The sequence below is a fragment of the Cupressus sempervirens genome, chromosome 11 (assembly GCF_028749045.1).
Source record: "Cupressus sempervirens isolate cs-2001-9-10 chromosome 11, ASM2874904v1, whole genome shotgun sequence".
Taxonomy (NCBI): domain Eukaryota; kingdom Viridiplantae; phylum Streptophyta; class Pinopsida; order Cupressales; family Cupressaceae; genus Cupressus; species Cupressus sempervirens.
Window position 1 is genome coordinate 84,229,625 of NC_143128.1, and position 288,358 is coordinate 84,517,982.

General features: G+C 35.7%; 1 protein-coding gene across 1 annotated transcript; it reads right to left on the minus strand.

The window, feature by feature from the left end:
* Positions 1-82,542: 82,542 nt before the first annotated feature.
* On the minus strand, positions 82,543-207,453 carry LOC149528338 (putative hydrolase C777.06c). The gene is made up of 9 exons (XM_089811700.1): positions 207,119-207,453; positions 173,607-173,742; positions 131,633-131,760; positions 108,082-108,229; positions 107,868-107,973; positions 96,812-96,870; positions 83,953-83,988; positions 83,004-83,113; positions 82,543-82,884 (listed from the first exon to the last, which is right to left on the minus strand). Exons 1-9 carry the CDS (start codon positions 207,319-207,321, stop codon positions 82,827-82,829), a joined length of 984 nt encoding a protein of 327 aa, XP_089667826.1. The 5' UTR covers positions 207,322-207,453; the 3' UTR covers positions 82,543-82,826.
* Positions 207,454-288,358: the final 80,905 nt, after the last annotated feature.

Here is a 288,358-nt window from a genome sequence, read left to right on the forward strand (position 1 = left end):
ATATCATGCTGATATTTGCCCTTTTTTTTAATTTCATTATTTCTCTATATTTATTCAATATCAAAATAAAATAAAAATAAATAATAATAAGTTTATATAGAAATAATAAAAAATAAAAAATTCTAATAAATTAGTGGAGTAATATCTAGTTTTAGTCAATCATATCTTTATGTTATTATTTAAGTGCACTTAAGAATTTAGAAGGTTCCGGTTGCAATTATGTTTAGTTAACTTCTTAATATTATCCGTGTATTCATTTAACCTCTTGATCCTTTTCACTTTTCACTTTCCTCTCATCTTTTAATCGTGTTCGTTCATCTTTTTACTTCTTAATCTAAGTCCTTGACTTTCTTTGAGATTTGTACAAAAGAGACTTTTATTGTCATTGTGCATGCTTAACTAAGGAACTAAGGAGTTCTCTCCACAATTAAACCCACGTACTTAATTAGAGAGTTATCTTCACAATTTAAGTCCGTGTACTTAATTACATATCTCTCCACATCAAGTCTAGTACACTTACAACACCGCCTTTCCCTATCTTTATTAACATCACCTTGATACAATACAATGAATATATAATATTTCGTTCATTCTTATAAAACATACTCATAAAACAAGAGTCAATCAATTTAACTTTTTAAAGGAAAAAAAATACAAAGTCGATTCTTTTTCCAATACTAATGTAGAATGTAAACCATCACCTTTCCAATTCGGAGCTTCACATAAAAACCACGGTTTTAGCACTAACATAAAATATCGTAAAATCAAATAACAAAATTACCCTGGTAACATAATAACCGTTGAATTGTCCAGAAAAGTTCCAAGATTTAAAAACGACATTTTTGCATTGGCCTTTAACATTTTAGTAAAATTGTGAGCGTCACCTGTAATTAGGATTTGTTTCGGGAGGAGCCGCCATGGATTTATGACAGACCTCGCAAGGAGGATCCGAGGGCTGCAAGAGGCACACTGGGCTCGGAGTTCCCGTAGAAGCTCCTGTCCCCAAAAATATCAGAGCAGAAGACCTCTTTCCAGATCTCACGCCATTTGAATTCCAATTACTTGACCTCATTCTGAGAGTTTTTTTGGAGTTTTCGCTGCTGGAGGGAATCGAACTGCTGACGTCGCACCTCAAGAAATATTGAATTCCAGAAAGAAAAATAACGTGAAGCTCATGTTCGGCTGGCCTGGGCGTTTGGCCAAAATATATATGTTTTTTTTTTTTTTTTGAAAAATTATAAAGGTGGAGTCTCAAGTTTAGTGGTTGTTTTCTACTTTTGTAAAGATTCATTTTAAACGTGCATAGCTAAATATAGATTGAATAAGTTGAGAAATAGAAGCTAAATTGAATTATTTTAAAGTTGGTGTTAACTAGTATATTTATTTATTAAGAAATTAGGTAAAATAAGGTGAGAGATATCCAGATTTCTCTAATTTAGTAGTTATTTCCTACATTTTAAAAATAGAGATCTAAATACAAATAGAGTAAGTTTAGAAGTATGTTGAAATATAAAATAAATGTTTTTAATTGATTTATTGAATTATAAAATTTATTTATATATTTAGCAAAATTTGCTTAATTTAAATGATATGAGAATAAAATTAAAGAACATTTAAATAAAGCAAGCATAAAAATAAATAATATACAAGTATAAAATTGATGAATGTGTATCATTTGGAATTAGTGAGGTTGAATTATTTTGAAGTTAGTATTAACTAATATATCCCTTTTTTTAAAATAGGTAAAATAAATTGAAATATTTCTTTTAAAATAAGTGTTTGTTAAATTAAGTCTAATTGATTTATTAAATTATAAAACATATTTACATGTTTTTAAAAAATTATTTAATATAAATAATACAATAATAAAAACATAAAATATTTAAAGACATCATCCTACAACACAAATGTAAAAGCTATTTTCAAAAAAAAGTAAACAACAAAAAGTAAATATAAATAAATATATAAATAAAAATAAAAATTATTGATTTATTAAATTATAAAACATATTTACATGTTTTAAAAAAATTATTTAATATAAATAATACAATAATAAAAACATAAAATATTTAAAGACATCATCCTACAACACAAATGTAAAAGCTATTTTCAAAAAAAAGTAAACAACAAAAAGTAAATATAAATAAATATATAAATATAAATATAAATTATTGAAAACTAATATAAGTCTATGTCTAATATTGATATTAATAAAAAGATATGCAATAGTATTAAAAGCTTTTGGTTTAAACTATGTATAATTTTTAATTCAAAAGCTTTCAATACTATCATAATGAATTGTGGAAACTATATGATTATTAGATATGTAATATTTATAATTTAATAAAAGAGAATATTAATTAAGACATAAATGTAAAAATTACATTTATATGATAAATTATAAATTATTTTTAATGATAATATTTTTATTATGAAAAAATATTTTATTTTTCGAAGTTTAAATATTTTATACTTTTTTTTTAATTTAAATTGATAAACTTTTTTCTAATTTGAAAATTAGATATTACAAATGCTTTAGATGGATCTTTAGGGGCAAAATGAGATCTTCAAGGGTGCAATGTGCCTCTTATGTCAGTGTGCGATGTTGATTTTGATTTTGTAGTTCTAAAGCAAGCCAAAATGGTATCTGGATCCACAACCTATTCATTGATTCAATATATGAAACCTACAAAACAAAGAGATTGTTTGTTTGTTTTGGGGGTGGGGGGGTGGGGGGTGGTTGTCAAGTAATCTCTACAACTTATCATCACAAACATCCATAAAAACATCCTCGTACATGAAAACTAGATCAGCAACAATATTCAAATCACAAACATAATCAGCAACAACATATGAACTTAGATCCATAATAACATCAGCATATAAATCCATAACACGAAAATCCTCCACCAAATCAATAGTAAATGAATCCATATCAAGAACATGCAACAATAACCCTATGTCATCCATACTGATAGCACTATGTATATTCATTCCTCCAACAACATATAGGTTAGCAACATCATCAAAATCCACATTAGTAGCAACATTCATATCCTTTAGTATCGTAGCAACAACATATATGTTCAGATCCATATCAGAATCAACACCATCATGTAAATCCACATCAATAACATCTCTGAAACCCTTAACCACTGAGCATGTTGATCTAGTTGGAGCCCCCACTATTGATCAATTGAAACAAAAGAAAGAACACAATCAAGCAATGTTAGGGATTGCATCTGCCCTACGCTACTCAAAGTTTGATAACATCAAAGGATGTGATACTACTAAGAAGATGTGGGATGCCCTACAGGTGATCTATGGAGGAGACAAAAACATGTTGAGAACCAAAGTTGAAAGCCTTAGAGGGAAATTTGATGAAATGAGAATGCAAGAGGGTGAGACTATAGTCTAGTATTGTGCAAGGATCAAAGATATTGTCAATGCTATTCAAGGATCTGATGGAAAGATTGAAGATAAGACTATGATCAACAAAGTATTGAGAACCCTGTTGCATATCTATGTTATTAGTCTTTGCTATACAAGAACTAAGGTGTACATGTTACCCATTTTACCTCTCGCCAAAATTTGAACTTTGAATGCAAACCCACCCAACGGTCACCTTCCATTTTTAATATTATTTTAAATGTCATGGAAATACAAAAAATAAGATGATTAAAACCTTATGTTATTTCCTTCCACTGGCCTGCAACTTTCCGCGCCGTCAGATCTCTAGCAATCTACGGTGGGCGCTTTCCCGCATCTTCAAAACAAACAACCTTTACATAATGCGGGGAAGCCCCTTTGCGACGCATGGTAGGTGGGTTCATCTCCATTGAAGCCGCCACAGGCAAGGTGGACAAGATGGCAGGGTGAGCTGGCAGTTTGATTGGTACCCGCTTTCCCGCATTCTGAGTTTCATCAGACTTTCTGACAATGCAGGCAAGCGCCCTGGTGATGCATGTCTGGATGATGTCATGGTGGATATTTACGCAGGTTCAGAGAGTATGGGTTATGTGCATCGTCCGATGCGATCAAATCAATGGCTGGCACATTCTCACATTTTGAAGATACAAGGATATTAAACAATGCGAGCATGCCCCCTTGTGATGCGTGGCTAGTGTGACATCATGGGCCTGCTCTTCTCAGGAGAAATAAATAAATTCTGTCATGGAATTTTTCAGAGCACGTGGGTTTGAAAAGGTGGTATTCTATTGAGCAGCAAGATCCACCGTTCGATGCAAACAGATCAAGGGTTGGCACTTTCTCGCATTATAAAGTTGCGAAGAAATTAAGAAATGCAGGCAAGCGCCTTGCTGCCACGTGTCCTTGTGGGGCCAGGTCGCTGAGGTGGTTGCTGAGGTGTTTGTGGGCCCAAAAATTTTAGTGGGCATGCGTAGTATAATGAGGACCTTTCCTGATCGTTGATCTCATAGAGATCAACGATCAATGCTTCCCCGCAATATGAAGATGCGAGGACTTTAAGTAATGTGGGAAAGCGCCTGAAGGACACGTGTCCTAGCGGGCCCGACTAAGGTATTAACAGTTAGCATTAACAGTTGGGGTTGGCAGTTACATCACAATCAAGGTTTGAGGAGGTGGCGCAGTTAGTAAAAAGATATGGTCAACCGCGTGGAGACTCTATGGAGTGGCAAAAATAAATGAGACTATTGGCCCACGTGGCTCATCCCGATGGCAAAGTTAGGTTGACCTGTTGATCTTGCTGATTCACGAGCTAGAAATAGGGGAAATCGAGTTTTCCCGCGCGATTTGATCCTTGTGATGAATTCCAACCACCCTCGAATGAATGTTAAACCCAAGAGAACACTCCACCACCCAATTGATCCATCTACCTAGTCATAATAGTTTAATGGTGTTGTTTCTGTCTTCTCAAGGCCCTGTTCCAACAAAGATTAGATATCATTGCATCTGGATCTATGCTCAAATCAGATTTTCTTCAAATCTCCATGATTATTCTTTGTAGGACTTAATGGTAGTGGTTATGGAGTAACTTCAGTTAGAGGATATCTCAGTTATGCCTGAGCTATAAAGGCAATTTTTGTAGATTTTTAAAATTTTGACTCTTCTCTGACTTCTCTGATATTGCTCTACAACTTCAGTGTAAATTCCCTTTGCCTCTGAACTGTATGGCATTCTTCCTTATCTCCTTCAGCCATTGATGTAAAGTGCAAGAACTATTTGCCTCTCATTGGTGTTTTGTGGATATCTACAATCTTGCATGACTGTATCTCTTTTGGCCTGTGAATGGTATATAAGTGAATCCTCTCTTTCCTTGTGTCATTCATTTGGGTTTTCTGATCTGCATGTGATTGTCAGATTAAAGCAAGTCTAGATGTGTATATCTTTTGGTGTCATAATGGTTCAATAGTGCATGTATGGGTAGAGATTGGTTTGAACACTCTATTTTGGTGCATCACCTCCTTAGGTTAGAGTAGGTAGATTTGCTTTCATGCATTCCTTCTCCCTTTCCTCTCCAAGAGTAGTTAGGTGCACCCTAATAGTAAAGGAAGTCGGCCTTCTCTAGAGACTCAACCTCACAGTTCAAGTCCCACAGATTGGAGGTTGTTTCCATGTTTCACAAGGTTGTCCTTAGGTAAAAACTTTGGACATGGGTGCAAACTTTTGTGACAACAGTACCCTTGGTAGCAATTTGAACCTTGAAGGACTGGCTGGTAGACTCACTACTAGTTTGATTTTTGAATTTTGAAATAGTATATTTTAATGTGTAAATTTTAGAAATACAATTTTTTATTTTTTATTTTTTATTTTTTTAAATTAGAAATATTATTTTTTTAAATAAAAATAAAGAATTTTGAAAATAGAGATGTTATGTAGGTAGAGTTTCATCAAATGCAAAAACAAAAACAAAAAAGATTAAAGGAGATCTATTGGCATATTTAACTCTCTCATCAGCACATGCATCACTTGATGTCTCATAGTATAAATGTCTAAAATAATTCAACTTTGACTACTTACCACTTTTAGTCTAGCAATGAAGCCACAGTATATGTTTAAGACATATTATATGTTAAGATTCTACAATGTATATATGCTTGCTTCATCCATATTTTAAAAATTATGTATGAAATTTTTAAAAATATCTCTAACCATTTTTTAAGAACAACTATATATATATAATTTTAACAATTAATTTAAGAGTAATAACTCTTCATCTAACCATTTGACAATCAAATTTCTCTAAAGTTGGTAGCAAACTTTGCCATATTGTTCAACAATTGCAAAGAGAAAATGAATCCTGCAAACCCTACATATTGTTCAATCTATGTGAACCAAGCCACTAGGTTGACAGACTATTTTATCTTTTGGTGCACAAAATATGCCTTCCCCTTTTACTACAAATCGATTCCAAACTTGGTTCCCTAAAATCTTTCTAAACCAATGAAGAATGAATTTGAGGATAAGAGTTGGATTACTATAAAAGCTAAATGATCCAAAAGACAAGATGTGGTATTTAATCCCCAAAAACTCAAATTCCTTCCCACCCTTATCCTTAGAACTCATATAGGTCAAAATTTCCCTCTATAAGAAGACTGGGACCAACTTTGTCTAGACATCATTTAGATTATAATCTTTTCATTCCTTTGAGAGAGTTGGTTCTAAGTGTAATGGTTAAGGAATAAGAGAATATGTAATGAATATGAAAGGTGTAGTCCAATCATTATCGACTCTACCTCTTCCTTGCCTTTTTTTCTTCCACTAAGAATGAAGAACATGAATATGTGTAAAAATAATCTGATAGTTGTTGATATTATTGTATTGTGAATTAATCAAAAAAGGATATATTGCCCCACTTAAAGAGTGGATGTAATCTAGACATTCTAAATGAACCACTATAGATCTTGGTGTTAATTTGTGCGCTTTATTTTTTTGTTTGATATAGCTTTGATTTTATTTTTCTATTTCAATATTTTCTTTAAGTTCAACAATTGGTATCATAGTTGGTTAAGCTTGGTTTGTTTTTCTTGAAATCAGTGAAGATTTGTAGGCACCATAAATGAGGTAGATAAGTGGAAATTTGAAAAAAAAATTATGGGCAAAACTTTGGGCTATGGAAAGTGTAGAATGAGTCATTGCTTGTCAAGCAAGATTTGCAACCTACATTGTTTGGTAAAGAAAAAGGCAAAGGGTCTATGTTAGATGAGGACTCAGAAAAAATGGATTTGAAAGCAAGGGGAATTTTTCTCGAACTCTCAAACAATGTCTTGTTTAATGTCTCGAGAAAGAAGACAACAAGAGATATGGTTGAGAAATTATCTTCGTTATATGAGATACCTTAAACATCGACTAAAGTTTTTATCATGAAGAAATTATACAATCTAAAATGAAAGAAGGGGGAGTGATGTCTAATCATCTAAATGAGTTCAATACATTAGTTATGTTGATTTCAATTGGTATACCTTTAGGTGATGAAATGAAAGCCATTTTACTATTGTGTTAACTTCTGAACACTTGGGAAGGCATAGTAATGGTTGTGAGTACTTCAATAAAGGCCAAGAAAAAGATGAAATTTGATGAAGTTACAACCACACTTCTCAACGAAGATATTCAAAGAAAGAACCAAGAATCTTCCTTTGATGATGCTCTCAAAATAGTGAGCATAAGAAATCGAGGTAGAAGTCACAAAATAGGCAAATATAACAATAATGGAAGAGGTAGATTGAATCATCATTCAAAGTCAAGAAGCATAAATGGTACTCACTAGTTTTGTGGTAAACCAAGACATACAAAGTAGCAATGTTGGAATTACAAAAAGGCTCAAAATAAAGTGATGAATGATGGTGTTGATACTACAACCGTTAAAGATGATGGATTTTTGGTACTTGCAATTAGTTACATGAATATAAGTTTGTGATTTCTCGATTTCAGTGAATCCTCTCATGTTACTCCATGTCAGAGTACATTAACAGATTATTATGAATGTATGTTTGTTTAAGTCTTTCTTGGGGATAACAAAGAATGTGACATTGTCAAAAAAGGGGATATTTTATTGTCATTGAAAATGGATGTAAATGGCTTCCAAAAGATGTTAGGTATGTTCCTACACTTGAGCATAATTTGGTTTCTATGAGTCAATTGTACACACAAGGTTGTAATGTTAATTTTGATCTTTATTCTTGGAAAGTATCAAAAGGGTAATTAGTTTTGACTAAAGGAAAGAAATCAAGAAGTCTATATATTTTAGAGTGCAATGGTGAAGTCGGATTAGCCATGGCGGTTGCGGATAGTAATGATGAACTTGACATAGGAGGCTTGGTCATATGAACAAAAAGAGGCTTGGAGTAATACTTCAAAGAGACTAGCTTCTGGGTCTTAAAACAATCTATTTGGAGTTATGTGCACATTGTCTTTGTGGAAAAAAAAATTGAACCGACTTCATAAGGATGTGTCATGAGAAGAAATCTTCTCCATTAGAACTTGTGCATTTTGATGTTTTAGTCCTTCGGAGGTAACTTCAATTAGTTATGCTAATAACTTTGTTATGTTTCTTAATTTTTTCACTCATAAAGATACGATTTACATGTTGAATAATAAATCATACATGTTTTCAAAATTTAAAATTCTTTTGGCTATGGTTGGCAATTAGATTGGCAAGAAAATTAATTTCTAATTAGTTGATAATGGTGGCGAGTTTTTCTCTTCAAAGTTTGATAGTTTTTGTGCAGATCATGACATTAGACATTATAAAATAGTCTCTTATACACCTCAAGAAAATGGGGCAATTGAGAGGTTGAATCAGACTACTTTGGAGAGAGCTCAATGTGTGCTCTCCAATGTTGGTTTGGGAAAAAAAATGGGGAAAGGTGTGCAATATTCTAGAGGAACGACGGCTTGGGAAAAATATTTCATTTAATTATCTATGAGTGTTTGGGTGTGATGTGTATGTTCACATTCCAAGAGAGAGAGAAAAAATTGGATTGTAAAATCTAAGAGATGCATATTTTTGGGGTATACTGAAGATCAATTTAGATTTCAGTTATGATATATGATTTCTCATAAGGTGATTCATAGTTAGAATGTCATCTTTAATGACAAATCATTCTTAAGTTTGAAAACTCAAAACACTTCTTCTATTGATTATTACCAATTTGATTTATTTGATAATGGAGCACACACTTGCAAGATCCATCGGGTCACATTCAATATTATCACCATTGTTATGCCTTCTACCTAATTCAGACTCACTTGCCTTCCACAATCTACAACTTGTGTTATCCCACGTGTTACTCATGTTGAAGACACCACAATGAACATTACTTTGTTTCCACCCACAGTCAAAACTACACATGCATCTGTTGTTATTTCACCATTTACTGATGTTGACTCATGCACTGTCATTACAAGTGAGGTGTTTACCATGGATCACAATATTTCATCTCCAATGGACACCCCATGCATTCTCCCTCCCACCATCCTACCTCTCAACCAAGCTTTGGTTCCCATACACAACTAGTCTAGTTTAATATGAATGATGCATCCACATTAGGCATTGACAAGATCATAATGCATATTTCCTTGTTTCCTACGCTATTTCACGTGGCTTCCCCATCCACCTACAATATTTTCTAGCATGGTCAAAGCTTGGGTAGTCACATTGAGCCCAATCAAGTTGGTCGACACTCACCTATGTTGGAAGGAGGCACACAATCATATACGCCAGTGTGCCCTATTCCTCAAATCACCATGCACACTACCATAGATACTCACCCTATGTGCACTCTCTTTGGTATGACTTCTCCACATCACTCATAACATGTATTTTCTTCATTTTCACGCATTAGAAGTGGACAATTTTCTAGTGATCATATATTTCAACAAGATTTTGTTGGCCCTTCACACCACTGAAAATCAATTTATAAAATAGGGCACTGATAATGCAACAATTGATTCTCAAATTCAAAATTGAGACACTCAATAGGGTACTCAAGATCATATTTCTGATATACACATAGAGGGTATGAATAACACTTATTGTCTAGCAAATAAGCAGTATACACATATGAAGATCTACCAGAGAACAAAAAATGTTCAAGAAAATTTGATGACCATGAATTATTGTTTTATTTAGGTTATGATCAGGTAGAGCCTCATACTTTTAAGCAAGCTTATAATGATGTAAATTTAGTGCATTAGATGGATGTTGTGAAGATGAAATAGAATCTTAAAATGAAAATCAAACATGGGATTTGGTACCACTTCCACCAAATTAAAAATCTCTGAAAAATAAGTGGGTTTATTGGATAAAAGAGGAAGATGGAGGACAGAAAAGATATAGGGCCAAATTAGTGGTGAAGTGTTTCACTTAACAAAAGGGTGTTGACTTTAATGAAATTATTTTCCCCAGTGGTAAAAATGCAAATGATTCTTTCGGTTTTGTGCTAGCAACTTAGGATCTTGAGCTTAAGCAAATTGATAGAAATACAATCTTACTCCATGGTGATATTGTAGAGGAGTTATAAATGGAGTAGTCATAAGGATTCATTAAACATCAATAAGAGCATTTGTATTGCAGGTTAACTTAGATGAGTTTATATATGTTAAAGTAACCTCTCTGACAATGGTACTTGAAATTTGATAGCTTCATGGCTCAAAAAAAAATTACTTGTTGTAAATTAGACCCATGTATTTTACAAGAGACTTCCAGCTCATGAGTGTGTGATTCTTCTACTTTATGTTGATGATATGTTGGTTGTTGTGAATAGTATGCAAGTTGTTCATGAGATGAAAACGCATTTGGATCTTCATTCTACCATTTAGATTTAGGGGTAGCAAAGAGGATTCCTTGGATGGATGTCATTCGAGATAGACATAAACAAGAAATTATATTATCTCAAGAAAATTACATTTTAATTTATTTTTTAGAGAAGTTCAATATGTCAAATGCAATATTTGTTACTACTCCATTAGCTAATCATTTTTGAGTTTTCTAAGATGTGTCCTTCCACTTTGGAAGAAAAAAATAAGATGGATAATGTTCCTTATTCTTTAGTGGTTGTGAGTTTGATGTATGCAATGGTTAGCTCATGTTCAAATATTGCTCATGTTGTGGGAGTTGTGAGTGATTTTATGAGTAATCTAGGAAAAACTCATTGGCAAGAAGTTCAATGGATTCTTCGGTATTTGAGAGGTGCTTCCTATCATATTTTTTATTTTACTACTAAGGCTCCTCACATTTCTGGTTATACTACTTTTGATATAGTTAGAGACTTAGACAAAAGGCGGTCTACTATAGGCTATATGTTTAGTTTTGTTAGGGCAATGATTAGCTAAGTTCTTGTGAGAAATAAGATGTTGCTCTTTCCTCTACCAAGGCTAAATAAATTGCTCTTATTGAGGGAGATAAAGAGTTGATAGAGTTACAACCATTGTCTGGAGAGTTGAGGTATAAGAAATCCCACTTATTTATATTTTGTGATAGTAGGAGAGCCACTCACTTGGCTATAAATTTATCTTTCCATAGTTTCACAAAGCATATAGAGACTAGATTTCGATTTATTCCTCATGCTCTTGAAGAGGGATGATTACAGTTAGAGAAGATTGATACAAATGTTAATCTAGGTAGCATGTTAACAAAGGTTGTATCTCGAGAAAAGTCTAAATTTTGTGGAACTTCTCTTGCCATTGTCACAATATAGCCATAAGCATTCCAAGTAGGGGATATCTTTGTGCAACACTGATTGGCCTTCAACTAGGAGATTGCAATGGTTGGGGAATAAGAGAATGTGTAACAACTTTGACAAGTACAATCCAATCATTGAGGGCTCTTCCTCTTCCATGCCTTTTCAACTTCCACTGAGAATGAATAACCTGAATATGTGTAAAAACTATTTCATAACTAAGAGTGGGGGGGGGGAGTGGTGGGAATCAATTATGCCCAATTATCTCACAGTCCCTTCAAACATTTCATCACCATCAAAGCAATATAAACATCAATAATGATAACTTTTATGTACATCCAATCACTTGGTAGACATATCCAACATAAAACTTTAACTCATACATCAACTTCTTTCCAAATTGTTCCTTGTATTACTGACTATCACCAAATTTCCAATAATTACCAAGTGATAACTTAGTTATTACCAAGTTGTAATAAACTATAAAAGTATGTAAAATAACTTTCAACACAAAAAACATTCACAGAATTTTGATACCAATATTTAATGTGGAAACCTTGTTAAGGAAAAAACCACTTGGGACTAACAACCCAAAAATTTGACTCTTTTGAAGTGATCTTTGTTAGGAGACTACCTTGTTAAAGGTTACAAACACTTTGTTAAAGTAACCTTGTTGAGGATTCCACCGAAAGATCATCTAGACCTTATCACTCCCTATCTAGGACTAAAAAAAAGTGGCTTGATTTAAAGGATTTACAGACACCACTAATTAATGTCATCATATAGGATTTCATAGACTAGTTAGGTCTCCTCAGTACGTGCTTCTAAGAATTTTTGCTACAATGGTTAAATAGTAACAATATAAAGTGATCTATTAAAAATAGTAACTACCTTTTCTTTTTCAAATCTATATTCTTTCTCTTTCTCTAGCTTTTACTCACTCCGTTGATTATGTCTTCCACAAACTCTTTTTCTACTCTTCTCTCTACCTTACTCAGTTCACTTTCCTCAATGCTTCTTTATTCTCCTTTAACAACTTCTCTCTTCACAACATCATTTAATCATATATCTTTCAACTTCATCAACTCTCAAACAAAATCACAATGAAATCATTAGTCACTTCAAACCAACAACCTAAAACTGTCTTGTACTCTTCCTTAAATAGATTTCTCAATACTTCTAGATCCTTCCATATTTTTGTCGATTAATCAAAATCATCAATCTTAGGTGTACAATTGAATTCCTTCATACAGTGAATTTAGACACAAAAAATATAACTTTACATAGAACTTTGTCTCTATCCTTATCCTTCTTCAATTTCCTTTGTTGGATCCTTCTTGATTTTTCTCCATCATAAATCTTGAAATAAACATTGACTCTCTCTTTATACCTTCTTGATCTTTTCAAATTTCCATCAAAAGTTAGCCTCAAATTCTAATTTCTCAAATTTGTTCATCTAGTTGTTACTCAGTAAACATTACATTTACTCAGGCAACATATAACAAGGGTAATATTGACTTGCTCAAGAAACATTGAGCTCTTCATCTTCTTTGCTATCACTCAGGCATAATGTAGTCACTTGGTTAGTACAATCTTCCTTCATTAACCCTATCACTCAGTTAAGCTTGTGATCTCCAATACTTCTCAACAATACAGGATTGTAAAACAATCAAACCAATATTACATAGTCATTATTCAACTCATTCCAGTACCCTTTGAATACCTTGCATATCAACTATGACTTCATCATACTTTCTTCAAATTCTCATCATCAATCAAATGATATGGTGCTTTCCTGAGTTATTACAATGCCTAGCCAATCAAGCTTTTGACATCAATGATAATATAACAACTGATATGACGTTTTTACATACATGTATAACATCATCACCTAGCAATGTCCCACTATCAATTATAATATCAGTTAGGGCTAGCAATCTTCCCCTTTGGCATTGATGGCAACACATACCATAAGATTCTACATTAAAAAACATTTACATAAGATAATCAAATGTATGCATTGTCAACAACACAACTTTGAAATTTTGGTTCTTCAAACTACAACTCTATAACTCGATATGTATCTTCAATAGCAAAAAACTCTACAACATTTCTCCCCCTTTGATTATGGTCTCTTCATTGTTTCTCTCCTTTGTCATGATTCTTCTTCATCCAGTTATTCTCCCCCTTTAATAGAAATGTCAAAGGTCATAATTAATTTCATCACGAAACTTAAAAAACCTTGTAGTTACCTTTGTACCATGCATGTATAGATTGCATATGTTTCATTACAATTAACTTCACAACTTCATAAATACTCCTATAATGTGAACACTTCTACATCAACTCCATAAGATATTTCAATTCATCCATGAGTTGATGCAACATACAACTTCATCTAGTGGATTTTAGATAGGGGCAAGATCTCTAATTTACCTCTTAGATACTCAAAAGCATCATTAGGCGATGGCTTGGTAAATATATCAGCAATTTATTTTTTAGACTTTACATATTCAATCCTGACTTGCTTTTATTGTACTTTTTCCCTCAAGTAATGATACTTTATTGATAAATTCTTTGTCTTTGCATACATTACTAGATTTTTTGAAATATTTTATAGCACTTGTGTTATCACAGTAGATAGTGACAAGCTTGGTTACTTCCTCTTGCATTCCTTCCAACATTTGTTTGATCCATACAATATATGAATAATTAATTGCATCACCAATAGATTGTGAAATATAACTTTGTTTCATGCTTATCCATTTAATCAACTTTTCTTATAAAAAGAATGCTCCTCCACTTGTGCTTTTTCTATCATCAATATTTCCAGCCCAATAGGCATTTGTGTAGACTTTAAGATTAAAGTCATCCTCTTGTTTATACCATAGGTCGTAATCTTCAGTTCCTTGGAGATATTGGAATATCCTTTTTACAACAGTCAAATGTGTTTCCCTTGGATTAGATAAAAATGTTACAACAATTCCAACAACTAGGGAAGGTAGACTATGTACAACATATTGTAGCTTCACAATCATAGATTTGTATTGTGTTTGATCAACTTCACCATTCCTGTCTTCCTTTGCTAATTTCACTCCAGTCATCATAAGTGTACTGATTGGTTTAGATTTATCCATCCCAAATGTTTTCAAGATTTTCTTCACATACTTGGATTGAGTAACATTGATACTTTTTGGTGTTTGACAAACTTGTAATTCAATGAAAAAATTTATCTCTCCAAACATTGACATTTCAAATTTAGTACCCATTTGATCAACAAATGACTTACTCAAATATCATTTCCTCCAAATATTATATGATCAACAAATATTTCTGAAATTAAAACCATATCTTGTGCTTCATTCTTCAAATACAGAGTGCTAATTTCACTTGTTTTAACAAATCCTATCTTAATCAAATAAGAGTGTAATCTTTCATATCATGCTCTTGAGGGTTATTTCAATTCATACAATGTTTTGTTCAATTTGTAGACCATGTTCTTCTTTTCGGGTTCAACAAATCCTTCAAGTTGGTCAATGTAGACTTCATCTTCAAGTATTCCATTCAAAAATGCATATTAACATCCATTTGGTATCTTGAATTTCTTTACGTAGCATAAGCCAATATAGTCCTTACTCCTTCCAATCTCACAACTATTGCAAAATTCTCACTCATCGATTCCTTCTTCTTGGGCATATCCTTTGCAAACCAATCTAACCTTTTTTCTTACCACTTCTCCATTCTCATTCATCTTGTTTCTAAAAATCCACTTTGTTCCAATCACATTCTTATCAACAGGTCTCGGTATAAGTGTCCATGTGTTCTTCTTCTTAATTTGATCAATCTCCTCACTCATAGCATTAATCCAAAATTCATCATTCAATGTAGCTTTAATTTATCTAGGCTCAAAATCAACTATTAGACATGTGCCTTCTCTTATTTTTCCTTTTGTTTGTACTCTTGCACTTCTATCTCCAATTATTTATTTAGGTGAATGGTTCTTTCTTACGTAATTGGCTAATATAGGTTCAGTTCTCTAATTCTCAATGTTTTCTTCACTTAGTAGGGGTTTAGTTTCCTATTTGAGTTGTACTATTTGGTGCTCGAATATAATTATCTAAGACTTAGTAACCACAGTTTGATACTCAAGTGCTACTATCTGATGCTCGATAGCTCTATGTTGTAACTTGGGTAGAGTGTTTAGTGCACCTTAATAGATATAAACAAAATTGTTGTAGTCTTTAGGTTCTTTCTTTCATTCAAGATCATTCTCTTCTACAAACTTATCAAATCTTACATTTGCACTTTCAATCGTCTTGTTAGTAGCCTTGTTCAAATATTTGTAAGCCTTGTTCTTAGATGAATATCCTAGGAATATACCTTCATCACCTTTAACATCAAGTTTACCATTCCTAGCATCCTTGTGAATGTAACATCTACTTCTGAATATTTTGAAATAACTTACATTTGATGTATGACCAGACCATAGCTCATAAGGTGCCTTGTTTGCTCCTTTCTTCAATTGAACTCAGTTGAGAGTGTACACAGTAGTACCAATTCCTTCTCTTTATAATATCTAAGAGACCTCTTTCTCAATCATTAGGATCCTTGCATAACCTATGATAGATCTATTTATTTTTTCAGCAATATCATTACATTGTAGAGTCCTTGCGGGTGCAGATAAGTGTCTTTTGATACCATTTTCAGTACAAAAGTTAGTGAATTCAACATACATAGATTCACCACCTCGATTAGATCTTAAATATTTCAGTGATTTTTCAATTTCCTTTTCAACTCTTGCTTTGTACCATTTAAACATATCAAAAGCATGTGATTTCACTTTCATGAACATTATAGTCATCATCCTTGAATAATCATCCACAAACAATATAAAGTATTTATCACCATAATAACTATAAACTCCAATTGGACCACATAAACTAGTATGCACTAATTCCATAATATCATTGGAAGTGTGTGCCTTTCTAGAGAAACTTGACTTTGTCATCTTATCGAGCTGACATTATTTGTACATAACATTTTTCAGGTTTTTGTAGATTTGGTAGGCCTCTTGCTCTCTTTTTTCTACTAATTTTAACCATATTTTCAAAGTTTACATGAGACAACCTTTTATACCTTTGAAAATATGGTTAAAAGTTAACATGAATGCAAACCAAAGATAACTTATATATATTTGGTTAAGAGGTAATATGGACATATCAAGAGTTTCTTGTGTTATTCATTCAGACAAGGGTGATATTATAGCATAATTGGTCAAACCAATGTAAGGAGATACAAATAACATTAAACAATTCAAGGCATGGTTGAAGGTTTTATATTAAGGAATTAGGATTCAAATGGGTGAAAATAGAAGGAGACTCTACTTTAATCATCAATGTTATTAGATCTAGATAGTCTACCAATTGGAGAGTGAAAACTTTTTTAATGTAAGCCTTGAAATTGTTAAATTCTTTTGCAACTACTACCTTCAACCACATTTATAGGGAAGCTAATGCTATAGCATCTATCTAATTTGGGAGTGGATGGAAAAAAATTAGAAAGATAAATGATATGTACACTTCATTATTAAATTTAGTTGAATAAAGTAGAAAAATGGAATGGATTATAGGATCTAAATTTAAAACTGGCAAATAATTTCAATTTTGATTTGCACTTGACAATTATCCCCATTCTTCATATCATTAAATTTAGTTGAAGCAAGAAAAAAGAAAGGAAGGATTTTCTAGGATCCATATTTTAAATTGGTAGGGAAGTTACAAGATTTTTAGATATAAAGGAATTTGTTAAAAAACATTTATTCCATAGTTGTTTGAAGGAAGAAGAATTTTTTTCTATGACTATTTACATATGACTCTCCCAACTCTAGTTTTCAATTTAAAACTTTTAATTTAGAGAAGTAGAGAAAATATATCAACTATATGATACTACTCCCTCTATTACTTCATATATAGAATAGTAACCACATAACATCTCCCTCTTATTGATAGGAATGGTAACTATAACACCTCTTATATTCTCTCCCTATTTATATGTAGATTTTATGGTAACTTGTATGTTGGGATTCTTTGGGGGGTGTGTTGGTGAATCAGTTATCCAAGGTTTATTTGAAATTCATTAGCCATGTCAAGAAAGACAATAACCAAGGTGGAATGGATAATGTTATATACATATATTTAAAAAACAAACATCAAGGGTGAAGGGATTTTTCAGTAAGCATTTAAGGGGAGTAGTTGTAATATCATTTCAAAAGGTATTGTTGGATAGTTGACATTGTTGTAGTGGTCTAGACAAGGTAATTATAGGTGGTAGATGAAATTACTCTAAGAGAAGATGCAAATCTTTGTTTCAGATTGATTGTTTATTTTCAATATATTTGTGGTTAGTCATTACTTGAATAATAAGTTGAAGATTGCAAAGGTTAAATTTATATTGTTGATTATTTTCAAGAAATTTTATATCATAGTTTGGATAGTCAAATTAGAGGTTGTAAAGGAGTAGAGAAGAATTAATTAGATATAATGATGACACAAAGCTCATGCACTTTTTTTTTGTCACTCTTATTATGGTAGAAAAGATAACATGCAAATAGACATGCATTTATAGTAAGACATGACATTTCTGCAATGACCCATGTGGCATGAAGTGAATTTTGATAATGGAAATGATGATAGCCAAAAAGAGTTTAATGATTAAGAATGTTACTAAAATTAGAAAATTAGTGGTTGAAGAGGCCTAACTAATGTATGTGCAGCCACAAAAGGAAACTTCTTGAAAAAACTAGTCGAATCACTAATCTTTCATATACTATTTTTTCTTGATAGATTTGTGAAAGTAATTACTTGTCATGATTACATATTATATAAAATATTTCCTATATTGTGCTCCCCAAAGTTGTTTCTTTAGTATTAACAAAATATTGTTTGCAAGTTTCAATATCATTAAGAATTTTTTTAGCAAAGAGTAATGACTCAAAATTATTCTTCAATTTTAACAAAGCCATTATAGTTAAGAAGTTTGGGGGGGAGGAATCTGAGAAGAAATATGGATGAAAGTCTTGAGGAATCGAGTGGAAGAATTATAAATTCTCCAATATTACTCAAAGTGAAAAGGCCAAAATGACAAGTAATGTTTTTAGGGAAAGTGATAGATCAAATAATGCAAGAAGTTCTTTTTGACCTAAAAATTATGATGGTTAAGATTCTTTTTTGGGTGTTAGATAGAAAGTTCATCAAGGAATATGACAAGAATAAGGTGGATACAAAGATTATTACAATTTTTTTACAACATTGCTTCATGTATGAGAAAATGGGTTGCAAAAAGGTTTTTCTTGAAGAAAATAATTCATAGACATGAGAAGAATTTTGAGGAAGATGAAAATCTCGCGACTCCAAGAAGTAGGGATTGTGATATTATAACAATCAATATATGCTCTCCCAAAAGATATTCGATTCTAGAGATTGAGGATCATAAGACTTTTCAACTATAGAATATGTGGGATTTGATGCAAGTTTAGTTTCCTAATGAATCTTTATAAGCTCTACCAAAACGAAAACCCATGTTGGGTTTGAGATTTTCTCATAAGAGAGAATCTAGTGGGAGAAAACAAAGGAGGCAAAAAGATGAGAAATATGGAGGCAAGTCTTTGCAATGTTTAAGCCCAATTCATTTTATTATATTTTCATTTTATAGGAAACTCCTTCATGCTTCCTCTATGGAAAATTATTTGGGTTGGGGTCTACATATGTAGCTACTCCAATGACTACTCAATGTACGTAGTCCCATGGATCAACATCACATGATGAAGACACACAAAAAGGATTCTCAACTCAATCTACAAAAGGACATAACAAAGCTCTTTGTTAACTTGGTTACCCCAAGGAAAAAATATAGAGACTTCCCTCACTCATCTACACAAGAACAACATGACCCAAAGGTTGTCCACTTGATCTAAATGAGGACATACAAAAAAAACATAAAGCATCAAAAGAAAAAAGAAAAGGGTTGGATTACAAATCCACTCCAAAGTAGTTAAGGCATGTACATTGAGAAAAACAATAAAATCCAAATAGAAGCCTACTTGATTGGCCACTTTTTGAAGAGAAATGATTGCCATTTTAATTAATTATACATCTTCTTGGAACACAAGTGAGACTTGCAATATTCCAAACCAACTAAAAAAATCATTTTCTAGAAAAATTTGGCAAAGAGCAAAAATTAGTAGTTTAATAAAAGGACATATTTGGACCATGATAAAGGATAATAAGGTCTTACAACCATTGTGTTTTCACAATCCTATAATATACATGAGATACTACTAATATCAACCGCCCAATGCCCAACAAGTTATTTTGCATATTCTAGATGACATGCAAAATGAGGAAAACCCCAAAATGCCCAAAATTCAAAAATCTCATAATTTGATGAAATCAAAACCCATTTTCCCTTAGGCAAATACAATTTCTAATGAATTAAATTTCACTTTAGGCTCTTCACAAAAATCTAATTGCATAACTATGCTAAAACTCAAGATGCAAGTGGGAAAACATATAAACATTTACATAAATTCAATTGGGTAATATAAACACATCAAATCATGGGAGAAAGATAATTCTCAATCCTCTAATATTAAACAATCAGTTTTTATCTAAACAACAAACTAAAATGACATATCCAAGAAACCCTACATCTCACAAAGTGGAGAAAGTCAAAATAAAGAGGGAAAATTAGAAACTTGACGAAATCAACCGAGATTCTTGATGAAATCAACTGAAATCAACTAAAGTTCATGTGATCATGACATACAAAGATTTTTTATATCACAGGGAGATTACCGACACAACAAAGTTGTCGCATAACAAGTTAAACTATGTGAGCTTATGACTATGTGCAAAAATGAGCATACATGTCATATCTATGTTTGCTGAAGTTTATGTTGAGTATTAGTTGAGTTATAGCTCATTTGGTGAAGATTGGTAGTAGGCTAGTGTGCAGGAAATATTGCCGAAGACTATTGGTTGTATCTTATCTATGAGGTTGAAGGTAAAAAAGATTGGATTTTGGTTGAAGATATATTCATGATAGAAAGGATTAGAGATCATTTTGGATGGTCGATGAAGTAAAACATGTGATATATTTTACTGACAGTCGACTAGGTTAAGGAAACATATTAATCTTCATTGTAAAATGTATTACTTGTATTGTAATTTGTGGGAACCTTAATTCAAACATTGTAATGATGCTTACGAATAAATTTATGTTTTAGTATGGTTCTATGTAATTAAATGTACATTGGGGAAGCTCTAACAAGCTAACCTAACGAGTTATTTAAAAAGGGTATAAAGGAAAGATGTTTTCCTTGCATGGAAGATGCCATGTATCATGTATGTGATGTATGTGGTTAGTTGATGTAAGATTGAGTTATGTATGGTTAGAGGAAAGTAACAATTGGTTTGATTAATGATATTGGACTTCAAAGGAAATATTTTTCAAAAGTAAGTTGCAGATCAATTAGTTCACTATTTTTGGATATGGCATCCTGAAGTTTTGATCTTCACAATTGCTAGAACAATTTAGATAGCGAGTCTATTATTTCCCTACTAAACCCTAATAGGGTTAGAACCTTTTAAAAAGGGTTCAACGTCTCCTAACATGGACTTGTCCTCTAACAAGGGTGATTGTATTGAATGCATTATAATTGTCTCTTAATAGGGTCACATCCTTTCACAAGTAACATACATATTAGTACACTATCTTGTGGGTGTATACTTTCAGAAGATGAATTTATTGAGGTAAAAGGTTTTGATCTTGCTTATGATATTTTGACAAGATTAGAAAGATTATATGAAGGTGATGAGAATACAAAGAAAACAAAGTTGTAGAATTGAAAATCTAAGCTAGAGAGTGCGAAGATGCAATAAGATGATTTGTTAGGTCATATGTGTATAGAATTACTAAGATTTCTGCAAGTTAAATAATTTGCGGAGGGGCTATAGTAGAAGATGAAGTCTTGTATAAGATTTTGGGATCATTGGCTTCTATTTATGATAATAAGGTAAATTCTCTTGAATAAGTTAGTCCTCTTATAAAGGATTTTAATGGAGAAACTTTGATTAGGAAATTATAAGCTTTTGAGACTAGTATATTAAGAGATCTACTTTGCCTAGAGTTGAGACCACTTTTAAAGCTACTGTGCAAAATGATAATTAGTACTAACAAAAAGTGTAAGCACTAGTGGAGACTATGAAAGATATTTCTTAGAGATTTAGGAAGAAGTAAAGTATATTGATGATCTTGTTTCACTGATTGCAAAAAGGGAGCCTAAAGGTTTAAAAAAATTGTTTGTTGGTATTGCAAGGTGATTGGTCATTTTTCTTGTAGATGTCCTAAAAAAGAATCAAAGGCTCAACCTAGAAAACCTTACAAATCAAAGATTCTTAAAGATTATCTATATGTGAGTGATGATGAAACTAAATTTAAAGAGACCAATTTTCTAGATAGTGACGATGGATATAAAATTGGATTTTTTGCTATAAATGAAGAAAGTCGTGTTAATGAAGGACAGACACTTGTTTCACATGTTCCAAAAAAGAAATTTGAAAGGATAATAAACAAAGATGTTTACATCACAGGGTAGGTGACAAAGATAAATTTATTGAGTTAAATAACTATGATGGTGGTGAAATCAAAATTGCTAACAATGCACCTTATCCTATTAAGGGAAAGTGATCCATTACTCTTAATATTAAGACTCACATTGAAGATGTATATTTTGTTGATAGTTTGAAACATAACTTGTTAAGTGTCAACAACTTGTTGATAAGGGATATCATCTACAATTTACTAAGAAGACATGTATAATCAAGGACATGCATGATAAACTAAATGGAATAGGTACACAAACAAGATGTAATGTTTTTCAATTAAATCCTACCAAGATCAATTGTTTGGTTGCAAAAGTGGATGAGAGTTGATTATGGCATAGAATATTTTACCACATATAATTTTATAACATAGTAAAGGTGAGTATCTCTAATGTTGTAAGAGATCTACCAAATATCGTGAAACCTTCTAATATGACGTGCAAAGAATATTTAAAGGATAAATAGAAGGGTAATTTTACAATCAAGGACATGCATGGTAAACTAATTGCAATAGGTACACGAACAAGAGGTAATGTTTTTCAAGTAAATCCTACTGAGATCAGTTGTTTGGTTGCAAAAGTGGATGAGAGTTGATTATGGCATAGAATATTTTACCACATATATTTTTATAACATAGTAAAGGTGAGTATCTCTAATGTTGTAAGAGATCTACCAAATATCTTGAAACCTTCTAATATGATGTGCAAAGAATATTTAATGGATAAATAGAATGGTAATTTTACTAACAAGATATTTACTACTTTAGAAAAGTTGAAAATTGTTCACATTGATCTATGTGGTCCTACAACGATTGACACTTCCTATGATGAGAGGTATTTCATACTTTTTATTAATGATTACACTAGAATGATGTGGGTTGCATTCTTAAGGGATAAATTTGAGGCTTTTGACAAGTTTAAGATATTCAAGGCTAAAGTTGAAAATGAATCTGGTATGAAAATGAAATGTTTGAGGTCTGACAAAGGTGGACAATTTGCTTCTAATAAATTTAATACTTTTGTGAGAATAATGAAATTTGCAGGCAAGTTTCAATGCCTAAGACTCCACAACAGAATGGGATAACAAAAAGAAGGAATACAACATTAAGTGAAGCAACTAGAGTGATGTTGGTTAAAGGTAAATTAATACATGTTCATTGGAAAGAAGCGGTTACTACAATAGTGTACACTATGAACATGGTTTAGATCATGCAAGGAACATGTAAGACCCCTTATGAATTATGGTTTGGTCATAAACCTATAGTGAAGTTATAAGAGAGTTTGATCCTATAAGTGACAAAGATATATTTCTTGGTTATTCTACTAAAAGTAAGGCATGTAGATGTTACAATCTAATATTGAAGAAGATTGTTGAGAGTGCAAATATTAGGTTTAGAAGATAACACTTGATTATGACTTTGATGACAATTCCAATCAGGCTAGTACAAGTCAAAGACCATTGATAAATTAGAAAAAAGAGCAATTCTTTGAATTGGATAATGATATATAGGTACAAGTTAAAGAATGTACAAAAGAATAAGTAACATCTTGATAATTAAATCTTTGGTAATGCTAATAGATTAGTGATGGCAGCAGATAAGGTAAGAGAATAAATTTATTTGATCTCACAAGTTGAACTTAAGACTACTAATTAAGCATGTAAAGGTGAATTTTAGATGAGTGCTAAGAGAGAAGAACTCGAGTAGATAGAGAATAACAATACATGAGAATTGGTCCATAGACCTAAAGATAAGAATGTAATTGAAACAAAATGGGTATTCAAGAAAAGAATGAATAAATACATGGTTAAGTTTTAATGAACAAAGAAAGTTTAGTATGTGAGGGTTATTTATAATAGGAAGGCACATATATTAAAGAAACTTTTTCTCCTATAGCAAGACTAGAAATTGTAAGAATGTTTTTGGCTTGTGAATCTAACAAGAATTTCAAAGTGTATTAGATGGATGTTAAGTAAGATTTCTTGAGTAGAGAACATGAGGAAGAGGTATACATTGAGCAACCAAATGGTTTTCCATTAACTGAAGACAAATACATGATATGTAAGTTGAAGAAAGCACTATATGGATTAAAGCAATGCCTAGAACCTAACATGCTAGATTAGACAAATATTTATTGATTTTGGGTTTTGAGAAAGGAAATGCACATAGTAACATGTATCTAAGAACAAATTCTAATGGCTTGTTAATCATTGAGGTATTTGTTGATGGTAACTTTTTTTGTGTGGAAATAACGAGGCAAGTAACGATTTTTTCAATGAAATGAAAAAATGAATTTAAGATGTCCATTATTAGTGAGATGAAATATTTTCTAGGATTGCAAATAACGCAGACTAAATATGACATTTTATATCTTAGACTTGAAGAGCACATGATTCTACTGAAGGGGGGGAGGGGGGTGGGGAGGGAGAGGGCATGGGGGTGACTCAATATAATAACAACTTTGTCAATTAAAAAATATTAATCCAAACAATAACATCAATTACTTAAATACACAATTATGCACATGAACTAAATAACACAAGATTTACGTGGAAAATCAATGCAGGAGAAAACCATTATATATATAAAATTGTCCTTTAACAAATTAATTTGTAGGCTCCAACTTACTAGAGGCCACAACCTCTAAGTTTATGAGCATGGAATCACTAGAAGCTCCAACTTCCACACTTTGTAGGATCCGACCTATTGGAAGCACCAACCCACTACACACAAACTTATTTTCCACCTTTCTTATATTGCCTATCTTCAATTGATTATGTATCTTTAATTTCCCCTACAAGTTTGAATGCTTTCCCTTCTCTATAATTTTTCCTTCTATATCATGCTTTCAATTAAATGTATATTTTTCTTTTTACTCCACTCACATATCATTGACTTATCCTAAATATATCATTTTTAATACTCCCCTTTTCATCTTACACTTCACTTATATTATTCTCATTACACACCTTCATTCTCTCTAATATACAAATCAGATTATACATTTCTTTATTTTTCTTTACACTTACTCTATATTCTCTTCACACTCCCTTTTCACAATGTTTTCTTTTATACTTCAGTGGCTGAGTTCCTCGTATCTCTTTCTTTTCTATTTTATTTCATCTCTTTCTTTGTCTTTTTATTTCATCTCTTTTCTTTTTCTTCTTTTCTATGGACACTTCTTTTAGTTTATTCACTCTTGATATATCCCTCACATTCACTGGTTACCACTCTTCACAACTCCAATCCATTGACTTCCTCTTATTCACTCCTCTCTTACATTTCTTTTCTTCACATTATTTTCTCTCCATTGCACACCTTTTTCTTTTTAAGTCATTTCTTATTTATATTTTTAAGCCAATAGGCTTTTTTATTGTGGCACACAATTGGCTGAAAATTGTCTAGCATTTGAAAACTATCTGATGTTGGCTAGAAACTAATTTGAAATACAAATTTACTAAAACTTATTATACTTATCACCAATATACAAGAACTTTTTTCACTCCTGAAAAGAAATAAAATAATAGATCATTAAATCCACTTCTCATGACACATTAACTGATTCTAAAAATAGTTGTAAAGTTATGGAAATCAATTGTGGTTTAGGCCATCATACTATAACTGTTATTCAAATTCATTCTCCAACTCTATAAGGTGTATTTGTAGTTTTGAATGTGCCAATTCTCTTCGTCTTCAAAAGCTTGGGGAGTTCATATCTCAGAGGAGTTCTTTTCTCTTCATCTGCGATCTCTTCAAGGCCTTTTTCTTTCTTTGTAGGTTTGAATCAAAAGTTTTCTAAGGTAAGATCATGTATGTGAATTGTTAGAATCGCCAAAAGGGAAATGCGGGGAGAAGCTGTATAATTTTAACTTGGACCTACATACTCATCTCTTTGGGATTTCTCTTGACAATTTGAAAAATCTAGATAATGAATGTTGCTAGGGGAGAATATGGAAAAAGTGGATGGTGAAAGATGAATGAGTATATGTAAGCTTTTGGAGACATACTATTAGGGTTTTGAAATTCAGAAGGGAATGAGAGAAGTAGAGTACAGAAGAGTGATTGTTGAGATCATATGTGATCTTGTTCCTCCCTATTTCACATCAGATCTATTGTATGTGTGGGGTGGTGAAAGAATCTGTTAGGTTAATTAGTACCCATTTTGATGTATAAAACACTCTACAATTATGCTAAGGTTACATAAATTTATTGTATTGATAGAATTCCATTTCCATCTTGCAAGAGATGGTTAGTAAGATGAATCAACTTTCCTGCAAAGGAACGAGGTTGGCTTTAGGTACACATATAGTGCCTATTTATGCTAACAGTGGAATGGGTAAGACTACTCTTTGCAGGATGATGTGTAATTACTATAAAAGAATATGTAGGGTGTGCCACATACAACTTGGAGCTCATGATCTTGACCACCTTACTCAACAAAAGATTGTGTTAAGACAGTTGTTATTCAAATTCGTTCTCTAACTCTATAAGGCATGCTTGTAGTTTTGAATGTGTCAATTCTCTTCATCTTCAAAAGCTTCGGGAGTTAATATCTCAGAGGAGTTCTTTTCTCTTTGTTTGCGAGCTTTGCAAGGCCATTTTTTTCTCTGTAGGTTTGAATCAAAAGTTTTCTAAGGGAAGATCATGTATGTGAAATGTTAGAATCACCAGAAGGGAAACGCGGGGAGAAGTTGTATAATTTTAACCTGGACGTAGATACTCATCTCTTTGGGATTTCTCTTGACGATTTGAAAAATCTAGAAAATGAACGTCATTGGGTGAGAATATGGCAAAAGTGGGCGGTGAAAGATGAACGAGTATATGTAAGCTTTTGAAGACATACTATTAGGGTTTTGAAATTCAAAAGGGAATGAGAGAAGTAGAGTATAGACGAGTAATTATTGAGATCATATGTGATCTTGTTTCTCCCCATTTCACAACATATCTATTGTATGTGCGGGGTGGTGAAAGAATATATTAGGTTAATTAGTACCCATTTTGATGTATAAAACACTCTACAATTATGCTAAGGTTACATAAATTTATTTTATTGATAGAATTCCATTTCCATCTTGCAAGAGATGGTCAGTAAGAGAAATCAACTTCCTTGCAAAGGAATGAGGTTGGCTTCAGGTATACAGATAGTGCCTATTTATGGTAGCAGTGGAACGGGTAAGACTACTCTTTGTAGGATCATGTGTAATTACTATAGAAGAATATGCAGGGTGTGCCACATACAACTTGGAGCTCATTGTCTTGACCACCTTACTCAATAAAAGATTTTGTTAAGACAGCTAATCGAAGCCTACGAAAGCTTATTGCAACATTTAATGGACACAGATTTGGTACCCTACTCTAGGTAGATACAATTTTATTTATAATAGGATAATTAGGAAGACCATAGAGTTTGCTCCCTCCAAAACAATTTCCAACTTCAATTACTTTTATGAGAGATTTTTTCCTAATATTTGTTTTAGTTTGTCTTTATTTTTTAAAATGTTTTCAAAAGTAAAAAATTATGGGGAGGATATTTTCTTTTCGTTGACTTCTAGAATGGTTTTATTCCTCTATATAGCACACAAGAATTTATTGATGTGTATGAAGTTATAACTGAATGTTGGGGCCCAAAACTGGAGAAGTCGTATAATTGTAATGGCTTAGGACACCTTGATGGGCTAATGGTCGAGAAAAGGGTTCAAAGTATGTCTCTAGAAGGGATATTATGGATTTTTGGGATAAAATATGCTCCATGTTGAGAGCAAGGTATGATTCTCCTTTCCTTTGTAGACATTTTCCACTCATTCTCCTTCATCAACTTTAGGATTTGTCTTCGCCAAAAGCCATGAGGGTTTGCTAATCTTATTGATTTTAGAGCACCAAATATGTATTCCTATAGATGTATGTAGATGAAATAGAAAAAGGTAAATAAAATAGGGGGAAGAGCCATGCGATTGTAAGCGTACTGACATAGAGCAATAACCATTGAATGGGAAGACTAGGAGACGGTCAAGGTTTGTGGGAATTAGTAGATGAAAATGAACATGGAAAAGTGGGGTTGGAGGTCATTTCAGCAAGCCTTGGATTGTGCAAGCGGGTGATTTGAGTTCTTTGTATAGAAGCATCTTGATTTTGTTGATAATCTCCTTGCTATGGCTGATTTAGATGAATGGAATTTGAGCACAATTCCTAAAGATCTCTAGGGTTTGTAGCAATCCAAAAGGACTCAAGATTCATAATAAGTAGCAATCTAGAAGGACTCAAGATTCATTACAAGTAGCAATCCAATACAATCCAGGATTTCCAGTACCAAATTTGCAGAGCTCAAGGTTTGGATATGGAAACTCTTGTGGTTTAGCTCTAATTCATACTCTCAACAAGCTCTCTCATGGTGTTGGCTCTTATGGTTTTGCAGGTTGGAGCAGCGAAAGAAAAATCAATAACAACCACTGCAAAATCAATAGTAGTTGATGTTGCAGTTAAACAAAAATAATAGTTTGGTTAGTTGTATTTTGATCATATGTTATTTATGATGCATGTGGTCAAATTAATCATTTTGGCATATTGTTTTCAAATGTAAGTTGTCTCCACACTTGTAAACCTAGTTTATTTCTTTTATTAATAAGTTTAATTTAGTGTGTTTATTCAATACATTATATTATATAGTTTTTGAAAAAATTATGCCTCATATTTAGGATGATTCTTGATAGATTTCCAAACAATCAACACAACATTGTGTTACAACAAAAAAAGTATCTTCCTTTTTGTCACATTTAAGAAAGTGTACATAATATGCTACTATTGGCATACACATTGCATCTTAGGGTGCAAGTGCTAGTATTTAATAAGAGAATGAATTTTCAACATGAATAATTCTCTCTTTTATAATAAATAACATCTTTTCAAAATTGAAGCAAACTAGGTAATTATCGGTTTATAATCTTTTTTGCTTCATGTACTTCATGTACTCAGCGGAGATTATTTTGTTTCATCGTGGTGAGAAGTCCAGATTTTTGATGATTTGGAAACACAATGTTAAGTCCAACATGAGAGCAAAAATCTTATCTCAATCTTAGTCTTTGTTACTTATCAGTTCATAGACTAGTGTTTGTAATATTTATTCTTCAATACCGATGGTTTCTCACATTTATGTGGTAGGGAAATAGAATATTGATTGGGTATTCTACTCTCCAAGTTATATTGGTGATTCAATGTTCTCCTTTCCATGGACTCTTGTGTATGTGTGTTGATGCAATCTTTACTACCTTCACAACTAATAATTTGCAACTATATCACTACCTTTATCTATTATTATTTGTTTTTGCACAATGATATTTGATCTTTTGTAAACTCTGTTGTTGATTCATTTCTTACTTTACACATTGAGATATGAATGTTTCATTCCTTTTTATTATACTTGATTTTTTATGTATGAATAAACCCCACAAATCAAGGACACTAAACTTCATTTTAACACTAAAAGTGTTAGATAGTCAAAGTTGACTTATTTTTTTCCAAGCTTAATTCTCTCCTTAATGTGTCATGTTTAAGGGTGGCCCACAAATCATGTTCCCTTCTACCATATTAATTGAATCTTATATTTGCTAGGTAACTTGGCCAAACACTATCATATATATTTTCAGATCATTGTCGTTATAAATATATTGCTAAGGACTTTATTATTGTATTTTGAATTTGCCTTATCTGGAGTGTCCATCGTCTTACCATATGCTCGGTCTTTCATTGCTCAAGCACACTATATAATTATATGTTGTTGACTGTACCAACTATATATATCCAACTATATCTTTCTTTAATTGCAGATGATGTTTTCTTTTTTAGAACCTCATATGGATTATAATTCTCTTATTGTAATCTCCAGTGGATCAATCTCTCCTTCAAGCTCAACTATAATAGGCGCATTCATACTTATTTGCAATGCTCTATGTTGTTGCTCCTGTTATTATCAATAACAACCTCAATATACCTTTGACATTGATGATGCCCTTTGACATGAATGCTCCCTTAGCTTCTCATATGTTAGATACCAATGACAATATTTTACATTCTTCCAAGTGTCTTTGACATCAATTACAATATTTGCATCAAGAAGGTAAGTATCTTAGAGAGCTATTAGTGAGATTTAGTATGGATAATTGTAAAAAATTCGAAACACCAATGCTTATAGGATGAAAATTGTCTAATAGAGATGAATCAACTAGTGTTATGAAAACAAGGTACAAATCTATCATTGGTGGCTTAAAATACATGAATCATACTAGATAAGATACAACAAATGCAATTGGGATTGTAGCGAGTTTTCAAGAAGATCCTAAAGAGACACACTTAAGACTAGTACAAAGAATTTTTAGATATTTGAAAGAAATTAGAGGTTTTGGCATATGGTATGAGAAATCTAATGATTTCACATTATATGCATAGATTGATGTTGATTGGACAAGAACTATTGATACATAAATAGTACAAGTGGGAGAGTATTCTTTTTTGGAGGAGGATTGGTATCTTGGTTGAGTAAGAAACAAGATTGTATTTCACAATCCACAACAAAGGTATAAAATGTCACAACAAATAAAATTGTAATCAAATTATGTGGGTGAAGCAAATGTTGAAAGATATTGGTATTGTATTTTTAGAATCTACCATTATGTATTGTGATAACACAAGTTTAATAAGCATGTCAAAGAATCCCAATTTATATTCAAAGACACTAATATATTGCAATTAAGTATCACTTTCTAAGAGAAAAGGTCAGAGACAAAGATATCATATTGGAGTATGTAAATAGAAAAGAACAAATATAGAATATATTAACAAAACCATTAGCTAAAGACACCTTTAATTATCTTAGAGGTATGACTGGGGTAATGTCCCCACCTGGTACAAAGTAAACAATGCACCATTGCACTAGTCTAGTATAATCAGAGCACTATTCATTCATATGGATGTCATGCTTGGTACTAATCCTTAGGGGAGAGTAGTTGCAGTAAGTAGAACTACTAACAAAGTTCTTATGACCTTTTTTGGCATATAACAATGTTTGTTGACACTTAACACATTTGTGGTTATAGTTGGACTAATCCAATGCAAGTACTTTAAGGAGGAAGTTCATCAAAAGGGGACCACTTTTCAAATGGTATTTGTCATATTTTCACCTTTTCCCTTGATGTGAAAGGGGTGGAGATTCAATAAAAAATTAAAGCAAAGATCTATCAATGTCAAATGGAGAAGATTGTTTAAAGGTTGTATAGTTTAGGATATTTAGAAAATTGAGAATGTTTTATATGTTGACGACATTCAAAAAACTATCTAACTATCAATCCATATGACGTTTATGGTGTCTCATCATATATTCCCAGTAATTTCAAAGGGGGACATTGTAATCATGAATACATGTTTGGTAGAATTTGGATATCTTATTTATGTATTGTATCGATTAAAGGTTGTTATTGATGACAACACATGTTTAGGTGATCATGACAACAAAAGATTTTGTTTATTACAGGGAGATAATAGGCATAATGAAGTTTACATATAATACGTTAAGCTATGAAAGATTAGGATTATGTTCACAAAAATGAGTATAGATATCATATTTATGTTTGCTAGAGTTTATGTTGAGTATTGGTAGAGTTACAGTTCCTTTTTGATGAAGACTACTAGCATACCAATATATGATAAATGCTGTTAGAGACAATTGATAGTAAATTGAATGTATCTTATCAGTAAGCGTTAAGTAATGTCATCGAGCTTAAATCGTGGTTGAAAACATGTTTTTGATGTTATGATGGTGATAGCAAGGCTTAGATATTATTCTAGAAAGGTCGTTGAAGTGAAACGTGTGATATGCTTTACTAGAAACCAACTGGGTTAAGGAAACATATGATTGTATTGTAACATGTGGTAACCTTAATGTAAACATTACAATGATGCTTAAAAAGGCGTGCATGTATTTGTATGGTCCTATGTAATTAAACATGTACATTGAGGTTTCTCTAACAAGTCAACCTAGTTAGTTATTTGGAAAAGGGTATAAAGGAAAAATGTTTTCCTCATATTGAAGACACTATGTATCATGTATGTGATATATGTGGTTTGTTGATGCTAGCTTGAATAATGAACAATAAAAATAGAGAAGGGATTGATTTGATTGATGAGATTGGACTTCAAAAGAACTATTTTGACAAGTAAGTTGCAAATCAGCTAGTTCATTATTTTTGGACATGTTATCCTGAAGTTCTAACATTCTTAGTTGTAGGAGCAATTTAGATAGTAGGTCTAATTGTTTCCTTATTAACCATTAAATGTTTTAAAACCTTGTAACAAGGATTCTAGGTCTCCTAACATGAATCTGTCCTCTAACGAGGACCATTGTTGAATGCATTATAATTGGCTCCTAACATGGCCACATCCTTTCACAAAGAACATATGTATTAATACGCTATCTTGTGGGTTCCAACCCCACTAGTGTTTTTCCTCTGATTTAGGGTTCCCCTAGTCAACAAATCATTGTGTTATGGTATATAGTTTATCTTCTTGTGCATCATTGTTTACTTGCTGGAGTTGAAATTAATAAGTTTGGATTAAAGTTTAATTGCTCACAACTAATTTGTTCCCTATCCCTCTTAGTTGTGTGTGGAATTTACTTCTTAACAAGTAGTCCCAGAAATGATTTTGAATTAAGGAAGTTGGACATAGGGGAGACAAGTAGTATTGAAGCTAAAGATTTTTCAGCACTCTTGAAGAACTTGCATGAGAAAGTGAGGAAGGACATTACAAAATTAAATACATAGTACAAAGCTAAGGTAGATGAGAAAATGAGGCATAAGAAGTTTCAAATTGAAGATGGAGGCATGGTTCATTTAGGGAAAGAGAGATTTTGATGGGGAGCTTTTTAACTTTTAGAGCCTTTTTGCTCCACCGAGACTATTTCCTAGCATTCCTACGGTCTCTTATCTAACCCTCACCTAGGATTCTCTCCTAATCCCCTTCCACCAAGAAACACTCATATCATTTCATTTTGCACTCCTCTAACTCCAAAACCCCAGCAATGCACCTTTTGGCCAATCAAGCCAAAACCTCACCAAATGCTTCTAGTAAGGGAAAAACCAAGCTTAGGCCTCCCTCATGAGGTTCCTGATACATTTCAAGTCATTCTCCACCATCTTATTAGGTTTCACACTCCTGAAACCCATTCTTGCTTTGTTTGTCTTTGTAGCCCTATGAGCCCCTATTAGCCCTCCTAGAAACAATGATTCTTCAATAACTTGCAAAACATCTTAACTAGACCCATGGATGTCTATTAGACATTATTCCATATTGACCTAGTCTCAAGAATTTTCTAGGTCTTAAGTCTTCAAAGTGTCCATATAGTGTTATTCTAGAAAGCCTTATTTTTGAGGGTTTCTAGAGTAATGACAACAACTTCACTTATAAGGTAATAAAAAATATACTCTAGACTTCCTCCTTTGGTTTAAGGACACTACATACTCTCCTCCATCATTTCCCAACCTTGATTGGCACACACAAACCCAGTTCTCCATTCATATCTCTCTTGCAAGCATATCTATATCTTGCCAAGCTTCTACTAGTTTGTTTAGGGCTTACTTGCAAAAATAGAAAACAATATCTCCCAACCTCCAAACTTCATACGTACATAATGTACATAGGATGTTACTTGATTCCCAAGGGTCATAGGATTTCAACCATGGGAACTCAAGTTTTAGCCATCTTTGTGCAACCTTGCCAAAACAACCCAACAAGAACAATGAAACTAAAGAATTTAGAAAACTTGCTAAAATGAATGCAAATGACCAAATCAAGATATTGTAGAGTAACTACATGTCCAAAAGAATCTAATCCGTTAAAAAATTTAAAAAAAACAAAAAAAAATCAAGAACTTCAATCACTACTCCAAAAAAATGTGTTCCTGTCAGCAACATCTCTTCATTCTGTCAACCGTTCGTATAATACCATAACTGATGCAAGAGGATCTAGAGGTATAAGGGCAATCCTGTGTCACCCAAAAAAATGTACTTAGACTTAGTTTCTGTTTCATTTGTTTTCATTTCTCAATACCCATTTGGGTCAAATAAAGGTTTCAACTCTCACAGTTCCACTATCAGTGTTCTAGGATAGAGTATTTGAATACCTTGGGATACGTGTAAATGTCAAACAAATAGGAGTATGTAATTGAGCCATCATTTTGGTGAACTAGAAGGTGTAAATTGGTTGAATGATTGTAATTGTAATTTAGAGCATTCCAAAAAAAGAATCAGGTCAAAAGGCCCCACGGTTTGAAAGTTATCGCAATTTTTCAATTTTTGGAGACCTCCTAAGAATGCTTCAAAGTTAGGTTAGGGGCATTAAATGACCTCAAAGAGGGCTAAAAAATGGACGAAGTTGGTCCATAGGGCTATAGAGCGCTTCGAGAGCTTTTTGAAAATGTAAACGGTTTGTTAATCGGAGCTACGATTCAAAAGTTATGCCTCCCGAAAGTTCGGTTACCATTTTTGGATTCTTCTAATTTTATGCTGACTTCTAATGCGACTTCTAGAGCCTTCTATTTGGTCGGTGGATGCCAACTAGCACTTTCTAGAATGTATGCATAATCCTTAACTCTCCGGGGTCTATTTAAGAACATTTATGGCATTGTAAAAGGCAGTTCAGAGTGGAGTTTGAGAGAAGGTACTAGGAGAAGAATTTATCTCCAAATTTATGCTATTGTAAGCCCATAGGGTATGTTTTGGAGTTTGTTGGTCTGCACTAAGTGTACTAGCATATTCTCACAGTTAATAAAATTTTCCCTTTCTTGTTGTGTCCATTCTATGCTTGGGCTGTGTCCCCATCAAGTGGTATTAGAGCTAGTTTTCTTGAGTGTATAGACAGAGCACCGACTGTGAGGCAGTTTGCACCAGCACTATGTGGTTATGGGTTTGAGTTAAGAAGATGCCTCCACGAACAGAGCATGGCGGAAGGGCCAGAGCTATTAATCCTAAGGAGGTTAGAGCCCTCCAAAGGCAGGTACAAGCATTATAGGAGGAGCTCCGTAGAGGAACAAATGTTACTGCAGGTGACAACGACAATGAAGAAAAAGAAATTGTACTAGAAGGGGAATTTGAAGGGGAAGTTCTAAAACAGGCAGAGGAAAGGCTTTTTAGGGCCATTACTAAGTTTGGGAAAAGACCTACAATTGATGTGGGTGTATTTTCAGGAAATTTGAAACCAGATGAGTTGATCAACTAGATTAATGAACTGGAAGAATACTTTGAGTATGAGGATATCAGGGACCCAGATAGGGTTAAGTTTGCAAAGGCCAAACTAAAAGGACATGCCAAAATCTGGTGGCAAGAGGTTCAATTGAAAAGAAATAGAGGAGGAAAGGATAAGATCACAAGGTGGGATCGCATGGTGGACAAACTAAAGAAGCAGTTCATTCCTATTCACTATGAGCTTGATTTGTTTAAGAAGATGCATGGGTTAAAGCAAGCAGGAAAATCAGTCCAAGAATATACAAAGGAGTTTTATAGACTTCTGATTAGAGCGGGGCATGCAAAAGCAAATAAGGAGAAGGTTGCTCGTTATATCATTGGGTTGCGACCTAGCATTCAAGAGGAATTAAGTCTGGTAAGAATGACCAGTGTTGAAGAGGCATACCAATTTGTCCTACGAGTTGAAGAGAAGCTAAATAAAAAGTTTGAAGGGAGACAAAGAGGGTGCGGTCAAGGAGGAAGGGGTAGTAGTAGGTCATTTGGAGGTCGAAATGAAACCCAAAAGAAAAATGAAGATGTGGGTACTAGCAGGAACCAGAGGAACGAGGGTTTCAACCGCTCTCGTGATCAAGACTTTGGAAATCAAAGAGGAAGAGGTAGAAGACGTGGACAGGGAAGAGGAGGCTTCCGTGGTACCTGTTTCCATTGCAATGAAGAAGGTCATCGTGCCTTTGAATGCCCTCAACGACAAGGAAAGATAGATAGAAGAGCTGAGGGTCAAGCTAGGGTTGCTCATGTAGATGAGGCTGCAGAAAGAGGAGAGACTTTAGTAAATGAAAGGGTCCTACTAAGTGGTGAGATTGAACTAGGACAAAGGAGGAGTTTATTCCATACCAGGTGCAAGTGTGATGATAAATGTTGTGATGTGATCATTGATGGTGGTAGCACTGATAACTTGGTATCAGAGGAGATGGTCTCTAAGCTGAAGCTCAAGAGGGAGAAACACCCCCAGCCCTATCAGATTGCTTGGGTGAAAGATGATCATAAGGTCCTGGTAAGTGAACAATGTTTAGTGAAGTTCAAAATTGGGAGTTACCATGATGAAGTTCTCTGTGATGTTATTCCAATGGATGCTTGCCATCTGCTGTTGGGTAGACTGTGGCAGTTTGATAGGCATGGAGTATATGATGGTCATGCAAACACATACTCTCTAACAAAGGATGGAATTCGCCACAAACTAAAGCCCATGAAAAAAGAAGGCGAAAAGGTATGTAGCAGTGCTAGGATTTGTCTTGTTGATGGAAGGGTTTGATTCGGGAGAGCCTGAGTCCATGTGTAGTACATACAGTACTGGCACCAAAGAAGGATGGAGAGTGGAGAATGTGTACAGACTCTCGAGCTATAAATAGGATAACCATCAAGTACCAGTTTCCTTTGCCAAGAATGGATGATCTTATGGACTGCTTGAGTGGAGCTCAGTATTTCACAAAGATAGATATCAAGAGTGGTTATCATCAGATATGGATACAAGAAGGAGATGAGTGGAAAATAGCCTTAAAAACCAAGGAGGGTCTTTATGAGTGGTTAGTCATGCCCTTTGGATTGACGAACGCCCCAAGCACCTTCATGCGACTTATGAATGAGGTACTTAAGAAGTTTTTGGGAAAGTTTTTTATTGTCTATTTGGGTGATATTTTAATTTTCAGAAAGACTTTGGAAGAACATTTATTGCATATTCATAGTGTCCTTGAAAGGTTAAGGGAAGAGAAAATGTTAATTAATCTGAAGAAGTGTATCTTTGCAAAAAGGGAGTTAGTCTACTTGGGGTTTGTTATATCACCTGAAGGTCTTGAAATGGATCCAGAGAAGGTAAAAACCATCTTGGAATGGCCTACTCCAAGGTCTGCTACTGAGGTAAGATCATTTCATGGTCTGGTTAGTTTTTATAGGAAGTTCATTAAGAATTTCAGTGGCATATGTGCACCACTGACTAACACAATAAGAGGGGATAGAAAAGAGTTCAAATGGATTGCGGCAGCTGTGAGAAGTTTTGAAATGTTGAAGAAGAAGGTGACAAAACAACCTGTGTTGGCACTTTCAAAATTTTAGAAAGGTGTTCCAAGTGGATTGTGATGCTAGTGGCAGTGCTATTGGAGCTGTATTGAGCCAAGAAGGTAAGCCTATTGCATATTTTAGTGAAAAATTAAATGATGCAAAAAAGAAGTATTATGTTTATGATCAAGAGTTCTATGCAATAGTTCAGGCCTTAAAGAAATGGAGGCATTATTTATTGCCAAAGGAATTTGTTTTGTATACTGATCATCAGGCATTACAATACCTAAATAGCCAAGGTAAATTGAATTAGAGGCATATGAAGTGGGTAGAGTTCTTGCAGAGCTATACATTTATGTTGAAGCATAGAAGTGGAAAATCTAACAGGGTTGCAGATGCACTAAGTAGGAGACAGTTGTTGCTTACAGTAATGCAAGTTGAAGTAGTTGGGTTTGATGAACTCAAGAATCTGTAAGCTAAGGTTCCTAATTTTGCTGAAGTGTGGAAAGCTTGTAAAGAGCCTATTGCTGTAGACAGAACTAAGCAGTTAGACTATCTGATTCAAGATGGAATGTTATTCAAGGGCAGTCAATTATGCATTCCAAGGAGTTCCATGAGGGAAAATCTGATTAAGGAGAAACACAGTGGAGGGATGGCAGGACATTTTGGTCGAGATAAAACCATTGCCATTCTCAAAGAACATTATTTTTGGCCTCAAATGTCACAGGATGTGAAGAAGTTTGTACAAAATGCTAGGTTTGTCAAGTGGCCAAGGGATTTAGTCACAATATTGGACTATATCAGCCATTGCCTGTTTCATCAAAGCCATGGGAGGACATAAGTATGGATTTTGTTCTTGGATTGCCGAGGACACAAAGGGCTAATGACTTAGTATTTGTGGTGGTTGATAGGTTCTCCAAAATGGCACATTTCATTCCATGCCACAAAATTCATGATGCTATCCATATTGCAGATTTGTTTTTCAGAGAGGTGGTAAGACTACATGGTCTCCCAAGGAGTATAGTTTCTGATAGAGATACTAAATTTGTAGGGTATTTTTGGAGAACATTGTGGAAGAAGTTGAGAACAGACTTGAAGTTCAGTTCTACACATCACCCGCAGACTGATGGACAGACTGAAGTGGTAAATAGAAGTCTGGGCAATTTGCTGAGATGTTTAGTTGGGGATAAGCCCAAGAGATGGGATTTGATTCCACCACAAGTAGAGTTTTCTTACAATAACTCTGTAAATAGGAGTACTGGAAAATTGCCATTCCAAATTGTATATGAAAGTAGCCCAAGGACTGCACTAGAATTGAGGAAGATAGAGTAAGGGGAGAGGACAAGTGTTGAAGTTGAAGAATTTGCTGAACATATCAAGCGTCTACATGAGGAGGTCTAGGCACACATTACCAAGATGAACCAACAGTATAAAGCTAGGGTTGATCAAAAGAGAAGACATAAGGAGTTCCAAGTAGGGGATCTAGTCATGGTACACTTAAGAAAAGAAAGATTTCCAGCCGGTACTTACAACAAGTTGAAGATGAAGAAATTTGGCCCCTGCAAAATTTTGGAGAAACATGACTCAAGAAATGCATATGAAGTAGAGTTGCCAAATGGAATTCACATTTCTCCTATTTTCAACATTACAGACTTAACATAGTATCATGATGATGGTATAGATGAGGAGCTGATGTTAGAGCCATGTCCAATTCCTACTTCTAAGAAGGAGGAGATAGAGGAGATTTTGGATAGTTGTATGGGTAGGAGTACTAGAAATAGGTAGTATGAAGAGTATCTGGTCAAGTGGAAAGGACGACCAATATAGGACTCAACTTGGATATCAGCAGCTAAGGTTTCCCATTTGGGATTTCCTCTACCATTCATAAAGTGGCAGGGTCACTTTTCAATCTGCCCTGGGTGTCTGATGCAGGAGCATCTAGAGGTATAAGGGCAATCCTGTGTCACCCAAAAAAATGTACTTAGACTTAGTTTCTGTTTCATGTGTTTTCATTTCTGGATACCCATTTGGTTCAAATAAAGGTTCCAACTCTCACAGTTCCACTATTAGTGTTCTAGGATAAAGTATTTGAACACCTTGGGATATGTGTAAATGCCAAAAAAATAGGAGTATGTAATTGAGCCATCATTTTGGTGAACTAGAAGGTGTAAATTGGTCGAATGATTGTAATTGTAATTTAGAGCATTCCAAAAAAAGAATCAGGTCAAAAGGCCCCTCGGTTTGAAAGTTATCGCAATTTTTTGATTTTTGGAGACCTCCTAAGAATGCTTCAAAGTTAGGTTAGGGGCATTAAATGACCTCGAAGAGGGCCGAAAAATGGGAGACAAGCAAAGCTGGTCCATAGGGCTATAGAGCGCTTTGAGAGCACGGTTTGTCAATCAGAGCTACGGTTCAAAAGTTATGCCTCCTGGAAGTTCAGTTACCATTTCTGGATTCTTCTAATTTTGTGCCGACTTCTAATGCAACTTCTAGAGCCTTCTATTTGGTCGGTGGATGCCAACTAGCACTTTCTAGAATGTATGCCTAATCCTGAACCCTCTTGGGTCTATTTAAGAACATTTCTGGCATTGTAAAAGGCAGTTTGGAGTGGAGTTTGAGAGAAGGTACTGGGAGAAGAATTTATCTCCTGATTTATGCTATTGTAAGCCCATAAGGCATGTTTTGGAGTCTGTTGCTCTGGACTAAGTGTACTAGCATATTTTCACAGTTAATAAAAATTTCCCTTTCCTGTTGTGTCCATTCTGTGCTTGGGTTGTGTCTCCATCAATAACCCCCCCTTCCAAGGAGTTGTCTTGTGTTTAAATGAACTTCCCTAACTACTTAGACCTCCAGGTTGAATGCTAGGTTCACCTTATTCCTCCTACACCAAAGTGCAAAAAGTTGTCATAATAACTTTGCAAAAGTTGTCAATGAGCAACGTTGACATTTTTTGGCAATTTGGCATATGAGCCCTCCAAACTTGTCCAATTCGGTTTCAACCCCTCCAATATGGTCCTATTTTTTTCCATATTTTTCTCTTTTTGAGCAACTTTTGCATTTCTAGGCTTTATTAGGAGCTAGCTACAAAAAGCATGACTCAAACCTAGTTTCTAACTATTCACACCTCTTAAATACACCATGAGACTCATAATTAGTCCTTATTCATCAAATGGTTGGCTACACCATTTACAAGCCAAAATTGATTTAAGGATTTGCCCTTCCCCAAGGTGCTCCTGCACCAAACTTCCCTTAGGAACATATAGTAAGTTGAAGATGAAAAAGTTTGGACCATGGATGATAGTGAACAAACATGATTTACAAAATGTCTATGAAGTAGGATTTCCCAGTGAACTAAATATTTCACCAGTATTTAACATTTTAGTTCTAATAGATTATCATAAAGGAGGTGTTGAAAATGAGGTCACAAAAGCATAGTGGAGTATTTTTCTGACTACTTTAACTACATAACAGATTGAAGACATTGTGGATAGTCATATTTGTAGAAGCACAAAAAATAGGATATATGAAGAATATTTGGTCAAATGGAAAGGAATGCCTTTTGACGATTCATCATGGCTATTAAGGGAGGAGGTTAACCATCTTAGTTTTTTCTCTGAACACTTGAGTTATGAAAACATCATTTCTCAAACTACTTGACGTAGGAGAATCTTGGGTGTTTGAGAAATTTTGCATCAACCAAAAAAAATTCTTGTTTTTTGTATGAGTTTGTTGTTCGTGAAGTAGTCGTTGCTTCTTTTGTTTGCATGTTATGTGCAGTTGTCATCAACAAAAATTCTAATGTTCTATATTTCTTGAGTTTCGTGTCCTTTGTGATCCCATTTTCTTGCTATTATCTTGCTGTGAAGTGTGTTATTCTGATTGGAGTGATTTCTATTGATTTTGTGGCATCTTGTGCAGTTAGGAGTCAACTTCTAACACATGTCTGGACCTACCTTTAAGTGTGCATTGCTTCATATTTTCATTTGCACAAATATTGGTTTAGTCTTCCAAGTATGAACCTACTACTACATTTGGATCTATTTTGTGATGGCATGTCGTCACAATTGTGATGTCCACCTATTGCCCTAGCGATAGAGCCACAAATTGGCTCCCATCATACTTTTTTTGTTGCAAATTGTGACGGTGAGGGAAATCATCGTAATGGTGACAATAGGCACTATTGTAACTTGGAGGAAGGGAGGACGACAGTTTAAACTTCCAGTGACAGTGTTGTATAAGTGATAGTTATCTATTAGATCTTGCCATTGTAGTTATGACTTCTTTGCGACAATTGTTTGTGCAAGGAAGGACCAACCATTGGAATGGACCATTGTAATTGCAATGGTTTGTCAAATTATTAAAAAAAAAATTGCTTTTAGATCATAGTTGCTACATGGGAAAGCCTATGTTTCCTTTAATGTTGTTTATGGTTTATTTCTATTGTTGGGCCACAATATGGAGCCTTTATATCCAACCATTTGTTATAAGTTGGGGAATGTGCTTCATGCCTGGCATGCAAGTGATGCATCTGCATATGCAATTTTATCACCTTGGAAAATTGCATTTGATCATGCTAGTTGGGAACAACTAATTGTTCATTTTATTGTGCCTATCCTAATGACAATTCTATAGCAATTTATAACCAATCTAGCTAATCAACAACTAGATCAATTTAACTAGGTTATGGCTTATTTCTTTTCTAAAAATATCTGCTATGATGTGTTTTTTAAAAATTTCTTGCGAACTCTACCCATTTTTCCTAGTCTACATCATTTTTGTGTAGGATCTTGAGGGAAGTCACTTAGCACAGGTTGAGTGAGTTTTATTATTTTATTATTTGGATTCTGGAATATGTATGTAGTTGTATCAATTTTTTTGTTGTGCTAAGATGTAATAAGCACCTTAAAAATATCTCTCTGTACACATACATACATAAATACATACATACATACATAGACACACACACACACACACAGATACACAGAGATGTGTGTATGTATGTATATATACATATATACATATGTATATATATACATATATACATATGTATATATATACATATATACATATGTATATATATACATATATACATATGTATATATATATACATAAATACATATATGTGTGTGTGTGTGTATGTATATTATAAATGTATGTATATATGTATGTATATTCAATTTAATTAAATTAAGTTTTTAATCATATTTCTAAAATCCTCTAACATTAATTAAAAATATAAAAGAAAAATGATATTCTACTTGCCTTCTAAAATTCAATCTTTATATGCATTTGTAAAAAAATCAACCCGACTTCGATTTACATAAGCTTATCCATTCCATTTTCTCCAAAACTTAAGTAGAAAGAGGGAAATCACGACATTATGGAGAAGGCCCTAATTCATGTTTAAATATGTTCAACCATCATTCTGAATTTTAAAAAAATGGCCTTCAAAAACTTGAGAAATAAAATAAATGGTAGGATGGCCATCTATGTAATATAATAGCATCCCAACTTCCAAGTCATCAATCTTTTGGAGGGAAAGGCTCTAAAAATGTGGTCTTGGCATTTATGAGGAATTCTAATTGTATATGAGCAATGTTAGTATGCTAATAGAAACCAAATTTAAATAAAGCTTCTACAAACTAAAAAAAATTCATAAACTTCAAGATAGACTAAGATGAGCTCTCAATTGAGAATATGAGCCATTAATGGACTCTCTCAATAAGAAGCTCTCTTGTTGAGTGGCTTTGTCTAAATAGATAGGATGTATGCTCAAGCTTATGCTTCAAAAAGGGCTTCAAATGGAGTTGGAATTTGGGTGTGAGTGTATGGTTTTGATGTAAAATGGTTTCTTAAAATGGCATTATGACTTTACTTCATGAATTGTGTTAAAATGGCTTGGGAAAGGATTCTTTAAATAGGCAAAGAGTTTGAGGGATCAAGGGCTAGGATGCAAGGATGGGAAAAAGCTTATGGAAGGCTCAGATTGCATGAGAGGAGAGCACATGGATTGTGCTTCCTTACAACCAATCAAGGAGTGACACATGTCACATGGTGAAAAGATGGAGGAAAGGAGAAGGATGAGTCAACAAAGGAGGCTCAAGGGATAAAATCTTCATAAAGACCCTCATAATGGCTTGTAAGAGCAATAAAAGGGCTTGGAAGAGTCATTTATGGCCTAGTGGGCTTCATAAAGTTTTATGGTTGAGATATTTTGAGGGAGATGAGAGCAATTTTGACTTGGGCTAGATTAGGAAGGTTTTAAGCTTGCTTAGGATTGTGCAAATGATTAAAGGATGGATTAGGATGGTTTAGGATTAGCTTAGGGATAGGCAAGTGGATGGCATTTAATGAGGGTGGGTGAAGGAGGAGATATTTGTTAACTTTGGCTTGGGTTAGTAAGTTTTAACCCATGTTTAGGGAATGTGACAAGGTTAGGAGGGGATTAGGATTAGGTTTAAAGACATCTTCTAGAAGAGTCTAGACTTTGGATGAGGATAAAGACTTTCTAGAAGTCTAGAATTTCCTAAGATGAGGATGAAGACTTTCTAGAAGAGTCTAGAACTTCTTAGGATGAGGATAAATTAGATTTTTAGGAAATAAATAAAGTTTTATTTATTTCAAGGGTTTGGGTTGAGGAGATATTTATTAAATTTTTTTTAATAAACATGAGGATTAATATTTAATCTTAATTAAATATTTTGAGTTGGGATTAGGGGTAGGAAATGATGGGATTAGCCTTTAATCAAAATTAAAGAAGGATTAGAAGATTTTGGAAGAGGTTAGTGGTCTTAAGGAAATTGGCCAAGTTTTGGGCAAAAATTTATTTATTTATTTATTTAGGGTTTTTTGGTCAATTTATTAATTAAATAATTAATAAATAAGGAAATAATGTTTAAATAAAATTTAAACATTTTTGGGAGGGATTCCTTAATTAAATATTTTTAATTAAGATAAAAGGATTTAATAGCATAAAAATTAATAAATTAATTAAATAATTAATTAATTAATAAATGATGATGTCATCAGGAATTTTTCAGAAAATAAAAATACTTTATTTTCTAAAGGTTTTTAGGTGTCTACATTTCCCCCCTCTTTGATGTGATGCCGCAAGTGGCATGGCATCAAAGATAAGAAAATAAGATGCCTAAGGCTAGAGAAGAAGAGGAGAGAATGGATTGCAAGATGACCCCTCAAGAAGGCGGCGGGGAGAGAAAGCGAGGCTCGACGACTTCTTGAAAAGTACAAAAATCTGAGATGAGCAAGAAGACTCAGATTGGCTTAAGAGAAAAGGTTTAGTTAGCTCAAACTCTCACTACGGGAGAATGATAAAGGGAGAATTAAAGGCACAAGAGGAAGCAAGCTTAAGATCTCAGGGATTGCAGAGGATGAAGGAGCGGAGCGCTATAAAAGGAATTCAGGATGGGGAGATGGATGAGGGGATTAAAAAGATGATGCAACAGGATTTCAAAGAGTCAGATTGGCAGAAGATGGGTTTCGGAGATCCCTAGAACTAGGATTGTGGATCTCGAAAGATGAGGCTTGGTGGATTGATTTGGATTGGTGGATCCCTAAGACTAAGATTGTGGATCCCTAAAGCTAAAGGTGAGGAGTGATTCAAAGAGATACTGATGCATAAGCTGGGGTAGGAGAGATGGATGTTGGATATGGATGGGGGATAATGGAGATGAAGGAAAACCATTGAAGCTTTTTGAGCGGGGGGATACTTCAAAGAGAAGTACCGCCATGTATATGAGCACTAGATTTGCTATAGGACTATTGGTTAATTGCCAAGGTTACCAAGAACATCAAGGCCTATTCACCAACTGTCCAGAGGACTGACAAACTGACTCAAAATAAACACACAAGGATTGCCCCAGTATCACACATGAATCCTAGAGGAAGCAGTGTGGAAACGACACTGGGTAACCCACAAGCAGAAAAGAAAACAAGCAAAAGACATGATCAAGACCTTATGCTCTGATTGCCCCATTCGCAGTATACAATGATATGGAAGATCGTGGCAACCTTAAGGAGGGAACAAGGAGATTGCTTGGAAAAGATATCTCAAGACCCAACAGGGAAGAGTCCAAATCAAAAGAAAGCGAAAATCTAAAAGAGAACCGTTTGCCAACGAGATGGGTAGGACGAGGTACTAACGGACCAAGATCAGACATGAGGAAAGCTATATCCTGCAAGGACCTATCGGAGAGCACCTAAGCTGGTGGATTTGGATGATTGATGCGTATGGCAAGCTAAACTAAGAAAGATAACACTTTGGTGACAAGAAATCTAGCTAAAGGATGCATTGGAATAGCTAACCAAGATGTGCGATGGGTGCAAGATGCTGATTAAGGAGGAATTGACACAAAAGCTAGATAGATACAATGGTACTAAGCTAAAGAGGATGTACAAGCTGACGGACCAAGATATTTACAAGCTGAAGTTGACCAAGATAGTTACAAGCAGGCAAAAGCTCAGGATGATAAGATAGCGGGATGGTTCGATGTTGTGCAAGATGCGAAAGCTAAGGGTGGGGTGATAGCGAAAGATATGGATTTGACAGGATGCATCCAATGATGATAAGAGATTTTGTGACCAAGGATAGCTAGAGGAGCAGGATGAGATGGTTGGATAGGATGGTAGATAGCTAGGATTATGATGGATATAAAGAGATGACATTGGGTTTGCATGAGGATAGCCTAGAGCTAGATACCAATGACAAGGAAGGATGGACAAGACAAGATCTCCAAGGAATATAGTGCCCCCAATCAGAAGATAACATGTGGAAGGAGGTCTTATGATGGATGTGATAGGATTGAAGCTAGGATGGAAAAATATGAAGGGGCTAGGGAGATGGATGATAGCTGGGATGGTTGGCTGAAGCTGCAAGAGATAAGTGGATGGTGTGAGATGGAAGATGGAGGGTGGAGGATAGGTGGATAGATTGGAAGATGGAGTTGGATGTCAAGAGATGACCAAAAGCATGAGGGTGATAGGCTAAGCTAGGGATGGTGGGATTATGCATGACACTTGTTTGCCAAGTTTTCATCATGGTACTTGTCCAAGGCGCTTGAATTGCCAAGTTTTCACCAGTGGACGCTTTATTTTTCTTTATTATTCTTTTTGAGTTTTTGACTTTGAACTTAGCTGGAATGATTTTAGCTTTCTTCATCTATTTTTGGCTCATAGATGTTGGTAGGATGGATGAAAAAGGATTGGATTGAACAAGTGGAATGGTGGGTGGGAGTTTGACAGATAATGGATGCGAAGACATAAGGCTTGTGGGTAAATGGATGAGGAAAATGGAAAGATCATCATTGGCACACACCTTGAGAGGTGATAAAGTAGTGGGAAAGATGGTTTTGAGCGAGGTTGAGGAGAAAATGGAGGAAGAGAAAGATAAGGACTAAAAGTAGAGTTGGAAGATGGAGGATGGGAAATTTAGGATAAGAAGCATATGGACTAAAAGTGGATTGGGGGGATGAAGGATGCTTATATGGGGATTTGGATGAAGGATGGATGGATGAGGCTTTTTGAGTAGCATGAATGGATGCCAATTGAGATTTTTCTTTGAGATGCATTTCTTTTATGAGCATCTTGGGTATTCACATGATTTTTGACTTTTTTAGCTTGGGCTTTTGTGGCCTCTTGAGTTTTTCTTTGATTGGGATTAAATGTTACTTGTTTTGAACATGTATTTTAGAAGGGACATGTTGAGACTTGGATTTTTGTGGATTTTTGGATTTATGCTTTTGTATTTTGGCACCCAATATGCTTCTATTAGCCATGGGATGGGAACAAGAGCATGGGGGAGATGGAGGGATAATTGATGGAGTGATAGGGTTTAAAGGTTGGAAGGGATTCAAGGGTGAGTGCCTTTGATGATCTAGCTGGTGGATTTGAGGGGATGGAAGGATAGATTGGAACATAGGATATGGATGGATATAATTTCCCAAAATGGATGGAGGGACGGAAGTATATGGGCCCAAAATAGATGGAAACGGGGAAGGTGTAGGTCCCAAAATAGATGGAGGGGATAAAGGATTCATATTAGGTATGTAAGGACCCAAAATGGATGGAAAGGGTGTGGGATTTAGATAAGGGATATATGGACCCAAAATGGAGGGTTGGAGATAAGGAGTAGGATGAGGGCCCAAAATAGATGTGGAATAAGATGGATGGGAACTTTGGGGTGGAGATGGAAGGACTTGGGACCATGTAGGAATAGTGGGGATACCAACATCTAGAAATACATTTTCATTTCTTTTTTCAATATGATGTTCATTATTTGGAACACAAGATGTGAGTCCATTACTAGCTGAAGGAGTTGGAGCTTCAGATATGATAATTAGTTCTTTTTCGATGGATCTATCATCATGGATTATGGGAGATGTATGATCATGAAGCAGAGGAGATGGGAGGATAGGATCTTGAGTTGGGTGGGCTGAGGGAAAGGGATCTTGAGATGGAGTAAGTAAGATGGTAGGATTTAGATATGGAGGGGATGGTAAAAGTGGATCATGTAGGGGAATAAGTGGAATGGCAAGATCTGTTGTTCTAGCAGAGGATATTTCAACATGCTTTTGGACAAGATCTTGACAAGAATGGATGGGAGTGGATGCATGAGGTTCATTATATGGGATTTGGATAATGCTTGGAGGAGGAGATGTGGATGGGATTTGGAGCGATTTGATAGGTGGTATGGGGATGATAGCTATGGGAGATGGAGGTGATATCATAGATGGGGAAGCTTCATTACTGACTACTTCACATGATTGGATTAGATGACATGGCTTATCGACTGTTGGAGGCGACTTTTCTTGTATTTCCTCTAGGAGATTCCTTGGAGACTCGTGTGTTGGAGGTGGAGGTGGATTGACAGGAATAGATAGTGTGATGGGGGTGGAAGATTGGAAGCTTGGTTGATTGGGTGATGGAGGAGAAGCTGGGATATCAGATGGCATGACTAGATAGTTTGGAAGAATGCATGGATTTTGTGGGATGCTTGGGGGAATGTTTCTAAGGCTTTCAATATACCCGTCATAGTCAGCAAGATTTTCATCATCATTGGAATAGGAGGTGGCGGGAGCAAGGACAATACGACCGAACACATCATGATAGGTTTGGGATTTCATATTTTGATGATGAGTCAGATGGGGATGCGGTCTTGCATATGGATGAACACGGAAGCTCATGGTTGGATTTGGATTAAGCGCAGATTTTGGATTGGCTGATGAAGGATTTCCTAGGGAGAGTCAAAGCTGTATGACAGACCTAAGGAGGATTGGCTGGAGATTTTTGGCTTTCTTGTGGACGAAAGACTTCAAGGGCATGCTGTCAAAAAGTAAGAGTTTTGCTTTCCTATGCGTTGGATTGGTGGAGATTGTGTCAACTTAAGATAAACTAATGATCCTATGGGCATGACATGAGATTGACCACTTGTGGATCCCAACCTTTAGCTCAAGGTGATGAGGGATAACAAGTGACAAACCTAGATTACCCTAGACAAAGCTCTGTCAAAGGGATAACCTTGGTGAGGCTGGTGGATTGGTCGGATTGATTGGATAGAAAATTCTAGCAGAATGACAACAACTCTCTAAAGGCTTGGGTGTGATTGTGGATTGGGTTGCTAGCTGGCTGGGGGGGATGATTTGGAGAGACTTTGGATTTGGGATTGTTCTAAAGCAAGGAACTAGATAGATTCGGTTGCAACGGGGGAGCTTGGATGATTTTCTGATGAGGCAGTGACTACGCTAAGTATGCCTTGAGCTGGGAGACTTCTGCTTTTTTGAGATTTTGACCAAAGTTGGCAAACATTCATTCAAAAGCTATGAACAAATAAGAAAACAAAATTTTGGAGCAAGCACGTCAAACACACCAACATCCTAGGAAGCTTTCTACAAGGATGAAATTTGTTATAGCTAGGGAGTCCTTGATATACACAAGGTACATGAGGCCCAAATCCGTAGATGAAACCAAAAAGATGTCACATAGCCAAGAGGAGCAGTAACCCACTTCTCCTCTTTCACTTATCAAGGGTATAAAGTTCCTTGGGGCTTAGCCCGAGTGACAAAATCTTGATCCCAAGAGAAGTGTCTTTCGATTCACCTCCCGGTTCTTATACTCCGCTGGAACGCTAGAGTTGAGGTCATCCAAGGGGTGATGAAATCACCAAGCAGGCTTGCTAAAAAGAAACAAGGTTTTGGATCCTAATCTTATGCACCCAAGATGGCCTCGAAAGATAACAAGGGGAGAGAAGACTTGGATGACCTTGGGCTAAAAAACACGCTTGTTCTTTTTACTAACTGACTCTTATGTGTGTTGATCTAGACTTTGCAAGCACTCATGTTTAAGAGACAATGTTCAATTCCAACTTTACGCCAACAAAGCAAAATCGAGCGAAGAATGAATACAAGAAGAAAAGTTAGGGTCAACAACAAAGTAAACCCGCGTGCTCGGAGGCCCTCCACGTCAAGTATCGATGAATTTCTTTTAAAGTATTCAAGAGTTGGTGTGATTTTTTTTTTGTTTTAAGCCCAAAGAAAAGATGTGTGAGACTCGATTTGTCAAGTGCGCGCCTAGAGGCCCTCCACATCAAGATTTGTCCAATTTTTTATGCCCAAATGAAGTGTTAGCGAGACTAATGCGCATTCAAAGAATTTTCTAACTTAGAAAAAACTACTAAAAACCCAAGTGAGTGGAGTTTGATTTGCGTGAAGCACTTAACACCTTCTTAGGTAGACCCATCCCCATAGATGGCACTGAGATTGCAATCAATGGTTAAATTGATGGGTGATTAAAGAGGGTGAGTCCAACTACAAACTTACTCAAAGTGTCTTTATTAGTTTTTATAACTTAGAAGATTTCAAAAATGTAGATTCTTTTTATGCCCCAAAAGATGATTATTTGATCTATGGAATTCAAGATTGGATTTGTTGTTTTAATCATACATTTATAAAAAAAAAAAAACTTGATTTTAATCCATGGCACTCAAGAGTGATTTTAGCAACATGCATTCAAAGACAAGTGATTAAACATTCAAGTTTTTTCCTTTGAGCATTCAAGATTGAGATTTTGTGTGTTGTTTTAAGAACTTTGAAGTGCTTTGTTTTAACCTTAGATCATTCAAGATTGTTTTGGACTCAAAAGTGAAAATGACTCTTTGGACTTTGGTTTTCATTCAAGATTTTGTGTTCTAGTTTGCATATTTTAAACCCAAAAATGATATTCCTAGATTGTTTTGATGCATGAAAAACCTAAGAAACATTCAAGATTTTGCAACAAGACATTTGTTTGGAACAAATAACAAAGCTTTTAGGACAATTTTTGGCAACCATTTAGGACTCTTAGTTTTCATGAGATTTTTAAAAGAACTTTAAAATATTTGCAAATGAGGTTCATTTTATCTTTGATTGATGCTTTGAGTTTTATTTAGATTTTAGTGTACACTTTAGTGTTGATTTTGAACCTTTTAAAATGGAAACTTGAAGTTCTTTTTAAATTCCCAAAAATGAAGTGTTCCTAACTTTGCATGAATGCATCTAAAACCTTGATGTTGCAAGGATGCAAATGATTGGATTGGTTTAGTTTCACTTGTTAAAAGATTTTTTTTTTTGTTGCAAATTTTAAATTTATTAATGGATTTAAGTATGATTTGGGGGTTCATTTTAAGCACTACAAAGAAGTGTGTATGCTTTTGCTTCCTTAAAAAAATAAAAAAAAATGGTCAAGATCTCTCACAAGAAGAAGAAGAAGAAGTAGATGGAATAAGAAGAATATAGACAAGAAGAGGAAGAAGAATTCCAAGTTCTTTGTCCACCTATAAGCTTGAAAAATCTGCAAACACTATGAGATAGATTATGAGTTCCTTTTTCTTTTCCATGCTCCTGTGGACCTACAAAACCAATTTATACAATCCTACCAATCACAAAGACAAGTAAAATTAGCCAAAATTAGCAAATGACATACAAAACTTGACTAAAAAAGCTAATAAAGATGACCCATGTGGGGTCCCACCGGGAGTGCCAAAATGTATATGAGCAATGTTAGTATGCTAATAGAAACCAAATTTAAATAAAGCTTCTACAAACTAAAAAAAATTCATAAACTTCAAGATAGACTAAGATGAGCTCTCAATTGAGAATATGAGCCATTAATGGACTCTCTCAATAAGAAGCTCTCTTGTTGAGTGACTTTGTCTAAATAGATAGGATGTATGCTCAAGATTATGCTTCAAAAAGGGCTTCAAATAGAGTTAAAATTTGGGTGTGAGTGTATGATTTTGATGTAAAATGGCTTCTTAAAATGGCATTATGACTTTACTTCATGAATTGTGTTAAAATGGCTTGGGAGAGGATTCCTTAAATAGGAAAAGGGTTTGAGGGATCAAGGGCTAGGATGCAAGGATGTGAAAAAGCTTATGGAAGGCTCAAATTGCATGAGAGGAGAGCACATGGATTGTGCTTCCTTACAGCCAATCAAGGAGTGACACATGTCACATGGTGAGAGGATGGAGGAAAGGAGAAGGATGAGTCAACAAAGGAGGCTCAAGGGATAAAATCTTCATAAAGACCCTCATAATGGTTTGTAAGAGCAATAAAAGGGCTTGGAAGAGTCATTTATGGCCTAGTGGGCTTCATAAAGTTTTATGGTTGAAATATTTTGAGGGAGATGAGAGCAATTTTGACTTGGGCTAGATTAGGAAGGTTTTAAGCTTGCTTAGGATTGTGCAAATGATTAGAGGATGGATTAGGATGGTTTAGGATTAGCTTAGGGATAGGCAAGTGGATGGCATTTAATGAGGGTGGGTGAAGGAGGAGATATTTGTTAACTTTGGCTAGGGTTAGTAAGTTTTAACCCATGTTTAGGGAATGTGACAAGGTTAGGAGGGGATTAGGATTAGGTTTAAAGACATCTTCTAGAAGAGTCTAGACTTTGGATGAGGATAAAGACTTTCTAGAATAGTCTAGAATTTCCTAGGATGAGGATGAAGACTTTCTAGAAGAGTCTAGAACTTCTTAAGATGAGGATAAATTAGATTTCTAGGAAATAAATAAAATTTTATTTATTTCAAGGGTTTGGGTTGAGGAGATATTTATTAAATTTTTTTTAATAAACATGAGGATTAATATTTAATCTTAATTAAATATTTTGAGTTGGGATTAGGGGTAGGAAATGATGGGATTAGCCTTTAATCAAAATTAAAGAAGGATTAGAAGATTTTGGAAGAGGTTAGTGGTCTTAAGGAAATTGGCCAAGTTTTGGGCAAAAATTTTTTTTTTAATTTATTTTGAGTTTTTTGGTCAATTTATTAATTAAATAATTAATAAATAAGGAAATAATGTTTAAATAAGATTTAAACATTTTTGGGAGGGATTCCTTAATTAAATATTTTTAATTAAGATAAAGGGATTTAATGGCATAAAAATAAATAAATTAATTAATTAATAAATGATTATGTCATCAGGATTTTTTCAGAAAATAAAAATACTTTATTTTCTAAAAGTTTTTAGGTGTCTACACTAATTTCTTGATGTAAATAATTGTGTTCTCTATGTTGATTAATAATTTCTTGAGAGGATGAGTCACAGGTCTAGATGTATAGAGTTGGTTGTAATGAATTTATCTTGTTATACACTTGTGAGATTCTAGGACTGAATCATAGTAAGATTTAAATAGGATTAGCTAGAGATATTTTAGTATCTGAAAAAAATATGTTTTGTTTCTAAATTAGTTATGTTTAGTCATTGTAAACCTAAGTAGGAGAGGCATAGAGAGGCTGAGTAACAATATGATTCAGAGAAAGTAATGAAAAATGGAAGGGAAAAAAAGAAAAAAGGGTCATTTCATTTACTAAGATCTTATATTGAAAGCTTCTCATATTGTAAGAAGTTAGAGTTCTCTCATATTTGAGAATTTGTAATAATTTTCAAGTATTAATGTATGTTTTGTAAACTATTTTCTCTTCTTTTTATCTCCATGTTGTTATGTTTTTGGTTATGAGTTGTTATGTTTCTATGTTTTAAGAGCTCCAAATTATTGTTATGAATATGCTTTAAGATGAATCATAGATGAAACCCTTTAAAGGAATAATATGCCAATATAAAATTAACTATGCAACTCATAAAATATTTGAGTGAGTTGTATATGGAGATATACTCTTTCGGGTGTGCCAGTGCAAAAGTAGAATATTCAAAGCATTGATATTTTGATGAGAATAAATACAAGTCACTAGACTATTGAAGATGAGGTATTTGGGTTTAGTCACAAGTTTTTGAATCATGTGGTTGTACCTTTATTGTGATGATATTGAGATGCTATTGGTTTTGGATTAATAAAGTTAGTTTTATTCATAAAATGATTTAGAATCCACCATAAGATGTGTTAGTATAAGTAACAAATAGAAGTGCCACTTGTGTTTTGGAGGTTATATTTACAATAAATTTGAAATTATTTAACATGAAGTATAGATTTGGGGGAAATGATTGAGTTCTAGTAGCAAGAACAACCCACCTACATTTTGACCCCATTTTTTGATATTAAAATGGGTATTTCTCTTTGGATCAAAATTGTTTGTTGGGTTATTTTTTTACAACTTTTAGCAATTTAGAATCTTAAATATGGAAGGTAAAATGTTATTGTTCTTGTTATGTCAAGATCTTTATGAAATCAAGTTGACTACCATTGTAGTGTAAATTTGTTAAAGAGAAGGATCGTATGCGAAATGAGTTTGGCAAAGCACTAGTACTTTGATGGGAAATGGAGGAAGCATTGCTTATGTTCATAGCATTATTTATTATTTATAAAAACATTAAAAGAAAAAGTGTTTTTGCTAGAACAAATTCCCTTCTTGGATATTCTTGTACTAGTGTTTCCAGTAAGCCAAAACCAAATTTCATCCCAGTTATTTCGAGAGACTAATAAATTCTCTTGCCTTTTATTGTAGTGATTATCTAGTTGGTAAAGATCTTTGATAGGGATTGCATCAAGCCTAGTAAGACCTTAATTTTATATGATTCAAAGAGGCGATGTTTGATGAAGCTTAGTAAATTGATAGACAAGAAAATGCACTTGGTCACACCTTTTTTCTATTACAATTGTTACAGATGATGTAAATACAAGCACTATGTTATTGTAGATATACACTTTCTTACTTGTTTTATTAAGGTGTAGATAACACTTACTCCTCTTCCACTCCAAGGCAATTCAGAGAAAGGACATGAAGATCACAGAGCATTACTTTCTTACATGTTTGGTAGTTCCTACTATGAAATATCTAGATCCTTTGAAGGTAATTGAAGTCCTAATCAACAAAAGAACAACCAAACAATCTTGGTGACTCAAGTTTGATGCTATTCGTAGAAATTGTACAAATTAATCCCATAATCTTGTTGTGGACAACTTCATTAACCTTAGTTGTTATTTCAATTAGTGAACAAATAATTAATGCTTAGAGGTTTGAGTAAACATAACTACAATCAAAGGCTGAAAAATATCTCCAAACACTAGAGGTTTACTTTAAGTCAGCCAAACACTTGAAACCCTACTGGCACCACAAACTGACAAAAACTTTGCTAGAAACCATAAAAAAGAGCTATAACTGAGGCCTTTGACATTAATCACATCTTTATAGTACACATAAAGCCAAAATGATTACATTAATTTTAGAATATAGATCTTTACATCCACAAAACTACAAAAAAAATATTTTCCAACAATCATGAGTTTTGTAATGAAAAGTTCACTTAGTTCTTTACTATTATGAATTTTGCAGCTAATTATATAAATTTGGGAATCTAGACTATTGAGAAGTTGATTGAAATTTATAATTTTTCTATTTACAAAATCTAGAAACCCCGGGCACACTCTTTAAAGAGCTGAGCCACTTAAATTTGTCAAAAAACTGTTTAAAGTGTATATCTACAATATTCTTGCAATCGCAAATGCCTATCATAAACTATTTTAGTGTGCTGCTCAACTATGTTAGCCACACTCATGGTTCTTAGATTGTTCATGGCTTTAATGTAACATGCTTGTTACAACTATTTGATTTGGTGGCTAAAATGATATTTATGATGTAGCTATTGATGTGGGTCTGGTTTATTGTGCTACATTTTTGTGCCATTTTCAGATATGAATATTCCTAAGTGATCTTTGTCAAGATGGTCCCAATACCCTCCATCCTAAAAAATTTCACTGACCTCAAAGTCTTTGAATATGATTGACACGTCCTTATTTTTCTAGCTAACATAGGGAGGTTTGAATATTATTTTAAGATTAGGATGAAATCAAGAAGAATGATGCTAAGGATGAAATCCTCAATCTCCCTATCAACAACATCCCCAAGGGAATGGTGGCTCTAGAAAAAAATCTTTGACTTAAGACCCCAAGTGAAACAAAAGCTTCTCTAATCACCTTTTGGGGGAAATATAAAGAGATACATGTTTAGAAGGAAAAGAAAAGAACATCAACATAGGTGCCTCTTCTCCCTTGAAGAAAACTGTAAAGAAATGACACAAAGATCACAAGGGCATGATATGAAAATAAAAATCGTAGAGCAAGGGCATGGAGATCACAAGGGCATGACAATGAAATATAGAGATCACAAGGGCACAATAAAAAAATGCAAAGATCACAAGGGCATGCCAACAAAATCTCCACCAACCTTCAGAGCTATCCACCCTCTTTTGGAGATCTCCACACTCTTTGATGTGCAACTCTCCACAATCGATCAAATCAAATGGGGAATGATTAATGTCATGTTTTATTTTTTCTTTTTGTTCATAATCACATGGAAGTCACAATTATGACACCAATGTCGGTATGACGATGATGTAAGGGACACTTGCAAAAAAAAAACCAAAGATCACAAACAAATCACATCATTGTCACAAATTGCTATCACAATTTGACCCCAAATGTTGTAGTGACCTATATTGTAATTAAATGCTTAACTAGCAGACTTGTGGCTCATCTGGCTATAAAAGAAGCTTGGTTAGATGTAGGAAAGTAACATTCATAGAGAGAGAAGATAGATGTGAGCTAAGGCTCTAAGATTGTATAATCCTTGTTTTGTATAAGGTCATAACCTAGAAGACCTCATAGTTGGACATGTTGTGGTTTCTTTATATGTGAAGTGAAATAATTACACCTACAAATATGTTGCATATGGGCTTGTGTTCTCTATGGTTTCATTAATTTGTGTGTAGCTTTTGTATGCATCTATGAGTGCATAGTATTGACTGGTTTAAGTTGAGTTCATTCCATGTGTTGTTCTTAAATCCTTGTATCTTCCCTTGTTAGGTGGTATCAAAGAAAGTTATTTGTTGAGGCTTGGATTATGGAGAACCTTGTTGAATTTGGTTGTAGGGTTGCAGATCCAAAATCTGACCTATAACATGCAAAAGGTTGCAATCTTGTAGGAACTATTGTCAAGATGGTCCATGGTAGAGGAAATGTTGATAATGTTATTATAGACACAATGAGGTAGATTGCAGCAAGACTTGAAGCTGTGGAGACAACACAGAGAAGAGGTGTACATCTTGAAAATGTTAGTGATGATGAAGAGGCAACACTGAATCCTAACCCTGAACCTGAGGTTGAACAAGATGAGGAAAGACTTCTGAGATTTATGTCTATGACAAATGCTAGAACTATTGTTGAAGTTCTTTCTATGATGGAAGACTTGAGACTAATGTTGTATTAGATTGGATCACTAAGATGGATAAATACTTCGAGTATGAGGGTACTCCTAGCAATAAAAAGGTTAAGATAAAAGTCACAAAATTGAAGGGTCATGCTTCACTTTGGTGGGATTATTGCAATCTGAGAGATGGAAAAGGGGAAAGAAAAGATCAAGACATGGGCAAAGATGATTGGAAAGATGAAGAAAAAGTTTCTCCTTATTGATTACCAAGTTAACTTGTTGAAGAAAATTGAAAATTTGAGACAAAAGGACATGAGTGTGAAGGAATATATTGAGGAATTCTCTAGATTGGATATCATATCTGGACATGTGGATGATGAAGTTGAGAAAGTGGCTAGATCCCTGAATGGTTTGAGGACATCAATTCAAGATGATATCAACTATGTTAAGATGGACATTGTAGAAGAATCATATCAGTACACTTTGAAGGCTGAAGAAAGATTGATGAAGAAACATGATTAGAGATAGAGAGGAAGAGGTGGCAGATTTTAGAGAGGTAGAGGCAAAACATATGGAGAATGTAGCAGATCTGACAATGCAATGCATTAAAATAAAGAATAACCAGGATAGATGGATGAACTTGCTGGTAGAAGAGGTAATTACACTAGAGGTAGCTATATTGGTTACACTAGGAATAATAATGGTGGAAAAGGAGAAGAAAGATCTTGGTTTAAAGGTACTTTTTATAAATGTGGAGAAGGACATAAAGCTTTTGAATGTACTAACTCTAGAAAGAAGATTAGAAGTAATAGTAGAAGCACTTTGACTTGTGAGGAATATATTGAAATGCCTAATCAACCTAAAAATGGTGAGAACCTTACGTTAAGAGGGATCTTGAGGAATAGAGAAGGTGATGGAGAACTTGTTTTGAGAAGAAGTTTGTTCAAAACCAAATGTAAGATAGGTGAAAAATGTTGCAAGGTAACCATTGATAGTCAAAGTTCTAATAATTTGGCATATGAGGAGCTAGTTAACAAATTGCACTTGTAGAGATTGAGACATCCTAAGCCTTATCATGTTGCTTGGATCTAGAAGGAGCATAAATTACTTGTAAGTGAGCAATGCCATGCTATATTTTAAATTGGGAATTATCATGATGAATTATTGTGTGATATTATGCATATGGATTGTTGTCATATTCTTTTGGGTAGACCTTGGCAATTTGATAGACAAGATTTACATGATAGTAGATTGAATCAATATGCTATTTGGGTAGATGGAAAGAAACCAAAGAAGAATCAATGTACCATAGTCAGAGTATGTTTGGTTGAAGGTAAGAACTTTGCTAGAGACATGATGGAATAATTATTATTTTTATTTGATTCCTAGAAAGACTGAGAAGAAAAATGAGTTAGAGCATGCACCTAAGATTGAATCCTTATTAGAAAAGTTTCAAGAAATTATTTCTAATAATGTACCTAATGGTTTACTACCTATGAGAAGTATAAGTCATTGTATGGATTTGATACTTGCAGCTAATTTTCCTAATAAAGCACCCCATAGATTAAAACTTGATAAAAAGAACAAACTGAATAAGCAGGTGGAAGATTTTTTTGAGAAATGCATGATTAGAGAAATTGAATCCTGATGTAGTACCTATTGTGTTGGCACCAAAAAATAATGGATAATAGAGAATGTACACTGATTCTACAGCTAAAACAAGATAACAGTAAAATATATATTTCCTTTGCCTAGAATGGATGACATAATGGATAGTTTGAGCAGAACGAAGTATTTTACCAAAATTGATTTGAAAAGTTTATATCATCACATTTGAATTAGAGAAGGAGATAAATGGAAAATTGCTTTTAAGACTAATGATGGTTTATATGAGTGATTCATATGCCTTTGGTCTAACTAATGCACCTAGTACTTTTATGAGGTTGATGAATAAGATATTGAAAAGATTCTTGGATAAATTTGTGATTGTATATTTGGATGACATTTTGATATTCACTAAGACTAAGGAAGAGCATCTTGAGAATTCTCTACAAGTATTGCAGAGATTGAAAGAGGAGAAATTGTTGATTAACCTAAAGCAATGTTCATTTATGAAGGAAGAAATTGTGTATCTTGGCTTTGTTATTTTAGATGATGGTTTGAAGATGGATCCTAAGAAGGTGAAAGTTATTCTTGATTGGACTACACTGGAGAATGTTGGAGAGGTAAGATCATTCATTGATTGACAAATTTTTGTAGGAATTTCATCATAAATTTTAGTTATATTTGTAATGCTATGACTAAAACTATGAGAGGAGATAAAAAGGATTTCAAGTGGACACATGAAGCACAAAAGAGTTTTGAAATGTTGAATCAAAAAATTGCAAAATTATCTACACTTACTTTACCCAATTTCAGTGATGTATTTAAAGTTGAATTTAATGCTAGTGGAAGTGCTATTGGAGCTATTTTGAGTCAAGAAGGAAGACCTATAACTTTCTTTAGTAATAAATTGAATGATGCTAAGAGAAAATATTTAGTTTATGATCAAGAATTCTATGCTATTGTCCAAGCTTTAAAGAAATATAGACATTAATGCCTATGGATTCTGTGTTGTATATTGACCATAAAGCTTTATGGTATTTGAGAAGTTAGAATAAGTTGAATTAGAGAAATATAAAGTGGGCTAAATTTTTCTAGAACTTTTCCTTTTCTTTGAAACATAAGAGTGGACAACCAAACATTGTTGTTGATGCTTTAAGTAGAAGAAATTTGTTGACATAAATGAGAGTTGAGGTGCTTGGTTTTAATGATTTGAAGTAGTTGTATGAAATTGATCTTGATTTTGCAGAACATTGGAAGGCTTGTAAGGAACATATGGTGCTGGATAATTGGACTAATTATTTCATTTAGGAGGATATGTTTTTAAAATGAATTCAATTATGTATACCTAGAGGATCCATGAGAGAGAACATCATAAAGGAGAAGCATAGTGGTGGACTTGCTAGACATTTTGGGATTGATAAGACAGTGAAGTTGATTTTAGATAGATACTTTTGGCTCCAGATTTATAAGGATGTTGAGAGGATAGTGAGAAGTTGCAAAATTTGTCAAACAACAAAAGGAGCTAGTCATAAAATTTCATATTATATTTACCATTGCCTGTACTTGATAAGCTTTGGAAATATATCAGTAGAGATTTTGTTCTTGGTTATCCTAGAACTCAAAGAGGTTATGATGTTATTTTGGTAGTAGCTAACAAATTTTCAAAGATGGCTCATTTCATACCTTGTAATAAGACATCTGATGTTGTACATGTGGCTAAATTATTCTTAAGGAATTGGTAAGATTGCATGGATTGCCTAAAACTGTTGTTTTAGATAGAGATACTAAGTTTACTAGTTAATTCTGGAAGACACTTTGGAAGAAGTTAAATATAGAATTGAGTTTTAGTTCTACATTTCATCCGCAAATAGATGGACAAACTGAAGTTGTGAACATAAGTTTCGTTAACTTGTTGAGATGTTTGGCTAGAGATAAGCCTACTAGATGGGATTTAATTTTGGCACAAGCAGAGTACACATGCAATAATTATATGAGCAAGAGCACTAAGAAGACATCTTTTGAGATTTTTACTAGAATGTATGCCAAGGGAACTACTAAATTAAGAGATATGAACCTTGAGACAAAAAGAAGTGTTGAGGCTAAGGAATTTTTAGTTTTCATGAAGGCTTTGCATGAGGAAGTTAAAATGAACTTAGAAGACAATAATCTAGAATACAAACTGGGAGATGATAAGAGGACGAGACATAAATCTTTTGAAGTTGGTGATGAGGTTATGATTCACTTGAAGAAAAATAGATTTCTAGTTGGTACCTACAGTAAGATGAAAATGAAGAAGTTTGGTCCTTGTAAGATTCTGAGAAATTTTGATAGTGAAAATACTTTTGAAGTTGAATTATTAGAAGATATGGATATTTCACCTATATTTAACATTGCACATATCTTTGAGTATTTTGAAGTAGATGATGAGCTAAAAAATAGGTTGGATTATCCTAAGAAGAAAAAAGATAGCATTGAGAAGATCTTAAAAAGAAAAATAAGTAAAAGCACTAGAGGAAAAGACTACATGGAATACCTAGTTCATTTGAAAGATAAATAAGTTAAAGATAGGTCATGGATTACACAAGCTAAGTTGGATCTTTATGATTACGTTAGAATATTAGTCATGTCCAATGTGGACATTAGTTCTTTATTAAACCGAGGTGTCCAATGTAGGAGCATATTGGGTCTTTGAGAAATCATGCATAAACCAAAAATATTTCTTTTTTTCTAGACTAGTCTGTTGTTCTCGAAGTAGTCATTGTTGCTTTTGTTTGCATGTTATGCACATTTGTCATCATGTTGAGGAGCTATCCTAGATCCTTTTCCTAAGTGTGCAAATTCTATATTTCTCAAGTTTTGTGTCATTCTTTGTGATCCTATTTTCTTGCTATTTTCTTCCTGCAAAGTGCGTTGTTCTGATTGGCACAATTTTTGTTGATTATTTGGCATCCTGTGTAGTTAGGAGCCAACTCTTACCACATGTGTGGACCTACCTTTAAGTGCGCATCACTTCATATTGTTGTTTGCACAGATCTTGGTATACTCTTCCAATTATGAACCTATATTGTAATTAAATGCTAGAATAGCCAACTTGTGGCTTAGCTAGCTATAAAAGAAGCTTGTTTAAATGTAGGAAAGTAGCATTCTTAGAGAGAGAAGATAGAAGATGCAAGCTAAGGCTATGAGATTGTATAATCCTTGTTTTGTATAAGGCTGCAACTCGGAAGGCCTCACAACCGGGCATGTTGTGGTTTCTTTCTATGTGAAGTGAAATAATTACACATACAAATATGTTGCATTTGGCTTTGTGCTCTATATGGTTTCATTAATTTTTGTGCAGTTTATGTGTGCATCTGTGAGTGGGGAGTATTGACTGCTTTAAGTTGAGTTTATTCCATCTATTCTTAAATCCATGTATCTCCCTATGTCACTACCCTAGTCCTTTGATACAAGAACATCTTGGGTGTATGAGTAATCTTGCATCACCCAAAAATATTTTTGATTTATCTTTCAATAAGGGCCATCTCAGTGCAAAGTCATTATTTCTGGAAGCTTATTATTTTTAGCAAGTTGTTCGTTTGAGCTCAAAATGTTCTAATTTATTCCTTAGAGGTTCAATTTAGATATATTATTCTAGAGTAAACTATAATTATAATATCAAGTCTATTTATGAAATTATTCAAAAAAATAGTATCGATAGCAAGGTATAAAAACTTTGAACTCAACTTTGAAAGCTTTAGAGGCTCTAAAAAGGGGGTCAAACCTTAGGTGACTGGAGCTTGTGCAAGCTAAGCATTGTAGAGAAGTTCATCAAATTTCCAAAATAGGGTCATAATAGTCAATTAGAGTAATCGATGATAAGTTATGATCTTCAAAACTTGTGCCACCTAAGATGGACAAAAATGAATTTCCTTCAAAATTTCTTTTGAGTTCTAAAAGTTCTTAGATCCTACTGTAATGTCATAAACGATAAATAATAATGATAATAATAATTTAGGGTTGACCAACCCCAAGGTCTAGGGTTAAAATTTCTAGAACCTTCTTGGGTGATGGAAAAATGGTCTATATAAAGAAGACATGTCATGTTGTCTAGAACAGTTATGGGGATGCTTATGGTGGCTTTGGCTTACAAAAACATTGCAAGAAAATTGTCCATGTGGCTATGCATGTTATATGTCTTAAATTTTTAATTCTATGCTTTTGGAGATAATAAGAAGCCAATTTTATGTTCTTACAACTTTTTTTTATTTCTCTATTTATGTTGTGTGTTTGTATTATTGAGGTGAGTACCCTTCATTAGCCACTTATCTAAACATTTGTTGTTATTGGTGAAATTGCATAACAAACATTCACACTATATGATAGACATATAGATTGTATGAGTAGACAACCAAACATCATAAAAAAGCACTAACATCAAATTGTAGTCATGTTGACAACAATAACAACACATCTAACTTGCCAACAATAATGCATACTAATAGAAAAAGATTACTTATTTATAGATAATTTACATAAATATCTTTTCATATGTTATTGAATTTTAGAGTTTCATATTAATGTTCATATAAATCATTTATCTATATTAGAAGATATTTTAGTGCAATATTTTTAGAGAAAGATAGGTTTGATTCATGTACATTTTCTTGCATCTTTAAAAGTTTGAAAAAATAATTTCATAATCATTTTTTCAGATCATTACAAGGTGTAATTTTATATTTAGCATACAAATAGTATGAAAATATAGATTGCAATTTAGAATATAGTTATAATTATGTTTTGGTTGGATAAAACTAAAGATTTTAGTTATAAATAAAGATTAAAGGTATTGGATGATTGAATAGGTGATACACGTATTGTTCTCATTTTCTTTGTGAGATTAGGGCAAAAAATATTTATTTGATTGATGCCAACTAATGCAAGGGAAATCAACCAACAAAAAAAATCTTAAATAATTTTTTATTTTTTCCATAATAATGCTTCAAAGCCACACCGAAACCAAGTGGGTAAGTTTTCAAGTTGTGAAATGAAAACTTCTTTAGTTGCTTGTTACTTGTTGGCATGACTAGACCTTTCCCAAAAAAAGTGGCATTTTTTAGCTACTTCGAGAAGTAGGGAAAAAGAGGTTGAATTTCAGGTTAATTGGGTGATGGAGGGTGAGGGAAAAGTCATACCTCATGTATTTTCTTCCTATTTTGGAAATCAAAGGTAGATGGAAAGTCATGTCAAAGGAGGAAACTCAAACACCTAACCCCAAGGAGTTAAAAAGCATTGGGTTGTTAGGGATTGGGGATCAACTCGTCTTGTGAATGGTACAACATTTGAAGTCAATGTAGTCCTCAAACTCTCATAGGAATAATATAGGAATTTTATGGAGAGTCGATGTTTCAAAGGAACTAGGGGAGGGGTACTCTACAATTGTAACAACTTGTTTTCTCGGGTCTTAATTAACAACTAACATACTTAAAGCAATACAGTTATTGCTTCATTTTCATAGGAAGACAATTAAATCAGTTTTGATCATATGAAAGAGATTGATGGTTAAAATTAGTTAGAAAAAATTTCTTAACTAAGAACTTAATACACCATCAAGGAATTTACTATAGAAATTTTAAATCCACATACTAGGGAATTAGAACCGATAAATCATTGTAAGAAGGCTTCTGCAATCACCCATATTAGTTCACAAATACCACTATAACAAAATCATATAACGACTACCATTCGATACTGCTATATCAAAATCAAGTGTTGATTATCATTAAATACCACTATATAAAATTAGGGCATCGCATACCACTAGATCATTTAGGGCTTCAGATACCATTGTATCAATTAGGGCTCCCGATACTACTGAATCAATTAAGGCTTCAGATACTATTGTATCATTTAGGGTTTCAGATACCACTGTATGATTTAGGGTTCCAGATACCATTGTATCATTCCTTTCCTTCCAATTGCTTAACTATGGCAATAACTCAAGATTAGAAGCCATGCTCATATTCGATATTCATATGAATGAAAAAAAATCCATAAATCTATCTCTCACATCTAAGTGTAATATAATTGTAACAATGAAATAACTCAATTAATCTTACCTTCTTGCATATACATCATAAAAGTAACAATACCTGTTTTCGACAACAATTGAATGTATAGCTTATCTTTATTTGTTGTACGTCCGACAACTTGGGAAGAGGTGAAACATTGTTAAGGGTTTTTCCACCCAACCTCGGATCTTAACTTATTCCCCACACAATCTCCAATGAGAAAGGGCCTCCCTACTCGAAATTGGACTTGGATCATCTCTCATCTACTGAGCATCCTGGTATCTAACTACACCACTAAACTCAACATCAAGAGTTACATTAACAGGATCATGCATGAGCTATTAAATGATATTATTCTAGATTTAATTATCATGTTTAACTTTTATTTTCTAAGTCATTGTAAACTCCATCTCACCTCTTCACCCTTTCCATGGCTATATAGCCGATGAATCCTAGGTGTTCAGATCTCAGAGCAATTGGCTCTACCTATTGATTTCCAACAAATTCATAAATAACATATATCTTCTAGCTTATCAAAATTTATGATTTGAAAGGGGTATTCTTAAGGATTGTAGAATTTATTGTTTAATTAATTAACTTAATCCTATCCGATTTCTCTTCTGCGTTCTTGCAAATTAATTCCAACTCTTCACCATTTCATGGTTTCTTTGCCGATGAATTCCTCGGTGTCTATAAGATTATGAGCATTTTGTTATTATTTACACCTCTTCACCATTTCATGGTATCTTTGTCGATGAATCCTAGGTGTTAGAGAATCTATAAGTATTCTACTCTTGTTCGAAAAATTATGATAGCATGGCTATCGTTGTTAGTTCATACAATCATTTAAATATCAACAGTTATCATTAGAATTCATAAATGTTGTTTAATCATATAGTTCTTCAAAAAACTCTACGTAAATGTAAGAGATCAACAACATGGTTGTGAATTAATCTCAGTCTCTAATGCATAGTCAGCTACAGTTAGACATTCAAATCAGGAAAGGAAGAAGTTATGAATATGAAACATATTTTGCATTATTCTTAGCTCTAACAATATTTAGCTAACAACAAACAAAGAAGGAAGAAACTAAGAAATACGAATGCATATATTATATTTCTTTCAGCCCTGACAAGTATAGCTGACTACAATTGGGCATATTCTTTGTCATGGCCAAAAATTGGGTCAAAACACACCAATAATTTTTTTTAAAGATTAATAACACCACTAAGTTGATACGCTTAATAACACACACTAAAGTATAAGGAAAATGAGACAAATACGGGATCTCCTAATGATGTCTTGTCATTACCATCTAAGTTTATCATCAAAGAGTATGAAAAGATCGTTAAATTTGAGCATTCATTATGAAATTGGTTTCGACTATTATTTCATTACTACTTTAATTTTAAGGTAATATATTTTAATTAAACTGAATAAATCAAATTACCCTAAACTTGCAATACTGAACAACTATCTAGATATATCTACAACACTTAAAATTTTATCTAATAATCTAACTTAGTTTTACAACCTTTACTAGTCCAAAACCATTTAAGATAAATTAATGCTAAACTTTGATTTAAGAATGATATCATCACTTACATAATAAATCTAAACTATTTTTAAAAATGGATAAAAATACTAACTTACGTTCTTAGATAACATATTAACCAATAAAGGTACTAACATTCCTTAAACATAAAACTTTACTAAATGATAAAATTATCTAACAATCATATACTAACTTTATTAAATTTATCATAAGCGGAACATCCCTTTGATCACACTATAATTAAATAATCAATATAGATAACTAAAACATAAACTACAATTCTGATATTAATTTAAACCAATTTTAGTATCTTTGTTCTTACCTCATAAATAAATCAAAAAGAATAATATAAAACAATAATGATATAAACTTAAGTTAAACTAGATAATAAGTAATACACTAATTTAAATAATATTTAACAATATTCAAATTCAATTATACTAACATCTAATTTAACATCATACTAACTTCCTTTATCTAATACTAAAATAAATTCATTTAATCAAAACAAATCTTAATTTTACTAGATTTAAAAAAAACATAACTCCACTAACATAACTTTTAACATACTAACTAATTTTCTATCATCAATCCACTAAGTTTAACTATATTAACCAAAATTATTTAAAAACTGACATACATCAATCTTTTAACCACTAACCTCTAACTTTACTATCTAACACTAAAACATCCTAATTAAAGTAATTTAATACAAATGAAATAAAACTAACATTTACTAACATGTCATACTAGCTAGTTAATTTACATTACAACTAACTTCAACCTCTACTAATCAAATCCTAACTTAAAATTTAACGAATAACTAAAAACTACTTAATCAAAAACATTAATATTTTGACATAATCCCTTCACCTTAAACTTTAAAACATAATAACATATCCTAATGTTAAAAGACATACTAATTTAATTTTTAAAACTTTATGTAAAACATAAACTAATCTACTCCCTTAACTAACCTACTAACTCCCTACATCCTATTATCCTCACTAACATCTAACTATAACTTCTAACATCATCCAACTGAAAAAAGTTATACTAACCTAAGAACTGAATTTAAAATCTACTTTAAAACAAAGAGAATAATTACTAACTTTATCACCTACCTCCTACCCAACAAACAAACCTAACACACATGCCAAATTTTAACTTACCTCAAACCCCTTACCACCAGAATTAACCCCCATATGTATTCCAAGATGAAGGTACACTGACTAAGCAGCCCCATGTTGTTTCCCACCTGCCTTGGGCGTTTACCAAGGAGGCAATGAGTACAGGAGGCAATGTCAAATCAATGGGGGGGGGGGGGGGGGGCAAAAAGCTTACAATATCAAATGTTTGTTTTAAAACTTCATTTCATCCCCACTTGCAATTGACACAGGAGAGTGCAGATCTAGATTTGTGGTGAGGAATGAGTCAAAGAGTAATTAATATCCCTGCCAAAGGGAGTGTATGCCTAGATAGATAGGCAAGGAAGGAGAGAGTATAAAGAACTTTAGACTTTAACCCAACCTGCTCCAATAAAATGATTTGCCCAAATCTCATTTGCTAGGAAGGTGAAATGTCAACTCACCTAGGGGCTCGTGGGTTAACCCTTCTTTTGTGTGCAGATTTAATAGAAGCCTTGTCAACGCCTAGGGAGTAATGAGAAAAGTTAAGATGAAAAGTTTTCTAGGTGAGGGCTAGGAGTAGATAAGGGTAGTGGTAAGATCTCTATCAATTCCTTTCATATTTTAAAATTGCTTATTATATATATATATATATATTTTTTTTTTTGCTTTTAGATATTTAAAATTATCACAAAATATTATAATCCCTATCAAGTTTGTTTCTTTTTTTTTGAAAAGCTTTATCCTTTCCTCATGTATTTTCCAACATCTTGTAGGTGCTTATTGAAATTTTGTTTTCTCTCTTTTTTTCTTTTTTTTTTTTGTTTCTTTTAAGTATGAGTATATATATATATTGCAACTATATTTTAACAAGAGGTGTATGTATCATTTCCAAATTGGATTTTTACTAACTACTTAGTTTAACAAGGGAGATTGAATAATTTAGTTCATCGACAATGCAATATTCATTTGTTTTATCTCCCAATATTCACGAATCAAATTGAAAATTTCAACCTAACATAATTTCTTCCTTAGCATAATTAGACTTGAAATTTGCATAATTGAAACATCACCAATTTACCTATTCTTCATTTTTCATATGCGTAAAGACTGAAATATAAAAATCTCATATGCAAGAAACATTACTCAATCTCTTTTTTTTTTTTTTCTATTAATCAACCTAGTTCAAGGCTCTGTCGAGAAAGAACTAGTAAGAAAACTTGACATCCTTGCCACTTCAACAAGAGTTTAAAAAATATTTTTACATAATGTTACAATACAATTCGAATTCTCTTCTTGGTCCTTAACAAAGATCCTTCTCAATCTCTTCAATACATCATGGTGATCATGGAGAAGATGAAACTAACCCGGAGACAAATCAAGCATAACATGAAGAACAAAACAATCATGCATTCCCATCCCGGTTTGCACAATAGGTTCAACATTGAACCAAACTAGGGGGGAGGTGTATTTTTCCAATAGGAGAAATTGATCACCATACCATAACATAGCCCTTTCGGAGCTAAAAATTCAAGAACTTTCATTCTTCTACAAATGCTCTTTTGAGGCCAATACAACTAGGATTTCCATTCCTTCTCTTCTTCAAGAATTCAAATTTTTAAAACATGGTATGTGATGACAAGTAGGGGCCCATAACACTCTACCCCCTTTCTCTTTTCTCACCATGAGAAGAGACTCTACACTATCAAGGTCTAACTAAAGCTCTTCCCCCGTACATGGCCACTTCTTCCCTATTCAAGGGTGAGTAATGTCAAAACAAGCCACAAAATCTCTTTGAAAATCAAGTAAAACATGAAGGAAAAGCATTCAAGAAAATATGTTTCAATCCCTCCCACACATACCCAACATACATACAAGAATACCAATGAAAAATACAATAGCATAAGCATGAACCATACATGAACAATATGAACAACACAAACAAGAGGGATGAACAACTCCTACCTCCACAATAAGGTTATGGTAACAAGAACAAGTTTGAGATGAGCTCTTCCTTCCTTCCTTCAATCTTCAAAACTTTTCTCTAAAACTAGAGATTGGGTGACAAACCAAAACTTCTCAAAGATGCCTCTAAATATGATCCTAACTCAACTAGACATTAGGTGGACCTCAAGGTGGAGTCAAGGTTACCAACTTAAGAAGGAAGCAATCAATTTTCGCACTCAAGAAAAAATGGACTTTTTGAGTGACCATAAAAGTCAACCAAAGGGGCTAAGGGGGTGGGAAATGTCCTCAACCCATACCCATACCCCTTAAGTACTTAGATTTAATGATTTTAAGCTTTTAGGATTAATAAGAGACCTATCAAAAGTTAGGAATATTTTAAGACTTACTAACAACTTTCAAAATACAGATTACTCACTAATCCTGATTAGGGGTAATTAATCTCAATTACTCACTGATTAGCAAAAAGGTCACTAACCTGGTCCGACTTAGACCTTTAGGTTACACGGTTACCACTAACTGTCATGTTGGAATGCATATACAAATCACAAGTGTCAAGCGACACTATATAAAAACATTGTTACGAAACATTAACATTTACTGATTATAGAATGATACATTCATTCAAACCACAACATACATAAAATATGGACAACGAGGTTTGCATCTTTCGTCAGATTTAACCCTAGTTTCCATAATTGGTACATAGGGTTCAGTTTTGTTTCTCCGTTAGATTTTTCGATTAATAAATATCTTGCACACTCATTGCACACATCAGTAGCTCAAGAAAATCACATACATATATTCAAAACTTATCTGAGTGATTACTTAAATCAAAACATGAATCTTTCATATAATTTACTGTTTAGTTCATTTCTACTCACATTTAATCACCATCAACACATAATCAATACAACATAACTTATTCATTAATTCAAATTAAGTACTAGTACAATCATCGTTAGGCACACATACGCCTAATCATTGTAACAACACCAATTAAAGAATACTGAACTATCTGAAGCATAACACTCAATCATCGGAATACCGAAATCAACACCCTTATCATTAGGTGAAAATATCTCATATCATCGTTAGAAAACTTTCAATGTTTAAACATTTTAGATAATGTAGTAGTTCTTGAAACAATGAGTATTACACATGGATGTATCAACTACTCTCAATTTCATTAAGATATTCACAACATAAAACATAACTTCATATCCGTTCAATTCTCCTATAACAGATTTAACAGGGAAATTCATGTTTAATAAGTACGTGGGAGGAGGAACCTTACATTCTTAAAGAATGAAGGAATTATGAAATGCGAAGGGTCATTGCAAGAATTTGGGTCTCACTTTTAGCCAAAAAGTGGAAGTGTTTTTCCTAATTTTGAAATATTTTGTCAATTGATGCCAAAATTTGAGCCATTTAGAGATTAAATATAAAAAAACTTCAGGAAAAAAAATTGTTGCCTGGGATCTTCTTGTTGAATATGTAATTTATTTGTATATCCATATGATAGATTATTTTTTTGGTATGGATCTTTAAAATCCACTTTTTCAAAATGCTTGATTCAGGACCATACTACGCTCGTGTATGGACACCATAATTTGACACAACAAAATGAATTTTTGCAAATTCTTTTAAACAGAGTTACCTGACACACCAAAGATTGATGATAATATTTTTCTTGAATTTTTTAATAATTTTTTAAAATTAATTTTTAATTGGTTATAAAGGTAAATTTTAAAACCTCTCGTGTACGAACACCATAATTTGATCAAAATTTGACATTTTTTTTTTTTTTTTTTTTAAAACTTCAAAAGAATTGAATGTAGATTGATGACATATAAATTAATTTAAGAAAAATCATAAAATTAAAAAGTTATTGAAGTTTTAGTGAATGTCACTATTTTACATTTAGGTACCACCTTTGATTAAAAAATAATACAAAAATAGTAAATAAAATCATAACACTACAAAATTTATATTTCTGAAATCAGGACAGGGCGAGCTCTAATGGGTTTTTGTTTTGTAAACAAATTTGAACGGAAAGACCCTCCAAAAATTATGGCAATGCATGAATTTGTCAGTTCAATACCTTGGCTAAATCTTGAGAGGCCAAGGCATAGGCTTTGTCTCACCAAGCCTGTCCGAAACCAAAATCCAAGGTAGGAAAAAAACTCCCACCTCATATTGTAAGAAACGGGCACCTGTTATTTGAAATTCAAAAAACAGGTACTCGTTTTGAAAACTAAAAGTGGCATGTGAAATCCTCACAAAACTAAAGAAATTGAATTTTTTAGAAACGGGTACACATTTTTTACTTTTAAATAACAGGTACTCAATTTTTAAAGAGCAGGTACCCATTTTTTACTTTTAAAAAATGAGTACCCGTTTCTTAAAAAATTAAATTTTTGATTTTTTGAGAAATGGGTACCTATTTTTGGAAAATAAAAAACGAGTACACGATTTTAAAAAAAACGGGTGCCCGTTTTTTAAATTTAGGGTCGGGTACTCGAGTTGAAAACAGGTGCCCGTTTTTAAAAATTGGGTACTCGTTTCTAAGAGGTCTCATTCCACAGATTTGCAACCCAACTTTGTGCATTCACCCCGAAAGTATATATTATTCGTGACATGCGATTGGGCTTGGACATGGCTCCTCCCGTCCCTAGACCGAAACTCCTAGTGGCTGATTGCTCACCCACTGGTTGAAACTTGATGCAGTTTTCAATCGCTAACAGAGTAAGGAAGAACAAAGTGATTTGGTGGAGTGATTTGGAAGAACGTTTTGGCTGAGAAAGATTCAAACTCGGCTTGCAAATAGAGATGCAACAGATAATGAAAAGGAGAGATGTTGAATGGGTTGGTTCACGACTTCCTTTAAAAGCTAGTTGTGACTCCTCAGCTACTATCGGTTTCAAAAAGATTATTTGCCCATTCGAATTCCAAGCATTAAATTGATTCGAAAAAGAGAAGGAAAAGAAAATAAAAAGGTTGGAAGAAAAGTTGGAAATATTAAAGTTTGATTGTTGTCAATTTATCATGCCAAGTGTTTTAATCGGTTAAAAGCAAAGAATATTAAAAAGAAAAGAATAAAGTTGGAAGATTATAATCCAAATATTATAATAATTATAATGTTATTATTATAATTTTATATTTATATATGTACATATAAATATTAATGGGGTGACATTACTTTATTAAATTATTATAATATAATGGTGCCATCTCATTTCTATATGTATGTATATAGATATATCTATTATAATAATAAGGTGAATGATCGTATTAAATCCTTAGAGGTACATTTTATATTTTAACTCAATTATTTATGTTTCTCAATTTATTTATTTAAATAGCTCATGCGGGTCCCACAGATGTATCCTGTTTCAATTCGTTAGGTCCTTAATCTATCTATCCAGTGATGGTGATGCTCCTGTGCCCAATTCTTTTCTGACAATGCTTCCACCTTTTTGACGTGTTTCCTGCAAGGAAATTCTCTGCAATTAAATCATATTATCATAACAAGTTATAAATAATCTTAATGGCTAACTGCCTTTTCAATTCCATGAATTTGTGATAAATAATCAACTAGCATGTTATCTTCACTTGAAATTATAACGACTAACCATCTTACCATTTCACAAGATTATAACAAATTAAACTACCAACTGACTTCATGTGAACCTCAACGGCTATATTTTAAATTAGGTAAAAAATTGGGATGTAACAACAATAGTGTGAAAGAATTAAGGTTTAAGAATGATAGTTAATGAATACTTGGGGAAGAATAAAACCACGACCTTGACTAAAAGAAGAGAAGGTGAAAACAAGTAAGGAATTGAGACCTAAAAATAACTAAATGAGATATTTAAGGAGGGGAAACTCTAATTTCAATATGAAACACTTCATAACTTTTTTTGAAAACAAGACCAGAGAGACTTGGTAGAGATGGAACTGGTACAAGAGGAAGAAGTCCCAATGATGAAAATTCTAAAGACAATAGATTGAAATATTGGGAAATGAATGAGAAGTGTGATATTAAAGAAAACCTTGAAAGTATGCAACTTGAAAAAAATATAGAAAACATTTAACAATTACCTTGCAAACCTAGTATTTTCATAAATAAATGAATGTTTCAGACTTAAGAGAAAACAAAAAAGTTCATATTTAGGAAAAACATAAAAATCAAGTCCAATCTAAGTGTTTCTAAGTTTGTTCATATATAGTGGGATGAGAAACTTAAGTAAACAAACTAAGAGGGACTCAATAAAAAGTTTAAGGACTAAATATTATGTGCCACCAACATCAAATAAAATATGACACATATTTCATTCATCCATCAAATATGCAAACTTATGAGAGTTGATATATGTCATCCCAATAATGAGTACGATAAGAAATATATAACAATGTTGATAGAGGTTGATAGCACAGACCTTGGTAGCTATCAAGTGGCAATCTATTGCTGAGAACTAACATCTTAATTAAAATTAAACTTATTTAATTTATTTATAAAGTATACTCGCTACTCCAAGTAGATACAACCTCTCATTATGTGTCAGTGGTATATATCTATAACATCATGCTTGAGGCATTGAGATGAGTTTCTCAATACCTAATACATGATTTTTTAGTTATATCCCATTATTTATTTATAAAGTACACTCACTACTACTCCAAGTAGATATAATCTCTCATTATGTGTCAATGGGATATATCTAAAACATCATGGATTATCTCTTCTACCAGGCATGATGTTTTAGATATAACCCATTGACACGTAATGAGAGATTGTATCTACTTGTAGTAGCAAGTGTACATTATAAATAAATAAAACAAGTTTAATTTTAATTAAGATGTTAGTTCTCAACAATAGATTGTCTCTTGATAGCTACCAAGGTTTGTGTTATCAACCTCTATCAACATTGTTATAAATTTCATAATTGTACTCATTTTTGGGGACAACATATATGAACTCCCATAAGTTTTCATATGTGATGGATGAGTGAATGACATAACATTCTAGAGACATTGATGTGAGACATTATCACATTCTTTACTATTTTTTGTACTTTTTCTTAATCGTTTAAGTGGAATTGTCATGTAAATAATTGGCATCATTGTAAAGAGTCAACAAAATCATTCAATATACATGTTGAAACAATGTGTAGTCCTCTCAATAGGGTGTCAATATTACTACAATATCTACACTTTTCTATATTTACTTATTATTTTGTGGCTAGATATCCCACTTTGAAGCTTTTCTACTGCGGTCTTTGTTAAACTAGCGCTCAATAACCACCAAATATTTTCGTATTATATTTTTGGTTTACTCTCTTTTTTATTCTAACCCTAAGATATCTTTCATCTTTATGGCATGGATCCATTGTATTCTCTCTATTTTCTTGATAAGTTGGAATGAAGAGAGTTCTAAGGATAGTGACAAATACATCTCACTTCTATACACCAAGGAAGGAGATAAAATGTTAGCATCCTTAAGTGCAATCGTGTTTACTCATAATGCCTTCTTGAGATCTTTGTCACCCCTTCTAATGATTTGAGCCAATTCTTTTTAAATCCCATGATATGTTCGTTGGTTGACAACTAAACCATTACTTTATAGGTAGTAATTTAATGAAGTTTTCAAGTAGATATCAAACTTAAAAATAAAACCTAGTATATTACTACTAAGAAGGTCTCTAATTGTTCGTGATAATAGTTTCCTTACCCCCCCTTGTGGTGGAGATCTTAGTTATAGGATTGCCTGGACTATTGATTCATTGTCATAGAAAAATAGTTCTTCATTTTATCATTCCCTTTCTCACATTATAGTGAGTTGTGTAGTCACTCTTGATGTAGGTTACTAGGTATTTTTCTAGTGCGTTGTTAATGGCTTTTTTCTTGGCCTTGTTGTAATGGCATTTTTTGTATCATCTTTGAAACTACTAACACTATTTTCTTCTTCTATTTAATATAAAAAATATATACTAGATAATAGTTTAACCTTGTCAATGAAGTCAAGAACCCACTAAAAAGTGGTACACTAGCTAAATTTGTACGTTAAAAGGTACTAAATAATTACGCTTCTTTTTAATGTACAATCAACACTAATAGTAGTTAAGTTACAACAATCTAAAAGAGTGCATTTGGTTAGTAGTAAATAGCTCATACCATTTTAATAACTGTACTCTAGAAAAAGTGACCATTTACTAATGCTTTGTGAAATTGCTTTAGCAATTTAGCTATGTGATCTTCTATTACACACCTAACAATATATCATCCATTAACCTTCTAAAGATATGCTCACCAATAAAGGTGAAAGGAACTCCCTAAATTCTATAATCTCTTCTATTAGGAAGAGATGGATCACTTTGGCCACTCAATTACCATAAATTCAATTATTGCATTGACCCATCCAATTTAGTCACCTCCTTTATTTGCAAGGATGAAATAATCTTGTTATTATTGGGCATTCAAAGCACTAAGATGTTTTAAAATGTTTTAGCATAGTGATTGACCTCTAACTAACTTAGTTTGTCAAGAATGTCATAATCTAAAAGCTCAGTAAACAAATTGGTATACTTTACATTCATCTTGGCATTCCTTATTATTTGAGAAAACTACTAGAGTAGCTATCTTGTTATTTGATAGAAATTATCAAATTTCTCAATCTCTTTGTTAAAAAGAAATATCCACAATATCACACTTAAATTCATAGTCTTCAAGGTTTTGGAAAAAAGGCGATAAGATACACATCTTGATCCTCATTGTCATTATTTGTTAAAACATTAAAAAAAATTGTTGTCACATTCATTTGCATATTAAATGACCTCACAAGCTTCCCTTAGCTTCATTTGCATATTTGCTCTCTTCGTGGAGGCATCTTCTTAACTGAAACTCACAACCACACAGTCCTGGTGCAAACTGCCTCACTGTCGGCGCTCTGTCTACACACTCAGGAAAACCAGCTCTGATACCACTTGATGGGGACACAACCAAAGCACAGAATGGACACAACAGGAAAAGGGAAATTGTATTAACTGTGAAAATAAGCTAGTACATTCAGTATAGATAAAATAGACTTCAAAACATGCCCTAAGGGCTTACAATAGCACAAAACTGGAGATAATTTCTCCTTTGGTACCTCCTCTCAAATTCCACTCCGAACTGCCTTTTACAATGCCAAAAAATGTCCTTAAATAGACCTCGGAGGGTTAAGGACTAGGAGTACATTCTAGAAAGTGCTAGTAGGCATCCACCGACCAAGTAGAAGGCTCCAGAAGTCGTGTTAGAAGTTGGTGCAAATCTAGAAGAATCCAAAAACGGTAACCGAACTTTCAGGAGGCATAACTTTTGAACCGTAGCTCCGATTGACGAACTGTTTACATTTTCGGAAAGCTCTCGAAGCGCTCTATAGCCCTATGGACCAGCTTCGCTCGTCCCCCATTTTTCGGCCCTTTTCGAGGTCATTTAATGCCCCTAACCTAACTTTGAAGCATTCTTAGGAGGTCTCCAAAAATCGAAAATCTGCGATAACTTTCAAACCGTGGGGCCTTTTGACCTAATTCTTTTTCTGGAATACTCTAAATTGCAACTACATTCATCTGGCCAATTTACACCTCCTAGTTTACCAAAATGATGGCTCAATTACATACTCCTATTTTTTTGACATTTACACGTATTCCAAGGTGTTCAAATACTCTATCCTAGAACACTCTAGATGCTCCTGCATCATTACACTAACATATTTTACATATTATTTGTAAATATGTTAAAAGATTGAGATTTCACTTAAATGTTTTAAGTCAAATCATTGAAGTAAAATATCAAGAACAAAATAGACCATAATGTGATTAAATCACTAAAGTGATAAACTTAAAAAAGCAACCCAACATCAAAATATAATATAAAGTGCACTATAATGACTTAAAAACAAAACATAATGTGATTTTAAGTCTTACTTTTCAAAAAGTGCAACTCAACATTAAAATACAAGGTTAATATTTTAAATATGCCATGGAAGTTGCAAATCCCACCTTTTAAGCACTTAAATTTTAATATCTTTCAACTAACAACTCCAATTAAGCCCCAAGATTTCTCGAATCGAAGGTATGATTGAAAGCAAGAGATTATAGGAAACAAAAAGATAAAAACAATCCAAACAAATATTTTAAAATGCAAAAGGGACTTTGAAGGTCTCAAAATCAAGTATAGGCTAACATACTGAAAAAATGAAAAGACTGATGAGAACCTTTAGCAAAAAGACTCAATATATGAATTAGGAATGATTGATTGATCAATCTTTGTAAATCAAATAGTGAGTTACCTTAGAGAAGTATGACACTTATTGGAAGTCTCATAATGTTGCCTCCATTTTGTGATGACAAAATGAAGGACAACAAAATCCTTCACAAAAAATTATTCGAGATACAAGAAAATCTTAATTGTTAACTACTAGGATCACTTCTATCAGCCATTGACAAAACCTTTGTTGATGGTTGGCATAAATTGTTGATCCGAGAAATATAATTGCTTCCCAAATGTTGAATAGTGAAAGACTAGATAAGGAGAATATTAACAATAAGTGGGACAGTTGCCCACTGTAAAAAAAATGCTTTTAACAAAGGGGGCATATACATTTATTTGGCTTTTAAAATTGATGTATATTAGGAACATGAGTAAAAGTAAAAAGCACACTCTCATACAACACTTGACCTTGTTTGTCATCTACCCTACCATCTATTTAGATGGTAATTCAAAAGAGAATCATGCATCCCAAAATTCATATCAATCAACAATATTCAGATAGAGCGAGGGAGAGGTGGCCATAATATGGAGGGTTTCAAATGCATTTACAAGAGGAAAAATAAGACTCAGGCGTCGATCCAAAGTGGATGGGGGACAATGTTATCAAATGAGGTTACAAATGTGGAGGAAAACAATGGTTGTGGGCCCAATGGGATAGTGGAAGGCTTCATATGGACCTTGATTACAACTCCTTCAAATTTGGTGATCGAGTCAAAACTCCACTAATCAACCATAGCAGGCCAACTCACACAATGGTCACAAGTGGGTTTAGCAGAGATTATGCCACCTATAAGAATCAAAGGAAAGAAAAAAGGCCCACCTATCTAAAAAGAGAGCACTACAAATCGATTGAAGGCTAGAACTAACTAGTTTAATGATACATCTTTTTAAAAGTGAGGATGTCAATACCCTATCCAATTACAAGACAATAACAATCAACCATTTGTTTGCCAAACGTTTTGGTAGCATGATTGAAAATAGAATCAATAAGTGGGTCAAAGAGAAGCAAAAACAAGCAAAAGGGCAAGCTAGTTTCATACCTAAGCATTCAACAATCGATCATTGCACTACTTCAACATGCATTATTGAAAAATGTTGGGAGAACAAGGATGATATTCTTTGTTGCTTTGTTGATTTTAAAAAGGTTTTTCATACAATACATAGCGCCAAGGTGTGGCATAGAATGAAAGAGCTTGGATTTCCTATACACCTTAGAGTTGTTTACAAATTGTATGATGAGGTTGAAATCAAAATGAGTACTTCAACAAACATTTCAAAATGTTTTAGGAGTGATATTAGGTCAAACAAGCCAATATCTATGACCAGACATCCTCAAACCAAGTTGTTACAGTGCAACATATGAGGGTTAAATGGGCTAAAAACTTGGAGAAGGAGATCAACAGGGGCGATATCTCTCACATCTTTAATAGCCTCAACATTTCAGACAAATTTTCCAAGGAAGGGGATGATGCTACTTCAATCTTCAAGGGTTGTGTCAACTATTTGGCCTTTGACAAAGAGAATTCATATTCTCAACAATAAGGTGAATTTTCTAATGAATCAGACAAATTTCCTCAATTGGTTCACTGTCATGGAAAGTGGGATGGGGAGGCTTGGGAGTGGGATAATGCATAGCATGTCCATTACATGTTGGCTTCTTCAAGATGACATTTATGAAAACAAGGAGGAAGATAACAAAGAGATACAAAACTTCCGAAGACAAGACCTGATCTAAAAGCTTTAAGCAACCCCTAACATAGACCATGGGCCTATGTAGCCTTCTTTGAGTCAATTGATGTAATTCCTCTAACAAACTGTGGTGTTTTTTTGTATGTAAAGTTTTGTCTAAGCATAGCTAGTCTATGCAGTTGTTCTATCTCTCCAATTGGTCAAACTAGTTGCACAACCATCATGTTGTTATGTAAGGGTAAACAATTTTGTTTTGTTGTCTATTAATTTAAAAAAAAAAAGTTTGGCAATGATCATTTACATATTATCAAAGAAAATTTACCAAGAAATGAATATTACTAATACTATTGAATTAAATTATATGATTAATGATGCAAGAGCATCCTAGGTTGTCGTGCTATCCTGCTCATCTTTGTTCATTTTTCTTATTAGAGTCGAGTGCTAGTGGTTTGAAGATGTTGTCGAGTTGTTTAGTGTTAGTCCAATTACTATAGCTTTCCAATGTTGGTCGAGCTATGTAGTATTGACCGAGCTATCCAATGTTAATCGAGTGTTCCTTCATGTGTCAAGTGAGCCTAATATTTGTTGATGCTCAATTCCTTCTTTGATCGAGTTTGTCTATGATTGGTTCTTAGTTTGAGCCGACTTATGTAATTAATTTGTATCACAAATTTAATGTTCGGATCTTGTTTTGGGATGTGTGCAAACCGTTTTAAGGTTGACCTTTCTATTATGCAATAATCTAGAATCTTTTGTAAGTCATTTTGGCAAGTATAAATAAGGGTGTTTAGGTTTAGGTTAGGCATTACTTAGAGAGTCCAGGACAAATGTTTTCGCAATTGCAAATTTGAAGTTGGATTTCGTATTTGGTTGTAACCCAGAAGGCCTTACAGCTGGACATGTATGCTGATATTTTAATGAATCAATAAAAGTGTTTCTCTCTCTCTCTCTCTCTCTCTCTCTCTCTCTCTCTCTCTCTCGCCTTGGTGAGTTGTTCTTTGTGTGTTTACTTCCGTTGTGTTTACTCAGCAAGGTGTTTGGATAGTTAGGTGTGTCTTTGGCCCTAGCTCTTCAAACCCCTCCTTGCATCAATTAAGTATAAAATTCAACAAATGAATCATTTCTCCAATTTGAATTTACTTTTAAGAGTTATTTGTCTAGGTTCTAAACACTTCCTTTGGCTACTATATTGTTTAATCATTTTGTGTAGGCATGTGGGCAATACTTACATGTGCCTTTCTTAACTAACCATAATTAAGTTGAGAATAAGAATGTAAAGCTACTTCAATATGAATATGAGATGTGTGAAGAAAGCTATATTTGCACATGCCTACATATAGCCTCATTGTTGTTTCCAATTGAGAATCCCACAATTAAAATGGTTTACAACAAAATGGTTTCACATGAGTCAAAGACTATCAACTCTCTTAGCTCCTCATTTTTCTTCTATGTCCCAATTCTAAATAAAATTATGAGTAAATTAAATAAAGAACTATACAATACTATTAAAATATAGCATAATCACAAGTAAATTAAATTTAATAAAAGGTCCACAAATATGTAAATAAAGGATCATGATTCTTAGAAAGAGTTGTAATCATGAAGGGTTTTGCCGCTTTGAAAGGGGTTGCAATTATGAAGGGTTGTGGTTGTTTCAAAGGGCATAATTTTTTTAAGGGTTGTCTCTTTTGAAGGTTGCTAATTATGAAAGGTGGTAACCCTTCCACCAATACAATATAAATAAGGACTCATTCCAAGCATTCAAAGAGATACATTGTGATATGAACGAAGGGATAAATACTCAATACTCAATCGACAAATGGTACACATTAAAGGGCAAATTAGAGTATAAGGAATGAGCAAAACATTTAATAGTTAATACATTCACCAATTCATTGTATTAGCAAATATAATCATCCTGTGAATGATTGAATAATATATCACACAAAATCATCATGGAAGAATAAGATGCAACAAGAAGCAAACTCACAAATTAGGAATATCATACCAATTGCAATCATCAAATCACAAGCAGATACAACAATTAAACAATAAGATAATATCTAGTTTGGGCACAAGAAAGAAACAAAGCCTTAGGTATTCAAAATTGTTATCCTGCATCTAGTAATCTATCAATTAGTCTTGTGATATTAAAATTGTCTTTACATTATTTGGCAATCTTTTTTTAAATGTGCACGCCACAAGTTTGTTTGTAAACACCCATCATGTATAGGAGGTGTAAGTACAAGAGGAAACATATGGATTGTCATCTTGATATGGACCTCAAGTGGATGTCGATGTTACTTGACGGCACAACCAAGAGATCCAAAGCTTTTCTCTTGGGCTTACATATGACAATCAATGAACCTCCATTATGATAACCTCTTGACTCTATAATGATGGCTATTAAATCTTTGGAGAACTGTGCATAGGGAAAAGAGGTACAAGCACCCCACTAGGTAGGGACCTTGGCTCAATGAGTGAAGGCAGAGCTATCATGCTTGTTCTCTAATTTGTTTGAAATGATGTTGTAGATATTATAAGAATATCATGTATATATTTCTTATGTTATGATTGCAAGATTCATACTAAGGATAACACTATTTGAAGAGATATTTCACTTGGTAATAACATGGACCCTAGTTCATTGCAATTGCAAATCTAGGGGAAATTTAAGGGCAAATTAGGAAGGGAAAATCACATTTTAATAGGTTAAGAGTTTGAAACTCCTAATTTTGTTAGTTATGCATCACTACCATAAGAATTAAAAAGAGCAATTAAGAATTATATTTACTTCCAATCTAGACATATAAATAAATATTTTTCTTCTTGATCACCAATTTTAGGAGGCAACTAGTTTGGATGATTGAGCTTTCGTTTTTGACATTTCTTAGAAGGATACGAAGAACAAAAGAAATAGAATTTTTACTCGGAGATAAATTGATCAACATAGCCATTATATATGACTGCAAAGTGAAAATTTTAAAACATTATAAAGAAAATCACCAAGATCACAGTTTAATATCAAGAAGCAAATTGTACACAATAAAAGTATGTAACATAAAATACATATATCCTTATCGAATGTGGCCACTTCTGATAAACTGTTTGATATGTGTTTCAGTGCATTTTAATCATTCAAATGTGCAGCATCTGTATGTGCAATCTGATCCTTTAGCTTCATGTATCAACTTAAGAGCAAATAAGTGGTGATTTATTTATACAATTGTAGAAAGTAAAAGAAAAGTGAAGCTTCGATGTCAAACATTGCATATTAGAGATTAATGGGGATCCTCAAACCATCATAAGCCAATTGAACATCTATTCCTTCTCTGCATTTGATGGCAAGTAAAACTCAAACTATTTGCAGAATAAAAAATGTTAAAACAACATAAGCAAAACTACCTATTAAATTTTGCCCTCTTCTGAAATTGTCTTCATCAATACTTACCTATTAGACCACTCTGCCAACTCCTCATTGTCTCTGTAGTGTTCAAACTCATGACTCATTCCCACAAACAGGGCACGTTTTGGTTGAATTCTCTTCACTGCTTCAAGGCTCTGAGTACGATAAGGAACCAACAAGAAGGTTAGTGAAATACATTCTTGACAATTCATATTCACAGTGGAACAAAATTTAATGTGTAAAGCATTGCCGTGTGGTATGTATCTCAACATGGACTCAAATGGCTTAAGTGGTAGCCTCAGAATCCCAGGCTTAGTGGTCAGCTAAGCAGATTATTTTTGAATTGAACACTTGAGTCTGGCTTGAAAATAAGCTAGAAATAAGAATCTTCAGGGCTTAGTTTCTTATACATAATCTATGTGCGAACATTGTCACCAACATTGATCTTGATAAGGGACTTGAGGTTTATTAATTATTAATTTATTTATAATAATAAAAATGGACCTCAACTACATTTTGCTAAGTGCCTAAGAAAATGTTCTCACATAGATTTTAAATTTAATGTGTATGATACATTTCAATTCAAGTTAATTTTCTGTTCCATAAATAACAATATGTGCTTTTGCATAGATCTTTTGATGATTAAATTACTTCAGAAGCCATTTTCGCAAGTATTGATATGGGAATAGGAACATCTCCAAATTTATAGCCAACTTTGGATGCCTGGATTTCCTATTAAAACCGTCAAAAATCAGACAGTGTACAGAAAATCGAAACACAATGATGAGAACAATGAAGGAGGGAGAAGTAAAAAGGTTAGATAAAGTTTTAACGGACGGTCCCAATTTATTGGTTTCAGTCCCTTACTGAATTTGGAGGAGTAATCAATAATGAATGTTCAAAAAAATAATTTTCATGGTCTTGTAATTATATGAAAGTGTATCATTTACTTCCATTGCTGATATGCACAATAAAATTAAGTTTGTGTACTTACTTGAGGAAGCCAAAAATGAAAATTATTCGGTTCTTTCTGCATCAAACAAGAATCATGTATCAAACATTTGTACTTCTCAGCAGAGTTATGAATTATCACTTAACAGTTAACACAACGTTCATTTTAGAAAAGTAATGTTTATAACATTTCCTTTTTCCCACTACTTAGAAAAAATCAACTGCAAAGATGGAGAACACATTAATTAAATGCAAATCCTACTTAACCTATCAAACACAATTCTGTGTCATAACAAATAAATGGTACTGATTTATATTATTTAAAATTAAGACAAATTACAGAATAATGTCATCAATGAAGATAAATTTTATAATGCAGTGTGCGAAAATGTATTGATAAACACTGCCTTCAAACCAAAATAGCTCAAGCAATATGTTTCTCTGAAGTCATTGAAATAACTACCCAAAAATATTCAAATATACTACAAATACATACAATTAAGAGTAGGCACTTAATTTTTAATGGGTTAATTGTTACACTGCCTGCCATGTTTGAATCTAACACAAGCTATGTGGCATCCAGCTTAGAGAACTCTTGGTTTTTCTATTGGCCAAAGTCACTTAGAACACTCACCCCTGTCCATATCAGATTGCATTAACATAGCCATTTTTTTAATGACAAGAATGCTAGTAGGGGTTGAAAGATGACCTCACTATTATTTTGATCTTGCCTTGGTGTTCCGAGATCAACGAAAGAAAAATAAGTGGCAAAGCGACAAATTTGTTTTGGGTTAAAAAATTGTTTGGTATTCATTACTATAAACTAACACGCACGTGCACATGTGTATCTAGGAAGGAGCACAAGGAGGGGGCATGTGAGATTGCCACTAGGCATGTCACATCATTATAATGGTTAACGACCATTAGGTAAGGACCACATGAGGCCACCTCATAATTATGGTTGAGGACCATCGGTTTAGAACCATATGAGGCCCGCTGGGACCTAGGGTTGAGGGTCAAGGGCACCCTATTGTAGCTCCCAACTATTATACCCACATGAATCAATTATTGAGTTGAATAAGAAAGGGATCTTCAATAATAAAAGGAGGGGTTGACATGATGGAGAGGAACAGTGTAAACCCCTCCACCACCTCATGTTGATGGTTCAAGACCATCAATTAAGGACCACATGAGGTCACAAAGGATAAGGTCCTTTTGTCAGGCCTAGGGTAGAGGATACTTGGAGCACCTCATGATGTCTCGCAATGCCACCCTTGCTGATGTAGAGCAGGGAGGAGTGTTACAAACCAATCAAAGTCAACCAGTTTTCCAATGTTACAAACACCAACAATGGTAATCTTCCTTTTTAACTCTTCTATTTACCTTGTAGACACTAATTATGGCTAAAACTTATATCCCTTTTAGTAATGGCCTCAAACCTATCTATCCACAAACCTAGGTTCTTTTCTGTCTTAGTACACCCTAGATGACCTTATGTAAATCATGTCCTTTCCACCGCATACCGTGTAATCCTTTTACATTATGACGTGTCCACTCGATTGTAAGCAGTGTATAATGCTCCGAAGGATCCCATGACACTGCTTCTCTTCTCTACATCCTTGCTTGCAATGGTGGCTATGCTCATACCTCTTAATAGCTTCCTTAAGATTCAACGGTTCTCCTATCCTTCTATATCCCCTCGATACTTGTGTTCACCTGAGTTGATGTGCCGATGTGGCAGGTTCACGTACATGGCTCCTTGTTAGTGTTCAATCCTTTGGAGACCCCATGCTTGAACTTCTATTTATCTTGATCTTGATGCCATCTTTGCATTTTTCTCCTCCCGTTATATCCCCCTATTTAATGTTGTGTCACATGTTATATATACTCCTTATTACCAAGGGACATGACGTGTACGGGTGTCCAGAGTATGGATTCCATATTGCCAAATAATTAAGGTTTTAAGGAAATAATATATGTTTATTATTTCTTCCATCCTATAATATCCCCACTATTAGGATTGATTTGAAATACTAATACCTTCAAAATAAATGTTAGGTTTAAATACTAACAATTATAGATATATTATTCTTGTCATAAATCTGGCCATTATCTCATTCTCATCTAACCATTTATACAAGGTTACTCATCTCTCGCATTGGCACGATAGCCATTTATACGAGGATCTCACTTCTTGCACTACCACTATAAGATTCCATCAATCCCCATCTTAGCCATTTATATAAAAATGACTCTTGACTCTATACTGACATGAAGCCATTTATATAGGCGAGCAATGTTCTTATATTGGCACTATGGGTTCTTAATCATTTTGTAAGAAATATATGTACTAAATAATTAATTAACTTATATTCATAAATATAAATAAATTCATAAACTTAATTAAATAAATATAATCTATAAACATTCCTTTCTTACCTTCTTCTTTTCTTGGTCTATGTGGCTCTATCTTTAGTCGGCCCTTCAATGAATTATTCTTTCTAGATTATCTAAACTCTATTTACTTTCCAAAACTCTTCATTTTCTAATTATAAGGATAGGAAAAAATATACTTTTTCATTTCTTTTTTTCCAAGAGTCACAACCTTTCATAATACAAATCCTTTGAAAAGTCACAACACTTCATAGTTATAACCCTTTCGAAAAGTCACAATACTTCATAACTAAAATCCTTTGAAAAAATCCCAATACTTTATAATCACAATATTTTTGAAGAGTCACAACTATTCATAATTATGACCCTTTCAAAGGTTCACATCCTTTCAATATCATTCATACCTTTTCAAAAAGTCATTTCATTATTTTCTTCATAATATTACTTTCCTCTTCCATTTTTCCTTTTTGAACTCTTCTTTTCTCCTCTTTCTTTTTTCCTCTCTCTAAAATAAACTCTCCTCCTTTTTATATCTTAATTTTAAGGAGTCATGTCTATTTGTTAAACATCTCGACTTTTCATTAGATTTAGCTAATTTATATTATTCTATGGTATATTATTTATTTATTTACTTATTTGTGTATATTTTATTTATTATTAAATTCTATTTAGAAAGTTAACATACTTTCTACAATATTGTCTCTTGTATTTAATTTTATTTCTTTCTTTACTCATTAAAATTTTATTATTTATTTTAATTATTTAAAATATTATACTAAATATTATTTTATTAATAATATAGATTAAATAATTATTGTTTCCTTGTTTTATATTTTAGTATTAGTTTTAATATAACTCTATTATATATTTAATAACATTGTATTATCTAATTATGATTTAAATTCTATCTTAAAATGGAGATATGACACATCGTTTGCTATTGTTCAATTTATCTCAATGCATAACATTGATTTATTGATTAATTGTTTAGGTGTATCTTTTTTAATTAATTTGATATATGTGAAATTGAATTTTATGCTCTAATATCATATATTCAATCTATTATAAGTCTAAATGAATTATGATTCATAATCCATTAGTTATTTAAATATGATTTAATAATATATTTTATAATTAGAGGGGTTGTTACATCAACAAATAACATAAAATACCTTTCATTTTTTTATCCTTTAGTTCTGGTTGGTATGCATAGATCAATATGAACTAATTCAAGAGGCTACAAACTTGAATATTCTTTAAGTTTAAAACTTATGCTTGTCTATTTTCCTCATTGACATTTCTTGCCAATTATGTTTTTCGGCTTAAAAATTTTAGGCATGTGTCTAATTGAGTTTAGAGAGGTGATTTTTACTAGCTTGTCAAAGTTGAACCAATCTTCGGTGCCAAAACAACTCTTATAACTTTGACTCAATAAACAATTTTTGCTCTTCACTTCTATTAAATCATACACATTGTTATCAGTAAGTTTATCCTCTGCTATTATTTCACCTTATTTTGACTTTCTAATTTCAAAGCCTTGATCACTAAAGTTAACCGAATATACACAATTAGCTAAAAATCAACAAATTTATGTTAATCCATCAACAAACCAAACATTATTTACCTCCAACATAACATTTAGGTTCAAAAAGCCTTTACCCCATATTGGCACTGCAAATTTATCACCAAACTTCACTAGATCACCATTCAAATCTGCGAATGTAGTAAACTTGTTTTGTCTCCAGTCCTTTGAGCATCCACTCTCAACAATCCATAAGTTCTCTTTTGTAGTATGCAATGTTGTAACAAGTGTTTTGTATCCTTTTTTCCACCAGACTTTTACTTCTTTCTGATTAGTCGGCCTATTTCTTAAATCAATATTTTTTAACCAACAATTCTGACATGTCCTAAATTATGACATTTGAAGCAAACCAAGTTTAAATTGTTTAAGACACCAAAAGAATTTGGACTTATAAAATTGATCTTCCACCTTGACATAACCCTGAAATTTACTGCTTTATGACCAAAACAATTACAAAAGTTACAATATCCATAAAATGAGTATGTTCTTTTAGAAAACTATCTATTGACTTCATAATCCATTTTATTACTGCATTATTTGAATTTTCAACTTTCTCAAAACCTACCCCAATTTTGTGTAATGGATACCCCCGTCATGTGCTACAACCCTTATGGCTATGAAATGGTTTGTCTGTATTGTGTTTTGTTTGGCATGTAACATGAATATAGGAATGAAAGCATAAACATACATCACAGAAATAACTAGCACACTATATTTATATTGATTTCCAAATGAATAAACAAGTGCAATACTGACTCACTGAATACTCCAGCAATAGACCAAAATAAACATTGTTTACATCAAATAGTTGATGGTTTGGCCATTGCATTGATCTACTGCAAATAGTATGTGGCTGCTACAGTGACGTGGCTGCTACAGTAACACAACTGCTATATTGATGGGGCTGCTACAATACACGATTGCTACAGTGACGGCTCTACTATAGTACACAACTAAAAGCATAGACTCCAAAAATCAATCCCAAGGATTGATGTCTAGGACTCTAGAGTGATACAAATGAGGACATCCCTAGATGCCCAACACAACCTGCAAACTGCAAGTACTTCAAATATTCTTCTCATCCAATCCCATGCCCGAACAATGCCCTCAAGCTCTCCTTTTATTCCCACTTTGTAGGGTTGGCCCACTTTTCACAAGCAATGTGGGATTAAAATAAAATAAATGGCATCTTATGTCTCCCTTGGGCGTCACCCACACAACCCAATATAAATAATATTAAAGCAACACTTACATATTTTAACATTTAATTTAAATGCTACTTCAATAATATATCAAACTAGGAATGACTAAGCCAAATCACTTTGAGATCCCTCTGAACTCTTCGCTAGCCCTCGGGAGCAAAGCAAAACTAGGCTAGCATCAACATAGTTGACACTTGCTAAAGAGGGGACATTACAGTTTGCCCCCCTTGAAATTCCTCATCCTCAAGCAATCTTAGTCCCATCTATTGTAACACCTGCTCACCTTCCTATGTAGCATCCTCATCTGGCAAGTCTTTCCATTTTACCAAGTATTCCTTAACTACCTTGTTCCTAAGAGTCCTCTACTATAACACCTACTCACTTTCCTATGTAGCATCCTCATCTGGCAGGTCTTTCCATTTTACCAAGTATTTCTTAACTACCTTGTTCCTAAGAGTCCTCTCCCTGGTATCCAGAATAGCTTCAAGGACCAGCACAAGCTTACCCTCCTCATCCATCGGTGGAAAATCTGCAAAAGGTACAATTCATTGACCAAAGGATTTCTTAAGCTTTGACACATGAAACACATTATGCACTCGACCGCCCTTCGAAAGCTCAATCTCATAGGCAACCTCGCCCACTTTGCAAATCAATCTGTAGGGACCATAAAACCTAGACTTCAACTTCTCGGCTCCGCTATTCTTGAGCGATGACTGCCTTTATGGTTGTAGTCTCAAGTAAACCACATCCCCTACCTCAAAACTACGCTCTACCCTGTGTTGATCAGCATACAACCTCTGTTAATTTTGAGCCTGTTGTATGTTCTCCCTGAGCACTCTCAGGATATCTTGACTATCCTGCAATGTCTTTGGCTTTGGGCACCCTATTATCCCCCAAAACTAAATTGATGAAGCTAGGTGCTTCATAACCATACAGTGCCATGAAAGGAGTTATCCTAATGGACATATGGCAAGTGGTATTATAACAGTACTCTCCCATATGCAACCATCTGACCCAAGCTCTCTGTTGTGCACTCGCATAGTTCCTCAAGTATCCCTCCACAAATTCATTCACAATCTCTGTCTGCCCATCTATCTGTGGATGATAACTAGTGCTTGGTGTAAGATCTGTACCACACAACCTAAACAATTCCTGCCAAAAAACACTCATAAATTTACTATCTCGGTCACTGACTATGAATCTAGGCAGCCCATGTAACCTGAATATCTCTCTGAAGAAAAGATCTGCCACCTGTGTTGTCGTGTAAGTGGAAGGAATGGCAAAGAAGTGAGCGAACTTTGTCAAGCAGTCTATCACCACATAGATGCAATCTCTCCCCTGCACTTGTGGTAACTCAGTGATGAAGTCCATTGAAATACTTTCTCATTTCCTATTAGGAATGGGCAAAGGCTGAAGCAACCCTACGGGAAAAGTGTTCTCTCCCTTATTCTACTAACACACCACACACTCTCTCACATGTCTCAGCACGTCATCCTTGAGTCCGTTCTAGGTGAATCTCTCACGGATCTGCCCATAAGTTTTAAAGATCCTAGGATGTCCAACTGTAGGCACATTATGAAATGCCCTCAAGATCTCCTCTCTAAATTGTGATGTAGGAATCAAATAGATCCTATCCTGAAATTTGATCAACCCATCCAACATCGCATACTTGTCATCCTGAATGATGCCCACAACTATCCCAGAAGCCCAGTCATCTCCTACATACTCTGTTGCAATCCGATCTCTCCAATCTCCTAAAATTTCTGCCAGAGCACATAAGTGAGGTCTCCGAGATAAAGCATCAGCCACCACATTTTTCTTACCTTTGACAAACTCTATGTCAAAGTCATAAGCTTGCAATTTGGTAACCCAATTCTGCTGCCGGTCATTAAGATCACGCTGGCCCATCAAGTATTTAATACTATTGTGATCAGTCTTGATCACAAAATGCCCACCTACCAAATAAGATCGGAATTTGGCCAACGCATGCATTATGGTCAACATTTCCCTATCGTAGATAGAGTAGCTCCTCTCTACTCCTCGGAGCTTCCTACTCTTGAATGCAAAGGGGTGTCTCTCCTGCACGAATACTGCCCCTATCCCATCTCTTGAAGCATCACACTGAAGCTCAAATGGTTTCGTGAAATAAGGTAGAGCTAGAACTAGACAAGATGGCATCACTTGTTTGAAATAGTCATAACATCTCTACGTTGCCTCTGTCTAAGTGAAGGCCCCCTTCTTGGTGAGATTCACCAAGGGTGTGGCAATCTGTGAAAATCCCCAACAAACCTCCTATAAAAACCACATAAACCAAAGAACCCCTTAAGTTGTGTGAGGTTTGTGGGAGTAGGCCAATCTACAATAGCTCTAATTTTTTCAAGGTCAACCCGAACACCATCTGCACTAATGATATGCCCAAGGTAAAGGAGCTCGGTCATGCCAAACTCGCATTTAGATTCCTTGGCATACAACTCTCTCTCCAGAATAGATAACAACTCCTCCAAATGTTGTAAGTGCTCCTCCCAGGTGTTACTAAAGACCAAGATGTCCTCAAAGAAGATCAAGACGAATTTCCTCAACTGCCTCTTGAATATCTAATTCATACAACTCTGAAATGTAGCGGGTACATTGCTTAGCCAAATGGCATAACCATAAACTCAAAGTGGCCATAGTGACATCAGAAGGTTGTCTTCTCAATGTCCTTTGCTCTCATCCGGATCTAATGATATCCAAATCATAAATCCATTTTGGTGAAGAAGCGTACCCTATGCAACTCATCAATCAGCTCATTAATCCGAGGAATGGGATACCTGTTTTTAATTGTTTTCTTATTAAGTGCCCTATAATCAATGCACATGCTCATCGTCCCATCCTTCTTTACCAAAACTATTGTTGAAGCAAAAGGGCTTTTGCTAAGACTAATGTGCCCCATCGCCAACAACTCCTTAATTGCCTTCTCTATCTCATTCTTGTGTTTCTTAGGATGACAATAGGGAGTAATCATAACTAGTTTGGCTCCCTCCTCTCGAGCTCAATAACATGCTCTAACCCCTTGTCAGGAGGAACCCCACGTGGAATCTCGCCAAATACTTTAGCGTGCATGTCAAGTATTTCTTGGATATTTGGTGGATGATTCTTCACCTGTGGCTCTTATGAAGCTGGCATAGTGAAACATTCTGCCGCCCACTCTCTGTCATCATGCCGAAAAAGTCTCTACATTCTCCTCAAGGAGATTACTCTGCAGCCCCCATCTAAAAGTCCTCTAAGTACAAGAGTTCTGCCCTCATGCTGTAATCTCATCTCCAATTTTGCTAGGCTTAGTATGAACTCAACTAGCGAGGCTATCTATGTCATGTTGACGATGACATCATAATCTCCCATGTCTACTACATAGAACTCATAGCCATCTCCAAATCTGATGTAAAGATTAGACATCTTTCGAGTGCATAATAATTTGTCACCGTTAGCCACCATGACTCTAAACCCAACATGTTCCTCAGTCTGTAAACCTCTCTTGGCTACCAATTGTGCATCTATGAAATTATGTGTAGCCCCAATGTCAATGAGTGAGATCACTTTTTGCCCCTGGATAGTACCCTTGACCTTAAATGTGATTGCCTTTTGAGCCCCCGTTAAACGTGCCAACAACCTCTCATCCTTAGGAATATTGCTCTCCTATATAGTGCTACCCTCATCTAAATTGGAGTGTTGAATCTCCCTCTCTGATTGTGACTCCTCTGCTGAGAAATACTCCATTTGATTTGCCTTATCCTTGAGAGGGCACTTATGAGATAAGTCCCAAGGCTCTCTCCAATGAAAACACAACTTCTTCCTCCTCAACTCATTCAGGGTGTCATTATCCAACTTATTATCCCTTTTGGCCAAGCATCCTTGTGAAAAGGTTTTTTGTCCTCCTTATCCTTCTTCGTATGTGAATTCCTAGGCTGAAATCTGCTCCTAAAAGAAGGTGCTAATTCATGAGCCTTCTTAGTTGCCTCCTGTAATGTAGCTGGATCATGCTCCTTGACCCAACCCCTCAAGGGATTTGAGAGTCCCTCCATAAACAACACTACTAATCTCCTCTCTAAAATATCTGTGACCAACACAACTAACCTCTGAAATTCATTGATATATGTCTCAACTAATCCCCATTGCTTGAGCTGTGCTAATTCCTTAAACTGTAACTCGGGATCTTTGGTATCGAATCTCTCTAGGAGCCTCTTAGTGAATTCCTTGTAAGATGTGATTTGATTATGCCCCAAGGTTACCATGCCATGGTGCCACCACTCATGCACTGGGCCATCCAAATGAATAGCCGCATACTTGATAGCCTCCTGCTTAGGCATAGAATTCAGTTGCAAGTATGTATTGACATTCTGCACCCAAGCTCATATAGTCATCTTCCCTGAAGCATCGTAATAAGGTAAAGAAAGTTTTCCAAGTTTTCCAACTTTCTTTCTCAGATCAATGTTTTGATTCCTCCCTCCTACTCTAGGCATGTGTCTTGTCCTCAAGTCCATATAATCTCTTAGGGAAATATCTGCCTGAAACTCTGGTCCACTAGCCTCCCAATCCCTCCTAAACTGATCCTATAACTCGATAATTTGTGGTTCATTTACTGGTTGAACTAGATCTTTGGGTGGGAAGGTGGGTAGAAGAGGTCTTGAGCTCACGCAACTACTATAGTACACGATTGCTACAGTGGTGTCGTTGCTACAGTACACAACTGAAACAATACTCTAAAGATCAATCCCAAGGATTGATGGCTAGAGTGATACAAACGAGGACGTCCGCAGATGCCCAACACAACCTGCAAATTGCAAGTACTTCAATTCTTCTTCTCATCCAATCCCATGCCTGAACAATGCCCTCAAGCTCTCCTTTTATTCCCACTTTGTAGGGTTGGCCAACTTTTCAAAACAATGTGGGATTAAAATAAAATAAAACAAATTACATCTTATGTCTCCCTTGGGCATCACCCACACAACCCAATATAAATAATATTAAAGCAACACTTTCATATTTTAACATTTAATTTAAATGCTACTTTAATAATATATTAAACTAGGAATGACTAAGCCAAATCACTCTGAGATCTTTCTAAACCCTTCGCTGGCCCCCGAGACCAAAGAAAAACTAGGCTAGCGTCAACATAGCTGACAATTGCTAAAGAGGGGACATTACATTTTGATACTACAATCATGTTGTTGAGCCAACATAACACTAAGCATTTCAAAAAAAATCAGAAAATTTACTTGCTTATCAGGTATAAAGTTGAGTTTCTTAATTTCATTTCTTAAACCAACAATTTCACCTTCTAACATGAAGCAACTTTTGGTTTTAAGAGTGAGTTTAGAATTTACAATGTCTAGTTTTCTCTTAGATTCTTCAAGTTCAATTTTCAAATTTGTAATAACTCTTACTTTGGCTTCAATATGTAGTAACCCTGTTTGGTTATAGCTAAGTCAAGCATCAATTTCTTTCACATTTCAATGGTTTGACAATTTTTTTAAACACTTGGCAAACAACCCAATTCCCACTGAATATATGATGTCTTAAATTTTCAAACGCAATATCAAGATGTACAACAAAGTGATCACAAATTCATTTAATTTTGGCCTTATAGTTTTTCATAAATAAATACCAAACGCTAATAAACAATTCTGAAATGAATCACACTAGTCTTTGAATTCATTCATTGACAAACCATACGACAATATAATAAAAAGGTAATTTAGTTGTTGGCTGATTGCTATAAATCAAAATTTGAAGCCAGCCTATTACACTTTCAAACTATGTAATACAAACTGAATTATACAAATTAAGAACTTGGTCTTTGCCGTAGAATGTAATTGCAAAGTCAAATTGAAAGCCGCATGATCCAATTTCAATCTGGCGTTCATAGTCTACCCTTACCAATGCTGCCCAAAACTGATATAGAAATCACGCCAAATACAAGAACCCTTGGCATTCGAGCTATAAATCCAATACACTAATTCTAATGCAAATCAAACAAATTGGGATATCCAGAATTACCAAACTCCAATTTGTAGACTAAACCCTCGCCCAGCAATAAAGATAATTGAAAATGAATTAAAACTAAATTCATCAGCAAGTCAGTCGCTTCTTAGCCACAGTAGAAACAGTATGAGAAGTCTCTTCAATTTAGATTGTAAGATAAATCAATACCACTTTACCTCAGCGGTGGATTAATGCACAAACTTAGTCTCAAACCCTTATACTTCAGCAAGGGCACATAAAATCAGAACTTCAAGAAACGTCACAAAGACGGCAAAGCAAAATAAGATAATCAAATGATCGGATGCTTTTCTCATCAAATGTCCTCAAATTTATAATCTCCAAATGGCACCAGTTTCCCAAAATAACTCCATTTACACAACATTAAAATATAATAAAGTGTTATTAATATAATTTATTAATTGCTTTTGGCTCCAAAAATGACCTTTTCCACCATAACTTAATATTTTGATGTGCAAGGCCACTGTTTCTTGTTCCCATGATTTAAAACTTTTTGTCCCGGTTCCAATCAGCTATGATACTAAGGTGACCAACCAACAACACCAACAAATAGAGCAACCTCAGCATATTTAGATGAATAATAATAATAATTCAACCATTTTGTGTAAAAACCACTGAAGCAGCATCAAAATCAAAATGAAACTGATGATGAAAGACAACACCAAAGTGATCCTGATAATGAAAGACAATGAATGAACCTCATGGGGTGACATACTATAAATAGACGCTCCCTCCAAGATTCTTGGAGTCCAAACTGAAAGCTTGAAATAAAAACTAAAAGCATCACACAACTCCTCTAACTCAACTAAGCCAATTGGAACCAATAGTTTGACTTACTATAAATAGTAAGTCCCTCAAATGGAGCCAAAACACACCATAGGCTACTAAAATGCCTATAACCCCACAACTGAGACCCTCAAATCCCACTATCAGCATCACGAGGGTCACGATGGTGAACTAACCAAGCCAAGTGCAAGAACCTGTTAAAAATGGGGAGATTACACAATATCTTTTGAAAGTTCATTACCTAAAATAACTTTCTTGCAGGTTTCTTTTAAAGCACATACTAATTCTGCCTCAAGGTCAACTTCATATTTTGCATTGTTGCTTGACTCACCATCGCTATAATCTGTTAAACAAGGTCCTAAAGTCATAAACAATGTTTCATAATCATCGAATCACAACTGTCATAACTCTCATTCTTAATAATAAAACTTTTCTGCTTAGCAAATTTCTTTGACTTATGATTAGATAATTTTCTTTTAAAAACATTTTCTTCACCACTATTAGAATTAGAACACCTAGAAGCAAAATGACCATTTTTATCACAACTAAAGCATTTCTTAGGTGACTTCTTATTATTAAACTTTTTGAGCCTTTCTACTAGACTTGCTAATTGTTCCTCTAAGTCTTCTGTCTCTGAACTTTCTACCTTTTCCTTTTTTGTTGTTTTGAAAGCGACTTCCTGTTTGATATCTGTGTCACCTTTTTTAGGGCAGATGGTTCACCAAGGAACCTTCAGTATTGTAATAGAAGATAGATCCAAACTAGCATTTACTTCAAAAATAACTACTAGTTGTTGAAGTTCTTCTCATCCAAAACACAGTAGAACATAAAACAGTTGCAGTTAAGAATTGCCTGGATATATAACAACAGAGTTTCAACTTATAAAGAGAACAATGTACCTTGTATAGTGTATCAAGGATAAGCAAATCTAATTGCCCACCTACGCTGCTGGATAACACTGTAAAGGAAACAGAAAAGAACTATTAAGCTTGTTTAACTATTGCAAGATGAATGTTATTTGCCAACTACATGGAAAACAAAAAAACAAAAGGAATTTCATTCATCAAATCTTTGGCTCTACAAAATATAATTGTAGACCATGATGGTTTGCGTGTTTATGACAAGTTCAGTCTATGATGGTTTCAATGCTTATGCTTTCAATCATTCAACAACTCTTTATTGAATAATATTTGTTGAATTTCTCAAACAGGACTAAGGATTCATTTATAGCCTTAAAGGCTTCTTAGATAGATAGACAACTATATGTAAACCTGCTCCCACCAAGGTCAATAACAGTTGTCTAAGTTAATTCAATTTTGTTTACAAGCAAAGTGCATAATTATGGTTATAAAATTGAGACCTCTTTTACCAAAATGTAGTGGTCTGCCCCTACTTATAATTTGTGCACTCGAAATGGATCCCAAACTTTAGGTGATGGTGACCAGTGGCATCCAAGGAATATTTGAATGCACATATTTGTGGGGATGTTAATTTGCATACTGATAAAGCAGAATGGAATACCACTTCTTCATTGTCCAAGGAGACCATACATGTAACACTCTACAAAGAGATAAGCCAGAAGATGGTTGTATATCACAACCACAAATTTGATCACGCAAAGCTAGCATTCAGGATGATAGAAAAAGCTAGCCTGCAGCATTCTTGAGATTTTAATCAACCATATTTTGAACAACAAATCCCTCATTTTGTTCCAAATTTTAATGACAACCCCAACAAGTTTTAAAATCACATTGTACACCAACTTACTGAACCCCTTTGTTCACAGAATTAATTCATTTCCAATCTTTTTAATGTCCCCAATTTATTGTGCTGTAGGTATTGGCCAATTTTCAAGGATTTTGGTAAGAGTACAGGTGAGCTAGAAATCATCTACTGTTCCCATTCTTGGAGAGCTCAGTTTCATTTTTTCTTGGCATCCAATGATGGTCTGGAGTTATCATAAGTAGGCAACACACATAGACGGATTGATATAAAAAATACAAACAGATGCAATGGAAGACTTGAATACCAAACTTTGTACTTTTTCTCAGTGGTTTAAAGTTAAATAAAGATTCAAAAAAATTGTGCTCAGATATTGTACATGGTGATTGATTAAATGCTCTGTTGTTGTCTACAATTCATCTTTTTCTAACTTGTATAAGTTAGGATATCAAGGATATTTCTTATTTATCAAAGCAACTTTCTGTGCTCTGCGTGATTTGATTACTTGGCTTCTGTAAACCAGAATTAAAATCAACTTTATTAATTCACAGCAATTATAACAAAGAGAATGGATTATTAAGAAGAACTAAGAAGTACTACTCTTGTGCATGTTTATACAAGGTATAGAAAATATTTATGCCAAGTAATTAGAGTTTTAATTAGAAAGTTGAATATTCATGACTTTGTAACCCTAGGAGAAGGCACTGATACTAAATCATTAAAGATGATTTATTAAAGTTAGATTTCAATTTAAGTTCTAGAAGTAGGCGTGTAGATAAAAGTCGGAGAAATAAAGCTTTAGATTTTTACTTCAGGTATTTGTGCCACACTAAGTGAATCTAAGATTAAGAACCAAAATATAATCATAAATCTGCTCAAATTAGAAGGTACACCTGCCTAGATCTTAAAAAGCCTAAAGAGTACGAAACTCTTTCATTGGAAATATTCTTGTTGTTCACCAAAAAAATCGCTTGACCTAATCATAGAATAGGGCACATTCTTAGGGTTTTGCAATCTCTGGTTTTGGGAACCAACATACTGGATGAGGATGTAGATTACTTGATGTTTTCAAATCTGTGTCAATAGCAAAAGAAAGAAAGAAATATCAAAAGATAGTAAAGAATGCATTTGGAAAACTAAAGAGTTAATTGTGCTAGAACAAGGAAAGGAAGAGGAATCAGTTGTTTGTAAGTTGCAGCCTACAGGTGACTCAATGAATGCAAAAATCAGCCATCGTGTGAGACTCCTAAAGAAGAAATAACTTTGAATTAAGAGGAGACGCATAACGCACCATTGTGCCATCAAATAGTTCACAATTTAAAGAGAGTACAATCATGGGTCAACCCATTATAGATGTTGAGAGTAGGACACCAAAGTACAACACCTATTATGGTTTTTGCAACAGCAGTTCTAATCATGGAGTAGCATCCATTTCACATGAAGGCAATGATGTTGTTGAGTCTTCCCCTATTGGTACTTAACTCCAGAGTGTTACACATGAGATATATATATTGTGATTCAAGCCACAAGTGTTCTGATTTTGTATATCAGACCTTGGAAGGTGTGAAAAGACTCAAGAAATTTGTGATGGATGGTCACATAGACCTAAGAAGGCCAAGATAGATTCTGCTCAAGTAAGACAACACTTGCTTGAGGTCACAGCAAGTTACAAATAAGCTTGATAACACAAGAAGACGAAGGGAATCATATATTAGACCATTATTTCTTCCTTGGAAGATGTGAAAAGACTCATGCAATGTGTGATGGATGGTCACATAGACCTATGAAGGCCAAGATGCTTTCTGTCCAAGCAAGACAACACTTGCTTGAGGTCACGGAAAGTTACAGTAAGCTTGATAACGCACGAAGACAAAGGGAATCCTATGATGGTGTTGTTGGCATTATGGTGGATGATTGGTTTAAACCATAATGAAGATGTATGATTGTCATCAATGGCAACTATGACAATTATCTAGATGACAACTAAGTCTGAACATGATTGGTGAAGAAAGGAACATGATCAGTGAGGGTATAACGAAGACAGGATATGATTGGTGACTGCAACAAAGCAGTCGAACAATATACAAAGCACCTTCACAGTGGTTGAGGTAGAAGATAAATCAAGAGATATGATCATGTGTACAGTATACACATGATTATCCCATTGCATGGTTGAGACCAAAACCTGATTGGTTGACTGGTGTAATGAGTTTGAATTATTCATATATCAAGCGAAGGAAGAAAACTCGACGATAGTTAGAAGATTCAAGATCATTGAAAGGTATAGCATGCACGATCCTATTGAATAATGTGATAATAAAGAGTGAAGGTTATGAGATATTGAGTTGATATCAGTTGGATTGTTAGATCAGTATAATGCAATATTAAAGTGGTGCATTGGGAAAGGTAATATATTTTGGCTATCTTAAACGATGAACACTAAAGATCTCAATGAAGGCCGACGCGGTCAAGGTAAAACATATTGAGACATCGAGATATGTGAAATGCTTAAGTTGTTTGAGTGAGAAGCTTAAGGTTTGAACGAATGGTCAGGATTAAGAGGCAAAAGTTGTGCCTAACCAAACAGTTCTGAAAGGAGGTTTGTAATAAGGAAAATATAGGAGTGAACAAAGTAGATCAGTGAAGTGTATGAAATGATCAAGATACAATGCAGTCGAGAGCAGAGAACAGTTGCAGGAGACTAGAAAGCTAATTGGTTCTGACAGGCAAGGAGTGCCACATCCAAATCAGTGATTTAAATGTCTTTTAGCAGTGACAACATGCAAATCTCTGAATTGGGTGAACCCTAAAAGGTTCTAGTTGTAAATCTCTTAAAAAGGGAAGCTCTTAAAAGAGTATTCGAAATCCTCTAACAAGGTAGATCTTAACAGATCTTTTGTACTTCTAAAAGGTACAAATCACTCCTAATAGGGTGAACCCTTAGAAAGGGTAATTGAATGCTCCGAACATGGCAACTCATTTACTGCAATAGTGAGCTTGCAGGTCTCATTCCCACCATGATTTTCACCCTCTAACAAAGGTTTTTGCGATACCAAAATCACTATGTTATGTGTGATGAGTGTGTCATGGTTTGAAATTGTTTTTATTTATTTACTTGCATCAGGTATATGCTTTATTGCTTGGAGGTTAATATTTCAATTTAGCAGCTCGGTAGCTTAAGTTTTAAATTACCTATTTGTGCTAATTCACCCCCCACCCCAAAGAATCCTAACAATTGGTATCAGAGCCCTAACCCTTTCAATAATAAGCCTAACAACTTGAGGGAAAGATCCACAATCACGGAGAGTTACAAGTATGGAAAGCAACTTGAAAGTGCTAATTAGATGATTCAAGAGTTGCAAGAAAAGTTGAGAAAGTCCATAGACGCAAGAAGAGAGCTCATTGACAGGCTAAATGAAAGCTAGGACTACATTAATCAACTATTGAAGGAGCCATATCCAAAGAATCTGAAGAAGAAATTTTCTTCTCAATTTTTGCAGCATTAGGTTGATTGATTGGAGAACAAAAGGTGCCCACAAAAATTGTTTGAAGCACTCCTCAACAAAAAACCACGCAACCCAACAAATTCTGCATTGTCTATTATTATCTGAACAACATTATAAAGATCAGCTTGCTTAATGTATTAGATAAGAATGTTTGCAATGAATGCACCATCCTTCACTTCCTCTTCACAATGCACTACTCTCAAAAGTATTCACCTCTCATGGACACTGCAATAACATTGACCAAAGGGAAATTTCTTACATCTTTCCATCCATCAAATACTATGGACACACTTGTTTTAATCCATAAACCCCTGATGGGCTTCAAGGAAGTCTCTACACGATTCACCACTTTGCCCCAAAAAAATGGTGCACACTTTCTCATAACCCAGACCCTTCAATTCTTGGATGGCCTGGACAAAACTTGATGCCTCTTTTAGGAATACAAATGCACTTTCACTCTAATATAAGAGCTACTATATTCCACTTTGCAATAGCTACAAATCCAAACCTAACCTCCTCTACCTGGCATTTGTTGATTCAATTCCACATATTTCCATAATAGAGAGCTCGGGTCTGTTTTGAACTGAGAGTTCCTAGTGCTAGAAGCATTTTCCATTATATGAATCTATAAACAACATATAAAGCCCCAAACTAAAATTAAAAAATAAATTAAAACTAGAAAGTCCATTTCAATTTGTAAACAAAATACAAAAAAATATTTCTTAAAAAAGCTTATTTCCATAAAGTCTTCCCTTTCAATGTCTTTGAGGAGTTCTCCACACTTGCACATACGTGAATAATTGTAGATTAAGGCTCTTAGCTCAATTCATGGTTTTGCCCATTTTTTAGTACAATTTCTATTCATTGGATAGGTTAAAATGAGATTAACTAAAGGCCCTTGATTCTAACTAAGCTATATTCCTGAAATGTTCAGGAACATCTCTTTGGGTGGGTGTTAGATGTTGTGAGGTTTTCACACCATCACCCCATTGCAAATGGGGACCCGCTTTTTTGTTTTCTACTTAGGCTATTGTGGTAGTAGTTGGGTTATAAAGTTTTGGCATGGGCTTAAGTTTGAAGAAAGCAGGTTTTTGTTTGGGTTGAAACAAAGATTGGCCAAGTATGGGAGATGGAAGAAAATTAGGAATGGTACTAGAAGAAGAGCTTAATTTGGCTAAGTATAAAAGTTGTCTCAACTTGGCCGAGACGTGTTTCGCTACCCAAGTAAAAGTTGTCTCAACTTGGCCGAGACGTGTTTTGCTACCCAAGTAAAAGTTGTCTTAGCTTGACTGAGATGTGTTTCGCTACCCAAGTAAAAGTTGTCTCATCTTGAGCTGGATCTTGATTTTCTACCTATGTTAATTTTGTCCCATCTTAGAGCAATGATCTTTGAACCTTTAAATAGGAGGTGGAGCCTAGAAGTTTGTTGCAAATGCATGTGGCCTTTTTTATAAATGGCATTGGGCCCAAATTCGAGGCAAAACAGCCTTAGAAATAATGTATGAACATGGGGGATTAAAATATCTTGGATTAAATATTTATAAGGAAATTAATTTTGAAATTGAGCTAAGATCGATTTTAAAAAATAAAAAAAATTGAGAGAAATGACAATACTTAGAAATAACATATAATAAAAAGGGTTTTAAATTAAGATGAGATTTAAATTTACCTCAGTTTTGCAAAATATGGATTGGTTTTAAATGAATTAATTAATTCATCCATTGTTGCATTGAAATTATCCAAATGGCATCGATTTTAACAATTGGGAAATTAAAATTATTGAAAAATAAATCATAAATGGTAATAATTAAATATTTTCCAGTCAATTTGCACTACCCCATAAAATTAATAATTTTTGTTGAAAATTAAAATGGGAAATTTTGTACGTATTTTCCAAGTCTTATTGCAATTCTTATTTAACATTTGATAATTATTTGCAATTGGTTGTTTGTCTTGTGGGATAACGAACACATTTCCCAAACTGATGAGGTGCATTGTCTACAATGGGCTTTCTTCTCATGGATCCACATGTCATTCATCCTTATCCAATTGTTATGAATTTTAATTTTTTCATTGGTCCAACAGCCCACAAGGTGGTGCTTAGTTGCAATTGGGTAAGCATTTAATGCTTGTAGTAGGTAGTTATGGCAACCCTAATTAGGGTTGTGGTATTTAATCTGGGCCCTTGATTTCAAATCAATCTTGGCCATTTGTTGTATTTGAACTCCCTATATAAGGAGTGCTACTCTCATTTGTAAAGGGAGAACTTTTTGGAGAATTGTTGCTACTATAATGTGAAATTTTCTCTACTTTTCATTGTTGTGTCTTGCATGGGGAATTGTTGTCATCAAGTTTGTATTATTGGACGGTGATCCATATTTCTTCACTTAGCTTAGGGTTTAATTTCATGTTGTTTAGAAGTAGTTTAGTTGAATGGAAGTCATTGTGCATGTTCACTTGAATGACTCGACAAATCCAAAGGCACTAGCCTCTTCCCGATGGTAAGGTTGCCTTGCGTGGTAAGCCAATGAAAACACTTAAACTTTAAAAGGATATTAATTTAAAAACCATTCGAGTGTTTCTTAGAAACTTGCACTAAGTGGGTGGAGCCATTGGTGAGATTACATCTAGTAGAGTCCAAGTCATCCATGATTCCTTGCATTCATAGTAAAAGTAGAAGCAGAAATACAGGTTAGAAGTTTAAGTTAAAGTTGAAAGATTGGAAGATCAAAATCATATTTTCATTGCGCGTTGTATAGCCAAATTTTTAGATATGCAAAATTTGATATCCATTGAATGAATAGGGTAGGTCCCTTTGTGATAACCAGCATATAACATCATAAAATTGAGTGAAGTCCATGATTAAGAAGGAACCTTGAAGTCATTTCATGGTCTTACTTTGCAAGCTTAGCATGAGAGATGACCTTATATTAAGTATTTGATTCTACATGTTGTAGTGGAACACAACTCACGTCAACAAGTCCTACTGCTGCATTTCATTTTTTTGTGAATTCTCCTAAATTTGGCCTAGGTCCGGCTGACATGCTTTGGGCCAAAATTATACCCCTACAACCAATTTTCCAGAAAATGACATCTACACTAAACCTTAGAATGAACCAAGACTCTACATGGACTCTTTGCATTGTGTTATGACATAAACGACAATAATTGGTCTACCTGGTGATCAACAATAATTGGTCTACATAAAGGCAAAGAAATAATGAGAGGGTAACAAAAAACAATTGAAAGATATTAAATGACTCAAGAAGGAAACGTGTGGAGTATCTCCTTAGCTTCACTAAGTCCATTACACGAATGCTTCGCTACACTTGCATGGATAGCCTTGCATCGGAAAGGTGTATGATGGTTTTGACTCAACACATGAGAAGATGAAGAAAATCGTAAATGAAAAAGAGCAGGACCTTAAGAAGATCGTGAAACAATTGCAAGCAATTGTTGTAGAAAGATGGAACAAGATGACCACTCATCTACATCTTCTTGCCAATGCATTAACAACAAAATAAAATAGCAAACAATATCTTCAAATGTCAGGAAGGCTTCCACCATATAGAGATTTAGAATTGTCTAATGGGTATAAGGCAACATTCTTTAGACTCTTTCCTGATGATGATATGCGATATTTGATTATAAATGAGGTTGTAGAGTTTGTGAATGCAAGAGGTCTAAAAACAGATGCTCTTCATCATCGGTTTGATATGTTAAGAAAGTTAGCAATCGAGTATTGTAATGTCTGCCTTAAACTGTAATTAATATATAAACTGATTTCTGAGCATCATATAATGATACCGATCATATTTTATATGTATCGGTTCTATTTGTAATTATCACCGATTGTATTTGTAATACAATATATGATCGGGCATTACTTAGAATATATGATCGAGCATTTCTTATAATATATGATCGAGCACTTCTAATGATCGGGCATATGGTTATGCCAGTCATTAACTTTGTTATGTTAATCACTGATAGTTTCCAATCGGTGTATTCTTGCAATATAATGAATATGTGTCAAGGCATGACTATGTAGGGTCATGCCCCTACGTGTTAATGTCTCAACACATATATAATGTACATCATTTACAACTGCAGATATATCAATAAAATTGGCAATACTGATCTCAGACAAGAAAATCATATTTTACAGCAAGTACATAAGTTTATCAACAAGAAGTCACCAATCTGTCATTTATCAGAATACATATTAAACACTTTGATAAGTCTACATCAAACACGGTCTATTAAACTTTACATGATAAAATATTCATAACTAGTGGCACCTCCATGGCTAACGATACCAACTGCTACAGCCCCTTAAAATCGAAATTATATCACAAGTTTTATTTATAATTTTATCAAGTTCTATTTATTATTTTAATTTACTTTGTCTTCATAAGTTGTTAGTAATTTTATAGCTTTAATAATTTAACTTTAATTGTTTAAGTTGACTTGTCTTCATAGGTTGCTAGTGCATCTTCATCATAACAAAATTGGAGCACTTTTTTTCATCCACTTAGTAAAGTGCAACTTGTTGCAATCAAAAAGAGCACATAAAATAGTATATGTTCATTCCAACTCATGTGTCTTTCCGCACAAGCAAAATGAATATAAAGAAGAGAAGTTGAAGATGTGGGATATAAATACAAAGCATACACACTTGGATGTATCCACTTCTCTGCCATGTAGTTGTTGCATTTGAGGACATGGACAGCAAGAATGTTATTAATGCAGCCGATCACATTGGCATTGGCACAATTTGAATCAACTAGTGCCATTGATGATGATGTAAAATAAGATTTAGATAATCCATTACATGATTGAAACTTAGTATAAAGTTCCAATTGTTGAAAGTTAATGATGATACGTAAACTTGATATTATCACTTTGATCTTGAACTTGAAGAATATGATGTTATGATGGTATGACTGCTGCCCATGATGCTATGATTACAAGTTTATGTTGTTTTTTGTTGTCTATATCAGTGTTACCAGCCTTGAACTCGGCTCGGACTTGGCCAGGCCCAAATCATGCTCGGACTTGGACTTGGCAGCCGAACTTGACATGGACTCGACAATTAATAACATATGAAATTCAAAGGTTTTTAAGGATTTTGAGTTTTTTTCTTGCATCATTTAACCAATTAACATCAAATACACAATAATTGAGATAAATAGAAGCTACTTTGCACACATCCACAACTTTTCATAGATCACATAAGTATAAATCCGAATTTTTCAAAGAAATTACTTAAAGTTGAACTAAATAAGATAATAGAAATATAGTGGCACTATCAAATATCTATAATATTCATGGAATATGCAATCCATTGAATGAAAAGTTCAAAACATATATCAAAAAGGCTCATAGTAGCTTATGTCCTCCTACGACTAGGCCAAAGATAGGTAATGGAAAAATCTAGAGCCATCATCTCTCCTGTGTGTGAAGTTGAACCTCAGTGACATACTCATCATGATCATCCTCATACACATCCTTGTAATCCTCATCATAAGGGTCAGATCCATCACGCTCGACCTGAGGGTCCTACACTGGGTCTCCTCGTGCTATAGCCTTCCTCCATTGCTATCACCACTGCCACTACCTCTATCTATCAATCCACCTGATCAACCGACTCCAAGTATTCATTACTGAAGACATGATCATTAACTTCTAGCTTCAATTTGACCGCAAATAACCAAGACAAGTTGTGCGAGATAATACTGTTGAAGGCATGTTGAATCCTAAAACTTGGCTAAGCCTGGAATTGTTTGAAAACCCCCAAAATCTAGAATCTGCATTTTAACTCCTATGAAGCTGAAACCTATCTCAAACATCCTAACAGTATTTATACAAATATAACTTAAAGTATAAGAAAGAAAATAAATGCAACTTATAGTCTTATAGTTGAATGATATATTTGTATAAATCCTCCTGCCCCTAAGCTGAAAAATTTGTTGGTTGATGGTAGAATCCGACCAGTAGGACTCAATGAGTCAGCTGAGTCTGCTGCCTTAGAGAGTCAACCAAGTCTCGGCTTAGTCCGAGTCCGAGTCTTGAGGTAGTTTGTCATTCATGCCACTACTCTCTCTCTCTCTCTCTCTCTCTCTCTCTCTCTCTCTCTCTACATATATATATTTTTCACATTTTTTACACTAACAAACTCAAACCCCATTTCAAAAAAAATTATGTACAGGCAAATCAATTCTTCGTACTTGTATTTGAACCCGAACTGGCAACTTAGGAGTAATGTAATAGATGTAGCTTTTGTATAATCTAGCATTTTCTATTATTTTCCTATATCTTTAACATTACACTATGATTAGTAAGCACAAACATATCTCAAGAAAAACATTCTTCAAATGACTTAAATATGTACGGAAAAGAAAATTTAATGCTAAACTACTAAAGAATATTTGTAGAGATAACTTCAAACATAACTTGCAATTTTCAACATTAATCAGAAATAAAAACCAGAGTTATATTTTTTAATAGAGAAATAATCACATACGACAATATCATAAAGATTTTAAAGTAAAAATTGAAATATAGCATATGTTTGATGTATCATTAACTTGTTAATACAACTTATACTTCCATAGAGTTTATGTTGCACCCTCTTAGCCATTTTAACATTAGAGGATATAATACAAGAAATTAAATCATTTTCAATTTATTGGATAAAGAAGCATAGTGAAGGAACATAACATACCATATTCAGTGGCATCTGGAAATCGGGAAACATCAGATACATATGCAACCTTATTATCTTTTCCAAACAAAAATCCAAGAGATTCATAATCCTCTCCATGCATTACCTATATCCAAGGATTAGAAGTGTGAACAAGAATGTCAACAAGAATCTCCATTGCAAACTAAATTTATCTATGAAATGACTACTAAATCAAATGACAAAGAGTTAAAACCGGCAATGGGGTGAATTGGAGGCCAGCCACATTGAATGGTCTCTCACAATTATTTTCAATTATTTTCCAATCAAGTTGAGCAACTCGACGTATTTCCTGTCCTTCCTTAAGTTTCTTTTGTACCAGATATGGGAATTTTACTGAAACACTACCCAAAACATATATAATTACAATTAGTAACAATGTTTTCCAAAACTAAAAATGTATTTAAATGAAAAAACAAATCATAACAAGCCATTTGTGGAATTCGTAAAGCATTTCCAATTAAGGGGAAAAGGTATTAAGGAAAACATTTAATAATTGTTACAGAACTGTACTTTTCAACAAAGACGATATCTCAATAAACAAATGAACATAATTAAAATGGTCATTTTGTACTTGTATATAGGTACTTGCAGGGTAGAAAGATGTTTAGCGCTTTTTATTAGGTAAGAAGGGGATTTTGAAAGGGCCCTTACCCTTTTACAACAAAGCTGGTAAACAGAAACCTGACAAGAAACACAACATTAGGAAAGCAGCCAATAAAGAACTACACAAGCCCATAATTAGCTCTAGAAGGGTGAACACTCTTAACTCAATTTTGACACATGTTTTGGAACACCTTTTGTCCTTATTGTTAATGTTTTAGCTTCTGTCGAATTGATTGGATCAGATATAAATTGTTATAGTTTCAAATTAATTTTTATCTCATGCTAATAATCATTAGATAATACATACATACATGCATACATAAACACAACATTAGGAAAGCAGCCAATAAAGAATTACAGAAGCGTATAATTAGCTCTAGAAGGGTGAACACTTTTAACTCAATTTTAGACACATGTTTTGGAACACCTTTCATCCTTATTCTTTATGTTGTAGCTTCTGTCGAATTGATTGGGTCAGATATAAATTGTTATAGTGTCAAATTAATTCTTATCCCATGCTAATAATCATTAGATAATACACACATACATGCATGCATGCATAAATGCAATAATTCCTATCTCGTGCTAATAATCATTAGATAATACATACATACATACATACATATATGCATGCATGCATATACATACATAATCTACATAAAACAGTGATTACTTAATCTTGAACCAGTATATTTTGAATTTGATTGGGCATGTCCAATGTAAGAACATGGCTCTACATTGCAGGTCATGTCCCTACATGGGACATGAGTACTCATTCATATATATATATATATAGCACAAGATCACTGCAGATGAAACATACATAACAACAGTATTAATACATCTGCAGTGATGTAAAATAATAGGACAGTTTCACTGAAGAAAAATTCAGATTTTATTGAGGAACAGTTTCAGAACATTGTTACATTATATCAGTGACTATATGTGTATATATATCTTCAAGAAACAAAGACACAAGTTAGTGAGAATAATACATAGAGAAAATACATATATAAAATTGAAAAGGTAGTATATCAGATCTAACTTCCTTAACATTTCTTAGAACCACTGTCCAAGAATGCCCCTCATCAATATCCTCTGATATAGGAGAGGTGTGAGAGGAAATCCTCACCAAACTACAACATTGAATCAAAAAGTGAGAGTAAAAACGTCCATCTAGGGAGACCAGTTTCATTTTTTTTTCACAATTTAAAAAAAAAAAAATGTTGTCAGTTTTTTGCCATTTTTTATCAACAAAATCAAAGCTGTGATATTGCTATCAGGATTTAACTGTGTGATTTTGAGTCAAACTCATTGACCCATATTTCATGAGTAGTGATTCAACATGAATCCATCTCTCATGAAAATAAATGGAACACTTAGCACTCATTGAATCTAGGTGATGCTCATAGGGGTGAAGCACCGGTACTTCCCGGGATCACCCATCCCAGCACTACTCCAGCCTAAGCGCGCTTAACTACAGAGCTTCCTCCATGGTTAAACCCAAAGCTTGCAGCCCCATTTGCAAAACCTTCACCAAGTGTTGTGCTTTGTCAACCATTCATTAGAAAGCTCCTTAAGCCCATCAATTGATAAGTAGGAGATAATTTTCACAGCAAGTCAAATTGTGATATTGCTATCAGGATTTAACTGTGTGATTTTGAGTCAAACTCATTGACCCATGTTTCATGAGTAGTGATTCATCATGAATCCATCTCTCATGAGAATAAATGGATTCAACAATAACTTAGTGATCAACAATAACCAATGGGAAGCTACATTTTGTAGTGTTCGCGTGTTCTATGTCCTCGTGATTTCGTTACTGGAGGGGTCGTACGAATAACTGGAAGGTGGTACGGGCTTGAGAAGAGGGTGTACACTTGCCAACACGAGGGAGCCGTATGGTATGCAATGTACGGCATAACAGGAGATATCCATTCGGTAATAGGAGATGTCTGGCGACCAAGTTGATGGAAGTATGGTGGTGTCTAGCGACCAAGTTGATGACCGTACGAGGGGAAAATCTGCAGGCCGTAGGGTGGGTTGGGGTCATAGTCGTACGGATGAAGTCAAAGTCGTACGAAGAATAGAGGTGATTCGTACGATGGCTACCAAGTGCAATGAAGAAGTCGTTTGGTGTAACTATGAAGGTCGTATGGAGGTGAGGAAGGTGTACGGAGTGAGGTGGGAGATGTGTGGGAGAGTGAAGGGCATTCCCTGAAATGGACGCCGTACAATATACGGTGGGAACTGGAGATAGATGGAATTCGTAGGTGATGCACAAAGAGACTTTGTAGATAGTGTAAACAAATAGCAAGATTTATTACAAATAAACAACAATTGAAAATACACAGAGCAAAGAGTAGATCGAACCAACACAATAGATATTCGCAATATGATGATGCTCCAATTTGCCAGATCCGAGTGAAGTGTTACAAGCGATGAAATAGGGTGAGGGTTGAATCCCACCAAAACCGGACAAGCCAAATAGGGAAGGTCTTTCATTTTTGAAATGGTGAACAACAGAGAACTCCAACAGGAATTCGCAATATAGAGAAACAATCCAACAAGAGATGAAAAGTTTTAAATCGTAGGAACAAGAAACAGTGGCCTTACCTATCAAAATATTAAGTTATAGTGGAAAAGGTCATTTTCGAAGCCAAAAGCAATTAATAAATTAAATTATAATGGCACTTTATTATATTTTAATGTTGTGTGTGGGAAGCTTCTTAAGTGAAGTTCATTTTGGAAACTTTGTGCCATTTGGAGATTATAAATATGAGTTCATTTGATGACTAAAGCATCTAATCATTTGATTATCTTATTTTTCTTTGTCGTCTTTGTGACTTTTCCCTAAGTTCTAACTTTATGTGCCCTTGCTAAAGTATAAGGGTTTGAGACTGAGTTTGTCCATCAATCCACTGCTGAGGTAAAGTGGTATTGATGTAATTTTCAATCTAAATTGAAGAGACTTCTCATATTGTGTCTACTATGGTTGAGAAGCGACTAGCTTGCTGAAGAATTTAGTTTTAATTCGCTTTCAATTATCTCTATTGTTGGGCGAGGGTTTAGTCTACAAATTGGAGTTTGGTAATTCTAGATATCCCAGTTTGTCTGATTTGTATCAGAATTAGTGTGTTGGATTTACAGCTTGAATGCCAAGGGTTCTTGTATTTGGCATGATTTCTATATCAGTTTTGGGCAGCATTTGTAAGGGTAGACTGTGAACACCAGATTGAAATTGGACTAGGCAACTTTCAATTTGACTTTGCAATTACATTCCATGGCAAAGACCAAGTTCTTAATTTGTAAAATTCAATTTATATTAAATAGTTTGAAAGTATAATAGGCTGGCTTCAAATTCTCATTTATAGCATCAGCCGACAATTAAATTCCCTTTTCATTACATTACTGTATGGTTTGTCAATGAATGAATTCAGAGGTTGGTGTGAATCATTTCAGAATTGTTTATTGGCGTTTGGTATCTATTTATGCAAAACTTATAAGGTCAAAATTAAATAAATTTGTAATCAGTTTGTTGTAGATACTGTGTTTAAAAATTTAAGACATCATATATCTAGCTGTAATTGGGTTGCTTGTCAAGTGTTTGACAGAATGTCAAACCATTGAAATATGAAAGAAATTGATGTTTGATTTAGCTATAACCAGACAGGGTTATTACAACATGACATTGAGTCGTGTATGCAGGGTCAGGTGACAACAGTGAATGTTTAGTCAAGAGTTGTGGATACGAATAGCATGAACACCCCTGATTATTCATTTGAGGATGTTATGAGCTATTGTGGGTCTGATATTCCTTGCCAATTGTTAGTTAATGACTCTAAGGGGCCTTTGGATGGGTCCCAGGATAGATGTTTACAAGGACTTACCATTCAGGGGAAAGCTAAGACATGTGAGGACTTCAATACTCCAAGAGCTTTCACTTCTTCGGAGGAGTTGGTAAAGGTACCGAGTAGTTCTGCCTCAATCATTGATGTGTGTGAGAACGGGAGTGCACATGATGTTAGTGATCATGAGTGAGTAGTTTAGATTCAATCTCCAATCGTAGTGTAGTTGGTGAGGCAAAGAGATTGCATAGGAGTGAGGGGTTACAGAGGCATCATTTGACTAGTCAACAAAAGGTGAGTGATAGTGACATCTCTTCATCTCTTGAGCATTATGATGTTATTCGTCATAAGTTAGCGCATCTGGTTGGGATGTTCCTATGTCAGATGAGCACAGTGGCAGTAGTCTTTCCCTAGCCGAGGTTAATGCGCTTCAAGAGGCCTTCAGGATCTTGAAGCATAATTATTCACACTTAGTTTCTAATAGGGATAACCTTCTAGAGTGGGGTAGCACTTGTTATGAGACATTGTTAGGGAAAGAGGAGTAGATTGACCTCACCCATGAGCTTGAGGTGACTGTAGACTCTCTCTTTAATATACTCATTTGGCTCTCCAAGTATTACAGTCACGGTTGGATGAGGTGAGAGTTGGAGCATGTTCAGTTCACACCAGCCACAAATACAGTTCAGCTTCAAATAGTGGCAGTTGGTGGTGAGTTTACTTCCACGGGTAGGGAGGATGGATGTGGTGATGAGGCAATTATATCCATCTGAGATATGATTGCATTAGTCACAAACGAGTTGAGGGCATCAATGGAGTGTTGCAGAGTGATTCCTATTGTTCCAGGCTCTCCAGTAGTTTGCATAGCAGTGGTGGATTATTCAGAGGGTTGTGTGTCCATTCCTGAAACTACTCTCGCTTCTTTACAAGACTCGGGTAGGATATCAGTTGATCTAGGGATGTGCTCTTCTTGTTTCCTTCTATCAGGAGCACATTTTTTGTTTCATCTCATACATCTGATAGCATCGCAAAGTTGGCAATATCATTGTTTCAGAGGGATCAGTCATGGATTGCAGGAGAGCAAGTTGACACTTCCACATATAATTTCTATTGCACAAGAGTCTTTCATGGAGTATCTATTACAAAGTGCAGATTTGTGAGAGGGAGCATAAAGAGCGTCTAAGGATACTCTCATCCAGGGCTCTCATGATATAAATCCTTCCCCAAAAGGATTTCGTAGTTGGGTTTGCTGAGAGGGTTTCTCAGAACCTTGCTGGACGAGTAGTTCGGAGTCAAGATTGGAGTCGTCCCCTAATTCCCAATTTGGTGTTGTTAAACCATTGACAAAGAGAGATTGGGTCTTTTTACTAGCATTAATCAATGATGAGTGCTCATCATTTTTCTTTTGACCCACAAGTAGAGGATTTGGTTTCACATCAGTGTGCGTTGGTTCTAGTTTTATACCATTCATTATGAGATGGGTTAGCACCATCTTTTGTAGATGGTATTGGTAGTTGCAAGTTAGACCACTTGCCATATCAACACACCTAGGACAACCTAGCAAAGGTGGTAGTTGGTGGTAGTGTTTCACGTACCTATGGTTGTAACTTGTTACCATCTATACAATGAAATTGGGTGTAAGTGTCAATCACATGCGGACTCAAATAATGGATAGATTGGTGTTTCAATCGAGTTGAGCGTCGATGAGGTGTTTCCTCCACAGTGCCTACAGTTAGTTTTCAAATGATTATGTCATTGATATCGGTTATTTGGGTGTTGGTGTTATAGGAGTCAGTTGTATGCGACAAAGACATTACACATGTTTACCTTGGGATCCGGTGGACTATGATGTTCAGTTTTGCTTTGGGATTGCTTGGGGACAAGCAATCTTAGGGAGGGAGTACTGTAATGTCCCCATTTTTAGCATGTTCTTCCAGATTGTTGGTTCAATTCATCATTGCAACCCACGTGAGATTACAGTGGGATTTTAGGGTTTCAGTTGTGGACTTTTTATTTTTAGGAAGTTTATTTTCAGTAGTTGTCATATTTGGTAATGCAGTTGGCGTATTTGGTCATCACCTACATTGGATGAAATTGTTTATTGATAGGGGTCATATTTATTAATTAATTAATGACGCTTTATTATCATAATGGCACTTTAAGTTATTTAATGTTATAAAGAGTTGTTGAAAAGATGAAGATTCTTAAGTGAAAAGTGTGAGGTAGAAGTTGAGTGCCATATTGTGTTATAAATATGAGCCCATTTGGAGAGAAAAGCATCCATTTATCTAATAGTTTTTATTGTCTCTTGTCAAGGTTTTGAGTTTGTATATTCAATTCCACTACTAATGTATAGTGGCTTTGATTTGGTGCTTCCTCTTTCTGTTTCTATTGTGGCCGAGGGGCAAGTGTCTCCAGAAATTGTAATGTTCCCGTTATAAAATAAATCATTTATCAAACTGTTGTTAATGGGTCGATTGATTTAACATATCTTGGACTCATTTTTATTTTGTTTCTGTAGTTTGTGTCGCCATCGACTATCTTTGTACATCCTCAGAAAGTTGCCCAATGGGTATTTAAGCATGACATGTAGGTAGTCTTTAGGTATGAAATTTGGATTATTTTCTCTATACTACGAACTCCTGTTGGAGTTCTCTGTTGTTCGCCATTTCGGAAGTGAAAGACCTTCCCTATTTGGTTTATCTAGTTTTAGTGCGATTTAAAACCTCACCCTATTCCGTTGCCTATAACACTTCGCTCGGATTTGGCAAATCGGAGCATCATCTTTCGGCATATATATTTCTTGAAGGAACTATCTGTATTCGAGTCTCTATTATTTTGTGTTTGGATTCCATCAAAATCTTTGTGTTTGTGAATGAACAAGAGTTTTTTCATCGTAGGGCTCAAATATCTATCTGTACCGCTTCTTGTCTCTTCCATAACTACTTCTTCCTTGGTTGTACGGCCTTCACCCTCCACCCACATCTCCGTACATCCTTCCTGTCTTCCATCAATCCAACGTATGGCCTGCCATACAGCCATCTCAGCCTCACCCGTACGTCAGCCCTGACCACCGTACGGTCATCCTTGACCACCGTACGGAACATATCAATCACTGTACAGCCTCCTAGACCGTTACCCCCTGCAATCCATCCACCATACAGCTATAATACAGCCTCCGTACGGCCACTACTGTGATTCCCACACTGTACAACCCTGATCCTAGGCGTTTGTGTATGGCTAAGAAGGTGGACGTCACCAGGCCTCTGCACTTGAGAATATTACAAAAATTCAATATCTTCTCAAACTGTATTGACTGTAGCTGAGAAGTGATATGCTTGCTTAGGTAAAGGGGGTTTTGGAATTTGAATTCTGGAAATTGTTTTGGCATCTTCCATTACGAATTAATGTGGTTAGGAAACCATCTTTGTTGCTGGAGTTAATGCTTTGGCATCTGTGATTGAAAATTACTGTTTTGTATTCCATTGCCAAATATTGGGCATCTAGATTGGTCAGCTGCAGCGTTAGAATTAGATGCACTTGTGGTGCCATTGTCTTATTAATTTATGGGCATCTTCTACCTGATTTCCAACACCCATGGTGCCTGCTATTTAGAAGCCTAAGTTGCTGCAAACCTGGGCATTTGTCTGAGAGGGACGAACTACATATTGAGGGAAGCAAATTGCCCTATCAGGCTGTGCATATTCTCCTGAACTGCACAATTTTGTAACTGATTGGGTGTGATCTTACAGCTCTGTTGGACGCTCCAAATGCCCTGTTAGATGGTGTGATTCTGGTCTTCTATTAATGTCTGCTAAATCGCACCAAATGAACGCCTAGATCCTCTGCTATTTAGCATTAGATCCTTCTGCGTCCTGGGCGTTTATCTCACTCCTGTTGAATGCAGCACATACACTGCTTTGGTGTCATTTTGGACTGCTGTAGCATTACATTCCAGGGCTGTGATTTTGTCGAGAAGTTTGATACTTATTGTGCAAATCATTAATATGTGCATTTTAAAATTTTACACATAATTGTATTGTGTTTAGTAAATGCAATTTGTGTTAAGGCAATAAATAAAGTGGAATTGCTCATTTAATTGTCTATCATCATTCTGATACTGATTTCAGTTGAAGTTTGTAATGTCCCCTCTTTAGTTCGACATGACATTGATCATGGATTTTGCCTATTCCAGACTCTCGTAGGCAAATGGTGTGGAGAGAGAGTCAATTCTGCGGATCAGATGGTCTTGAAGAAGTGTTAAAAGGTTATATTTTATTATTATGTGTTATTGGGGCCTACATGTTATAATTTTAAGTTGAGTTGCACTTTTTATTTTATAAAATTACTTTATTATAAAAAGTGCATTATAATGAGATTTTATAAAGGATGTTTCTAGAAGTTCTAGCAACTTCTTAGAAAAGTGAATAAATAGAGGGCTGGGCCTCTCATTTGGACATGCTTGGATTTGAGATTTCTTCTACTTCTTCCATTGTGGAGCAAATTTGTAGTCTCTTGGGTCTGCAAATTATTATTTGATCTTTGGGAACGAATCATTCCCTTGGATTGGCGACTTTGAGGGTGTGAAATATCACCTGAATTGTTGCATTTGAGGAGTTGGTAATGCAGCCATCTCATTTGGACTTCATTGAGATTCAGTTATAAGGGTTTACTTTGGTTGGAATAAGGGTTTCAGTTGTGCCCTAGCATTTGTGGATTGATTAACAGGGTTTGAAGACACAGTTGTGCATTATTTTCAGACTGCCAGTCCAGGGTTTGGACCCACGTTTTTGCTCATAACTCCTAATTGGCTTGACAGATGAATTTCATATTTTAGGGGGTTATTCAACAACCCTAGGCGCCCAGATTTATTGCTTTTGGAGTGACAAAAAACGCTGCAATATTTTTATCTAGCAGCCGTACCAGGCCGTACCTGTACGGCCCTGTCAGTTGGGCAGCAGCAGCAATTTTGTGAGTCGGTTTGGGGCAGATTGTGAGGTCTTCGTGTGGCATTAATCCAGCATTCATATCCGGCAAAATTGGAGCTATTCCAGGTGCACAAAATATTGATTGCCAAAATATTGCATGTTAAGGATTAGAACAGTCAGCATTGTCATTGCATAAATAGTTATTTCCAGTCATTAATAACTGTTGTAAAAGTTTCGTCATTTGCATTCCAAATCTGAACTGGGTTATTGTTCATGTCGTAACATTGCATTGTCAAGAGCTTGATGTATTAGAAGTGCATAGTTGTGACAGTCTCTCATTGTAATCAGTTCTATTTGCTGTCATAAAATCAGAATTGCATTGGACTTCACATTTGAGTTTCATATTGTCATCTATCTCTTAGATTGGTAGTGTTATAATCTGGAATTGTTGTTCATACATTATTGGCATCATATATTGAGGTTTCGTTGTACAACAATTAGTAATATTGCAGCCTTATTCGGTTACATGCCAACTGTTTGACAAAATTCCTAAGTCCAGTTTGAGGGTTTCAGTGGCCTTTATAGTAAGGGTCATTACAGTGGTATCAGAGCTATAAGTTCTACCATCCTGTGGAGGTCTTATAGGGAATTTGGAACAGCTGGATAGAAGGGAAAGTGTTTGACGAAATGTCAAAACACTAAAATCAGAACATTTATGTTTGAGCATGCGACAGAGGCTTTATAATTTCCGCAATACCAAAGCAAGACAAGATAGGATTTCAGACCTGTAGAGCGAACAGTCTAGCTCATCTGTACAGGTGGACATAGAATCCAGTCATACAGACACAGGGGAGGTATTCTTTGATCAAGACTACGACTACAATATGGATAGAAGCGGGAATGCCGGTCCAGATCAGCAAGAGGAAAGATTTTTACAGTTATTAGACACCTTGGCACAGGGACAGCGATTAGCCGAACAAAGAGCACAGGAACAGAATCAGAGAATGGAGCTTATGATGCAGATGATGGCTCGTCAAATGGGGTTGAACGCTAACATAGGTGGAGGAAATAATCAGAATGGTAACAATCAGAATGGGAATAATCAGGATGGGATACATAATGGAGGCGAACAAATTGGGAACAATTTCGGTCATGCACCCCAGCAAGCTAGGACAGTGAGTTCGAGACCTATGATTCCCACGTTCCTTCCTAGAGCTCCAGAGCAGCCAGTACCAGAACCCCAGATCGCTGACATACAGGATCAGCTGAGGAGAGATTGGGAAGCAGGAGGTCCAGATTTTACAGCTGCAATCACCTTTAGAGAGTATATGGATGTGCGGATGAAGCATATGCCCCGTGGACATGACAGGACTCAGAGCTATGAGCTACGAAAGAAAGTAGGGAAACTTCAGTTACCATATTATGATGGCTCGGGGAAGTCTACAGCAAGAGCTTGGGTTCAAAAACTTGACACATACTTTCAATTGAACCCTATGTCTGAGGAAGAAGCTATTAAGTATGCAGCAATTCACCTGGATGGGTTAGCACACGAGTGGTGGCATCATGGTATGATCACTATGGGTCATGCACACATTACCTCATATGTGGAGTTTACGGAGAGACTGATTGAACGTTTTGATAAGAAGGATCCAGAACTCCATTTCAAGGAGTTAGCTCAGCTTAAACAATGGGGATCATTGGAAACATACATTTCAGAGTTTCAAAAACTTGCAGTGTTAGTAACAGATGTATCTGAACGGAGGCTATTGGTTTTATTTATGGATGGGCTAGTTGATCCGTTGAGAGGGTGGATTAAAGCTCTCAACCCTCCCACTTTGCAGGAAGCCATTAAGAAAGCTCGTGACATGGATTCCTCTTCAGCTTCTAAAAATAAATTCCAGGCAAAGAGTTTCCCTTCAGGAAAAGATAGGGACAGGAAACCCTTTCATAGAGAGGCACAGCTACCTAAGGAGGAAAGTAAGAGGTTGGACAAGGAGACACTTAATGACTTGCGTAGGAAGAAGCTATGCTTCTATTGCAAAGGCCCGTATGAGTATGGCCATGACTGTCTTATGAGGCCAAAAGGGAAGGCCAACCGAGCAATGTGGGCTTATTACGAAGGCTCAGATTCAGATAGTTCAGAACATCATGATGAGGATCCTGATGAAGCAGAGGGAGAGCAAGAGATAGACAGTGCAGGGCAACAGCAGGGAACAGAGCTACATTTACAGGAAACACGACTGTCTAGTATCCAGAGAGAGGGATCTTTCAAACTTCGGGGAGTTTTGGCTGGGCAGAAGGTTATTACATTACTGGACACAAGTGCCACACATAATTTCATTGATGCACGATTCGTGGAGAAGCGTGGACTCATTACTGAGGAGTTCGTGGGACTAAGAGTCAAGGTAGCTGATGGATACACTCTTCGTTGTGACAGGATGGTACGAGACCTACCTTTGCGCCTGAACAACTATGAGTTTAAGGCGGACTATCATGTGGTCAACATGGGTGACATGGATATAGTACTTGGAATGCAGTGGCTACATTCATTGAAGGTGGTTACCCTGAGACTAAAGGATATGGAGATACAATTCGAAGTGAATGATAGGACTCATGTGCTTAAGGCTATCCGTAATGGAGACATCAGGACTATCTCATTTAGGCGGCTGGAGAGATTAACTAGGCATAATGATATAGAGTGGGCAGCAGTTTGTACTTTGACACCTACACAGGAGGAGCAACATAAGACGGAATATCATCCTGATATTTAGAAATTGAGGATTAAGTACGAAAAGGTATTCAGTGAGATTCCACCAGGCAGGCCACCGGACAGAGGCATTGAGCATGTTATTGAGCTGGAGGAAGGTGCTAAGCCTATCATGATCACACCATATCGACACCCAAAGCGACTCAAGGATGAGATCGAAAGGACCATCGAGGAGTTGCTAGCTATGGGGCACATCCAACCAAGTAAGTCACCTTTTGCATCTTCTGTTGTTTTGGTAAAAAAGAAGGATGGAACTCTTCGGATGTGTGTTGATTACAGGGAATTAAATAAGAGAACCATTAAGAACAGGTATCCCATTCCTCGCATTGATGAGTTGATAGATGAATTGCATGGGGCTTGTTATTTCACGAAAATTGATTTGAGAACAGGATATCACCAAATCAGAGTCCGTGAACAAGATATTGAGAAAACTGCTTTCAGATGTCATTGTGGGCACTTTGAGTTTGTAGTCATGCCTTTTGGTCTGACCAATGCACCTGCCACTTTCCAGTCCACTATGAACAGAGTCTTCCACCATCAGTTGAGGAAATTCGTGCTGGTGTTTTTTGATGACATTTTGATCTATAGCCGATCATGGCAGGAGCATCTAGAGCATTTGGAGACAGTGTTGAGCATTTTACAGAAGGAGTCCTTGTATGCAAAAGAGTCCAAATGTGACTTAGGGATGACCGAGCTGTTATATTTGGGACACATTATTAGTGCAGATGGAGTGCGGATGGATCCTGAAAAGATTCGCGCTATTGTTGCTTGGCCTCCACCAGAGAACCTTACACAGTTGAGGGGGTTCCTTGGTTTATGTGGTTTCTATCGCAGGTTTGTCAGTGGCTACTCACGACATGCAGCTCCCATGACAGATCTACTGAAAAAAGGGGAATTTGTGTGGACTCAGAAGGCACAGGACTGTTTTATGAGATTTAAGGAGATAATGACTATGTGCCTAGTTCTAGCATTACCTGATTTCACGAAGCCATTTGAGCTTCAATGTGATGCATCTGGAGAGGGAGTAGGTGTTGTACTTATGCAGAATAAGCACCCCATAGCTTATGAGAGCAGGAAGCTCAGAGGCCCCGAGTGTTCATTCAGTATATATGATAAGGAGATGTTGGCCATCATGCATGCTTTGGCCAAATTCAAACAATATCTTGTGGGTAGCAAGTTTTGTATTAAAATTGATCATAACAGTTTGAGGCATTTCTTGGGACAGCGGGACCTGAATGATCGCCAGCAAAAGTGGGTAATAAGTTGCAGGCATATGATTTTGACATCTCATATGTCAAAGGAACTCAGAATGTTGTTGCAGATGCTCTATCTCGAAGGCCACACCTCACTCTTATGGTTCAGATATCAGAGGATTGGCGACACTTGATTATAGCAGAGTATGCCAGGGATACATGGGCCTCCGATATAGTGGAGGGAACAGTGATTGATACCAGATACACACTTGTAGATGATTTAATCATTTACCAAGAACAGGATTTACCTAGTCTCAGGATCGAAGGTTAAGCAACTGATTTTGAGAGCATTTCACGACTCACCGACAGCAGGCCATCCCGGGTACTTCAAGACTTACAGGTCAGTTCGAGAGCGGTTCACTTGGAAGGGGCTGAAAGCTGATGTTTTGTAGTACGTTCGAGAGTGTCTTGTTTGCCAGCAAAACAAACAAGAACACACCTATCCGGCAGGGTTCCTATAGCCACTTCCGATCCCTGACAAGAAGTGGGAGTGCATCTCCATGGACTTTATCACAGGTTTGCCCAAGGTACAAGGACGGGATTGTATTTATGTGGTGGTAGATAGATTAAAAAAATATGCTCATTTCTTTCCTATCACCACTACCCACTCAGCAGCTCAGGTGGCAGAGGTTTTCTTTCGGGAGGTTTTCAGATTGCACGGATTGCCTCGGAACATTGTGAGTGACAAGGATAGCCGTTTCATGAGTCATTTTTGGCAGGAGGTATTCCGGTTATGTGGCACGGAGCTTACACCCAGCACTAGCTATCACCCACAAACCGATGGTCAAACGGAGATTGTGAACAAATGGGTGGAAGGGTATTTAAAGAATTATGTGGCAGCTCAGTAGCAAGCTTGGGTCAGATGGATATATCTCTGCGAGTATTGTTACAATACTACATATCACATCACTATACAGAAGACACCCTTCATGGCACTTTACGGTTATGAAGCACCTAGTTTCTTGGATTTGTTGTTGGGCGACAGCCGGGTACCCAGTCCAAGAGAATTATTACAGGAGAGTAAGGATATAGTTGCTACTCTCAAAGATAATATTGCGAGAGCTCAGAACCAGCAGAAGCAATATGCAGACCAGAAGAGGACTGAGCGTAGTTTTGAGGTGGATGATATGGTTTACCTCATGTTGCAGCCATATAGGCAATCTACTCTTAAGAAGAGTGGTGCAGAGAAACTCAAGCCACGCTATTACGGACCATTCAGGGTTATCAGGCGAATTGGTGAGGTGGCCTATGAGTTGGGGCTTCCGGCAGACAGCAAGGTGCACAATGTGTTTCATGTGTCCCGCCTCAAGAAGGCGTTGGGACAGAATGTGGTGCCTTCCGCAGTATTACCTCCTTTAGACGATGAGGGAAAATTGATTTTAGTGCCAGAATCCATCCTGGAGAGCAGAGAAAAGCAGCTTCGCAGAAGAGTGATCAGAGAATACTTGGTTAAGTGGAAAGATCTACCTGTTGAGGATGCTACTTGGGAGGTGGAAGCTATTTTGCAGCACCCAGCGTTGAGATTGCTTGAGGCCAAGCAATTTCAAGAGGGGCGGACTGTAATGTCCCCTCTTTAGTTCGACATGACATTGATCATGGATTTTGCCTATTCCAGACTCTCGTAGGCAAATGGTGTGGAGAGAGTCAATTCTGTGGATCAGATGGTCATATCTTGCTCTTGAAGAAGTGTTAAGAGGTTATATTTTATTATTATGTGTTATTGGGGCCTACATGTTATAATTTTAAGTTGAGTTGCACTTTTTATTTTATAAAATTACTTTATTATAAAAAGTGCATTATAATGAGATTTTATAAAGGATGTTTCTAGAAGTTCTAGCAACTTCTTAGAAAAGTGAATAAATAGAGGGCTGGGCCTCTCATTTTGACATGCTTGGATTTGAGATTTCTTCTACTTCTTCCATTGTGGAGCAAATTTGTAGTCTCTTGGGTCTGCAAATTATTATTTGATCTTTGGGAACGAATCATTCCCTTGAATTGGCGACTTTGAGGGTGTGAAATATCACCTGAATTGTTGCATTTGAGGAGTTGGTAATGCAGCCATCTCATTTGGACTTCATTGAGATTCAGTTATAAGGGTTTACTTTGGTTGGAATAAGGGTTTCAGTTGTGCCCTAACATTTGTGGATTGATTAACAGGGTTTGAAGACACAGTTGTGCATTATTTTCAGACTGCCAGTCCAGGGTTTGGACCCACGTTTTTGCTCATAACTCCTAATTGGCTTGACGGATGAATTTCATATTTTAGGGGGTTATTCAGCAACCCTAGGCGCCTAGATTTATTGCTTTTGGAGTGACAAAAAAAGCCGCAATATTTTTATCTAGCAGCCGTACCAGGCCGTACCTGTACGGCCCTGTCAGTTGGCAGCAGCAGCAATTTTGTGAGTCGGTTTGGGGCAGATTGTGAGGTCTTCATGTGGCATTAATCCAGCATTCATATCTGGCAAAATTGGAGCTATTCCAGGTGCACAAAATATTGATTGCCAAAATATTGCATGTTAAGGATTAGAACAGTCAGCACTGTCATTGCATAAATAGTTATTTCCAGTCATTAATAACTGTTGTAAAAGTTTCGTCATTTGCATTCCAAATCTGAACTGGGTTATTGTTCATGTCGTAACATTGCATTGTCAAGAGCTTGATGTATTAGAAGTGCATAGTTGTGACAGTCTCTCATTGTAATCAGTTCTATTTGCTGTCATAAAATCAGAATTGCATTGGACTTCATATTTGAGTTTCATATTGTCATCTATCTCTTAGATTGGTAGTGTTATAATCTGGAATTGTTGTTCATACATTATTGGCATCATATATTGAGGTTTCGTTGTACAACAATTAGTAATATTGCAGCCTTATTCGGTTACATGCCAACTGTTTGACAAAATTCCTAAGTCCAGTTTGAGGGTTTCAGTGGCCTTTATAGTAAGGGTCATTACAAAGTTGTGTATGTGAAGTTTATAATTGAATAAGTTGGAGAATTGGCATTACATCTGCTTATATGCATTAATCCATTAGAAGATCATATGCTGTGAAGATCCATATGTTTCCAAGCTAACATTCTACGCAAAATAGGTACCATCTAGAATTACAATGGGAATAAGTTTGCTTGCGAAGTGTTTGACAAAATGTCAACATATGAAAAATTGGTGTTTGTTAGAGCTATAATTGGCAGGGGTTTTTAAAAAAATTGAGTTGGTGTTATCAATCGTATTTGGATTGTCTGAGAAGTAAGATTATTTTCTTGATTGAGTAGGTGCTAATTTTGGTAAGAGTTGTTTCTCTAAGAATAGGTGTTCATGGTTGATGTGCCTTAGGGTTATGTCGATGTGAATTTTGTTCCACTACAACATGCAGAATCAAATACTTAATGTTTCAAGGAGAAATACTAAACACACAATCCTCTCTTGATATAAGGTCATCTCTCATGCTAAGCTTGCAAAGTAAGATCATGAAATGACTTCAGGGTTCCTTCTTATTGTGGACTTCACTCAGTTTTATGATGTGATATGCTGGTTATCACAAAGGGACTTATGCTATTCATTAAATGGATATCAACTCTTGCACTTCTAGAGATTTCACTCTAAAATGCAATGAAAATATAGTTTCAATTTTCCAATCGTTCCACTTCAAATTAAATTTAACTTCTACTACTACTACCTCTAATTGGGAATGAAAGGAATCATGGATGACTTGGACTCTACTAGATGTAAACTCACCAACAGCTCTACTCACCTAGTGCAAGCCTCTAAGGAATACAAAAATCATTTTCACATCAATATCCTCTCTCTAATCTCATCATCTAGATGCAAACCAAAGATTGAACATCAATCGAAGTTAATTGCTTTCATCGGCTTACCCCGCAAGCCACCCTTACCACCAATAAGAGGCTAGTGGCCCGGATTTGTCCGAATCAAACAAGTAAACATCCACAATAACTTTCATTCAACTAAATTACTTCAACATGAAAATAAATCTACTACAAGTGAAAGATTGAAAAAACCATGCAATCTACTACAATAACAAGTAGTCCACCATGAAGAACCACCAATGAATTATCAATTACTTTGACAAGTATTATAGCAATAACTTCATCAAGTCTCTCCCTTAGCTACCCTACTCTACTCTAGCTCTCTACTACCTCTAATCTCTAAGTTAATCTCCTAAGTTCCACCAATCTAACCCCCTGTAAATGAGAAGGCCTTGGCCTTTAATAGTTGCTCAATGACAATGAAGGGCCTGATGGAATTATTTTCATTAATGTCAAAGAGTTTCAAGGAGATTGTTGTAGTATTCTCATTGATGTCAAAGAGTGTCAAGACTATTAGTATAAATACCATTAATGTCAAAGGAATAAGATATGAGGAAACATGTCATATTGCCACAAATTGAAATATTGCTTTGTATCATGTGTAGAAGATTTTCAAGTGTTCCATTATACATACACATGGCATAGGAAATGAAGAAAGGCTGAGATATGTATGCACATAATCATATCTATCTACATATTATGTTATCCCAAGGAGTATGATAAACTGTAAGTATCTATAAGCAAATAAGGTCATCAAATAGAAGTCTAGCCGTAATTAATGAGTAATGTTTATTGACATCTAAGAGTTCACTAAGTATAAGGTTTGAATGGTGGGACTAAAGATGTTTTAGAAGATAAAAAGTCATATTGCCACATCAGCTAAGACCAGAAATATATGTTGGCGATGACCAAACACATAGAGATTAAGAAGCAAATGATAAACGACTCAAAGACATATATAATCTAAATATATGTGAATGATAACAAAGAACATAATACAAGACAAAACTATATTCAAGTGTTCCATTATACATACACATGGTATAGGAAATGAAGAAAGGCTGAGATATGTATGCACATAATCACATCTATCTACACATTATGTTATCCCAAGGAGTATGATGAACAGTAAGTATCTATAAGCAAATAAGGTCATCAAATAGAAGTCTAGCCGTAATTAATGAGTAATGTTTATTGACATCTAAGAGTTCACTAAATATAAGGTTTGAATGGTGGGACTAAAGATGTTTTAGAAGATAAAAAGTCATATTGCCACATCAACTAAGACCAGAAATATATGTTGGCAATGACCAAACACATAGAGATTAAGAAGCAAATGATAAACGACTCAAAGAGATATATAATCTAAATATATGTGAATGATAACAAAGAACATAATACAAGACAAAACTATATTACAACACTGGGAACATGGTGGCCATCTACATAAGACGGTGATAGAAGCCCAGCCTTGGAGAAATCAGCGGCAAGAAGGAAGAATGCAGCATATAAAGTGTTTCCAGATCATCATGACTACAGTTCTAGCATTTACACTATGTGCGATGTGTCTTACCAGAAAGACCAAAAGATTTTATCAAAATAAGAATGCATTAAGAGGAAGTGACTCGAATGGTGAAATGATACTGAACTAACAACTACCGATAACAGTAACTACAGAATAGTTGGTAATATTGTCTGTAAGATAGCATATCTGAGATACAAGGCAATGAATGTTATAAGGCAACAACTTGAAGGTTTTCGATGAAAGTAAGAGAGTGTGAAATTCAGAAATGACACAGATAAATCGAGAGATACTGTCAAGACTCTTCAATTAACATTCCTGTATAAACCAGTGATATATATAACGACAGTCAATAGTAAGGATTAGTAACCATAATTGACAATGGCGACTAAAGGAAAGATGCAACGTAAGTAGTGACGATGAGTTGGCAGAAACATGGTCAAGGCTTGGTAACCAGCAGTCACAAGAACTCACGATGATGCCGTTCTACATTCGGGTGATAAGGATAGAATATTCAATGATATAGTCAGTGATTGTGATTTACAGATTTTATACAGTAAAGACAATGGATTGGAAGCTGAATCTGTTTGGTCAATAATTCCACATAATGTTTTCTCAAAAGTCTAAAATATTCGATGGCAATGGAACTTGCAATGGAATTAATCCACGTATGAACAGAAGTTGCACATCAAAAAGAATATAAGACAGCGGTAAACTATAATAAGCAATGAAATATAGATAGATAGATAGATAAAATTTTAACGTCCACGAGGCTAAAAATAGCCTATGGGCTAGATATATACAGTGACGTTGATGGAGTTTAAGACAGCGGCTTCTATTATTGAAACTTGGCATACACTGAGATAAAAACATATTCAAAGTGCCCGGTCAGCAACGTAACAGCAGGACGTTGTATACAACTGATATTTACGATGAAAAAGGTAATCCCATTGAAAAGATAATAGTCGATGGTGAAAAAGGGGTATGAAAGAAACGATAAAGATTAACAAGAAATGTGCAATATTTATGGAGTATAGAGTAACTTCATCAACAATCTAGATCATGTACGAATTGAATGCATTGAAACTGAAGTCGCCACCATCATAGTGTAAAAGCACAAGAACATGCATAGGCATCGTGGGTTCCAAGTCAGCAGCTTGGTTTTCTTTGCTAAGTCAATCACGATTATGATGGATCTAGAGAGTGTTTAAATTACAAATGATAGCGGTGATTAACTTAAGCATAAGTTAGAAGAGGTATGAGGCGTAAAGATTATTTTGAAAAGGTGTGATGAATTAAGAAGTACTATTATTTTAATTTATAAAGGCACGTGACCACAATTTGATAAGTCATATCCTATAAAGGATAAGATATTAATTCTTATATCAATTTTTTGTTACTGTGATCAGACAAGAAGTAAGAAGTGGTGCGTAGAAGACAGAGGTGTGTAGATTAAAGCAGAATATGTAGAACATAAAAGTACGTTGTACGAAGAATTTATGTATGTAAGGAAGACAAATGAAGAATATATATGTGTTGTTTTTGATATAAAAGCAGCCAAAAGTAGGGGGCAAGCCCTTTACAACAGTGGAGGCACGACCAACAAAAAGCCAGCCGTCAACTAGTAGACAACCACACACACCACCCCTAAAGATTTATATCAAAAACATAAGTAACAAAATAACTGTAATTAAAAGTACTAGAGATTCTACCCATAGAAACAACAAAGTTTATTAGTTTATCAAAATGCATGTAGGTGGTCTTCGCATCCTACCACCTATAGCCTAGAACTAAGTTCAGCATAAAAAACAAAACCATCACCAAAGGATGGATAGTGAAAACCAGTAGAGCACCAAAACAGACCAGACACCAAGAGGCCACTAACTGGCATCCTTTTTCTTTCCTTTCCCAACCAGGAGCACCTTGGCCCAATCTGCAACAAGAAAGCTATAGAGAAGCTTCAGGTCCTTCCCAAGGTTCTCCTCCTCCGATGCATTTGCCAACAACTGGAGAGTGGTGGCAGCCGCATGAGTCACCTTAAGGGTGAACTTTGAGAAGAGGGTGAAGCCCTCCTCCACAACATTGCACCTATCTTTGAGCTCCTGGAGATCCTTGCGAATAACAGCCCCTTTTTCCTCCGTTCCCAACTTTAGAGCCTTGTTGTTCGCCAGAGATTTGTTGTTGTCCTGCACCACAAGATTGTTAGTGGGGGCCTTTAGGTTATCCAGACCATCTTTCTTAACCAGGGAGGAGATAGTGTCAGGGGAGTCACATGTGTTGTTGATAAAAGTAATATAAAGGAATATATAATCAGATTTTTTATCTGATTTATATATTTATTTGAGAGAAAGAAAGTGTGAATTATAAAAGGAGAGCATATATATTTAGCAGAGTAATTGAGTAGACAAAAGAAATTATATAATCAGGTTTTTATCTAATATACATTTTTGTAAAGGAAGAGTGAAGAGTAAAATTGAGTGTTATTGACCAACTTCAAGAAAAGAGAAAAGTGTATAAGCTTATATGAAGATAAGAAGAGAATGGCGTGCAATAAAAATATCCATCTTCAGTTGATTAAGCGACATTGACAAGGTGGAAAATGAGTTGGTGTGCAGTGGAGTGGTGCTCATGAAGACAACAGTGGGGTTGATGCTTCCAATAGGTTTGAGCTTGCGAACTGTGGGAATTGGATCTTCCACTGAGTCAATGCTTATAAACTTAGAGGTCGTAGCCTCTAGTAGGTTGGAGCCTACAAATCATTTTATAAAAGAACAAGTTTATATATAAAGCAATTATTTGTCATGGTTTTCTCCTGCATTGGGTTTCCACGTAAATCTTGTGTTATTGTGTTATGTGCATAATTGCTGATTCCAACATTTAAAGTTATTTGCATAATTGGCTTGTAGAGTATCTCCCGATATTTTTTATTTCGTCCATCCTTCAAAATTTCCTCATGGAATTGACTTGAATCACTTGCATCTTTGTGAGCTCATGAACTTGATCTTTCTTGATTCTCCTTGAATATGTCCTCATGTAGTTGGATCCTCTGTGCTTTCCTAAATTTGCTCTTGATTCTGACTTGAGTTTGCGGGTTGATAGCTTGACCATGAATCCTTCCCTCTGACTTGAGTCCTCAGGCTTGAGCCATTTCCTTGTGGTATCCACTCGAAATTTTGAGGCCTTGATCATCACCTTGCCCTCAAGCTTCTCCTTCCTGTAGTTGTGACAATGGAGGTATGTGAACCAACAACGCTATGATTTTCCAAGAATGGATTTGCATCCACCCCCTTTCCATGTTGAATTCACCTTGCAAAACAAAAAGAAAGTATTAAGTTCTTGAAAAATCCGAAAAGCAAAATCACATCAATAAACAAGATTCATCCCATTTTGCATTAAAATTCATTTCTCTCGCAACTCTACCCATTCAATTAGTCTTGAAGTAATTCAAATTTCCTTTTTAGATCATCCAAAGTTAGGCATCTTAGTGGTGATAACTCCCACATTTTTAAATTAAATTACAAAAATAAAATCACCTTAACACCATCAATCTTGAATTTTCAAATTTAGGAGGCAAAATATTTCCCATTGAACAATTTTAGCGCTTGGTAGTAGATGGGAAGGGACAAGGGAGATTTCGAAAGATGCAAAATTTCCACCAAGGGGGAGATTTCGGAAGATGTGAAATTTCCACCGAAGGGGAGATTTCGAAAGATGTAAAATTTTCACCGAAGGGGAGATCCCGGAAGATCCAAAATTTCCTAAAGGGGAGATTTCGAAAGATCCAAAATTTCCACATAAAGGGAAGATTTCGGATGATTCAAAATTTCCACAAAAAGTTTTTGGAAGATGCAAAATTTCCACCGATGGAAAATTTTGAACTTGTGAAATTTCCACCAAAGGGAAAAATCTCTTGAAAAATTATCAATTTCTTCCCCTCATCGTTCTAAAGTTGTAATGCTTAAGTTGGCATCAAATAAAAGGCCCGAGTCTTGAGATTTTTGGGATAAATGAGAGAGGAGATTTCGGAAGATCCGAAATTTCCACCAAACGGGAGATTTTGGAAGATATGAAATTTCCACCAAGGGGGAGATTTTGGAAGATCCAAAATTTCCAGCAAGGGGGAGATTTCGAAAGATCCGAAATTTCCACCAAAACTTGGTTCTCTCACAAACTTCATCCCTTTTCCCAACATAGAAATTCATCTCCCCTGAACCAAAAAGTTTCATGAAAATTCCGCTAAGTGGCATCAAAATGCTTGCACAAACCCGAGACCAAAACTTGCTTCCCAACGAGCCAAAATTGCTCAAACTACTCAAGACCATCTTAGACAACTGCTCCTAATCGCTAATGAAAACAAAGAGGGGGTCGCCATTAGCAATGGAGCGATGGTGTGAAAACCACACAAGAAGTTGGAGCCCTTAAAACATTGTAATTGGTTTCAGATTTGTGAGGCTGGATTAGGGCAGTAGATCCTAACAGCATTGCTCACCATGGTTTTTCCTATTGGGTTTCCACTTCATATTCCTATGCATTGTCTCTTGGTTTCATGGTGCCTCTCTTATATCTTTGATTTGAAGCTTTAGACAAAACAATTTGAAGTAAATACATAAAGTTTGGCATTGGATGAAAAGTACAAGCCATATTTACTACTAATTCACCCCCACCTACTCACTTCCCCACCTCCACCCTTCCCCTCCTCCACTCTTAGTAGTACACGTGTTCTACATATTCATGGGTCAGCTGTTAATAATGTTGTGAATTTCGGATGCATATTGTATTTACCTAATTTTCCAAATTATTTTTTACTTGAAGTAATTGATATTTTTTACATCACAAAAGCTGTATGTGGGACAGATTCAAAACTTAACCAATAATTAAAGGTATTTCTTTCTAAACATCACAAAGCATTCATGGAGTAAGCAAGGATGTATGTATACACACACACACACACACACACACACACACACACATTAGAGACAAATGGGCAAACGTGAAGGTACCTGTCCATGGTGAATTGATTGAGGTAAATGGGTGTTGGTTCAATATCATTATAGGAACTATATGGTTGTACTCCCCTAATCTCATCTAAACCCAACACTGCATCTGCATGCTCATGTGTCAAAATGATCTGCAGTTCAAAAAGTTAAAGAAACAAGATTAAAAAAGTTATGTCTATGCAGGATTGCAACAGAACTTTTGTCTAAAGTGTACACAGAAAATAAAGACAAACATAACACTTAATTTGAATATGCCTTTCATCTGGTTGCCTTTATTGTTATTTTTATATAAGATTGATAGGTTTCAGTAATAGCTGAATAGGGGAAGAATTCAATTCCCCGATCTTCCCCTACTAAGTAAGAGCACCTGAAGCAAGGCAGGAATATACATGGTTGAAGGAAGAAACACAAAATTTATAATAGATTTCAGCAAAATGTGCAAGAAACTCCTGTAAGATTTTCCAATGACAAACTATTTTCGTTAGATTTTTTATCCAGAATGCCTTAAGCAAATATTAAAATAAAACAAATCTCGCATAATAGGCAAAATCTAAACCGCATAACTCTCAAGAGGCTACTTTGCAAGTTTCATTGCTACAAAGGCAGAGATGGGCATGGTGATTCAGTGGTGTGCATCAATTATGAATAAATCACACTTATTCGACAATATTATAAAGGGATGCATCCCTAACCTTGACGAGAGTTTTTCTCATGTAATTATGAAACGTACTCAAGAGAAAATAGTCTCCATCCTCCAACAACTCTAAGGGTAATCCATGGAAACTACGATGTCTCCTTTTTAGTAGAAATTTGGCTCCATGAATGAGTGCTACATCTAACTTGTATACAGTTATTCCTATCAAGTCAAATGATATTTCAATAATCTGAATAAATGATTGAAATGCCTTGTTAACTAAGTTACCAGAGTCTCTCTAGTAACCCTCAAAGTCTGGTCCTTGTCAAGTTCACTCCAAATTCATCTACAGAGCCACAAATTCCCTGCAAAAATTCTCTCAGAGGAACCTGAGCAGAATTTGGAGCGAATTTGGAAGAATTTTCTGCCTAGGGGCCAAATACGATCTCAAAACAAAACAAAAATGACTTTTTTAAAGTTTTTTTTGTTGTCTAATTTGGTCTATTTGACTCTCCAACCCTAAAAGTAACCACTAAAAAGGCCAAAAAGGATGGTTTATGTTAAATATGATTAAAATTTATTTCAATAAGAACTATGAATGTCTATTAATTTTCTGAATATGATAATTACTAATCTCTGATTCTATTCTGCAAGATGTAATCAGAATTCAATCTTTGTAAACTGTGTATGCAAATGAAAAATTTGAATATTACTTAGCAATTCTGAATCTGATATTTGCAGTCACCGAACTCCAAAGGGCAGAGCATATATTAATTTCAATGTCTTTCCTTGGGATTGGATCTGCATTATATAGGATGTGAGTAGACATATCCATGAGCGGGCATTCATGGGTATGTCTCATGAAGAGGTACCTCTTCATGCTGATCTCTAATCGGGTTTCAACATTTAACAACTGCAAATGATTTCCCTAATCAAGATTGAAAGTCATCTTGCTCGAACATATTAAATGTTTGATCTGTTTCTAATTGCTGAACATGATGTTCGATCGGGATTGGATATGAAACATCAGTTAACTATAATCTGCAATTCAGCAGTCATAAAATGTAGATTGATCATATACTTAGAATCTATGGTTCTTCAATCAGATCCAAACATGTTGATTGGATTTCCAAAAATATATAATGTAATGATATGACCGAGTGCAATACAAATATATGTGTGTGCATGTATATCAAAATATACAGAGGCTGATATACAAACACACATATATACATCATGAAATCAATCATCATTTCAATATCTGACCAAAGATATCATTTCTTCAATACTTCCTCTTAGCTGGGGAAGATAAATCATGACCAAGTATACATCACAACAAAAGGCTCTTCTATTGAAGGATAAAACATCACCTTACTTGTGATATTAATGGATATAATATGCTCAGGAATATCAAGTCACATGACATTCTACATAAATATCCAAGTTATGGTATGTGCACTGACATCAATTCTCATGATGTCTACCATAACAATCATGGCATATCCACGTAAACACTTATCCACCACGACTATCTCGTAAGGAACATAATGATCTTCAACAAATATCAAATCTCGTGACATCTATCAAAATGTCCAAGAGATACTAACTATCATGACATGTCAACGGATATCAAGTCACATGATATCCATCATGATAGTGAAACTAATCATTGTAAAGTCGTCATCTTACAATGTCAAATACAAGTGTTCATTATCTAAAAGATCATCACCTTTCAATAATGTATACAAGGGGGGCCATAAAGTCATGGAGTCACACACATGAAATCCACCATGAACCATATACGAGGGTGGACCGTTGTAACTACTCCTACATGGGTTTTACTTTTAAGCTTCGCTCTCACAAAGAAGATCCAATAAAGTACACTTCAAGAAATCATTGAGGGCTTCATTCTTCACAACTCCAAGCTAGTCTCAAAATGTACTAACTTTACTTTGGTATGAGACTTTTTGAGAATATCATTCATTCATTCTTCAGTGAAAATGTACCTTGTCTAGAAACCATCTGCATGGTCCAATCCCTTTGAATCACTGTGATCAAAGTCATCAAAGATTCACTTGGAAAATTTTCTAGCAACTCTCTCTATTCTGATCACAACATTATTCGTAGTAGTTTCTCGTAAACAAATGTACTTGTCTAATTTCACAGTAACATGAGTGAATGTGATAAACTACAGATTTATCCCAAGTCTTGGTGACACCAACATTTATGATGATATGGCTTCTATCTAAAGCTCCAAGTACATGCAACAACCTTTTGACCTTCTCGTCTTAGACCTTTTCTGAATGTGATGTCAACCTTCTAACCTACTCGTCCAAGGTTTCCTCTAGTAGATTATCTGACTCCCTCTGAATTTGATGTCCATTTTCAATTCAACTTAAGGTATCAAGTTTTCTTTCCCTTGAGTGCAATTTCTTATGCTTCTTGATCCGTCAAACATTCCAAATAGTTGATAAAACTAAATTGTCTCGAAGAGAAATGTTAATCATAGAAGCATGCAAGATTTGCTATCCCAATGTTATAGTATTAGCTAATGAACATTATTCGAGGATATGAAATACTTATCTCTTATGCCGGTACATCATAGACCTAGTTCTGAGCTGGGTCACAAGACTTTAGTAATGTTCTTTTCTTTGCTACCTTGTTGGTTCCAAACAAAGCACCAGGAATGTCACAACCATGTATTGTATATCTACTATCTTCTCTTTCTCGATTGCTATAGTTTCTTGGTCACTAGAGAAGTCATCTCAACATGATCGTCTCCCTTTGAACCAATATAATCCTCGATGGTCAATTTAAACAAAACCTTTAGATGTTTCATCTTATCACAGAAGGATACCCTTCCTAATCATAGTTGTCATCTTTCTTCTAAGGACACAATATCTAGCATGATTTGTATATGACATAAAAGTAATAGATCCGAGATCATTTTGGAGCTGCTTTCATAAGATCATGGCTTGCACAATATTTGGTAGCATGCCTAATATACCATTCTTCTTTTCCTACAAGAACATCCACAGAGACAAAGGAAAAAGATCAAGGCAAATAGCTCTTTACAGCTCAATGTAAAATTCTCAATCTTATATCGTTCAACAATTTTTGCATCAAATATGGTAAAAATTTTCTATTTAATAGATCTTAGAAGCTTGAATGTCATATGCCTCAACATGTCTTCCTTTTTGTCAGAGATCAACATCCAAGTTAGCAACAAGATAAGTTGGACTGCAAAGCGAACATTTGGAAATATTTCAATGTCTACATGATGATTAGTTGCCTCGGTTATCAATTTACCCTTTACATCACTAGCATTTTCTCTTAAGAACACCCTCAAGTGTAGCAGGGAAAAGTACATCACATTCTTCAAGTAACAATATTTGGGATCAACAATATCATTTTCCCTTACAAATCCTTTGAAGCTTGCAAAGGAAGGTATGCCTATAGAAGGTACTTGAAATAAATCTATGCTTGCAACAATCTCGAAATCGTTTTAGATCCATTGTTTCAAACAATGTTTTGCAATCAACGTATGTGTTCAAGAGAGCATATACTCTCAAAATGTCATTAACTTGGAAGGCTTTTGTTGAAAATTCACTTTCATCTCCATACTCTTCCATTGTTTTCATTTACGTCTACCAGAATAGTTCTATCTACAACACTTGACAATTTAGGTCTTTTATGCTTTTATGGATGTCTATATACTTTTACGAAAGCTTCCATTATGGCATGAGCAGGGAGAGTGCATCCAAGGTTGTGGCATATGGCTTTTGCCAGCAAATCTATTCCATGGGCATCAATCACTACATTTCTTTGTGGCATCCATGTTCTTTGATGACATGTATATGTGCAGCAACATGTTGTCTTGTAGCTCGCAGGCAATTTTGATGCAGTACAAGGTAGGAGAATCCCCAAAGGAGATGTCCTAGCCCCCAGCAAATTACCACACAGCGGAAACACAATACAAGATACACAATCTAATACCAAATCACAATACTTTATTCATAAATATAACTATTTACATGCAATATGCCCAGTTGTAAGGCCTTCTAGGTTAGGATCAAATACAACAGCAATTACAACAACAATTCTGCAACATCCCTCAAGGTCCAACTCAAACACTAGCTAGTCCAAATCCACAACTAGATAAGAACACCAAGAAGAATCTACACTTGTACCCTCAGGTCCACCAAGAAATCCTTTAGTTCTCAAGCCTTAGCTACTAGCCCTACTCACAAACTCACAACTCCACTACAATCTTGCTATAAACTGCCTCACATTCGGCGCTCTGTCCACAGAATCAGGAAAAATCGCCCTTCAACTACTCCACGCTGAACTCAAGATCCACTCCATTTGAATAAATGAATGCCTAAAGACTCTACAAGACCCCCTACTTATACCCAAGTAAGCCACAAGTTGGCCCAGTTCATTACAAATTAAATTAAATCCCTTGCATTAAATATATGTTGAGCCACAAGTCAGCCTCCAACAGATATTAAATACCAAAACACCTTAGAAGGCTTACAACATAAATTAAATGCACATAGGAGACACAAATATGTCCACACAAGCTCCCAGATCGATCCACGTCACGATCACACGCTACACGCATTAAATGCACCAAAGAATCAAGAAAACTCACAAGAACTCTAGTCGGCACCAACATACAGCCGAGTGTCAACAAACTCCCAAGCATTGTCAAGCAACTAACACATGTCGAGCAACCAATACATGCTGAGCAGAACAGTGAATACCAAGCAACAGAAGATGTCGAGCTCCTGCATCGATCGAGTCCCATCAACAACCAAGTACCTTCAGCGACCAAGCACCTAGGCCAACACTACGCCCAATAATCACCGAGCACCCACCCTTCTTCTTCGACCAAACACCAAGCTTATCCACCAAGCTCATTCGGTCAAGCCTCCAACCGAGAAACACCACAAAGATGACCAAGCACCTCCAACTTTCCATAAAATTGCCTGAATCTTTAGGAGTCTATAATGACCCTTGCTAATAAGATCACCAAAAACACTGATATTGCACTATAGAATTTTGTCAAATACTTGGCAAGAAATCTGATCTGTACTATTATAGATAAAATACTGAGCAATCAACTTAGTTCAAATACAGATGTGAAATATATATGCATTCATGGCAGATTTGTTACACTTACAATAAGCAACTTGTAACAAAATAGCTTCTACAGATATAAATGACTGAAACTATTAACTCTTTAGGCAACTTGACACTATTTAAAATCTTCAAGCAAATATATTCAAAATCGAAGGAACCTGGATTGCTATAAATCGCCTAAGTGTTTGTTGGTGTTGGTGACAAATTTCAAATCATTGTAGTGCCCAATAATGGCGATTGTACCCTGCTATTGAACCTACTGCTAAATAGAATTTCAAGCAACCATTTACAGTCGAATTTTATAATGATCTGCACTTGCCGATTCTTATAATGGATAGGCTAATACTGGGGTTGATGATCGAACCCCTGGACTGCCTCTTGGCTGAACACCAAAGATGGTTGAAAACTCTTGTGAAAATTGTACTACTGCCAACCCAGATGGTTTGGAGTTTTAGACTGTAGTTTTATTTAATTTTTTGGGACAGTTGAAACTGCCAGACAGTCCACACTTGCGATTTTAAAAAAATGTTTTTGCCCTTGAAAAATGCTAACGAAAATGCCCTAAATTATGGCGCAGCTACAATAGTTGCAACAAAACAAAATAACTCCCAGACTGGCTGCGAATTCTTACTGGAAACCCTGCGATTCTTTAATATTTTTACTGCCCTTAATAAGTGACGAAAATGCTCACAAATGGAGCGCCTGGGTTGAAGGAATGCAGCGCTCAAAGTCCCAACAAAAAACACTACTCCAATAGGGATTTTCGAATCGAAATGTAGCTCTCAGTTGCAGAATTCGAACTTCATAAATCTGCTATAAACCCTGCTCGAAAATGCTTCCCTGGATGTTGTAAAATGCTGAATAAAATCTCCTTGCTCTTCTTGCCAATTTCGAACCCTCAAAATCAATTCTCAGATTTATCCACCATGAAATGGCTAAATACCATCTCCAATGAGCAACCCTTCAGAAGATATTTCACTTCCTCAGTTATGCAAATCCAAGGGAGTTTTTGTTCCCAAAGATATAATGAAAATTTGCAGACCAAACGACTACAAATTGCTCCAATATGAATAGAAGTAGAATCCTCAAATCCGCTTGTGCAAATGGATGCCCTAGCCCTCAATTTATTAACTTCTCTAAGAAGTTGCTAAGAATCTTCTAGAAACATCCTTTATAGAATCTTATAATGCACTTTATTATAAAATGACTTTATAAAATAAAAGTGCAATCTCAATTAAAAATTATAACATGTAGGCCCAACTCGACCAGATGTAGGCTCATCTACAACTCTCCAAGAGCAATATACGATCAACTGATCAACAAGATGACTCTCTCTCCAATATCATTTGCTTACGAGAGTCGATGATAGGCAAATCTACTATAGAAATCATGTCGCTAGAAAGGGAACATGACAGAGTCTTAGATGCCCTAGCATCAAATTTGGGGGAGGTTACAGAGTTAGGTTTTGTTATTTGCAATCAACTATTCAGACATTCGATCATATAATTCAAATGGATTATCGACAATCACATATTGTGTATCTGAAACTTAATGATCTTCATCTTTGCACACATTTCATGTTCATTTCAAAATAAGATACTTGTCATAAATCAAGATACATATATACTTGATGAATGTTCTTCCCATATTCCAAGACCATGGAGGATATTTACAGGGAGTTCGATTCCGGTGCGTTGCCCATATTTCTACATATGTGTTTATTTTGTTTTATTTTAAAAGCAACTTCAACTACATTATCATGAACGATTCTTTTAGTATCCTAATTGATGGCTTATTTGAAAAAATAGTGCTAGTACCAGTGAAGTAAACCCCTCCTTGTTCATCAAAGTCTAGGTCATTCATGAATCCCAATGGTTCTCCTTCTGCCTCGTTAACAATGGGCTTGGTAAGCCATCCTTTAGAATCCAAAGCAAGCAAATCCGAAATATGCATCTACAACATCAAGCTCACCAATATGCCTTTGAAATCTCATCCCCAGAGGTCGGCCACATATATGCTCAAAAGCTAGGTTGGGCACAGGCCAATTCTTTGGACTACAAACTTCTAATCTAAGGTAGTTGTATATCTTTGAAACATGTATCTTGGAGGAACTTGAAGGACTTATTTTGAAATTTGCCAAATATCCACATATTCCTCAAAGAAAGCTATCATGTCACTTTCCAATGATAATGAATTGATAGAGCGAGTTTGCAAAGGGTATCCATTGGCACCCATCACATTATTCTAAAGGAGGGTATTTTTGTCTCCACTGTGAACACAAAAGGTACATCGAGTACGGTTTTGATCTTATTAAAGAGAGTCTTAGAGTCCTCTAACAGTACCCAAACTGCTCCAACTCAACCAAGGAGCATAGAGGGTGGCAATCTACCATGAAGCTACGAGCAGAAGGCCTGCCCAAGATGTGCCACCAGATGCCTCTCCCTTGTGTGCACTCAAAATAACAATTGCTCTATGATTTGGTTCTGTCAAAGGAAACAAAGTCCCTGTAATTTACCATTGAAGTCAAAATATGGAAACGAAAGGTGTTTTGTGTCTCTGATCAATCATACCCATCTACGACATTGGCGATCTGCAAGAATCATGGCTATGAACTTTCAAATTTAATCGAATCTTCCTTAGCAAAGCTGTGATACCATGTTAAATATGATTAAATTTTTTTCAGATAAAACTATGAATGTCTATTAATTTTCAGAATATGATAATTACTAATCTCTAATTCTATTTTGCAGGATTTAATCAGAATTTGATCTTTGAAAACTGTGAATGCAAATGACGATTCAATATTGATAAATACAGAATATTACTTAGCAATTCTGAATCTGATATTTACAGTCATAGAACTCCAAAGGGAAGAGCATATATTAATTTCAATGTCTTTCCTTGGGATCGGATCTGCATTATATAGGATGTGAGTAGACATACACATGAGCAAACATGTCTTCACAAGGTGGAGACATGCCCATTCATGGCTATGTCTCATGAAGAGGTGCCTCTTCATGCCCAATCTCCAATTGGGTTTCAACCTTTAACAACTGCAAATAATTTCCTTGATAAAGATCGAAAGTGATCTTGCTCAAACATATTAAATGTCTAATCTGGTTAATATCCTCCATGGTCTTGGAATATATATACATCATGAAATCAATCGTTGTTTCAATATTTGACCGAAGCTACCACTTCTTCAATAGTTTATATGTCATTTGTGCACTTGAGAATTAAAAAGAAAACTTGCTTATATTGGAAATCTAAATTGACAATAGGTGAAATACAAATTGATGATTAGAGAGGAATTTCTTTTAAAAAGCTATCATATATTTGAATCCAGGGCTAAACATTTGAATCTTAACTTTTGATTTGGCTTGGTATTGGGGTTAAACCAAAAACATGGCTGAATATGAAGCCTTTGATATTGGGGTTGAACATGGCGCAGGCTAGAGGAATTCAGAACTTGCATGTAAAAGGAGATGTTGAGTTGGTAGTGTGTCAAGTCAAGGGTCAATATCAAACAAGAAATGACTGACTTAGATACTTGTTGTGAGGTTCTCACAACATCACCCCAAAACTTTGGGGACCCCCCTTCTTTTTAATCGCCTTGGCAAATTTTTTTTGAATTGTCGAAAAAAAATTACTTTTTTGAAAATTTTGAGTCTTGGACGACTTCAAGGCCAGGGGGGAGAAAAGGGTTAGACTTATTTTCACCCGCTTCCAACTTGATTTTCCAGAAAAACCAATTTCATCCTTAGGCCGGGCAAAATTTCAAAGAGCAACACTTGGCAGGATAAAATTGTAAATTTTGTACTTAGACGATTTGTTTGAAAATTTGGATATAATTGTATAAACTTGGATAATTTTCAAAAAAGTAAAATTTTGTTAGATTTGAGTTTTTTGGAAAATCTTGAATTTTTTCTTTGGTGAGAAAATTAATTTTGTGAAGATGAAGTCAAATTGCAAAATCAATTTTAAACTCTGGAAACGATTTTATTTTTGTCAAAAAAATTTTAATTACTTGGCAAAACCAATTTGCATTAAATTGTAAAAAATTGGCTTTAATGGATTAAAATTGCCTTGAAAATTTTTAAGCCTTTAATGAAATTGGTAATTTAATATTGAAAAATGGCTTTTGGCTAGCCAAAATCCAATTTTAATGACATATTATTTGCTAAATCATCATTAAATAGAAATATTTAGCATCTCCAAGGCATTATTTACTTTCTTTTTGCAATTTCGGTCTAATTGGCAATTTAAAAAAGTAAATTTCATCTTGGCAAAGTTAATATTTGGCTAAGCATTTACTTGGGGGCCAGTTTTGGTGATCTAATTAATATTTTCTTGCTCTCAGGGTCCTAGTCGGCCAGCTAGGATGGAGAGGCAAGTTGGGTATAAGAGGAAGCTATTTCCCCTTTTCTCCTCACTTCTGACTCTTCCATTTTGACTTGGAGTAGCTGTATATCTTTGGTGATTTCTCTTGGGAGAGCAGATTTTCATTGTTAGGCAATTTTGCTTGCAATTGTAAACATTTTCAGGCGTTGGAGATTTTTTTGTGAAGGCAGATTTTGCATTGTTGGGTGATTTTCTCCTTCTATTAGGGCTGTGATTTATGCCCTAGGTGACTTTTGGAGGGCAGATCTGAAACTTTCCATTGCCAGGCGATTTTTGCAGGGTCTGATTTTTGCTTGGAAGCTGCGATTTTTGCCCTAATTTGGGAGATTTTGTTTGGAGGAGATTATTGTGATCAAAAGTCTAATTTTTTGGGCAAATGGTGGACAATTCCGAGAGCACTAAATTCTGATTTTTCCAATTAGGGCCTCAAGATTTGCAAGGGATTTGAAATTCTTTAAGTTTGATTCTAAATTTCAAAAAGAAGATCTGGCTATTAGTAAAGGTAACTTTAAATCATTTAGAGTTGAAAAGGGTCCTTAAGCTGATTTCCTTCTTTCGTTCTTGTCTAGATATTGTCTCCTTTGATTCTTCTCGCATTCATCATCCACCAATTCACCATCCTATCATAAGTTGACAAGATGGTAGATGTTAGTGCAACCAAGAATCCTAAGGGAACAAACACTAAGAAAGACAGAGGATATGATGCCCAAAACAACTTTCTTCTCGAAAATGAGGCGAATAACCGATACCAATGTCAGTACAATAAACATGATACAAGTAAAGGACAGACTAAAGGAAGGACAATCCCCCTTGGCAAAGAAGATATACAGAAGCGGAATTGTACATGCAGCAGTTTTTGCTCCTACATTGCTGTGTCCAGAATTGGTTGTGGAATGTGCATCCAGGATTGATCTAATTAGTAAACCCATTATTTTTTATGAAGGGAAGAGGGTGTTAGCCAATATTGGTGGACAAGCGATTGAAGAAACATTTAACATTCCCTAGTACAAGAGCATGACAGTGGTGATGATGGATCAGACAGCCAAATCATTTCAAGATAACCAGGAGACCTATTTCATACATCTAAAGCAGGATTGGCTACACAAGGAAAAGAAGGGCATAACTAAGTCATCAAAGCTTACAGTGGCAGACTTCAAATTAGAATATGGTGATCTCATCGTGCTTCTCAACCGGATCATGGGCCCAGCTCAAGGTATGCAATTTGAAAACTGGATGTACTTCTTTATTGATGAAATTGAAAAAGGAAAAAGAAGATTTGATTGGGCTAGGATCATAAGTGAGAACCTAGAGCTGCAACTTAGAACCGCACAAAACCAAAAGCAATTCTACATGGGATCCTATCTGTTTTTACCTAATTGCTAGATTGTATAAGAGTCCGAGACTTAAAGCCTTAGGAGAAGTTGGCAATGGGCCGGGGCAATATTTGGTGCATGAATGCTATCCATAGCTCCATTTGCACAACAACAAGGATTACAAAATGTTTTGTGATGGCTTCGCCATGAAAACTATAAGGGTATTACAAGGGACACCTATTAAGAGACTTTCGCCAGAAGCAAAAGCAAAGATAAAGAAGTTTGGGAGTTGGTTCATCCAATTTCTACAATTCACCTACATTAGAGTAGCAGGGAGCACAGTTTGTCCCAAGAGGCTTCCAAGATACCCACTTGACAAGGTAGTTTTGATGGAATTCGCTAGGCAACTTGAGCACTATGATAGAATAATGAGCAACGAAGGTAAGACAAGGATTACCTTCTCATTCGGAATTGGCAATGATAGTTGCCCCAATTGGGCCGCCTTTGCAGCTGCGGAGAAGCAATTGCAATGGTATCACCTAACGTGGTACAGAGCAAGGCAAGGATTTGATCCTAATGGTTTTATCAAGGTATCTCATGGAAATGTATTTAAACATGTTTCCACTATAGAAGACTTTTGGGCCAATGCCAAAGATGACTTTCATGTGAGAAAGCTAGCTTTTTCAAGACTGTCGGTGAACATGATGAGAGATATCAGATGGAGAGGCCTTGATATTCCCGATCAACTGGAAGATGATGGAAATGTGTTGAGAGAAAATTATGATACGGTAGAAGGAACAGAGTTGAATCTAGTAGATTGGGATGATCATCAGGATCCTTCCTTGGAGGTAGTTACAAGAGCAATTGATTTGCATACCAAGTCGTGGTATAATGAAAGATTAAGGAAGCTACAAAGACAAAGGATTCCCCTTACTTATAAGAGGATGAAGCCGAAAGAAGGTCCAGCTGAATCAGTCAGACAGAAGTGTGAAGGAAGTAGTCGACAACAAGAAACAGTTAGAAACAAGAAAAGGGCTTTGGAGGTTGAGAAGAGCAAAGAACATCTGGAACCTCCAACAAAGGGACAGCACGCAACACAGTCAAGTGAAAGTATAATTGAGGCTAGAAGCCAAGAGGTCAATTCAAGTGATAAAGGGGCCGCAGTAGAGGTGAGCTCTGATTCAAAATCAAGTGGTTACAATGAGAGCATTGAGTACTCCCCTCTCTCAGAAAACCAACAAGGAGATGATATGGCAGTTACTAGTGAAGAAGGAGATGGGCTGATTGACATTGAGGCAATAAGTTAGGCACCCGAGGCCGTTGGTGATGCTTTATTAGTCAAACCAAATCCAAATTTGTGGAGATGCACTGCACCACTATGGTTAAAGCAAATGCTCATGCCAAGAGGCGATAGTAACTGCCAAAACAGCAGAAGACATCCAAGGATTAATAGAAAAGGGTGATAGCGAGAACCAGAAACAAATGGAAAAGACGGTGGCAAAAGTAATCAGGAGTGACAATGATGGTCATCGGAAGGTTCGAATTGTTATACCAACAGTCAACGAGGCAGTGGATGAGATTGCGGCCCAAGAATATGAGATAGTGGAACACAACTTGGGAAAGAACGTGAAGAGATCCAGGAGGGTATGGCTTCAATAAGAGAAAGGTTGAGGAAGGCAAATGAAAGGATCGTAAAGTTGGAGGCCGAGAACAAATATTGGAGAGATTGTCAGCCTATCCAACAGTTGCACTAGGCAGCCCTTCCTCAAGACAGCGGGAGCAACCTAGAAGAAATATCAACTCAGCTACATGAAGTCGAGAATTGGATCCATGATACAATCCAAGATGGGCAAAATTTCTTGCCTTCATCTTGACATTCTGGTCATTAGTAATTGTTAGAAACAAATTCAGAGTATTTGAGAAAGAGTGGAAAGATTTCCTCCTAGTCAAGGATTTGGCTATTCCCAGGTTGCAAGCGATCATTGGACTACCAGAGGCATACTTGGAAAAGGCCAAGTTGGTTGATGAAAGAGGATTGAGTACAGTTGAGTCTTGATTTGTCACCTTGACTACCAGATTGAGAACACTTGAAGAGATACAGAAGGTAGTTGCACAGCACAGCCCAAGCGTCAACACTTTCATTTCAACCATGATGAGCGACGTTGAGATGGCGTTTGATTTTGAAGACATCAAAGAAGAGGATATCAATGAGACAAGACTTGGATCAAGATTGGATGAGTTAGGAAGGGTTGCTATCAAGAAGAAACATTTGGGCACCCTTTCCTCCCTAAATGCTTTTATTGGATTTGCAAAAGAGTATGAGAAGGACCACAAGAAGACACTACAAGCAGCATGATGAAATCAGTAGAGCTCAAGATAAAGCATACACCTTGTCCTCCCATGGAAGAAGTCAACAAAAGGCTAGCTAAGTTCATTGCCTTAGCTAAAAAAATGAAAGAAAAAGGGAGAGTTATATTAGAAGATCATTTGATGTAAGCCCAAGTGGTAATTTCTCTTTCTTCTAGGACAGGACAAGTGTCTCATTCTGATTGGCCACCGTTTTGGTGTCTTCTCATTAGTTGCCACTTTTCCACTTTTTTCATTGGTCCATTGATGAGTGTTTACCGCATAGGTTAATTAAGAATTGCACACAAATAATGAACACGAACACGAACAGCAGAACTCTTCTTATTATTATTCGCATATGCCAAACAGTACATTATTTTATGCTTCCCTGATCATTTACAATAATCCCGAAGGGTGTATAAATACTTTCGAAAGAACCTTCCTGAAGGAGTCCGTCGGCCACATATAACATATTGCTACATAACAAGAACCTTCCCGAAGGGACCTGTCGGCTACATAATAATAACCTTTCCGAAGGGACCCGTCGGCTGATACACAATTTCTACCGACGACATCATCCCCCCCAAAAGAAAAATTCGTCTCCGGACGACAATTACAAACAAAATACACTAACAGAGTGACTACAACAAAAAATCTGCTTTTGTCACATCACTTCCACATTCATCCCGTTACATCTGTAACCTCTGCTAACACAATACTGTCTCCTCAAGCTGACCTTGATAGCCACGCGTGCTGCTTTCTCTGCTTCCAACACTAGGTCCACTGAGCTAAGTGTTGTTGTACTGCCTTTTGGATGACCCACTCCTCCCAAGCTCTCTATGCATCCACCAAGACAGCTTCTCGGCCAACACCTACTCCCAGTGCCTCCGGTACACAGACACTCCATGCCTGCAGCAACTTCAAGTCTTCTCAACTGGTCACATTTCACAACTGATATCCGCAACGACTGGGGGTCCAGGGCGCAAAGCCCCCAGCGGGGTCAGCGCCCCTCGCCGCCAAGACTAAATTAGCATTTCGAAACACACACAAAACTGCATGAAACACACTATTTCTGTCATTTTCTGCTGATTCTACACTCTTTCTGACAATCGTTGGTTCTTCCTCTACCCTGTGGCATCATCCGTTACTCATTCTGAGCATTCCTGATTTGTCGACGCTTTTTTTTTTTTTTTTTTTAAATTCTTTTTAGAAAACCTCCTGTCACCCTTCAGTGCTAACAATGTACAGCTACACCATAAATCCTGCCACCGTATCGACTCCTTCCTCATGCAATATCCTGTAATGTCCTCCAAAGTCTGAATGCAATAACAGGTAGAAGTAGTATGCCAAAACCTATAGAATCAATTTGCTACATTATGCAAATACCGTACGCAATTGGAAACTTTAAATTTGCAAATTCATATTGAAGCACACAGGGAGCTTATCCATTGAAATGCGCACTGTAACAATATCCTTCCTCATCCTCAACTCTGTGAAAATCCGTACTATAACTACATGAAAAAAAGCCGTACTCTGCTTGCTAAAACTCATGTGCTGGCCACTTGTTTAAAAATCCGTACATTACATTCCAAACTGCAATTTCCGTACGCTACCTTTACTTCCAACTTCCTCCAAATTCCATACAGTGCCAGCGGCTCTACTCAAAAATCCGTATAGCACATGTAGAAATCCATACTTATTAAACCCCCCAGAAAATCCGTGCAGTCACTATACTAAAAATCCGTACCATAACTTTTGTTGAAAATCCGTACTGGATACCATATAGTGATTTCAATAAAGCCCGTACGGTGCATGGTTAAAATAGCTAAAAACCGTACATTCATGTGTGAAGGAAACCGTACAATTTTATGCCAATTCCGTACGCTCTTGCCAGACTGAAAAATCCGTACGATAACCTTTACTTAGAAATCGTACACTGCATCATCATTTTAAAATCCGTACGGTACATATCAGACTTAATGCTTTTCCGTACGCTGCTCAAAACCTCCAAAAAATCCGTAACAAGATGCAAAACCTGGTGAAATCCGTACACTTGCCTGAAAAATCCGTACAGAAAAAGTGGTACGCTCTTGGCAGGGTCAAAATCCGTACGGTCCACTTTCTTTTCTTCCTTTTTTTTTTTTTTTTCTTTTTTCTTTTTTCTTTTTGTGGAACAATTATGTACAATATTTACATATATACAGTACTTACAGTCTTCTCTCAGTTGTTCGTCCACGGAGGTGCATTATTATGGTAGACATTCAACTTCAACCTCTTTATCGCGTCGGCGACTTCCTTTCCATCTAACATCCATAGTTTTATTGCTCCGTTATCACCTACTTCCCGAAGCTGATACAGCCCGACCCATTTCATTTGAAACTTCCCTGGGTTGATCTCGTTTCATTCGTCATGCCTCAACGCCCACTGTCCTGGTTGGAACTTGCTCAATTTCAGGTGTCTACCGTGCTATGGTTTGCACCTGTTCTGTGTCACCTCCGTAGCCCACTCTTGCAACTGTTGTTCATCAAGTTTATTTAAGGTACACGATCTCTCCATCCGGTTTTCCATATCGCCCAGTTTGTTTCCGAAGCTCGGTACCATGGACTCCATCAGCTGCCCCTTCTGGCTGTCAATAACACGTCCACTCCGTACTGCTGCAACTTTTATTAAACCCTTCTGCTTTGTTTCCTGTGCGAACCGTGTAATGTGTCTTGCTGCTGGCACCTTTCAGCTATATCTGTGGTTTGACGTAATACTTTCTTCTTGCGTGGTCGTACAGTGGAATCTTTCCTCCTTTTGAGTTCGTACTGTATGTTCTTTCCTTCAACTTCAATCATACCTGCGTTTCCTTCTTCGGCTTTTTTGCGTTGCTTCGAACATTCATTTCCTCCTTCGGCTTCTCCAAGTTCCTTCGGACATTCATTTCCTTCTTCAGCTTCTCTGTGTTCCTTCGGACATTCATTTCCTTCTTTCTTACCTTCGTCGACTCTTAACATCTTACAGCTCGGAAAGAGTTCGTAGTCCTCTATCTGCCAGTGGTAAAGACTGTTCACTGAATCCAAATCGTCGTCTGTCGATCCTCCTTCCAACCGCAGGACTCCCTCCTGATTTGGTTCCATATTCTGCCTCCTTTCATCCTCTTCTTCTTCGGAATCTGACGATAGAGCTTCTTCCCCAACCATTTGAGTGTGTAGATCAATGACGTACTTCCGCCCTTTACTTTCAAGTGATAAAGTATTTTTCTTCCAATCGTGCTTCACCTTGGCTTGTATCAGCCACCCCCGGCCTAGAATGGCATCATATCCTCTCCGCTTCAGTGGGATCACGACGAAATCCAACAAGAATAGTTGTGTTCCAATCGTCACTGGTTAAGCTGTCAGGACTCCCAATGGCTTGATTCCATGTTGATCGGCCGTTAGCAGCTGGAATGTAGGCGGCCATAATGTCGGTTGTCCCAACTTTTTCCAAGTGTCTTCAGGAAACACATTGACACCGGACCCTCCGTCCACAATCGTTTTCGTCAATACAGTCCCGAGAATTCCCATTTCGACGACTACCAGATGGCATCCGGATGAGAGGGCTAACAGCATCGGATCTTCTGCACTTGCGCCACTTTCCTTCCTCTTTTTGTCCGCTATACTTGCTCCACTTTACTGCTCCCTTCCATGTTCTCCTGGTAGTTTAGCAACGAGAACAATGTTTGTGAGTGCCGATCGGAGCTGAGGCATAGTGAGCAATAGATCATTTATCCTGATGGGTATCTCAGCTTGCCATATTTGCCATACAATGTTCTGTTCTGCGCAATTTTGTACAGAAGTACTAGGCGTGTCCTTCAGGTGTGTCGTTTCTACCTGCGTTGCTCTCTGGATCTCTACCCGTGCTTCCTCCAATCTCTTCTTTTCCTCCGTCGGATCGGGGTACACTTTCGCTTGTTGTCGTGTGATGGCTAGAACCTCTTCTTCATCCGTCTCGACGGTGATCAATTTTACTCTCGACTTCGGACACCTAGCATCTTCATGATCACCTGGTCCACACCATCTGCATAACAACTTTGGTGTGTTCGCCGTTTTACACTCTCGAGCGAAGTGACCCCATAGATTGCATGCACGACATTGAACTATCGGCCGGCCATTGGCATCGTATTGGATTCGACTCCTCCCGCCATTATTGTTGTTTTGACCGCGCTAATTGTTTCTATATCCTCTCGATGTGGCACTTTTCGTACTGGTGTCCCCGTTCCCTCCTGACGGGGATGCTTCCTGTGTCAGGAACACTTGCTGCGGTGTTCTTGTTTTCAAATTGAAAGGGCATTCCTTTACCGAGTGTCCCATAATCTAGCAAATCTCACAAAATTGATCTTTTGGGCAAGATCCCTTCGTATGGCCTTCTTTCTTGCACTCCGTACACCATAGGTCATTGCCCTTAGTCTCCTTGTTCATGTTTTTGAACTCTTTCATCATCCGAAGCATGTCCTTCTGAAGAGAACGGACTTTCTTGCTACTGCCTTCATCGTCGCTACTATCTTCTCCTGAAGGCTCATCCTCATCTGAATCGAATGAGCTGGTCTTCTTCTTCTTCTTTGTCTTCTGTTCACTTTCGAGGTTCAATGTCCGATTGTATGCTTCAATATATGTCGATGGTGGCACGATCTTCATCTTTTTTCGCAACTTCGGGTGAAGGCCTTCAATGAACCATCTTTTCTGGAGCCCATCTACCGGCTTATTCTCCAATTTACTGATTAAGTCCTTCAACCTCCTGGTGAAGACCCGTACTGTTTCATTCTTCTTCTGCTTGGTATTGAATATCTCATTGACGATCTCATTATCATCTCGCAATATTTGAAATTCTGCACAAAACTCCTTAATGTTATCCCAACTGTTTAATTTTTGCGGATTTGTGTCAGTAAAGCAATCAATCGAAACACCCCGTAGGGTGGCTGGAAACTATCGGACCAGTTCATTCGGATCTGTTATGCCATTCGCTCTCCAGATTGTTTCACATGTTTTACAATGTCGAATGGGATCAGCTGCTTCATCACCATCAAATTTAGGCAACTTTTCTTTCGAACCTGCCATTATAACTGTATGTTGGGGGTTTTGTTGTGTACCTACGCTGTTCAGAACACTCGCACTGTTCTGAGCTCCCGCGCTATTTTGAACACCCGCGCTGTTCTGCACACTCGTGCTGTTCTGCACACCCGCGCTATTTTGAACACTCGCGCTGTTTTCGACTTCCGCATTGTTTTCTACACCTGCGCTATTTGCAACACCCGCACTATTTTCGACTTCTGCGCTGTTTTCTACACCTATGTTGTTTGCAACACCCGCGCTGTTTTCGACTTCCACGTTGTTTTCTACACCCGTGCTATTTGCAACACCCACGCTGTTTTCGACTTCCGCGTTGTTTGGTAAAGAAGAGGTTTCGTCCACCGAAACTGTCCGTTCCGAAAGTATATCTCGAACAAAGAGGTCACTCCACGCTCGTGCTCCCTCGACACTCCGAGCCGTGCAAGTCGATCTCCTTCTGTCAGGATTCTCTTCCCGTGGCGTATGCAGGTTCAGAAACTCCTCCCTCGCTTCTTCCACCAAATCAAGCCGTTGCCGAGTTTCCTTCAACAATCCTTCTGCGCTCCTGTTTCCGTCGGCAATCTTCTGGAATCTCCTTCGGCACTGTCTGCTGAGCCAGAATTAAATTTCCCTGCGCAACGCATATGTCATCTTTTTCCTTCAGCTTATTCTTATCTTTGTTCAACTGATTCGGCATTTAATTCATATCCACCTGCCTGTGTAACAGGTCCATTGGGCAACGGTAAACCGCATAGGTTAATTAAGAATTGCACACAGATAATGAACATGAACACGAACAGCAGAACTCTTCTTATTATTATTCGCATATGCCAAACAGTACATTATTTTATGCTTCCCTGATCATTTACAATAATCTCGAAGGGTGTATAAATACTTTCCAAAGAACCCTCCCGAAGGAGTCCGTCGGCCACATATAACATGTCGCTACATAACAAGAACCTTCCCGAAGGGACCTGTCCGCTACATAATAATAACCTTTTCGAAGGGACCCGTCGGCTGATACACAATTTCTACCGACGACAATGAGGTGGCATCTTCTCATTGGCCGATGGGATGGCAACCTTAATTAGGGTTTCTAGGATTCAATCTGGATCGTCAGTTTTGCCTCTTTATCTCTATCGTTGGTTGTACATTTTGGCCTCTATATAACGCCATTTGCTCTCATTTGTAATGGTCGGAGAAAATTGTTGCAAAGATAATGCCAAAATTCGCTATTTCTTTCTCATTGTTGTGACTTGCATGGTGATTAAGAGCCTTTGGTATTATTGCATGGTTTCTACTTCCAAATAGTTAGAGTAAAATTTCCTTTCAAGTTGTTAGAGTTGATTGCATTTCAAATTGCTAAGTAGATGAATAGTTGCATGGTAGCATTGGTAGATGTTTGATAGGGATCAATACTAGACCACTAGCATCCTAGCGGCTTGTTGGGAAGCCTTGTGTGGCAAACAAGTTTATTTTCCTTTGAATCATTGCATCTACGGAGGTGGAGCCGTTGGTTAACTTTCATTAGGTTCAATCCCAGTCCATTTGCTAATCTTCCATCCATAAGAGTAGGAGTAGAATAGCAAGTAGTTTAGGAGTTAAAATTTCGAAGAAGAAAGTTAGAGGAGCGTAAGTCATAAGAAACATTCACCCTCCATCATCATCACCTTCTCCATCAACACCATCTGGCATTCGCACCGAACCACCATCTCCATCATCCCACCAAAGTCCAAGTCATCCTCAACAATTTGCATTAAGGCAGCCTACGTGATTACCAGCAAATCATATCGATAAAACTGAGCGAGTATCCACAAGTATAAGGAACATTGGAGTTATTCTCATATCCCATGAGCACTAACTTTTCGAGGAATTGTGTGTTTGATACTCTATATCAGATATTCAATTGCTAATATGTTATGTAGTGGTACAAAAACTCACATCAACAATACTATTGTGATTTAGCTTGGGATTACATCAAGCTTTTTAATGCCTTCAATATTTCAGTGATTCCTAGAGAATTGAATGATAGAGCTGATGCACTTGCTGTTTCAGCTACTCTGCTACTTCCACATCAAGATTTTGAAGACATATATGAAATACAATTGGTCTATCGACCAAGTATTCTAGATAATTGTGAACATTGGCAAGTGTTCAACGATGATACTCAAATCATCAACTTTCTTGAAACAAAGGAAGGCTTTAATGAGATGTACTTTGAAGAAGGTGAATATGATTCAAATGAAGTTCTCTCTGAGATAGATCCTGAAACTGGTCATGAAGTCATTCGGTTGAAGGGAAATAAGATTCCGAAAGGTTTGGTTTCCTTGGAAAAGTTGCTTGACAAACATGATAGGTATATTAAAGAACAACAAAAAATAAGGACCAGATCTATGGAACAGTATGAAAAATACAATATTGGAATGGATGAAGACCCAACGCTAGTTAACAATGGTAATTGGTGCACGAAGGAAGAGAAGGAAAAGTTATTACTCTGCTTCGTTAATACAAAGATGTCCTAGCTTATTCTTATGAAGATCTCAAATCTTTCCATCCAAAAGAAGTGCAACACGCTATTCCTCTGAAGTTTGGTGCCGCTCCTTACCGCTAGAAGCAGAGGCAATATAATCCCAAGATCGCAGGTGCTATTTAATTTAGAAGATGCTTGAAGCAAGTATCATTTTCCCTATTCACCATTCATCTTGAGTAGCCAATATAGTTCTTGTTAAAAAGAAGAATGGAGAGATCCGCATGTGTGGATTTCTGCAATCTCAATTAGGCATCTCTCAAGGATAATTATCCATTGTCAGTCATGGACCAAGTTTTGCAAGTTGTTACTGGTTCTAAAATGTTGTCTATGTTAAATGGCTTTTCTGGATATAATCAAATTGAGGTCCATGAAGATGATCACTATAAGATGGCATTTACTACCCCATGGGGAATTTTTGCATATAGGCAAATGCCTTTTGGTCTTATCAATGCTGGGGCAACTTTTCAACAGGCAATGGATCTCGCTTTTGATGGTTTGATCAACAACAATATTGTTTTGTACTTGGATGACTTGACTATTTATTCCAAAAAATGTCAAAGATCATTTCTTTCATCTATGGCAAGTTTTAGAAAGGTGTAGACAGAATGGTGTGTTTTTGAATACCAAAAAGTTAGTTTTTGGTCTAATGGAGGGAAAACTTCTATGACACATTGTGTTGAAAGAAGGTATTATAATTGATCCTAAAAGGGTACTAGTAATTCAAAGCGTATCTCTACCATCAAGTAAAACAATAGTTCATTCTTTCTTTGGAAAGGTGAATTTTCTGAGAAGGTTTGTACCAAATTTTGCTGAACAAACTCATCATATTGTTGAAATGATGAAAGGAAAGACTGCTTTCCATTGGAACCAAGAAGGAAGGAAAGCATTTGTTGAAATCAAGGATGCTATAGCACATGCTCCTGTGTTGGTATGTCCTAATTATACAAAAAGCTTCATTATGTAATGCTTCAAAGCATACTCTTTCTGCTATTCTGATGCAGAGAAATAATGAAGGTATTGAATCAGCTATTTCATTTATGAGTTGTCCTCTGAAGGCTCATGAATTGAAATACAGTCAAATGGAGAAACACGATTATGTTTTTGTCAAGGCAGTGAAGCATTTCAGGTTCTATATTTTGAATTCTCATATCATTGCTCTAGTTCCAGATACTACTTTCAAGACTATCCCAACTCAACAAGATTTTGGTACTAAACGAGGGAACTAGATAGCTAAGATTCAGGAGTATAATATGGAGATACGACCTACCAAGTTGGTTCGTGGTAAGGGACTTTGTCAGCTTATGGCTAAAAATGAACCATTGTAGGTAGAAGAAGAGAATTCTTCCTCACTTCCTACCGTGTTGTTAGTTAGCACAATGGATGATTGGTTTTCCGACATGGCTTATTATATGAGCTATGGTGAATGTCCTCCACATTTGACATACAAAGAACAAAGGACTCTCAAGTTAAAAGCTTCAACTTTTGTTCTGTGGGAGAATGGTCTTTACAAGTGAGCACTAGATGGAACATTTTTAAGATGTGTTGATAAAAGTCAGCAAGTTCGACTTTTGGATTCCTTTTGTTTACCGTACAGGTAAAGTAAATGAACGCATACAGAAAGTAACAGCAGAATAGTAGAATTATATTCGCAATAGTAGATGAATGATGAATTACAATGATCTCGGACGGGATATAAATACTACTGCCGAACCTTCCCGAAGGAGTCCGTCGGCCACAATTATCTTATCCGTTACAAACTATTTACCGCCAGACCGTCGGCTACAAAAACACCGCCGGACCGTCGGCTACAGAAACACCGCCGGACCGTCGGCTACAGAAACATCGCCGGAACCATCCAGTCGGCTAACACCATCCCCCCCAAAAAGAAAAGTTCTCCTGACGACTGACAAAAAATTAGCAAAAAAAAAAAAAATACATTTACAGAGTGACTACAACAAGAGAAATTTGCTTTCGACACATCACTGTCACCTTCGTCCCATTACATCTGTAGCCTCTGCTAACACAATACTGTCTCCTCAAGCTGACCTTGATAGCCACCTGTGCTGCTTTCTTTGTTTTCAATTCCTCTGTACCCTAAGCCAAGTGTCGTTGCACTGCCTCCAACCGGATGATCAGCTCCTCCCGAGCTCTCTACGCATCCACCAAGACAGCCTCACAGCCAACACCTGCTCCCACTGCCTCTGGTACACAGAAAGTCCATGCCTGCAGCAACTTCAACTCTTCTCAACTGGTCAGACTCCCACGACTGATATCCGCCACAACTGGGGGTCCAGGGGGCAACGCCCTCACGGGGTCCTGGGGCAAGACCAAATTAACACTTCGCAACCCACACAGGAATGCACGGATCACACCATTTCTGTCATTATCTGCCAATTCTGCACTCTTTCTGGCAACCACGAATGCGTCCCCTTCCCTTTGGCATCATCTGTCGCTCATTCTGAACAACTTGATTCTGTCGACGTTTTTACTGAACCTCTGTGTCACCCGCGGCCTTCCTGTTCTCCCTGCGGCTTTTCTGTTCTCTCTGCGGCCTTTCTTTTCTCCCCGCGGCCTTTCTTTTTCTTCCCGTGACCCATTCTTCTCCTACCCGCGGCCTTCCTATCGTCGCCCGCGGTCTTTTCTCTTACCGTCGAAGGCTGCTCAAAATTATGGCGGAAATGATTGTAAGCCCGCGGCTATCATTGGCGGAGGATGCGAAAAAAATTTTGTGCCCGCGGACCATTCTTCCACCGGTGGCTTTCTGGTGAGGATTTTCTAAAATGTTATGCCCGCGGCTTCGCACTCTGCGGGGGTCTCTTGCCCGTGGACCCGTGGAACTTTCAACTTCACTGGCCGCGGACAGCTGTTGCCCGCGGTCTTCCAACTTCGACGCCCGCGGGACCTTTCTTTCAGCCGCAGACAATTGCTGCCCGCGGGGTCCTCCAACTGCTGTTGCCCGCGAGACCTCCGGCAGGTGTTGCCTGCGGGGTCTAACTTGCCCGCGGGGCCTCCAGCAGGTGCTGCCCGTGAGGCCTCCGGCGGATGTTGCCCGCGGGGCCTCCGGTAGGTGCTGCCCGCGGGGCCTCCGGTAGGTGATGCCCGCGGGGCTTTTCCACAGCTCTTTTTTTTTTTTTTTTCAAAATTTTATTTTATTTTATTTTACACATCAAATGACAGAGGTACCTCCATTTTGCCTCCAGGCGTCATCATTCTGCAACAACAACGGAGTCAGCTGGCCATCTTGTGACAGCGATGGAGTCTTCCTAGCACCATATATTTTGAATTTGGATCTGTTGACTGTCAAGGGTACCTTCTGCCTATCCAGGGTTGATAATCTGATCGCTCCATTGTCGCCGACCTTCCGAATCTGATATGGTCCAACCCAACTGCCCTTAAACTTTTCCACTTTGATTTCATTTTGACTGTCGTACGCCTTACATTTGTTCTGTGCCACCCCCGTCGCCCACTGTGCCTGCGGTCGTCGCACAACTGGATTATTTCCTTGCTGTCGGTGCCCTTCCACTAATTTTATGCTGTAGTGTGACCTTTTCTTTCCGCGCGGTCTATTCACCATGTACCGGACAGTGGAATCTTTCATTTTTTTGTGTTCAAACTATGTGTTCTTCCCCTCAGCTTCAGCCATAGCAGCTTTTCCTTCTTCCGCTTCCTTGCATTCCTGCGGACATTCATTTTCCTCCTTTTTCTCATCTTCGTCAACCCTTAGCATATTGCAACTCGGAAAGAGTTCGTAGTCTTCTATCTGCCAGTGGTAAAGGCCATTCACTGAGTCCAGGTCGTCGTCATTTGATCCTCCGTCAAGTCTCAATACTCCTTCATCCGGTTCCATTCTCCTCTTTCCTTCATCATCACTCTCGCCTTCACTGTCAGAATCTGACAATGCTGCCTCCTCGCCAACCATTTGCGTGTGCAGGTCAATTATGAATCTTTTGCCTCCGCGCTCCATTGATAGGGTATTGCGTTTCCAATCATGTTTTACTTTTGCTTGCACCAACCAATCCCGTCCCAGAATAGCATCATAGCCTTTTCTTTTTAATGGAATGACTACAAAATTCAATAAAAATGGTTGCGTACCAATTGTTACCGGTTGCGCTTTCAGAATTCCCAACGGTTTGATTCCATGTTGGTCTGCCGTGAGCAACTGAGATGCAGGTGGCCACAACGTCGATTTTCCCAACTTCTTCCAAGTATCCTCCGGTAAGACATTCACGCCGGACCCTCCGTCAACAATTGTCTCTGTCAAAACATTTCCCAAAATCCCCATCTCAACGACCGCCGGATGCCGTCCGGAGGTGAGTGCCAGCAGCATTGGGTCTGTTGTCATTACTTCCCTACTATTCCTTCCTGTGTCCTCCGGTGCTTTTGAAAACGGTGTATGATTCAGAATAGCCGTCCGTAACTGGGGCATTGTGAGAAGGAGGTCACTTATCTTGACCGGTATCTCCGTTTGTAAGATCTGTCGTACAATGCTTTGTTCTGCGAAGTTCTTTGCCAAGGTGATGTCCTTCAACTGAGATGTTTCCGCCGACAATGCCTTTGCAATGTCCGCCTGCACTTCCCCCACTTTTCCCTTTTCCTCCGCTTGCCTCCGTGTAATTGCCAGAACCTCCTCTACATCCGTGTCGACAGTGATCAAATTTACTCCAGCCTTTGGACACTTGGAATCTTCGTGATCGCCGGGTCCGCACCATCTGCATAATAATTTCGGTGTGTTTGCCACTGTACAATCTCGCGCAAAATGACCCCACAAATTACACGCTCGGCATTGAACGATCGGCCGTCCGTTTGCATCATACTGAGTTCGACTTCGGCTCCCATTATTATTGTTATTATTGTTATTATTTTGCCCTCTGTTATTATTCCTGTATCCTCCGGATGTAGCACCGGTAGTATTCGTGTTTCCGCTACTACCCGACGGGGAAGCCTCCTGTGTGAGAAACACCTGCGAAGATCCTCTTGTCTTCATGTTAAAGGGATAGTCCTTTGTCAAATGGCCCATGATCTGACAGATGTCACAGAATTGGTTCTTCGGACACGATCCTTTAGTATGACCGTTGGTCTTACATTCCGTGCACCACAATTCATTACCTTTGGGCTCTTTTTGCATATTTTTAAATTCCTTCATCATTCGAACCATATCCTTCTGTAAGGCACGAACCTTTTTGTTACTACCTTCGTCATCGCTGCTATCATCCTGAGCGGATTCATCATCATCAGAGTCAGAGGAGCTGGTTTTCTTCTTCTTTGTCTTCTGTGCACTTTCAAGGTCGAGGGCTCTGTTGTAAGCATCGGCATATGATGACGGTGGCACAATTTTCATTTTCCTCCGTAGTTTCGAGCGTAGGCCGTCCACAAACCACCTTTTCTGCAATCCGTCCGCTGGCTTGCTTTCCATTTTGTTTACTAAGTCTTTTAATCTCCTGGCATAGACGCGGACAGTTTCATGCTTCCCTTGCTTGGTATTGAAAATTTCCGCTACGATTTCATTATCATCCCGTAAGAGTTTAAATTCCGCCAAGAACTCCTTTTTAATGTTATCCCATGTATCCAGCTTCTGCGGATCCATATCCGAAAACCAATCAATCGCGACACCCTGTAGGATTGTCGGAAATTGCCTTGCCCATTCGTCGGCATCTGTGATTCCATTTGCCCGCCAGATCGTCTCACATGTCTTACAATGTCGGAGGGGGTCGGCTGTACCATCGCCTTCAAATTTCGGTAATTTTTCTTTGGGTCCCGCCATAACTCTGGAGGTCTGCACTCCTACAGTGGTCGGCACTCCCACACCGGTAGTCTGTACTCCCACACCGGCAGTCTGCACTCCCACACCGGAGGTGTCGACAGCTGCAACCCTTGGTGAAGACGGAGGATCCTCCAAAATTGTTTCCCGCGAAAGTCTATCCTGGACGAAGAGGTCACTCCACGCTCGTGCTCCGTCGGCACCGCGAGCCGTGCGAGTTGATGCTCTCCCGTCTGAATTTTCTTCCCTCGGCGAACACAAATTCAAGAACTCCTCCCGTGCTTCTTCCACCAATTCCACCCGCTGTCGAGTCTCCTCCAACAATTCCTCCGCACTTCAGTTTCCGTCGGCAATCTTTTGGAATCTCCGTCGACGTTTGGCTTGCTGTGCCAAAATTAAATTCTCTTGCGCAGTACGGATTCCATCTTTTCCCTTCACCTTATTCCGATCCTTGTTAAGCTGATTTGGCATTAATCTTCATGCCTCCCACCTTCCAGATTCATAAGGCAACGGCGCCAAATGTTTACCGTACAGGTAAAGTAAATGAACGCATACAGAAAGTAACAGCAGAATAGCAAAATTATATTCACAATAGTAGATGAATGATGAATTACAATGATCCCGGACGGGATATAAATACTACTGCCGAACCTTCCCGAAGGAGTCTGTCGACCACAATTATCTTATCCGTTACAAACTATTTACCGCCAGACCGTCGGCTACAAAAACACCGCCGGACCGTCGGCTACAGAAACACCGCCGGACCGTCGGCTACAGAAACATCGCCGGAACCATCCAGTCGGCTAACACCTTTCATAATCAAGTATGTGGTGGACATTTCTCGGCACTTGCCACTACATCTAAGATTTCGAGAGCACAATATTATTGGCCCACGCTTTTTCAAGATGCCTATTAGTGGGTAAAAAAGTGTGAATTATGCCAACAGTTTGTTCGTAAATAGAAACTTTTTGCCCCTCCATTGAAGCTAGTTATGATCGATGAGCCATTTCAACAATGGGAAATTGATTTTATTGGTACTATTGATCCACCTTCGAGTAAAGGTCGTACCCATATCTTAACAGCGATAGATTATTTCACCAAGTGGGTTGAAGCGATTCCGGTGAAAGGATCTACATCTGAGATAATTTGTGACTTTCTGAAGCAGAACATCATTTCACGTTTTGGTGTTCCAAATAAGATTGTTGCAGATAATGCAACTACTTTCTCTTCCGAGGAAGTTATTGAATTTTGTTTCAATCATGGTGTTATTTTGGCACATGCATCTGATTATTATCCACAAGGTAATGGTCAAACGGAATCAACCAACAAAAATTTGGTAAATATCATGAAGAAGTTGATTGATTCAAATCAGCGAACCTGGCACAAGGCTTTGTTTGATGTTTTGTGGGCAGATCGGATTACTCAAAAGCGAGCAATTGGGATGTCACCTTTTCAATTGATATACGGGATCAATGTTGAGATTCCAATAACTTTAGAGCTTCTCGCTCTCAAGTTGGTACGAGCCATCAAAGATGAAACTTATTCAGATGCACTGGATAAGAGGATTATGTTTCTTCAACAATTGGAGGAACAAAGAAAAGAAGTAGTTCACACGCTTGTTGCTCATCAGCAACAAGTAAAAGTTTTTTTTGACAAAATGGCCAAGTATCGTGAATTTCAAATTGGTGATCTTGTCCTACTCTAGGACAAGAGGTGAGAACGAAAAGGAATGCATGGAAAATTTGATTCTCTTTGGCGAGGTCCTTTTACAATTCATCAGATTGTGGGTGCAAACAGTTTCTGGCTTGCATATAGCGATGGAACACTAATGCTAAAACATTACTTTCCGTAATTATCAAATACATACCCCTTGTACATAGTTTTGGTTTTTGAGTCGTAGTTTAGTTTTTGTTTTCTTTTGTCGCCTGACTCTATTACCCAATGGAGTGGATAAAGGCACTTAGAGAACTAGATTCTTTTTCACTCTTTGTTTCAAAGAACGAATGAGTAACATTCCCTAGACAAAACCAGCTGTTGTCCTGCATTTTGTCACCACAAAAATGTTGGTAACGGCACGAAACTTATTCCAGCTAGTTCCGCGTATCTCTAAGTTTGAATTTGATATCCAATTTTTTAATGTTGATCGATCAATTGACTTCAATTCGTATATCAAATTGTTTTACTGAAGACTTTCGTCAAGTCTTTTTCATTTTGTTTTCTGTCGAGCCTTTGCTTGATTTTTGAGGCGTTCGTCCTTTTCTTTGCTTTTGAGTTTGCGTTTGTTGGTTTTTAATCCTTTGGTTTTGCTCATGTCATGGCTTTCAATTTTCCCTTCGATTTGGTCTAACCTAGAGCATAATCAAAGTTGTCAATCAAGAGTTATCATGTTATATTTTCAATTTGACATTCACTTTTTGAAAAATATAACTTAAATTCACTTTATGTTATGCTTTTAAATTACTTTATCATTTAAATTTTCATGTAAAGTAACTATAGATCACTTTATGTTATAATTTTAAGTTAAGTTACTTTTTGATTTTTCACTTGAAGTCACTATATACACTATATAGTTTCAATGTAATTTTTAATTTTTAAATCAAATGCTCATTTAAATGTTACTTTTTAAATGATATTTATGTATTATATTTTTAATATGATATATAAATATTGTTTATGTCCCATTAAAGTAACATTTTAATGAAATTAAATTGATATATGTTTGTTAAATGACTTTAAGTCATCAAAAGTGGACATTTTATATGCAATTATATGAATTTTGTAGTTACTATTGCTAGCCGTAAACCATGAAAGCTTTCAGATTGTGATCAAACTATAAAAAATAAAGCAAAACCTTTAGCTGGGTTCTCATATTTTAAAATATCTGAGCTGTATTTTCCTTTTATGTCTACTTCATAGCTAGGAACGTACTTCTCTATAGATAATACCAACTTTTTGATGATTTTATGAATAAAGGTATGTTGTTGCTATAAAGATCTTTCATGAGCAAGATGTGAATTTGATTTGCTAGTTTTCTCTTATTGCTTCTGGGTTTTGGGAAACCTGAGATATTGTCATGTCCCCAATTTTTGCCCTTCCTTAGTGACAACATTTCTAGCAGGTTTGGTCTATTATCTGGTTCCCATAGGCCAGTAGAGCATAGAGGGAACCAACCCAGGGGCTTTGAGAGTCATGCATGAACTTTCCAAGTAGTTTGGAGCAGTAGACAACAGTTTCCTACAATTTAGGAGGGATTCCTAATTTGTAGGGATTGACTAGGAGTGGTCTAGGAGGCATTTGGAGACCTCGGCGAACGTTTTGGAGAGTGCATCTCCTATTTTTTAGGAGGCATTCCTTTTTTTTAGGAGGAACTCCCAGTTCAGTGATAGTTCTCTCAGAGGTGCACACATTAGGGGAGAGTCATTGGGACTCAATTTTGGTTGATTGGGGTTGTCTCCTACTTTTTAGGAGCATCCCTAGATTTTAGGGATGGACTGCCAGTTGACCCATCTTGTCCGGCATCAGTCACAGACAGGTGACAAGGTCAGATTCATATGTGATTGGTCATTTTGGGCCTTTTGGGAACATTTGGGAAATATTTTAATATATTTAAATATTTCCTAAGTTGGTGATTAAATAAATTAAAATAAAGTTAATAATATAACCATTTTGGAGTAATAAGGGAATTTTGGCTTTAGTTGATCAAGTACACCTATGTGTTATAGCTCGTTGGAAAGGTCTCGAATTATTATACATGATTTTTACTATCTGTAGACTTTTTGGTGCCTTCAGCTATGAAATTTTAATAAAGTAATGTTTTTCCTATAGCATAGACGACTTTAATTGGGAAAATGTTATTTTATTATATTTTATTTTAAGGGAAAAGTGTAATTTTCCTTTAGGGTTTGATTTACAGTTGGAAGGGGATATAAGGAGATGGAGACCTAATTTCTTATTATCTTTTGCATATTGAAAAACTTGTTTTTGTGAATTGGCTTTGAGAGAGCAATTCTTCATCTGGGACGCAAACCCCAGGTTCTGGATTGGCTGGGACATAGCCCTCAACAGTTATTGGCATTGGATTCTTCAAACAGTGTGCATTGCTATCAGGGATAGAGTACGCCATTCTTTATTGTGGATTCAAGTTGCAGATTTATGGTTTCAGCGTTGCAGATTGATTCTTTCAGCTGGGACGTGATCCTTGCAGTCTTAGGGCTGCCATTTGTAGCAGGTATACCCCATGTGGAATATAGGAAATGTTTGTATTCAGCCTCAAATGTATCATTGATTCATGTTCATTATTCACCATCCAATTTGGCATCATTGTTGGATGTAAGCTCCTTGGAACTGCATTGGATTTATTATTTGGCTTTATAAATCAGAAATCTGCCTGGTACGATTTATAAATTCTGATTTGGCTCTATGCTCTTATTTATTTTCAGTCTCCTTTCATGTTTATTGTTCATTATTCATTACTATTGTGAAAACTATCAAAAAACACAAAACAAAAACAAAACCTTCTGCAACGTCTGTCTATTCTCAAAGACCATCAAAGAAATCACAGGAAAATATAGTTTATTAATTTAAAAACTACAGCAGATCAGCAAGGGCATCCATCAGGGATCTTTCAGATATTCATGTGAAACCTAACTGTTTTTTTGAAATTTGTCTTCATCTTACTGTTCCTTTCTCTAGCATCAAATCTTGCTGGTACATGTAGCATCTTGTACTGTTGATTCTGAAAATAAATTTTTTTTCTGAAATTCTACTGCAACTTTTCCTTGTACTCTCTTTCAGCTTTAAAACTTTGTTCTAGCAGCATGTTTTAACTGCAAAACAAAAGGTTTCAAATCATAATGATATGTCCCTTTAATGTTTATTTATCGGATATTGAACTAGCTGAAATATCTCTGCTGTAGAAACATAAGGTTTCATAAGTGAATGTGTCCCTTTAATACTTTTGTTCTTACTATTTAGATTAGCTTCACAGGTCCTATCTTTTATAAGCACGTCGGGCTCAATAACACTCATGGGAGCCTACGGTTATATCCGCGTACATATAAGAGATCGGATGCTGCACAGGAAACAAACATATTAATAATAAAATATTTGAATCTGATTGTTTGCCTCTTCCATTGTTGTTGTATGTTCTTATTTTATGATGATGCGTAAGATGATAGGAGTATGGATAGTTATATGAGGTGAGACACTTTGTCATTGCTTAGATCCATTGGATCTAACATCTTTTTCTTTTGAAAATGCAGGATTTGGAGGCTTGAAGGGGACATGGTACGAGGCAGCGAACAAGCGGGAGTGGACAAATGTGACACAACCAGTCATTACAGGCAATGACTGGTGCCCTATGACCCTTCCTTTTCTATTCTCTCCTTTCATGTTATGCATTTTTATAGAATAGAGACATGTATCAGTAGACTAGGGGCTACTCTCACGGTCAATGTGTGAGGGGATTTACTTTCAGCATTTCCCATTCATTTTAAATTTGTGAATATTCAATTGTATAATACAAAGGACATTCACGCTATTCTTTTGTTGTTCAGAATGAAATATGATTTAGTAGTTTGATTTTTGAGCTCAAAGTAATAAATATGTACCTTATTTTTACTTGTACAATATATAGAACTGAATTTTAACTTGAGTGTAAAATCAGTAACAGGAAGCATGTGTAAAATTCTAGCCTTCTTTTCTTCCAAGAACATTCTCAAACATAAAGGAAAAGATCAAGGCAAATAACTCTTCTAGTATGTATAGAATTATAAATATGAGAGAGACTATAATGAGTAGATATTGTAATACTCAAAGATAAGAGTACTTATCTACACATGAGGGTTCATAGACATTTGAGAATGGAACATCTCCTTTCTAAAGATGGTTCAAGTGGGAATGGAACATTTCTTATTATTCCTCAGCCCCCATAATGTAAAATTCCCACTCATTCCAATTGGAATATATACTCTATCTTGTGAGTAATTCATGGCGAGGCTTCTGGTAGTGAGTATCGTGTCTATCCAAAGTTATGTGTTGCTTCAATACTGTGCACCACCTCTTATGTACTCTAATAGCCATCTTAGGTCATTTAAAATGTATTCTCAAAACCCAAAAAAAGGAGATGTATGGCTTAGTTTCTCCACTTTCAGATTTACACAAAGAATAATTCAACTCCAAATTAATCTTTTCCTCAGTCGCTCTTATGCACATTGTTCTTATCAAAATGTTCTATCAATCCTCCCTTTCATTTATGACTTTCTTCATGTTCTAAAAACATAGAGTGGATGCTATCATATACTATATGGGAGTGATATGAGAGTGACTTGTCCCATCACCCATTCTGGTGGTACCTATGTGATTAGTATCATTCTTCTTGGAATCATCTGAAGTTCTTGGAAACAAGAGATGTAGGGAAGCTTTACCAAGATAAGCATGGTAGTAGTGGTTGTGGTAGGGTATGTAAGAGTCTAGAGAGAATATGCTTCTGGGTCCTTGAGTAATTTGGAAAACTCATCCAAGCTTTCAGGTAGTACTAGGGAGATTGGGCAAGAGTCTAGCACAGTGATACTGGCTGAAATTCACATCAGCCTGGTGAGCAGATGCAACCCAAATGAGGATGGTAAGTACTTCTATCTTGGTTCCCCTTTCATTATAAATTTAATTCGAAAAGAAACGATTCTAGTTTTATGTATACAAATTTGGCTTTATGATTTTCACTTGATGAAGCCAATAGTTGTCACTGATTGAGCCTAAAGTGAATCACCATCAAAGAACTATGAATAATTGCTCCAACCTGTTAAATATCTTTGCTTGGATTTAACCACCAATGAATAAGATGATATATACATCCAACATATTACTTTCTCTTGAAAAGGATTTCCTTGACATCTTGACTCAAAGTCAAAGGGCTCAGCTATCGGTACACCACACATATTCATAACACCTGTGAATCCATCTTTAGATCACAATCATCAAATAACTTCATTATTTTCTCAAGAATAACAATAACTTGTATATGTAAATTAATTCAAATACTTCAAATTAATATTAGCACCCAAGTGTGTGTCCCCAATGAAATGTATTCAGTATCTACAGAAATGGCTTTCGCCCTTGAATTGTTTTAATCCTTAACAAGGGGTGAGGACATTCACTTTGAAATGGGTTTTGTACTTTGGACCTTCTCACTTTGTCTTATCCAAATTCTGGATTTACAATGATTTGATACCTTTGCCTTGTTTAAACTAATGGTAAGGAATGTAAATAGGAATTAACGTCTTTGTGATTGATTTCTCCTCCATCATTTTCACGTTAACTTATTCTTGCAGATCCATCAATCTCATGACCACGCCAATTTTATCACTAGGCAGCAAGCACGGTCTTTACCCAACACAAAGATGATGGAAACTCTTGCCCGAATGAATTGTTTCAAGTCATTGACATTAATAACATCTCTTGGATGGAGCTTAAATGTACATCAAAAACTGAAAGCATAATACACTAATATTATACACATAAGGAATATTCAACAAGTTTTATAGCGTCAAGAAGGAAGAGCCACTATGAATAGTGGTGACTGATGAGAGTTTTTAAGGAGTTTCTTAGCGCAGTTGTTTATATGCCATTCCATTGCATTGGCAAGTTTCCATACCCACAGGCAGCTCCCATAGTTAAAAACATATTGTAGCCTTCATAGAAAGTGGTGATCACGTGTACAAGGTGAGAAGAGCATATACCAAGATGCTAACGCTGCCAAAGCCATTATATGTAGCAATGTATATATCATTCTTATTTCTCTTATAGTATGAAGTCCATCTCTCTTCTTCTCTTGATTCTTCACTCCTCTAAATCTTCCTCATGGTTCACGATATACTCCAATACCGATGTGAATACATTGCTATGTCCCCACAGAAAGATACATCAACGAGGTCTTCAATCCATGCAACCTTGTCTTCACTTCTCTAAATCTTCCTTAATAGGCCAGCAATACTGATCTAGTGCAGGATTATGTAATGATGATTCAATAAGATTTGAATAGGACACTAACTTCCCACTTCTGACAGCTATTCAATCTCTTTATATTATTTTGGTTTATTAAATTTGTTCCTAAACTTTTAACATTCCCAACTTTGAAGTGATACGATGGTTATCATTTTTATGGGACATGTCGATAACACGGATGATTGAATCAATTCAAAGATGACAGAGTTTGCATATCATGCCCTCATCAAAATACTCTAGAGCTTAACTAGGACATGTCTCTTGACTCTACTAAAAATACAATATAGAATACATTCCTTCTAAAGTATCTTTGATGGATTGGTGAAAACATTACATCCCAAGCATTTGATTTCAGATGATAGTTCACATGTCAAAACAGCACAAACTAACTCCAGGCAGATTGGCAGCACAGAGTATAGTCTAACATGTTGACATGGGAACTCAACACGTTGAAACCATATTCCTTAGAAATAATCAGTATTATCGGTTCCATGATCATTTGTTCATCATTATTCTTAAGCTGACCCCATTCTAACATTGTCATTCTTACATGATGATTGGCAGCATTAAGATGATGAATCGTTGTTTTCTACACAACACGTCTTTACTTGCTAGTCTCCAATATTGGCATCATTTCCTTGATGGGAATTGTTAATAACATTCCAAGAGTTCAGCATCAATCTCTTAAGATAATTCAGAAGCAACTAATCTCTTGTTCTTCTAGCTGAAGCACTTACACTGCAGTGCACACTGGAGTTCTTCATTACTCCTTTCCTTATTTAACAAAATTCAAATTTGTATTATCTTTGAACTAATCGATATCCCATATCACTATAATGACCTTGATAGAAATCTAGCAATGTAAATAACTCCATGTAAGGCTCGCATCTTAACATAAAACAATTATTGATGGATAACATTTGTTAAGGATCGATTAATATCTGATTTTGTAACTACATTTGCAACCCGGCTCTAATACCATGTTGAGTTTTGTGGATCCTTTTACTGCAAATGTAATAACACTGCCATTATATCAGTGTGTTCCAATTGTAGAGTAGAATGTTATACAAATATCTATAGAAGAGACATGTCTCTTTGATAATTTATAAACAAATAATTAATTAAACAATAGAGATATAACATATTGTTGGTAAACAGATTTGTCACTGTAAAAATGGCCCAATGGAGTGTACGTGGCAAACTGTTCACAACAGTTGGATAGGCCCTTGATATGTGGCCTTCCTCTTTTTTTAGAGGGGCAGCTCCCTCGTATGATATAATTTTGAAGTTTTTCAAATAAAAATGAAATTAAATGTTTAAAGAACAATAGAAAGCCATTGATGACAAATGCACCAAACGACTTCAAAGCTTTCCTGGACTAACTTAAACTGCTAATTCCAACAATCAAGATCTACGCTTGAGAATTATCACTAGCACAATGTTGATCCAAAGATTCATAAACATCTGCACAATACCATGAAAATGCTCACTGCAAAGAGAATCAATATTTCTAACAATTTAGATTTGAAAGAAGAGAACTCAAATTGCACGTTCCTTTATTTTCTTGCACCAAGAATTTGAGAGGAATTTTTTATTACAAAGACAAAATTTGTACACACTTTCCAAATATTATCTTCTAGTCAAAATCTTAGCATAGTGTTTCCCTTTTTCTAAAGTCTAAAAAGTCTCCCCTTTTACAAAGCCAAAAATGACTCCTTATATAGGTATGGAGGTAAAGAACTACTCCTTCGTGGTTAATAACTACCTCCAAAATACGTAATTTAGGAGAGGTTAATTAACCTCACTAAATATTAACCCTAAATGACTAAGATCACTAATTGAAATGTATGGTTTGGAACATGTCTTCAGAAGGTTGAATCATTGATTTGTTGAATTATTTGATGCAGACTCTTCTTGTAATCTTCGCCATAGTCAAACATATTGAGTAGTGATATACAAACAATCATTCATAACCTCAACTGGTCATGCACTGACTGTAGTCTAGACAGTGATACTATAATCTTGGCTTCCCATTGATATTAGATTATAGAGTTTTCAATCCTTTGAGACTGATTTCGATGATCCATTAGCATGTCCACTTGTTGATGCTCTATTGACTCTGAAGGTGGTCAAATATAGTAGATCAATTCCCCTTCCTATTACTGGTGCAGAGTGGTATGGCCTTTGAAAGCCGCGTGTTGACCATTACTATTTGCAAGAGCTAGATCATGGTTCGTACACTACCAACTGTATCCACATCTGAGAGATGATAGCTTTGAGGATACCACTCAATGAAACACTTAACTTGAGTGCCTATGGGCATTTATTAGATAGTATCCATGACCCACTTATTTTTCTCACATATTTCCCACAGGCATTTTATTCAACATGTGGACGTGATTTGCAGTTTGAGTTCAGTCCATGACCTGCATCATCGAGAGCACACAAAAACTCCTCGAATCATTGTACTCATGCACTCCATAAGGATCATTGTCTATCATGGTATTTGATTAGGAAATCCACATGTAACCTGTACATTTCTATACTCAACATGCATATTAGCTTTTAATCAAGCATAACAGTGCTGAACATATTCGTGGCATACCATTCCATCATGTGCCAAGGGAGAAGATCTAGCGTCTGATGCATTGCCTTTCACTAGATTGCAGATGGCAATTTGACAAACATACAACATGTTACCTTGATATTTTGGAAAAAAACCCTCATTGTGTTCACTACGGCAACACTTTGAATGATACACATTCCATACATATTGCGTTGCTATGTTCCCAAGTTCAATATCTGTTAAAAATCTAATTAAGGCGTTTCGATGAGTGTTCATCTCCCATAGCATGTGTACATGGAGAATATAGGAAGAGCATGTTACATGTGACATTATGTCTACCATCCATGATTGCTTGATAGTTTCTGTATCTATCATAGAGACAACACATTCTATCGAAGGCTTCATAGGCATCCACTGCACTTGAATGTTACCAAAAAAGATTTAAACTTAAGCAAATACATTTGTGTTTCTAAATCATTGACCAAGCTATCTTTGTATCGATCTCAGAGTTGCTTCTCAATGAGACATTCTGACAAACAGTTCATGTGTGGTCAATACAAAGAGACTTTAGATAACCGGCTACAAACAAAGCCCATCCTCCTTTCTCGTGGTGTCGCGGCTAAGAGTGTGAAATGTTGCTCATCTTCTCAAGCATTTGGAGTTTGTCTTTAATCCGCATTGGGCTATATGTATTGAATGCTTAATCCTTGAGATGGCTCATTTCTTAATACAATTCTCGTGTGCTCTGAAGGAATTCTATCAAACAGTTCACATACTTGGCCATGGTCCAGTTGAGGATGAAGAACTTGGATCAAATAGCTCCCGTGCCGATCACGAGCTTCATACTTGGGCTCAGCTGCTTGATCTACTTCAATTGATCTGTAACGAGTAGTGCAGCTTTTATCGTAAGCCTGCACTGATACAAGTCTAGATGAGTTGAGTCCCTTGTATTGTCTTGACAAGCATTTCCCGCAATTGTGGGGAGAGAGATCTCTTGAGCGCATCACTTAAACATCCAACTTTTGCTGTGCAGGAACGGAGTAATAAACCGATCCAGCAACAAAGCCATTATAATTGCCTTGGGAAAAAGCCAGTGTAGACAAATTGACCAAAAGCATCCCCAAAGAAGCATTAAATGCATCAGGGCTCTTGAATGATACGGACGCGGAGCTAAGACCAATAATAGACTCCATGGGTTCCAAGACAGAGAAGAGGTTGTAGTTGGAGTAGCGAAAGAAGCAGATTTCGCGCCACAATTGGCACTGCAGAGAATAACCACATACCTCGTGATTTGCACCTGCATAACTTAGTTTCCTTAGACCAGCATACTACTCCACTAAGTTTTTCGCATGTTCATATCTACAAGTTGAAAAGAACCATAACGATCACAAATGTCGAAATTGTTTACAGATGCCACTCATCGATGCCAATGCTTGGGAGTTGATCAAAACTGGAAAGATGTATAACTTTCCTTGATGCGAGTGGACGTTAATACTCATGCGGTGTTTGATGAGGGACCAAGGACTTTGGCATTTTAAACTTAAACTAATTTCTCAAACATATCTGACCTTTAGCACACATTTTTTAATCTATTCCAATGTAGATACTTGATATTACTATGAAGGCGTTGGGAGCTTGTCGGCCAGGCATGTGAGCTACAACATTCCATGAGATTGGCATGCCTTATCTGTGATTCCATATCTTGTTCATGGTTCCATTATTCTTGAGTGTATACATGTCTTCGAGGAACATCCATCCCGTTGGTGTAATGAAATATTGTCTTGATAAACAAGTCAGTGGCTCCACTGGAAAAATAATAGGTTGGATAAGTTAAAATGATTCATGTCCTCTCATGCCGAAAGATTTGATTTCTTTCCTAATACTTGTAAAGATTTTCATGATTGACATCTGCAGTTATATCTATTGTCTCTACCTTTCATTTTCTTTACTTTTATCAACTGAAAGGTTAATAACTGTCTCAAAAATACGTGTTTTGAGCCTCTAACCTTAACCTTTTTGGACGAGAAGTTAAGGTTAATGGTTTGGAATACATGTTTTGGAAATTTATCTTAACCTCTTTTTGATGGAGAGGTTAAGATTTCAAACTCAAACACGTGTTTTGGACCCCCAACCTTAACCTTTTTTAGGGTTAATGGTTAATGATTTGGTTGAAAATACGTATTTCAGTGTCTTTCATTAACCATTGATAAGTTGAGACTCAAGAATCAGAATTCAAAAATTCAAAAGGCTGAACGGAGTTGGGAACAACCAAAGACATTTGAAGGGAGAAATTTCTTTAAAACTCTGAGGGAAAGTGATCATTTTAATGCTTAAAATGAGGCATATTCTGAAAATAACCATAGTTTAAAAAGGCAAGGATTGGGGCAATTTTGATATCAAGGAAACACACACACACACACACACACACACACACATATATATAATTAGATATATATTATTGTTTGTCTAATTTATGATTAACCAATGACCATAAAGGGATTATCTCTAGGTTAATTCGATCCGACAGAAGCTACAACCTTAACAATAACTGCTAAAGCTCATTGTTTGGTCATATTGGAATCCATTATCTTATTGTGGGGATTGAAGAATGGTGGAAATGCAATCTTCTTAGGGAGAAATATGAGGTGAAAGCCCTCATCCCACCCCCTAAGTAGGCATGATGGGAGTCGTGTGTGACTCCATGACTTTAATTCTATGCTACTATGATGAATTGTGTTATGTTGAGATAATGTGTGTTAATGAAAATCTATGTGATGAGAATTTTTCATTCACATCTTTGGTTGCATCTATGTGTGTCTGTCATACTAAAGATCTCTCTCTTGCTAAGTGGTAGTGTTGAAGATTGTAGCTACGAAAGAGATCTTTACCTCTGATTTTGCTATATATATTGAACTTGAGATAATAAATGTGGCTTGTGTATATAGATGAAGAAGATATTTATGATAATATTTGAGATAAAATTATATGAAGAGATGTGTCATGCGAAGAGTTGTGCATTTGAAAACATGAAGAGTGTTGTGATTGAAAATTGAAGAGACCTTCGTGTGTAATATGTACTCTCTCATTTAAATTTATATATGCGATTGCTTAGTGTAATGATACACAGCATCAAGTGAAAGAATTGTACTTGAACATTTCTTATCAATAAAAGAGATATTTTTCTGTTGTGGTTGGATTTTTCCCTTCATGCTAAAGGGTGTTCCCAGGATAAATGTCTTGTGTACTGGTTGTCTATCATTGTTTCTAGGCAAAACATTAACATCATGATGCCACTCCCTCAAGGTGTAATATAGAAAATTAAATAGCCTCTTCCTCTTGCAAAGGCTTGAATGTAAGATAACTATAGAGCTTTTGTATCCCAGCTCGAGAACTGATCTTTTAGTTGCCCCCAAAAGTAAATAGAGTGAGCTTATTGGTAGCCTCAAATGTTATATCTACACACATTATAGTGGGGGATTTACCAAATCGTGCAACCACAACGACAAAGGTAAACTCATGGTGGCTTTTGGGAATGGGCTAATTAACCATCATGACTGCCAAAGAATGACAGTTGATTCCAATAAAAACTGAATATAATTCCTTTGTCGGTATTCTAAGAACTGCATCAATTCTAATTTCTTTTAATCGTCTTCAATTCTCTACCTTTCAATCCATGTTATTGGTCTTTCTATAATAGAATGCATAGTCCTGATCTTATATAATGTTGATCACCTTATCAGATGTGTTATAATTATTTATTTTCTTATCTTTTATTTATTATTCATTCATTTAATTATCATTTAGTTATTATTAATTTTATTTTTATTTTCTTATTTTAATATTATGATTTATTTATTAAATTCACTTACAGAAAGGAAACATCACAAAAGAATTGAGGACTCAAATTTGTGAATCTTGTTAAACAACACACTACAAGACCTTGATACCACTTTTAATAAATGATGCAAACTAGTTGATCCCTTATGCCTCCAAAAGACTTCAAAGACAACATAAGTGTGATCCATATATGCCAATATTTAAATATAAAATGCTACCATTGGATCATTGAGGTTCAAGGAGCTACATGAGCAAATAAATGCTACAATTCCACTCCCAAAGTTGTCAATGGAATAACAGTAATTTTGCATATACTTATATACATAAAAAATCAGATTAAAAGAGAGAAAATTGTTCATAAAAAACAGACAAACACTCACAGCATCTATTTGAGGGATTTTGTAGTGAAGAAACCATCGCAACACTTGCTCCTTGAAATTCTTTCCAACATCTATCAAAATATAGCAGTGATCTCCATTTTCTTGATTATAGTCAATCAGAAGTGAGGAATTGCACCTACAAAATGTGTACTAAATTTATAGCAAGAAATAAAAAACATGGCAACACCAGTACGTCTAAAGAACAAAGAGAACTGTGAAACTTTGCCAATAAAATAATAAATAGACGAAAAACATTTTAGCAACAAAAGAACAATCATAAGGAAAATCAAAATGTAATAGTTCTAATGAATGAAAGTTATTATCAATGAACAAACACAGTTGCAATATATTTTATTTATCCTTTTATATTTATGGTAACTATGATTAGGAAAAGAATATCCATGTGGTCAATAACTCCCTCACCTTCCCCATGTTGATTTTTGTTTTTTGTGTAGCTTGGAAGGAGGAGTTGCTTTAAAGCAACTTGAGTTAGATGTTTAGCAACAGCTTTAGTTTTTTTATTCTTTAATAGAATAATTATGAGTTTGTGAGGTTGCATAAAGCAAGAGTGATTTTATATGATTTTAAAATCAAAGAAACCAAGGAAAGTTTATTTCCTTGCTTCCTAAGTAAAGCAGCTAGGCTCTATATATGTAAAGTTGTTGTAGCAAACTCAATTGTATTCTGGAAGAGAAAGTTTGTTGTTAGGCTGAATAGAAGATCCAACAGTTGCAGGTTTTTCCCCAAATTGGGGTTTCCTAGGTATATCTGTGTTATTGTATGTGTGTTTGTCTTCTGTTATTTTGCTTCCGCTATTAGTTTCAGTTAATTAACTCAGAGTATTAATTGTTATAAATCAGATAGAGCTTCATTCTGTAAATTTATTGTGCAATTAATCTGTAACCTGGTTATAAGAAATTAACACCCCAACCCTAACAGAGGCAGATTCGTGAGTTTGGATTTGAGATTATCTGAGTTGTCACAAGTGAGCAAAGGACTTACAATTAATATATTTGCAGAATTGCAGATGATGCAGAATAACTGATGTTGGCAAGTGTCAGATTTAAAACCATACAAGAAAATCTTGTGCTTTTGTGGGCATGGACACCATAACTACAGTAATTTTGAATAAAATAGAAACAGCACTGATTTTCCTTCAAATATTGTGCATTAGCATGTGTACTGCTTTCACATAACCATTCCACAATAAATTTCTTAAAATAGAGATAGTATTGATTTTCCTTCAAATATTGTGCATTAGCATGTGTACTGCTTTCACATAACCATTCCACAATAAATGATTAAGAAATTCATTACCCATCTAGGCTGACAATACCTGGAGTGTTTGGCCATTATTGGGCAATAAATTTTAAGTATGTGAGATGCGCTCATCATGCACATATAGGAACTTAGTTCACAATAATTGATAGAAATGGTAGCAGACAGGTACTCCACTCCTCAGCACTGAAACCTACATACGATATAGAGCCTCAAAATGCAAGAATTGAGAACAAGATCAGGCTAACAGTTAACTTCTACGAGGTGGAGCCTAGGTGTGTGTGTGTGAGTGAGAAAGAGAGATCAGAACACCAGTAAAATTATTGAATGTCAGTATTGAACACCTTGAGTCCATGAGTCACAGAAGCAACACAACATGGAATCAGTTACATGATAAAGAAATCCGCTGGTGCAAGATTGAGGCATTGATGCAAGATTGGCATGAACTTTAGAGGAATCCAGAAAAAATTATAATGTCCCCTTTTTGGAACATTTCTGATTTTTGCCCTAAAACAGTAATTCCAAATTAGAGCGACAACTGCATTATAACAAATATAAATTTATCTAAAATGATGAAAATTTAATTTTAAAATTCAACTTAGTAATTCTATGAATAATTCTGAAAAAAGAACTCATCTTGATTTTCTGGTCTGTCATTTCTGCTAATAATCTTTTGAAAGGGTTGCACCCCTTCATTCTGATCACTGCTTAGTAATTACTATCCCTGCAACTTGTTTACAAGTTAGTCTCCCAGAATTATAATCCCTGCCCCTTGTTTACTTAGTCGGACAGAATTATAATTGCTGGCTTGTGCAACAATTAATTGCTGACTTGTGTATTACCGCTGCTGCATTAGTTAATCCTTGCTTGAAATTTCCTCGTTTTAGCTCACCTTGGGTTGCAGTGAGGATTAGCCTATCAGTGACCCTCATAGACTCAGTCAGAGGGATAGAGAGTCTGAGTTGGTAGAAACAGAGGTATATTCCCACTCTAGAGGGTCAGAGATGTTCAGGATTGCTATTTGTTTGAATCAGTTTGACACACTTACTATTTAGAGTGTCCATTTCGGGAAAGTCGGGATTTCTATTATAGTGGGGCTCCTGAACAAGTTGGCGGCAGAGTTGAGATTTGGTATCATTAATAGAGCTTTTGTTCAGGGACTTTCTATTTATAGTAAGTCAATTATGCCCTGTTGCTATTTTTGGTAGTGTACCTAAACTTGGTATTACTAGAGTTCATCAGTTGATTAAGTGGAATAAATTTATTGGCACAAGTTCAGCGTATTAATTATTAGTGAAGAATTCTTTGTTATTAAATATCGATTAATTATTAAAAGTTATAACAAAAAGTTTTTAATTAAATGGGGCCATTGATTTTATAAGAGCATTAAATGAACATGATAACGTGGGGACCTATTTATTCATTATCTTAAGTCACTGCGGGACATTGGAAAGAAAATATGCTAATGTTTTTAAAGTCAACTCCAAGCAAGTGGATTTGGTGTCAAGTACTTAAAGGGGTGTTATTAAAATTTATAACTTTAATGGAGCCAAAATCATTAAAAGCTATTAAGTGTTCATCTAAATATGGCAACCAAGACTTAGAGTTTGCTAAGTCAAATGAAACAAACACAAATATTATAATCATTTAAATGCTTTCTTGAATAAGCTTGATGGTTCGAACCATTTTATGGGAATATAAAAGCAAATGAAAGATTATCAAACATTATCGCAGATTGATGAATTTGCTTGTTTCTTTGAAAAGTCTCCGGTTTTTGCCAAGGGTTTTAGGATTGCTTGGAGAATTGGAAATTATTCACAGCTTTAGCACTTTGAGTTGGTCATAGACCCAATGACATTGTACAATTGCAAGATGACTTCATCCTGGAGCCAATAGTGAGCTTCAAAATTCAAATTATTGAAGTTGGTGGAAGATTGTTCAGATTTTGTTAAGTTTATGAGCAGAAATTAATTATTGGTGCCCAGCTATAGGAGACATGCCCTAAGAGCAGAATTAAGCACCATTACTAGCAGCCACACCATAATCATACCAGCAGTTCTTTATTTCTGCCCCACGTGAGTCTTCTAGAAGTGGCACTTGGTTATGGGGAGAACTCGATCATCACTTGGGCTTCTTTGCACATCCAGGTTTATGTGTTTGGTGATGCTTATGTAATGTTTGGTGATATAATGAGGATTGTTGGTGAAACTGGACTGCTGCATAGAGATTTCCAGGTTTTCCTATCTTTGTTAATCGGTTCTTAGTATTGACATTTTAGAATATCTTTCATTGTAAATTAAGTTGAAAGAAATAAGGAAATCTCAGCTTATGTTTGCTTTGGTATTCAGATTTTTAATTCATTTATTTTCATTATTGTCACAAAACATAAAAAGAAAATATTCAGAAAATACAAAAAGATTTATTATTGCAAAAAACCTCCAAGAAATCTATTAGTCACCAGGGTGTTTGGAGTTAGAGCCAGCAGGGTCATTACACTGCTCTCCTTATTTTAAATAATCACTGCTCATATATTGTAACTGCTTTTCTGAATTAAATCAGGAATGATATTCCCTATCCTCTTCCAAATGTCTTTTATCCCTAACTAGTCTAATCGCTGCTGCAATCACAGCCTTAATTAACTTCAGCATCTATTATCCTTCCTTGGGAGGCGATTACAGGAATGTATTTATAAATAAATGAATTGTTTGATCTGTTTGATACATAGAGATCATTGTTATCTCATAATGATATTTCATCTCTTGGACCCTGGCCCAATTGACTTGACTCAGCCAAGTCGAGTTTCTTGATCACAAGAGTTGCAGTTTAGTCAGCATGAGTAGCATATGACTAATATGTGCCATTGGATTTATACCTCAAACATGGTCAATGTCTCATATCATATACTCAAACTGATAGGCAACCTTCTTATCAACAACAGTAGCTATGTAATGTTTTTATTGCCTCTGTATGACGATACTCTACAGAAAATTGTCCAATTTTCTAAGCTATGATATCTCTTCAACTTCCATGGTGATTTCCTTGACATCTTTCTTATTCATACTCGTTACTAATCACTTGCATGCCCCATAATATAGACTGTCATTGTCTATTGCTGTTACATCCCAAATTTTGACCTAATTTAAAATATTGCGGTTGTAGTTCACATGAAGTCAGTTGACAGTTAAAATTGTTATAATCTTGCGAAATGGTAAGATGGTTAGTCATTATAATTTCACATGAAGATAGCATGCTAGTTGATTATTTATCATGAATTCATGGAATAGAATAGGTGGTTAGCCATTATGATTATTTATGGTAATATGATCTACCTGTAGAGAATTTCCTTGTAGGAAGCACATCAAAGGGGTGGAAGCATTGTTAAAAAAGAATTGGGCCACAATCACTGGGCAAATGGGTATGAATTGTGAATCACCATGGTTGAGGACCGAGCGATTTGAACATCAGGATACAATCGATGAAACCGCATGAGCTATTAAATAAATAATTTAAAACATTAAATAATTTAATTAAAATATAATACGTACCTCAAAGGATTTTGAATGATCTTTCATAATATTATTTTAATATATACCTATGTATGTACACAGAGCTAAATATAAAGTGACATCATAATATAATGATGCCACCTCACAAATATATCTACATGTATGTAGATAAATATAAACCATAATATTTATTTTCAATTTATAACCTTCAAATCTTCGTCCATTCTTTTCATTCTTTTTCTTGTTTGAATCCAATTTAACACTTGGCACATTTATTTGGCATCCAAGAGCCAAGATATTCTTATGTTATGAAAGCCAAACAGCCACATTTTTTCTTTTATAAGAAATCATGAGTGAAAGACAGAGGTATCTCTTTCCAAGCACCCAACTGTCTTCCTCTCGTTTCCAACTCTCTCCCTTTCTTTCCGACTTTCCTTCATAAGTCAAGAACCTGCAAGTACCATTTGGAAAATCACTGCTGCCCATAGCATTCCAAGTTTTATTTTATAGTCTTGATTGCAGGAAACGTGATACATTTATGCATTGGATATCGGCGCCTAAAGAACGTTTGTGGGAGGCTGAATCATAGCGGCCAGCTAGGCTCCTACTCCTTTCTTTCCATAAAAATCTCAGGTTATGTAATCAAACATTTTCCAAGTTTTGCTAAATATCTTTCATGTCAATTGCAACTGTTTTACCCGACTTCCATATGTTTCAAGCACCCAACTTCTCCATATTATCAACCACGTCTATCTTGGCACCGATAGCTCTATCAATTAGTAATCTTTGCATTGTTTTCCAACCATGATTTATGACTGATCAGAAGATCTGCAGAAAATCGTGAGCAACATTTATACTGGTAATAGGTGTTCAAGGCGGGTTGTTGAACCTTCAGCAAGACTCCATTCTTCTTTCAGAATATATCAGGGTATTTGATTAACCTAAAACCAAACATTGCAATATAATTTCTACCAAATTTCCTACAGCATTCCGATTTATATAGCAGTAAGCTACAGCTTATGTTGTAAATTTTCTTAATAGGAGTTGTCTATGGCAAATAAAAAGCCAAGTAACAATGTTGTGAAATCATGATTTAATATGCCATTGAAATTCAAAAACATTTTCTACAATCTCAAGAACATATTCTTCAAATCACATATTGTGATAAGCTGAAATATGTATATTATTCATGATTCAGTTTAGAATCAAAAGACAAAGCCGATTGCTCTAAGATCCGAGCACCTAGGATTCACCGGTTGTATAGCCATGGAAAAGGTGAAGAGGTGAGATGAAGTCTGCAATGACATAGAAAAAAAAGTTAGATGTGATACATTAAATCTGGAATAATATAATTTAATAGCTCATGCATGATCATGTTTATTGTATTCTCCTACTATCAAGTCGAGTGGTGTGATTAGATATTAGGATGCTCAGTGGATGACAAGATGTTCCATGTCTATTCCGGATAGGGAGAGTCTTTCTCGTTAGAGATTATGTGGAGATAAGTTATGGTCTGAGGTTGGGTGGTTAAGCCCTTGACAATATTTCTTCTCTCCACAAGATGTCGAACATGCACCAGATAAAGATAAGTTATGCATTCAAACATTTGTCGAAAACAGGTATTTTTATTTTATGATATATATATATATATATATATATATATATATATATATATATATATATATATATGCAAGTAGACGATATGATGGATTAGTTTATATCATTGAATTCAGTTATCTCCTTTGATGTAAGCAATCTTTCTCATCAATGTAATTGGTAATCAGTTAGATTGGATAATCTTCCAACTGAATATGAAATACATCTATAAGATTGTTGTTTCAGTTTTTCATTTATATGAATAATGATCATGAGTGTATCTTCTAATCTTATGTTATTGCCACAATTAGCAATGGGAAGAAAAGAAGTGATACAGTGGTATCTGATGCCCTAAATGATCCAATGGTATTTGATGTCCTAATTGATACAGTGGTATTTGATGCCCTAAATGATCCAATGGTGTTTGATGCCCTAATTGATATAATGGTATCTGATGCCCTAAATGATCCAATGGTAATTGATGCCTTAATTGATACAGTGGTATCTGATGCCTTAAATGATCCAATGGTAATTGATGCCCTGATTGATATAGTGGTATTTAATGGTAATTGTAATTTGATTTCGATATAATGGTATTGGATGATAGTCGTCAATCTAATATTGATATAGTGGTATTTGTGCACTAACTCAGGTGTTTGCAGAAGCATCCCTAGATTGATTTCGGTCTTGAATTCCATGGTATGTAGATTTTAATTTCCATAGTAAATTTATTGATGGTGTTTTTAATTCTTAGTTATGAAATTTTGTTTAACTGATTTTAACTATTAATCTCATTCATCTGAACGTAGCTGCTTTAACCATCTTCCTATGAAAATGAAGTAATAATTGTATTTCTTTGATATGTTAGTTGTTAATTAAGACTCGGTGAAAACTAGTTGTTACAATTGCAAGCTATCATCCTTCATAAAGATAATACAAGGGCTAACTATTTGCACTTCTGAATGAAAAATGATAAGTATTATTCTTCTTGCTACAATTGCTATGTACAATTATTGCCTCTATTACTATCTAACTTGAAGCTGTCCTAAGTCTGCCATGCCTCAACAAAAATATGTTTCTTATGTTTAGAGATTGAGTGGAAATATCACAATAGTATATCCATTGCACACCTTTCCAAGGCCTTATAAGGTATTGTTGGTTTATCCCTTATGGATTTCATCATCATAGATAGTAGAGGTGAGATATTTAGTCAATCAAACCCAGGAAATTTTACAATCCTAAATGAGAAACTACAAGGAGTACAGAAAAGTAAAAGTTATATGATGGTCAGCATCAAATTGAAACAAGATTCAAAGTAGGAGATATGGCCTTCTCAAGCCTACAACCTTACAAACAATCTCTTTTGAAAGAAAGTGAAGCAAAGGAGATAAACCAAAGGTTCTATGGCACTTATAAAATCAAGCAAAGTATTAGGGACGTAGCATATGAATTGAAATTAATAGACTTCAGTTCAATTCTTAATTCAAAGTCCATGTTATCTGTGATGACCTTTGTCTGGTCATTCTAATAAAGAGCAAAATATCTCCCTAAAGAACAAAATATCTCCTAAGATTTCCTGGATGCTACCCTGATGAGAGTAACTTCCCATTTATATTGACTAATAAGTTACTCCCTAAAAGACATTCCTATTCCTAGCCACCTATTCATTTCATATAAAAGATGGTAAGATTATTTTGAATAAGTAAAATACTATTATTATAATTATTATTGTTAATTACAATAAATACAGCATTTTTTGGCAAGTGGTCTGCAAGTAGGTGTAAAATTGATTGCACTGTATTGCAAACTGCTTGCGTAGTGGTTTGCTAAGTCTTTCCCCTAGCCTGTGCTTCTCTGTGTGGTGTTGGTTTGATTGCTTGTACTCATTGTGGAGTGCTTGTGCTTACAGCTTCTTGTTTTCTGATTTCCTTTGCATACTTGTGGTTTAGGGGTTGAACGCATCCTTAGTTGCGCATGTGAGTGCCTAGATAGATTTAGATTTTGCAATATTTAGTGCATGCTTTGATCTTCCCTAGACTTGATTGTTCAATGGCCTCTTCATTGGCAAATGATGGTAGAGAGAGGCCGAAGGATTTCAATAATGACCATGATGATACTAACAGTTTTAAAGCCCAAAAATTGTCTTATCGAGAGGTGGTTGCGGAGTCTTCATTGCCTTCGATACCAGAATTGGCTGCCTTCAATGGAACGATCACAAGAAGAGAATTGGACCAAGGAGGAAGAAGAGTCGATTCCAATGTAGATAGACCCAAAGGTGGGGACTCGGGATGAGGGGAGCTGGTGGATGTCAAGGAAGGTAAGGTCGCATTCCCTGATGTGGAAACTCACTCTGGAGACGAGCAATGACATGGTAAAGGCAATTAAATGTGAACAAGATAGATTGAATAATGTTGCTATTTGTTTCATGTGCATGGATGTTAAATTCCTACCTGCTCATTAATTTCTAGATGATTGGTTCAATAATGTGTGGGGCAAAAAGCTTGGAATCACTGTTAATTTCAATAGAATGGTGCAAAAAGGTTTGTTGTGTTTTTAAAGAATCATTCTATGCAAGAAAAAGTCTTCAAGAAGGGTCTGTGGAATGTTGGGCAAACTTTATTTAGGGTTTTTCCTTGGGCAGCCAAAAGCAATCCAGAATGCGCTCAACCATCCTTGTCCGCATTTTGGATGGAGATTCATGGGGTTCAACCTGAATTTTGGTCTTTTATTTCCCATATGTTGAAACCCTAAGGGACTGTTCTACGGGTTGAGGAATCTAAAATTACTTTACCCCATCTAAATGCCAAGGTTTTAATTTCCATTAATCCTGATATTGTGTTTCCCGAGGAAATCTCACTAAAAATTGAAGATGAAATTTTTTGTTGGAAAATTTTTTAACTAGGGGATGTGGGTACATGTTTCCATTGTAAGATAAATGGTCATAACTGAAGAAATTGCCCTCTATAGCAAAATATTCAAAAGCAATTTTCCCATAATAATATGGGGGTAGGGTTGACTCTAGTAATAAGTATGGCAAGAAATATCAGAATGATGGAAAACAGAAAGACGATCTTGATGCTAGGAGAGATTCCAAACAACCTTTCAGGGAAATTTGTTACTCTAACCAACCCTTTATATGAAGAGGACTTTGTTGTTGTTCAAGCTTCCCTATTAACCCATTCGGTTCCTTGCCTCAATATATGCCTGTTAACAAGGAGAAACTTAATGATGATAATGCCCCTATCTTAAATGCCCAACAACTAGCCATTAGAAAACTACACCACATGAAGGATTCTAGACCTAATTGCTCCTCCCTAGGTCCTGATAAGGTTTTCCCTGACTCCAAGCTTCCTAATACAGAGATTGTGAATGGAATTGATTCCACCCCAAGCAATGATTTAACTTTGGCTCTAGATAATGGAGGTTTTAAAGAAGTCATCAATAAGAAGAAGAAAAGAAAAACCTATGAAAGAACTAATAGTGCAAAACACTGTGAAAGGAGTAATAAGCTTCAAAACAATGCTATCCCGGACTGTTTTAATAGACTTTGTAAGTCTAGCAACACCCCTTACACTTAATCATGAATGTCCATATGCATAGTTGGAAAATTAGGGGTCTTGAAATGCCCGACGGGAAATATATTGTAAGAAGCTAGTGTAATAAGCTGCATAAGAAAGACATTATTTGCCTTCAAGAGATTAACGTCTCGGGTTACCATGCCTTTAACACTCATTTTTTTGTGGAATAAAGCAAAATGCTTTTACTCTAGACATCGGAGAGGTAAAGGGGGTGTTGCCTTACTCATTGGTCCTCATATTGTTGACAAATTGGTCTCTCACAACTTCTCACCTTGTCATAGGGTGATTTGGGCTACTTTTCAGAACAAAGAAAGTACGGTCAGTATTTGTAATATTTATGCCCCAAATGATTATTGGGACAGGGCTAGATTGTGGGATTGGCTAGCAGTTAACCTCCCTGACAGTAATTGGATTTTCACAAGTGATATCAATATGATTGAAGCTAAGAAAGATAAGAAAGGAGGGCTTATGTATGAGTGGAAAGGTAATGAATTTTTCTTTTGGGCCAAATTTTACAGATTTATAATTAAAGATCCCCTTGAGAATAGCAGACAAGAGTTTGATGGCATCTGGTTTACATGGTGTAATAATCAAGCTAACAATAGGAGAATCTATTATAGATTGGATAGAGTGTATCTGAATCTCTGCATCTTTGCTTGTCACCACTTACCAAGAACTTCTCCTATTTAGGTAATGCCCGCTAGCTTATCTGATCATTCTCCAATCTTTGTGAACATTTATTTCAGTGAAGACACTGAAAACAAACCCTCTAGTAGAAAAGGTTCCTTCAAGTTGAACACATCATTATTACTTGATGAGGATACCAATTATGCTATTAGGCAAGTTTCTACCCTCTCGAAATTTTGCAATGGCAAATGTTCTGTTAGGAAGAATTGGGAGATTATGATTGACACTTGGAGGAATCTTTTTCAAATCATTGGGACTAAAGAAGACAAAGATAAAAGAATGAAAGAGAATTTATTTCAGAAAAAACTCAATAAGATTGAAAGAGAACTTCAAACTAAGGGGAATGATGTTAGTCCTGAAACTGATCTGATTAACACTAAAGCTCCATTAAGAAAGATTCAGAACTATAAGATCCAGGGTCAAAAAGTTAGAGCCAAAGCCAACTAGCTTAAGGATAAAGATAGAGGATCTAAATATTTCTTTAACCTGATTAGAAATAAGCATGCCAGAGAATCTAAAGAGGCTTTTCAAACTGATAATGGCTTAACCACTGATAATAAGATGTTAAAGGCTTTTCATAAGTACTACAAAGACCTTTTTACCTTAGAGATGGATAAAAGCAATATGGAAAGCCTTCAAAATTGTCTGAGCTTTATCACTCGTAAGGTCACCAATAAGCAAGCTAAGATTCTTAGTCAAACCATAGACATTCAAGAGATTGAAGACACTATTAGCTCTCTTGCTATTGGGAAGTCTCCTGGCCCGGATGGCATCCCAATTGAATTCTATAAGAAGAATTTAGAGTGGATTTCTACTGAACTCCTGCAGCTCTATGATGAGGTCTATGAATTTGGTTCCCTTGGAGGCAGTATTAATGAAGGGGTGATCAAGCTCTTGCCCAAAGGAGGGGATAAAACTCAAATTAAAAACTGGAGGCCTATCACTCTTTTGAACCTTTCTTACAAAATCATTGCCAAATTACTTGCGAGAAGGGTTGCCAATATACTCAATGACATTGTTTCAGTTTCTCAGATTGGTTTCATTAAAGGGAGATATATTCTTGAAAAATTGATAACTAGTTGGGAGGTTATGAAGTGGGCCAAAGACAGTGGACAAAATGCGGGGATGATTCTCCTGGACTTTGAAAAAGCATACGATAGGATAGAGTGGCAGTTTGTGAGTAGTGCTCTCCAGGCATTGGGCTTTCCTCCTTTTTTCTGCAAGTGGGTGAACATCTTATTTAAAGATGCCTCTACAGTCCTTGAAGTAAATGGGGAATACTCTAACACTATTAATCTTGGTAGATCCATTAGGCAGGGCTGCCCCCTTGCCCCCTCTCTTTTTGTCTTGGCAGTTGATGCTATGTTTAAATTCTAAAAGTTAATGACTTAGGCCCTCCTCTCAAAGGTATTAAACTCCCTAGTGATGATGATTTGATTCTTGAACAGTTTGCTAATGACAATGCATTGTTTATCATGCTTGAGGAAGATAATTTTGACAACATGCTTAATAGGCTTCTTCTCTTTTGTAAAGCTTCGAGGGCTAAAATCTCTCAAATGAAGTCTTCCATTATTAGATAGGATGATTGTCCTCCTAATTGGATTCTTAATAAATCTCGGCAATGGGTAGGCCCTCACAAGATTGTGAGATACCTTGGCATTCCCTTTTCAGTGGCCTCTTCTCTCCAAGATATGTGGAACTGGATCTAGAGTAAGATTGAGAACAAACATGGCAGCTGGCAAACTCATATGCTTTCTCTTGCTGGTAGAGCACAAGTGGTTGAAAAGGTACTCTTCTCATGCACTGTACTTTGCCTCTTCTTGGTTGTTTGCTAATTATCAGTTTTATAAGCTGCAAAATATTCTGAGGGATTTTTTCTGGTCTGATGGTGTTGGGAATAGAAGAAGGCATTGTGTTAAATGGGAGTGGTGTTGTATTGCCAAACATTTGGGACGTCTTGGTATGAAAGACATTAGGCTCCAAGGCAAAGCCCTAGCCTCCAAGTGGATCATTAAAGCAAGGATGGTAATCAACCCTGGAAGGTGCTGATCAGAAACAACATTTCTAGAGCCAGAATTAAAAAAGGCAAGCAGTGGTCTGATGTCCCTGTCATAGATATTGTCTTGGGTGACTTTGAAGTTAAGGTGGTTGACTCTGTTATCTTTCAATCATTATGGAAGGCTTGGAGCCAGGTCAGACACTTATTAGACTCTAGGGAGGTTGTTGGCAAATACCCTTGGTATACTGTGATTGATAGGTCCTTGTGGTGGGGGGTTAATCTCAATAATAAACCCTTGGCTTTAAACCAATGTTGTTTGGCTAAGGCTGGAAGGCCAAAGGCATCTCTCTGTTACAGGATGTATTGATGGAGAACCACTTGGGTTCTTGGAAAGATCTGAAAAATAAGTATCAGCTATCTTATTCTCATAAGAAAACTTACACCTTAATCTGCAAAGCTATTGGTAATGTCTTTCCTGGTAAAGTTTGTTTTCCTGCACAGTACATTAATCAGATTAAGTGGAATGATGGTAAGTTATTGAAGCATAGTACTTGCAAACAGATATATAACTTGTTGAATTATGATGTGTCTATTATCAATAGAATCAATCAAGTCTGGTGTTGTGATTGGTCATGCACTAAATGGCAATTTGTCTTAGATCTGTTTTGGCACTCTCATATGGAACCAAAAAAAAAGTCTGCTTTAGGTGGTTGTTGCTAGTTAAAAAGCTTGATGTTGGCCATTTTCTTTCCCCTATGGGCAGTCAGCCTATCATGTGTTCCTTGTGCAATTGCCTTGAGTCTTTTGAGCATCTTTTTTCTGAGTGCATTTATGCTTGCAGAATTTGGTCTATGTTCTTTAGTCAACCTATCAAATGGAATCACAAATCTGGTTTGTCTTGGCATGAGATTCTTGCGGGATTTGTTGATATGTTTGATACTAAGCTCAATTATTTTTGGTTTTCCCTTACTAATGAAATTGTGTGGGTCATTTGGAAGCAAAGGATTGAGGATATCTTTCAGCATAGACAGCGGAACCTTACTGGGTTTCATATGAAACTCATCCTCTCTCACATAATGTCTCAGGTTATTGCTATTCTGAAGGTTCCAAGGGAGAGATTTCTATCACTGCTAAGGGAAGGAAACATGCTCATTTTCAAAGAGGACATTCAGCTGTCCAATTTTGTTCCTATGACTTTGGACACCACTTCTCCTAGTGATACTGCCCAACAGACTCCATCCAACTTCGATGAGAGACAAGATGGAGTTCAGCAGAATCCAAGTACTCAAGTTATTCAGGAGCTTCCTATAGATGTGGCTGGTAACACCCATGGAACTTATAGAAACAGTGCACGGGAGGAGCAATTTTTCTATGGAGATGGTTGGGACAATCCCATTTACAGGAGCAGCCAAAATGATGCCTGGAACTAGTTTGTGTTATTTTGAAAAAATCTCTAAACTTTTTGCTGATGGTTCTGTATATATCTAAAATTTTGTAACTAGTTTTAGTCTCAAGATGTAGTAGGCTATGTTTTTTGAAACAGCGAACAGCCTCTGTGATATTTTTGAGGCCTTACTCCCATAGTTAAGTTGATACTCTATCTCTAATAGAAAAAAAAATACAATAAATACTATTATATTTAGTTACTCATATCATTATATTAATATTGTTAGTTATATACTTTATTCATTATAGTATTTAATACTATACTATTATGTTGATAATTGTAGCTCATAAAGGTAAGTTAGAAGTAGAGTTCATACTTTATCCACCTAAATAATTAGAGTAGTCACCTAAGAAGAAGAGTTCAAGTAGGATTGTACTTTATGGAAGTAGACTTCCAAGTAGGACTCTACTTTATAGAAGTATACTTCAAGTAGGGCTCTACTTTTCCCAACTGCTGTTATAAAAGGAAGCTAAGGGTTAAAATAGATTCAATAATCTTTCTCAAGGACATTGAGTGAGTGAGAGAAAGGAGAGAGAATCAGAGAAGAGATTTGTGATTTTCAGCAGGGCATAAAGAAGAAAGTTTACAACAGTTATAACAAAGAAGAAGGTTTTCTCACATACCATCAAACAAAAGCCATTCGGAAGAGTTTTTATCACCCTAGATCGTCCCCAATGATTGTCACACCAATCCCTGGTTTTCTTAAAAGTTGGCCAAGGTCCACTCCTTTTCATGAAGAAACCCTCATCCCTTAACTCATTCATTGAGACATTACAATCATTATTTTTTATCAAAACCTTAACTACTGTAGAATATATAACCATTGAGCTTGCCTCACATGGTTGTCCAATAGGACATGGAATTTTTGGTGACCAAGACCTTTCCTCCAAAATTTTGAAATTGATGGGTTTTTGCAAACACACATTTGCTTAACCCCTTCCATTTCTCTGTTGATCTGCAATAGGGGCATTAGCACGCCATTTTTCTTCCACATCTATATTTGGTTTACTTTTTTGTTCCTGGAAAACCAGCCACTATTGTTCACGTGCTTGTTGAGGTTGTTAGATACCCCCCAAAGCCTTTCAGATTGAAATCTTTTGTTAAAGGGCCATTGCCTAGTTATCGTCCCCTTGTAATTTCTACCATCATGCCTGTCGAATCCTCTTTGTGGGCCTCAATTGTCCTCCGCCATTATTAACTTAACTTCTATCTTATTTATATATAACTTTCTGATTGTTTTATTTGAAATATAGAAATATATTTTGATTTTACATCTTTATATTTAAAAAAATAGCATAATAATTTATCCATGAAATCAAAAACTAAACCACTCACTTTTTACATTTCTTGTCAAATTTTACACTAATATAACTATAATTAAAATATAAGACAAAAGCCTACAACACAATGGTAAATTGTGAGCCTCTTATCTAGGAGGTCTAGGGTTCGAATCTACTTGAGCTTAACACTTAAAAATAATTAATCTCAACGTAATAATAAATAGAATAATAAACAATGTAGGATTCAGCCCATTACCTATCAAAAAAAAAAAAACTATAATTAAAATATAAATAAAATACACAATCTTTAAAGATTTAGTTTTACGTTACAACTATAACCCTGCAAACAAAAATACTAATAAATTTATCCATAAAATATATATCTAAACTACTATTGTATTTAACATTTATTTATCCCCTATGGGTTCACCACTTTGTGTGTTAGTTGGTGGTGGTGGTGGTGTGCCCACCAAGGTTCAAACCCCTGCTAGGCCATTTTGATCACGAGGTAATGCCTCCATTGATCCAATGTGCTCATTGGTTTGAAACATAGTTTTCTTTATGAGGATGGGGTCCCCCATTTGTGGCCTCACCAATTGATAGCTCCAAGTCAAAAACAATTCACGTGGGGTCGAAGAGCGTGTCATGCCATCATCACTACTCGTGTGAAAAAGATCACAAGAAAATTTTTTTTTAAAAATTATCCTATGTTAATGGGACAATAGGAATGGAGTCCTAGAACAAAAAGAAAAGAGGCCGAATGGAAACTACCATGACAAGGGTGATTGCTAAGCTTCAATAGTACCTTAAAAGGAAATCCAAGCACTATTAGCGCAAAATGCATAATTAGAGACAAAGAAGGGAGGCAATTAGTAGAGCTTATAAGGCTTGCCCAAATTAACGAATAATGAAGCCAAGTTACAAGCACTCATTCTAGGCTTGTTGTAATGCCTAAAGTTACAGGTATCCAAATTTAAAACTAAGTCAATGGGCCCTTGGTTTACTAGCAAGTGAAATGGTTCTTATTAGCCCACCTGGGACCAAGTCTTGTTGAGTAGAAGGCTCCAACATCATAAGGAATGAGACCCAAACTATGACCTAGGTAAATTTGGAAGAGTGGATACTCCTTAACCCTTGGTTCTTAGCCAAAGAGGTGTCAGCCTAAGGCTCATGCTTCCATGTCAACTAGCTAAATATGATTTTGTCGATGAATAATCCTCCATCAAAAGAAAAATGAAAAAACAATTGAGGGAGGTTCCTCACAATAGAAAACACATTAAGGAAGAATTATTTCCAAGGGTGGAAACTTGGAGCTTTATTAGATATAGCCCTCAACATTTTATTGAAGTTCAATAATTATTTTATCAATCACCTTTACCGTGAGGCCAATTCAGAGGTCAATAACCTTACCAACATGTCAAATCAAGATCAGTCGCACAACTAACCCCCTATGCATTGAACATCCAAAACATGTGGAGAAATCATATTCAAGATGAGTTAGAGTAAATGCATAAAATGGCTAAGGACAAACTACTAGATCTCTCACTCAAAGTACATTTCCTTAAGATGCAAAAGGGTACAATTTCAAGAGTAGCAAGAATGAAGACTCCCATTCAATTAACAAGCTCGGTTAAACAAATAACATTATTGGGAAAGATAACAAAAAGAGACTTAAAAGTGTCTTCAAAAACCACCACGGATCAATCCTCTTCGCTATTAAGTGTGTGTTAGGGAAGGAATTATTAGCACCAAACTACAAGCATAGAATCAACAAAGGTGTCTCTTCAATGTTGTTGGCCATGCTTCTGGACATTGTGGAATCAGTGGAGATGGCCAAAGCTTTGTACAAAAAACTCATCAGAAAGTGGTTTCTTGAAGATATAAAAGAGGTTATGTTGGTGCTCATTTTTGGCAAAGGAATCCCTCTACCTTCTAACTTCCTCTAGCTTAAAGACAGGGGGGCTGAGGTTGAAAGATTCTCTCTTATGTTCATCTCCAAGCACACTAGTCTTGCTTGTCACTACCAAAATGCCACAAAAGGTGTTGCTTTACTTGAGAAGAAACCAGGATATGTGAGTACAAATGGAACTGAATTGTTGTAGCAATTTATCAATGAGAAATAGTTGGTCTAACTTGTAGACACCTTAAAATGTCCTCAATTCAAAAAATATTTATCCTTTATTTAATTATTTTTATTATATTTCTTCTATTAATTAAATAAATTATTTAAATTATTTAGTATATTCCTTAGCCTCTTCTTCTTTTAATTCAATAAATATTTTTAGTTAATTAATTCATTTTTCATTTCTTTCTATATTAAATAATATTTAATTATCCTAATCCCACCTTCTTCGACTATTAATTAAATGGTGGCATTGGCATGTTGTGATGGTTAAGTTGTTGTGTTGCTATTCTTGCCATCAAGGTTCAAATCCCATTCAAGATGAGGTCCCCCATTTGTGGCCTCACCAATTGATAACTCTGGGTCAAAGCGTTGACCCCTTTCAAGATTGTTGTCCGACATTTTGTCACCACAAAATGCAGGTAGTAGTACGAAACTTTTTCAACTTAGTTTCGCATTTCTCTAAGATTAGTTCACTATTTAATTGGCTAACATTGATCAATCAATCAACCCCAATTGGTATAATGAATCCTTTTATTGAAGGCTTTCGTCAAGTATTTTTTCTTTTTCTTTTTAATAAGCACATGGTTGATTTTTTAAGCCTTCAATATCCTTTTTTGCATTTTTTAGTGTGTTTGTTTGCTTTTGGTCTTTTGGTTTTGTTCAATCCCTTGCTTTCGGTTTTCCCTTTGATTCGATATATCTTAGGGCTTAATCGGACTTGGCACTCAAAAGATATGATCATTTAGTGCCCAAAAAGTGGACCCTCCAGATGCAATTGCATATTTGAAATATCATGTTATATTTTAATGTTGACATTCACTTTTTGAAAAATATAACATAAGTTCACTTTATATTATGTTTTTAAGTTACTTTATCACTTAAGTAACTATCGAGCACTTTATGTTACATTTTCATGTTGAGTTTTTTTTAATTTTTCACTTAAGTGACTTTATTAACTATATCCTCTAATTTATTTTTGAGTTACTTTATGTTTTATTTCAAACCATCTAAGTTAAAGATAGTTTTTTGAATAATATTTGCACATGATATATTAACTATATAGTGTAAATGTTATTTTTGACCCAATTAAGTGATATTTCCTCAAAAATCAATTAAACATGTGCTTAATTAATCACTTAAGTTGTGCAAAATCAACTTTCAACCCATTTACATGTTTGCATGTAATTGCCTTGAGAGAATGTGATTTGTTCTAGAAAGGCAATTTTAAAACACTTAAAACAAGTCAAAGCCATGTTTTTAAAACATGTAATAGACCTCCAAGACTGCAATTTGCATGAAAATGGTCTTATACACGTTTAGTGTCACATGTAATGCCCTTCAGAGAATGTGATTTACATGCAAATGAGATACATGTGTTTGGGCTTGGAGGGTGTGATTTGCCCTCTCAACCTCCAAAGACACAATTTTAAAACATGTAATAGAGCCTAGAGAGTGTGATTTGCATGGTCTGTTACTTGTATGCATTTTAAAACATGCAAAATCTCCTAGAGAGTGTGATTTGCCTCTTGACTCCATTTAGATGCATTTTAGAAAATGCAAACTCTCCAATAGAGTACGATTTGGCATTGTAACTCATGCATTTGTCATTTGAGGCCATGATTTTGTCTCTAAGACCAAAAACGTTTCATGTTCTTGCAAACCAAGCGCACGTTTTTTATAAGAATGCCCAGATTTCTTCATTCCAAGGTGTGAAATCGATCTATATAGGGGCGATTTGGAGTTTCCTTGCATATTCATGCCTTTGACGTTGATTTTTCTTGCCTAATTGATTCATTTCAAAGCAAAACAAGGGAACGTTTTTGCCCAAAAACGCTTAGAAATGACGTTGAAGATCACTTTTTTGGATAGATGGGAGGCGTTTTTGAGTTTTGATAAATATTAATAAATTTAGAGATCACATTTTTACCATTCTTTGCCAAAAATGTTTCATGTTCTTGCATTTGGAGACCACGTTTTTTCCCAAAAACATGGTGATTTTTATAAATGTTTTGCATTTGAAGGTTTGAGATCATGTTTTTGGGCATGTACATACAAAAACGCTTCATGCATTAATCGTTTAAAGCCATCATTTGCAAGTCTTGGAAAGGTCAAGGGAGTTGTTGAAAATTCAAAATTGGAGGAGAAATATTCTTTCAAACCTATCAATCTTCCACATTTGGCTCTTCGATCTCTAAGTTAAAGTTTTCAAGTCTTTACTATTGTGTTGCATATTTTGGCTTATCATTGTACACTTGTTCAAAGATATGCCATGTATTTTGCAAATGTCCTTTAAATAAGATGAAAGCTTCTATTTTCAAATGCTTGGAATTTTTCCAAATTCCAAATTAGAAATTGAGAGCAATTTGATATTTTGTCATATTTGAGTCAAAAACCAAAGGTATGTTTTTGTTTTGTGTTTAGTTCTGTCTATTATTTGCTTGCTGTTTTGATTTCCTTCTTTCGAAAGGGTTAAGGATTTTTTCCCAAGAATGTGAGAACATTTCACTCCATTTCACTTACCACTTCTTCATGCAAGTACATCACATCTTTTCACCAACAAATGTCAAAGCATATTGCATCCATTTCCCAATATATGCAATTACATTCCAAGAGCATTTACATGTAATTCCATCCTTCATCCGCATTTACATGTAATTCCATCCTTCATACCCACTTACATGTAATTTCATTCTCCATACCTAATTACATGTTTTCAACAAATAACAATTGCATGTAATTACATCTAGAGAGCCCAATTTTGGTAAAAGGTCACACTTTTAAACACCAAAGTCATCATTTGCACACATCCATATGCATCCTAACTTGCATTCTTGGTCATATCCACAAAAGCCCATCTTTGCCCACATGCAATCCACCCTTGAGAGTCTGATTTTGGCCATTTTAGCCCAAATACATTTTTTTTCAGTTCATTTCCAGCTACATATGTGTTCCATAAGTATCTAATCCGTACTTCAAACACTCATCAATCGTGGATTTGTCATTATAACTCAAATCCCAAAGTTTTCATGGATCCAATCTCATTGGAAGATGTTTTCATCTTCATGTTACAATGTACTTTTCAAGATATGTCAAAACTTCTTCAAAGAATAGAGACATCCTATCAAGAAGGCGTGCTTCAAATCCAAGGAAGCAGTGATTCATTTGGTATCCACTTTTCCAGTGGTTGGCCTAGAAACTGAGTTCATGTGGGAATGCGCCAAGCACTTTGCTTCGGAAAATAAAAGAGAGTTAAAGATGCTAATGGAAGTTGTTCCGAGTTTACATTTAGACACCATCGGGAAGGTTTTCAAAGTGTCAGAGACTCCAAAATGTGTTAATCTTACAAAGGAGAATTCACGACAACTTGAATGAGAAAAAGCTTGATCGCATCAAGTTTTCAAATGACAACTAGAAACTCATCAAAGAGAATGCAGTGGTGCAAAATACAAGAATCCCTGATCCCACAATCATCACGAAGTATAAGGCTTTTGCTGATAGTCTACAAGATTGATTCATTCAGAATCAACAGTTTCAACATTTTCTTCAAGTGTTTTCCAGCTTTGTAGATGCAGAAGATGGATTGCATGTAATCCAATCACATTTAACTCAAATGCATTTAATGCAATCGCATGTAATCCGATTACATATCCTCATGACATGTAATCCAATAATTCTTCTAACCTAGTTTTATCGGGTCAAAGTTGGTTAAGTTGCTCCCATTTTTTCCTCCTTCCTTTTCTCACTTCTTTTCCTATATAAGAAGTGCCCCTCAATGTAAATGTCATCTTTATTTGTATGCAAGAAAGCTCTGTCAAACTTGTGCAAGCATAACTTTGATTGTGTAGTACGAATTTGAGGATTCAAAGCTTTGACTGGAAGCAATTGTGATAGAGGAAATTAAAAGCTTTGATTGTAATTTATGCCTATTGTCTTTGATTCATATTATTATTGTGTGTTCAATAATAGAGCATAGTGAGCCAAGAAGCAATTTGAGCTAAAGCTTTGAGTGGGAGCAGTTGTGGCAATACATAGACTAGAAGCTTTAAGTGTAGCTTGTATTACCATCTCAAATTCACAAAAAATAGTGTTATAATTCCCTACTTCTGGAAGGCTTTGCGCCCTAATAGTAGAGGTTATTCTTATAGAATAGATTAAAACAGGACCTAGGGGCAAACCGATATGCTCTCAATCAGCCTTTGAGTTGCAATTAGTTTATCAGTATCACCATTTCCAGCTATTAGATAGAAGTGTAGCTAGAGATTTCCTCTTGCTGATTACTCACTCCGCAGGTAAGTGGATTTTTTCCTGAAAGCGAAGAGGAAACAACATTGGTAACACCCTTTACAAATCTCTCAACTTCTTGCTTACCTTGAGTTGATCCAAGGAATGGTGAGAAGGGGGAGCCGTCCCTTTAAGGTAGGAGAGACTTTGTCTCATTTGCTATGGCTAGTCTACCTATTTTGCGATTGGATTTTAACAAACTGTCGGTTTCAAAATATCCACCCAACAAAAATAAACTATTAATTTAATAAATGCTCCTATTTATTTAATTATGTCATTATCCTCTTCTAGCTAACATGAACCCTCCAACTAGCTCCCATGTCTAGAATCATTGGACTCAAATGCCTGCAATACCCTATTTTAGGAACAATGCAATATAACCATAAAATGCAATGCTATGTTACTAAGTAATGTTCCCTTATTAAATCTCTTATGGTTTTGGGAACTTTTACTTATAAATTCAGTTGCACAAGGCTGCCCCTTAACACTAAGCAAGAATTAGATTATTTACCCAACTTGTTATATATATATATAGAATGTATTTGTAAAGACTCACAGAGACACAAATATATCTGAATATGCTGGTAGGAAATGAATGCAATATGATGTGATGCACAATGAATGCTTTATCATCTATGCAAGATAAAAGGGTTATGTTGATATCCATTTATTGATAAACAGCTAACCTCAAAATATTCTTGTGTAATGTCCCCTCTTTAGTTCGACATGGCATTGATCATGGATTTGCCTATTCCAGACTCTCGTAGGCAAATGGTGTGGAAAGAGAGTCAATTCTGCGGATCAGATAGTCATATCTTGCTCTTGAAGAAGTGTTAAGAGGTTATATTTTATCATTATGTGATATTAGGGCCCACATGTTATAATTTTAATTTGAGTTGCACTTTTTATTTTATAAAATTACTTTATTATAAAAAAGTGCATTATAATGAGAAATTATAAAGGATGTTTCTAGAAGTTCTAGCAACTTCTTAGAAAAGTGAATAAATAGAGGGTTGGGCCTCTCATTTGGACATGCTTGGATTGGAGAACTCTTCTACTTCTTCATTGTGAAGACATTTGTGGACTTTGGATCTGCAAATTATTCGATCTTTGGGAACGAATCACTCCCTTGGATTGGCGACTTTGAGGGTGTGAAATATCACTTGAATTGTTGCATAATTGGAGTTGGTATTCAGCCATCTCATTGGAGCTTATTGAGAATTCGTTGTTAGGGTTTGTTTTTGGTTGGAATAAGGATTTCAGATTTGCCCTATCATTGGAGAAGCATTTGACAAGAGTTTGAAGACAGAATAAGTGCATTTTCAGAATTGGCAAAGCAGGGTTCGGAACCACATAATTGCTCATATCTCCTCAACCCCTTGGAGTTATTTTTTATGGTTTTACAGGGTTACTACCTAACCCTAGGCGCCCATTTTTCCTTGCATTTGGGGGTCCCAAAACCCTAATATTATTTTATTTCAGCAGCCGTACAGGTACGGCCTGGTACGGCCCTGCTAGTTTGGGCAGCAACAGCAAATTAAGGACAGTTTGGGGGTGCGGTTGGAGGTCTTCATCAACGATCTGCAGCAAAACGTGGTGTTCTTCCATAGTTCTTCAAACCAGGTTCTTGCATTCTAAAATATATGTCAATTTTTGGGTAAATTTGCTGTCATACAGTCATTGTAATAATCAGTCCAGAATTGGTAATAAAATAATTTCAGAATTTATTGCATTGTAATTGAGATATAGTTCAATGGCTTTATATATATTGTAATTCTGTGATTATATCCTGAAAGTATCAAATCTGAAATTACCATATTCTGAATATTGTTACTGTTACACGCCAAGTGTTTGACAAAATTCCTAAGTTCAATTTGAGGGTTTCTGTGGCCTTTATAGAGAGGGTCATTACAGTGGTATCAGAGCTATAAGTCCTGCCATCCTGTGGAGGTCTTATAGGGAATTTGGAACAGCTGGATAGGAGGGAAAGTGTTTGACGAAATGTCAAAACACTAAAATCAGAGCATGCGACAAAGGCCTTATAATTTTCGCAATACCAAAGCAAGACAAGATAGGATTTCTGACCTGCAGAGCGAACAGTCTAGCTCATCTATCCAGGTGGACATAGAATCCAGTCATACAGACACAGGGGAGGTATTTTTTGATCAAGACTACAACTACAATATGGATAGAGGCGGGAATGTCGGTCCAGATCCGCAAGAGGAAAGATTTTTACAGTTATTAGACATCTTGGCACAAGGACAGCGATTAGCCGAAGCACAAGAACAGAATCAAAGAATGGAGCTTATGATGCAGATGATGGCTCGACAAATGGGGTTGAACGCTAACATAGGTGGAGGAAATAATCAGAATGGTCACAATCAGAATGGGAATAATCAGGATGAGAGACATAATGGAGGCGAACAAATTGGGAACAATTTCGGTCATGCCCACCAGCAAGCTCGGACAGTAAGTTCGAGGCCTATGATTCCTACGTTCCTTCCTAGAGCTCCAGAGCAGCCGGTACCAGAACCCCAGATCACTGACATACAGGATCAGCTGAGGAGAGATTGGGAAGCAGGAGGACCAGATTTTACAGCTGCAATCACCTTTAGAGAGTATATGGATGTGCGGATGAAGCATATGCCCCGTGGACAAGACAGGACTCAGAACTATGAGCTACGAAAGAAAGTAGGAAAACTACAGTTACCATATTATGATGGCTCGGGGAAGTCTACAGCAAGAGCTTGGGTTCAAAAGCTTGACACATACTTTCAATTGAATCCTATGTCTGAGGAAGAAGCTATTAAGTATGCAGCAATTCACCTGGATGGGTTAGCACACGAATGGTGGCATCATGGTATGATCACTATGGGTCATGCACACATTACCTCATATGTGGAGTTTACGGAGAGACTGATTGAACGTTTTGATAAGAAAGATCCAGAACTCCATTTCAAGGAATTAGCCCAGCTTAAACAGTGGGGCTCATTGGAAACATACATTTCAGAGTTTCAGAAACTTGCAGTGTCAGTAACAGATGTATCTGAACGAAGGCTATTGGTTTTATTTATGGATGGGTTAGTTGATCCGTTGAGAGGGTGGATTAAAGCTCTCAACCCTCCCACTTTGCAGGAAGCCATTAAGAAAGCTCGTGACATGGATTCCTCTTCAGCTTCTAAAAATAAATTTCAGGCAAAGAGTTTCCCTTCAGGAAAAGATAAGGACAGGAAACCCTTTCATAGAGAGGCACAGCTAACTAAGGAAGAAAGTAAGAGGCTGGACAAGGAGACACTTAATGACTTGCGTAGGAAGAAGCTATGCTTCTATTGCAAAGGCCCGTATGAGTACGGCCATGACTGTCCTATGAGGCCAAAAGGGAAGGCCAACCGGGCAATGTGGGCTTATTACGAAGGCTCAGATTCAGATGGTTCAGAACATCATGATGAGGATCCTGATGAAGCAGAGGGAGAGCAGGAGATAGACAATGCAGGGCAAAGGCAGGAAACAGAGCTACATTTACAGGAAGCACGACTGTCTAGTATCCAGAGAGAGGGATCTTTCAGACTTCGGGGAGTCTTGGCTGGACAGAAGGTTATTACATTGTTGGACACAGGTGCCACGCATAATTTCATTGATGCACGATTTGTAGAGAAGCGTGGACTCATTACTGAGGAGTTCGAAGGACTAAGAGTCAAGGTAGCTGATGGGTACACTCTTCGTTGTGACAGGATGGTACGAGACTTACCTTTGCGCTTGAACAACTATGAGTTTAAGGCGGATTATCATGTGGTCAACATGGGTGACATGGACATAGTACTTGGGATGCAGTGGCTACATTCATTGAAGGTGGTTACCCTGAGATTAGAGGATATGGAGATACAATTCGAAATAAATGGTAGGATTCATGTGCTAAAGGCTATCCGTAATGGAGACATCAGGACTATCTCATTTAGGCGGCTGGAGAGATTAACTAGGCATAATGATATAGAGTGGGCAGCAGTTTGTACTTTGATACCTACACAGGAGGAGCAACATAAGGTGGAATATCATCCTGATATTCAGAAGTTGAGTATTAAGTACGAAAAGGTATTCAGTGAGATTCCACCAGGCAGGCCACCGGACAGAGGTATTGAGCATATTATTGAACTGGAGGAAGGTGCTAAACCTATCATGATCACACCATATCGACATCCAAAGCGACTCAAGGATGAGATCGAAAGGACCATTGAGGAGTTGCTAGCTATGGGGCACATCCGACCTAGTAAGTCACCTTTTGCATCTTCTGTTGTTTTGGTAAAAAAGAAGGATGGAACGCTTCGGATGTGTATTGATTACAGGGCATTAAATAAGAGAACCATTAAGAACAGGTATCCTATTCCTCGCATTGATGAGTTGATAGATGAATTGCATGGGGCCTGTTATTTCACGAAAATTGATTTGAGATCAGGATATCACCAGATCAGAGTCCGTGAACAGGATATTGAGAAAACTACTTTCAGATGTCATTGTGGGCACTTTGAGTTTGTAGTCATGCCTTTCGGCCTGACCAATGCACCTGCCACTTTCCAGTCCACTATGAATAGAGTTTTCCACCATCAGTTGAGGAAATTCGTGCTGGTGTTTTTTGATGACATTTTGATCTATAGCCGATCATGGCAGGAGCATCTAGAGCATTTGGAGACGGTGTTGAGCATTCTACAGAAGGAGTCCTTGTATGCAAAGGAGTCCAAATGTGACTTAGGGATGACCGAGCTGTTATATTTAGGACACATCATTAGTGCAGAGTTAGTGCGGATGGATCCTGAAAAGATTCGCGCTATTGTTGATTGGCCTCCACCAGAGAACCTTACACAGTTAAGGGGGTTCCTTGGTTTATGTGGTTTTTATCGCAGGTTTGTTAGTGGCTACTCACGACATGCAGCTCCCATGACAGATTTACTGAAAAAAGGGGAATTTGTGTGGACTCAGAAGGCACAGGACTGTTTTATGAGATTTAAGGAGATAATGACTACGTGCCCAGTTCCAGCATTACCTGATTTCACGCAGCCATTTGAGCTTCAATGTGATGCATCTGGAGAGGGAGTAGGTGCTGTACTTATGCAGAATAAGCACCCCATAGCTTATGAGAGCAGGAAGCTCAGAGGCCCTGAGCGTTCATTCAGTATATATGATAAGGAGATGTTGGCCATCATGCATGCTTTGGCCAAATTCAGACAATATCTTGTGGGTAGCAAGTTTTGTATTAAAACTGATCATAACAGTCTGAGGCATTTCTTGGGACAGCAGGACCTGAATGATCGCCAACAAAAGTGGGTAAGTAAGTTGCAGGCATATGATTTTGACATCTCATATGTCAAGGGAACTCAGAATGTTGTTGCAGATGCTCTATCTCGAAAGCCACACCTCACTCTTATGGTTCAGATATCAGAGGATTGGCGACACTTGATTATAGCAGAGTATTCCAGGGATACATGGGCCTCCGATATAGTAGAGGGAACAGTGATTTATACCAGATACACACTTGTGGATGATTTGATCATTTACAAGAACAGGATTTACCTAGTCCCAGGATCGAAGGTTAAGCAACTGATTATGAGAGCACTTCACGACTCACCGACAGCAGGCCATCCCGGGTACTTCAAGACTTACAAGTCAATTCGAGAGCGGTTCACTTGGAAAGGGCTGAAAGCTGATGTTTTGCAGTATGTTCGAGAGTGTCTTGTTTGCCAGCAAAACAAACAAGAACACAGCTATCCGGCAGGGCTCCCACAGCCACTTCCGATTCCCGACAGGAAGTGGGAATGCATCTCCATGGACTTTATCACAGGTTTGCCCAAGGTACAAGGACGAGATTGTACTTATGTGGTGGTAGATAGATTAACGAAATATGCTCATTTCTTTCCTATCACCACTACACATTCAGCAGCTCAGGTGGCAGAGGTTTTCTTTCGGGAGGTTTTCAGATTGCACGGCTTGCCTCAGAACATTGTGAGTGATAGGGATAGCCGTTTCATGAGTCACTTTTGGCAGGAGGTATTCCGGTTATGTGGCACGGAGCTTACACCCAGCACTAGCTATCACCCACAAACCGATGGTCAGACAGAAATTGTGAAAAAATGGGTGGAAGGGTATTTAAGGAATTATGTGGCAGCTCAGCAGCGAGCTTGGGTCAGATGGATATATCTCTGCGAGTATTGTTACAATACTACATATCATATGACTATACAAATGACACCCTTCATGGCACTTTACGGTTATGAAGCACCTAGTTTCTTGGATTTGTTGTTGAGCGACAGCCGGGTACCTAGTGCAGGTGAATTATTACAGGAGAGTAAGGATATAGTTGCTACCCTCAAAGATAATATTGCAAGAGCTCAGAACCAGCAGAAGCAGTATGCAGACCAGAAGAGAACTGAGCGTAGTTTTGAGGTAGATGATATGGTTTACCTCATGTTGCAGCCATACAGGCAATCTACTCTTAAGAAGAGTGGGGCAGAGAAACTTAAGCCACGCTATTATGGACCATTCAGGATTATCAGGCGAGTTGGTGAAGTGGCTTATGAGTTGGAGCTTCCCGCAGACAGCAGAGTGCACAATGTGTTTCATGTGTCACGCCTCAAGAAGGCGTTGGGTCAGAATGTGGTGCCTTCTGCAGTATTACCTCCTTTAGACGATGAGGGAAAATTGATTTTAGTACCAGAATCCATCCTGGAGAGCAGAGAAAAGCAGCTTCGTAGAAGGGTGATCAGAGAATACTTGGTTAAGTGGAAAGATTTACCTGTTGAGGATGCTACTTGGGAGGGGGAGGCTATTTTGCAGCACCCGGCGTTGAGATTGCTTGAGGCCAAGCAATTTCAGGAGGGGCGGACTGTAATGTCCCCTCTTTAGTTCGACATGGCATTGATCATGGATTTGCCTATTCCAGACTCTCGTAGGCAAATGGTGTGGAAAGAGAGTCAATTCTGCGGATCAGATAGTCATATCTTGCTCTTGAAGAAGTGTTAAGAGGTTATATTTTATCATTATGTGATATTGGGGCCCACATGTTATAATTTTAATTTGAGTTGCACTTTTTATTTTATAAAATTACTTTATTATAAAAAAGTGCATTATAATGAGAAATTATAAAGGATGTTTCTAGAAGTTCTAGCAACTTCTTAGAAAAGTGAATAAATAGAGGGCTGGGCCTCTCATTTGGACATGCTTGGATTGGAGAACTCTTCTACTTCTTCATTGTGAAGACATTTGTGGACTTTGGATCTGCAAATTATTCGATCTTTGGGAACGAATCACTCCCTTGGATTGGCGACTTTGAGGGTGTGAAATATCACCTGAATTGTTGCATAATTGGAGTTGGTATTCAGCCATCTCATTGGAGCTTATTGAGAATTCGTTGTTAGGGTTTGTTTTTGGTTGGAATAAGGATTTCAGATTTGCCCTATCATTGGAGAAGCATTTGACAAGAGTTTGAAGACAGAATAAGTGCATTTTCAGAATTGGCAAAGCAGGGTTCGGAACCACATAATTGCTCATATCTCCTCAACCCCTTGGAGTTATTTTTTATGGTTTTACAGGGTTACTACCTAACCCTAGGCGCCCATTTTTCCTTGCATTTGGGGGTCCCAAAACCCTAATATTATTTTATTTCAGCAGCCGTACTGGTACGGCCTAGTACGGCCCTGCTAGTTTGGGCAGCAACAGCAAATTAAGAACAGTTTGGGGGTGCGGTTGGAGGTCTTCATCAACGATCTGCAGCAAAACATGGTGTTCTTCCATAGTTCTTCAAACCAGGTTCTTGCATTCTGAAATATATGTCAATTTTTGGGTAAATTTGCTGTCATATAGTCATTGTAATAATCAGTCCAGAATTGGTAATAAAATAATTTCAGAATTTATTGCATTGTAATTGAGATATAGTTCAATGGCTTTATATATATTGTAATTCTGTGATTATATTCTGAAAGTATCAAATCTGAAATTACCATATTCTGAATATTGTTACTGTTACACGCCAAGTGTTTGACAAAATTCCTAAGTTCAGTTTGAGGGTTTCTGTGGCCTTTATAGAGAGGGTCATTACATCTTGAAGTAGATGCAAAGTACAGTGTCAAACAATATTCTAATATGATCCTTGATGATACTAGAAATACAATATAATTGGAGTTGCCTTCGATCATCCAAGATTGGCGTTCCACGGCAATGCATCCCCTATGATTTTGGGGTTGTTCCAATCCCGAGGACAAAACAAGGACGCAAGGACGGATTTTTGCCGTCGCCAGAGCCGTCCCTTTTTTGCCAAATTCGGAAATGTCCTCGAAATGGCCAAAAAAAAATTGCAAGAAACTTGAGGACAGCTAGCAATACCACTATCCCCGAAACTGCTGGTCGTCCCCTTTTTTCCAGCCAATTGAGTAAAGGCAAAACACCCCCAAAAAATCATTTTGTTTAATTTTTGCTGTCCGCAAGGGCCCCTAGTTGTCTTAAAGACATAACAAAAATATGCAAACCATATTTGGTCCATTGAAAACTAAAACACTAACTCTTTCAACTTTTTTTAGATTTGACATACTTGGTAAGAGGAAGAAAAAAACATAAAGCAGCAACAGCTGAGGAAAGATTGCATTTAGTATTTACTAGTTGCTTTTTTAGTTGGACTTCTCTTATTTCATTCTGATTTCATGCATGATACTTGAAGCCTTTAGGCATTTTAAATTTTTGCTATATATGTATTTGATATTGTTATAATGGAAGTACTTGTCACTTGATAATTTCCATATTTTGATCTTCTAAAATGTATATGGTGAAGGTGGATGGTTTATTAATGTTATGATATGCATATTTGAATTTTGTCTCTATATATATTAAAATCCCCTATGTTTTTAATCGCCATCCCCTAAGATCCTGTCCCCTAAATTTTGGCTCCGACTCATACCCGTACCGGAAATACGTCTCCATCCCCTAAAATGTCCCCATTCCGCAAACTCTGTGGAGCATAGCTATATCCCAGATACTTGTGCAAAATAAAGTCTGATGAAGCAGATATAAATCTGAATATTTCAGAGACTGTTCATCACATGCTGATCTGGATAATGACTGATGTAAATTAGAAACAATCTGGTAAAAGATTGTATCGATCCAAATATCAGTCACTTGTATGGACAATTATTATTTCACAGAATTATATTGATTGAATATGAAGTTATATTGATATGAAGGTATGGCTCACTCCTACTGATACTTTACATAATGTATATGAGAATTTCCTTCTGCTGTTATACCTTTAACTAATCACTTGTCTGATAGACTATCATGTGAATTTTGCAATGATCCTATTGTAATTTCTTTGATGACAATCCTCTATTGCTGTCTCTCACTTATGTCTTCAAAATCAAAAACTTCCATAAATTTGCCTGTTGTAGACTTTACTACCTATCAGCTTTGTCTGATTAGAAAGCTTTAAGTACGCAGTCTGATGTGAAGATCTTCCTGATTCTTTTATTAGAATTGCATGCTTCTCTATTTTGATATTCATCTGCTTAATTTAGCCTTCTAATAAAGGTAAGAACAATATATATCTTCACATCACTTAGAACTAGGAATGGAGAATAGGAATGCATATTAGGAATAAGAATGGCTATTCCAATAACAACTATTTTTTGGAATGGGCATAAGCTGATTTTAAAGGCAAAATGGGAATATGTATTCCTATTCCCTATTCCAATTGATGAACCAAACAGAAAATAGAAAACATATTCCAAATTTTCTATTCCTATTCCAGCAACCAAACGGGTGCTTATTAGAGTCCCCACCTTTCATGAATCCACCCCTTTAGGGTCCGTTTGGTTCGTGGAATTTAAAAAACCCGGATTTCTACAAACCTTGGTTTAGCCAAATCAAGGTTTTGTCTATCTTCATTCCGATTTTTGGGATTTTATTGAAAACGTTTGTTTCACTCGGAAGATGCGTGTGAAGACACATTTTTATGCGTAAGCTTGGAATTGAAGGTAAATTTCAAAAAGTAGTCCAATTTATTGTTTTTACACTCGTTAAAAAACAAAACCAGGTTTTGATTTTCAATTCCTACTTTTTTTAGGAAGTTGGAAAACCTGGTTTTGAGGCAAAATTGGAAGTCCCATATGCTAATTCCATTTTGCAAATTTTGAAACAAATGCACAAATTTTCAAATCCGGGTTTTGAAAAAGCCAATTCCTGTCATCTTCCAAGAACCAAACGGACCCTTTTCTAGGTCAGCTAATCAAGGGTTTCTATTGATTTTGTTAAGCCTTCAATGTGAGTCAGCCTTGCTATGTTAACCAAATATTGCTCTATATATAATAACAATGATAGCTATTGTTCCCCATCCTTGTGCTTGCTGCTTAAATGAAAACATTACTCAATACTCTTTTTTAATTTACACTAATTGCTGAAATTAGGGTTTGAAATGAGGGACATGACAATGCCTATCAAAAAGTCAATGCACCTCTTAATCTTGTCCCTCTATTCATTTAACGTCTTAATCTTATTCACTTTCCTCTCACCTGTTAATCATAATTGTTCATCTTTAGCCTCGTAGTCTAGGCCTTTGACTCTCTTGAAGACTTTTTCTCTCATGTTTGTCCATCTAGAATCTAGGAGAATTTAGGAGACATCTGTTATCTTAGCGCTTGACCCATTTTGCTTCATTGCTATCATATTTCTATCATGCTTGCCTCATCAGTCAATCAACCACACTTCGCTCTTTTAAGCCATGTTGTGCTAGTGTTTAATGTTGAGAGCAAATAACATTATCCACAAGGTCTTAAAGGATTAAAGAAAACTAGAGTAAAGCTTATCATATGTGGGAAGGTATACTTGTTCATTTGCATGTATTAGATTTGGAGCTCTATTGATGTTATTGATTGGCTTTTGAATTTTCAAATTCTCATTCGACTTTTGATGGGTTTACAAATACATTTCAATAACACACTTGCCAACATTCATGGGTAAGAGTATGTATTTAAATAAGCCTATAGCTACTGTAAGTTTTTAAAGGCTCCTATTTTGTTGTTCCTGGCCAGTGGAACTTTAATTATACCGGGTCAAGTTTTACGTTCTAGAGACAAGCATGAGGCTTCCAGGTTTTGTTGGTCGATGTCCAGCCTTGGGTAGATGTAAGGGCAGTAGCCCAAACCATATGAAATGTATATTTATGACCAATTCGTAGAAAGGGACCAGTCCCCAAGACTGTAATTTACCAAAACTTCAGTGAAGGATAGACAAGTTAATCAAAACTCTGCAGCTAGATTAGTTTTGCTCCTACCTTGGAGGGTGATCGTGTGGGTCCCATAGGCTACTTTAGCCTTGTGAACGTCTTTAAAATCTATCATATCATATCATATCATACTATTTAAACATTTATTTGTACATCAATGTTTTACCAAAAATGGACAAACTGAATAATAGTCAATTCACATTTTTTTTAGATTAGAATTTTAATCACACGAAATAGATATCATTAAATTATTTACAAATTGCAAAATCTAGAACTTCGTTCTTTTCAATTTAACCCGGGCATCAATCTCTATGGCTTTACATTCAATCCACAGTTTTAACCCTAACATAAAATATCTTACAATTAAATTTAAAAGAATACCATGTAAACGTAAATAAAGTTGAATTGTCCACAAAAATCCCAAGAATGAAACGACATGTTTGCATTCGCGTTTATTCTTACGTGAAATTGTGCCACTCACCTGTAATTTGGATTTGTTTCGGGAGGAGGCGAGATAGCTTTATGACAGACCTCGCAAGGAGGATCCGACGGTCGCAGGAGGCATCTTGGGCTGGGAACTCCCGTAGAAGATCCACTCCCTAAGAATATCAAAGCAGAAGACCCCTTACTAGTTCCAATGTCATTTGAATTCCCATTACTGCAGAAACAATCATCGCATCTCATTTTGTAATTTTTTCGTTCGCTGCTGGACGCAATTGAACTGGTTGCATCGAATGACAAGTTCTGCTAGTCTTGGCGTTTGGCAACGCGCCCATTATTTCATTAATGCTGTAAAGGTGGAATCTCGCGTTACTGAGATTTTTGGCATTATAAATTGGTAATTTAATTTCAATTTAAAACAATTAAGTTCATGATTTTTTATTTTTTTTATGAATAGTTCCTTCTCCATTAATAAAATATTAAAGTTACATATTAAACAAGGACGCAAAGTGTCAAAGTTCCTGCCTTAGTATAGTTTTTGCATATGACATGTAGCAGTTTAGATAGTATTTTATACATTGGATATGCAATAAGATAAAGCAAACTATGTAATTTTTATTGTATTTCAATAATAATTTACATTAGCAAAGCATGTACTCAATTATGCTATGCAACTTGATAGAGAAAAACTATGTCTTATAGCATATCAATGCATACACATTATTTCATTATACATATATGACACAGAGAGTGTACTTGGGTATGAGACTCATGCGTATGCATTGTTTGATTGCACACCTTTCTTTGTATTGACTAGTGTCTTTTGTAACTACCATTAATTATAGCTTGATATGTCATTATAGCTATCCATGATACCTGCAAATTCCATTTTGTGCATGTTAGTATATTGTGATTATGTCTCATAATAAGTTGCTTTTAATATTTTAAATAAATGCTAATTAGTGACTAGTCATGTTTACCTTTTGTTCTGAGAAATTGTTCAATCTCCATTTGTCACAACATGATTGATGGCATTGTTCTGGTTTAATGTGAATTGACCTTTGACGATGAAATCTCGAAAGATAAAGATGAACTTTGATTTGTCTTGTCTGTAGTCCTCAACTTTTGTGTCTTTTAGGCTTGGTAGTAGTCGTTCAACAATGCACTTGTCTATTGAAGACTGGATAATTTGTTTGTTTTGAGTTGTGATGATAGTCTTTAGGTATAATGAATATACATATGGAACCTCTTGATTGCATCTATTGCAATGAGTTGTTTTGTCTTCTAACATTCCATAATCCTCAAATTTTAAGTTGCATTGAGAACAAAATGCATGAAATGGATTTGTGAATGCGTTGGCTACTTTGAGAACTCCATCAACCTGCAAGATATGTTTTGATATTAATGTAGCTTGTGTAAGAATTAATTAATAGTTGAAGTGTTGAATTATCTGAGTTTGCTTACCTGTAGTGTTGTTTGTAGCAATGCATTTAAGGCATCCAATGTTCTCTTGTCTTTTAGTGTACAGATGTATGTAGCAATCCCTGTGCGAAATGTTCTATCCATGTCATTTCGTCGTACAATATTTCTAAACAACATTGCAGGAGTCTCACCTCTTTGTAATTGGATTGCTATTTGCATGGATTCTTCTTGGAATGCAGAGTTGATTTGTAGCTAGTAATTGACAAAACAATTTTATTTTCTACTTTTAGAACTCTGTACTTAATAGAAACATGACTACTATACATGTTACATAAAAAGAAGTATTTAGTGTGTTTTTTACCTGTACTTTGTCATCATCATTATTTTTGTCTTTTATGTAAACAACATATTGGGAGCCAGTCTGTCGTCCTGCAACTACTAATGCACCTATTGTACCAATGGCATAGGTACTTGTGCTTGTGAGTAGCTATTTGATTGTGGAGCTTGGTATGAATTTGTATTCTTGGCAAAGTCGCGGTATAGTTTCAATTGTGCTTGAATCTTGGAGCTTTAAGATGCAATCTAAATCTCCACGGTCAAAGGTTGTTTTGTGTCCTAGTTGAAATCCTGACACTATAATGGATGTTCCTAGAACTATCTTGTGTTTGTACTCTTGTACTAAGTTCCCTGTCACATTCAAAGTTATTGTCATTTCTCCTTTAGAGTCTGTCAAGTCTGCACGTAGCACCTCTCGTGTTTTGTTTTCTCTATCCAGTGTTGCTGTATATATGACAAGTATGTCTCCTTCAAAAATGTTTCCTGCTTTTCTTGCATTCAAGTCTTCAATTGATATTGCATTGGGGTTTCCTAGTTTTGACTTGCACAAAGTATTATGGTGTTAGTCTAGTATTGTAGTGGTTTGATATTTAACATTTCTTCAAATACTAGAAATTCATGTATTGATTTGTTATTTTTCATGTGGGAATTCATGTTATTAGAAATGAGAAAAGCTCAGTACCTTTTTGTTGTTTGCTCTTGCTTGACATGTGTTCCCTTTCTTGTTCTTTTGCTTCCTTCCATTATTGTGCTGCACAAAAATGTAGAACATTGAAATACATACCATTATATTAGAGTTATTGTCTTTGATACATAAAACTCTTAGGTGTAAGATGTATTTGCATTCTTGTATGTGTTTTACTATTTAATTTTGTGTTTGGTTGTTTATGTATTAGCAATCTAGAGTGGAGTATGGAACCTTATGAATGTAGCAAGGTGATCAGTCTAGTATGCTTCTGCTTTGTAACAACAACATTTATTACTTGAGTTTGTCCAGATGTGATCAATTGATGGATTGTATACATTTTGTGTTTTTTCTGTGATGTAATTCATGTTGTGGTATTGCATATATTTTTGAAGATTTTCTTTCTTAGCATTTCTTGTTGACATATCAATATTGAAATCACCTACAATGTATAGATTAGTCATTGGTTTGACATATGCGGTGACTTGTTGAATAATAGTGGCATATTCTTCAATGGGTGTGTAAGGTCTTGCATAAACATTACATATATTTAGTTCATTGCTTTTGATCAAAGTTGTTATTGTAATAGATTCTATATTTGTTGTGTTATATTGCTTTATCTTTGAAATGACTAGGGTTTTGTTGGCTAGTGTCATTATACCATGTATGTGGTAGGCATTGAAGTTGTTGAAATGTTGGAATTCATCATTTATTTTAGGGATTTGCATGTGTACTTCTTGAATGCACATGATGTCAGATGACATTAAATCATAGTCATTAGTTATATCATTTATGTGAGGCTTTAAACTACGTGTGTTTAGTGTGCATAATAGCATGGATGGTGTGTTATGACAACATGTATCATCATTTTCGAATTGCCATTTTGCACTTGATTCTAGGCGAGACATTTCGAGATGTATTCTCTCTTTGATTTTAAAATTTTTTGGTGTTAGAGGTTTTAAAAGGAATAATGAGTCAATTGTTTTAATTTGTGATAGTGCTATGTATGTTAATCCATGTTGTCTAACGCCTGTGGGGTCGAAAGCCATTGCCTCCATTGTAAGTCCTTGTGACCTATGTATTGTTCTTGCACATGCTATCTGTATAGGGAATTGTTTTCGTACAATAAATTTTTTTTTTTATCGATGCCTTTTGGATAGGTCGAATAATGCGTAGTATGGGTACCCAGTCATTTTCAATTTTTTCTATAAAGCATTGTATGAGTTTCTTGCGTTGTTGCTATCCAATTGTATTGTCGTTAAATCTTATCCAAACTATGTCAAAATCATTATATTTTGTGTATGCTTTGAATATTCCATCTGATCCATTTACTAGACCATCTTTTGTGTTGTAGTTTCTTGCATATAGTTCTACCAAAATATTTGGTTTGAGATGAATTTGATGTGGGAGTGAAATTGTTCGTGTGTGTAGGCGTAATGCATTGTTATTTTCATCATGTTCATCAATGACATTGAGGACAGTCATTTCACTAGGAACTATTGCAAGAATTTTTGTATTATGAGCATCGACATCGATTCTTCTATAGAAAAGGAATGGCAGTGTTGGGTCCAATGGTGGTTTTCTCATGCATTGTTCATTGATATAGTGCAAATCTTCATTTGTTTGCATGTCTATTCGTATTTTGTTGAGAACATTAATGAATTTTTCATCATTTTGCCTTACTGTATGTGTTAACGAATAACATTTAACGTTGTCTATCCAAAAATTGTAAGGCATCAATTCTGACATAGTTGCTTTATTTTCAAATACGACTGCATCAAGTACTGGTTGTGCTTGGTACAAGTCTCCACAAAAAATTATATCGACATTTCCAAAGTGTATGGTAGGCATTTGCATTATCTCACGCAATCGTTTGTCAATGTAACGTAGGAATTTTGCACCAACTAATGATATCTCATCAATGAGAAGTACACGTAACTGATCATAGTGCTTTGACATTGCATCTAGTATGTCGCTATTGAGTGGCAAGAAGTCAGATGTGATAAAAGGTATGTGGAATGCTGAATGTAATGTGACTCCACCTACATTGTGTGACGCCTTTCCTGTCTAAGCTGTTATTAGGCCTTTTGGTTTGTTGGGATCACTATCGATGTACTTATTGTAGATCCGAAGGAGAGCTTGGTATATAACTTTTGCAATGAAAGTCTTTCCAGTTCCGGCTCCGCCTGTCAAGAATAGATGCAATGGGTTCTTGTTGTTTTTATTTTATTTTTAACAATATCTTTGACAATTGCTTGTTGTTCTCTATTTAGCATTTGCCTCAATTTGTAGTACTCATCATTGTCCATAATTTGTGGATGGTGGCTTATTTCAAAAGTGTTATAACGTATGTTGCTTTATATCTTCTGTACCTTGTGTTGGATGTCTTTTTGTATGTCATATTGCTCAATTTTCTTGTGTTTGTTGACTGTGAGGGTTTGGCTATCCATTTTGTCATTTTCAGTATCTAGATCCTTGATTGCTTTTTCCATGTCACCCCATGCAGGAGCTGTGTTATGGTTAAACTTTGCTTGATTCATTATGATTATTTGTTGATAGTATAAATGTGCTTGTTCCCATGATGTAAAACTTTGTTTCAATGTGCTCTCATTGATTGTAAATGGAACATAGAGTATTAATTGTTCTCTACAATAATTTTCTAGGTCCAGGTGTTTGCTGAAGTCGATAAATCATATTATACTCGGTTTTTCTTTTTGTGTGTATTTTGTGCCCTTTTTGCTATACTTGGAGACAAATTCTGCAAGGCATATGCTATGAAGGATTGGAGATCGACTTAAATAGTAGTCCACTAAGGATTTTGAGAGGACATTTTCTAACTCATCAGGTTCTTTAAGTAATTCTTTATTGCTTTTTAGTATAAATGTGCGATTGTGATCATCTCTTGTGTCTATGAATATGCACTTTCTTGAGTTATGATTTAGTGGCAGTGATAGAACTATGTGTACTGCTTGTTGTGATGACATTTGTTGTAAATTTAGCAGCGCATTTCCTAGCTTTGTTATCATTCGTATTGCATCAATACTATCTTGTTTGTGGTCATTACGTATTCTCTTAAATGTATGTGTCATTGTTTTGTCCACTTTTGTCATGTATGAGCTACAATACATTGCTACAGCATATGCGTTCAGTACAAATTGTGCATCAGTATTGGCTCTCCATAGTTGTGGAATTCTCTTCGCAAAGCTGTTGTTCCAAATTTTTGATGGCTTTCATTGCAAAAAGAGCGTTGATCGTTGTAGAGTTGATCTTAGAGCCAAGATATATTCTTCTTCATTCGTTCCAATTTCAACTAAGAACATTTGAAATGTGTATGACAGGTCATAGTTTGCCTTTTCTAATATTGCAAAGATGCTTGTTGCTTTTGAACTTATTGCTTCATTCTTCTCTGACAATGGTTCAAGTATTACTATCCTTTGGAGGGGTGGAAAAGGAAAATTATATCTGCATGAAATCTTTCTTAGTCTTCTACATCACTTTGTGTGGTGGTGCTTGTGAATTGTACGAAGACTAGGCTCTATATGTTCAGTTGCACAAGTAATGTACTTGTCAATAAAGTCTATGATGGATGTATTGCTATCTGTTCCATATATTGGTGCATTTTTTACCCAGAGTAGGAAATGATCATGTTCATTTCCTCGATTTTGGAATTCAGTTACAGAGAAGTAATCCACAACATTTCCAAAGAACAATTCATCAGTTAAAATTAATTTCTTCATTGCATCTATTCTATGCCTATAGTATCGTGCACAAGTCACTGGGTCTTTCTTTATCAGATTGAATTTGTCACCTTTTGTTTCATACTCTTTTTGTTGTTCAATTTTTGACTGATGCACATTGTGCAATTGTTCGAGTGCAGTTAATAGTGGATCCCAATTTTGTTCTGCACTAGTAAAAGTAACAAAAAAAGTTGGAGGCCCTAGTTGGCGTATCATTGCAAAAACATTCTTCTTAAGTTGGTGTACGTAGTCTGGTGATATTCTTATTCTTTTGAAGTCAGCGTATCCAATGTCTAATTTGAGAATTCTTTCCAAGTTGGGTTTTTGCTTAACATCTTTTGATTGTAATTTGCGTCCTTTCAATTGTCCCTTTCGTATTCTTGTCCACATTGTAGAGAGTGCATGTTGCACCAATATCTTGATAGTCTCGAAGAATATATTTTTTGTGTGGTATGCAAAGTACCTTTTTGATTGTAGGAGTTCCCGTCGTGCAATCTTTTGGTAAGAAAATCTTTGAATGATGTCTTCGTCATGTGGTTTACCAAAGAATAATGTGGGAAAATTCATTTCCTCAACATATTTGTCTTTGAATATTCCAATTGGGTGGTGCTCTTGTGCAGGTGCGACGTCAATTATCTTGTCTTGCATTTTATGTATCGATCTAGATTTAGTGAATCCATGTACCAAGGTTTCTGAAGGCTCATTATGTTCTTCGTCATCGTCTGACTGTGTTGCATTTTCACTGAATGAGAGGATGTTTCATCTTTGCAACTTGCATATGTCCTTTCATTCTCAACATTAATCTCAAGAGCTTCTTTCCAATCTTCTTTTATTTTAACATTTTCCATTATGTATAGTGGTGTACTTGTGAGTTTTGAGAGCGCTTGCATCACTACATTTGGCCGCACCATTCCTATTTGAAATGCATTTTTGTATTCTAGTCACCTTTTGAGAGCAACGACAATAGTTGTTGTGCTATTGGTTGTTTGTGGTAGTGCATTTTGTATGATATTCATGTTCACAGGAACATTGATAATAGAACCTGTCAATCCCACTTGTGATCTTTTGTATCCTAATTCCCATATTTGAGCAAATGCAATTCTCACTGACACTAGTCGTTCTTCTAGTTGTGACAATATTTGCACATCTTCTATTGGTTCATTAATTCTAATTTTTTTGGTGTACTATATGTTGGGAGCTTGAAGTGTTTCAATGCAAACAAGCATGTTCGACAGATGAAATTATTTGGCACTTCATATTTTATTTGCGTCAGAGTATAATAGTTGTTCTTTTCCTTTTGTTTCATTACTCTGATGTCTTTCATGAAACACAATAGTTGACAAATTGAGCATGTGTGTTTTGGTGTATCCTGGACTGTTGTTTCAAATATCTCTATTGGTGATAATCCAATTTTTATTTTTTTACCAGATGACACTGTCCTGCCTCTTTTTTTTGTTCTTTGGATTCTAGATGTGCATGTTGACTTATTTTGAGTGTTCTTGCTCCGATTTGCATTATTCATTGTATTATTTTGCGTATCTCTAATAAATTTCTTAAGATGACATAGTCAAAGTGCATTTGTTGTATTTTTTCTAGTATTACTTGGAGAATCTTTGATAAATCTCTTGAGGTGACATAGTCGAAGTACATGCTTTCTATTAGGGCTCTCTAGTTTGATATTTTTAATGTGCACCTTGTCATGTCCTATATTATTTTTGTTTGCAACTTCTACAATGTGTTGTGCATTATGCTCTTTTATAAATCTCTTCAGTTTGTTGTATCGCATTTGTGCTCGATGAATGACTCTTTCTGACTATAGTGGTTCAAAGTGACCAACAGTAGGATTTGTATCATGAAAGAGGATTGAGTATGCTTCTTCTTCTATTGATTCATTGAAATGCAAGTACTTTCTTGTTGTTGTTGTTGACCAAATGCATATTTGTATTTTTAACCACTTCGATAACTAGTGAATGTAGAATATATCTCCCCATAGTTTGACTTCTCCATTGTGTATGTTTTGCTTTGCAGAAAGGTGCATTCTACGCAAATATGTTTCTGGATCATGTACTCAGTGCAATTCATATAGAGTTTGTGGATGAAGTTCTGTACTATACGAATGCAATGCTTCTGATTCACCTCTTGTTTGCATTGTAAGAAGTAATCAATGGTTCCATTTCTTAGCTCAAGTGATGTATATCTATAATTTAGTAGGAATTCCAAGGCGTCAAATAAGCAGTCTCCTATGTTGTACTTGAATGTTGGTACTCTGCATAGTCCTTCATTCTCTAGTGCAATGTCAATATTGCAAGTTCTATCTTGTTGTGTTGGCTTGTAATGCTCTAGGTCTATAATTTCTATTTGATTTTGTATCATTTTATGTTTCAGGAAGGACTAGTACCACCTTGGTTTTCTTGTCACTTGTATACTTACACTATGATTCTTTTCTACATGTGGATATTGCTTTCCTGCATGACAAGATGCATCTTTTCAATATACTATTTTTAGTTATCTTGGATTATTTACTTTGATTTTTCTATTCTTTAAAATTACACTTGCCATAAGAAACTATACTATACATTGCAATTTGTAGTCCCATTTTTTCAAAAGTATCTAGTATGGAACAATTCAACTTTCATAGAATGATTTAGATTTGCACTATGGTTGTCATGACAAGAAAGTGTACTTCCACATTGATATTTTTATAGATGAATAATTTCATACACTATCTCACAATGATAAATGTAACTTGAAGACATGTAGGCCATACAAAAACTTGTACTTCTTTCTACTATTGCATAGTAAAAAAAGATATATTATGATACTAGAACAGAAAACACATAACACGTTGCATCATTAGAATTCCTTGATGAAATATTCAAAAAACAACATGCTAATATTTTTATAGAGGAATAATTGCATGCACTATTTCACAATGATAAATGTAACTTGAAGACTAGGTAGTACAAAAACTTATACTTCTTATCTCTTCTACTATAGCATATTAGAAAAAGATATATTATGATACTAGACTAAAACACACATAACATATTGCATCATTAGAATTCCTTGATGAAATATTCAAAAAACATAATGCTAATAGAAAACACAAGTAGCAAATACAAACATTGATACTCTTGTTTTTTGGTCATGTCTCCATGTTATCTTTATGTTTTTTTTCATGTTTCCTCTTCACATTGCGACCTCAATATTAAACAGTCATTGATGAAGTAAAGAAAAATGCTAATACAAAACACAAGTAGCGAATACACAAATTGCTACTATGCTTTTCTTCAATCACGCCTCCATATTATCTTTTTGCTTTTTCCACCTTCTCTTCACATCTCCACATCAAATATGATATGTTGACTATATCATCAAGCAATAGAAATGATGTTGAGATTGCTCTATGTCTGTACCATTTGAATCATAAATTCAACGGTGAAGCTCAATGACATTATTCTCTGATGTCACATGGAAACTGGAGAAGTCAAATGTGTCATGGTTAACACCACACATGTCTATATTGTTAGGATTGGCAGCAAGATTGTCTAGAAATGAAGGAACGTTTTCACTGGGAACATTAATATCATATTTTTCTATAATTGGATCCATGTTGAGAATTGTAGAATTCCATTTTTCATGAGATAGGTGCATGGGGGAAACAACTTGTTCCAATTGTTGCAATGGGCATGAGTTTATCAAATTTGAGGGATTTATATTCTGATAACTTGTTTCAAAATTGGGTAGTCAAATTGCAGTAGGATAGGTTGATTGAAATATGGATAGTGAATTTTTGTGTCACTTTCTGAAGAATACATGCTATCTATGCTAGTAGCATATATGGAATTGATATGTTCTTTCGATGGAAGATCTTGTACTACATTTCTATGAAAACTTTCAAGAATGTTAGGTTTCATGTGCATCATGGTTAGATAGTGTTGGTTCTCAGTGATGGGTATTGCTTGACCAAAATGATCATTTGTATAGACCATTGACATTGGACCATTTTTACCTATTTCTATTGGACATCGTTCAACTTGAACGGTCAATCGAAGTTGATCTTTCTCTAAGTGAGAGATACTTTTTGTTTCATGTATCTTTGTATCTGGATGCACAATATTTGTAATGGCTTTGTATCCTTTGAAGGATATTGTAGCCAGATCATATGCAATAGCAGCTTCCTCTTTGGTATCAAATGTTCCTAGCCATTTTTGCTTTTGTTGTATAGGATTCCACACTTGTGCAACATAACGACCACTTGAACGTTTCCATACACCTCGATATGACTTTTCTTTTGGACAGATTTTAGATCCATTGCAAAATGACATATGTCCTTTTTTTTCTTCAACTTTTTCAGAATGTTCTTGCAATTCAGACAATTTCATGTATTTATTTTTCTTCCTGTTTGATCTCATTACATTTGAGCTCTGAGTGCTCTGCACATTGGAAGATTGGTTATGAGGTGTATAGTTGACATGGTAAAAGTTGGTGTATGCATTACTGCCTCTCATTGACATGCTGGCCATATCATAGGCAAAGGCTGCTTGTTTTGTTGTGTCAAATGTTCCTAGCCATTTTTGTCTTCGTAGCTTGGGCAATGTTATCTCTGCTGAAAATCGACCAGATGCTTTCTTGCGAACACCCCTGTATGTCTTCTCCATTTCTTCTTTTGTGTTTCTGTGGCACAATTAAACTTTTGTTAAGACATGTCTCAATACACACATGTTTACATTACACTACAAATGACCAATCCTCTCAAACAATAATTTCAATTATAAAGAAATGAAAACAATATGCAATTCCAGAAAATAGTAGGTCAAAAATGACTATTGTAATATTGTTCATAATCATCTTTTGTCAGTAGTTACTTGTAGCTTATCTCCATTATAAACATTATTTCCATACTATGATCAATTATAACACTACCAGCTGATAAATACTAATTGTCATTACTACTGTCATGACTAGTGACATTACTATTATTGTATGTTGCTTGGTTACATAGCAAATGCATACAATATGGCTACTGTACACAGTACAATTAATGTTACAAACCATGGAGTATTGTCCACTATGAAGAATAGTGTAAAACCTACTAATGCTATCAAGATTAGTGTCATCCATGCTTTTATTACAAGTTCTTCATAGGTAGGAACATGCTCAATTTTGTTCTCAGCCAACTTAGTCATCATGTTCTGTGGATATGCTCCATTCACTACAAGGGGGTCAGCAATCCAGAGACATTGTTCAAAAAGTGGAAAACAAATTGTTTGACTGTGGGTGGTCTCGACTTACAAATGTATATATGTTTTTTAATCTATTCTATGAGGTTTTGATTATAGATTTTCTAGTCAAGAAGACAATACAATTAGTAATTTTGCATCTTTGAGATCTATTCAAGCACACTGTGTCTTTGACTTCTTTTGTTGGCAATCATTACTTTGAAGACAGAAACTTATGCCAATAGAGATCTTATGAAATGCTAACATGGATCTTAAGGGAATAATACACAAAGAAACAAGCAAATTTTGGAAACTTGTAACTTTGAAATTTCTAGATTCTAATCAAATGTATAACTTTACTTACTATTTTTTTCTTCACTCAACTGCCAAGCTTGTGTATTTGGTCCTTGTTGATTTTCCTGATTTGCAATCAAAATTTCGTATTAAGAAAAGCATAATCAAACCTTCACAACATTAGATGTAATTAATTAGGTCACTAGTTCTTATTCTACATATGTGAAAAATAATGTATTGTGTGGCATAATCATTGTGCACAAATTAAACATAGTAGATCAAAATTTTACTAGTTTGTAGTCAACTTTGCAAAAAAAATGATTAGCTAAATAAAGCTATCTGCATGTTTGCAACAATCAAAGTTCAAAACAACTTCTAATATATTATAAAGTGAGATGGAAGTTACTAGATACATATTGTAATATATTTTTTGAAGCCTCAAGGGATACTTCACTAAGAAGCAAATGACATTGAAATTACCAGATACATATTATACTATATCATAGTAAAAAATATTATAGCTTTTACATGCCAGTTGTGAACTTTCATTCATAATAAGCATAAACTTATACATCGTCACTATATTCTTGTGGTAGTTGTCATCTTGTAATCATTAGTTCATCAATAAAGAAAGTGCCATCTCCCAATATCTGCTACAAGATGAATGCCAAGTGGCTCAAAACTATTCTCAAATACAAACAAAAAATGACATGAGTAATGATGCTTTATGGTCTTAGCTGCCAACGCTCCTGTATCATTATCATACCATTGCCCAATAATTTTTGTGTTGTCATGTCTTATAATCCATTCAAGTGAAAACATTGGATATGTTACCACAAGGTTTATTATGGACAAAAGTGTTTCATCTTCAGCAACCGTGCTAAATGGTGATAGTTCGCAGAATAGTGTCTTGCATGTTGGATTGAAAATGGTCGTTAATTCTTGTGTAGTGTGATTTCCAGGAGGGAAATGTCTTATGATATCTTCACAATGAACTATGATATGAGCTTCCCTATATTGTCTCACCAGATGTTTTAAGTAAATCAATTCACCATTAGTCATGAATGGGGATAGAACACGAATTTGATTAGTGTGTGGTATTGGCTGAATATCTCCCCATCCATCATATCTGAACATGACAACATGCTTATCATAAAAATATCTTTCCAATATTTTCCTTTGGCATTCCTCTGAAAGTTCTAGAATTTTTTCAAGAATACTAGATACTGGACTTTCAGAGAGGTGATCTGTATCACGTTCCAATGAAACAAATGCATCAAGAAAATCCATTCTTGTGTAATATGGAGATGAAAAACCTATTTTCAATGAGGAAAATTTCTTAGAATTTATCGAGCATCAGTTAGTTCTAAGATATATGTTGCACTTAGTGTCATTCTTTCATGGATATGCTTTTTATGGTAATAATCATACAAATATCATTAATATAAACAATTCCATACATACTATTGAAAAAATGTGCAACGGATGACTATCAATTACAATGTTTCATTTTCCATCAATGGTTTCCACTATTCATTGCATGTTAATAGTATACTTTTGAATAAATGTGCAACTGATGACTATCAATTACAATGTTTAATTTTTCATCAATAAATTCCACTATTCATTGCATCTTAATAGTATAATTAGCATTCAAGTTCTAAACTTCACTATATAGTAATAATAGTATCATAAGTTTACAACCAATTATATTCATAACAAAGCTCGAAGAGATATTACTTTAATGATCTTTTTATTCATATATCGATACAATATTCATATTAGTTGTACATAATTGTTCATTCATAGCATAAAGTACCTAGATAGAGCACTTAGTCTCTGCAGTATTCTCCATACTTTGTAGATACATGTAACAATATGCAAAGCACAATAGTCTATGTGTTATTTTTCACACTTCATACATACATGTAACCATAGGACAAGGACGATGTGGTAATTGAACTTTGACATTAGTACTTCCAATTTATGAGCAAAAGTCAGTTTATAGTACTACAAGACAATCAAACAGTTCATGAAGAGCTTGCAGTTGAAGGAGTTGGAGTAGTCAAATCTATAGTTGGAGTAGCGAGATTTGCTTCAGTTGGGAGTTGTTTGTCACTTGGATGCTTTTGTTCACATGTAACACTAGTTTCCTTGGGTAGATTTGTGTACAAAGACATGAATGCATTGTACAAATTTGTCACTCTTGTCACAAGACGTTCACCCAAATGAGTAGCGTGTGCATTTAACACATGAACTAGAACAAGGTCACATTCATTAGTAATAGCTAAACGCATAGCACTATAAATGCATGATGCAACCTCACACTCTTCAACTGCTTTATGAGAAAAGAGGCTGCCAGCGATAGATGCATGTGGAGTTCCTCGATATGCACAAATTGCTTCATGGTATCTTGTCGGTGGTACAAAGTACTCTCGTACATAAGCATTTGCTACTTTCTCAATGATTGTTGCTTCTTGTACGAAGTCCATACAATTCGACAAGAATCGTGAAACAATATCAGCATAGAAAATTTTTCCTGAAGCATTTTTCAGAAAGTCCTCACCTATCAGTGTCCTTAGAGATTGCTCGACACATGAACAGTCAAATATGAAGACATGTCGCATTGTGGTTGATTCAATTGGTCCTATAATAGGACAGTCTCACTGCGGCCTTGGAATACATACTGGCTTATCCATTTTCAAGTTGTAAAGTCTGTTATCAACTTTTCAATTGTCAGATTCTATAGTGCTTTGAATTTCTAAAGCTATTTATATTAGTCACTAGTATAATTCTCCTAGTAGAGAAAGTAATTGCTCAAGATTTTGAAAAACATGTTGCAAGTATTGTCTATAGCACAAGTTTTTTTGATTTAAAAGAAAAATCAACAAGATGCACAATAATACTATTTATTTTTCTGTTATTTTGTTATGTTTTATTTATTATAGCAATCAATTGACATAGAAACATAGAAACGAATTATAACATTTCAAAAAAATTGATATAAAAATCCAAAAATAATACTTGAAAACTTATTTAATTTTCTTTGTTTTTAGTGAATCATTATTATTAATACATCTTAAATAGGTATCATAATGAAATGTAGTTATATATATAACAATAATAATATATTATACATAGTGCAGTTAAAATAAAATAACACTAATACCTAATAATAATAATAATATATAAGTTTCACTACTACAAATTGCCACTCTTCTATGAGTGCTATTTCAAGCTCTCTTGTGGGGCTTTTTACATCATTATTAGCTAAAATGAATAGTATATCTTTATTACTACATGATTATATTTAACTGATAAATGAGTAATTGAAGAGAATACCAAGTTAACGTATGAATTATTGTACAATATTAAATCAATTTATATCATATATGTTATTGATTAATAATTTAAACATGATATAAATATATAATATGAAAATAGTCAATAAAACTAAAAGTAATTTTGTCATAAATCTTATTATAAATTATTAAATGTAGAATATAAAAGTTACATTTTGGAATTTAATTTTTAATTTTTTTTTTAAAACAATATTAAATGTAGAATATCAAAGTTACATTTGGAATTTAATTTTTAAATTGTTTGTATATGATTCTATGAATGAGTGCATAGCTGGTTTATATTTAAAAATATCCACCAGGATATATGGTTATGGATGTTGAGCCCAAGCACAATTGAAGCTTTAATTTTTGGAATCGATCTAATTCATACATAAATGGTAAAGGAAAAATGTTAGTTTCATCATGTTTTAGTCCCAACTTCTCATGAGCACATTATTATAGTATCTAAATCCACATTCATTATAAATCACCGCCTAGAGGAGAATATAAATACCAAGCCATACGTTGATAGATTAGAGATAGTGCAATCTGCACTCACAGACTTGGTGATTATCAGGTTATAACATTAATAGTAATAAGCTAAAAGTTCAATTCGCTTGGCATTCTTATCTGTATAATTGACATACACACCAAAAATGGTATTCACAAATTACTTTGGTAAAAAAATATTTTATTCAACAACAGGTGTTGCCAATATTTATGTTGATCATTTAAACATGAAAGCAATCTATTAAAGATTCATAAAGAATTTTCGGTAGGATTTTTAACTCCTTATTTGTTTTTCCAATAGTTCTTTCCTTACAACAAGAACAATGGCTTGGCTTTTCTTATATTCTGTAGTTCTCTAGTGAACTAGATTCTATTAAATACACTGTTTTATCCTTTCCATTACAGGCCTCAATCTAGTTGTATGCCTTTCTTTTCCATCTAAGTCATATTGTTTTCAAACTATTCTGTCATGAATGCAGTGTAGCTATATACTAAATTTGAAATGGTTAAATGCTGCTATATATAGAGGTGTCTGGAATGCACTTGATGCCAATTATAGCTCAAGGCTGGATATACTTGGAAGAGTTGGTTATTGTGGGGAAGTTATAAGCTCACCGTGAAGGATGCAAATGTGTATGATTCCTTCTATTTGATAATTGATCAGTGATAGCATGTGGTTGTAGGCTTAAAATGGCAAGCTGCAAGAATAATAAGGTTTTCAAGAAACTCCATAGCTTTAGAGAATTTTAAGAAAATGTTAAAACCTATGATTGCTGTGGAAGAATATTAGCATTGACTACATAGTCTTAAGGAAACAATATAAATCACATAGCAGAGATGGAAAATATATAAAGCTGCCATTGCCATTCTAAAGGCTTGAAATAGAAGCGGACTAATTAACAGCAGTATTGATCTTACTAGAGTTGTGTTTTGTATATGGCAAATATCGAAGATCTTATGGATAGAAGAAGGCTATTAATTTTAGTGGAGATGACTAGCTAATTGACAGTTAAAAGAGATATGCGATAAATCGATTAATAATACCATGAGTGACAGCTACAGCTGAACCTATCAATGAGAGTTTATTATTTACCTATTGAATTATGAAAAGTTATGAAGCATGGTAATTGATAGAGATAATAAATGAAAAGGTATGAAGCATGGTAATTGATAGAGATAATAAATAAAAAGGTATGAAGCATGGTAATCGAGATAATAAACCCACCTGGATTACATATGCAACGATTAGTAATATTGTCATGAAACAATGCATTTAACTTTTAAGCATAAGAAAGATAAGTGATTAAGGAGAGTCATGAATTATATGACAGGATTCATCACTCCAGATAAAAGATATAAGAAGGCATTCTGAATCATTTATGGGAGGCATTGGATAGGAGTTTATATAAACAAATTGGGTACCGATCCCAGAAAAATAGATCAGTTTATATTCATCTCAGGGAATAAATTATAAAGAAGCATCCAAGTGTAGAATATTAGCCAAACACTACTCAACCGGAAACCTTCATGAATATATAGTATAATTTTACAAAAAAATTCAAAGTGGTGAAATTAAAACAAAAATCAAGTTATGATGAAAAGGAATCCATTTTAATGAAAAACTAAAAGCAAGTTTACTTTCTGAACATGAATATATCTTGAGGTAAAAATTAAAGAGAGGTTTTCGACAGCAGATACAACTAGTCAAATAAGATTCCTAACAGATTCAATTCTAGATTTATCCAAAGATTAAAAAAACATCCAAGTAAACATCCAAGTGTAAAGCATATGCCAAACACTCACAAAACGGAAGCATAATACACCTAACATTATGTAAAAATTACTAATACCCATAAAATTACTCACCACAAGTATATTTGAACCCTATAAACCCTTTGCTAAACAAACTCCCCAAAGTCTTATACACCTAAAAATTTCTAACTTCAAAACAAAGAACCTCCACTCAATCTATACTTCAAACTTTTCCCAACTATCAAAGAAACAAAAGCAATAACTAAATTTATTTTGAAAGCAAAAAAAGTTATGGACTTACAAGAAATATTAGAGAGGCAAATAAAGAAGGGACAACTTGTTGGGAAGGACTCAATAAGCAATGTATAAGGTTTTCAATTGCATAAAGCCCTCTTTTAAAGGTGATCTTCATTATAGGTCACACTTAAGGTGCATTACTCTTCTAGTCATGATGTATTTAGAACCATTGTAAAGCCCTCTTTTAAAAGTGATCTTCATTATAGGTCACACTTATGGAGCACTACTCTTCTAGTCATGATGTATCCACAACCATTGGTTCTCATTTGTTTGCTATACTAGTAGTGGAATGTAGAATCTATCTATTCTCAAGTCAACATATTTTAATGGAACTAACATTAAGTAGTGGAATGTAGAATCTTATTATTGGATATTGGAGAGGAAAATGGAGAAGGGAGAACTTGTTGGGAATGAGTCAATAAGAAATGTATTCAATTTTCAATTGCATAAAGTCCTCTTTTAAAAGCGACCTTCACTATAGGTCACACTTAAGCCGCACTACTCTTCTAGTCATGATGTATCCACAACCATTGGTTCTCATTTGTTTGTTATACTAGTAGTGGAATGTAGAATCTGTCTATTCTCAAGTCAACATATTTTAATGGAACAAACATTAAGTAGTGGAATGTAGAATGTTACTATTGGCAAGTCATAGCTTGGTTCTTTTGCTATAATTGTGATGTCATCAACAATAATAGATTAAATATATGAATCTAATAAAACATTGGAAAATTTTAATGAGTAATCACACTACTCTTCTAGTCATGATGTATTCACAACCATTGGTTCTCATTTATTTGTTATACTAGTAGTGGAATGTAGAATGTTACTATTGGCAAGTCATAGCTTGGTTCTTTTGCTATAATTGTGATGTCATCAACAATAATAGATTAAATATATGAATCTAATAAAACATTGGAAAATCTTAATGAGTAATCGAAAGTAATACTACATTAAATAATATAATATATTATTATCACCTTTTATTTGAAAATCTCTTATTTGAATCAAAATAAAAGTACTAATATATTACATAATATAATATATTATTATCACCTTTTACTTGAAAATCTCTTATTTGAATCAAAATAAAAATTCATACTTCAAAATACATAATCCAAATTCTTTTTTAAACAAATAGAACATTATGTCATATTTAAACCATTTTATGTTTAAAGGTTCTAAAATTCATTTCTAATTTCAATTTTATACCTCATTTTTTATTTATTTATGTATTTTATATGAAAAATCATGTATTTCATATTTATTTGAGTACAAAACTCTATAGACATGCCTGTATCACTTCTCTATCCTCTACAAAATGATCTACTCTATGAACATTCGAAGGATCATATCATTAAACTTTTGACCTAGCTTATCTAGTATACTTGTCGAACATTTAATTACTTGCGTCTACTTACCAAATTTGGTTTCCTTCTGCTCTAAAGTCGATGATATATTTTATTCGCTCCCTATCACAGAGGGCTAGGACCGTGGCTCCCTATCAATGTGCAGAGCACATTGATACACAATTATTTTAATTGTGCAAACATATCAAGCAGTTGAACAAGTGGAACAATAATTGAAATTGAAAATGGAGGATTCAGTTGGGATCCTTTCTTGCCAACATCTAATTTATCTATAAGTAGGTTGCAGGTGAAAGCTGGGATGAAAGTTGGAATCACAATAAACTACTAGTGATGCTATATTAGTTCATTGAGTTTGGCTTTACACCCTTTCTCAGGGGACTTTCCCCAACAACTTGACAAGATCTATGTTTTGTGATTGTATTTTGGTAAACTCCTGAACCATTTTGTAGATTAAATTATAGAAATTATTGGGAATATGCATCTGAAGATTACCAAGGTTCATTCTATAGTAGCCAAGCTCATATATTTCAAAAGCTTCAAGGCTTTTTCTACCAACACAACAAAGTTACAAAAACACTATCAAACATAAAAAATCTAATAACATTTCATGCACAAAAGTATTGTGATCTAACATATCTGCATAGATCTTCGCAAAAAAAACTCAATTTTTTACAACAAATTTGATTCTACACAATAGATCATCGATTTCAAATTTTGACCAATGGATCTCAAATTTTCAAACAAAAAATTTAATTCTTTTACAAAAAACCGATTCTAAACAATAGACTAGGACAAGCTTCCATAGATAGATTTCATATAAATATGATGATCAGAAAAAACAATACAACTACAACACAATATGTTCTAAACAATAGATTTGGACAAGATTCCATGTAAACATGATCATCACATAAAACAATACAAATAGAACACAATATAATCTCAAATAAAAAGAATAGAGAAATCTCTGACATACCTTGTACTCTAGTAGAAAGAGACGAAAGCCAAGCCTTTAGAAATGTGAATTAAAAGTAATCAACCAATGCTATAAATAAACAAATAACAATTCTAGAAGATTCCATAATCAATGCTCACACATGACAAATGTTGACTTAAAAATCATTTATAAGCCACAACTATAAAGAAATATATTCCCTGACATCTATAATCAATGCTCATAGGACAAATGTTGACCGAAAAATAATTTATAAGCCATAACTATAAAGAAACATCTTTTCCAAGAAGACTTATGTATAAGCCACAACTATAAAGAAATATATTCCCTGACATCCATAATCAATGCTCACAGGACAAATGTTGACCTACAAATATTTTATAAGCCACAACTATAAAGAAACATCTTTTCCAAAGAAACTTATGCAACACTACAATCATAAACGACAAGATATGTCATCTCTCTAATTGCTTATCATGTCGTATTGTTTTGTTTGTTTGTGTTGATTTCTTAGAAATGGAATACAACTGTAACCACAACAATAATAAATGACAAGAAATGTCATCTCTATAAATCCTTATCATGTTGTCTTGTTTTGTTTGTTTCTATTGATTTTTGAGAAATTAAATACAACTGTAACCACAATCTATACATATTTGACAATACTAGTATTGATATCTAAAGTTTGGAAAAATAAAAAATTATTTTGTGTGCACAAAACAATAATGAAAAAAAAAACTTTTAAACTCATGACTGTAGCACACATAGACCAATCAAATTGCATGAAAATAAGCTTGACTAAGTTTGCAAAAATGTCAAGAAAAAGATATGTCTATAGTGGAAAATGGATAAAAATAAATAAAGACTCCTGATTGGACAAACTAATAAGATCATTCGCTTTTAACGAATGCATAAGTTTCCTGCCATGGCAGGAACTAACAATGGGTGGGATACAAGATCACCATTAGAGTTCAAATGGCAGAGTCTGAAATATTAACAACTATTCATTAAAAAAATATTAGAATAGTCATTAGGCGACTAAAGCAACGTTGAGGAAGGTGGATCCTGTCGATCATGAAACCTCCATGCATCAGCCAGTTGGAGGGTGGCTCACGCATAAAGTTTATCTCATGATCTATTTTATATTATATATTTAATTTAACTAAAGTAAATCGATATTTGAAAATAAAAATATATATTTATTATATGTATTTTATTAGTAGTAATGGTGTTCATATGTGTATAATATTTTTTTAGCTATTTTTTAGTCAAATCTATTGACTTTTTGTTTGATGCAATGAATGTTAATTGTTTAGTTCTTATAGGAGATGGGTTTGTGTGAACTACTATTGATGAAATATGGATCATTTGTCACAAAAATGATAAAGTTTAGCCTAATAGCAAGATTACAATTTGACTTGCTCTAAAGAATATTTCCTACTTATCACTTTTTGAAGTGTTCTTTTTATATTATTAGTTCTTATTATAGGCTAATATAGTATTGCATTTATTAGGTGCAATATTACTATTTATTTGTTTTAATCAATGAGACTATAGTATTTTTTCAACTCTGAAGTGTATTATATAGTTTGGAAAAAATTGCATGTCTATAGAATCCAATTAAAGTTATTTATTTGAGTTTCTCTTGGTTGAAACAAGAAAGAGCAAGGAGAACATTTAATTTTTTACATCAAAATTGTAATAGAATTTAAAATCTAACCAAAAAAATTAGCACAAATATCACTAAATTGAAAGGTTGTTTGCACTAAATGTGCATTAATGAAACAACTTGTTCATCCTCATTTTCTCATTTTGTGCATTTGTTTTGACACATTGCAAAGATGGCATTCAATCTCCATATGTATCAATTGGAATTCCTACATCTTCCAGTTTGTATGAATGTTCTAAGTTCTTTTTGCAAAGGTTTGTTTACCTCTATCTTTCATTAGTGTTACATGGTTTGTTTTGTATTGTCATTTATGGTTTTGGTTTTGGTTTTTAAAGGCTTTGTTTACATTTGTTTTCGATCACTGTTGCAAGTTTTGTTTTGCATTGTCATTTTTGAGAGCTTTGCTTTGAAGCTTAAAATGTCATGATCTTTGTGTACAGTTGCAGTTAAAGTTGTATTAGCAAAGGAGTATGAGGAGAAGTTTTAAGATTTATTTTATTAAACTCGGATATAAAATTATCCTTTTGGGTGCATTCATAACTAGGGAACATAGAATTTGCCCAAAGAAAATTGTAAGGTCAAATATTTCAGTTAAAGTGGTAGGACTCTTGAAAAAAAAATCTAACAAGTTATTTGTGAGAGTTATTTCTTACAAGATTTTCATGTTTCAAGCTGTATTTAGAAGGAATAGTTATAAGATGTATGTTATAAAAATCTCAAATGACTCTACCTTTTCTTTTGTTTTATTTACAACTAGACTTGTTTTTCTTTTGTGCTTTCAAATTGGGGAACTTAATGTTGGCATAATTGATGTGGATTGTATTGAAGAGATGTTACAGTGCATGTTAGATGTTTAGTTGATCATTTATTGTCTTGTTATTGATGTCAACTTGAAGGTTGTCAATTGATTGTTTGTCGAGAACATTGTTCTAGTATGTGCAAAATGGAAATAAGCTTGAAAGTGGTTGTGCAATAGGAACTAAGGTGTATGGTAGCTATGGATGACTAAGGGATTCCTCGTGATGCATTCTCTACCATCACACAAGCTGAAAAATTAGTTGGGCAAGATAAATGATGGAGTTATGTGTGACAAGGCAACTGAGTTGAACAACTAGTAACAAATTGTGATGATTGGATTGGTCTATCAAAAATATGATGTTTCTAATGTTGTGTTTTAGGAATAATCATCTATAATTAGTTATATGATTAGTGTTATAGCCTTGCATGATTTTTATTACATGAAGACATATTTTGGATCAATTGAAATATGTTCAAGAGAAAATATAAGAATTTTTTTTATGTTTGATCCTCAACCAGTAATGTTTGGGTGAACTCTAGTGGACCTCCATGATATAAAGTTGTGTGCTAATGTAGAAATAATGTAACATGTATAGGTTATGATGAGTTGGTCATACATTGGTTGTTGTAATCAAATTTCCTAAAGTTGTGCATGTTCATTGGAAAAAGTGTAAAAGAGAAGATGTTCTTTATTGAATTGATGTGTGGTTCAAATTGGTGATCAAGTAAATTTGGTAAATGTTGGATTAGGGTTAACACATATGTTTTGAAGGGCCTGAAGTTAAATTCAAGTGTAATACATTTTGGTTAGGGAAAAGGCCACCATAGCGATTGAAGTTTGTATTTATATGATAGAATGTCATAGTTATAAGTGTGTGGATTGTAAATGGTATATGTGATCAAGTCAGAGTTGAATTCATGCAAGAATAAGTAGATTTTGAGTTGAGTTGAATATGTATAAGCAATTGAGAACTTTTATACCCATATCAGTTTCTTTTTCTAATCCTAACAGGTTCTCCAAGTTTAAATCCCTTAACTGGGTTACTCTTAATAAGGTGAGATGGATTTTAATAGTTTTGAGATGGATCATTTGTTTGAGTTATAAATCATCCTATGAGGTTATTCTAAATAGGGTAAAGCTCCTAAGAGGGATAGAGACAAATTCCTTAATAGAGTGACTCCTAACAAGGCATTATTGTAAGCTCTTTACAGGACTAAGCCTTTAACAAAACACATTTCAGAAGAGTGCAAATATTTGTGGGTACTAATTCTTACCATGGTTTTTCCCTCTAACCAAGAGTTTCTATGTGAAAAATATTGTTGTCTTTGTGTTACTTGCATAGATGTTTTTATGATTTATTTTACGTATTGTTTCACAAGTTAACTAGATGAATGTTAAAGTGCATAGATAATATTTTGATTAAGTTGGTTAAATTTTTTAATCTAATGGATTACTAATTTACCCCCTACTCCTGAATAATCTTGGACCTTGTGTATATTAAAATTTGAAATTTGTCATTTTTAAAAATTTCTTAGGGTTTTTTCATAATCCCTAGCTAATATTTTCTTTAAAAAATTAAGGTAGTGTTTAAAAAATAAAATTGAATGGTTATGTATGTGAATTGAATGACTATGTACATGCATTGGCAATGAATTTTATTAGTGAATGTGTGTGTGGGAAATCACTATTATTCCACATTATTTCATTATGTGGGAGATCACAATTAGTGAATATGGATGTGGTTGTGGTTGTGACTTTAGAAAAGAATATGAGAAAAAATCTATATCACTATTAACTAAAATGAGTCTAGTTTTTTGTTCTCTATTACTCAAAACAAAAACTAGTTGTTCGTTCTATATTTGAAAATGGGAAACTTAAGATTTTATTAGAGAACTTAAAATTTGTCATAAAAATAACTTTTTAACTTTTCATTTTCTAGAAGCCTTCACTATCATTTTTAAATAAATTTTAAGGTGGCATTTTAAAAAAACTTTAAGCTTTGAGTAACACATTCATACTTCATTTTGATTCCCCTTAATTCTTCCTATCAACAATGGAAAGCCTTCTTACATCTATACTTGGTGTATCTTCTTCTCAAAGGGAGAAATGTTACTTGTAGGCATTGGACTATGTTTTTCCTTTGAGCAATCATTGTCCTTAGGGATGACTATTTATTATTAGGTTTCAAAGTTGGGGGGAGGTCTTGATGACTCCATCCTTACATGCATCTTGTTTATTTTTCATCTCATTTTGGGGGGGAGGGTTTTTACCATGATCTTTTCCCTCTTTCTCCCCTTTGTGAAAGATTACAAATCTTTTGCACATTGTACATGTGCACCTAACATAGTCTGTTGGCCAAGATCCATCATGCATTATCACATAGCTTTATGAATTCAAGTGCAAGTGCATTCCCCCAAGTTGGACTTAAGGGGGGTATAGTTGTGATAAATATTACTAATTATATTTTACTTAGGTCTATTTAGGATAACACATTTACATATTAGTTGTCATGTAGGCACCTAGGAGATTGCATTTCATTTTAGCACATGACGTTGGATAAGTCCACTTGAGAGTAGTTGTCATCTTGTACCTTTTTGTGTGTGAGATCCACCTTTAGCATTGTTGCACAGACTTTTTGTTTACAATGGAGGAAGATCTACCTTTAGTGGACATGTACACCTTTTGTGATTGATAGGTTATCTCATACATATATCCTAGTTACCATATATTACCTATATATTCATGCACATCTATTTTGTATTCATTAATTGGACATCCATTATCATTTAATTAATTTTAAATCAATCATTTGATTGTAACATTTTTTTTTCTTATTTGTTCTATCAATTGTGCTTCTAGATATTGGTGTTTTCATTCTTTAAAATTCTTACATTTTAAATGTTGATTATGTTTTTTACGTACTTTCAAAGATACATGATATCCCCTACTATATACATCTCTATTTTTCCATGATGTGAAATATACATATAGCTAGTATTCTATATTTCAAATACTTTCAATGTTGATATGTATTTTCATATCCACAATTCTTCTAATGTTTTTACCCATTTACTAATAGTTTTTTTCTTAGCTTCTCTTTCTCTACAATGTGATACATGCATAAACAAAAATAATGTGATTTCAAATGGAGATAATTCACAAATATGCAAATCTATTTACAAAATGCTCACTGGGTGACCGCAAGAAGTTGGGTCGCAATTTTGCGGAAGTCAGATCCGTGAAATTGTACTTCTTAGAAATGAGTACCCAATTTTTTAAAAATTGGGTACCCATTTCTAAAATTAAGCTTCGGGCACCCGAGCCAAATTTTAAAAATTGGGTACCCAATATTGAAAATCGGATCGGGTGCCCGAGCCGCTCAAATATCGGGCGCCCACCTTTTTACAAATCAGGTACCCGAGTTTTAAAAAATTGGGTACTCGATTGCTTACAAATCAGGCACCTGATTTGTAAAAGTTTATATAACCACTTTTTTGGCGTTTTTGAGGTCATTTTCATGACCTTAAAAATGGAAGCCCGATTAGAGACGCATACGAGAGCCCGATTTTCAGCCCTATCGACTACCCCCTTGCTACTAGTTTTCGATACACTAGGTATTTTAATATGTTTTATACTATTTTACTTTATTTTTTTCAATTTTCAATTTAATATGTATGTTAATTTATTATTTTTTCACTTTTAATATGTACGTAAAATTGTAAATTTACATTGTTAATGAACTTAGATGTTTAAATTTTTGTATTTGTTAATTAAAATATAGTTTCGTAAATGTTTATTTAAAAAATTATTATTTTAGATGTTTTGAAATGTATTTAATTTATGTATTTATTACAATGTTGAATGATTAGATTAGATATAAATTCATTGTTTAAACATGTAATTTTACAAATAAATATAACCTCAACCTAAAACCATATAACCTCGACCTTGTTTTAACTATAACCTAGACCTAAATTCATTGTTTAAACTATAATCTCGACCTAACCATATAAATAAAACCCTAAACATATATAAAGTACTTAATCACATAATAGCCCGCCAAGGGATCCAAACAAAAAACTTATAGTATTTAAAATGATTTTACTTAAATTGTATTGTACTTTGTTTCATGGATCGAAAATGGAGGATGTAAACTATTTGATAAATGTATATTCTTTCAGCATTTCATACCCTGTGACATGTACAGTGGATGATTGTGCATTCTGAATTAATTTGCCAAGTGGCATTTGGAACAAATGTATATAAATTATTTAAATGGATTGAACTTAAGTAGTTAATATTCTTTCATGTGGATGTTTTATTTATTTTACTTTTAGTAGTTTATAATTATTTAAAAATGAAATGTAAATGTGCTCATTAAGGAATGCAATCTCTTATGGTTTTTATAAATGTAAGTTATTGTATGTATGTTATTGCTTGCTTAGTAAAACTTTTGATTAGTTCTTTGGATCCCTTGGATGGGCATCATTTAGGATTAACTATAATGTCAATTTGTATTGAATTTAACTCTAATCATAACCCTTACTATCATCTTAACGGTAATCTTAATTTGCTAAAACCTACACCAAGTAATATATAAATAATTAAATAACTTTCCTATCTTACCTTGAGTACTAATTTTATAAATGTCAAACCCTAAGATTGAAAGGTAACCCTGGCCCATAACTAATTAATATTATACTTATAAACCAAATTGAATTAAACCATGATCATAAACCTAATTATATATCCCAACTTAAGAGTAGAAACTTTGAATTTAACCTTAAAAATCCTTTCCCCAACCATTAACCAAATTGAACCATTACCCTAGAAGATTGAACCAAGTTAAACGTTTACCTTAAGACTAAACCAAATCACCCTAAACTAGAACTCAATAATATATTGAACACTTTAAAACAAAATTCAAACCTAAATTTTTTGAATTAATGTTGGTTTTTAATCTAAAAGCTCTAACTATAATTCTATATCTAAAACCAAATTTAGCACTTTAAAACTTAATTCAATTTATTAACTCTTGTCCTAATTGAAACCTAAGCATGTAAACCTAATCAAACAGTACAAACCAAATTGAACCCTAATCCTAAAACTAATTAAACATTGATATCAAGGTCTCAAAATGATACATCATAAAAAAAAAAAAAGAGACTTGAATGAATCAAGCATCTAATTAAGTAACCCTCCCTGACCATCAAGAGGTGGAGGTGTCCACATCAATGTGATTAGGAGCCCGGACTAAACCCTTGGATGCCTGAGAATATATCTAAAGAAGTGAATAACTTGTCTTTCCACTGGATGCCTAAACCTTTATATCCTAAGTGAGTATTCATCATGTAATATCTAATTAGGAGGGTATTGAAGCACTCTAACACCGCAATCCCTAACTAGATAATTATGTTAGGGTGGACTAATTTCTATTTATCTTGGGTTGGAAGTGCCTAAAAGTTTTTTTTGGAGACTGGAGATTCCCCTATTTGTTTCCTATTTTCCTATATGGGTAGCCTAAATGTTTATTACCTTTGCAGAATGGAAGGCCACATAACAAAATATTGTCTTATTCTATAAAAAGAAATACCCACCCCCTAGTGTAAGATCTTTTTCCTAATTTTACTATCAATTTTTTTGGTTAGAAGACAATGATAGTTCAAAATGATTTAGAAGATAGGGATAAAATGAGAACCATCATTCCTAGAATGAAGATGCATTATTCCAAGTGATAAACCCATTTCTATCATAAATCAACTCCTCCATCCAAAAAATTAGTAATGAGAAATCCCTACGTCAAGTAATCAATGGAGGGCTCATAAAATTGATCAAGTGATCAATAGAGGGCTCATAAAATCTCTAGGTCAAGTAATCAATTGATCCCCAAGGGGAGATAAGAATCTCATTAAAAATTAGAGACCGGACACTCCTAAATACATATCATACAAAAAAATTATTGCCAAGGTCTTAGCCTCTAGACTAGAAGATATCCTACCCAAGATCATTAACCCTACACAAAAGTGTTTTGTTAAGGATATTTATGCATATTGGAGAACTTGATAACCTATTGGAAGACTTTGGATTGAGAAACATTTCTAGGATAGAGTGTAGGCATGCTCAAGTAATTGATTGTGAAAATGTCTACAAAAGGGTGGAATGGAGTTTCACTATGATGATGTTGCAAGCCCTCCATCCAATATTAAATGTCAAATGGTGTTCTATCTTATGATTGGTGTCAGGGTTTTAGTAAAGAAATTAATAGGGTTAGATCATAATTTTTAGGACTCTCTAGATCAATTATGAAAGGGTGTCCTCTTGCATCCTCTTTATTTTTTTATTGTTGAACATTGACTCATCACATTATCTCCTTAGAGATAATCAATTGTCTCTAAAAGTTAGAGGATCTACTCTCCAAATAATTAATAAGTATCTAATGTACATAGTTTGTTGATAATATATTTGTATTCTTTTTAAGCTAGAAGAGTGCAACACGAGTCATTTAATGATCAAATTGGACCTCTTTTCTTTGTATCGGGTAGTAAGATTTATGTCTCTACATCTATCTTATTGGGGCTAAATATTGAGTCCCCTACCTTGTGTAGTAAATATGGTATTGGATGGAGATTTCATAATTAAGTGGTTAAGTACCTAGGGATTCCATTTGTAGTAAACCCTAACATATAAATGAAATGTGTCTTTATATCAACAAGAAAATCTTTGGAAAACTCAACAACTAGAACTCTAATTATCTCACTTTGGTTGGTAGAATTCAAGTATGTTAAAAGATTCTCTCCTTGAATATTGGGTGTAAGTTTCTTTTCTTCCTGCTCATTTTATTTAAATCAATTTGGTCTTCTATATAAATCTATTAGGAACATTTTGTGGATAGCCAAGGGATTACTTTGGCAATAAAATGGATAGCCAAAGCTTCATAAGGTAATGAATTATGGATTATGATTAGAATTAGGATTATTATATGGTTAGGGATAGGGTTCACATGTATTAGTTCATTACCTGACATGATCTACAGTTATAGTTTGCATTAAAAAGCGGATAATAGTTGGGATTCAAACTACAATCATAAATATTTTTTAATCAAATCATAATTCTATCTCTAAGCTTTCATTAGATAATTGTAACCTTAACTCTCATCTTAACGCCATCTATTATATATCCTATAAACAATAGGACCATAATAAATATCTGAAACAAGTAAATATAATTTTAACTAAAACCATAATCCTAGGTAAGTTCCCTAACATTAAAGGATTGCAATCATTATAATGATCTTAAGCTTAGCCATCATGAAAACTGTTAACATAACAAAATTGTAAACCATAACATTGTCATAATCTTAACTTTGTTTCATCCTAAGACATGAACATGTATAATCCATAATGAGTTCATACAATCTCCCAGTGTCACAAAATAAGTGTACATGAAAGCAAAATTAGCTTGGTGGCTCCTATTTTAAGAAAAGAAATCTTGAACTAACCTAGATATATTTTTTTGGACTATTATTTTATTATTAGACTTAAAAATTTAGTATTTAATGTTTAATTTGACTTAAGTGTTTAACTTTATTTATTTAATTGATATGATTTAATAAAGATATGCACATTTATATAGATCAAGTTGATAAATTTTAGATTTAAATTTTATTAAATAGTAATTTTGTCATGTATTATGTTGTGATGTATTTTTGTCATGTTTTATGTTTTATGTTGTTTAAATATATATGCATATTATATTTGATGGACCCACCGCCACCCCCTCCCCCTCCCATAACCCCACCTCCGCCCCCTCCATCTCCACCCCCACCTCCACCTCCACCCACACCTCCACCACCCACCGTAGATGAGCTCTGCGAGACCATGAGGCGTAACCTCAACGACCTCATGAGTGATATAGAGGCTATCTGATGTGAGAGGCACCCACCCTCACCTACTACGTCTTGCAGATAGCATGCAAGCGTGATTGACTCCATCCATCATTTTGATTTAGACATCGATTCATTTAGATCATGGAGGGAAAGCATGTGTGCCTTCTACTTTGACGGCTTATCATACAAAGAGGTTTATAACTTGCATATAGGTAAAGGGAATTTTCAACATTATTTTGTAAACCCTAAGATGGGTGAACCAATTAGTGATAAGAAGCCTCGCATTTTCATTAGGTGGTGTACACATCCATGCATAGCAATACATTTTTGGGAGCGGTGGTGGATGGTATTTGACCATCCACCACATGCTAACCATGAGGTGCCCATGTACTTCCTTAGGAATTTATGGGCTGAGTTTGAGTTGGGTTTGAAACCCAACTATTTTGATATGAGAGCATTTCAGGGGGTTGGTAGAGGGATGCCTTAGGATAGGCCTGGGGAAAAGTTGAGTGACAGAACGAGAAATCGCAGGCGAGTTGAGCCCCTTGTACCTCTTCTTGTGCCTGTTGTGCCTACTCCTCACCATCATCATGCAATTTCATCTAATTTTACGCATTTGAATGCCCTTTCGGGCAATTTAGTACAACAGTGGACATAGGCGGTACATGCTCTTCCACTTGGACATGTTTGTACTAGCTGTAGAGGCATATGCACAGGCCCCCAGAGCGATCCTGGTGCAGCACATGATGACCATTATGCTGAGGGTGAAGATTTTTATGATGATGTATACGTTGCCCATGGTGATGGTAGTGACGAGATAGATGTGTCATCATTTGTTGACCTCATGCAACAGGGAGAGCCTGGAGAGAGTCAAGAGCCTGGACTGATTCAACTTGGTCATTGGGGTTATGCTCAGAGGCTAGGGGATTATTGGTTTCAAGTGGGATATCCTCAGATGCCTTTTCATCATTCAAAACATCCATAGTCTTATACGTAGGTACCATAGTACTAGGAGGACCTATTCGTAATGGTTTAAATCCAAGCCCCAAACTAGGAGGTTGTCCTTCTGTAATGATAGGTTCAATGATTCCTTGTTTTTGAGATCCAAGACCACTATAGCCATCATAACCTTGTTTCTGCATGATGGTAAACCCAAGTCCATACTTGCTAGGAGACATCAAACTGGGTTCTTGTTCTACTTTTTCTTTCTCAATACATACGGATGTATTCTCATTGATAGAAGTATCATTCTTTGTACTGATGGGAGAAAGTGGTGACTCCCTAATGTGAGAGACTTGAGACATAAAGTACTCTCCACACCCATTGTCTTCAATCTTCATCTTTTCCTTGGCTTTACTGAGTAGTATATTAGCATCCACATACTTAGAGGAATTTGTGGGTTGTGCTTCATTGTTTGTTGGGATTTGGAATGCACTAGCATCTCTTAGATTAGCACAACACTGGAAAGGATCTAGATCGCCAGGGATAGTAACTTCCACATTGTCATAGGAAAACTTCAAAAATTGATGATATGTAGAAGGAACTGCTTTAATAGCATGAAGGCAAGGGTGTCCTAGTATCATGTTGCAATTCATTTTGATGTCTAGGACATGGAATAACGTGTCTTCAGTAGCTAGACCAACTCTGACAGGTAATGTGATGATGCCCCTAGAGAAGCTTTCACCATCATCATAAGCTTTTATTGTGATTCTTCGAGAGGGATCCACATCATCTTCAGAATAACCCAAATTGTTGACAACCTTTAGGGTACAGATGTTTAGTCTTGCTCCTCCATCTATTAAGACACGTCTGACTTTGGCATTATGGATGAAGACTTCGAGATAATGGGGATCATTATGGTTAGGTTTGTCCTTAGGAATATCTGGGGGTGAAAAAGTGATATGTTGTGACGCAGATAGGTTCCCAACCATGGTTTGGAACTGGGAAACATCCATGTTATCTGGGACTATTGACTCTTTAAGGGCTTTCTCCGAGATCTTTTGGTGTTGGGGGGATGCATGCAGTAGGTCCAAAATGGATATTTGTGCAGGGGTTTTTTCGAGTTGTTCAACAAGGCTATAATCAGATGAAGTAGGAGTAGTAGGTCTACCTAGGGGTGCAGGTCTAGTAGAAGTAGTAGGTCTAGATGGGGCTCCAGGTAGGGTGATCTTGCTACAGCATGTAGTGATAGCACAATGAGGGTCTTCAGCCTTCAATGTGAATGTGGATATGCAGAAGTCAGACTCATTAAAGCAATTGATGGTGTCGTCATAGCCAGTGCATGTGTAATTCACATTACCTTGTGAGTTTGAGTTTGAACTTGAGGGTTTCTCTTTGTCATGATTACCCAAAGGATCTTTGAAAATAGTGTGATCAGAGTTAGATGCTAATAGTGATGGATCAACTGTGATGACACCATCATCAATAAGGTCTTGTATTGCATGTTTCAGTTGGAAGCATGATGAAGTTTTGTGTCCTTTGGTGCAATGGTAATCACAATACTTTTTGTCATACCACCAATCAGCTTTAGTTAATGGTTCATCTTTGATTGGGGGTAATTGCAGGAAGTTATTACTTAGTAACTATTGTAATGCAGTCTCAAGTGGTATCCCCAATGGTGTGAATTTCCTATCTTTGGTTCTAGGATGTCTTCGAGGTTTATCTTGTGTAGGAGTCTCAGTTTTCTGTTGTGGAGCTGATGTTTGATTAGAGGTTTGTGAATTTGTAGGGTTTACACCTTTCAAAGTCAATTGAGGTTGTGCTAGCATCCACAATACCATCATTAGTCACATTCTTGTTTTTGGAGAAAATTTTTGCCTTGTCATTAGACGAGTTGGTGTTTGTGTTTTCTTTGTTTATCTTGAGGATTCCCTTATGGATAAGAGCATCTTCAATACTAGCCCCTTTTTTCATTAGTTTAGAAATGGTGCTTGGACTCTTGATTTTGAGTTCATACATTAAGTCCGGGACTAAGTTTTCAATGCATAGGTTTACTTGTTGTTCTTCAAGAATATCTAGTGAGCATTGACTAATTAGGTTTCTCCAACGCAGTAAGAATGTGATGAATGATTCTCTTGCCTTCTGTTTAGTTGAGCACAAATCAGAAAGTGTCACCTCATTTGCAATGTTAAAGGCAAAGTGGGAGATAAACTTGTCTGCTAGCTCTGACCAAGATTTGATATTACCAGGAAGTTTGGAGTACCATTCAAGTGTGGGCCCACCTAGAGAATGAGGGAACAATCTCATAAGGTAAGTGGGCTCATCACTGAGTTCAGTACACGAAGCACAAAATTCTCAGATGTGATCAATAAGGTTTCCTTTTCCTCGGTATTTTTCAAACCTTGGAGCTTCAAAGTGTTTTGGGAATGGAGGCATATACAAACTTTTATCAAATGGGTTAGGACATAGGTCCCTTTCTGTATATAGAGCCTGTTTCTTTTGGACTGCCAATGCCTCGACTTGTTTGGAAAGTTGTTTGAATTGTTGTAATAGTTCTTCATTGGGGTTTTGCATGATGGTCTTTCCTTCAAGTCTTTCATATCTGTGAGTAGACCATTTGCTGTGGTGAGAACTATGTCTACTTGGTTCTGACATTTCTGTGTCTGATGAGTCTGATGAAGTGTCACTGGGTGGTGGGGGTAAGTTGGCACCTCGAAGACAGAAAGGTCCTTGTTGTTGGGGTACTTGTTGTGGTATTTGATGTGGCACTTGTTGTGGGATTAACTACGATTGTTGTACCATGTGTTGTTGTTGTGCCATGTGTTGTGGTTGTTGTTGGGATACCTCTGTTGGTTGTATGTGAGACCATGTGTGTGCTTGTTGTTGTAGAGGTATTTGTTGAGGTTGTTGTGGCACATGTTGTTGCTGTAACAAATGTTGCTGGTATGCGATTTGTTGCTCAAGGCGTCTTTGGTATTCCAATTGTTGCTTGAGTTTCTCTTGTTGTTTAGCAAACATCATTTGTTGTTGTTGGAATTGTTGCTGAAATTGTTTTTGATAAATTGTGTGTAGTTCAAGTGGGTTCACATGGGATTGTGTGTTAGGAATGTTGGATGTTTGCCCCACTTGTGGTTATTGTTGTTGTGTTTGATGTTGTTGGTGATATGTGGGATGTGTGTTAAGAGGATGTAGACTTGATTGTGCTTTGGAAGTGTTGAGTCCTTGTACCATTGTAGGTTGTTTTTGTCGTGGGGCTTGACTAAGTCCTTGAGAATTGAACGTCATGTTTGGATTGTGGTTTTGGTACCTTTGTGTTTTAGATGTTCCTACTTGCGACATCATATTGACTTGACTATGAGATGTGTCTCTGTTAGGAATGGGCATAATGTCAATAAGACTTTTCCTTTGTGTGTCCATAGGGATGGTTGCGCTTGATGTTTCACATGTTGTATTTATGAGAGGCTCCATAGCATTTGATGTCATAACACTTGGTAAAGTTAGGAGCAAAGGTGTACTTTGATGATTTGCCTCCAAAGAAGGTATGTCTGGCATCCCTAGAGCACGAGTCCCTTTAGGTGCATCTTGTTGTTGCATCATGTGACTAAAATCAAGTCTTAATTTGCTTTTGGGGTGTTTAGGGATTGGTGGTATTTCATCGAACAAGGGGTTAACATTGATGTGTTCAAATGTACTTTGAAGGATTTCAATTGTTGGTTCTTGATGGGACCTTATAGGTGTCATTATTTCATTTGAAAACCCCAAAGGTTGTTTTCCCTTGTCTAAGTCCAAATTTATCATGGGTTGGATATTTTCAATTGTTGTGTTGGTTTGATTTTTGGACTTAGGACCTTCCAAGTTTGGGTTAAATTTGACAATTTCTTGAGCTGCCAAACGTTTGAAGTTCTTGTGAAAACTTTTTTCTTGACATGCCCTAGCCATTTCTTCATCAGTGATGCCATAATCAATGTCAGAGTCATCACTTAGGTGTACAATACCTTGTTGTATGTTTGATGTGTTAGGTTGGCTGAATTCAAATGCATGTGATTGTTCATCTTCAGGTGAGGTTGGTACACTTCCTCCTCCTGGTGGCATTGGCACGAATATAGGTTCAAAGTCAGGACTCCATTGAACCATCCCATGTGTGGGGGAGGTGTTTGGAGGAAATCTCATGGTAGGTGTATTGTTCAAGGTTTGTTGTGCCATAGCTTGAGGATCTTGCAGATACATGTTCAAGGGGTCTGCTAGTAATGGTTGTGATGCCTCGATTTGGTCTTCGTCAAAGGTTTGTGGGATTTTCTTGCTATTTCTTTTTCTTGGATGAGGTTTTGGTTGTGCTTGTGCCTCAGAAAACAAAGGTTGATAGAGTTCCTCTGGTCTCTGAGCTGCTTGTCTCCTAGTAAGTGTTGGCATGATACCTAAGAGTGCAAAGATTGGTGGGTATGCAAGATATGAGTGTTTTTGGGATTTTTAAGTGTTTAAGAATGTTATGATATGTGAGGAAATGCTAGATGAATTAGGGTTTTGATGTGCAAAGTGAAAATATCCTAGGGATGTTATGCAAATGCAAATGCAAGGTGATGTTTTGAAGTTTGACTAGAGGGGATGAAAATGACTCTAAGGTATGCAAAATGACAATTAGGGTTATGTTTTTGACTTGTTAAGGGTACCAAAGGTTGATGTATGCAAGGTATATCATGCAAAGGATGATGTTCTAGGGTTCGTAATGACATTTGGGACATGCAAAATGAGGGTAAATGCTCAAGAAGGTAATTTGGTTGATGGATAATTTGATAGGGTTTGGTGGTGAAAATGATGTTAAGGATTTTGATCAATGCAATATGAAGGGGATATACTACTAGGGTATATCAAAATGATGTTTGGGGATGCTAGGGATATGATTATGCTATGACAAGGGTATATGGAAAGTTTTGAACTTAGATAAAACCTTTTGAAAGTATTTTGCCTAAGAGTTTAACCTTGTGATAAAGGACTTTGGATCTTGACCAAAAATTGATAAAAGACGAAAAGATCAAATTGATAAAAGATGAAAAGGTAAAATATATCAAGACATAGATAGATTTTGACCAAATAAAATGATAAGAAAAGATAAAAAGACTAGGCAAGATCCATTATCCGTCAACACTAGGAGATACTCTAAGACTCATACTTTGTTTAGATTTTTGACTAAATTCAAAGGTTTTGGGGGTTCAAAATGATGTTTAGAGGACTCAAAATGGTGGTGATGCTGAGTGGATATGTGATATGGACAAAGCCTATGATGCAAAAGGGGATTTTGGGTGCAAGATGCGGTTTTGGGTCAAGTGCAGAACAGGGAGGTCTAGAGGCTCCTAGATGCAGTTTTGGGGTCCTAAAGTGCAGTTCAGAGGCCCAAAATGGTCATGAAAATACCCAAGTGCACCCTAATAGTTCCAAGTGCACCCTAATAGTACCAACTACGTCATTGATGCACTTGGAGCTAGTTTGGGCGCAGTTGGTAGTTTCTGGGCGCAGTTGGTAAGCTAGGAAGAATGTTTGCTGATTTTGAGGGGTATGGTTACCAAACTGACATGCCAGGGAGCTAGGATGCTGGGGTTGATGTTAGAATGCATTGGGAGATGAAAAGTGAAGGTTATGACATATAGAATGATGTCTTAAGTGAAGGTGATAATGATTAGGTGCTGTAGAATGCAAATCTGGGCAAGCTAGTGCAAGGGGAGCTAACCAGGTACCTAAGGACACTGTTGAAGCCCCAAAATGCTACCTGGAACCCAAAACTGGATCTCAGGACCATCAAGTGCACCTAGACAGTGCATACTACATCAATGATGTAGTTGGGGCCCAGTTGGGCGCAGTTGGTAGTTTCTGGGCGCAGTTGGTAAGCTGGGCTGAGACTGAGGCAATTCTAGAAGCTATGGTTTCAAGATTGATGTCACAGAGAGGTAAATGGTAGAGGACAGTGTTAGGGCCAGTTTGGATGCTCAAAATGATGATTAGGACACTCGAAATGATGGATAAAGTGGTCAAGATGATGAATAAGTATGCAAAGATGCAAGGCAATGAATGCAAAGTGTTGATTTTGAGATGGGGATGCAAAAACTAAGGAAAGTACACTAAACCTAAATGGATGCAATATGAAAGGTAATAGATACTAAATGAGGACTAAAAGGTGCAATATGAAGTCTATATGATGCAAGAATGAAGCCTAGACTAGGGTAAATGCAAGTGAAATCTATGCAAGTGTGAGATCTACGTTTTACCAAGCACATTTAAGAGCACAAGTCACCATGTTTTCCAAGGTTCGAGTGTGTTGAATCAATGTTTGCAAAGTTTGATAAAGGTTGAAATGTTTTGGCAATGTGTGATGTTTTGACAAGTTCAAATGATATCCAAGGTGTAAATTTAATAGTTTGGATATTATCTTGATTATGTTTTATACACACGTAAGACACATTAAGACAAGAATAGCTATTGTAAAATGTTAACAAACACACCACAACCTAGGCTTTTAGGACTGTATCCACTGAATTCCTACTTGAACCGAAGTTCAGCTGCGCTTATCTAGAGTGGACAACCTAGGATCTTGGCACCACAGGCTCCCCCTTACATCGCACTCACTTCTCGGGGCTACCAAGATCCACTTCCCAAGGGGCATGACTTCCCAAGGGACTGTTGCCTCTACTAAGGACCACGAGAATGTAGGATGTCTTCACGAGCATGGGTGACCCCTTGAGCCAGTGGATAGAAAGGATTTTGGCCACTAAAACATGGTTTTTAGTAAGGGCATTCCGTTCAGAAAGTTAATGATAAACTTCTGCAGAAGGTCTCCCAGCTCCGAGAACCGGGGTTTGACACACCACAAGGGTATTGGAGGAGAGCTATCACGCAGCAATACAACCGACACAACTTTCACTATAATCAAGTTTTATATAGCAGCTGGAACATTGACCTGGCTTTGGCTCGTTACCGCTCTGAGGTCGTCCCCTGGCATACTCAATATCGAGTATCTTGGTCCAAGGTAGGCCTCCTATAGAAGTTACATGGATTTCTCTTACACCCAAGATCCATGAATGGCGAGGGGAGAGGATACGTCCAATGCAACTCCTAGGGATCTAACACCGTAGACACGCCAGACAGAAAAGAAAAAGGTTCTTTTTAAGCACCAAACAAAATGTTATCTAATCTAGGAAATCCATACACATAGTTTTGAAAGACACACAAAGTCTTCGACAACATCCTGCAAACAAAGCATTAGTAGTTTATGATCATGTCTTCATCCCACGATTGCCACATGCTGCAAATAGACCATCAGTAACACAAAAATCACCTAATCTATGTCCTAGAGAGTGATAGGAACTTGAAATGCAGATTTTGATTGTGCATGTGCTTAGTATGAACCTAGGTGTGCTCCGATAGTACAGATCTAGGTGTGAAAAGGAAGAGTAGATAGTCATTATACCCTTCCAAGTGAGCTCCTTCCTTGCACCTACAAGCACAAAACAAGAAAACCCAAGTTAGATATGCATGTTCACGTCGGGTTCACCAAATGTGGGACCAGAAAAATGGGTTAGAAGCATAACACACTATGAGCAAATCACAAACTCAATCAACATGTATTAGCACCCACTAGTCTACCATGAAAGCCAAACTAAACAAAAGAAAGAAAACATAATAAAAAACTCCCTTTTCCGTTTGTAGCTCCCATGTCCTTCTTTCTTCTCCAAATGATTGTAGCTCCAAAGTTGCCTATAATGCACACAAAATTGAAGCAAAAGTCTATGATGTGGATAATGCCATGAGAATACTTGAAGTTGTGATTTGAATGTGAGAGATGGAAATCTCAAAGAAATTAGGACCTAAAGGCTTAAGAATTCTAATTCAAAGACTCAAGATTTCAGCATTCTAGATCCAAGGACCCAAAATGAGAGAAAGAGTGTTCATTTTATAATTTTCATGTAGGGTGAGAGCATTGGATTTGTCACCCACAGACATGCGATGTGGCAAGAGATTCCTATGACGCATATGACAGAATATGCCAAATGTAAGATTCTATGACACATGCGAGTCAAATTTGGCTAAATGTGGAAGAGAATCTATGACGCATCATAAGATTCCTCAACCCACTTAAAGCCAAGAATCTATGACGAATAAGCCAAATAGGGACATGCGTAAGAGGTAACAATAATTCCTATGACGCATATGACAGAATATGCCAAAAGTAAGATTCTATGACACATGAGAGTCAAATTTGGAAGAGAATCTATGACGCGTCATAAGATTCCTCAACCCACTTAAAGCCAAGAATCTATGACAAATAAGCCAAATAGGGACATGCGTAAGAGATAAGAATATTTGATTATGACAAATCTCAGCCAAGTGTCAAAGGAGAATCCATGAGGTGTCACATCCAAGTGTCATGATGATGAAATATTTTATGGAATATTTGAATTAAAAATCCTTTTATTCCACAAAATAAGAATTAGTAGAAAATGGAATTAATGATGGAAAATGGAACTTAGGAAATTGTAAATTTCCATGGTTTGCAGTTAATGAATCAATTAATTAATAAAATTAATTAATTGAGGATGATAATCAGGAAGAATAATTAGCAAGAATAATAGAATTAAATTATGGGTTATTTAATCCTATAGAGAAAATTAGTAGATGATTGGCCAAATTGATTAAATGAATGCGACCGTATCCTTTGATGAAAATGTGATGATGATGGATATCGAATAAGATGATGAAAAGGTAGACCAAAGCCATGGTCAAATTGATTGATTGAAGTTGATAACATGCCAAGGACACATGACATGAATTGGTTGATATGTAACATTTAACCGACATTGTAAATGCTACAGGATTGAAATTGATTGATAAGGTTTGATCATAATAACACTGACGGACACTGTCAATATTATTAAAATGGTTGATGATGCCGTGATTTGACATTGAAAGCCTCAACAATGTCAAATATTGGATGACATGAATGATAGTTTGACCTAGCACTGAGAGCCACGACAGTACTAAGGTCAGATTGAAAAGATTGATAGGTTGATAGGCACTAAAAGCCACAACAATACCTAGGAGTCAGATAAATGATGATTGATTTGGGATGTTTGGTATGTTTTCGGTTGATTAGGGCCAATTTTGAGTGATTATGAGTCAATTTGGGGTGATTTTGAGTTGATTTGATATGGTTTTGAGTTGATTTGATATGATTTCGAGTTGATATGAAATTGATGTGAAAGTAGATACAAATGACAAAATATGGTCAATCTGGCCAAAAGATCAAGGTTAGTAGAATGAGAAAATGGGACAAATTAGTATGAAGAAGTGATGAAGTCATAGATGCGAACCATTTTTGAGCGTCTACATTTTGCCCCTCTTTGATACATTGTGATTTAGAGCGTTGTATCAAAGAATAACTGATGAGAAAGCCACAACATGCCCCCAATAGGGATGATATATATGGGTGCCCCCTCGAGAAATTGACTAAGATAAGCATATGATAAGTCAATTTATCAACAACAAGAAGACAAAACCATAGCAATTGACGAAATGACCCGAAACTGTGTGTGCATGCCCAAAATGATGGAAAGATGTCATAACATGAGAGAAATCATAAAAAATGGTCGTATTTGGTCAAATATGATGAGAAAAATGTTAGACTGAGGTTGAACTAGGTGGAAAGCCATAGAAAGTTGATTGACAGCATAGGATGATGCAAGAATGCATGAATGCAAGATGAAGATGATTTGGTGAATTAGAAGACATGATCATGGTGATGGAGAATGAGATGAAGAAGAAAGATGAGATGAGGAGATGTTAGTATGATGGAAAGAATTTTGCTTCTAGAAAGTGCACTATATGTCAAATGAAGCTTTATTTTGATATGGCAAATGGAATGCAATGCATCATAGCATAAAGGGCCAGAGCGCAAATGCAAGCCTTTTGCATAAACAAGCACGATGCAAACAGAGAATGACCTTGTCCTTCCTAAGGCATATGTACATGCCCCAGACTCTCAAAAGGTACATTGTAACAGACAAAAATGGAAAAAGATGACCATGAACCATCTTGGCCACTCTCATAGATCAATTTATATCATCAAGTAGCATAGGGACATGATCAAAGAACAAACAAAGCAAAAATAAATCACTCACTAAACAGCGTGAGCCAACAACTATTCTTGTCCATTATTATGTTCTTGTTAATGTTTTAGGTGTGCAGATAGTGTTTGACATGTTGATAATGTGATAGTTCTGGTTGTGGATTCAGTTGATAAGTTCATAGTGACTGGTTGGATTGATTGTTGGTTCCTATTGCTCAGATATTGGGATTGGCATTGAAGCGTAGTGCTTTGATTTTCAGCCTGCAAAGTGCAAGTGTTTATGCAAAAGGGGTGGTTATCCATAGTGAAAATGTACAAGGTTTATTGCAAATTTTTGATAGGTTTTGTGATTTTTAGGGTTTTTGGGAATATTTGATTTTTTTGTGTGACTGATTTCTTCAGGTCATTTTACGATTTTTAGGGTTTATCTCAGGACATTTTATGATTTTTAGTGCTTTTTTCAGGATCGTATTTGAATGTTTTTAGGGATTTCTTTCAGGATATTATGTGATTTTTAGTGATTTTCTCAGGACATTTTATGATTTTTAGGGATTTTTTCAGGACATTTTATGATTTTTAGGGATTTTTTCAGGACATTTATGTGATTTTTAGTGATTTTCTCAGGACATTTTATGATTTTTAGGGATTTTTTCAGGACATTTTATGATTTTTAGGGATTTTTTCAGGATCGTATAAGCATAGAGAAGTGTTAGCTCCAATCCGTTATGCGATAGATTCAATGGATAAGAAGCACTTAGGGATATGCCCCCAGTTCAAATTCAACTCATGCACTATGTAGGTAATATGCTCCCAGACAAGATGCAAACTATGTACAAAGGCCAATGACAGAGTGTGTGTGCAGACTGGTGATGCTTAGGCAAGGTAACAAGGGACATTAACCAGTTCGTGAGCCATGATAAGGGACCAAGGATGTCTTGCAATATGAAGGATATGATCAAGGAATGATAGAGTGGAAAAAGTCTAGATGGAATCCCGATAGATGGAGGAGCAATAATTGATTACACATGGCGCCTGTTTGCCAGGTTTTCACCATGGTACTTGCCCAAAGCGCCTGTTTGCCAAGTTATCACCATTGGACAAAATTTTTCTCTAAACTCAAATTTTTGTGCCAAGATGCCTGTTTGCCAAGTTTTCATTAAGGCATCCATTTTTTCATGAATTTTTTCACTTTTTTCTTTGCTTTTTTCATGACTTTTTACTATTTTTTTGATATTTTTTTAGGACTTTTTAGATGAAATCAAGAATGTCACTGACAAATGTTGAGAGGATATCTATTGTTGGTGCTGCTAGCTGATGAGCTTTGGATCCATGACTGACCATAATTATGGAGGATTTGTTCTGAGTCTGTAGCTAAAATCAAACCACTAGAAAGGCCTCGAGAGATACCATCGTGTACCATATGTAAGACAATGTCTATCTCTTGTGAATCAAGGCATTTGAGGATAATTGGGTCAATAGATGTATCATGTGGGATGTCACTGATGATGACATATGCAAAGGCTTGTTGGATAAAGGACTGATTTAGTTTATTGGACAAATTAGGTAGCTAGATTTGGGGATAAACAAAGGGATATAAGGGAGGGTTGGGAGGGTTGAGACCAATGACCTTCCGCATGAACGCTGATTGAGAGAGCTCCAAAAGACTTTGTGGAATGTTGAATGTTGGAACATTGATATTCATGGCATCATCTTTTTCATCTTGTATCATTGGGAGCTGCTTAGCTTTGGATTTTTTAGTCTAATGGTGCCTTTTGATTTTCACCAAGAGACCTATGCTTGTTATTTCTTTCTCTTTTTACTTTGTAACTAGAAAGTGGAGTTGGCTCCCCAAAATATGCCAATGTGTTCTCTTTAGGAGAAACTACTTCTTTATGATCTTCAGTCATAATTCCTTCAAAGTCTATTATGAGAGTGTCATCATCGTCAAATTGATCAAAAATTGGTGGTCCACATTGGTCCCAATCCAAAGGTTCAGGATAACTTGAGGAGATGTCATCATCAGTGTTGAATGGGATTTGGTTGAAGGTAGATATGTGGGTAACTGATTCAACTGGGTCATTGGGGTTATGCTCAGAGGCTAGGGGATTGTTGGTTTCAAGTGGGATATCCTCAGATGCCTTTTCATCATTCAAAACACCCATAGTCTTATACGTAGGTACCATAGTACTAGGAGGACCTATTCGTAATGGTTTAAATCCAAGCCCCAAACTAGGAGGTTGTCCTTCTGTAGTGATAGGTTCAATGATTCCTTGTTTCTGAGATCCAAGACCACTATAGCCATCATAACCTTGTTTTTGCATGATGGTAAAACCAAGTCCATACTTGCTAGGAGACATCAAACTGGGTTCTCGTTCTACTTTTGCTTTCTCAATCCATACAGATGTATTCTCATTGATAGAAGTATCATTCTTTGTACTGATGGGAGAAAGTGGTGACTCCCTAATGTGAGAGACTTGAGACATAAAGTACTCTCCACACCCATTGTCTTCAATATTCATCTTTTCCTTGGCTTTACTGAGCAGTATATCAGCATCCACATACTTAGAGGAATTTGTGGGTTGTGCTTCATTGTTTGTTGGGATTTGGAATGCACTAGCATCTCTTAGATTAGCACAAAACTGGAAAGGATCTGGATCGCCAGGGATGGTAACTTCCACATTGTCATAGGAAAACTTCAAACATTGATGATATGTAGGAGGAAATGCTTTAATAGCATGAAGGCAAGGGTGTCCTAGTATCATGTTGCAATTCATTTTGATGCCTAGGACATGGAATAATGTGTCTTCAGTAGCTGGACCAACTCTGACAAGTAATGTGATGATGCCCCTAGAGAAGCGTTCACCATCATCATAAGCTTTTATTGTGATTCTTCGAGAGGGATCCACATCATCTTCAGAATAACCCAAATTGTTGACAACTTTTAGGGTACAGATGTTCAGTCCTGCTCCTCCATCTATTAAGACACGTCTGACTTTGGCATTATGGATGAAGACTTCAAGATAAAGGGGATCATTATGGTTAGGTTTGTCCTTAGGAATATCTGGGGGTGAAAAAGTGATAGGTTGTGACGCAGATAGGTTCCCAACCATGGCTTGGAACTGGGCAACATCCATGTTAGCTGGGACTATTGACTCTTTAAGGGCTTCCTCCGAGATCTTTTGGTGTTGGGGGGATGCACGCAGTAGGTCCAAAATGGATATTTGTGCAGGGGTTTTTCCGAGTTGTTCAACAAGGCTATAATCAGATGAAGTAGGAGTAGTAGGTCTACCTGGGGGTGCAGGTCTAGTAGAAGTAGTAGGTCTAGATGGGGCTCCAGGTAGGGTGATCTTGCTACGGCATGTAGTGATAACACAATGAGGGTCTTCAGCCATCAATGTGAATGTGGATATGCAGAAGTCAGACTCATTAAAGAAATTGATGGTGTAGTCATAGCCAATGCAGTGTAATTCACATTACCTTGTGAGTTTGAGTTTGAACTTGAGGGTTTCTCTTTGTCATGATTACCCAAAGGATCTTTGAAAATAGTGTGATCAGAGTTAGATGCTAATAGTGATGGATCAACTGTAATGACACCATCATCAATAAGATCTTGTATTGCATGTTTCAGTTGGAAGCATGATGAAGTTTTGTGTCCTTTGGTGCGATGGTAATCACAATACTTTTTGTCATCCCAACAATCTCATGTGCATTTTTGAATTTAGCTTTTTCCTCAAATTTTAATTGCTCTCTACTAAGGGCTCTCTTTACACATGCACCAACACCATCATGTTCTCCTTTACCATGTCCAGCCTCAAAAAAACTCCACATGTTGGATTTTAGTTTGCTTATGTGTCCTACTCAACCAATAGAACATTCTAGCATTCTTGAATTGTCTTGTACAATTATCTGACCATATCCAATGTTGTGTCATTTGAATTTGTCTCTCTTTTAAATTATCATAAAAGACCTTGAAACAATATTGGAAAAACTCAAATGAATGGAGTTTATTATCACTTAAATAAAAATGGTACTCTCTCAATATTTTTTGATCCTCCTTTGTACTATCAGGTGCATGCCTATAAAATATATGAACATAAATTGTTACTTGCACTAAATTATAATATTGTGGTTGTACCTCTTCTTGTGGTGCAAGCGTGTAGTTCTCTGCAAAGTCAACAACTGAAAGTATAGTACCAATTGGAAATGTATTCTTACATATGTGAAATTGTCCATCAAGCCATCTAGAATATTGAGAGTGTTTAACATATTTTGGTATGATCACACTCTTAAACTCATCCATAAATGCATGGCAACTAACTTTATCTATAACTAGATCATACCTTCTTCCAATCTTCCCATCCTTCAATGGATATTTAATAGTTTTGAATCTTTTTACCTCAACTAATTGTTTTCCAAAAGTAGTCAAAGCATTTTCATGCAAACATTCATCAACAAAGAAAGATTGCCACACATATCACATGTACTAGAAAGACATGCATTGAAAAGAAAGTATTGATCATTAGGTGGCTTACAAAACAAACCTAATATGAAATCTTTAATAGTTTGAGGTGGTATTTTTATACCACATTCTTGCAACATTTATTTACTATGCATGGTACCACGTATAGATTGAAATACATCATAATGGTAACGAAATTGAATATGAGTTTTACAACAACATGTGATTCTTTCCTTGTTAATCCTTACATACCATGGTTTACACTTTTCAAAAGATCTTTGACTAATGGTAATATTTAATACCTTACGATCTACAAATTTTTTAAACAATTCAATTTGAGTCATGTCCAAAAGGTGTTTAGGATGTGGATCACGTATTTTTGACCCAATTCTCAATTTAAGAACATCTCTTGAATTAGGTGATACTCTTGTATTATCATGCCAAAAATTTTCAATCAAACTTTTGATTTCACTAGTAAGTTTCATATCACATCTCGGGAGTCTACCACTAGAAGTCCATAAAATATTTGTTGGATCACATTCAAAGTTAACCCTTCTCTTTACAACTCTTTCCAAAGTATTATGATTCACATTAAGATATCCACTTATGTTGGTAATCAATCTTTTGTCAGATGTTGATTTGTTAACTAAAGCTGTTGTTATTGATCGTCGTGTTGCATTCTTATCTTTAGACTAACTTCTCTTTCCAATAACATCAAAGGCACTAGCAACAGTGGATACAACTTGTTTTAAAGACTCATTTTTATTCTTGGGTTTTGCATACATTCCCAACCTTCTCATTACTTTTTGCATTTTAGACATTTTAATTAGTTGCAACATTAGCTGACATTGAAACCCAAATTTCTTATTATAAAAAAATGCCTATATAATCTATTAGCATGTGTCCTAATTTGTCTCCATGAAACCAATCCCTCAGGATTATCTAACACATCATTAGGAATATGAAAATTATGTTTAGACACTTTACTATCATCCTGACATGTTTGTTCAGTAGTTGGTGTTTCTATGTCTACATTCATGCAATTTTTATTTTCAGACACTTTACTATTTTCACTATTATTTGGGATTTGAATATCATTTTCAAATTTTCTTGATATTTCTTTCGGGGCAGGCATTTCAATTGAGTGTTTTGTGCATGATCATTTGACAATTGCTTCTCATGAAGAAAATCTAAATCATTTAAATCGTAACCTGCTTCTAAAAAATCACCAATTTCATCACGAGAGAAAATTTGAGGGTTTGGAGACACACTTATATTGAACACATGATTAGAATGTGCACCTGAATTTTCTTGTATTGGGTTCTCTTCTTTGACCTCTTTATCCATCGTGGTATCCTCAATGTCTTTCTCCTTTGAAACATTGTTCAAGTCTCTAATTCTCTGTCTTCTCTCTCATTGAGGTTGTGCTTCATTCTCTTTATTTGCTGCAATCTCCTCATCTGTCAAAACTCTTGCTTTCTTCTTTCTTTGTTGTTTTGATTCCATGTTTGCACCAATTTTGAATTTGAATCAGTAGCCTGCAAATTGTGTAAGAGGACAAGAAAATAGAATAAGCGTGAAGAAATTCGGTGTTGCAAGTTGAAACTGTTGTTCAATCAATTTCAATCATTGAAATTGGGTCGGTGGGGCAGCGTTTGGGACCCAACGGCTACATTAGAAATGGGTACCCGATTTCTTAAAAATCGGGCACCCGATTCTTTAAAAATTGGCTACCCAATTTTTAAAAGAATCGGGTACCTGATTTTCAAAAAGTTGGGTACAACGGTTCAAAGCAATCGGGCACTTGATTTTTGAATTACAAATTAAGGGGCCCGATTCGTGAGACATGAGCGGGAATTTTGTATGGCTCTCGACTTTTGCATCGAGTTTTGCCTTGGGGAAAGACATGGCATAGGCTTGGTCCCACCAAGCCATGCCTTTGTGATCCTTTTTTTTTCTAAGACATTTAATCGACAATTTTTGTTATTGTTGTAATTTTTTTATAGTCATTCATATTGAATTTTTTGACGAGACAAAAACCCATTATAGGTCTTACTATTCTGATTTCAAAAATGTAAATTTTATAGTGTTATTAGTTTATTTTCTATTTTTTCATTATTTATTAATCAAAACTATCTCCTAAACGTTAAAAAGTGACATTCACTAAAACTTTAATAACTTTTTTATTTTATAATATTTTTTAAAAATTAATTTATATGTCATCAATCTACATACAATTCTTTTGATGTTAAAAAAAAAACAATTGAAAAAAGTGAGATTTTGATCAAATTATGTGGTTCGTACATGAGAGGTTTAAAAATTTACCTTTATAGCCAATTAATAATTAATAATAATAAAATTATTCAATAAAAAATTAAGAAAAAATATTTTCATTAATCTTAGGTGTATTAGGTAACTCCCTTTAAAAGGATTTGCAAAAATTCATTTATTTGTGTCAAATTATGGTGTCCGTACATGAGCATGGTATGGTCCTGAAACAGGCATTTTGAAAAAGTGGTTTTAAAAGATCCATACCAAAAAAAAATCTATCATATGGGTGCACAAATAAATTACATATTCAAAAACTAGATTCCGAACACTAAAAATTTTATTGCTGGAGTTTTTTAATATTCAATATCTAAATACCTCAAATTTTGACATCAATTGACAAAAAAATTTCAAAAACAGGAAAAACACTTCCACTTTTTTGCCAAAAGTGAGACCCAACTTCTTGCACTGACCCCACTACCCATACTCATTAACATTGTTCAACATATCTATACACATATGACCTAATAAACATAGTTAAATTTCAAATTTTGGAATCCAAAAAGTGGAAGAAACATTTAATTCTTTTAATCCACCAATTAAAGAAAATAAACAAACTTTGAACTCTTTCCATTTTATCTACTCTCATCCTCAAATTCTTTCGATTGCATCTACACTTAAAAGAAAAACATCTATCGTATGTTAGTCTACTTCTCATTAAGATAACAATCTATTCACTATATATTTGTGTTGCCTTAGTTTTATTTTCATACACTATTATAAATCAATTGATAAAATCATGTTTGGAGATTAAGTTTCTAAGTTTTTTCCCCAAAATACAAGTAATTTTTTATCTCTCTTTCAAGCTTAAAATAAAAAATGAAAATTTATATACATCTTCAATCCTTTAGGTTTCTATTTTTTCTTCCCTGTGAAATGAAGTCTTTAGAATATTGATAAGCTTCCTACTTTCTCAAAGTTTAAAGGAAAAAAATGAAAAGTTTCTTATTACTTCCTACCAAATGCAGGCATATTATTTAGTCTTTTATTTGCAATAATGTTATGGTTTGACCAATATAATTTTAGGATTTTTTTCAAATTTAATACATTTGTAAAATGTAAAAATGATTGTTTGTTTGGGTTGGTATTAGTTGTTAATATAAAGAGTAAGCATAAAAATCAATATTCAAAAGCAAAATTGACAAAACAAAAAAAAATATTGTAGGTTTTTTTGGACAAAGATATCACTCGATAAAAAGTTTGTTTGCATTAAATGTTCATTGATCAAGTAGCTTGTCGAACCTCATTTTCTTGTTCTATGTATTAAAGAATTTATTTTTATGTGCATTGTAAAGAGCGCATTAAAGTCCTCATATATATGTTTCAAGTAGGATTTCTCCATCTTCCACTTTAAAAGAATGTTTTTAGGTTTTTACAAAGTCTATCTTTCACTAGTACAAGGAGTGTTTTGTGTTGTTGTCTTAGAGATACTTTGTTTCCAAGTTTCATCATGTTCTTTACGCGCATTTGTAGTTAAAGTTGTGATAGTAGAGTGTGTAAAAAATTTCTACAATCTTTGTCTTTAACATTATCTCATTTTGAGAGCTAAAATTAGTGCTTTTATTTTTTCATTTTTAATTAGGAAGCTTAAAATTTGTAAAAGCACTTATTTTTATACAATCAAACTATTTCAGTCCAAATGGAAAGGTTTTTGGGAAAAATAATTAGTGTTGAAAGGTATGCTTTTTTTTTCCATTTGTGAGATCTTTTGCTTTCAAGCTTTAATAATCATATTCTTCAAGTAGATTTGCAATAAAAATTATATTAGCAAACAAGTATTTGGGGAAAAATTAAGATCTTGTCCAAGGGGCTTAGCTTAGTTGGTTGAAGCAATGAGTTCTCATTGTGGACACCCTAGTTTGAATTCCAAGAGGGACATCTTTGTGGAATTCTAAGTTGTAACTCTTGGTCTTCTATTAGTTGTATTCACCTCACTTGTAAAAAGTGGATTCTAAGTTGTGACTCTTGGTCTTCCAATTGTTTTTTCTATTGTGATTGCTCAAAAGGAGCTTGAATGCGTTGTAATTGTTGCTCTTAAGGAGCACCCAATATGTAAACGATCTTAATATAAAAAATAATTAAGATCTTCATTACTATGAACCTAAAATTGCAAGCAAATGAGATTAATAAACTATTGAATAAAATTAATTGACTATTGTCAACTACTTTTGGAACATATATCATTCAATGCAAAGCCTCTTTGCTTTAACCATGTGTTAATGGAATAGCTTGACAATCCTCTTTTTCTCGATTTGTGTGTTTTCTTTTTTAAGTATTTTGTAATTGAACATTACTTATTTTTTTGGTTTGTAATAATGTATATTTTATTGATATCTAAAAAGTAGAGGTTATATAGCAGAGATTACATTACAAAAAAGACCACTTACTTCTATTAAAGGCCCACCATCCATATCTAAATAGTAAATTTACTAAATCTAAAAAGCTTTATAAACCGGTTATACAAACATTGTCATACTTTATATCATAAAAAACACTTTTTACCACCCACTGTGTATGCTTGGCTAACATCAACAACTCAAACCCCACTTCGTCATTGCAAAGGTGCCAAAAAACCTCATGTCTGACTCTTCACCTTGAAGTTGTCTTCCTCTGGATTTTCCTATCCTTTCCTTCTATCACACCCTAAGTCCTTCCATCCTTAAGCCTAAAACTATCCATCAACTTCCTCTCCCTACCATCTTCATCCCAAATTATCATTTTTCAATCATCAAAACAAATTCAAAATAACAAAAAACCAAAAACATTTATTTTTATTGCCTTCCTGGGCATTCCTACCATAAGAAAAAATGCACAAAAAAAATTCAAAACATTCACACCACAATGGGGAAATTTACCCTTACAATCGTTCTTCGTCGATGCAATCATGTAGACCAACAACAGCAAGGATGCACTACAAAAAACCCCACACTTTTCTCTCCTCCCTTTCTTGGAAAGACCGAATCCCCTCCACCACCTTTTTTCATTCAACCATAATCTTTTCTTTGTAAGCTTCGCTATCCACATGAAAGGGCCACTAGAGAAAACCAAACTTTCCCACCACTACCCCTTCAACCTCATCTTCATTAAATTTTCTATAATCAAAACCATGCCCTGGCCATGCCCATTCCAAAATCTAATTCACACCCACAATCAAATCCTTTGAAAATATAGATCTCATCACCCAATTGAACATTACTTGTTATTGAGAGCTAAATTGTTGTTACTTTTTTGCATTTTTAATTAGGGAACTTGGAATTTGTCAAAATATTTTTGTTTTTTCGGGTCAAATTACATGACTTGAAGTGTTTGGTGGCCAAGGCTTCTGAAAAAATATATCAAAATTACAAGGACAATTTTCTCTATTAGTTTTCTGACATTTGTTTGCTTAGGTGCATTTCTAGTTAAAGTTGTATTGATAAAGGAGACAATGAAAAAATTTAAGGTCTTTTTTATTGAACTATCTATTTTCTACTTTCAAGTTTTAATTATTGTCTTCTTTAGGTTCATTTTTGCAAAAAAAAATTCCCTTTGTCTTTCAATAGTGCTCTAATTTTTTTTGTATTGTTTTCTTAGACATATTTTTCTTTTTAGGTTAAATTATCATGTTCTTTAGGAATTTGAAATTAAAGTTCTTTTAGAAAAGGAGCATATAGACAAGTTTTATTATCTCTATTATTGAACAATACTCATGCTTGACAACTTAAATCATCATTTTTTATTTTTTATTTGTTAGAATATATAGTCCACTGATATAACTTGTGGAGGGGGGGGGGGGGGGGGGGGGGTGGGTGGGGGCGGGGGGTGGTGCTGAATCAGTTATCCAACTAATATCACAATTAAAAACCTTAAACAAACTTAACCATTAGTAATATAAACTGAAACCACAACAAGATACTCATACACAATAATACCAGATCCGTTAACTAGGGAAACCCTTGATCAAAGGGAAAACCCCTATGGGGATGGTACCCACAATATGATGTACTAATATAAATATTCCTTGTTAGAGGATGGACCTTGTTAGGATTCTATGAATACATTTAGTACACATGAGTCCCTATTAGGAGACTTTGACTCTCTAGTAGGAGATTCCAACCCTATTAGGGGTTGTGCCAACCTTGTTAGGAGTTGTGGAAGACAATTGGACCCACTACCCAAATTACTTCAAGGCCAAGACCAATGAACCCATTGTCCAAATGATCTTTGTATTATTCTTTACAAAACAATAGAATAGTATTGTATCATTCCTTCCTCTTTCTCTATCTTGTCAACTAGACCTTTGCTCCTTTTGATCTTGTAACCAGCTCACAAATCTCACATCCAATAATCCCTTGGATCACTTACATGCATTCAATAAGCACTCTACTCCTTTTTACACTTCATACTTCAACAACGATCATAATACTTAAATACACATTACAATCAAGGAAAACATCTTTCCTTTATACCATATCTTCATAATAATTCCTTGAGTCAGCCTTTAGGCTTAATTAATTAATTATAATTACAATAGCATTGTTAGCTCATAGTCTATACAAAACTTCACATGTACCATACTAAGGCTTATACACTCGTTGATGTCATCATCTGACTATCCTCTATCACTGCCTGACTGTGCATCTCTTCATTATATCTTAGATGTAAGATAGCCAACAAACATCAAGAATTGTTTTCCCAATACTTTATCTTTGAACTACTCTTTGTAAATTAGGTACAACTTATGTATGTCTTCAACTTAGACTCTGTGCACTTGATCACGTCATCAGGACACAGTGTCAAACATGTTCATAATTGTCCATCATCAAACAATCAAACCATTGTCCATACCATCAAGATCCTTTTCTACTACTCAACTAGTCTTTATAGAAACCATGCTATGTTGACATCAATGACAAACCTAGTCCTGAATGCAACATGTCAAAACTCTCCAATGCTCAAGATACTCCCCAAATGTAGTATCATCAGCATTCATGCTAACAATCTCCCCCTTTGGCATTGATGGCAAAATAGATGAAAAAACATCTAAGTTCCAAGAATACCAAACCGTACTCTATTGTTGTTGTTGTTCTTATCTTTAGAAATCCTCTTCATCAAGAAAGTTTGAAATCATCTGGATTTTAAGACCGACATCAGTTATCCACATCCTAAAAAAAATCTCAAACACAACAGATGCACATAGGTTCATACTCCTTCTTCAACATTAATTTTCCATCAAGTGCATAAACCTGCTTCCTTTCATGAATCTTTGGAAATATCTCTAAAGAGATATCTCTCCCCCATACTTAGGAGATGTGTTTTTTCATGCATCATATTCTTCCCCATTGACATCAATGTCAAAGGCCTCAAACAAATACAAAAATACTAATTGTTAGATACCAATTATTTTTTTATTAAGTAAAACAGATTTTACAGGGATCTTGAAACAAGTTTTAGATACCAGTTGTTATAAATACCTCTTTAACTCTTTAATCAGCTCAAGTGTTAAAATAAATTGTTCAATAAAAAATACTAAATACCAAGAATCCTTAATGACTTAGGACATATCAGATGCTCCCCCATATGGGAAGCATCAACATTCAGTCTAGGCTAACAATAGTGCTCTGTACACTGGACTGATGCACTCTCTGTGATGGGGACATGACCCAAGCACATAATGTACACAACAGGAAAGGGAAAATTGTATTAACTGTGTAAATATGCTATTACATTCAGTACAGTGAAAATAGACTTCAAAACATGCCTTAAGGTCTTACAATAGTATAAATCTGGAGATAATTTCTCCTTTCAGTACCTCCTCTCAAACTCCACTTCGAATTGCCTTTTACAATGCCAGAAATGTTCTTAAATAGACCCTGGAGGGTTAGGATTAGGAATACATTCTAGAAAGTGCTAGTAGGAATCCACTGACCAAATAGAAGGCTCTAGAAGTCACATTAGAAGTCGGCACAAAATTAGAAGAATCTAGAAACGGTAATTGAACTTTCGGGAGGCATAACTTTTGAAACATAGCTCTGATTGATGAACCGTTTACATTTTCGGAAAGCTCTCAAAGTTCTCTATAGCCCTATGGACCAGCTTCACTCATCCCCCATTTTTTTGCCCTATTTGAGGTCATTTAATGCCCCTAACCTAACTTCAAAACATTTTTAGGATGTCTCCAAAAACTGAAAAACTATGATAACTTTCAAACCGTGGGGCCTTTTGACCTGATTCTTTTTTTGGAATGCTCTAAATTACAATGAAAATCTTTTGAAAAATTTACACCTTCTAGTTTACCAAAATGATGGCTCAATTACATACTCCTATTTTTTGGCATTTACACGTATCCCAAGGTGATTAAAAACTCTATCTTAGAACACTGATAGTGGAACTGTGAGAGTTGGAACCTTTATTTGACCCAAAAGGGTATCCAGAAATGAAAACACCTAAAACAAAAACTAAGTCTAAGTACATTTTTTTGGGTGACACAGGATTGCCCTTATACCTTTAGATGCTCCTGCATCAGACACCCAAGGTAAATTGAAAAGTGACCCTGTCACTTTATGAATGTTAAAGGAAATCCCAAATGGGAAACCTTAGCTACTGATATCCAAGTTGAGTACTTGATTGGCCATCCTTTCCACTTGACCAAATACTCTTCATACTGCATATGTCTAGTACTCCTGCCCACACGATGATCTAGAATGTCGTCTATCTCCTCCTTCTTAGAAGCAAGAATTGGACATGGCTCTAACATCGGATCCTCATCTGCACCATCATCATGATACTCTATTAAGTTTGCAATGTTGAAAATAGGAGAAATGTGAATACCATCTAGCAACTCCACCTCATATGCATTTCCTGAGTCATGTTTCTTCAGAATTTTGCAAGGGCCAAATTTCTTCATTTTCAGCTTGTTGTAAGTACCAGTTGGAAATCTTTCTTTTCGTAAGTGTACCATGACTAGATCCCCTACTTGGAATTCCTTATGTCTTCTCCTTTGATCAGCCCTAGCTTTATACTCTTGATTCATCTTGGTAATGTGTGCCTGAACCTCCTCATGTAGACGCTTGATATGTTTAGCAAATTCTTCAGCTTCAGCACTTGTCCTCTCCCCCTATTCTATCTTCCTCAACTCTGGTGCAGTCCTTGGGCTACTTCCATATACAATTTGAAATGGTGATCTACCAGTACTCCTATTTACAAAGTTATTGTAAGAAAACTCCACTTGTGGTAGAATCAAATCCCATCCCTTGGGCTTATCCCCAACTAAACATCTCAGCAAATTGCCCAGACTTCTGTTTGGCCGTCAGTCTGCGAGTGATGTGTGAAACTAAATTTCAAGTTTGTTCTCAACTTCTTCCACAATGTTCTCCAAAAATACCCTACAAATTTAGTATCTCTATCATAAACTATACTCCTTGGAAGACCATGTAGTCTTACCACCTCTTTGAAAAATAAGTCTGTAATATGGACAACATCATGAGTTTTGTGGCATGGAATGAAATGTGCCATTTTGGAGAACCTATCAACCACCACAAATACTGAGTCATTACCCCTTTGTGTCCTTGGCAATCCAAGAACAAAATCCATACTTATGTCCTCCCATGGCTTTGATGGAACAGGCAATGGCTGATATAATCTAGTATTGTGACTAAATCCCTTGGCCACTTGACAAATTTGACAACTCTGTACAAACTTCTTCACATCCTGTGAAATTTGAGGCCAAAAATAATGTTCTCTAAGAATGGCAATGGTCTTATCTCGACCAAAATGTCCTACCATCTCTCCACTGTGTTTCTCCTTAATCAAATTTTCCCTCATGGAACTCCTTGGAATGCATAATTGACTGCCCTTGAATAACATACCATCCTGAATCAGATAGTCTAACCACTTAGTTCTGTCTACAACAATAGGCTCTTTACAAGCTTTCCACACTTTAGCAAAATTAGGATCCTTAGGGTACAAATTCTTGAGTTCATCAAACCCAACTACTTCAACCTGCATTACTGTAAGCAAAAACTGTCTCCTACTTAGTGCATCTGCAACCCTGTTAGATTTTTCACTTCTATGCTTCAACACAAATGTATAGCTCTGCAAGAACTCTACCCACTTCATATGCCTCTGATTCAATTTAGCTTGGCTATTTAGGTACTGTAATGCCTGATGATCAGTATACAAAATAAATTCCTTTGGCAATAAATAATGCCTCCATTTCTTTAAGGCCTGAACTATTGCATAGAACTCTTGATCATAAACAGAATACTTCTTTTTTGCATCATTCAATTTTTCACTAAAATATGCAATAGGCTTACCTTCTTGGCTTAATACAGCCCCAATAGTACTGCCACTAGCATCACAATCCACTTGGAACACCTTTCTAAAATCTAGAAGTGCCAACATAGGTTGTTCTGTCACCTTCTTCTTCAGCATTTCAAAACTACTCATAACTGTCATAGTCCATTTGAACTCTTTTCTATCCCCTCTTATTGTGTCAGTCAGGGGTGCACATATGCCACTGAAATTCTTAATAAACTTTCTATAAAAACTAACTAGACCATGGAACGATCTTACCTCAGTAGCAAACCTTGGAGTAGGCCATTCCAAGATGGCTTTTACCTTCTCTGGATCCATTTTGAGACCTTCAGGTGATATAACAAACCCCAAGTAGACTAACTTCCTTTTTGCAAAGATACACTTCTTCAGATTAATTAATAATTTCACTTCCCTTAACTTTTCAAGGACACTATGAATATGAAATAAATGTTCTTCCAAAGTCCTGCTGAAAATTAAAATATCATCTAAGTAGACAATAACAAATTTTCCCAAGAACTTCTTAAGTACCTCATTCATAAGCCGCATGAAGGTGCTTGGGGCATTTTTCAATCCAAAGGGCATGACTAACCACTCATAAAGACCCTCCTTGGTCTTGAAGGCTATTTTCCACTCATCTTCTTCTCGAATCCATGTCTGGTGATAACCACTCTTGAGATCTATCTTTGTGAAGTACTGAGCTCCACTCAAGCAGTCCATAAGATCATCCATTCTTGGCAAATGAAACCAATACTTGATGGTTATCCTATTTATAGCTCGAGAGTTTGTACACATCCTCCACTCTCCATCATTTTTTGGTGCTAGTACTATAGGTACTGCACATGGACTCAGGCTCTCCCGAATCAAGCCCTTCCTCAATAGCTCCTGAACCTGTCTATTTAGCTCCTCAGTTTCAGTAGGAGTCATCCTGTGAGCAGCCTTGTTAGGAAAACTAGCTCCTAGGATTAAATCTATCTAATGACTGATTTGCTTTACTGGTGGCAATCCTTCTGGAACATTATCAGAGATGATATCTCCAAACTAACCTAGTAAATTTGAAACTTCAAGTGGTATTTCACTACTACCTTCTTTATCTTCCCTATGAATCAAAGCACAACACATATGCTGATGTTTCTTGCCATCTAAAAACTTCCTTCCATCAACAAGACAAATCCTAGCACTGCTACATACGTTTTCGCCTTCCTTTTTCATGGGCTTCAGTTTGTGGCAAACTCCATCCTTTGTTAGAGAGTATGTATTTGCATGACCATCATGTACTGCATGCCTATCAAACTGCCATGGTCTTCCAAACAATAGATGGCAAACATCCATTGGAATAACATCATAGAGAACTTCATCATGGTAACTCCCAATTTTGAATTTCATTAAACATTGTTCACTTACCATGACCTTATGATCATCTTTCACCCAAGAAATCCGATAGGGCTGGGGGTGTTTCTCCCTCTTGAGCTTCAACTTAGAGACCATCTCCTCTGATACCAAGTTATCAGTGCTACCACCATCAATGATCACATCACAACATTTATCCTCACACTTGCATCTGGTACGGAACAAACTCCTCCTTTGTCCTGGTTCAATCTCACCACTTAGTAGGACCCTTTCATTTACTAAAGTCTCTCCTCTTTCTGCATCCTCTAAATGTGATGATTGCGCATCCTCATCCACATGAGAAACCCTAGCTTGGCCCTCAGCTCTCCTATCTGTCCTTCCTTGTCATTGAGGGCATTCAAAGGCATGATGACCTTCTTCATTGCAATGAAAATAGGTACCACAGAAACCTCCTCTTCCTTGTCCATTTCCTCTACCTCTTCCTCTTTGATTTCCAAAGTCTTGATCTCGGAAGCGGTTGAAACCCTCGTTCCTTTGGTTCCTGCTAGTACCCATATCTTTATTTTTCTTTTGGGTTTCATTTTGGCCTCCAGATGACTTACCACTACCCCTTCCTCCTTGACCATGCCTTCTTTGTCTTCCTTCAAACCTCTTATTTTGCTTCTCTTCAACTCGTAGGGAAAACTGGTATGCGTCTTCAACGCTGGTCATTCTTACCAGACTTAATTCCTCCTGGATGCTAGGTCGCAACCCACTGATATAACGAGCAACCTTCTCCTTATTTGTTTCTGCATGCATTGCTCTAATCAGAAGTTGGTAAAACTCCTCTGTATATTCTTGGACTGATTTTTCTACTTACTTTAACCCATGCATCTTCTTAAACAAATCAAGCTCATAATCAATAGGAATGAACTACTTCTTCAATTTGTCCACCATAAGATCCCACCTTGTGATCTTCTCCTTTCCTCTTCTATTTCTTTCCAATTGAACCTCTTGCCACCAAATTTTGGCATGTCCTTTTAGTTTGGCCTTTGCAAACTTAACCCTATCTAGGTCCTCGATATCCTCATACTCAAAGTACTCTTCCAGTTCATTGATCTAGTCGATCAACTCATCTAGTTTCAGATTTCCTGAAAATACACCCACATCAATTGTAGGTCTTTTCCCAAACTTAGTAATGGCCCTAAAAATCCTTTCCTCTTCCTGATTCAGAACTTCCCCGTCAAATTCCCCTTCTGATCCAATTTCTTCTTCTTCATTGTCATCCTCACTTTTATCGCCTGCAACAACATTTGTTCCTCTACGGAGCTCCTCTTGGAATGCTTGTACCTACCTTTGGAGGGCTCTAACCTCCTTAGGATTAATAGCTCTGGCCCTTCCACCACACTCTCTTCATGGAGGAATCTTCTTAACTCAAACCCACAACTAGACAGTCTTGGTGCAAACTGCCTCACAGTCGGCGCTCTATCTACACACTCAGGAAAACTAGCTCTGATACCACTTGATGGGGACATGACCCAAGCACAGAATGGACACAATAGGAAAGGGAAAATTGTATTAACTGTGTAAATATGCTATTACATTCAGTACAGAGAAAATAGACTTCAAAACATGCCCTAAGGGCTTACAATAGTATAAATCTAGAGATAATTTCTCCTTTCAGTACCTCTCAAACTCCACTTCGAATTGACTTTTACAATGCCAGAAATGTTCTTAAATAGACCCCGGAGGGTTAAAGATTAGAAATACATTCTAGAAAGTGCTAGTAGGCATCCATTGACCAAATAGAAGGCTCTAGAAGTCACATTAGAAGTCGGTGCAAAATTAGAAGAATCCAGAAATAGTAACCGAACTTTCGGGAGGCATAACTTTTGAATGGTAGCTCCGATTGATGAACCGTTTACATTTTTAGAAAGCTCTCGAAGCACTCTATAGACCTATGGATCAGCTTTGCTCGTCCCCCATTTTTTGGTCCTATTTGACGTCATTTAATGCCCCTAACCTGACTTCGAAGCATTCTTAGGATGTCTCCAGAAACTGAAAAACTGTGATAACTTTCAAACCGTGGGACCTTTTGACCTGATTCTTTTTCTGGAATGCTCTAAATTACAATGAAAATATTTTGACCAATTTAAACCTTCTAGTTCACCAAAATGATGTCTCAATTACATACTCCTATTTTTTTTGGCATTTACACGTATCCCAAGGTGATTAAAAACTCTATCTTAGAACACTGATAGTGGAACTTTGAGAGTTGGAACCTTTATTTGACCCAAATGGGTATCCAAAAATGAAAACACCTAAAATAGAAACTAAGTCTAAGTACTTTTTTTTGGGTGACACAGGATTGCCCTTATACCTCTGGATGCTCCTACATCACTCTGCATCATCTACTTAGAAGTAGGCAAGGGGATAACCCTAAGCATACCTCTTAAGTACTCAAAAGTATCTTTAGGAAAAGGCTTCATAAAGATACCTGCAATATGATCTTTAGTACTCACATACTCTAATATGATCTCCTTTTATGTTGCTTTCTCTCTTAGCACGTGATACTTAATAGATATATGGTTAGTCTTAGAATGTAATCCAAGATTCTTAGACATACTCATTGTACTTGTGTTATCATAGTAAATGATAACAGGTTCTTCAAACTCAATTATGATATCCTTAAGCATTTTCTTCATCCACATAACTTGATTACAATTATTTGTTGTTGCAACATACCCTACCTTAGCAGTACTCTGCAAGATACAATCTTGCTTCTTACCTAACCAAGAAACCAATCTTCTTCCAATAAAGAATGCTCCACCACTGGTGCTCTTTCTGTCATCCATACTACCTGCCCAACCCACATCAGTATATGCACATAGAGCGAAATCACTCAATCTGTCATACCAAATTCAATAGTTAGATGTCCCTTTCAAATATCTAAATATTCTATTCACTGCTGCAAAATGATATTCCTTAGGATCAACTTGAAATCTAGCTACAATCCCAACCACATTTGCTATATATGGTCTAGTGTGAGTCAGATACTACAAACCTTCAATCATGGATTTACTTCTTCTAATCTACTGCAAGTGTATCATCTTTGCTAGATAACTTGTGACCAGTTATCAAAAGTGTACCAATAGGTTTACAACTTTCCAAACCAAACCTTTTCAACAACTTTTTCAAGTACTTAGCTTGTGAAATGAAAATACCAACACTATTCTATACAATTTGCAATCCTAAGAAAAAATTCATTTCTCCTATCATGCTCATTTCAAATTCATCCTTCATTTCTTCAAAAAACTTATCACTTGCTTCATTATTACCTCCAAAAATGATGGCATCAACAAATATTACAATAATCAGCAAACCATTTTTAATTTCTTTCAAATAGAAGTTACTGTCTATTGTACCTTTAGTAGATCCAAGCTTTGCCAAATAACTATCCAACCTTATATACCAAGTTCTAGGTGTAGATAGTTCCCTTTTGATTCCATTCTCTTCACAAAATATGTTAAACTCTCAAAAGGTGAATTCTCCTCCTCTATCAGATCTCAAACACTTTATCTGAACACTAGATTCATTCTCAACTCTATTCTTAAATATCTTAAACTTCTCAAAAGCTTTAGATTTCTCTTTAAGAAATGTTACCCACATCATTCTAGTGAAATCATCAATAGAAATCATAAAATATCTTTCACCATAGAATCCTCCTATTTTGGAAGTACCACTCAGACCTATGTGAATGATCTCCAACTTCTTTGCCAGGGAATGATACTTTCTTCTACTTAGGCAAAATAAATTCCTTACACACAACATTAGTAGGCTTTGTAATCTTAGGCAAGTCTCTGACTGCAAAAGTGCTACTAACCTTCACAATATTATAAAAGTTTATGTGACACAATCTTCTATGCCATAATCAATTGCTATCCACTTTAGCTACTAAACATGTCATTTTAGTAAGATTTAACTGAAATACAATACCTTTGGATCTAGTGCTAGTTCCAATCATCTTACCATCTGTCTTCGATAATGCATGTCTTCTTAGTGGCCTACAATAGATAACCCTTGTTCATCAACTATCCAACACGCAACAAGTTACACTTCAATCCATCAACAAAATAAACATCATTAGTGTTAAATTTACCATCAAGAGTAATGGATCCAATTCATGTTATATGAAAGGTTGCATTATTACCAACTCTATAAATACCTCCATCATGATTCTTGAACTTAACAAACTTATTCATATCACCAGTCATGTGATGTGAACAACCACTGTCAATTATCTAATCAGACTTCTTTTCCACTTGGTTAACTAGAGCTCTTTCTTCTCTAGTTTATCTATCAATATCATCTTCCTTTATAGCCACAAATCCTAATTCTTCATGACTTTCACTTTTACCTTTCTAATCAGATTCTTCATCTTCATTTGCATACAAAAAATTTCTATTTCTATCGCTTCTAGGGTTAAGCTTTCCTTTATACTTCTTCTCTCTTTTAGGACTTTTAGATGCATAATGACCAAATTCATTACAAATCCAACATTTAAATATTTTCTTACCATATTTTTCTCTTCTCACTACAATAGCTATTCCTTCCTCAATCTTCTTGTCTTCATCAGATCTACTACTACCAACAAAATCTCCATGAGTGCTTGAACTCCTTGTCAAATTAGGTCGAATGTTCAGGGCACTAAAAGTTGTTTCAACTCTTGCTAAATCTCTAGACTGTCTTAGATCTTCTTCTACTAATTCTAATATTCCAAGCAACATTTCCTTTGTGAAATCCTTAGTGTAGGGCATTACTAGCTGAATGATCTAAGCTATCAGTTTGAATGGTGGTGTTAAACTTTTCAAGATCTTCTACATAACTTCATCGTCTTCCTTGGTTCCACCATGATACCAAATTCCTGCAACAATTTCTGATATTATACCAACATAACTTCTTACATATTCATCTTCCATCATTTTAGCATCTTGAAATAAACATATCCAATTCTATAATCCCATTCTCTTTGCATGATCATCACCTTCAAAAGTAGATTCTAATGCTTTTTGAATTTCATAAGATGTTTCAAGTGACTTTACCTGATTGTATTGATTCTCTAAAAGATCTATTAGTAGAGATTCTCTTGCTCTCATGTTACACATGAATAGATCTCTCTCTTCTTCACTACAACCTTCTAGCTTTGCTTCTTCAACTATTATCTTCTTTCCCTTTGTCAAGATCCAATATCCTAGACCCATGCACAAAAAATGTTTCTTCATCTTCTCCTTCCAATCATAGTTGCCCCATCAAATCTAGGACTATCCTTTCTAAAAATATTTTCCATCGATCTCCCAAAGTTGTTCAACTTATCCTTCAATGACCTGATGCTTTGATACCAATTATTAGAATATATAGTTCATTGATATAACTAAGAGGGGAGGGGGGTGAATCAGTTATTCAACTAATATCATAATTAACAACCTTAAAAAAACTTAACCATACAAGTAATAACCCAAAACCACAACAAGATACTCATACACAATAACACTAGATCTGTTAACTAGGGAAACCCCAGTTCAAAGGGAAAACCCCAGTGGGGTTGGTACCCACAAGATGATGTACTAATATAAATATTCCTTGTCATAGGTTGAACTCTGTTAAGAATCTATGAATACATTAAGTACATATGAGTCCCTGTTAGGAGACTTTGAATCCTTGTTAAGAGATTTCAACCCTATTAGAGTTGTGCCAACCCTGTTAGGAGTTGTAGAAGACAGTTGGACCCACTACCCAAACAACTTTAAGGGAAAGACCAATGAATCCACTATCTAAATGATCTCTGTATTATTCCTTGCAAAATAATAGTGGTATTGTATTGCTCCTTCCTCTTTCTCTATCCTATCAACTGGAGCTTTGCTCCTCTTGATCTTGTAACAAAATCACAAATATCACATCCAATAATCCCTTGGATCACTTACATACATTCAGTAAGCACTCTACTCTTTTTCACAATTTTCTCTTCAACAACGATCATAATACTTGAATACACATTACAATCAAGGAAAACATCTTTCCTTTATACCATATCTTCTTAATAATTCCTTGAGTTAGCCTTGAGGCTTTCCCAATTAATTATAATAAGATAATTAATTAATTACAATTACAATAGCACTGTTAGCTTACAGTCTATACAAAACTTCACATGTGCAATACTAGGGCTTCTGCACTTGTTGACATCATTAGTTGACTGTCCTTTGTCACTGCCTGATTGTGCATCTTTCCATTATATCTCAGATGTAAGATAGCCAAAAAACATCAAGAATTTCTTTCCCAATACTCTATCTCTAAAATAATCTCTGTAAATCAGGTACAACTTCTATACGTCTTCAACTTAGACCCTATGCACTTGACTACATCATTAGGACACAGTGTCAAATATGTCCATAACTACACATCACCAAACAATCAAACCATTGTCCATACCATCAAGATCTATGCCTGCTACTCAGTCAATCTTTACGAAAACCATGCTATGTTGACATCAATGAAAAACACAACATGAATGCAACATGTCAATAATCTCCAATGCTTAGAATACTCCCCAAATGTAGTATCATCAACATTCATGCTAACATTATTTGTAATTAGGGAGATTTTTTTTTTGAAATCTTCTTATTTCCTATTGTCAAAGTGTCTTAGTCAAAATTTCATGCTTTGAAGCCTTTTGGAAGAAAACACTATTGTTGAAAGGTATGCTTTGAGTTGTCATTTAGGCAATCTTTTCATTTCAAGCTTTGATTATGGTATTCTCCTAGGTACATTTGTAGTTAAAGTTATATTAGCAAACAAGTATAGGGGAAAATATTAAGATCTCTTTTATTTGCTAAACTCAAATTTCCTTATTTTCTTGTGTATTTTTTATAAGGAGCTCAAATTTTTCCTTTTTTTTGCTTTCTAGGGTCAAATAAGCTTTTACATATTTGTTATTGAACATTTTCTATTATTAAGAGCTAAAATTTTTCTTTTTAGTTAAGGAACTTGGATGTGTCAAAATATTTTGTTTTATAGGCTCAAATCATGTCACTCAAAGTCTTTTCTTGAGAGAGATTTTCAAAAAAAAGGTATTCGTTCTAAAAGGTTTGTTTTCTCCTCTCATTTATGAGATCTTTTGCTTGCAAGCTTTAGTTATCATGTCCTTCACATGCATTTTTAGTAAAAAATTTATCACCTAAGGAGTATGCGACAAAGTTCTAAGATCTTTGTTGCATATAGATCTTAATCTGGCATGGTTGAAACTTCTTGAACATTTTGTGTTTTTAGTGCCTCTTCCTTCTCAAAATAATGAGATTTTATTGTTTTTGAAATATTTTTCTTCTAACCATTAATTTTTTCTATTTTTTTATTCTCAGTTCTTATTTCTATTGTAACTATTTTTGAAAACTCACATTTCCTTTCCCTTATTGGGCTTTATAGGCCTTTCTCATTGCATGGAAAAACTATGCATATGAAATACTTTCTCATTACTATGATAAAATTCTATTATATCTTTACAAATAAGAAACATAACACCATGAGATGGAGAAGAGTTCCTTGATTGTGTACCTCTCCATGTATAAAATATAAATTATAAAACTCCTCAGTTTTTCTCAACATAATATAATTTGCAATCAACACCATTAATTTCTAGCCAAATTAAATTTAGAGTTAAAGTTTCTGGTGTCACAAAAGTTTGCACCCTTGTCCAAAGTTTTTACCTAAGGACAACCTTGGGAAACATGGAAACAACCTCCAAGTTGTGGGACTTAAATTGTGAGGTTGAGTCTTTGGAGAAGGCCGACTTCTTTTGCTATTAGGGTGCACCTAACTACACTTAGAGAGGAAAAGGGAGAAGAAGTGGATGAAAGAAAATCTACCTATTCTAACCTAAGGGGGTGATGCACCAAAATAGAGTGTTCAAACTAATCTCTACCCATACATGTACTTTTGAACCATCATGACACCAAAAGATATACTCATCCAGACTTGTTTTAATCTATCAATCACATATAGATTAGAAAACCCAAATAAATGACAAAAGGACGAAGAGAATTCACTTATATATCATTCATAGGCCAAAAAGTGATATAGTCAAGTAAGATTGAAGATATCCACAAAACATTAATGAGAGGCAAATAGATCTTGCACAATACATCAATGGTTGGAGGAGATAAGGTAGAATTTCATATAAGTTCAGAGGCAAAGGGAATTTACAGTGAACTTTTAGAGCAATATTAGAGAAAATAGAGAAGAGTCAACTCTCACATGATTTACAAAAACTACCTTTATAGCTTAGGCATAACTGAGATATTTTCTATCCTAAACCAAACTCAACCACTACCATTTAAGATTGCAGAGAACAATCATGCAAGTCTAGGTAAAATTTGATCTTGGTACGGACCCAAATACAAAGAAATCCAACATTTTGCCAAACAGAGCCTTGAGAAGACAAAACAACACCATTAAATTACTTTGACCAAGTAGATGGATAAAATGAGAGGTGGTGGAGTGTTTTCCTTCATTCACTGAGTGTAGAATTTATTGGAAAGTGGTTGGAATCGACATGAAGATCAGATCATGCAAGAAACCCTATCTTTCTGGTTTCTCACTTATGAATTTGCAAAATCAGTAGGTCAACCTAGTCCAACTAGAATATGCCATGTGGGCCAACCATGTTATTTCTTTCTGCCATCTTGCAAAGTATGTGTTTGACCACCATATCACCTTGACTATGCTATCCTCTAATTTAACTATGATGTCTCATAATGGTTAGCTTTAACTGTGACTACCTTTCTAGGCCTGCCAAGACACATGGAAAGACCTCGCTATGTCACTATAGCTAAAGGTCAATCATTTTCCCATAGTGACAAAGTGAGAGATGTTGATCTTCCTCCATTTGACTGTCCCAAAAAACATCAATCCTGCCAGCGCACCAACCAATAGAAACATGACCCCTTACTGACCGGTCTAACACTGACCCACCACACGCGACCCACCAAACTGAATGGACCCACCTATGACATGGAAACTCATCTCTTTATCACTATAACTAAAGATCAAGAAACTTCTCAAAGTGAAAAAGTGACCACCCTTGATCTATTTGCATCAGAGAGTAGGAGGTAGAAACTGACACTTCAGAATAGTTGGCCCCACATGTTCTTCAAGCGTAAGATCAAAACCAAGCAAAATCTCCTTTACAACCTTACAAAATTTGACAACTTCGTAAGATCTTACATCTTCAACTTTGACTCTATGATCCTTTGACATCCTCGATCTTATGATATCTTGATCTGATGACATCCTCCACTTCATAATATCATAGTGTTTCTTTTTCATCTTCCCAATGCTACGGTTCAAGCTTTGTCACAACATCGTAAATGACCCCTTTAGGGCTTATTGTAGACACCTAAAAACCTTTAGAAAATAAAGTATTTTTATTTTCTGAAAAAGTCCTGATGACATCATCATTTATTAATTAATTATTTATTTAATTAATTAATTTATTTTTATGCCATTAAATCCCTTTATCTTAATTAAAAATATTTAATTAAGGAATCCCTCCCAAAAATGTTTAAATCTTATTTAAACATTATTTCCTTATTTATTAATTATTTAATTAATAAATTGACCAAAAAACCCAAAATAAATAAAAAAATTATTTTTTACTCAAAACTTGGCCAATTTCCTTAAGACCACTAACCTCTTCCAAAATCTTCTAATCCTTCTTTAATTTTAATTAAAGGCTAATCCCATCATTTCCTACCCCTAATCCCAACTCAAAATATTTAATTAAGATTAAATATTAATCCTCATCTTTATTAAAAAAGTTTTAATAAATATCTCCTCAACCCAAACCCTTGAAATAAATAAAACTTTATTTATTTCCTAAAAACCTAATTTATCCTCATCCTAAGAAGTTCTAGACTCTTCTAAAAAGTCTTCATCCTCATCCTAGGAAATTCTAGACTATTCTAGAAAGTCTTTATCCTCATCCAAAGTCTAGACTCTTCTAGAAGATGTCTTTAAACCTAATCCTAATCCCCTCCTAACCTTGTCACATTCTCTAAACATGGGTTAAGACTTACTAACCCAAGCCAAAGTTAACAAATATCTCCTCCTTCACCCACCCTCATTAAATGCCATCCACTTGCCTATCCCTAAGCTAATCCTAAACCATCCTAATCCATCCTCTAATCATTTTCACAAGCCTAAGCAAGCTTAAAACCCTCCTAATCAAGCCCAAGTCAAAATTGCTCTCATCTCCCTCAAAATATCTCAACCATAAAACTTTATGAAGCCCACAAGGTCATAAATGACTCTTCCAAGCCCTTTTATTTCTCTTACAAGTCATTATGAGGGTATTTATGAAGATTTTATCCCTTGAGCCTCCTTTGTTGACTCATCCTTCCCCTTTCCCCCATCCTCTCACCATGTGACATGTGTCACTCCTTGGTTGGCTATAAGGAAACACAATCCATGTGCTCTCCTCTCATGCAATCTGAGCCTTCCATAAGCTTTTTCCCATCCTTGCATCCTAGCCCTTGATCCCTCAAGCCCTTTGCCTATAAATTGGATCCTTCCCCTTTGAAAAACAACACAATCCATGAAGTAAAGTCATAATGCCATTTTGAGAAGCCATTTTACATCAAAACCATACACTCACACCCAAATTCCAACTCCATTTGAAGCCCTTTTTGAAGCATAATCTTGAGCATACATCCTATCTATTTAGACAAAGCTACTCAACAAGAGAGCTTCTCATTGAGAGAGCCCATTAATGGCTCATATTCTCAATTGAGAACTCATCTTAGTCTATCTTGAAGTTTATGAATTTTTTTTAGTTTGTAGAAGGTTTATTTAAATTTGGTTTCTATTAGAATACTAACATTGCTCATATACATTTTGGCACGCCCAGTGGGACCCCACATGGGTCATCTTCATTAGCTTTTTTAGTCAAGTTTTGTATGTCATTTGCTGATTTTGGCTAATTTTTCTTGTTTTTGTGATTGGTAGGATTGTATAAATTGGTTTTGTAGGTCCACATGAGCATGAAGAAGACAAAGGAACTCATAGTATATCTCATAATGTTTGCAGATTTTTCAAGCTTATAGGTGGACAAAGAACTTGGAATTCTTCTTCCTCTTTTTGTCTATATTCTTCTTATTCCATCTACTTCTTCTTCTTCTTGTGGGAGATCTTGGCCATTTTTTTTTAAGGAAGCAAAATCATACACACTTCTTTTTAGTGCTTAAAATGAACCCCCAAATCATACTTAAATCCATTAAAAACTAAAAATTTGCCAAAAGAAATTTTTTTTTTTTTAAACAAGTGAAACTAAACCAATCCAATCATTTGCATCCTTGCAACATCAAGGTTTTAGATGCATTCATGCAAAGTTAGGAACACTTCATTTTTGGGAATTTAAAAAGAACTTCAAGTTTCCATTTCAAAAGGTTCAAAATCAACACTAAGTGCACACTAAAATCTAAATCAAACTCAAAGAATCAATCAAGGATAAAATGAACCTCATTTGCAAATATTTTAAAGTTCTTTTAAAAATGTCATGAAAACTAAGAGTCCTAAATGGTTGCCAAAATTGTCCTAAAAAGCTTTGTTATTTGTTCCAAACAAATGTCTTGTTGCAAAATCTTGAATGTTTCTTAGGTTTTTCATGCATCAAAACAATCTAGGAATATCATTTTTGGGCTTAAAATATGCAAACTATAACACAAAATCTTGAATGAAAACCAAAGTCCAAAGAGTCATTTTCACTTTTGAGTCCAAAACAATCTTGAATGATCTAAGGTTAAAACAAAGCACTTCAAAGTTCTTAAAACAACACACAAAATCTCAATCTTGAATGCTCAAAGGAAAAAACTTGAATGTTTAAACCACTTGTCTTTGAATGCATGTTGCTAAAATCACTCTTGAATTCCATGGATTAAAATCAAATTTTCCTTGAATGCATGATTAAAACAAAAAATCCAATCTTGAATTCCAAGGATCAATTAACCATTGCAATATCAAACACTTCATTTGGAGCTTCTAAAATTGAACAAAACAAATCTCTTTTCCACATGCAATCTAGGTAAAGTTTGATTTTTGGACATTTAAGAAACTTTGTTAAGTTAAATACAAATTTGCAAAAATCAACTTGAGTAGTTCCTTGGACTCACCTCTTTTCTAATCACCCATCAATTCAACCATTGGTTGCAATCTCAGCGCCATTTATGGGGATGGGTCTACTTGAAAAAGGTGTTAAATGTTCCACAATCTAACTCACTCACTTGGTCTTTGAACATTTGCTTTAACTCTATCAAAATTCTTAAATGATCAAAACTCTAGATTAAATCGATCACACTTCAAGTTTGGGCAATAAAATTGAACAACTATTGACGTGGAGGGCCTCCGAGCGCGTGCTTGACAAATTGAGTCTCACACATCTTTGCTTTGGGCTTTAAAAAAAAATCACACCAACTCTTGAATGCTTTAAAAGGAAATTAATCGATACTTGATGTAGAGGGCCTCCGGGCGTGCGGGTTTACTTTTTTGTTGACCCTAACTCTTCTTCTTGTATTCATTCTTCGATCAATTTTGTTTTGTTGGCACTTCAAGTTAGAATTGAACATTGTCTCTTAAACATGAGTGCTTGCAAAGTCTAGATCAGCATACATAAGAGTCAGTTGGTAAAAGAACAAGCATGTTTTTTAGCCCAAGGTCATCCAAGTCTTCTCTCCCCTTGTCATCTTTCGAGGCCATCTTGGGTGCATAAGATTAGGATCCAAAACCTTGTTTCTTTTTAGGAGGTCTACTTGGGGATTTCATCACCCCTTGGGACGACCTCAACTCTAGCGTTCCGGCGGAGTATAAAGATCGAGAGGTGAATCCAAAGACACCTCTCTTGGAATCAAGATTTTTGTCACTCGGGCTGAGCCTCAAGGAACTTTATACCCTTGAGAAGTGAAAGAGGAGAAGTGGGTTACCACTCCTCTCGGATGTGTGACATATTTTTGGTTTCATCTACGGATTTGGGCCTCACATACCTTTGGGTATATCGAGGACTCCCTAGCTAAACCAACTGTTAGCCTTGTAGACAACCATCTAGGATGTTAATGTGTTTGAAGTGACTGATCGAAACATTTGTAGAACACACACACTCCTTGGCGCCAGTATCACATTCTGGGAATCAAAACTTCTATCTGGTTGTTTCTATCTATTGCTTGGTCTTTTACTTATTGAATGCATGTTTGCCAAACTTGGTCAATCCTAGCTTAGGGCACACTTAGCGTAGTTACTGCCTATCCCAGAAGTTGAACAAGTTGAAGAAAAATAACCGAGGTCTCTCAAAGCCAAGCAGATTCAAGAATTGATGTCAGAGCAACCCAAACCCAAACAGAAGTTCCACAAAGTTAAACTCAAACCGTCTCAGGCATACCAAGAACTTTCAGCCAAGAGAAGGGAACTAACACCAAGTCCTCGAATTGACAAACTCCACAAAGTAGAGGACAAAGTTTTCGACAAAGCACTTCAAGAGGCCTAGTTAGAGCGCACCATCAAATTTAGCCAAAATCCAGGAGTTAATCCTGCTTATGCCTTACCAACTAGGCATGATTTCTATGATTAGACTCTCTTGTTTCTCCACATCTTCTTGGATAAGCTTCACTTTAGAGTCATCTTTGTAGAAAAGCCAACCATTTTAGGTTATCCCCTTAAGCATTATTAGCCCATTCATCTCATTTAGAACCAAACCATCTAGCCAACAATCAAAACCTCACATCCAAGCCTTCAAAATTGTTGTCACTTTTGCCAAAAGTTTGCCACTCCTAAAATCTTCCAAATCCATCAATCTCACCAAGGTTATCCCTTTGACAGAGCTTTGTCTGGGGTAATCCAGCTTTGTCACTTGTTATCCCTCATCACCTTGAGCTAAAGGTTGGGATCCACAAGTGGTCAATCTCGTGTTCTTCCTAAAGGATCATCAGTCTATCCTTAAGTTGACACAATCACCACCAAGCTTGCACATAGGAAAGTAAACCTTTTGTGCTTTGGCAACATATCTTTGAAGTTAGAATCTCCAACCCAATCCTCCTTAGGTTTTTTCATATAGCTTTGCCTTAACCTAAGAAATCATTTGCATAGAGAAGCCTTCCCCCTTTTGCATCCATCAGCATTATTGCATCTCATCCCTAGGAGAATTTTTCATGCCACTCGTCACTCGCTTAGCCAAGAAGAAAGAAACAATGGAGCCCTATCATTTGGATTGAACAGCCTCAACCCCCTTGAGCACTCAGCCATCCTTTAGCCTAGAGAAAGCTATGCCATCATCTACTGACATTGAAGCTTTCATGAACCAACCAGGAAATGCAGTATTGGTAAATGCCATTATAGACAAGAACAAAGAGACAATCATGGCTAATTTTCGAAGGGAAAATGTAGGAACCTTTGACTTTGGAAGACCCCCTCCATTATCAGATCCATCTCACCCATTTTTTGGGCAGCTACTACCACCCATAGGCTCTTATGATCCAAATTATCCTCAATATATGCCAAAAGAAGAGCCTCCAGCCAATCCATATGATCCAATAGACCCAAACATACCATCATCCACCCAAGTTGAAATCTCCATGCCGCAAGCCAACCCAACCACCACCACTCCATCCTTGGTTCATACCTCTCCGCTCCAAACCCCCTTTACCCAAAACACCTCACCGTTCACCCCCTTCACTATTGCTGCTGCTACTCCCCAATCCAGCCTTCCAAATCCACCCATCTCCCAAATTAGTGCTAGCATCTTTGGCCAACCTCAGCAATATACAATAGGGATGCCACCCATGGGGCCAAGTAATCAACCTTTCATCACCCCCAGCTTGTTTTCTACAGCCCAAAGCACAATCCCATCATTTCCATTAGGTCTTGGGAGCTCAGTGCCATCAGCCACAAATCAACAAGCTACTACCCTCACTCCACAAAGCTATCAAACCCCACAAGCTACTGCCAATTTTCTACCAAGCTCCCAAGTAACCCTAGCTCCTGCCACCACTCTACTAAGCTTTCAAATCCAGACACCAAGCTATCAAACCCCATCAGTTTCATTCCCAAGCTTTCAATTCCCACCACCTCCACCACAAACTAATCCATTACCTCCTATTACCAACTACTTTTCAATGCCACTTCTAGGAGTTAATCCACCAATCCAGCCAACCACCAATTATTTGCAGGTACCATCCCAAATGGGGGCATAGCCCACATACCTTGGTCAAACCCCACAAGCCCCCCGATCCTTTCCCCAAGCTTCACAGCCATCTTATACCTTACCTCCACAAAGCCATTCATTTATCCCATAGCCAGCTTATGTTCCTCAATCCCAACCTCAAATCCCATATCAACAGCAAGCCTCACAGCACATGCAGCAATATGCGCCACCTCCCCCTCAACAACCCGTCATCCACCATGCAGCTGCCCAAACAATATACAATCCCTATCAGCAAATCCCTCACAGCCATTCATATTCAGTGGCCCCATCTAGCGCATACCTACCTCAAGGCACTCCTACATTGGGGGCACCCCAACCATCACCTATCAATTCAGAATGGGAGAAAATGAAGATAGCTCTGAAAGCCATCCAAGAAGGGAATGATCCGAAGACATTCAAGTTTGAGAATGTGTGTCCTTACCCATTTGACAAAGCCATTACTATGACACCATTTTCCAAACACTTTGAGGTACCCAATTTTGACAAATTCAGAGGAAAAGGAGACCCTGTCACACATATCAAAGAATTTTACATGCACTGCCAGGACGTAGCATACAATGATTTCTTCCTCTTGCACCTTTTTCCCAAAAGCTTGGCTGGAACAGCTCTTGAATGGTTTTATAGAATCCCCTATGGCACAATTAAAAACTTTTCTGAATTATCTGAGGCATTCGTAGCCCAATATGCCCATCTTGTTGAAACAGAGCTATCAATAGTTGACCTTGTCCACACTAAGCAAAAAGGTGGAGAAAGCCTTGCTGAATACCTGCAAAGATGGCAAACCCTTACCACCCGCATATCCTGCACCTTGCAAGAGCACCATGTGGTGAAAATGTTTATTGATAATGCCCATCCTAGCTTGGCTCACCACATGACCATGAACTGTTTGCAGACCTACAAAGATATCAAAGAGAAAGGAGTGATCCTTGAGCAAGGACTCATTAAAGATGGTGTGGTCAAGATTTACAAGGAAGCCAACCAAAATCAATCACATTCCAATGACAAGTCTAGGTATTGGAACAAAAACAAGCACGTTGCAACAGATGGCGTCACTGACACCAGACATGTGAATATTGTTGGTCCTTCTCAAAACCTGTCCAACCCACCATATGAATCAAACAATCAACAAGCTATCAATTACCAATAGCATAATCACCAAAGCTATCAAAACCACAATCCAAGACCCAACTTTCAAGGGTGTAGCAATCAAGCTAATACCATCAATGTAGCTGCAGGACAAAAGCCTAGATTCCAACCTACATCTAGAAACTATACACCCCTTGGTGAGCCATTGGATGTCATTTTTGAGAAATTAGTCAAGAAAAACCTTATCAAATTTCCTCCTACCCAGCAAATTGACCCAAGCCAATCCAAAGCTGCATGGTACAAAGATAATGAGTATTGCAAATTTCATAGGGTAAAAGGTCACACTATCCTCAGATGCATGAAACTGAAAGACTATGTGCAGGACCTCATTGATAGGAAGGAAATCACTGTTGGTGCCCAAACCTCTCCCAATGCAGGCTTACAGATCTATCAAAATGCTTTTCCTCCACACCACAACCAAAATCCTGGAAAAGCACCTATCCAAACCAACAACAACAACACCAACAACTGTCAGCCAAACCAACAGCATGGGAAGAACAATGACCACACTTCATCCTATATAGACTATGGTAGCCTTATAGGTTGTATATCCGAGAAAGAGCCTTCTGTCAATGTTATCAATATCCAAGGACCAAACAATGAGTGTGCAGTCACCACTCGAAGAGCACGATTTAACATCGCAGGCCCACCCGTTCCACCAGCACCATCAGCTCCATCAAAAAGCCACTACAATATCTTGGAACACCTTGGGAACATGCCAACCCAAATCTCAATTTTAGACCTTCTTCGCACTAGTCCTGTGTACAAGAACATCCTTGACAGTGCTCTCATAGAATCCCGTGTCCCTTCAGATATCAATGCTACTGATTTTCATAATCATGTTGGACACCTATCCTTCTCATGTGCCCTATCTTTCAAACCCATCGACATACCCATGGTCGAGCCAGATCACACCCTTCCGCTTCACATAGCCATCATGGTATCCAATTTTGCCGTGAAAAGAGTAATGATAGATAATGGATCAGCCTTGAATATTTGCACCCTAAAATTCATAAAAATAGCTGGGTATACTGAGGCAGATATCGTCAGTGAGGCTATCACCATCAAAGCTTATGACAACTTGGAAAGAACCATAGAAGGAACTATTTTTCTGCCAATCAAGGTTGGGCCAGTCATCCAAGAAACAATTTGCCATGTTATTGATCTAAACCTACCATTCAACATCCTCCTCGGTCACCCATGGATTCATGCCATGAAAGCCGTTCCATCCACTTACCATCAGTGCGTCAAATTTCCACATCAAGGTACTGAGGTAACCATCCATGCCGATCCAGAACCCTTTGCTTATTGCAATGCGGTTGAAGCTTCATATACAAACCATTGCCTTGGAATTGATATCGACACATCCATCGCCAACTCATCCCACACTTGTAATGACTCAGAAACCATCCTCGGCTCTACCCTGTCTATCGTGAAGATCAATAACAAGGGCTGTGGAGAGTATAATCTGTCGAATGCATTTGTTGTCGGGGCACTCCCACTTGATCCACATGCCCATGGACGATCGACATATCACAAAGCTAAGGAGATTCCACCTCCTCAATACAAACAGTTTGGCCCAACAACCTTTGTATCCTCGAAAATCCCTCTTCATGAGGAGCTCACTCCAGATATCAACAAATGGTTACATAAGGATCCACCTCAAAGAAATCAAGAATGCCTTGATCAATTTAGCCAAAAGTATCCCCAAGAACATAAGCTCATCACTAACAAATGGAACTATCAAGGTGGTGGTCTAGGACCAAAAGAAAGAGGCATGCAGTGCCCCATCGATGCACACAAGTGGGAATCGAAGTCAGGTCTTGGCTTTGGCATACCCACAACTGAGGGCACCAATACGAACGGTCACGCTTTTTTGAACATTCACCGTGACCTTTTTGAAATTGAAGACATTCCTGAGGAAGTTGAAAAGAGAGCCTACAACGATATCCTAGACCAAATCTCCCTTGGAGACTTTGTTCTCCAAGAACTATCCATCCACCTCATTGACCTACCACTCGCCCATCCACAACTCATAGATTGGGACCAACCAAGCATCATACACATTGATGAGTTCACATCAGAGGAAGCGCTTCTAAGATTCATGGGAGCTGAAACACCTCACAAGAAAACAAAGCCAGATTTTGCCTATATCTACAAGCTAGATCCCAAGGGATATTTTGGAGAAAATCCCCAACCTAGTTTCGATACACCCAAAACTGGAACTAAGGTGAATCTGAGACTAGCTAAGGCAGCGAAGAGAACCCCTCAGCAAGAAAATCTAGAGCCACAAGAAGAACATGAGGATTTAGCATTGCCTCCTCAAGATAATTGACCAGAGGTGTCTTCTATTCTAATTGAGGATACTCGAGAAGTCAACATTGGTTCTTCAGAGATCCCCAGACTTGTTCACATTGCTGCATCCCTATCACAAGACCAAGCTGATCTCCTCTTTGAAGTCTTAAGAGAAAACATTGGTCGATTTGAATGGTCATATCAGGACATGCCAGGGCTTGATCCAAAGCTTGTAGTTCATCATCTTGCAGTCGATCCAAAGATCAAGCCCGTCAGACAAAAGCTTAGAAAAATGCACCCCAAGGTGGCATTATTGGTCAAAGATGAATTAGAAAGAATGTTAGCTGCTAAGGTTATCCGACCTATCAACTATTCTCAGTGGATCTCCAACATGGTCCCCGTCACTAAGCCTTTTGGTGACATCAGAATCTGCACTGATTTCAGAGATCTTAACAAAGCTTGTCCAAAAGATGATTTTCCCTTGCCCAACATAGATATGATAGTAGATCTTATAGCTGGACATGAAATTTTGTCCCTCATGGATGGATTTTTTGGGTATAATCAAATCAAGATTGCAGAAGAGGATCAGTATAAGACAACATTCACTACCCCTTGGGGAACCTTTTGCTACAACATGATGCCTTTTGGCCTAAAGAATGCTGGGGCTACCTATCAAAGAGCTATGACAGCCATTTTTCATGATCTCATCCATAACATTTTGGAGGATTATGTGGATGATATCTTGGTCAAATCTCATACCTTCATGGATCATCTTGCTGACCTAGAGAAAGTCTTTGATAGGTTAGCCAAATATCATCTCATGCTGAATCCCAAGAAATGTGTCTTTGGGGTCACATCTAGCAAGCTTCTAGGCTTCATAGTTTCTAAACGAGGTATAGAGATCGACCCCAAGAAGGTCAAAGCTATCTTAGACATGCCTCCTCCCCAGACACTACGACAGCTTCGCTCTCTTCAAGGAAAGCTCCAATCTGTTTGGCGCTTCATCTCCCAGCTTGCAGATAAGTGTACACCATTTTCACATTTACTGAAGAAGGATGAGAACTTCAAGTGGGATCCTTTATGTTAGCGCAACTTCGACCATCTCAAGCAGTATCTCATCAATCCCCCTATCTTGGTTCCACCAGTTCCTAGTCGTCCCCTGATTTTGTACATATTAGCAACACCTACTGCTCTAGGGGCACTTCTAGCACAGCTTGATGACTACAACAGAGAAAGAGCCATCTACTACATCAGTAGAACCCTAGTTGGTTATGAACTCAATTACACTCCTATGGAAAAAGCTTTTTTGGCAGTTGTTTTCTCAACTCAAAAGATTCACCATTACATGCTAAGTCATACCATCCAACTAGTCTCCAAGATTGACCCTCTCAAGTATATGCTCTCTAGAACAGCACTTATAGGCCGTTTGGCCAAATGGGTTATGCTCCTTAGTGAATTTGACATCCAATATGTGGATAGAAAGGCAATCAAAGGGCAAGCTATAGCAAATCACCTAGCTGATGCACCTCTAATAGATGCTTATCTGTTGATCATAGAATTTCCAGATGAGCATATCTATCTAATTGAAGAACAACCCCCATGGAAACTTTATTTTGATGGCTCATACACATCTCATGGATCAGGGGCAAGAATATTATTGGTCACACCTCAAGGAAATTGCATTCCAAAATCCTTCAAGCTACAATTCCCTAGCACCAACAATATAGCTGAATATGAGGCCCTCATAGTAGGATTAAAGATAGCTGTAGAATGGAACATTGCTGATCTAAAAATCTTTGGCGATTCTCAGCTCATCATCAAGCAAGCCCTAAATGAATATCAAACCAAAGATGAAAAGCTATTACCCTACAAAGAGCTAGTTGATCAGCTAACCCAACATTTTACAAAGCTTCAGTTTACACAAGTGCCTCGAATAAAAAACAAAGCAGCAGATGCTATGGCTACTATAGGCTCGCTCTTGGAAATTCCCCAAGTAGCTACACAGTATGAGTTTTTAGTGGAGCAGCTCCTCACACCCGCCTATGCGAATGAGGATTCAAACCGTGTTTGTATCTTGGTTGGTCCCCAATCCCCTTGGTACCATGAGATTCACGCTTACCTTAACGATGGTATCATATCCCCTCACCTCACACGTACCCAATGCCAGAACCTCATCCAAAAATCATCTCGCTATGTTATCATAGCCAATACCCTATATCGTCGGGGTTATCATGATACTCTCTCTTGATGTTTAGACCAAAATGAGGCCGCAATGGTGTTAAAGGAAGTACACTCTGGACTTTGCGGTGCCCATACGAGTGGTATTGTCCTAGCGCAAAAAATCCTTAGAGCATGCTACTATTGGCCTACCATTGAAGAAGATTCTTGTGACTTTGTCAGAAAGTGTCTCCCATGTCAGCAACATGCAAATCTTGTGCATGCTCCAGCACAGGATCTACAACCTATTGCACCACCTTGGCCTTTCGCTTGTTGGGGCCTTGATCTAGTTGGAACTATCACACCCCTCTCATCTGATGGACATAAATGGATAATAATAGCTACAAACTATTTCACTAAATGGGTGGAAGCAGTCCCCCTAGCCTCAGCTACAGGAGTTCAGGTCTCCAAGTTCATCTTGTACCACATTGTTTGCCGCTTCGGCATCCCATCCACCATCTTCACCGACCACGGAGGTAACTTTGAAAATCTCAACATGGAAGAATTATGCACTTCCCTCCACATCCATCACCGCTTTTCTAGCCTATATTTCCCACAAGGTAACGGCCAGGCAGAGGCAACTAACAAAACCCTCCTCAAAATCCTAAAGAAAGTTGTCAATGATTCCGGCCGTGATTGGCACCTACAAATAAATCCAGCCCTATGGGCCTATCGAACTTCCTTCCATACATCCACAGGCACAACTCCATACTCCCTAGTCTATGGTGCTGAAGCGGTACTACCTATAGAGTTTGAACTTCCCTCCTTGCGCATATCTTTGCAAGGGCAAATATCAGATGAAGAATATAGAGTAGCTCGGCTCACCCAGCTGGATCTCTTAGATGAGAAGCAACAACAAGCCTATGATCATCTCATAGTCTGTCAAACTCGTCTCAAAAGGAATTTCAACAAGAAGGTGCTTCCATGACACTTTCAGCCAGGTGACGTGGTCCTTAAAGAAAACATGAAAGTCCAAGCAGATCGAGAAAAGAAAGGCAAGTTTGAACCTACATGGCTTGGTCCTTATGTTGTCACTGCTTCCTTTGGCTTCGGAGCCTATCAGCTATCTACACCAGAAGGAGAAATCTTGAATGATCCTACTAACATCATTCATCTCAAGAAGTTCTATGCTTGAAGATCCTTGGTATACCTAGCTTTTGAAAAATACAAAAAAAAAAATAGTAAAGAGAAATAAGCATCCAATGGTGAAAACTTGGCAATTCAAGTGCCTTGGATAGGTACCTTGGTGAAAACTTGGTAATTTAGGCACCTTGTGTACTAAAGACTAATCCATTATCTATCACTATCCTATCCCTCATCCATTCACCCACCATCCCATAAGACACACTTGCTTGTTCCCTTGGTGTTCCAACCAAATATCCAAAATCTGATGAAGCTTGTAAATACCTCCTGTACAGCTTGTAAATCTTGTACCAAAGCTTGTACTATACCTTTTAAATCTTGTACCATACCTTGTCTATCCGAATCTTGTCCAAAGTTTGTACCATATTCCAGCCTATAAATAATCTTGTATCCTAGCTTGTATACTATCACGTGCACACACAAAACCCCATTTTCACTTAAGCTTTTCGCAAACCATCTACCTATCAACCTATCACCTATTATAGACATCCCATCCTTCACAAACATTTCCATCTCACCAAAACCAAAACATGAACAAACTTGTACATATGTAACATATCTTGGTCCATCAGCTTGTACATCCTCTTTAGCTTAGTACCATTGTATCTATCCAGCGTTCGTGTCAGTTCATCCTTGATCAGCATCTTGCACCCATTGCACATCTTGGTTAGCTATTCCAACGCATCCTTTAGCTAGATTTCCTTTCACCAAAGTGTTATCTTTCTTAGTTCAGCTTGCCAGACGCATCACTCATCCAAATCCACCAGCTTCGGTGCTCTCTGATAGGTCCTTGTAGGATATAGCTTTCCTCATGTCTGATCTTGGTCCGTTAGTACCTTGTCCTACCCATCTCGTTGGCAAATGACTCTCTTTTGGATTTTCACTTTCTTTTGATTTGGGATCTTCCCTTTTGGATCTTGAAGTATCTTTTCCAAACAATCTCCTTGTTCCCTCCTCAAGGTTGCCATGATCTTCCATATCATGGTATGCTACGAATGGGGCAATTAGAGCGTAAGGTCTTGATCAGGTCTTTCGTTTGTTTTTCTTTTCTGCTTGTGGGTTCTTCAGTGTCATTTCCATGCTGCTTCCTCTAGGATTCATGTGTCATGCTGGGGCAATCCTTGTGTGTTTGTTTTGAGTCAGTTCGTCAGTCCTCTGGATAGTTGTGAAAAGGCCTTGATGTTCTTGGTAACCTTGGCAATTAACTAATAGTCCTATAGCAAATCTAGTGCTCAACTACATGGTGGTACTTCTCTTTGAAGTATCCCCCCGCTCAAAAAGCTTCAATGGTTTTCCTTCATCTCCATTATCCCCCATCCATATCCAACATCCGTCTCTCCTACCCCAGCTTATGCATCAGCATCTCTTTGAATCACTCCTCACCTTTAGCTTTAGGGATCCACAATCCTAGTCTTAGGGATCCACCAATCCAAATCAATCCACCAAGCCTCATCT

Excerpts from the sequence above, each read along its gene's own strand:
- LOC149528338 (XM_089811700.1), bottom strand. The coding sequence starts at position 207,321 with ATGAGATGCGATGATTGTTTCTGCAGTAATGGGAATTCAAATGACATT. Across the intron at positions 131,761-173,606 it reads AAATCCCTCAAATAGATGCT|ATCATTTTGACACATGAGCA; the intron begins GTGAGTGTTTGT and ends TTTGAACTGCAG. Across the intron at positions 107,974-108,081 it reads TCCAATTCACCCCATTGCCG|GTAATGCATGGAGAGGATTA; the intron begins GTTTTAACTCTT and ends CCTTGGATATAG.